The 235,628-nt window shown below is 36.5% G+C and overlaps 8 protein-coding genes and 1 long non-coding RNA gene across 21 annotated transcripts; 4 read left to right on the forward strand and 5 right to left on the reverse strand.

Annotated features, from left to right (window-relative positions):
• Positions 1-2,622: 2,622 nt before the first annotated feature.
• Positions 2,623-4,217, reverse strand: LOC126968852 (uncharacterized). Its single transcript, XR_007730305.1, has 2 exons — positions 3,161-4,217; positions 2,623-3,077 (listed from the first exon to the last, which is right to left on the reverse strand). It is a non-coding gene; the product is annotated as an uncharacterized LOC126968852 (long non-coding RNA).
• A 2,529-nt stretch (positions 4,218-6,746) lies between these two features.
• On the forward strand, positions 6,747-12,739 carry LOC126968828 (FAM172 family protein homolog CG10038). Its single transcript, XM_050813977.1, has 5 exons — positions 6,747-6,890; positions 6,963-7,260; positions 8,132-8,483; positions 10,040-10,124; positions 12,548-12,739. The coding sequence occupies exons 1-5, from the start codon at positions 6,770-6,772 to the stop codon at positions 12,625-12,627; spliced, it is 936 nt and encodes a 311-aa protein (XP_050669934.1). The 5' UTR covers positions 6,747-6,769; the 3' UTR covers positions 12,628-12,739.
• LOC126968811 (RNA-binding protein NOB1) lies at positions 12,699-14,884 on the reverse strand. Of its 2 annotated transcripts, XM_050813947.1 has the most exons (3): positions 14,183-14,884; positions 13,184-13,413; positions 12,864-13,013 (listed from the first exon to the last, which is right to left on the reverse strand). In XM_050813947.1, the coding sequence occupies exons 1-3, from the start codon at positions 14,744-14,746 to the stop codon at positions 13,004-13,006; spliced, it is 804 nt and encodes a 267-aa protein (XP_050669904.1). In that variant the 5' UTR covers positions 14,747-14,884; the 3' UTR covers positions 12,864-13,003. The 2 variants fall into 2 exon arrangements, with proteins under 2 accessions (XP_050669903.1, XP_050669904.1); XM_050813946.1 differs by having other exon boundaries at positions 12,699-13,413; positions 14,183-14,881.
• Positions 14,885-20,220: 5,336 nt separating this feature from the next.
• Positions 20,221-59,513, forward strand: LOC126968790 (3'-5' RNA helicase YTHDC2-like). Of its 6 annotated transcripts, none has more exons than XM_050813891.1 (12): positions 20,221-20,734; positions 21,173-21,399; positions 23,346-23,447; positions 23,938-24,084; positions 24,587-24,734; positions 28,562-28,709; positions 29,113-29,288; positions 30,174-30,295; positions 33,298-33,439; positions 33,562-35,741; positions 36,089-36,219; positions 58,541-59,513. In XM_050813891.1, exons 1-12 carry the CDS (start codon positions 20,521-20,523, stop codon positions 58,704-58,706), a joined length of 3,903 nt encoding a protein of 1,300 aa, XP_050669848.1. In that variant the 5' UTR covers positions 20,221-20,520; the 3' UTR covers positions 58,707-59,513. The 6 variants fall into 6 exon arrangements, with proteins under 6 accessions (XP_050669848.1, XP_050669847.1, XP_050669843.1 ...); XM_050813890.1 differs by lacking the exon at positions 36,089-36,219 and adding an exon at positions 57,943-58,073; XM_050813886.1 differs by lacking the exons at positions 33,562-35,741; positions 36,089-36,219 and adding exons at positions 55,416-57,595; positions 57,943-58,073.
• A 16,907-nt stretch (positions 59,514-76,420) lies between these two features.
• LOC126968796 (general transcription and DNA repair factor IIH helicase subunit XPD) lies at positions 76,421-108,440 on the reverse strand. 4 transcript variants are annotated; one of them, XM_050813903.1, is made up of 20 exons: positions 108,332-108,440; positions 108,027-108,171; positions 107,756-107,855; positions 106,646-106,743; positions 104,778-104,934; positions 103,500-103,602; positions 102,238-102,368; positions 100,889-101,109; positions 97,950-98,083; positions 94,231-94,347; positions 90,355-90,595; positions 89,314-89,381; positions 88,693-88,796; positions 85,644-85,742; positions 84,712-84,799; positions 81,478-81,569; positions 79,388-79,564; positions 78,875-78,945; positions 77,878-78,016; positions 76,421-76,825 (listed from the first exon to the last, which is right to left on the reverse strand). In XM_050813903.1, exons 2-20 carry the CDS (start codon positions 108,101-108,103, stop codon positions 76,688-76,690), a joined length of 2,355 nt encoding a protein of 784 aa, XP_050669860.1. In that variant the 5' UTR covers positions 108,104-108,171; positions 108,332-108,440; the 3' UTR covers positions 76,421-76,687. The 4 variants fall into 4 exon arrangements, with proteins under 4 accessions (XP_050669860.1, XP_050669859.1, XP_050669862.1 ...); XM_050813902.1 differs by lacking the exon at positions 108,332-108,440 and having other exon boundaries at positions 108,027-108,183; XM_050813905.1 differs by lacking the exon at positions 108,332-108,440 and having other exon boundaries at positions 108,021-108,130.
• Positions 108,441-112,031: 3,591 nt separating this feature from the next.
• Positions 112,032-146,673, forward strand: LOC126968825 (D-amino-acid oxidase). Of its 3 annotated transcripts, none has more exons than XM_050813974.1 (8): positions 112,032-112,301; positions 131,453-131,556; positions 131,861-132,067; positions 132,385-132,610; positions 132,918-132,982; positions 134,062-134,179; positions 134,954-135,062; positions 145,096-146,673. In XM_050813974.1, the coding sequence occupies exons 3-8, from the start codon at positions 131,871-131,873 to the stop codon at positions 145,185-145,187; spliced, it is 807 nt and encodes a 268-aa protein (XP_050669931.1). In that variant the 5' UTR covers positions 112,032-112,301; positions 131,453-131,556; positions 131,861-131,870; the 3' UTR covers positions 145,188-146,673. The 3 variants fall into 3 exon arrangements, with proteins under 3 accessions (XP_050669931.1, XP_050669929.1, XP_050669930.1); XM_050813972.1 differs by lacking the exon at positions 112,032-112,301 and adding an exon at positions 129,969-130,198; XM_050813973.1 differs by lacking the exon at positions 112,032-112,301 and having other exon boundaries at positions 130,668-131,556.
• On the forward strand, positions 119,448-121,662 carry LOC126968826 (uncharacterized). Its single transcript, XM_050813975.1, has 2 exons — positions 119,448-120,008; positions 120,884-121,662. The coding sequence occupies exons 1-2, from the start codon at positions 119,715-119,717 to the stop codon at positions 121,571-121,573; spliced, it is 984 nt and encodes a 327-aa protein (XP_050669932.1). The 5' UTR covers positions 119,448-119,714; the 3' UTR covers positions 121,574-121,662.
• LOC126968829 (omega-amidase NIT2) lies at positions 145,180-159,040 on the reverse strand. 2 transcript variants are annotated; one of them, XM_050813979.1, is made up of 6 exons: positions 158,797-159,040; positions 158,000-158,146; positions 154,724-154,908; positions 152,743-152,911; positions 151,002-151,235; positions 145,180-146,952 (listed from the first exon to the last, which is right to left on the reverse strand). In XM_050813979.1, the coding sequence occupies exons 1-6, from the start codon at positions 158,807-158,809 to the stop codon at positions 146,864-146,866; spliced, it is 837 nt and encodes a 278-aa protein (XP_050669936.1). In that variant the 5' UTR covers positions 158,810-159,040; the 3' UTR covers positions 145,180-146,863. The 2 variants fall into 2 exon arrangements, with proteins under 2 accessions (XP_050669936.1, XP_050669935.1); XM_050813978.1 differs by having other exon boundaries at positions 158,694-159,040.
• A 4,132-nt stretch (positions 159,041-163,172) lies between these two features.
• On the reverse strand, positions 163,173-191,176 carry LOC126968799 (zinc finger protein 569-like). The gene is made up of 13 exons (XM_050813910.1): positions 190,796-191,176; positions 189,883-190,017; positions 188,227-188,553; positions 184,631-184,780; positions 182,893-183,030; positions 180,335-180,462; positions 175,598-175,672; positions 174,231-174,357; positions 171,581-171,711; positions 167,152-167,296; positions 165,966-166,085; positions 165,379-165,576; positions 163,173-163,984 (listed from the first exon to the last, which is right to left on the reverse strand). The coding sequence occupies exons 1-13, from the start codon at positions 190,901-190,903 to the stop codon at positions 163,757-163,759; spliced, it is 2,010 nt and encodes a 669-aa protein (XP_050669867.1). The 5' UTR covers positions 190,904-191,176; the 3' UTR covers positions 163,173-163,756.
• Positions 191,177-235,628: the final 44,452 nt, after the last annotated feature.

Genomic DNA, 235,628 nt, shown 5'->3' on the forward strand with positions numbered 1-235,628 from the left:
TGAAATGTCTATATGCTAACGACGGAGCATAATCAAATGGACGATGGAAAGCTTGATGAGCTACGATGTATAGTGGATTCCTTTAAAACTGCACTGCATAATTTTATCAGAAACTTGGATTAAAAGTGAAGAAGAGGCCAAAAGACTTCATATACCAGGATACACTCACAAAACTTATTATAGAAAAACTACAATTGAAGAAGGAGTCTCGATTTCTGCTAACGACATATTGAAACATAATCTATTTGATGAACTTTCGCAGGATGATAACGACTACTTACACATTTGGAAAAGCTATCCGTGGATATTAGTGCTATAACCCTTGGCGAATAACTTAGATGCTAATACCAATTCTGGAATCGAATATTAAAGTTATAAACTCCGTTAAAAACTAAATAGCTGACGAACTTACTCGGTGCATAAATACTTGTTTAGAAAAATGGTAGTTTTCCTGCGTCTCTCAAAATAGCCAAAGTGACTCCAATTTATAAATCAGGAACAAAAACAGATTCTGGCAATTATTGATCCATTTCTGTACTCCCTGATTATTATCCTCAAAGATTTTGGATAAGTATTATCCAATTGGCTAGAATATATATATCCTAAACAATACGGATTTAGATCGAACTCCAATACATTGTCTGCTACTGTTTACAACTAAAATAATATAGACGGCAGAAAAATTGCCCTGGGCATATTTATAGATAAAAAAGCTTTCGACGTGGTTTGCAACAAAATTCTTCTAAGCAAATTAAAACATATAGGTTTTACCGATTACGCAACAATAGTATTCATCACAATGCTTGGCAATGCCATTAAGCGACTTTTACATTTTCCTGATCAGTGGCAAGTCTCTCAAAGTCATACAAACTGATTAGTTTATTGCCACTCCTGTCCAAAGTTTGCGAAAAAATTTTGCTTGCAAGGTCATCCCAGCACTCAAGATGACGAGTGCAATTGTAGTGCTGCTAAAAAATTTTAGGTTTTTCAAGAATCCTGAGCGGCACTGCATTGTTATGGACAGGGTGTATCAATTACCATTAGCTGAACATCCTGCTCGTCTCGTCCCTTATTTTCATTTAAAAAAAAAATGCGCATTCAGCCAATCTACAACTGAATACGGTTAAATTACTGTCAGTTTTTTTGGCGGGAACGAGTGAACGAAGGAAGGCGCGCTTATACAAAAAAAAATTGTTTAAATTATTGTTCATAGTGCATATATTTTTCATACTTGTAAATTGTTTATCCTGGTTTATAAATATTCGATTTTTGTATATATAAATTGTTAAGTGCGCTTCCCCATCGCCATGGGGAAGCGTACAGGTAAAAGGCCGAAGAACGGCCAGAGCGACGCAGAACCAGCAGACGAACTTCCCCTATCCGAATCCTCGGTATCTGACGCGGAGGTGACTGAACGTCTCATTGTAAGAAGAAAGGATAAAGAGAAGTATACCCCTTATAGAGCGACAAATTATTATAGGTTGTACGACGAAAATTCAAATAAGAAGGAATTTATTGTATTTCTCAATCGCAAGCAGGGTGAAGTCAAAATATCAGACAAGGACAGGTTGGGTCTGTCAAATGGAATCAGGAGGCATTGCGTATCGGGTGTGTTGCACCTGAGGTCCGTTAATGCTTTTAAAGTTGGTGTTACCTTTGACCTGCCTAACAATGCGAATGTAATTTTAAAAAATGAAAAGTTACTTAGCGAGTTGGAGATGGTTGCCTCAATTCCGGCTTCTGAAACGGAGGTCACTGGAGTTCTTACTTCTGTTCCCACTGATTACTCCAACAAAAAAATTCATCAATTAATTGCATCGAGTAAAAAAGTTATTGCTGTGAGAAGGTTCATGCGGCGAGTAAAGGACCCACAGGGTGTTGTCTCCTTTGTTCCAACGCAAACTGTTGCAGTCACATTTGCATCAACGTTGTTACCTGAGTATGTAACACTTGATCACTGGAGGCATGAGGTTAATGTATATGTACCCCCTATTAAACAGTGTCTACGCTGTATGAAATTTGGCCATATTGCTAAATTTTGTAGAAACAATGAAGTTTGTTCCATATGTTCTGACAATCACAATTTTAAAATGTGTCCAAAAACTTTAACAAAATGTGCCAACTGTGGTGGAGATCACATAGCTATCTCATCTACCTGTCCTCTGAAAAAACAAAAAATTGAAGAAAACAAAGTGAAGTCCCGTAGTGTTAGATACTCAGATCTCTTCAATGAATCTGCTTTCCCTCAATTAAACTCAAAGTATATTGACACACACCTGAGCAATCTTATAAAATCTGACAAATTTATGAACCTCTTGGTTGAAGCAGTTTTACAAATTTGTACAAATAAAGATAAGTTAACTATAAATTCAAATAGTATTAAGGAAATTCTGAATAACACTTTTAGAAAAAAGACACCTAGTTAATTGTTATTATGGATACATTGAATATAGTGCAGTGGAACGCTCAAAGTGTTATTAGTAATAGGCTTATTTTTACAAGGTTTTTATATGAAAATCATATCCATATTGCTATAATTTCGGAAACTTGGTTAAAACCACATCAGTATTTTTTAATAAAAGGCTATAACACAATAAGGAATGATTGTGGTAATAAACACAATGGTGTAGCAATTTTTATTCATAATAATATCACATTTTCTAACATAAATACATATTATGATAGTGCTCTACAAAATGTTTGCATTAAAATTAAAATTAATAACAAAGAACTGAGTATTGTGAGTTTTTACAGTCCTTCCAATTCAAATCCTCCATTTAATAAAAACAATTTAAACAGTTTAATTAAGTCCATTCCAGAGCCAATGATATTTGCAGGTGATTTCAATGCTCATCACATGTTGTGGGGATGTGTTGATACATTGCCTCGAGGTAAAGATGTTTTAGAGGTTATAGATGAGAATGGTCTTGTTATTCTGAATAATGGTCAAGCTACCACAATAGGATCTCCATCTTGGCGTCCTAATGCTCTTGACTTGACTTTGGTAACTCCATCTTTGGCTCTTTTATGTGACTGGTCAGTTATTGACAGTCCTCTGGGCAGTAGTTATCATCTCCCTGTAATAATAAAAATGGCAGTAAGTAGTGATAGTATTAGTTTGCAAAACACATTATGTAATAATCTACATTTGCCCACTCACCCTAATTATAAGCAGGTGAATTGGAATATGTATAGTAACTTAGTTGTTTCTTATTTGGATGATGTTAAATTTGACACTTTATCTTCAATAGATGCTTTTAATTCCTTTTGTAATATTTTACTTTCTGCTGCCAAGCAGTCAATCCCTAGCTGTCTGTTTTCCAAAAGTTCTAATAGTAATAATGCTACTAGTTCTTGTTCACAAAAATCTTTTAAATATCCTTGGTCGCCTTGGTGGAATCAGAGGTGTACAGAAGCAGTTTTAAATGCTAAAAATGGTTACATTAATTTTAAAAACAACTCCACTGATGAAAATTATGTGGAGTTTAAGAGATTGCGGGCTTTAAAAAAACTTATCTTAAAAAGTGAAAGAAGAAATAGCTGGATAGGCTTGTGCAATTCATTTAATCGTTGTACTCCTTTGTCTTCAATTTGGAAATACATGCGCAAATTTAACAAAACTTACATTCCTGACAGTGTGTTGAATGATAGTTGGATTCCAGATTTTCTACAAAAGTATACTTCTGACTTTGTATCAAATGAGTTAACTAACTATGTAAATGTTGTTAATGATAGTAATAAATATTTGATAGAGCCTTTTTCTTTACAAGAACTAAAATCCGCTTTATTTACTAGAAGAGATACATCTTTCGGTCTTGATACCATTCCATATATTTTACTCAAAAAACTTAATTGCCACAGTCTCAACATCTTTTTAAATAATCTTAATCGCCTATGGAAGGAGAATACTATTCCTGCAGAATGGAAAACAGACTGTTTAATCCCAGTTTTAAAGCCAGACAAAAATAAAATGTTACCTGACTCTTATAGACCTATAGCTCTCACGTCTTGTGTTGGGAAGATATTTGAGCAGCTTCTAAAACAACGTCTCGAGTTCTTTATAGAACAAAATTGTCTTTTGCCTAATAATCAGTTTGGTTTTCGCAAAGGTCGGTCTTCTAGGGAGAGTATAGCGCAGTTACAGCTTGATGCGCATCAATGTTTAGCAAGTAATCAATATCTTTTGTCTGTATTTTTTGACATCTCAGGTGCCTTCAATAGTGTAAATATTGCCGTGCTTTGTGACGAGTTATCAATGTTAGGGATACCAGGTAAAATAATAAATTGGATGCAATCCTTTTTGACTGACAGAAAAGTATATGTAAAATTTAATAAACATTTGTATGGACCACGACTTTCTTCTCTAGGTGTTTGTCAGGGGGGAATATTGTCTCCTTTAATTTTTATTATGTACATAAGACGATTGAACCTTATTTTGGGGCCAAATATAGTAAACCTACAGTATGCAGATGACTTAGTCGTCTATGTATCGGGAGTTGATCTGATTAATTTAGCCGCTACTATTAATAAAGCACTTGTAAATTTATATCAATACTTTTCTTATCTTAATTTAAATGTAAATCCAACCAAATCAAAAGTCTTTGTGATTGGTCGTAAACGCATCATATTGCCTCCCATTTTATACAATGGCATTCCACTGCCTATTTCATGTGACATAAAATTTCTAGGTGTAACATTTACTCCAAAACTTTCTTGGAAAAAATATACAGATAGTGTTATAATTAAAGCGAATAAAGCTTATAATGTATTAAAATCTTTGTGTGCAACGTCGTGGGGAGCGGACCCTAAAATATTGTTAATTTTGTATAAATCGCTTATTCGTAGTCATTTTGAATATGGCTTTCATTGTTTCGCCGCAGACAGCAAAATTGTTAATAGTCTGGATAAAATACAAAATAAATGTATGCGTACAATATTGGGTGCACTTAAAACTAGCCCAATAGCTGCTATGCAAATCGAGGCCAACCTTCCTCCTTTGTGTATTAGATTTAGTTATTTTAAAGCTCTATAGCTTGCCGACGAACAATCTTCTTAAGAATCTTATTGCTTATCAATCGTCTTCATTTCCGAGACAGTTGTTTATCTTGCAAGATTTTTCTTCATTTTTTAAATTTCTACAAGATTTAAATATTCATCGGAATAATGATATACTTCCCTGCCATGCAGGTTCTTTTCGATGTAAATATTCTGCAATTAATGTTGTAATAGATCCAAATTTAACTTCAAAAGAGGAGGTTCATGTATTATTGTCAGAATGGTCTAATTGTAAATTTGTTTATACGGATGGCGCAAAAAACAATAATAATGTTTCTTTTGCAATCTACCTTCCTGAAATTAGGAAGGGTATTGGCTTTAAGATTAATAGATATGCCAGTATTTTTACTGCTGAAGCCGTCGCTATTCTTTTTGCTTTAAAGCATATTAAGAAACAAAATCAACTTAATAAGAAGTGGGTAATAGTTAGTGATAGTATGAGTGTGTTAAAAAGTTTGTCAAATAACAAAATGAGTGCTAACATTAATTACATGATTTTTGCTATAAAGGAATTGTGGTTCGAACTATGTTTAATCGATATTAAAGTGGATTTCGTTTGGGTCCCGTCCCATATAGGAGTAGCAGGAAACGAAAGCGCTGATTTTCTAGCTAGAACTATCATTAATATATCCGATCTATCCCTATATCCTGATTGCAAAGATCTAGACATTAACATACCATATACAGATATAATAAGTAATCTAAAACAGCGTATGACTCTTCTTTGGGGAAGATATTGGTACAATTGTACAGAAGTTGAAAATAAGGCTCATTCGTATACTTTGTTAGATAATCCCGTTAATAGCACACCCTGGTTTTGTAAGTTTAAAAATAACGCTCACAGAAAGTTCTATACTACAATAACACGAATGCGTATTGGTCACTATCGATTGAATTTTCATCTTCATCGCAAAAAAATTGTCTCCTCTCCTTTTTGTGACCATTGTAATAAGCAACAAGATCAGTCTCTGGATCACATCTTTTTTGATTGTTCGTCCTTTGGCATACAGCGCCTTGTGCTGATGGATGAGCTACTGGAAATATATGGTGCACCCAATATAATCCCGCTCTCAGTAATAGATCTATTAAAGGACACATCAACTTATATGTCCTTGTATAAATTTGTATGTAGTACTGTATATACATTGTAATTTGTAGATACATACGTTGTAAATTTGTTTATAATTATGTAAATACGTTATAACTTGTACATATACAACTAGTAATAGCATAGCGCAATTCGCGAACTGAACAGATAATGTAAATAGGTAGGTATTATTCTAAAAAGTTATGCAAATTACACTGGATTTGACTTTAAGAAAAGGGGAAAATTATTAGAGACTATATTACTGGATTTGGACTTACTAAAAGGAAAATATGGAAAATATTCTTTAGAGAATTATACATTAACGGAAATGGTAAAATAACTGATGACTTTAAGACTGGATTGGATTTGATGAAAGAAACTACTATAAATATTCGCTATCGAATATACATAATTGGAAAAGGAAAATGGAAATAATGTAAGATGAAATGAGAAAACTGGATTGGACTTTTTGTAAAACAAAATAGTGAAAATAATAAATACCAAAGAAATGAAAATACTAACGACAAGGCAGTAAGGCCCCTGGCTATAGCCTGTTCGAAAGAACGAATTAATTTAAAAAAAAAAAAAAAAAAAAAAATTGTTTTTATTCAAAACAAATAAAAATTTATGTTTATAAAATTGCTATCTACTATATCTATTTACTTTCAACGAAAAAAAATATTTTCAATTGAAAAAAGCATGTCTAAACTAAAAGCGATAAGAGAATTGGGATATGATTTTAACGCCGGTAAATACAAATTCGAGGGTGTCTGGTGTAGTGAGTGAGTACTATGTTTAATCAGGTACTTAAATATTACAGAAGGACAATTAAGAAAGATTGGAGCCAACGGATGTCTAAGCAATGAACCTTTTCAGTTTAATGTAAGCAACGATCATCTTGAGTGCCAGGCACATTATGAACAGTTAGGTGCTGCAGTTACTGAGCACATTTACCAATTATTAGAAAAAGAAGAAAACTTATTAAGGCTACCAGTACCTGTTGAAGCACCTGAATGTAGCACTTTTATTTTTGCGTCCAAAGATTATGAAACGAAAGATGTCTTGTTAATATTGATTCAAGGAACAGGTGCGGTCCGAGCTGGTCAATGGGCAAGATCGTAAGTAAATTACTAAAGTTATATTTTTACTTTTAACAAAAATCTTTTGTGAGTGATTTTATTAATATTATTTCATTTCTTATTAATATAATATGCTAACTGTTTTTTCCCCTGTTTCCCAACAGTAGTCATCACTTTTGTGATGTAGTCTGGTCACTAGATCTGGGTTTTTAAAACTATTATTTTTGCCTATATTATTCATATTATTTCTGAAGACAAAACACAAAATAAATTCTCTACAAAAAACAACATAGATCTTTGTAGATATTGTTGTATCTACAATATTTTTTTTACAAATTTGATTTGGTAGAATTATACAGTAATTTACTAAAACTGTATAAAAAATTATTTACATTCAATAAAATATTTTTATTAACACATATTTTGAAAGTGTTATAAGTTCTTATGTAGATTGTTTTTGGATGGTATTGTGTACTTTTATTATTTATTGCTATTCAAAGTAAGAGGGTAATTAAAGATTAACCCCCTTATTCATAATAGTCTGCTAACTTAAAGCATTGCTAATTCTCACTCTGTCTTCTTCTGTTGAGAAAAATGAGAAAAAACACTCCTTAGCGGCTGTTTAAAGTTAGCGGACCATTATGAATAGGGGGGTAATTAATTAATTCAAGCAACAATTAAAGTAAAAAGTAGCACTTAAAGAAAACACAATTAAGCCCCAACAAAATGTTTTCAATAAAATTTGACTGCATCCCTTTTGAAGAAGCAAAAGTGTGATTTATCACTAAATTTAGTCCTATAAAAAAGAACTAAAATATTATTGTAAAATTTACTTAAGTACTGTAAAGTTCCACCATTTCTAAATAATTTTATGTCAATGGGTGTAAAATTTGAATTAATATTTTTACAGCTTAGTCATAAATGATGATCTGGAAACAGGCACACAGATACCCTACATTCGTAAAGCCATAGGAAAAGGTTTTGGAGTAATAGTTATGAACCCGAATGACAACCATAGAAATGGAATAAAAATACTGAATAGCAGTACCAGTGAGGAGCATGCTGAATATGTATGGAAGACATATGTGTCCACTGCTAATGCCAGTAGCATAGTTATAGTAGCACACAGTTATGGCGGTCTACTTACCGTAATGTTAGCAGAGAAGTTCAAGAAAGACTTTGAAAAAAGAGTCAAAGCTGTTGCCTTCACAGATTCCATACATTCCTTCTCAGGCTCTAAAGTTCCGAATTATTTGAAAAAGGTAATTGAATATATTTTTTGACAAATTGTTAGCAGTCAAGAGTTATGTAAGCAAAACATTTGTTGACTATTTGTCAATAATATGACTTTATTGAATCTATAATATGTTTGTCTTCCTAGAGGTTTGCATTTGTCACAATCCTGACAAAATTGGCTGACCTTTTAGGGCTCCGTACTTAAAGGGTACCCTGGGTACCATACCCAATGGGACTATCAGCCTGTCAGCAGGCTGTTTCTCTTTAATCTGCAACTGCAAATTATAAACAGTTGAAATGTTGACAGTTTGTGTAACTATTGGCTCTTTAACAAAAACAAAAGTGATGAATTTGAAATGTACCCACTTTTATAGTTATACCGCCTTATTCATAATAGTCTGCTAACTAAAAGCATTGCTAATTCTCACTCTGTCTTCTTCTATTGACCTAAGTTAGAATGAGAAAAAACACTCCTAAGCTGTTTAAAGTTAGGGGACCAATATGGATAGACTCTATTGCTTCGGTTTATAGCACCCACTCTTGTTTCTTTTACAAAAGTCTTAAATCTTGTATGATGTTAAAGAACCACTCATGTCAGACTCACATTTGACAACTTATTAAACTTGCAGCCACTTGTTAATTCTCTTATAAGACTCCTAGTGCTCTTGGCTGAACTTCTTTTCAGTCCATCCCCAATCTGAGGATTGTATGCTTAAGGCATCCTTCCTCAATATTTCCACATATAAATCTGTGCAGTCAATTTACTTTCATTCTACAATTACAACAATAACTAGTATTGCCTAGTATCGGAATACTGGGTCTCGAAATCTCGAGTGATTGCCAATTTCGTGGCCATCTGGAGGGCAAAGCCAAATTGGCTTCAAAGAAACTGGGCGCCATTAATAGAGCACGGCAATACTTACTGCCCAGATTATAGCGCTCTACAAAGCGCAGATCCGGCCACACATGGAGTATTGCTGTCATCTCTGGTCTGGCGCACCCCAGTATCAGCTCGATCCATTTGACCGCGTGCAACGCAGAGCAGCTCGAATTGTCGGGGACACAGTGCTCTGTGAACGGCTGGATCACTTGGCGTTGCGTAGAGACGTCGCTTCATTGTGTGTCTTCTACCGCATTTATCACGGGGAGTGTTCCGAAGAGCTGTTTAACCTGATTCCTGCCGCCGAATTCCACCTTCGCACGACACGCCACAAGTTAGGATATCAACCTCACCATCTGGATGTGTGGGGGTCCTCCACAGTGCGGTTTTCAATGAGTTTTCCTTCTTCCACATACTACAAAGCTGTGGAATGAACTTCCTTGTGCGGTGTTTCCGGGACGATACGACATGGGTACCTTCAAAAAAAGCGCGTACACCTTCCTTAAAGGCCGGCAACGCTCTTGTGATTCCTCTGGTGTTGCAGGAGAATGTGGGCGGCGGTGATCACTTAACACCAGGTGACCCGTACGCTCGTTTGTCCTCCTATTCCATAAAAAAAAATCACCTTGCGTTTCATAGTTAGACCCCTTTATACCCCATAATAAGAAAAGTGTTCATAACCACATCATTTTTTTGTTGAAGATTGCCGTAAATTGGATATCAAGCCCAACTTCTCTAGATACACCAATGAAAACTCCTGAATATGATGTCACAAGACTTTCTGCAGGCAAGTACATAATTTATATAAACCTGGGCTAAATTGGGTTATTTTAACTTATACCATATTATATTTAATTTTGTGAACAAGTACTGAGAATTATTAAATAATTGATCCTTTTTTCCGTATAATAAAAAATGAATACCGTATGAGTACCGTCACTCGTCCTTACTTCACCGACTTTTTTCAGCTATTTTGAAATACATTGCGAATCACTTGTGCATAGATTATATTCACTGGATGCGAAAATAATCTATGCAAAAAACTTAAAGCCTTTTCTAGACGGATGTAATCCAGCGTTCCATCAGGGGTCACTTGGGGTGTGTTTCGACCACACGGATGTCATTCGCAAGCCAACATACTAGCGAATCAGTCGCGAGTCGTCTTATAGTTAATTTCCAAATTTGTCCTTAAATTATTACGCTCCAAGGCACAAGCGTTTCTATCGTCCTACACTACCGTGTCCCCGTGGACACAAATGGCAAGACAAGTATCGGAATAATGGGTCTTGAAATCTCGAGCGATTCCGTGGCCATCTGGAGGGCAACGCCAAATTGGCTTCGAAGAAGCTGGGCGTCATTGATAGAGCACGGCAATACTTCAAGCCGGCCCACATTCTAGCGCTCTACAAAGCGCAAGTCCGGCCACACATCCATTATTGCAGTATGCATACTCCAGTATTGCTGTCATCTCTAGTCTGGCGCACCCCAGAGCTCGATCCACTTGACCGTTGGCGTGCACTTGGCGTGCAACGCAGAACAGCTCGAATTGTCGGGGACCCAGAGCTCTGTGATTCCTCTGGTGTTGCAAGAGAATGTGGGCGGCGGTGATCACTTAACACCAGGTGACCCGTACGCTCGTTTGTCCTGCTATTCCATAAAAAAAAGGACAGAAACACCAGAGAGAATTTATAATCAATCAGCATAATGATACCTCGATTATTGTAAACACAAGTGGATATTGCCTCTCAAGTAGCCGGCGCCGGGTTTGGGCGCCAAAACAGATCAGCAGGTGGCTTTTGGGCGCGCGGGACCTGTTGGCACATCAGAGGTTAAATATCGCAGCTAAATTCAATCGCATCAGATTAACACTTCAGTTTAGGTTTTGGTTGAAATAAACATTTAAGAGAAATGCAGATAATCTATCTTCTATATATATAGGAATATTCTTTTCACCGAGTAGAGGTCAGCTAAGAATGCAGATTTTCCAAAATTCTATCCACGGGTGTTTTTTTTTTTTATTATGAACAGAACAACGTCTGTCGGGTCAGCTAGTTTATTATAAAGGAAGAGACCAATTAAACACTAGCATACATGATAATACATATTATGGATCATCCAGAAGTACGTGATAATTTACTCTTATTCTTTTCATTAGTATTTTTCAGACATGGTCTTCCCGTTTAATTCTCGATAACGTCCGCACTCACTGCCTGTAACAGCGCATTGTGCAACTGCCTTTGTTAGATGTAATCTGCGGAACGGAAATAATCCACGCTCATAAACCGTGGGTGGAATCACGGGCCCGCAATTGAAAGACGATGTCGGTCATATCCAGTGCTCAGTTAAAGGCCGGATCACGTGGCGTTGCGTACAGACATGCCTTCGTTGTGTTTCTTGTACCGGATTTATCACTGGGAGTGTTCTGAAGAGCTGTTTCAACTGATTATTATGAAATTAGAATATCGTGTCTACCATCTGGATGTGTGGTGGTCCTCCAAAGAGCAGTTTTTAAGGAACTTTCTTCAACATGCTATAAAGCTGTGGAATGAGCTTCCTTGTGCTGTTTCAGGAACAATACATGGGTACCTTCAAAAAAAGCGCGTACATCTACCTTAAAAGCCGTCAACGCTCCTGTGATTCCTCTGGTGTTACAAGAAATGTGGGTAGCCATCATTTAACACCACTTTGTTACCTGACCTGAACACTTATTTGTCCTCCTTTTCCATAAAAAATATATCATCAATAGTCTACATGGATGATGCAAGGTCTCCCCTAATCGGATGCTGGATTTCATCTGTTAGAAAAGGCTTAAGTTTGATGTAGAGAAAGACTAAATTCTCTCTCAAGTCTCATGCCAGAATTTGTTGAGTCAACATCTCCTGAGGATGAAATCAAAAGACATGTCGAATTGATTAAAGACAAAACTTAGCAGAATTTACACTTAAAAATCACACCATCTGGATATTAAATAATTTAAGAGGATTAAGAAATTTTCATTAACTCTACTGTGGTACTCTAGTGGTTAAGCGACTGAAATGTGACCACACATTATAATGAGGCGCGGCATTGGCCGCTCCACTCTAAAGTCATAGTTCCCTCCACAATTCCCCTTATGGTCTTGGTGACCAATTGCAGAAACAATTAATAAAAAAAATACTCTACGATATTCACTGATCAGATCTAATTAAATTTTCATTTTTATATTTACAGGTCACCCGAAACATGAGATGACTTCATATGTGTGTATGAGCTCTGTATTTAATTTTATTGATGAAAAACTGAACAGCTAAAAATTGCATTAAATAATTAAACATTATAGATAGGAAAAAAAATTAACTCCAAATTATTCATAAAAGAGACATAATTTTTGTATAGTTTATTTAAATAAATGTTATAATTTAAGATTTTTATTTCTTTTTTCCTTTAGAAAAATGTGTCATCCAATACTTTATATCTTGCTTGTTCGCTCGTACTCCCAATACTGCTGATTTTGAATTAACATCATTCATCGCAAAAGGGGAGAAGCCAGCAGTATAGTCGGGGTCCAATGCATTTGTTTTCTTTCTGGCCAACTTTGTAGCAAACCTTTTATGTATATGTTGGTCTTCTGTGAGTATTGGATACTGGAAGTGTTGACCTCCTTTTGGTGTAGGCAAGCTGAATCTCTTACCCCTTGCTGTAAGAGGTTTCCTACCATTAATATGAATGTGCTGATTGCCATTTTCATCTACAGAAACTGATACTTTTTTTAAAGTAGCATGCCCACATTTGGGACAAAATAGTTTAGTCATAACACTAGTTGTTTTAAAGCAAGTTGTACAACGAAATATAAATGTGCGTAAGTGCCTTATAATCCTGCCATCTATTGATGTGACATTTAAGCCAATTTGTTTAAGAACATTTTGCATTGCAAAGTCTGAGGTAATACATGCAATATCAACATTTCTCTCTTCAAGATCTCCATGTTCCAATTCTTTGGTCTTCTCTTTTAAGTTTCCAGGTGTTATCCAGTCATCATCATCATTATCATCACCTTCTGAACTTTCTTCCTCATCAGTTTCAGAGTTAACATCTACCTGTGGATAAATATATTTATTAGATTGATACTATAGTTTATTTTTTACTATATTATGTACATCACATTAAAGTTTGAATGTGATGTACACATGTGTATGGCAATAACTGAGCACCAGACATATCATGTTCGATCCGCTATGGTCTAAGAATTCTTTTTTTCTTTATTTTAATTTGTTAGGGCAACAATGTGAGAATAAAACAAATCAATTTTGTATAAACAAGGAAAGCATTCATGTCAAAAGCACACTTGGCGCCATTTTTTTTTTTAAATTCATTCAATTTATTCAGTTTTGCGAGCACCTTGCTTTAGACTTAATTTTCTCATGTTTTTTCTGTAAAAAAATGTATGGAAATGTAACCTCTTACATTAAATTACAGTGAAATGATGTTTTGTTATGCAATATAATTAGCAATTTCTATAAAACATTGTCTTATTTGTTAGATTTGAGGGTTAAAATAAAAAAAATATTTCATAAGGAACTAATGTGCATATACTCCTCATAGCTTGTGAAGTTTGTTTATATTGTAACTGGACCCACTCAAGTGCCTGTGAATAGTGCGCGGCCGTCGCAGTTGCGCCATTTTGAATTCTACATCATCCCAGCTAAGGGGTTATGTTCATCACATTGAAGTTTGAATGTGTTGCATACAATGTATTAACATGTCATATTGAAAAACATACTTTTTAAATAAATTTGAATTATTATACCATTTCTGGAACCAGCATCCAAAGAAATTAAACAGTTTTGATACGAAATAAATAGATACCTTTGCCATGACATTATCTGCTTCCTCTTCTTCTCTGAGATCCAGAGTCTTTATCTGCTCTGCTAATTGATTAGCAAACTCTTCCTCTTCCTGATCAGTATCTTCATTTTTTAAAGTGCCATCACGAACTGCGGTTGATTTATGAGACATATCCTCACTTGATATACCCTTTGTATCGTCTTTGATTTCTGATGAGGAGTATCCTCGTAATCCAGACACTTTGACTGTTCTCTGCATAGTTGGTTCAGACTTTAAATGGTCGATCCCTACTAATTCTTTTTCCATCTGATAAGTTAAGGCCATTACTTTGATATCGGTTGCAGAAAGACTCCTATAATCGCCAGTTTTTTTGGAAAACTCAGTCACAAAGTTTATGTTTTCAGTAAATACATCCTTCACTCTTAAATCATACGGTAAAACGACTAGTTTCCTTCTTTGCCTGTCGTTAGTTATTTCATCAATAACTTCTTGAACAGTGTAAATGTTCTCGGAGATATTCTGTAAATTTTCGGCTTTAATGAAAGCAGTAGTGTCGACTATAAGATGTTTTATTCTCTTGGACATGGCTGCGACTATATATTTAATTCCGAAATATTAAACAAGTAGAAAATTCAAATAGAAAACACTATTTTAATGTAATGCACATTATTCCCATCATATAAAATCCACGTGCCATTAATATAAGAATTAGAAAACATTGTCAAGTTGTCAGTAGTCAAATAAAATACAAGAGCCTCATGTGGTTCTGTCATTCTGTGCTCAATGTTCATGTGAATTGTGACCAGTCAATGATAAATCAAATAATTAATCTGATTCTGGGGAAACAATAGGCATCATGTAATGTAATATTATGCATATACAGGGTGTCCCAGAAAGAATGGATAATCCTTGAACCCCGCACGGGACAGCTCTCCAGCGCTCAGAAAAAAATATCTAACAAAAAAATTCCAAGTGATACCCAGACTATGATTTTTTTTAGAAAAACATTGCAAAAAATTTAAATGACTATGAGAAGATAAATTACCCGGCAGTTCGTAAGGACCAATAACTATCCCGTTTAATATACCAGTCCAATAATTTACTTTGAACTGGTATTGCGACCTCTCTTCTCGCATTAAATTTGGATTCGAGAGTTGCCAGCTGTGCAGATTATGCGTATTAAAGTATCCGTCTTAACATACTTTTTTTACATGAAACACTCTCAAGCTATGCCAAAATTATTTTGGTATAAAATTTCATATCTAAAACTCAAGTTCTTATTTTGTGTGTTTGAAAAAAGTATCATAGATAATTATATTATTTAATGTATTTCTAGTAGTATAGTCTATCAGGAAAAATATGACACCAAAAACGCCACAAATTTCATTACTTTGTGGGCGTTGTGCACGTGAAAATGTGAAGTAAAGTAAAAAAACGTATGATTTTCTAAAAAAAATCATACTATGGGTATAACTTGGAATTATTTTTATTTAGATATTTTTTTCTGAGCGCTGGAGAGCCATTCTTTCTGGGACATCCTTTATATGTGTCCCCGGCATTTCGTATGTACAGACACTATAATATATAAATGCACATCGAATAATATAATATTATAACAGAAAACGAACCGGCACGGCAGCGCAAATTTGTTATAACGAAATCTTTATTTTAATATATATATTTTTTATATCACAATAATCTACTCGGAGCAATTATCAAGCCTAGAAAAGTAACAAAAAAATGAGCTGTACAACACTGGTTTGACTATTCTAACCTATGCGAAACGCAATTCACTGAAAAGAGAGATACATATCTTATAAGATATGTATCTCTAAAGAGAGATACAAGCACCTCCCAGCCTCAACCTCACAGCAAGGCCGAGCGTACTCGACTGAAGCGTCGCGGCGTCAATCACTATTCATTCAATTTTAATCAATGAGCGACAGAGTGGGTGCTAAATGCTCATTGTCATCGTTATCTAATCTCCAACCGCTCAGTCTCCAAAAAGGTATATCAAGTAAGGAATTAGAAATTGAACTGTTTTTGAGCTGCTGTAATATAGATATATTATGTATTACAGAACATTGGCGTAAGAGTCATCAGCTCCAGATTAGTTTTAGAGAACATAAAGTAGTCAGTTCGTTTTGTAGAAGTAGGGCAATACATGGAGGTTCCCTAATTATTATTAATAATAGATTAAAATGTAAAAATAGAAGAGATATTGTTAATCTCTCTATGGAACAACAAATTGAGATAGATTGTATAGAACTAGAGCAATTTATTATTGTAAGTGTATACCGCCCTCCAACTGCATCATATGAACAGTTCCAACATAGAATGAAGGAGGTACTATCAAAATTTAGCAAAACCAGCAAGTCAATTATAGTGTCCTGAGATTTTAAAATAAACTTGCTTGAACCTTCGGCCAATTGTTTATTAAAAAATTTATTTCAAAGTTTTAATTTGTTCAATGTATTTTGGGAACCTACTAGAATCACTTCTACAATAGCAACCTGTTTAGATAATATTTTTACAAATGTTACTATTACTAGTAAACTCATAATTAATAATCTTCAGTCCGACCATAGTGGGCAACTTGAAAAGTAAATACAAGATTGGACAATGTCAGACCAAAAAAGGTGACGATTATACCAGTTACGGGTAGCCGTCTTGAGCGGTTCAGAAATTTGATAAATACGATACCATATTTACATTGTGGTGAAACTGCTAATTTTCCCTATAACTTAGTCTTCAATTCCTTCTGTGAGGAATTTGACAGGATTTTTACTCCAGTAACGGTGACAGTAAACAACAAACATTGTTTTAATGATTGGGCAACAATGGGTATCCACAAAAGTCGTAAACGCTTATATGACCTTTATTATGAGAAACATTAACAATAATAGTGAAGAATTTAAAATATATGTTATAAAATACTCCAAGCTCTTTAAAGTTGTTTGTCATGAAGTGAAAACACGTTTCATTGCAGAAAAAAATTAAAAACAGTAATAATAAAGTAAAAGCGACTTGGTGTGTAATTAACAATGAAACTGGTAGATCGAATTGCCGTAACACCTCTATCTGTTTAAATATTAATAATCGCGTTATAAATTCGGAAATAGAAATTGCAAATATATTTGATAAATACTTTTTCGAAATCCCGATTATCACGACAAAAGACCTCAACTCTTCACCAAAAGCAGCATATGATATGCTTAAATTACACGTTCCAGTATCTTCCACTGATTTGAAATTTAAGTATGTTACAGGTAGCGATATAATAAAAATCTTCAAATTAATTAACCTAAAAAATACAAAAGACCTATGGGGCATTTGACTAATATTGTAAAATACATACTTGACATTATAGCACCTGAATTAGCAATAATATTCAATGAATGCATAGATGAGGGTGTGTTCCCTGACCTCATGAAATACAGCAATGTTATACCTTTGTTTAAATCGGGCAGTTCTTTTGACCCTGCTAATTTCAGACCTATATCAGTGCTGCCTGTTTTTATTAAAATTTTTGAAAAACTTTTGCTTCAACAGCTACAAATGCATTTTTGTAAATGAATGAACAAAAATGAATTTGGTTTCACTAGGGGCTTATCAACAATTAATGCGGGTACTAGACTCATTGAGCACATCTTTGACGCCTGGGAAAGGTCACAGTATGCTTTGGGCATTTTTTGTGATTTGTCCAAAGCATTTGACTGCGTCCACCATGAAACTTTACTCCTAAAACTAAAGCATTATAGAGCCCTAAATCTGTTAAAATCATATTTAAGCAAAAGAGTTCAGATAGTCGATGTAAATGGCAAACGGTCTTCGGGTAAACCTGTGGGAAAAGGTGTTTCAGAGGGTTCTATTCTCGGTCCTTTCTTGTTTCTTATAAATATTAACGATCTACTGTTTGTGGTAGATGATAGCCATGAGATTGTATTGTTTGCTGATGATACTTCACTTATTTTCAAAGTTAAGCGACGTGCAGATATTGATGACGAGGTAAACAATGCACTCTCAAAGATAGTGCGATGGTTTGAGACGAATAATCTGCACTTAAACAGTAAAAAAAAAAGTGTTTACGGTTCATTACACCAAACACAGCGGAGGTACAAACCAACGTACTTATAAATGACCAGAGATTGGAACTTGTGGACACTACGGTCTTCTTGGGTATCACGTTAGATAAAAAGCTTCAGTGGGGTCCACATATTGCCCATCTAGCAGATAGACTCAGCTCTGCGGCATATGCAGTTAGAAAGATTAGATAGTACACGAATGTTGCGACCACTAGATTAGTGTACTTCAGCTATTTTTTTCACAGCATCATGACGTACGGTATTTTACTATGGGGTCATGCTGCTGACATTGACATAGTGTTTGCTCTGCAAAAGAGAGCTGTTCGTGAGCAGTCTCTCAAAGAAAAATTTAAAGAAATAAATATTATGACTGTTCATTGTCAGTACATTTATGAAAATTTAATATACGTTCACAAAAATCGCCACCTGTTTGCTCTTAATAGTGATTTTCATTATTATAACACTAGAAATAAGGGATTGCTTGTAACTAATTCTAGTAGGTTTCATAAGATACATAATATATAGCTTTAAGGGTAAATGTATACACTTCTATTATAAAGTCCCACTGTTCATTGTCTATAAATAAATTTAAACGTTTTATAAAAAAATGGCTCTGTCGTAAATCCGTATTACTCCACTGCTGAGTATCTAAATGATCGAACAGCCTGGGACTAGATTGTGATTATTTTATAGCAATAGAAATGACTGTACAATACTATATACTTATTGAAAAGAGGGCAAAAAAAAGAATGCTGGGAGAGTTTCTTGCGCCGCTTCTTCTCTCTCAGAGCGCCATTTGTTTCCGAAGCGGTAGTAGTATCTAGTAGTTATTAGAAATGACATCAAAAAGAATTCTAAAGGAATCAATTTTGAGAAAATAAATGCCTTGTATGCCTTTTATCTTGACTGTCTTGTAAAGTGTTAAACTATAACTTCAAGCAATTTTATTTCATTTTGAACACCAGTCTGGGGACCAATGCGTGTGTGAGTTAAAGTACTGTTTTAATGTGAATAAAAGTGTATTTTTGTTTATGTTGTTCGTCTCCGTAAACTCATTTATTCGAAATATAGTCATTGTCATTTGACATCCGATCTGTGGATATAGGTCAAGCTAGCATAAAAATTCAATAATCTCATCCGTCATCGCGCTTACCTTATTTTTTATCCGACTTACAAAGGTAGGTTTTTGCAAAAGGAAGACAAACGAGCGCACGGGTCATCTGGGGTTAAATGATCACTACCATCCATATTCGCTTGCAATACCAGAGAAATCACACGAGCGTTGCTGGCCTTTAAGGAAGGTATACGCACTTTTTTTGTTTGTGTTTGGTTGTGTTTCCATGTTGATACGACATGGAAACACCGCACAAGGAAGCTCATTTCACAGCTTTGTAGTGTGTGGATTGAAGTTTCTTGAAAACCGAAATGTGGAGAACCGCACATCCAGATGGTAGATATGATATCCTAATTTTTGGCGTGTCGTGCAAAGGTGAAATTCAGCGGCAGGCACAAGATGAAACAGCTATTCAGAACATTCCCCTGTGATAACTCCCTGTGCGGTAGACAACACTTACAGTAGGTTTATAACAACATACATTTTAGTTATATGTGAGATATGCTTGTGTCGCACGCGTGACATGATGAGGTGAGAGCATGGGCCCGCCAAGATTTATGATATTTTACATTTTTTTAGCCTCCTTATGCCTCCTTTGTTAATAATAAGGCAACGTACAGCTTACGATTGACATTAGAAATTACTATTGAGTTTTTTTCAACATCTTTTATATTGAATTTCTAAATTTCTTAATTAAAAAAAAATATTATTTGCAAATTGTAATTTATTTTTGTACACTTTGGGCACATTTTGTCTAACTCCTTTCTTTGAAAGTCGTAGTATGCATGCAGAGTCAGAAAAGAAAAAACAATTACATTGATATTTGACAGTTTGACACATTGTATTTTTAAACTTTAGTCTTTAGAGTTTACTGTAATCAGTAAATGTTTAATAAAATTTTCTAAGATTTTCAATTTTCGTTTTCACTTTTCAGTAGCATTATAACATAACACCAGTGAATATATTTACTTGTCTAGTACTCAGTATATTAAAGATTTGGTGGGCCGTATTGAAGGCGGAGGCCAACAAAGGATTTAATTTTAGAAAATAGAATCTTCGAATTTAGTTCTATTTCGCTCCATATTTTTATTCTTTGCTTGTATCCTGGAATTCCAAACGAATGTATACTTCTAGTATCCATTGTTACTAGTTAGTTCGTCATGAGTTCTAAGAGGGGCAGGCGTAATTTGGGTAACAAACATTTCCCAATAGCAGAATCAGTGAGCATTGCATTGAAGATACAGTTGGATAAGTTTCTCACTGATGAAAATGAAACGGAACTCAAGTTTCCATCGTTCTTATCAGCGCAGGAGCGTGGTTTCATACATGAAACCGTCGCAAAATTGGGACTAAAGTCAAAGTCGCGCGGGAAAGGTATTTAGTTATATTTTTTACATTTGATTTGTCAACTAAATTTGTCCATACATATTCTACCTTCTTTTGTCGTTTTCTCGTTTGTATTGTTGTACTCTCAGATATGTTTGGAAATCTAAGTCATTCATACCTAGATTATTAATTTATACCTAAATTTATTTGTGGTCTGACATATTCTATAATTAGGGTACTTTGAAAAAGTTAAGTGTAATAACAGAGACCAATTACATTCTTTTGATTCAAGTCGGGATTATGGCCATTTACCATCAGGATACTTGCGTCAAGTCATATCATTCTATTGTCTATCCATCTATCTAAGTGATATCATCTCAAAGTCCCCAATAAGGCCAGTAATCAAGTCCTCTTTCATAAAAAAAAATACATGGAGTTATTTTTAAATTTAAAAGCCTTTCAGCTATCCAAATATCCATTTTTCAGGGGTCAACCGCTACTTAACAATTTACAAACGTGTAGGTTCTACCATCATTCAAAATGACGCAAAACTCATTCTGGACTCTAACATGAGATGTACCATTAGTGACCTTTTCAACGCTTTTCCAATTACAAGTAAAGAGAAAGAAGACTTAAGTTCATGTCCAGAAAAAGAAAGAAGTCCGCAGCTAGCTCAAAAAGCTATGGGGCAGTTGAATAATGGTGTTGCCCAGGTAGGCATGATTCATTATCTATCAACACTAGAGATAATCTTTACATATTCATCATTTATTTATTCATATTATGGTAGACAAAACTTTGAGTCTCAGATCTATTCTATTCTTCCTATTGTGGCTACTGTGGAAGGTATGACCACAAGTTTGCCAATGTCATGTAGAAGTAGACCACCAAGCTTAAGAGTACTTGTTTACAAATTTTAATGGAAGTGATGGGTGCTATAGATTGATACAAGGTTTTTTTTTTAAAACCTGAAACAAATATTCAAGTTGTTGGACTATAGAACATACACAATGCCTTACTCAAAGTGGGTATGGAGCCATTTATCATTTTTATGAGAGCTCAGCATAAAAAAAAATGATAAAGTCTCATAGCTCAAATGGAGCATTAAAGTGGTTGGAAAATCGCAAATTGGTAATCATCATCATGGTTTGGTGGGAGGTATTGTATCAAGGTACTTCTTTTATAAAGTTTTGTTTCTACAAAGCTTGATTTTTATGAAAAAAATTGTAAAGACTTGAGTCAAAGTGTAAACACTGCAACCTGGTCACTCTAGGCACCAAGCTTGGCTGTAACTCAACATTGTAGTCTAATGTTGCTTAGGCCTTTACATTAAAATTAATACTTCTACTTTCTACTTCAAAATAAATACAACATGTAATTGCTTCCTTGTGCGGTGTTTCCGGGACGATATGACATGGGTACCTTCAGAAAAAGCTCGTACACCTTCCTTAAAGGCCGGCAACGCTCCTGTGATTCCTCTGGTGTTGCAAGAGATTGTGGGCGGTGGTGATCACTTAACAACAGGTGACTTGACTTACAACAGATTATTTATTTGAACAATTCCACCAACATCATATACACTAATATTAACATTGTATATATACATCAAAAATAATGTTCACATCTATAACTGAGATGTCACTTACACATCTCAGTTATAGATGAATGCGAAATGTTTTTTAATTAAGTGATGATCTTTGAATTTACATAAATATAAATTAACACAAAATATAGGTTGAGTTCATCCTAGCGATGAAGGAACTGTCTTGACGAGGTAGTGGCACCAAAGGAGCAAAAGGCTTATCTAAGGGGTGCTCAAACGGCCAATCTCAAGAGAAAAATATGATATAGAACTATTCAAAGATTTTGTTTTACGTAACAATAATTGATAATTACATACCATTATGTATGTTGTAAAAGTATGTTGAGGACATGCAGTGTCACGCTTCAACATCCAAAGTCACTCTTTAGTTAAGTTTAGAACTTTAGATACTAGAACACATTTGTTTTGTAAGAACCTTATTGGTTCTCGTAATTTTTTATAATTATCAGTTTTTTCATTGAAGTTTTAAAGAAAACCTACAGTTACCTTGACTAAAAAAAATGCAGATTATTGTGTGCAAAACTAATATCTATGTTATCGTAACACTCCTTCGTCACACATACTTGGAGCCTCTCAGAGTCTATTGATCGTAGTCTAACAATTTTGAGTTAGCAAATCTAGCTTGAGCACCCCTGGCCTATCTGATGTAAAAACTAGGGTCCTATCCTCAATACTAAGGGTCAAGTCCTATCCTCAATATCTCTATTCTTTCATGTTGCTTGTTTGTTATTTTCAAGATAATAGAATCAAGTTGGTAGAATAAGTGCATGATTTGCTTGTGAAAAAAAGATTCAACATCATTTGAGAATAATCCTTAAGGATTTATGTAGAGGCACACTTGATTCATTAGTAACTGAGTGATTAAAAATCTGATAGAGATATAATTGGCACTCAGTTACATGTATTTATTATTTTATATAATTTTTTAAATACATTTTTTCCACCATAACCTTATATGTAATGAAGAACTATTGTAAAACCTAAGTCCTATGTAAAACTGTAAATGTGAATTGTTGTTTATTGTAAATTTACCTTAAAACTAATTTCCTTTTTCAGATTCCAAACACAGCATACAATCCAGAGTTGATGAAGTTCAGAGAAAGACTGCCCGTGTATGAACAAAGGCATGAACTTATTAGTGCTATAAATTCTAACCAGGTAGTTGTCTTACTTTACATTAATTTATATGGTATTAAAAAATGGATGTCATTTTGAACACCTGCTAAATAACAAAAAAAGAATTGAAAGAAATGAAAAACAATGCATTTTATTCATTTTAGATATAGTTTCATAGTAACATTGATTGAGACGTAAAAGTACAATTGATATCTAAATGAAAAAATAATTTACTTAAGTTTTAATTTTCAAAACTACCAGGTTTGATTCCCAAACTCCCAAGCTCTATTCTATTGATGTACCAAATTCATCAAAATCGGGTCAGTAGCTCCGTCGTAAAAGCGTAACAAACAAACATAACATTTATAATATTAGTAAGGATTGATGATGATGATTACAGCATAATTTTTTTTTATTCAAGTTCAAAGTAATGATGGAATTCCCAAAGTAAGCCCAAAAAGTGCATCTGCACTTTACAACTCTTAAATTGTCTATTGTCTTTACATTTTGTTTTATTTCTATTATATTGCAGGTAATAATAGTGGCAGGGGCTACAGGCTGTGGTAAAACAACTCAGCTTCCTCAGCTGGTGCTGGACTATTGCCAAGAAAACAAGCTGCCCGCCAGGATATACTGCACACAGCCCAGGAGGATCTCGGCTGTATCTGTTGCTGAAAGGGTGAGCTCACATCCAACACAGCTTTAGTTCTAACGAATCATAAATAATAGTTAAGAAATTTCCTCCAACAACAAGCAGCTAAAGAGGAACTGCAACTGTTTACATTACGTAAAAGTGTTTGTTTAAATAATCTCTCATTTTATGAAATTGATAACAGAAAAGCTGTGACTGCTTTTTCTACATTTTCATTTATCAATCTTAAATTGGTTTAATTTTTTTATCTGTAGCTTATGAGCACAAAATTTATTGAAGTAGGCGTTACTTTGCAGAAATCCATAATTATCCAAATGATTTGAGTTTTCTTTAGTGTTAATTTCGCCAATATTTGTCTTTAAACAATTCGACACGTGTTTCACCTCTACACGAGGCATCCTCAGGAAGTGTTGCCTCGCCAAAATCTCTAAAGAAAACTCAAATCATTTGGACAAAATCTTTATATTGATGTCTTCACTATGGTAGAGAGATTTATTGCAGATGTAATAAATATAATATTGTGTTTCAGGTGGCTTACGAGCGTATGGAAAAGATTGGACAGGCAGTGGGTTACCAGATCCGACTGGAGTCTCGAGTGAGTCCGCGGACTGTGTTGCACTACTGTACCAATGGTGTGCTGTTGAGGACCCTCATGGGTGGAGATGATGTACTCACAGGTGGGGTTTGATTCCATGTAATTTAATTCAATTTAAATAGTCAACTTAATCGATATATCTGCCATCGCGATCAACTGCACAACGCTTCCAATAATCGGGAAATAGTAAATAATTATCTAATTCAAATAATATTTTTATCCTAAATAGGATTCTTCAATCAGTATATTCAATATCGAAATTTAAACCCACCCTTACGAAGATGTGTCTCAGACTTTGAAATGAATGGGTGCATGAAACTCGGCAGGCTCTTTTAAAAAATTCTATAATAAAATTCAATCAAATCATTCATTTATGCCTGGGAGCCTTCTCTACATACCCAAAGTGCGGTCTTAAAAAGGTGGTCGTGAAACATTACCATTACAGTCCATCTCGATTATTTCGACTTTGTCAAACGTTGTCGTCATTCGAGTCTGTGTTCTTCTTCACGAGCTCTCAGAAGCCCAGCATGTATTCTTCGCTTCCAAGTTCAACTATCACAAACCTATCGAATTTTATCAGTTTCGTTTTAGCTTCTGTTGGCTCTCGTGGAAAAATCGATACTCTTTATACAGATTTCTCGAAGGCTTTATAGTTCAGTTAGAGTCCACACAGTGGCCCTTTACACCGCGTCGCCTGAATTATATTCTAAGAACAAAAGAAGTTTACAACGATAGACTTATATTTTTTTATTTACACTTGAAGATAGACGGAAAGTGAACGGATCGGAGTGTGGGCCAGTACTGCACGTACATGGAGTAGAGATTTTCGACATTTGCCAGCTCCGTATTAATTATAGCAGACGTTCTCCAAGGGATCGTAAACTCATACGAAAACAAATTTAAAGACTTGACATTTCTTTCCTCAGCCGGAATAAATCAATAACTCAGTGATCGAGCACATGTCACAAGTTGAGAATGTGTCCATTAGAACACTACTCAGTAGGTACTCACAATCCGCCGTCCGCTTCGCTGGGCGCATTTTAAAAGGAAATAAATTTTATTAATCTTATTACAAATACAATAAAAAAATAAGTAGCCATAAACAATCTAGGATAAATTTCGCATCGAATGGTGGTAGTTACAAGTCGATGCGATCAGTGGTTTAGGCGTGATTGAGCATCAAACAAAGACCATTTATTTTACATCTTTATTTAACATGGGAGATAATGAGATAGCAAGCATTATACAATATTTTGGTACCAGGCGATCATAGTTGAAGAAGAGATTGTCTGTATGACGCGAGTATACCTTAATATATTCTGACGTCATGCGCACGACGTATTACTTCATAGATACCAGGAGAACATATATGTATTAGTGGTGATAGTTATGTTTTTCAAAGCGGTTAAAATCATGTGTCATCATAGCAACACGTACCAGGACTTCATATGCAGTTTAGAGATATGCACAATGCAGGTTTCACTTCTGACATGGTGTACTTTATATGCACGCAATTTTTTCATTACAATCTACTTATATTGTATAAAATTTCTCTTTAATATTTTCGTCTTGATAATAAAATATCCATAGGCTTATTTTATGTTAACTTATCACTTATAATTCTGTTGGCAGTTAATAAAAATTGTATTACTTAATTACAAATATGGTGGTTTTAATGTGAAATAAAAGTCTATAGTAATATACTGCTGTAAAGCGAATTTTTACACTATAGGTACATTAAATGCGAATTTTAGGCTTACCTTTATATCTGTTAAGTGCAGTGAACGCATATAAAACATAGAAGCATTTCTGACTCTAAAAATTCACATTTTGATATATCTGTCTGGATTTAACGTCAGTAAGATGGCGGCCTTTCCCATTCTAATTACGCGGGCATTATAACATTTTTTTATGATAGTAAAGGACGAGACGAACAGGACGTTCAGCTGATGGTAATTGATACACCCTGCCCATAACAGTTCTTGAAAAACCCAAAAATTCTGAGCAGCACCACAATTGCGCTCGTCACCTTGAGACATCAGATGTTAGGTCTCATTTGCCCAGTAATTTCACTAGCTACGGTGGCCTTCAGACCGAAATACAATAATGCTTAAACATTAGTGGCGGCGACGTGGGGCGGGTCGTTCCCTTCCCTAAAATATGGTCGAGGGAGGCGATGGCTGGTCCATGCGTCATGCTCGTGAACGGGTGCTACTCGTGGTGGCTGGATGATCTTGTTACCGGGAGGTCTGCTTGATGTGTTTTTTATTATTATTTTTTTTAAAGTTATTATATATTTTATTTTATGAAATGCTCACATAATGCCTCTATTTATTTACGTTATGTGTGGATTGATGCATCTACTATACTCAATAACTCTTGTGTTTATATGTATTAATTTACTTTTTTTTTTCTTTTTTGACTTACTCGTGTAAGCCTTTAAGTTTTTGACATTTGAGTATTTTTGTTGCGTCACTTTGCATGCACTGTAATTGAAATGATTTGTAAAACAATTAATATGTAAATCTTGACTTAAAAGAGTGGCAATGAGTTTCTTGCTACTTCTTCTCATTAGCTCAACCCTTTACGAAGTAGCGGTAAATTCAATAAGAAACAATTTTTTTTTTTGACATTTATAAGTGTCATTTCCGTGACATACGTGAATAAATTATTTTTGAATTTGAATTTGAATTATTGCTGCATGGCAGAAATCGGCGCCTTTTATGGTACCCATAATTTAGCCGGCATAACACATGGGTTAACTTGGGGTTAGTATTGTGGTATATATATATTTCACATATGTGATAACCATACATCTACTCAATAACGGGCAAAATAACGTCCTTAAAACATGAGCACCAACCAGTTGAACAGTAAACACGCTCCAGCACTCCTTTACATAATATTATTATGGTAAAAATTATAGTTCTGTGAAACAAAACTGTTCGGGAGTTTTTTTTATTTTTGGGAAATAATAATTATATATTTTTTATAACCTATTTTCTATATAATGTGAATTTAGTCAAGAAATTAACGTATATTAATTTTTGTATTTGTTTGCAGTGAAGACCACGATTGCTTTGCTCGTACATTTTGTATTGCCATTTTATATAGATTTATCAGTTGTATTAATAGATGTTAATGTACTTATTTTTACTACTAATATGAACTTGTGAGGACAGTTTTAAGTGATACATTTATAAGAAACTAGCTGACCCGGCAAACTTTGTTTTGCCATATAAATTACATTGTATTGATCTTTTGCTTGCTAGTTGATAAGAGATGGCGCTAGTTGTATTCACTAGTAACAATCACACTTCTTTTATATTTTGTATAATTCACACTATAGTTTTATAAATTATAGCCTATTTGTTATTCTGGTGTGTAAGCTATATTATTGTAAAGTTTCATCAAAATCTATTCAGTAGATTTTGCGTTAAAGAAGTTCAAACATACATCCAGACATACAAACTTTCACATTTATAATATTAGAAGGATTGTGTATTAGTTATTATACAGCTCTAATAGTGCCAACACAAGGTTAGAGCTTTCTACCATTAATCGTAATAAAATTAACCTAAAATTTTAAGTAAATAATTGAAATTAGCAAATAAATAAATGATATATTTTGGAATTAAAATTTTAATCACCCATACGTGGTGGTATAAGGCGGCATGAAGTACATGTCAGTGCCTACGCTAGCTCGCGGCTACTAGATTTCTTACAGGTTGTTCCGAAATGATCTTATGGATAATTGATTTATTTAGGTGAATTATATATTTTATTATTGAACATTTTTTTAATGATTACGGTTAAGTAGTTGTTCCCGTGTGATTATTTAATGTTGCCATTGTATCGCCACGCTGTATATCGAGTACGGTCGGAGTATTAACGGTACAATGTTTGCAGGTGTCACACACGTGTTCGTGGACGAGGTGCACGAGCGAGACAAATTCAGTGATTTCCTGCTGATAGCGCTCCGTGACGCGTTGGCGAGGATCCACGACCTGAAGCTGATATTGATGTCCGCTACGTGCGACACGCAGATTTTCTCCAGGTGACTTTCTACAGGGTTAAAGTTTATTTTTTCGTTAAATATGGACGAATGAACACTCTTCTTTTTAGGTTTCTTTGTCAATTGAACCCCGGTTAAAGCGGTAAGGTTTAATTTACGTTAATAGATGTTTATAAAGTTATTATTTTAACTACAAATAGGACTTATTGAGGACAACTTCTAAAGTGTATGTAAAATCTGCAAGAAACTCCCAGTATTTTATTTGTGCTCTAGTAATGACGATTTCCTTGACAGTAACAGCCTCAGATAAACGTAAATATGAATTCGGAAAACAAAAACACACTGGTAAGTGGCGGGTTCTGAAGTGGCGGCCCGGATGTGAAGATCTCGTCAGGAATTCATTAATCTTTTAGGACATACTTTCTACATGGATATTTATCTACAGATACTTCAACGGGTGCCCGGTGATAACGATCCCGGGTCGACTGTTCGAGGTGCAGCGGCATTATCTAGAAGACATCCTGAAGTTGACTAAGTATAGCACCAAGAAGATGGTACAGGTAGAACGAGAGCTGAAGAACAAGCTCAAGTCTGGACAGAGCTATTGGTCGCAGTTGGAAGGTTTGTAACAAATAATTTGTAAAAAATAATGGACTACAATCAAATTAACAAGGAATCCTCTATCATTTTATTTATCTCTCTCTCTCTCTCTCTCTCTCTGTCTCTCCCTCGTTGACTCGCACATATTCGCTTTTATATACGGTAACGCCATTTATCAAAATAATACACAACCCTTTTCCTAACCCCTTACACCTTTATCCTAGCAACTTAGCCGGTACAAATTAATTAACCGCACGCGAAAGTTGAGCACCGCAACATTTAAATATAAATCCAGGAAATCCTTGTATTTTCATTTTATTCCAATGATTCCTGTTCTGGAGGTCTACTCGCAAAATCGACAACGATACATTCGGAACGATACGATAATTCTCCGAATACATCGCAACTAACCTACTCTAACAAATGTTTGAATACCTTATCGTTTATCGTTACCATAGACTAATATTTTGATTTTTTTACGATGTTAAGGTGAATGAAATATGTTCAAACCTAACGTTTGATGATTCGGAGTATTATCGTATCGTTCCGAATGTATCGTTGTCGATTTTGCGAGTAGACCTCAAGAGTAGGGTTAGGACCAAGAATATCGAATAATGTTTCGTACGTTCAATCATCGTTTCGACATTGATTACGATGTAACTAAGAATAGGATTCGATACGACTAATGCCACGATTAATCGAATATCGATTTTAGGAGTAGGCCCCCTGTTCACCTGAGTACCCCTTTTATAGATACAGTCCACTTTAAATTCCCTGGAGGAACCATTATATTTAAGTGTTTTAAATGTAATTTTAACTCAATAAACGCAGTATAAAAAATCCCTACATTGCTACAAAGGATTCGATAGAGTCAGTTAACATATAAGTTTTCTTTGACTCTTGTAGGACAAAAACAGAGTGACACGGTTGAAGAAAATAGCAATAAAGAAGAGAAAGAGATTATAGATCCGGCGCTTCAGGCTGACATGGACGAATTTCTTGATGAATGTTTCAATGACGGATCACTTGTAAGTGAAATTTTATTATTATGCTGTGTTTCGCAAGTTAAAAGTAGGTTTATTGTAGAATATAGTAGGTACATATTGTTATGTTAACACGTTATAAGTCGGGCCAAGCAAGAACGACTAGTATTCCGTTCAAAGGGCGTCGCAGCTAGTAAAACTTCTGGTACTTAAGAGACTTAACAACATGTGTCAAAGTGTTTATGTTAAGCGCACTCGCGGTACTTCATAATTTCTCCGAGAATCATGAGCGGCACTGCATTATAATGGACAGGGCGTATCGTATTCTGTATAATTTGGAGGCTTGTAACTCAAAATTGTGTTTTACTGATTCGGTTCACCTTATTCTTTCTGATTGCACTGATTGTTGATTGCGTTTGTGGCAAGTACATCTTTGTTTCTATCGATGGTATTCGCAGCATTTCAAAGGCGTTGATTCTTCGTGCAGCCTTGAGATTCCATGTCTCACGCCGTATAGAGTGATGGGGAATTTTATTGGGGTGTTATTGATTACTGACCCTTAGTATTGGAACTAGTCCACGTTTTCATACTCATACAATGAGTATACGTTACGTATACGTTATTAATGGTGAGTCCCATGCCCTTGAGTAACGGTCTCGGAATAGGAGGATAAACGAGCGTACGGTTCACCTGGTGTTAAGTGATCACCGCCGCCCAAATTATCTTGCAACACCAGAGGAATCACAAGAGCGTTACCGACCTTTAAGGAAGGTGTACGCGCTTTTTTTGAAGGTACCCATGTCGTATCGTCTCCGGAAACACCGCACAAGGAAGCTCATTCCACAGCTTTGTAGTACGTGGAAGAAAGCTCCTTGAAAACCGCACTGTGGAGGGTCGCCACACATCCAGATGTTGGGGATGATATCCTAACTTGTGGCGTGTCGTGCGAAGGTTTCAGCAGCTTTTCCATTTCTGCCTCAGATGATGCGAGGAGGGTGGTGTCATCTGCATAGCGGAAATGAGATATGTTGACTCCATTTATCTTGATTACACCCTCCCAGTTCTCAAGCGATTTGCACATGATAGGCTCTCCATATGTATTGAATAATACGGGAGAGATAACACATCCCTGGCGAACGCCTTTATGGAATTTAAAACAACTTGATTATGCATCTCCTACTGTAATGGTGCCATATCCTGAATCGTACCGGTTGCGAATCAGCATGTCAAGGTGAGCTGGAACACCTGTGGTGAACAACAGCCTCCTACAATCTGTGCCATTTAACACAGTTAAAAGCCTTTGGATAATCCACAAAACATATTACATTTAGGGTGTTGTATACAAATTCAAATATTTTTATTCAAAATAGAATTTAAAATCACTTATTGAACGTTAAAAACTACCACCCATTCGAAATAGTATGTCTCCGACCTGAGAAGAACGGGCGCAAGAATTTCAACGGCCTTTTTTGCGTTACAATATATGTAATATCGTACAATAAAATTTAAAAACTAAAAAGCCTGAGGGCGTTCGCTCCATTCCCAGTCTGTGGATTTTCATATTGTGTAATGAATATGTGCCGAAGATTTAGAATACCTATTCTCTTTAGTACCTCCTCCCTTTAAGCAACTCCGCTTGTACTTATGATCTTAGCCTCCCATTGATAACGTATACTATAGAAATTTTATATTAGAGCCAATGTTACAGTTATGTCAACTGTAACAACGATGAGATTGCCTTTTTGTGTAGAGGATAGAAGAATGCACCAAGTCGGACTTCCAATGTCTATTTTGCCATATTGCATTACAGTTATCATGTAAATAGGTTATTTCATTGGGCATTTTTAAATTTTCTTTGTAATCTAGTCAGGACCCGGGTCATAGTCCTCAACGTCTATATAAGGAATTTTGAAGTTTCATGTCGTGACATTTGCAATATTTAAAATGTCCCTCATTGTGTTGTTAATCAATAACGCGACGCCGTTACACACTTTACTAGGTGTTCAACCATTGTGCAGATGACTGTGGGGGAGTGACTTTGAATTATATTTCTGACTATCCTAATCTTGGCTCCGGCTCGTGCGAGCCCTGGACAGTCTGCGTTCGATGATTGCTTAGAAAGCTACTATTAAAAGGTCCTCTTTTATCGCTCAGGAAGTGTACTGTAGCTTCGCATGTAATGGCTTTGGAAACCCGATATCGCTTAGCAGTTTTTATTTCTTTTTTTCCGTGACGAATCTTCTACTGGGCTACGGGAACATTGCATCGAGCTGGAAGTGGATGTACTGGATCCGAAACATGACTAGGCGAGACAATTGTTGGAGATGAGTTCAGTGATAACCATTAAATGATCAAAAAGTACTCCATTAAATATCCAATTCTAATTCATTTTTGAATAACAATTTGAATTTACTTAAAAAATACTCATTTAAAAGTTTACAGGGCATAGTCTCTTACTTTTTAATACAAATAATATTTTTCTGTCTGTAAGGTTCGTTGCACGGTACACGATGCACTGGGGAGAATTTTTAGCGCTTTTTTCCGGCGTTTTAAGTATTCGACAACTGCGTATATATAGTATTAAAGGCATAAAAGGCATTTATTTTCTCAAAATTGATTCCTTTAGATTTCTTTTTGATGTCATTTCTAATAACTACTAGATACTACTACCGCTTCGGAAACAAATGGCAATCTGAGAGAGAAGAAGCGGCGCAAGAAACTCTCCCAGCATTCTTTTTTTGTGCTCTTTTCAATAAAAATATACAATATTGTACAGTCATTTCTATCGCTATAAAATAATCACAATCTAGTCCCAGGCTGTCCGATCATTTAGATATTCAGCAGTGGAGTAATAGGATTTACGACAGAGCCTTTTTTTATAAAACATTTAAATTTATTTATAGATAATGCCAGAACAGTGGCTGGGACTTTATTATAGAAGTGAATACATTTACCGTTAAAGCTATTATGTACCTTATGTTTGGTGTCTATTCTAAGGTTTGCCTTAAATAATTTCCAATTCTTTACAACACTCGACTCGACCACAGGACTCGTTCAGCCAAGTGTTATACATGTTCCTGTCGGAAGGCGTGCCCGTTGACACTCAGCACTCATCGTGCGGCCGTACGGCGCTGCACGCCGCAGCCGCTCGCGGTCTGGCGCCCGCAGTCACGCAGATGCTGCGGATAGGTAACAAATTAAATCTCCAATTAGGAGACAGCCTAACTAATCAACTACTTGCAAGAGAAATGAATTATACTTTAAAGTTTAAACCACTAGGTTAGATGAACAATTTAATTTTTAATCATCAGGTGCCGATCCATCAGTTAGAGATAAAAGTGGAAAAACTGCATATGATTACGCGACAGAGGACGGACATGAGGAGTGCGCTAAAATATTGTCAACATTCAATGTGGACGAGAACAAGAACACGGACCCTGATGACGCCGCTGATAATTTTCTGCTTGACGTGTACAACCACTCTGTCTCCGAGGAGCTGATCGACCACAATCTAATGTTGGCGCTGGTCAAGCATATTCACCTGCAAATGCCCAAAGGAAGCATCCTCATTTTCCTGCCTGGCTACGACGACATCGTCACCCTGAGAGATTTGATCCAAGGCTCTTCGGAAATGACCACCGCCAAGTATCAGATATTCACTCTACACAGCAATATGCAGACATCGGACCAAAAGAAAGTGTTCAACCCTCTTCCCAATGCGAGGAAAATAATTATATCGACAAACATCGCGGAGACCTCTATCACCATAGACGACGTTGTGTACGTAGTGGACTCGTGCAAGGTGAAGGAGAAGTACTACGAGTCGAACGGCGGCGTGTGCTCTCTGCAGTGCGTGTGGAGCTCGCGGGCTTGCGGTCAGCAGCGGGCGGGCCGCGCCGGCCGCACCAGGCCGGGCCACTGCTTCCACATGTGCTCCCGCCGCCGCCACAAGACTCTGCCGCTCAACTCTGTGCCGGAGATCCTCCGCGTGCCCCTGCAAGAGCTCTGCCTCCACACCAAACTCCTAGCTCCTGGCAATACTCCTATCGCAGATTTTCTATCAAAGGCGCTCGAACCGCCCTCTTTTCTCGCCGTTCGCAACGCCGTCACACTCCTCAAGACGATCGGTGCTCTAACCCCCATGGAAGACCTCACAGAAATTGGCCAACATCTCCTCGATTTGACCGTCGAACCAAAATTGGGTAAAATGTTGCTCTACGCTTGCGTCATGAAATGCCTCGATCCGATTTTGACCATTGTCTGCAGTCTGTCCAACAAGGAGCCCTTCCAGATTTCCATGAATCCTGAGAACAGGAAGAAGGGAAGCTTGGCCAGGAAGGAGCTGTCCGCGGACAGTTTTTCTGACCATATGGCACTGTTGCGTGCATTCCAAGCTTGGCAGTGTGCCCGAGCGAACTTCACCGATCGAGCATTCTGTGCCAAGAATCTCATCTGCGGTGCCACTATGGAGATGATAGTTGGGTATCGTTCCCAGCTGCTCGCGCAACTCAGGGCACTATGTCTGGTGAAAGCTAGGGGCAGTGGCGATATCAAAGACGTCAATATGAATTCAGAGAAGTGGCACGTCGTCAAGGCCGTATTGGTGAGCGGGCTATACCCGTCGATAGCGCGGGTGGACAGAGACTCTGGGACACTGCGGACGTCGAAAGAAGTCAAGGTGGCATTCCATCCCAGTTCGACGCTGCACAGAGGCGGAGGGGTGACTGGATCTCAAAAATCCGTTCAGTCCCTTCCCACAGACTGGGTTGTTTTTGAAGAAATTTCGCGCGTCGGTAGATTTTGTTTCATTCGCTGCAACACCTTGGTGACGCCGCTTACAGTGGCCTTGTTCGGAGGGCCGCTCAGACTGCCTCCTGGGGCATTAACCCAGCGAGCCAACCCGCCCGGTCTGTCTAGCGACTCGGACAGCGAGGCAGATGATAACAACTCTTCGCCGGACACGGCGGTGCTTACCCTAGATGAGTGGATGGCCTTCACGGCGGACGCGGCCGACGCCATCAGCGTGTACTACCTGCGACAGAAGCTGTGTGCGCTCGTCATCCGGAGGATGGCCAACCCGGCCAAGCCCACTACGCCCCTCGACGAGCAGATTCTGACCACGGCCGTGCAAGTGCTCGGAGCGGAGGAAAAGAACGTGGGGCTCATGCAGCCGAGTGGAATCGGGCAGCGGCCGAAGCCGTTGACCGTCGACTCGCCGATCTGGCGGACAAGGGAGGATTCCCATTACCAGTACGGAAACGATTTCGTGAATTCTTTTTACCACGGCTACCGGAGGAACTACTCCCAGTTCGCTAGGAGCCCCATATCTCCGAGCGGACGCGCGGTGTCGGAGGGGCCACTGGACGGGGAGGGAAGTGCGCGGTACTTCATCGTGAAGGCGGACGAGCCGCACTCCGTGGACGCGGCGCAGGCCACCGGGAACTTCCCCTTCACTCAAAACACCATCAAGAAACTGCAAAAGGCGAAACAGGTGAGACACGGTTACTTTTCTTGACAGCTAATTGGAGCTCATGTTTAAAAAATTAAATTTTGCATTCAATTAACACTGGCAAAATTATAAAGTCGAAGTTAATTATAAAATGTAAAACTAATTTGCTATCGAATAACTTTTTGTTACAACTGCCACACATAAAGTCGTGAATAACATCCCCGCGCGTTGGATAGGAAAAGACCGCCATCTGACATAATGTCCAGGCATAACATAACAATACCAAGACCAACAAGACTATATAACGCGTGGAGGTTGAACTAGAATTATCAGGTAAAAGTTGTAATCGAAGCCCTCGTGACTGACGTACATTTTGTGTTCGGTTTTAGGAAGGTGGTCGCGTGGTGGCGATATTTAGCTGCATCAGCGCGTCGAAGCTGACGGGAGCCGCCGTGATTGGTGACGCGAGTGGTAACCTCGAGTGGCTCTCTAACCAGCATCTACCCTTCCACATGCTTCGGTGAGCTCACACATAAACCGGTCTCACCGAATTTATAAACTTTATTGAAAATAATAAATTATTCGAGTATTTTGGAAGTAATTAATGATTCCCAAATACCTTGAAGTGCACAAGATAATTAAATGTTATAATGTCAAAATAACAGCTCATAATAAACGTATACGGACGTCTATAACTATATGGTACTTATACCGGAAAACCAATATTTTATATTTTTGCATGTCCGTTTATCCAGCTCACTCTTGAAACGTAAGGTTATGTTATCAATTGAAATATAATGAAACTATTGAACGCGACGGGTTCGGCGAAGTCTACGGTCACCAATCTCATGTGATCATTTAGCAGAGCGGAGGTAAAATACAAAAAAAAAAATAACAAAATCATTGGTCGGGTTGTCTCGTAAACGTTATCGACGCGGCGGCCACTGCACACTAGTATTAAATAAATTAGATATTATAATTTATTTCAGGCACATAACGAACTCCTTGGCAAACGGTGCGAGAGTGATCGGGGCGCGCGATGGCACTGAGATCTGCTCCACATCCGGGCGCACGCTCCTAGCGGCGCTCACCCAGCGGCGCCGGCACGCGCCCTCGCAGCCGCGCCCCATACAGAAGCACCCCTCCGACCAATAGCACTCGCGCACCCGCGCGATGCCCGCTCAGCCCCATGCCTACCGCGACACTCGCGTAGATATGCCTCGCACGCACTATTTTAATAGACTTACATATCCTACACAGGATCGAACAATTTATCAGTCTCTTAGTGATTTAAGAAAATGTAATTCAATCGAATCTTCAAAAATAGTGTATCCTTCAGATAAATTTTCGCGACCGAATACTCGAAAACCGTACTTAACAGTCGAGGATATCGACAGAATCCTAGTGACGCCGACCGCAGGACGTGTCGATCGATCAGATGTTTACAGTGGTTGTGATGATTTCTGTGGACGCAGTTTCGATCATACTGAGAAATCTCATACTTTGCACACGTTTGCAAATTATTATAAAAATGATGAAAATAAAGCAGGACAGTCTACGATTAATACTAAAAAGTTGTTTGGTAATGTCGATACTACTATACAGCAACTAAATGAAGATATAGACGCCAGTAAACTGACAACTGACTTTTCAAGTAAATATTTATTAAACGATACATTCGCTGGAGCAGGTTTAAATACACATATTGATACTAAAGTAAATAATTATCAACAGGAGAAATTTGATGATTATACAGATTACAATAAAATTGAGAAATTTGGTGAAAACCACTTCATGAGCGATGAGACTGGTGCAAGCAGTAGGTCGTGTGATCTGCCTTTAGTTGATAAACAAAGTTTATATGCTTTTAATCAAGATTATTTACAAAGGACTGAAGTCGAGCCGAATAATGAAATAAATGAACATGGAAAAATATATACTGCCAGTTCGGAGCTTAATAATTATGCATATAAATCTCGGGATTTGGACAACGAGGATGCTTTAAATAAAACCATAGAAAATAGTAATAGATTTCAAAATGCAGGCGCAACAAGTCAAAATGAACTAATAATAAAAATTAACGAGCAATATTTGGATAGCTGTTACAGAAATGTTCCTGCAAGTCCTACAAAATACATTAATGAAACGATCTCCAAAAAAATTGAACAAAACTCAAGAGAATGTCCTGTACAAGACAAAAATGAATTGTTTATATTTGGTGACAAAAAATGTCAGAAGTACCAATCTAAAACTCTCAAACAAGCTAATTTTGAAACTAGTGAAACAAGAAATTCTGAAGAAAATGCAACCAGTGATCAGACTGCAAACGTGGCCAGATTTAATTTTAGCAATGTCCAAGTTCCCCGAAAACCAAATACGAAAGAAATAAGATTATTAAGGAATAAGACTCTAGTAATCAATCAAAACAAACGTACCCACGATGGTAAATTTGATAACTATCATAATAATAACCAACCATCAGTTATGGACAGAAATGTGAATAGGTTCATTATAATTAATACGCCGTGCACAGAAAAGTCTTCTGAATCATGTATACATGATCGTGAAAACGAGGTGAACCCGTCTTATGAGAATAGAACTGGTGATAATAACGTGGGAGATGTTGAGAGCATACAAACCAAAACCAATGAGTTCGATAGTTTCAATAGTAGACCCATGACTAGCAATAAGGATCGTCAAGTGCTTCTCAAGAGAAATTCTCATGAAATGCAAAAACGTCGATACAAAGGTAATGATTGCTATAAAAAGAAAGTTCTGCAAAAAATATTTTTAAATCGCAGCCATAGTTCTACAGAATGTAAAGAAAAAAATGATGGAACAGTTGAAAGTCATTCAGACCAAAATACAAGGAACGACCTTGTTGAAAACGAAGACATTGTCACTCAAACTGCATTGAATGAAGACAGTGTTAACATAGAACAATTAGATATTGAAATTGATAATAAAGTAAACGATCCGTTAACATCCGATCTCAAAGTTATTGAGAATAATATTTCGAGACTTGCTGAAATTAATATAAGCAAGGGTGCAATACCTAAACAGCACGTCCCAAGTAATTTTATAGGAAAAGAAACATTAATAAAATCACAAAACGTACATTGTTCAATTAGCAATGTTCTTATAATAAGTGATAGCGCAGTAAGCGACTCTAAAATCATTCCTTCTGAAAGGCAAGGCGTTCAACCTGCTGAACACAATAATAAATCACACGATACTAAGCAGAAAGATGCGAAACATATCAGTGAAACTAAAAAGAAAACAGAAAATGTGAGTGCACAAGTGGAACGTATTAATGATGATAAAAATAAAAAACACAGTAAGAATGTTCGTTATAAAAGCAGCCAGAGACACGCGCGGAAATCTGAGGCGTACAGACGATGCGGCCTTGGCACGGAACAAAATAACGAACAGACAAAACAAATTATTAAAGATATCGAAAAATCTGCTAAAAAAGATATCATATATGAAGCCTCGTCATCTGACGAACAGTCTAAGGTGAAAGGTAAAACAAAGAAAAACAGGGGAGCTCAAAAACATAGACATCAATCCGAGAAGAACGCAAAATGGAAATCTAATAATAAAGATGAATGTTAGACCGGTCTAACGTATATTCACCACTATCTATAAAAAAATTAGACCCCAGAAGTGATTTAAGTTAGAACTAAGACTTCGATGACGAAAAGACGACAATACGAATACGATCGGGGAAACAGCATTTTTAAAACATTATTTATTAATTTAGATTTATTTTGAGATGTTATCATTGTAAAAGACGTTTCATGATTCCATTGCTGCAGAAACTAGAAAATTGTAGATTGTAGTTTAACAGTATTGCTTGTGTACCTTATATTATCTTATGTAACTCTGTTAGTTAGTCCATTGATATGTTACTTTTTTGGGATAAGCGTGCATTTTTCAGAGGACGCAATTTTATTTATAGATATATCAAGGAGGGGTAAATGTTGAGGTAAGGTATAAAGGTAAGGAATAAAGCGAACAACCCTCAGGCTCTTTAATTATAAATGTTTACTGTACGATATCACATTGTAATCCATATTTTATATTAAAAAAAAGCCCGCTGAGTTTCTTGCACCCATTCTTCTGACTGAGGCAGTCTCTTTTGTATGGGTGGTAGTTTTTGACGTTCAATAAGTGATTTTAAATACTATTTTGAATAGAAATTTTTGAATTTGAATTTAAGAGGTTGCAAACTCTCAAACCTGGACCTTTAAACCCCAATGGGATTATATATAGACCAAAACAAGTAAATTTTAATGACGTATTTAGACTTGCCCAGCCTTTCTTTCAGTAAGCTCGTTCTGACCTATTTAGCATGTAGTAACTAAACGACTTATTGGCTCATTTCCTTTTTATATCAAAATTAACATCAAATCTATAAATGGCACATTCTATTGACTGTTTTTGTTGCATTTTCTATCTAGAGCTATTCTAAACGTAAAACGTACTACGTAATTTGTCCCAGTGTATTATAAGTGTTGTGATAAGTATTGTTCTAAATAAAATGCAATTTACTTAATACTAGTTTTTAAGAATAGTGTAATATAAATGATACAAAGGCCTGGAGGTTGACCTTGCCGGGGTCAATATAAACCATTAAACATGTGTGTTTCATATAGCTTTATTTTACATTAACCTATTAAATTGATATACAAAATTGTTGTTTTAAAAAGATTTAGAGTGTAAAAGATAATAAATTCCTAATCTGCTCTGAATAAAATAATCTGTAGAAGTAAATATAATTTCAACGACTACATTTCGACCAAATTTTATTTATTTAGGTTATTTATTTTTTGAGCTTAAATAAATTAATGTAGAAGATTTATCTTTATATTTTGAGACTCGCACGAGTGTAACCGTCGTTTTACTTCGCTCGTAGTTCATATGTGTGACAAATTTTTAAATGATGTACAAAGCCGAAGAGAATCCTGTTCTCAAACTCAGTAGCTACAATTCTGGATTAAATGTTTAATTATACTTGCGTTTTATTTATTTTATAATCTTTCTTCAATCCTACCAGGGTGTCCCTACGAAGCGAAGCGACTGAATAAAAAAGTGTGTGCGTGTAATCTTCACGCGCGATTGAAGTAGATATAATAATAATTAACTTTAAGAATAATTAACAGATACCTAAATATATTACATTATAATTACAAAAGTCGTTTTACCAACTAAACACTCACGTATGGCTAAAGAGTAGGGTAGATTTGTTTTTTTTCCTCGCAAACATTGACGATATAACCCCATGTTTTAAGCAATTTTCTCCAACTAGAATAAAAAAATCCTTTATAATTAATATGTTATTTTGGCAAGTTTGATTTTATATATTTTACAGAGAATGATATTATATTGATATTATTCAAATAAAAATAAACCCATTTTCTACAGGGCAAGCCATCAGGTTCTTGATTTTCTCTTTCAATCTTATTTATTGGTTGAAGAGGGTCATGCACTCTTGCCATATAAAGTTTGTATGGAAATTGCAATTCACGCGTCCCAATATTAGGCGATAAGAATGACTTATCGGGTATATTGGGACAGCTTCAGATTATTAACATTAATTACTGACAGTAGAAGATAGTAATTTATCTCTATCTGTAGATAGTATATTGAGAACGGCCGTAAATCATTTAGAAAGTTGTAATCGCATTTAGTTAGTACTGAATTACTGATTTCAGTAGCATGTGGGTAATATTACAAATAATATAAACTTAAATACGTCCGCGTACTTAAGTTTTGTTTTGTGTTTCCTCATAAAAAAGTAGGGGTTTGGATATTAAAGAACTGAATTTTAAATCTTGATATGAATTTCCTGTTGCAATAAATCTTAGTGTTACGACCAATCTTTCTTTTGCTCTAATACTGTCTCGTAGGATAGTATCTTGCTTTTTAATAAAAGGTGTCACAAGATTTAATAATATGTCAAACGATCTCAAATCCACTCATAAATAATTTCTGAAGTCTGCTCGTTCTAAAACACCCATAATATTCATGTTTGCTCTTTTCGCGCAGTAATAAATATTCTTTCACCCATGTTCTTCCTTTTCTTTTTTCAATTTTAATTGAGGCAACGGCCAGGGCTAGGCAAAGGCCAATTTTGTGATGCCTTGACAACACTGGATCCTCGTACTTATAATCGTATAAGTCGGACGTATCGACGTCCGAAGTCGTCGCGCTTTAAGTGGTGACTGATTCAGTAACTTAATTTAGGACAGTGTGATCAGAAGCTAATGTGTTTCTAAATTTTTTTCTGAATTTAGATGACTAAATTCAGTCAAGTGTAATAGAAGGCTAAGACAAAAGCAAAAGATGCTCTCAGCCATAGTCAAAAATTAAAGTGGAAATGGTCCGGTCATATAACAAACACGTCTTAGAGACTATTATTAGATGGGCGAACATATTAACTTTATGGAAAGGCCCATTGGGAAAGCGCTATAGAAGAAGACCATTATTTAGATTGGAAGATGACATAAAAAAAATAGCCCAAGACCGGGGGACGTGGAAAACTTTCTAGGAGGCTTTACCTGAGATTGGATCCAATACAATAATAAAACCTACCTACCTACTAAAAATCAAAAAATTATAATTTTTAATATTAATAATTTAAATCATGCACATTATGTAAACAAATTGTTGTTGGTTATATAAACCATATAAAAGGTAGATGAAGTGTTTCTCCTATTGTATTAAGTAGTTGTTTAAGTTATGGAAATAAAGGCTTTTTATTATTATATCAATATAACGTTGTTATTGAATAATAATAATCAATATGGCTCAACCCTTTGCCCGTCCCAATAATTGACGAGAAACCAAAATAAATTAACGAATGTCGTAAATGTCAGAAAATTTCTGAAAACTTATATTTTTTATGTGATATTTATTATATTTGATATTATGAGAGAATGTATAAGAAAGCTATTGAAACAAGCTATAATACCATGCAAAATAAAATATCTTATAAACAAAATGAGGGTGAGAACTTGGTCAGGGTGTAGTGTGCCGTTCGGCACTTTCGATTATGGTGTATATGAAAGATCTAGTGCCAAAAAGCACTTCCCGATTTTGGTAGGTTATTACAAAAGTTATGAATAAATAAATACACCTGGAGATTTACAAAAAATATTACTGAGCAATTTGAAATAATATTTTTAAAAACCATAACATGATAACGGTAAAAGTCAAAGTCAAAAAAATCTTTAGTCACTGTAAATCTTTATAAGTTATTTAGTGCAAGTCCGGATGAAGTACAAAAGTTACAATAGCATTCAAATGAGTATAACAATATTCAATAACAAAATTTAGAACATTAATTCCAACAATCTTTATCATTCAAATAATCTTTCACATTATAATAGGCCTTAGATGATAATTTATTTTTTACGATACATTTAAATTTTTTAATAGGTAATCAGAGTATCAGCAGTAGACTATGAGCAAATCAGTGCATTCACCATTATTTAATATAAGAAAACAACTTTATAAATTAATTACAACCTTTTATAAGCATGACAACATAATAACGGCTTTGTAGTCATAGTAACCAAAAGTCACTAATTTCTTCTATGAGTAAGACCTCTATGATACTCCCCCTCACGATGACCTTCAGGTCTGAGTGACGCCTATCATCTTTAGAAGCTTTAACAATCTTGGTTGTGGTAATGCCTTTGTAAAAAGGTCTGCCTCCATATGTTCTGTGTCCTTGTAACGGATGGTCACTAATTTCTTCTGGACACAATCCCGTATAAAATGTTCCTTTATGCTGATATGTTTCGATCTCTTACCAGTCATTTGATTGTTTGCTAACATCTGTGCAGCCAAATTATCATTATAGATCGTAACAGTTTGTTGAAAAACTCCAATATCTTCCAACAGATATTTCAAGTGTAAAGCTTCCTTCGTTGCTTCTGTCATCGCCATATATTCGGCTTCTGCTGTTGACAAAGCCACTGTTCTTTGTTTCTTTGATGCATAACTGATAAGGCCACCACCATACTTAAAAATATAACCGGTATATGAACGACGGTCAACGGTACATGCCGCCCAGTCAGCGTCAGCCATGCCTGTTAGTGCCATTCCTGATTGTTTATATCTGATGGTTACATTCTTCGTTCCTTTTAAATAACGAATCACCCTTTTTGCAGCTTGCCAATGTGTATTATCAAAACATGTATTATATTGGCTCAAATAACTAACAGCAAACATTATATCAGGTCTTGTGGCTACAGCGAGGTACATTAGAGATCCAATTAACATTTGGTATGGTATATTCTCCATCTCTGTGAGTCCATTATCCACGCAGGAGGGATGGCAAATCAGCACGGGATATTGATGATATAATCAGTCTGCTTAAAGAAAGTGACTCGGAGGAATTACCAACTTTTGTCGCTCGGGACCTTCACAAGTTGCCTCCGATTCTTTTTGACCACGTAGATCCTACACAGTTACTTAAGGATTTACTGCTATTGAAGAAGGAAATAAACGATATCAAAAGAAACTATGTGACAAAGGAGCATTTCGACATATTGAAATACACACGCGGCTGAAAACACGGTTAATTATTGTAACATAAATTACAAGCGAGGTGCTTGTTTACTCGATAATTATAATAATATTATAGCGTGTGATAGTGGACCGATGGGATTATTGCAGGAAGACATCGAACAGGTCACAATAAGCGACAGTAAAATTAAAAATATTGATACTTGCAAGAGAAATGAATTACACTTTAAAGTTTAAACCACTAGGTTAGATGAACAATTTAATTTTTAATCATCAGGTGCCGATCCATCAGTTAGAGATAAAAGTGGAAAAACTGCATATGATTACGCGACAGAGGACGGACATGAGGATTGCGCTAAAATATTGTCAACATTCAATGTGGACGAGAACAAGAACACGGACCCTGATGACGCCGCTGATAATTTTCTGCTTGACGTGTACAACCACTCTGTCTCCGAGGAGCTGATCGACCACAATCTAATGTTGGCGCTGGTCAAGCATATTCACCTGCAAATGCCCAAAGGAAGCATCCTCATTTTCCTGCCTGGCTACGACGACATCGTCACCCTGAGAGATTTGATCCAAGGCTCTTCGGAAATGACCACCGCCAAGTATCAGATATTCACTCTACACAGCAATATGCAGACGTCGGACCAAAAGAAAGTGTTCAACCCTCTTCCCAATGCGAGGAAAATAATTATATCGACAAACATCGCGGAGACCTCTATCACCATAGACGACGTTGTGTACGTAGTGGACTCGTGCAAGGTGAAGGAGAAGTACTACGAGTCGAACGGCGGCGTGTGCTCTCTGCAGTGCGTGTGGAGCTCGCGGGCTTGCGGCCAGCAGCGAGCGGGCCGCGCCGGTCGCACCAAGCCGGGCCACTGCTTCCACATGTGCTCCCGCCGCCGCTACAAGACTCTGCCGCTCAACTCTGTGCCGGAGATCCTCCGCGTGCCCCTGCAAGAGCTCTGCCTCCACACCAAACTGCTAGCTCCTGGCAATACTCCTATCGCAGATTTTCTATCAAAGGCGCTCGAACCGCCCTCTTTTCTCGCCGTCCGCAACGCCGTCACACTCCTCAAGACGATCGGTGCTCTAACCCCCATGGAAGACCTCACAGAAATTGGCCAACATCTCCTCGATTTGACCGTCGAACCAAAATTGGGTAAAATGTTGCTCTACGCTTGCGTCATGAAATGCCTCGATCCGATTTTGACCATTGTCTGCAGTCTGTCCAACAAGGAGCCCTTCCAGATTTCCATGAATCCTGAGAACAGGAAGAAGGGAAGCTTGGCCAGGAAGGAGCTGTCCGCGGACAGTTTTCTGACCATATGGCACTGTTGCGTGCATTCCAAGCTTGGCAGTGTGCCCGAGCGAACTTCACCGATCGAGCATTCTGTGCCAAGAATCTCATCTGCGGTGCCACTATGGAGATGATAGTTGGGTATCGTTCCCAGCTGCTCGCGCAACTCAGGGCACTATGTCTGGTGAAAGCTCGGGGCAGTGGCGATATCAAAGACGTCAATATGAATTCAGAGAAGTGGCACGTCGTCAAGGCCGTATTGGTGAGCGGGCTATACCCGTCGATAGCGCGGGTGGACAGAGACTCTGGAACACTGCGGACGTCGAAAGAAGTCAAGGTGGCATTCCATCCCAGTTCGACGCTGCACAGAGGCGGAGGGGTGACTGGATCTCAAAAATCCGTTCAGTCCCTTCCCACAGACTGGGTTGTTTTTGAAGAAATTTCGCGCGTCGGTAGATTTTGTTTCATTCGCTGCAACACCTTGGTGACGCCGCTTACAGTGGCCTTGTTCGGAGGGCCGCTCAGACTGCCTCCTGGGGCATTAACCCAGCGAGCCAACCCGCCCGGTCTGTCTAGCGACTCGGACAGCGAGGCAGATGATAACAACTCTTCGCCGGACACGGCGGTGCTTACCCTAGATGAGTGGATGGCCTTCACGGCGGACGCGGCCGACGCCATCAGCGTGTACTACCTGCGACAGAAGCTGTGTGCGCTCGTCATCCGGAGGATGGCCAACCCGGCCAAGCCCACTACGCCCCTCGACGAGCAGATTCTGACCACGGCCGTGCAAGTGCTCGGAGCGGAGGAAAAGAACGTGGGGCTCATGCAGCCGAGCGGAATCGGGCAGCGGCCGAAGCCGTTGACCGTCGACTCGCCGATCTGGCGGACAAGGGAGGATTCCCATTACCAGTACGGAAACGATTTCGTGAATTCTTTTTACCACGGCTACCGGAGGAACTACTCCCAGTTCGCTAGGAGCCCCATATCTCCGAGCGGACGCGCGGTGTCGGAGGGGCCACTGGACGGGGAGGGAAGTGCGCGGTACTTCATCGTGAAGGCGGACGAGCCGCACTCCGTGGACGCGGCGCAGGCCACCGGGAACTTCCCCTTCACTCAGAACACCATCAAGAAACTGCAAAAGGCGAAACAGGTGAGACACGGTTACTTTTCTTGACAGCTAATTGGAGCTCATGTTTAAAAAATTAAATTTTGCATTCAATTAACACTGGCAAAATTATAAAGTCGAAGTTAATTATAAAATGTAAAACTAATTTGCTATCGAATAACTTTTTGTTACAACTGCCACACATAAAGTCGTGAATAACATCCCCGCGCGTTGGATAGGAAAAGACCGCCATCTGACATAATGTCCAGGCATAACATAACAATACCAAGACCAACAAGACTATATAACGCGTGGAGGTTGAACTAGAATTATCAGGTAAAAGTTGTAATCGAAGCCCTCGTGACTGACGTACATTTTGTGTTCGGTTTTAGGAAGGTGGTCGCGTGGTGGCGATATTTAGCTGCATCAGCGCGTCGAAGCTGACGGGAGCCGCCGTGATTGGTGACGCGAGTGGTAACCTCGAGTGGCTCTCTAACCAGCATCTACCCTTCCACATGCTTCGGTGAGCTCACACATAAACCGGCCTCACCGAAATTATAAACTTTATTGAAAATAATAAATTATTCGAGTATTTTGGAAGTAATTAATGATTCCCAAATACCTTGAAGAGCACAAGATAATTAAATGTTCTAATGTCAAAATAACAGCTCATAATAAACGTATACGGACGTCTATAACTATATGGTACTTATACCGGAAACCCAATATTTTATATTTTTGCATGTCCGTTTATCCAGCTCACTCTTGAAACGTAAGGTTATGTTATCAATTGAAATATAATGAAACTATTGAACGCGACGGGTTCGGCGAAGTCTACGGTCACCAATCTCATGTGATCATTTAGCAGAGCGGAGGTAAAATACAAAAAATAACAACAAAATCATTGGTCGGGTTGTCTCGTAAACGTTATCGACGCGGCGGCCACTGCACACTAGTATTAAATAAATTAGATATTATAATTTATTTCAGGCACATAACGAACTCCTTGGCAAACGGTGCGAGAGTGATCGGGGCGCGCGATGGCACTGAGATCTGCTCCACATCCGGGCGCACGCTCCTAGCGGCGCTCACCCAGCGGCGCCGGCACGCGCCCTCGCAGCCGCGCCCCATACAGAAGCACCCCTCCGACCAATAGCACTCGCGCACCCGCGCGATGCCCGCTCAGCCCCATGCCTACCGCGACACTCGCGTAGATATGCCTCGCACGCACTATTTTAATAGACTTACATATCCTACACAGGATCGAACAATTTATCAGTCTCTTAGTGATTTAAGAAAATGTAATTCAATCGAATCTTCAAAAATAGTGTATCCTTCAGATAAATTTTCGCGACCGAATACTCGAAAACCGTACTTAACAGTCGAGGATATCGACAGAATCCTAGTGACGCCGACCGCAGGACGTGTCGATCGATCAGATGTTTACAGTGGTTGTGATGATTTCTGTGGACGCAGTTTCGATCATACTGAGAAATCTCATACTTTGCACACGTTTGCAAATTATTATAAAAATGATGAAAATAAAGCAGGACAGTCTACGATTAATACTAAAAAGTTGTTTGGTAATGTCGATACTACTATACAGCAACTAAATGAAGATATAGACGCCAGTAAACTGACAACTGACTTTTCAAGTAAATATTTATTAAACGATACATTCGCTGGAGGAGGTTTAAATACACATATTGATACTCAAGTAAATAATTATCAACAGGAGAAATTTGATGATTATACAGATTACAATAAAATTGAGAAATTTGGTGAAAACCACTTCATGAGCGATGAGACTGGTGCAAGCAGTAGGTCGTGTGATCTGCCTTTAGTTGATAAACAAAGTTTATATGCTTTTAATCAAGATTATTTACAAAGGACTGAAGTCGAGCCGAATAATGAAATAAATGAACATGGAAAAATATATACTGCCAGTTCGGAGCTTAATAATTATGCATATAAATCTCGGGATTTGGACAACGAGGATGCTTTAAATAAAACCATAGAAAATAGTAATAGATTTCAAAATGCAGGCGCCACAAGTCAAAATGAACTAATAATAAAAATTAACGAGCAATATTTGGATAGCTGTTACAGAAATGTTCCTGCAAGTCCTACAAAATACATTAATGAAACGATCTCCAAAACAATTGAACAAAACTCAAGAGAATGTTCTGTACAAGACAAAAATGAATTGTTTATATTTGGTGACAAAAAATGTCAGAAGTACCAATCTAAAACTCTCAAACAAGCTAATTTTGAAACTAGTGAAACAAGAAATTCTGAAGAAAATGCAACCAGTGATCAGACTGCAAACGTGGCCAGATTTAATTTTAGCAATGTCCAAGTTCCCCGAAAACCAAATACGAAAGAAATAAGATTATTAAGGAATAAGACTCTAGTAATCAATCAAAACAAACGTACCCACGATGGTAAATTTGATAACTATCATAATAATAACCAACCATCAGTTATGGACAGAAATGTGAATAGGTTCATTATAATTAATACGCCGTGCACAGAAAAGTCTTCTGAATCATGTATACATGATCGTGAAAACGAGGTGAACCCGTCTTATGAGAATAGAACTGGTGATGATAACGTGGGAGATGTTGAGAGCATACAAACCAAAACCAATGAGTTCGATAGTTTCAATAGTAGACCCATGACTTGAGGATCGTCAAGTGCTTCTCAAGAGAAATTCTCATGAAATGCAAAAACGTCGATACAAAGGTAATGATTGCTATAAAAAGAAAGTTCTGCAAAAAATATTTTTAAATCGCAGCCATAGTTCTACAGAATGTAAAGAAAAAAATGATGGAACAGTTGAAAGTCATTCAGACCAAAATACAAGGAACGACCTTGTTGAAAACGAAGACATTGTCACTCAAACTGCATTGAATGAAGACAGTGTTAACATAGAACAATTAGATATTGAAATTGATAATAAAGTAAACGATCCGTTAACATCCGATCTCAAAGTTATTGAGAATAATATTTCGAGACTTGCTGAAATTAATATAAGCAAGGGTGCAATACCTAAACAGCACGTCCCAAGTAATTTTATAGGAAAAGAAACATTAATAAAATCACAAAACGTACATTGTTCAATTAGCAATGTTCTTATAATAAGTGATAGCGCAGTAAGCGACTCTAAAATCATTCCTTCTGAAAGGCAAGGCGTTCAACCAGCTGAACACAATAATAAATCACACGAAATTAAGCAGAAAGATGCGAAACATATCAGTGAAACTAAAAAGAAAACAGAAAATGTGAGTGCACAAGTGGAACGTATTAATGATGATAAAAATAAAAAACACAGTAAGAATGTTCGTTATAAAAGCAGCCAGAGACACGCGCGGAAATCTGAGGCGTACAGACGATGCGGCCTTGGCACGGAACAAAATAACGAACAGACAAAACAAATTATTAAAGATATCGAAAAATCTGCTAAAAAAGATATCATATATGAAGCCTCGTCATCTGACGAACAGTCTAAGGTGAAAGGTAAAACAAAGAAAAACAGGGGAGCTCAAAAACATAGACATCAATCCGAGAAGAACGCAAAATGGAAATCTAATAATAAAGATGAATGTTAGACCGGTCTAACGTATATTCACCACTATCTATAAAAAAATTAGACCCCAGAAGTGATTTAAGTTAGAACTAAGACTTCGATGACGAAAAGACGACAATACGAATACGATCGGGGAAACAGCATTTTTAAAACATTATTTATTAATTTAGATTTATTTTGAGATGTTATCATTGTAAAAGACGTTTCATGATTCCATTGCTGCAGAAACTAGAAAATTGTAGATTGTAGTTTAACAGTATTTAACAGTGTACCTTATATTATCTTATGTAACTCTGTTAGTTAGTCCATTGATATGTTACTTTTTTGGGATAAGCGTGCATTTTTCAGAGGACGCAATTTTATTTATAGATATATCAAGGAGGGGTAAATGTTGAGGTAAGGTATAAAGGTAAGGAATAAAGCGAACAACCCTCAGGCTCTTTAATTATAAATGTTTACTGTACGATATCACATTGTAATCCATATTTTATATTAAAAAAAGCCCGCTGAGTTTCTTGCACCCATTCTTCTGACTGAGGCAGTCTCTTTTGTATGGGTGGTAGTTTTTGACGTTCAATAAGTGATTTTAAATCCTATTTTGAATAGAAATTTTTGAATTTGAATTTAAGAGGTTGCAAACTCTCAAACCTGGACCTTTAAACCCCAATGGGATTATATATAGACCAAAACAAGTAAATTTTAATGACGTATTTAGACTTGCCCAGCCTTTCTTTCAGTAAGCTCGTTCTGACCTATTTAGCATGTAGTGACTAAACGACTTATTGGCTCATTTCCTTTTTATATCAAAATTAACATCAAATCTATAAATGGCACATTCTATTGACTGTTTTTGTTGCATTTTCTATCTAGAGCTATTCTAAACGTAAAACGTACTACGTAATTTGTCCCAGTGTATTATAAGTGTTGTGATAAGTATTGTTCTAAATAAAATGCAATTTACTTAATACTAGTTTTTAAGAATAGTGTAATATAAATGATACAAAGGCCTGGAGGTTGACCTTGCCGGGGTCAATATAAACCATTAAACATGTGTGTTTCATATAGCTTTATTTTACATTAACCTATTAAATTGATATACAAAATTGTTGTTTTAGAGAGCATCTTTTGAAAAGATTTAGAGTGTAAAAGATAATAAATTCCTAATCTGCTCTGAATAAAATAATCTGTAGAAGTAAATATAATTTCAACGACTACATTTCGACCAAATTTTATTTATTTAGGTTATTTATTTTTTGAGCTTAAATAAATTAATGTAGAAGATTTATCTTTATATTTTGAGACTCGCACGAGTGTAACCGTCGTTTTACTTCGCTCGTAGTTCATATGTGTGACAAATTTTTAAATGATGTACAAAGCCGAAGAGAATCCTGTTCTCAAACTCAGTAGCTACAATTCTGGATTAAATGTTTAATTATACTTGCGTTTTATTTATTTTATAATCTTTCTTCAATCCTACCAGGGTGTCCCTACGAAGCGAAGCGACTGAATAAAAAAGTGTGTGCGTGTAATCTTCACGCGCGATTGAAGTAGATATAATAATAATTAACTTTAGGAATAATTAACAGATACCTAAATATATTACATTATAATAACAAAAGTCGTTTTACCAACTAAACACTCACGTATGGCTAAAGAGTAGGGTAGATTTGTTTTTTTTCCTCGCAAACATTGACGATATAACCCCATGTTTTAAGCAATTTTCTCCAACTAAAATAAAAAAATCCTTTATAATTAAATATGTTATTTTGGCAAGTTTGATTTTATATATTTTACAGAGAATGATATTATATTGATATTATTCAAATAAAAATAAACCCATTTTTTACAGGGCAAGCCATCAGGTTCTTGATTTTCTCTTTCAATCTTATTTATTGGTTGAAGAGGGTCATGGACTCTTGCCATATAAAGTTTGTATGGAAATTGCAATTCACGCGTCTCAAGGCGATAAGAATTACTTATCGGGTTTATTGGGACAGCTTCAGATTATTAACATTAATTACTGACAGTAGAAGATAGTAATTTATCTCTATCTATAGATAGTATATTGGGAACGGCCGTAAATCATTTAGAAAGGTGTAATCGCATTTAGTTAGTACTGAATTACTGATTTCAGTAGCATGTGGGTAATATTACAAATAATACAAACTTAAATACGTCCGCGTACTTAAGTTTTGTTTTGTGTTTCCGCATAAAAAAGTAGGGGTTGGGATATTAAAGAACTGAATTTTAAATCTTGATATGAATTTCCTGTTGCAATAAATCTTAGTGTTACGACCAATCTTTCTTTTGCTCTAATACTGTCTCGTAGTATAGTATCTTGCTTTTTAATAAAAGGTGTCACAAGATTTAATAATATGTCAAACGATCTCGAATCCACTCATAAATAATTTCTGAAGTCTGCTCGTTCTAAAACACCCATAATATTCATGTTTGCTCTTTTCGCGCAGTAATAAATATTCTTTCACCCATTTTCTTCCTTTTCTTTTTTCAATTTTAATTGAGGCAACGGCCAGGGCTAGGCAAAGGCCAATTTTGTGATGCCTTGACAACACTGGATCCTCGTACTTATACGATACGTCCGAAGTCGTCGCGCTTTAAGTGGTGACTGATTCAGTAACTTAATTTAGGACAGTGTGATCAGAAGCTAATGTGTTTCTAAATTTTTTTCTGAATTTAGATGACTAAATTCAGTCAAGTGTAATAGAAGGCTAAGACAAAAGCAAAAGATGCTCTCAGCCATAGTCAAAAATTAAAGTGGAAATGGTCCGGTCATATAACAAACACGTCTTAGAGACTATTATTAGATGGGCGAACATATTAACTTTATGGAAAGGCCCATTGGGAAAGCGCTATAGAAGAAGACCATTATTTAGATTGGAAGATGACATAAAAAAAATAGCCCAAGACCGGGGGACGTGGAAAACTTTCTAGGAGGCTTTACCTGAGATTGGATCCAATACAATAATAAAACCTACCTACCTACTAAAAATCAAAAAATTATAATTTTTAATATTAATAATTTAAATCATGCACATTATGTAAACAAATTGTTGTTGGTTATATAAACCATATAAAAGGTAGATGAAGTGTTTCTCGAAATAAAGGCTTTTTATTATTATATCAATATAACGTTGTTATTGAATAATAATAATCAATATGGCTCAACCCTTTGCCCGTCCCAATAATTGACGAGAAACCAAAATAAATTAACGAATGTCGTAAATGTCAGAAAATTTCTGAAAACTTATATTTTTTATGTGATATTTATTATATTTGATATTATGAGAGAATGTATAAGAAAGCTATTGAAACAAGCTATAATACCATGCAAAATAAAATATCTTATAAACAAAATGAGGGTGAGAACTTGGTCAGGGTGTAGTGTGCCGTTCGGCACTTTCGATTATGGTGTATATGAAAGATCTAGTGCCAAAAAGCACTTCCCGATTTTGGAAGGTTATTACAAAAGTTATGAATAAATAAATACACCTGGAGATTTACAAAAAATAAGCGATTTGAAATAATATTTTTAAAAACCATAACATGATAACGGTAAAAGTCAAAGTCAAAAAAATCTTTAGTCACTGTAAATCTTTATAAGTTATTTAGTGCAAGTCCGGATGAAGTACAAAAGTTACAATAGCATTCCAATGAGTATAACAATATTCAATAACAAAATTTAGAACATTAATTCCAACAATCTTTATCATTCAAATAATCTTTCACATTATAATAGGCCTTAGATGATAATTTATTTTTTACGATACATTTAAATTTTTTAATAGGTAATCAGAGTATCAGCAGTAGACTATGAGCAAATCAGTGCATTCACCATTATTTAATATAAGAAAACAACTTTATAAATTAATTACAACCTTTTATAAGCATGACAACATAATAACGGCTTTGTAGTCATAGTAACCAAAAGTCACTAATTTCTTCTATGAGTAAGACCTCTATGATACTCCCCCTCACGATGACCTTCAGGTCTGAGTGACGCCTATCATCTTTAGAAGCTTTAACAATCTTGGTTGTGGTAATGCCTTTGTAAAAAGGTCTGCCTCCATATGTTCTGTGTCCTTGTAACGGATGGTCACTAATTTCTTCTGGACACAATCCCGTATAAAATGTTCCTTTATGCTGATATGTTTCGATCTCTTACCAGTCATTTGATTGTTTGCTAACATCTGTGCAGCCAAATTATCATTATAGATCGTAACAGTTTGTTGAAAAACTCCAATATCTTCCAACAGATATTTCAAGTGTAAAGCTTCCTTCGTTGCTTCTGTCATCGCCATATATTCGGCTTCTGCTGTTGACAAAGCCACTGTTCTTTGTTTCTTTGATGCATAACTGATAAGGCCACCACCATACTTAAAAATATAACCGGTATATGAACGACGGTCAACGGTACATGCCGCCCAGTCAGCGTCAGCCATGCCTGTTAGTGCCATTCCTGATTGTTTATATCTGATGGTTACATTCTTCGTTCCTTTTAAATAACGAAACACCCTTTTTGCAGCTTGCCAATGTGTATTATCAAAACATGTATTATATTGGCTCAAATAACTAACAGCAAACATTATATCAGGTCTTGTGGCTACAGCGAGGTACATTAGAGATCCAATTAACATTTGGTATGGTATATTCTCCATCTCTGTGAGTCCATTATCCACGCAGGAGGGATGGCAAATCAGCACGGGATATTGATGATATAATCAGTCTGCTTAAAGAAAGTGACTCGGAGGAATTACCAACTTTTGTCGCTCGGGACCTTCACAAGTTGCCTCCGATTCTTTTTGACCACGTAGATCCTACACAGTTACTTAAGGATTTACTGCTATTGAAGAAGGAAATAAACGATATCAAAAGAAACTATGTGACAAAGGAGCATTTCGACATATTGAAATACACACGCGGCTGAAAACACGGTTAATTATTGTAACATAAATTACAAGCGAGGTGCTTGTTTACTCGATAATTATAATAATATTATAGCGTGTGATAGTGGACCGATGGGATTATTGCAGGAAGACATCGAACAGGTCACAATAAGCGACAGTAAAATTAAAAATATTGATACTTGCAAGAGAAATGAATTACACTTTAAAGTTTAAACCACTAGGTTAGATGAACAATTTAATTTTTAATCATCAGGTGCCGATCCATCAGTTAGAGATAAAAGTGGAAAAACTGCATATGATTACGCGACAGAGGACGGACATGAGGATTGCGCTAAAATATTGTCAACATTCAATGTGGACGAGAACAAGAACACGGACCCTGATGACGCCGCTGATAATTTTCTGCTTGACGTGTACAACCACTCTGTCTCCGAGGAGCTGATCGACCACAATCTAATGTTGGCGCTGGTCAAGCATATTCACCTGCAAATGCCCAAAGGAAGCATCCTCATTTTCCTGCCTGGCTACGACGACATCGTCACCCTGAGAGATTTGATCCAAGGCTCTTCGGAAATGACCACCGCCAAGTATCAGATATTCACTCTACACAGCAATATGCAGACGTCGGACCAAAAGAAAGTGTTCAACCCTCTTCCCAATGCGAGGAAAATAATTATATCGACAAACATCGCGGAGACCTCTATCACCATAGACGACGTTGTGTACGTAGTGGACTCGTGCAAGGTGAAGGAGAAGTACTACGAGTCGAACGGCGGCGTGTGCTCTCTGCAGTGCGTGTGGAGCTCGCGGGCTTGCGGCCAGCAGCGAGCGGGCCGCGCCGGCCGCACCAAGCCGGGCCACTGCTTCCACATGTGCTCCCGCCGCCGCTACAAGACTCTGCCGCTCAACTCTGTGCCGGAGATCCTCCGCGTGCCCCTGCAAGAGCTCTGCCTCCACACCAAACTGCTAGCTCCTGGCAATACTCCTATCGCAGATTTTCTATCAAAGGCGCTCGAACCGCCCTCTTTTCTCGCCGTCCGCAACGCCGTCACACTCCTCAAGACGATCGGTGCTCTAACCCCCATGGAAGACCTCACAGAAATTGGCCAACATCTCCTCGATTTGACCGTCGAACCAAAATTGGGTAAAATGTTGCTCTACGCTTGCGTCATGAAATGCCTCGATCCGATTTTGACCATTGTCTGCAGTCTGTCCAACAAGGAGCCCTTCCAGATTTCCATGAATCCTGAGAACAGGAAGAAGGGAAGCTTGGCCAGGAAGGAGCTGTCCGCGGACAGTTTTTCTGACCATATGGCACTGTTGCGTGCATTCCAAGCTTGGCAGTGTGCCCGAGCGAACTTCACCGATCGAGCATTCTGTGCCAAGAATCTCATCTGCGGTGCCACTATGGAGATGATAGTTGGGTATCGTTCCCAGCTGCTCGCGCAACTCAGGGCACTATGTCTGGTGAAAGCTCGGGGCAGTGGCGATATCAAAGACGTCAATATGAATTCAGAGAAGTGGCACGTCGTCAAGGCCGTATTGGTGAGCGGGCTATACCCGTCGATAGCGCGGGTGGACAGAGACTCTGGAACACTGCGGACGTCGAAAGAAGTCAAGGTGGCATTCCATCCCAGTTCGACGCTGCACAGAGGCGGAGGGGTGACTGGATCTCAAAAATCCGTTCAGTCCCTTCCCACAGACTGGGTTGTTTTTGAAGAAATTTCGCGCGTCGGTAGATTTTGTTTCATTCGCTGCAACACCTTGGTGACGCCGCTTACAGTGGCCTTGTTCGGAGGGCCGCTCAGACTGCCTCCTGGGGCATTAACCCAGCGAGCCAACCCGCCCGGTCTGTCTAGCGACTCGGACAGCGAGGCAGATGATAACAACTCTTCGCCGGACACGGCGGTGCTTACCCTAGATGAGTGGATGGCCTTCACGGCGGACGCGGCCGACGCCATCAGCGTGTACTACCTGCGACAGAAGCTGTGTGCGCTCGTCATCCGGAGGATGGCCAACCCGGCCAAGCCCACTACGCCCCTCGACGAGCAGATTCTGACCACGGCCGTGCAAGTGCTCGGAGCAGAGGAAAAGAACGTGGGGCTCATGCAGCCGAGCGGAATCGGGCAGCGGCCGAAGCCGTTGACCGTCGACTCGCCGATCTGGCGGACAAGGGAGGATTCCCATTACCAGTACGGAAACGATTTCGTGAATTCTTTTTACCACGGCTACCGGAGGAACTACTCCCAGTTCGCTAGGAGCCCCATATCTCCGAGCGGACGCGCGGTGTCGGAGGGGCCACTGGACGGGGAGGGAAGTGCGCGGTACTTCATCGTGAAGGCGGACGAGCCGCACTCTGTGGACGCGGCGCAGGCCACCGGGAACTTCCCCTTCACTCAGAACACCATCAAGAAACTGCAAAAGGCGAAACAGGTGAGACACGGTTACTTTTCTTGACAGCTAATTGGAGCTCATGTTTAAAAAATTAAATTTTGCATTCAATTAACACTGGCAAAATTATAAAGTCGAAGTTAATTATAAAATGTAAAACTAATTTGCTATCGAATAACTTTTTGTTACAACTGCCACACATAAAGTCGTGAATAACATCCCCGCGCGTTGGATAGGAAAAGACCGCCATCTGACATAATGTCCAGGCATAACATAACAATACCAAGACCAACAAGACTATATAACGCGTGGAGGTTGAACTAGAATTATCAGGTAAAAGTTGTAATCGAAGCCCTCGTGACTGACGTACATTTTGTGTTCGGTTTTAGGAAGGTGGTCGCGTGGTGGCGATATTTAGCTGCATCAGCGCGTCGAAGCTGACGGGAGCCGCCGTGATTGGTGACGCGAGTGGTAACCTCGAGTGGCTCTCTAACCAGCATCTACCCTTCCACATGCTTCGGTGAGCTCACACATAAACCGGCCTCACCGAAATTATAAACTTTATTGAAAATAATAAATTATTCGAGTATTTTGGAAGTAATTAATGATTCCCAAATACCTTGAAGAGCACAAGATAATTAAATGTTCTAATGTCAAAATAACAGCTCATAATAAACGTATACGGACGTCTATAACTATATGGTACTTATACCGGAAACCCAATATTTTATATTTTTGCATGTCCGTTTATCCAGCTCACTCTTGAAACGTAAGGTTATGTTATCAATTGAAATATAATGAAACTATTGAACGCGACGGGTTCGGCGAAGTCTACGGTCACCAATCTCATGTGATCATTTAGCAGAGCGGAGGTAAAATACAAAAAATAACAACAAAATCATTGGTCGGGTTGTCTCGTAAACGTTATCGACGCGGCGGCCACTGCACACTAGTATTAAATAAATTAGATATTATAATTTATTTCAGGCACATAACGAACTCCTTGGCAAACGGTGCGAGAGTGATCGGGGCGCGCGATGGCACTGAGATCTGCTCCACATCCGGGCGCACGCTCCTAGCGGCGCTCACCCAGCGGCGCCGGCACGCGCCCTCGCAGCCGCGCCCCATACAGAAGCACCCCTCCGACCAATAGCACTCGCGCACCCGCGCGATGCCCGCTCAGCCCCATGCCTACCGCGACACTCGCGTAGATATGCCTCGCACGCACTATTTTAATAGACTTACATATCCTACACAGGATCGAACAATTTATCAGTCTCTTAGTGATTTAAGAAAATGTAATTCAATCGAATCTTCAAAAATAGTGTATCCTTCAGATAAATTTTCGCGACCGAATACTCGAAAACCGTACTTAACAGTCGAGGATATCGACAGAATCCTAGTGACGCCGACCGCAGGACGTGTCGATCGATCAGATGTTTACAGTGGTTGTGATGATTTCTGTGGACGCAGTTTCGATCATACTGAGAAATCTCATACTTTGCACACGTTTGCAAATTATTATAAAAATGATGAAAATAAAGCAGGACAGTCTACGATTAATACTAAAAAGTTGTTTGGTAATGTCGATACTACTATACAGCAACTAAATGAAGATATAGACGCCAGTAAACTGACAACTGACTTTTCAAGTAAATATTTATTAAACGATACATTCGCTGGAGGAGGTTTAAATACACATATTGATACTCAAGTAAATAATTATCAACAGGAGAAATTTGATGATTATACAGATTACAATAAAATTGAGAAATTTGGTGAAAACCACTTCATGAGCGATGAGACTGGTGCAAGCAGTAGGTCGTGTGATCTGCCTTTAGTTGATAAACAAAGTTTATATGCTTTTAATCAAGATTATTTACAAAGGACTGAAGTCGAGCCGAATAATGAAATAAATGAACATGGAAAAATATATACTGCCAGTTCGGAGCTTAATAATTATGCATATAACTCGCACTCGTATCTATTTTTTCAAAAGTCTTTGAGAAAGCAATGTATGGTCGTTTAACAATTTTTTTTACAAAAAATAATATAATAAACAAGCAACAATTTGGCTTTCAAAAAAACAAGTCGACAACATTAGCTGCATTTAAACTGGTTAACAAAATAGCAGAAAATATAGATTCAAAAAAACCAACGTGTGTAATATTTTTTGATATGAGCAAGGCTTTTGACTTCGTATCACACACCATCTTGTTGGATAAGTTGGAGCAAAATGGCGTTAGAGGACCAGCTCTTAACTGGATGGAGTCCTACTTAAAAGACCGTAAGCAATGTGTGGAGATCAATTCTATCGACGAAAAGGCTACCATAATTGCCCAACAATCAAACTTTAAATTAAATAGATTTGGTGTTCCGCAAGGAAGCGTCCTTGGACCATTATTATTTTTAATTTATATTAATGACCTGCCTAGTGTGACAAAAAATGACTGTTATTTATTTGCCGATGATATATCAATAATTATGACATGTAATAATAAAAATGAGATTGATATTTATGAAAGTGAAATTAATAATGAAATTAATACAGTGGTAAATTGGCTAGAGGATAATAATCTTCAAGTTAATATTAAAAAAACCTCATTTATGCAATTTAGTTTAAGTAACCGCTCTAATAACTATAGCCTTAAGATAAATTATACAAATACCCAAATAGAAGAAGCTTTGCATGTTCAATTTTTAGGAGTACTTCTAGATAAAAATCTAAAATGGAAAGAGCATGTAGACATGGTATGCCAAAAAATTGATAGATATGTTTATGTGTTATACAGATTGCGTAAAACGGCTTTACAAAGTACAGTCCTGGCAGCTTATCATGGTTATGTCACATCAGTACTTCGATATGGACTAATCTTGTGGGGAAACTCTAGCGAGGCTAATAGGGCTTTCATGGCCCAAAAGAGATGCTTAAGAGCTATGACAGGAGCTTTTTACTTAGATTCGTGTGAACCACTGTTTAAAGAATTACGTATTCTTCCATTTCCCTGTATGTATATATACGAAATATGTATCTTTGTCAAACAACATGACCATTTATTTACAAAAGCAAGAGATATTTATCCGAGAAATACAAGAAACGGTGACAGACTGGTGATTGCACACAAATTTCATAATGCATCCTACGGAAAATGTAGCTATGTCATGTGTATAAAAATATTTAATAAACTCCCTCCAAGCTTACGCGTATTACCCGTCCAACGATTTAAAAAGGATCTTTTTACATGGCTTATAGATAAATGTTTTTATTCCATAAATGAAATGTTGACACATTAGGTTAAATTAAATTGACTTTAAAATATATATTAATTCTAGTCTTTAAATAATGACATTTAAAATAATAATTATAATTTAAATTAACCTAAGTGCTTAAAATATAGAGTTTGTTAATCAATTATAATAATAACTAGAATTTTGTTAATAATAATTTTGCATGCCAGAAATGGCCGATAACATTGATACATTAAAACTACTTACACCCATTGTTACATGTTTTCTAGCAAAATAAAGAATTTATTTATTTATTTATTTATATTTATAAATCTCGGGATTTGGACGACGAGGATGCTTTAAATAAAACCATAGAAAATAGTAATAGATTTCAAAATGCAGGCGCCACAAGTCAAAATGAACTAATAATAAAAATTAACGAGCAATATTTGGATAGCTGTTACAGAAATGTTCCTGCAAGTCCTACAAAATACATTAATGAAACGATCTCCAAAACAATTGAACAAAACTCAAGAGAATGTTCTGTACAAGACAAAAATGAATTGTTTATATTTGGTGACAAAAAATGTCAGAAGTACCAATCTAAAACTCTCAAACAAGCTAATTTTGAAACTAGTGAAACAAGAAATTCTGAAGAAAATGCAACCAGTGATCAGACTGCAAACGTGGCCAGATTTAATTTTAGCAATGTCCAAGTTCCCCGAAAACCAAATACGAAAGAAATAAGATTATTAAGGAATAAGACTCTAGTAATCAATCAAAACAAACGTACCCACGATGGTAAATTTGATAACTATCATAATAATAACCAACCATCAGTTATGGACAGAAATGTGAATAGGTTCATTATAATTAATACGCCGTGCACAGAAAAGTCTTCTGAATCATGTATACATGATCGTGAAAACGAGGTGAACCCGTCTTATGAGAATAGAACTGGTGATGATAACGTGGGAGATGTTGAGAGCATACAAACCAAAACCAATGAGTTCGATAGTTTCAATAGTAGACCCATGACTAGCAATAAGGATCGTCAAGTGCTTCTCAAGAGAAATTCTCATGAAATGCAAAAACGTCGATACAAAGGTAATGATTGCTATAAAAAGAAAGTTCTGCAAAAAATATTTTTAAATCGCAGCCATAGTTCTACAGAATGTAAAGAAAAAAATGATGGAACACTTGAAAGTCATTCAGACCAAAATACAAGGAACGACCTTGTTGAAAACGAAGACATTGTCACTCAAACTGCATTGAATGAAGACAGTGTTAACATAGAACAATTAGATATTGAAATTGATAATAAAGTAAACGATCCGTTAACATCCGATCTCAAAGTTATTGAGAATAATATTTCGAGACTTGCTGAAATTAATATAAGCAAGGGTGCAATACCTAAACAGCACGTCCCAAGTAATTTTATAGGAAAAGAAACATTAATAAAATCACAAAACGTACATTGTTCAATTAGCAATGTTCTTATAATAAGTGATAGCGCAGTAAGCGACTCTAAAATCATTCCTTCTGAAAGGCAAGGCGTTCAACCAGCTGAACACAATAATAAATCACACGAAACTAAGCAGAAAGATGCGAAACATATCAGTGAAACTAAAAAGAAAACAGAAAATGTGAGTGCACAAGTGGAACGTATTAATGATGATAAAAATAAAAAACACAGTAAGAATGTTCGTTATAAAAGCAGCCAGAGACACGCGCGGAAATCTGAGGCGTACAGACGATGCGGCCTTGGCACGGAACAAAATAACGAACAGACAAAACAAATTATTAAAGATATCGAAAAATCTGCTAAAAAAGATATCATATATGAAGCCTCGTCATCTGACGAACAGTCTAAGGTGAAAGGTAAAACAAAGAAAAACAGGGGAGCTCAAAAACATAGACATCAATCCGAGAAGAACGCAAAATGGAAATCTAATAATAAAGATGAATGTTAGACCGGTCTAACGTATATTCACCACTATCTATAAAAAAATTAAACCCCAGAAGTGATTTAAGTTAGAACTAAGACTTCGATGACGAAAAGACGACAATACGAATACGATCGGGGAAACAGCATTTTTAAAACATTATTTATTAATTTAGATTTATTTTGAGATGTTATCATTGTAAAAGACGTTTCATGATTCCATTGCTGCAGAAACTAGAAAATTGTAGATTGTAGTTTAACAGTATTTAACAGTGTACCTTATATTATCTTATGTAACTCTGTTAGTTAGTCCATTGATATGTTACTTTTTTGGGATAAGCGTGCATTTTTCAGAGGACGCAATTTTATTTATAGATATATCAAGGAGGGGTAAATGTTGAGGTAAGGTATAAAGGTAAGGAATAAAGCGAACAACCCTCAGGCTCTTTAATTATAAATGTTTACTGTACGATATCACATTGTAATCCATATTTTATATTAAAAAAAGCCCGCTGAGTTTCTTGCACCCATTCTTCTGACTGAGGCAGTCTCTTTTGTATGGGTGGTAGTTTTTGACGTTCAATAAGTGATTTTAAATACTATTTTGAATAGAAATTTTTGAATTTGAATTTAAGAGGTTGCAAACTCTCAAACCTGGACCTTTAAACCCCAATGGGATTATATATAGACCAAAACAAGTAAATTTTAATGACGTATTTAGACTTGCCCAGCCTTTCTTTCAGTAAGCTCGTTCTGACCTATTTAGCATGTAGTGACTAAACGACTTATTGGCTCATTTCCTTTTTATATCAAAATTAACATCAAATCTATAAATGGCACATTCTATTGACTGTTTTTGTTGCATTTTCTATCTAGAGCTATTCTAAACGTAAAACGTACTACGTAATTTGTCCCAGTGTATTATAAGTGTTGTGATAAGTATTGTTCTAAATAAAATGCAATTTACTTAATACTAGTTTTTAAGAATAGTGTAATATAAATGATACAAAGGCCTGGAGGTTGACCTTGCCGGGGTCAATATAAACCATTAAACATGTGTGTTTCATATAGCTTTATTTTACATTAACCTATTAAATTGATATACAAAATTGTTGTTTTAAAAAGATTTAGAGTGTAAAAGATAATAAATTCCTAATCTGCTCTGAATAAAATAATCTGTAGAAGTAAATATAATTTCAACGACTACATTTCGACCAAATTTTATTTATTTAGGTTATTTATTTTTTGAGCTTAAATAAATTAATGTAGAAGATTTATCTTTATATTTTGAGACTCGCACGAGTGTAACCGTCGTTTTACTTCGCTCGTAGTTCATATGTGTGACAAATTTTTAAATGATGTACAAAGCCGAAGAGAATCCTGTTCTCAAACTCAGTAGCTACAATTCTGGATTAAATGTTTAATTATACTTGCGTTTTATTTATTTTATAATCTTTCTTCAATCCTACCAGGGTGTCCCTACGAAGCGAAGCGACTGAATAAAAAAGTGTGTGCGTGTAATCTTCACGCGCGATTGAAGTAGATATAATAATAATTAACTTTAGGAATAATTAACAGATACCTAAATATATTACATTATAATAACAAAAGTCGTTTTACCAACTAAACACTCACGTATGGCTAAAGAGTAGGGTAGATTTGTTTTTTTTCCTCGCAAACATTGACGATATAACCCCATGTTTTAAGCAATTTTCTCCAACTAAAATAAAAAAATCCTTTATAATTAAATATGTTATTTTGGCAAGTTTGATTTTATATATTTTACAGAGAATGATATTATATTGATATTATTCAAATAAAAATAAACCCATTTTTTACAGGGCAAGCCATCAGGTTCTTGATTTTCTCTTTCAATCTTATTTATTGGTTGAAGAGGGTCATGGACTCTTGCCATATAAAGTTTGTATGGAAATTGCAATTCACGCGTCTCAAGGCGATAAGAATTACTTATCGGGTTTATTGGGACAGCTTCAGATTATTAACATTAATTACTGACAGTAGAAGATAGTAATTTATCTCTATCTGTAGATAGTATATTGGGAACGGCCGTAAATCATTTAGAAAGGTGTAATCGCATTTAGTTAGTACTGAATTACTGATTTCAGTAGCATGTGGGTAATATTACAAATAATACAAACTTAAATACGTCCGCGTACTTAAGTTTTGTTTTGTGTTTCCGCATAAAAAAGTAGGGGTTGGGATATTAAAGAACTGAATTTTAAATCTTGATATGAATTTCCTGTTGCAATAAATCTTAGTGTTACGACCAATCTTTCTTTTGCTCTAATACTGTCTCGTAGTATAGTATCTTGCTTTTTAATAAAAGGTGTCACAAGATTTAATAATATGTCAAACGATCTCGAATCCACTCATAAATAATTTCTGAAGTCTGCTCGTTCTAAAACACCCATAATATTCATGTTTGCTCTTTTCGCGCAGTAATAAATATTCTTTCACCCATGTTCTTCCTTTTCTTTTTTCAATTTTAATTGAGGCAACGGCCAGGGCTAGGCAAAGGCCAATTTTGTGATGCCTTGACAACACTGGATCCTCGTACTTATACGATACGTCCGAAGTCGTCGCGCTTTAAGTGGTGACTGATTCAGTAACTTAATTTAGGACAGTGTGATCAGAAGCTAATGTGTTTCTAAATTTTTTTCTGAATTTAGATGACTAAATTCAGTCAAGTGTAATAGAAGGCTAAGACAAAAGCAAAAGATGCTCTCAGCCATAGTCAAAAATTAAAGTGGAAATGGTCCGGTCATATAACAAACACGTCTTAGAGACTATTATTAGATGGGCGAACATATTAACTTTATGGAAAGGCCCATTGGGAAAGCGCTATAGAAGAAGACCATTATTTAGATTGGAAGATGACATAAAAAAAATAGCCCAAGACCGGGGGACGTGGAAAACTTTCTAGGAGGCTTTACCTGAGATTGGATCCAATACAATAATAAAACCTACCTACCTACTAAAAATCAAAAAATTATAATTTTTAATATTAATAATTTAAATCATGCACATTATGTAAACAAATTGTTGTTGGTTATATAAACCATATAAAAGGTAGATGAAGTGTTTCTCGAAATAAAGGCTTTTTATTATTATATCAATATAACGTTGTTATTGAATAATAATAATCAATATGGCTCAACCCTTTGCCCGTCCCAATAATTGACGAGAAACCAAAATAAATTAACGAATGTCGTAAATGTCAGAAAATTTCTGAAAACTTATATTTTTTATGTGATATTTATTATATTTGATATTATGAGAGAATGTATAAGAAAGCTATTGAAACAAGCTATAATACCATGCAAAATAAAATATCTTATAAACAAAATGAGGGTGAGAACTTGGTCAGGGTGTAGTGTGCCGTTCGGCACTTTCGATTATGGTGTATATGAAAGATCTAGTGCCAAAAAGCACTTCCCGATTTTGGAAGGTTATTACAAAAGTTATGAATAAATAAATACACCTGGAGATTTACAAAAAATAAGCGATTTGAAATAATATTTTTAAAAACCATAACATGATAACGGTAAAAGTCAAAGTCAAAAAAATCTTTAGTCACTGTAAATCTTTATAAGTTATTTAGTGCAAGTCCGGATGAAGTACAAAAGTTACAATAGCATTCCAATGAGTATAACAATATTCAATAACAAAATTTAGAACATTAATTCCAACAATCTTTATCATTCAAATAATCTTTCACATTATAATAGGCCTTAGATGATAATTTATTTTTTACGATACATTTAAATTTTTTAATAGGTAATCAGAGTATCAGCAGTAGACTATGAGCAAATCAGTGCATTCACCATTATTTAATATAAGAAAACAACTTTATAAATTAATTACAACCTTTTATAAGCATGACAACATAATAACGGCTTTGTAGTCATAGTAACCAAAAGTCACTAATTTCTTCTATGAGTAAGACCTCTATGATACTCCCCCTCACGATGACCTTCAGGTCTGAGTGACGCCTATCATCTTTAGAAGCTTTAACAATCTTGGTTGTGGTAATGCCTTTGTAAAAAGGTCTGCCTCCATATGTTCTGTGTCCTTGTAACGGATGGTCACTAATTTCTTCTGGACACAATCCCGTATAAAATGTTCCTTTATGCTGATATGTTTCGATCTCTTACCAGTCATTTGATTGTTTGCTAACATCTGTGCAGCCAAATTATCATTATAGATCGTAACAGTTTGTTGAAAAACTCCAATATCTTCCAACAGATATTTCAAGTGTAAAGCTTCCTTCGTTGCTTCTGTCATCGCCATATATTCGGCTTCTGCTGTTGACAAAGCCACTGTTCTTTGTTTCTTTGATGCATAACTGATAAGGCCACCACCATACTTAAAAATATAACCGGTATATGAACGACGGTCAACGGTACATGCCGCCCAGTCAGCGTCAGCCATGCCTGTTAGTGCCATTCCTGATTGTTTATATCTGATGGTTACATTCTTCGTTCCTTTTAAATAACGAATCACCCTTTTTGCAGCTTGCCAATGTGTATTATCAAAACATGTATTATATTGGCTCAAATAACTAACAGCAAACATTATATCAGGTCTTGTGGCTACAGCGAGGTACATTAGAGATCCAATTAACATTTGGTATGGTATATTCTCCATCTCTGTGAGTCCATTATCCACGCAGGAGGGATGGCAAATCAGCACGGGATATTGATGATATAATCAGTCTGCTTAAAGAAAGTGACTCGGAGGAATTACCAACTTTTGTCGCTCGGGACCTTCACAAGTTGCCTCCGATTCTTTTTGACCACGTAGATCCTACACAGTTACTTAAGGATTTACTGCTATTGAAGAAGGAAATAAACGATATCAAAAGAAACTATGTGACAAAGGAGCATTTCGACATATTGAAATACACACGCGGCTGAAAACACGGTTAATTATTGTAACATAAATTACAAGCGAGGTGCTTGTTTACTCGATAATTATAATAATATTATAGCGTGTGATAGTGGACCGATGGGATTATTGCAGGAAGACATCGAACAGGTCACAATAAGCGACAGTAAAATTAAAAATATTGATAACGGCCGCGCGCCGCGTCAATCATCTGCGCGCACGCCGCCTCAACCGAACGAAGCGACCGGCGCACATGCGCAACAGCTGACTTGCAATCGCCCGCCCGTACCGATAACGCCGAGACACACGGACGCCACGGATAGCGAAAATTTATCTAGAGGGAAGGATAAATTGCTATCGGACGTGGTTAGGCAAGGCGAATGGAAGGTGGTGCAATATAATAAAAAGAGAAATCGTTTTAAAGGAAATAGAAGCCATGCAAATGTGGCTGATAGCAAATTTAAGGCAGCAGATATTAATATACCGTTATACATTTATAATGTGTCTAAAGAGGTGACTGTGTCTGATATTGAAAATTATGTTTCGAGTAGAACGGGGCTAAATGTGATGGTGGAGAAAAATATTATGAAGCTGGCTAAAGATTATGATGGATATAAAGTATTTGTACCTAAACATAAACTAGATTTGTTTATGGAAAATGATTTTTGGCCCGAAGGCATAGCATATCGACGTTTCATTGATTTTAGACACCGAAAAGTAATGGAAAAAAATGGTATTATTAATAATAAAAATACATAATGGCCTCAAGAAACAAATTCATAAGTTTTAATTGCAAAAATATTGTCAGATCGGTCGAGTGCGTAAGAGGATTATGTAAAGAAGCAGATATAATTGCCCTTCAGGAGACATGGCTTCTACCACACGACTTGCAATATTTAGGTACTATAGACCGGGAATTCTCGTTTACTGGAAAATCGGCGGTGGATACGTCGGCGGGTATACTACGCGAAAGACCATACGGCGGTGTAGCTATACTGTGGAAAAAGTCTACGTTCCCGTGTGTATCAGTAGTGACGTGTAATAGTGTACGACTTGCTGCAATAAAGATTCAAGTTCAATGCAAATCGCTTTTAATATTTTCGGTGTACATGCCTACGGACTCCAGTGACAATTTATTAGAGTTCACCCAGTGTTTGAGTGAAATCTGTGCAATTATCGAAGGTAACGATGTAGAATCCGTTTACGTGCTTGGTGACTTTAATGCCCACCCAGGTGAGTTATTCGCCAATGAACTTTCGAGCTTTTGTTGCGATCAGTCGTGGTCGTGTGTGGACATGGATTTACTCGATAGTGACACATTCACTTTTATCAGTGACGCTCATGGCTGTAGACGATGGCTGGACCATTGTCTCGTCACTAGTGCTGCGCGACAAACAATACGCTGTGTGTCAGTGTTGAAGGACACTTATTGGTCTGATCATTTACCTCAATGATTGAATGTAACCTGGACTTAATTCAAGCGAAGGTTTCGCAGTCTCATACAAAAAAATATTTGTATAATAAAATAATTTGGGGCCGCAGAAATTAACAGTTATTTTGACAAATGTAATAATGATTTAAAAAACTTTCATTTTCCATTAGAATTTCATGAGTGTGCTGATAAGAGATGTAGTAATTTAAAATGTAAAATGGGTATAGATATGATGTATAATAAAATAATTAAGATCTTAACAGACGCCTCAATAAGTAGTAATTTTAAAAACGCTAAGAATAAATTTCAACATGTCACAGGCTGGAATGATTATGTCAGGGAGGCACACGGGAGAGCTCGACACTGGTATAAGCTATGGTTGTCCTACAATAAACCCGATTGTGGTTACATTTATGAAAATATGAAAGAATCTCGTAAAATATTCAAGACTAAACTTAAGTGGTGCCAGAATAATGAGCAAAAAGCAAAAATGGATGCCATCGCTAAGCATCACTCTGGCAGAAATTTTAGCAAATTTTGGAAATGCACGAAAGAGTTAGATTCAGGTTCAGGTGCTCCCGTCTGCGTCGCTGATAAATATGATGCCGTTGAGATAGCAAATGCTTTCAGAACCCACTTTAGGATGGAATATCCACTGTCATCATCATCATCAGCTCAGCGGATGTTGAATGCTGAGGCCTCTATGGATGACTGTGTTACACACTTTACTGCCAAGGTTGTCGCTAGTGTGGTTAAAAATATGACTAAAGGTAAATCTCCGGGCCATGACGGTCTCAGCATTGAACATCTGCAATACGCAGGTCCTCATTTATATCGAGTATTGGCCATGTTTTTTACGATATGTGTGGGACATTCTTACTTACCAAACGACCTAATGTATACCGTTGTTGTACCAATTGTGAAGAACAAAACTGGCGATGTAGCAAATATGTCTAACTATAGGCCTATTTCATTAGCGACAGTCACTGCTAAGGTATTGGACGGTTTGCTTGACAAGCAGTTGAGCAGTGGTATAGAACTAAATGATGCCCAATTCGGTTTTAGACCAGGCTTATCAACCGAAACTGCGATACTGTGTCTCAAGCAAACTGTCCAATATTACACGGCAAGAAAAACACCAGTCTACGCCTGCTATCTAGACCTATCGAAGGCGTTCAATATGGTGTCGTATAATATCTTGTGGGAAAAATTACGTCGTGATACTAGTGTAACAGATGACATTATTTCACTCCTAAAATTCTGGTACGGTAATCAAGAAAACTTGGTTAAGTGGGTTAATGCCTATTCGGATGCCTTTGGTCTAGAGTGCGGGGTGAGACAGGGGGGGATCAGCTCGCCTCGTATTTTTAATTTGTACATAAACTCCCTCATTGAGGAGCTCAGCCATACCAGGACTGGGTGTCACGTGGCTGGTGTATGTGTCAACAACATCAGCTACGCAGATGACATGGTTCTGCTGAGCCCCTCAATGAAGGGTTTAAGAAAGCTGCTGAGAATATGTGAACGTTATGCGGAGGCCCATGGTCTTCGATACAATACAAGTAAAAGCGAATTTATGATATTTTAGTCGGGTAATAAAATTCACGAACATAAAGAACCTCTATCGCTGTGTAACGCACCACTAAATATGGTAACGAAGTTTAAATATCTTGGCCACTGGGTCTCCGACAACCTAAGCGATATCCTAGACTTGAGAGGGAACGTAGGGCGTTGGCTGTCCGCTGTAATATGCTGGCCCGAAGGTTTGCGCGTTGCAGTGAACAAGTAAAAATAACTCTGTTTAAGGCTTATTGCCAATCATTTTACACGTGCAGCCTTTGGACCGGCTATACGCAGAGGGCATACAACGCGCTGCGAGTGCAATATAATGACGCGTTTAGGGTAGTGATGGGGCTGCCTAGGTTTTGTAGTGCATCCGGCATGTTTGCGGAGGCGCGCGTTGATGATTTTTACGCGATCATTAGAAAAAGATGCGCATCATTAATGAACAGGCTCCAGGCTAGCCCCAACACTATCCTAAGCGCGTTGGCATGCAGGTGGGACTCCCCACTGCTGAGGCATTGGATAGGTTTGCATACGCCTCTAGCTAGGTGCAACTTATTGTGAAAATAACTAATTACTAACATAATTTTTAACAAAAATTGTAACTAACATACAATTACCAACACTACCACTAACATTACTAACTTAGTCTTAGAATAATTGTTACTAACTTAATAACTAATACTTATGGATGTATAGTGTCCGAAATAAATGATTATTATTATTATTATTATTATTATCCTTCTCCAGTTTCAGACCAGTCTCCATGGGCGTTGACACTGGCTTACATTCAGCCATGTTGAACTTATTTATTAAATTTTCAATATAATTCTCCTGTGACAATGTTATTTCTCCCCCTACATGGGTGAATTGTATGCCCAGGCAATGATGGAGTGAACCCATATCTCGTAACTCAAAAACTTTTTGCAGTTTTGTTTTGACTTCTCGTAACAACATTTCTGATTTATATGCTAGTATTAAGTCATCCACATAAATGTTTGCAAACAGCTTTTCTCCTCCTTTTTCTAAAATATACAAGCAAGGATCCGCTGAAGAATTCTTAAATCCGATTTCCAACAATTTCTCATGTAACTTTAAGAACCATTGTCTTCCTGCTTGTTTCAAACCATATATGGCTTTGTTGAGTTGACATATCCCATTATTTTTATATCTATTTATATCTAAAAGCATTTCTTTTGCTTTTTTAATCAACTCTATGTCTTTTCCATGTGTAATTATGTATTTTAAATATTTATCCAGATTTTTCGGCTTCTTCATATAAATTTGTTCATCTAAATCGCCGTTTAAAAATGCAGTACACACGTCTAGTTGGGATAACTTAAATTTATTTTCAATTGCATGTGCAATAAGTATTCTAAGAGTACTCATTTTTGCAACAGGTGCAAATGCTTCAGTGTAATCAATTCCTTCTTTCTGATTAAACCCACGCGCCACAAGTCGTGCTTTTCGTCTATCTATTTCTCCCATTGCATTATATTTATATTTTAAAATCATTTTACTATCAATCAAATTTTTGCTTTCGTTCCTGTGCATTAGTGCGTCTTCCCATTCATCCATGTTCTCGTCTATTTCACAGAGGAATGATTGTTCAGCATCCATCTCATAATCTTGATGCCATGCTGGTGGTTTTCTCTGTCTTTTATCAGTAGAACTAGTCGGATCTATTTCATCTGTTTCTGTATTTGCGTCAACAAATATTTCATCATTGTTCAATTCCTGGTCAGTTTCATCAATTTCATGTTCTTTCAAATCTTTATTATCTTCTACATTTTCTTTTTCAGGAGAAAATAAAATTTCTATTTCCTTTTTATTAACTACATCTTGTTTTTGTTCTCCTTTGATCTCGTTTTCATAAAACATTTTGTCCAGTATTTCGACATCTCTGCTAATCATTACCTGGTCTGTTTTTGGGTTGAAAATCCGGTATGCCTTGTGATTTTCCGAATATCCTACAAAAATTCCAGGTGTCGCTCTGGCTTCAAATTTTCCATTTTTCTTTCCATTTTTATGTACAAACGCCTTATTTCCGAATATGTGAAAATATCTTACTGACGGAACTCTCTTTACCCATTTTTCAAATGGAGTCGCGTTATCAATACTTGTGCAAGGACTACGGTTTGCCAAGTAGTTAGCTATATTAATAGCTTCAGCCCAAAAAACTTCTTTCATATTGGCGTCTATCAACATACATCTAGCTTTATCAAGCAATGTCCTATTTTTTATTTCTGCTAAGCCATTCTGTTCTGGCGTGTATGGTGCTGAAAGTCTCCTTTTGATGCCATTCTCCTTCAAATATTTGTCAAAATTATTGTTTATATATTCTGTCCCATTGTCACTTTGTAAGCATACTATCTTCTTTTTGGTAAATCTTTCAGCCTCATTTTTGAATTCCTTAAATTTTGATAGAGTTTCATCCTTAGTTTTCATTGTATATACTCTTGTATATCTTGAATTATCATCTGTAAATGTGATGAAGTATTTGGAACCCCCTTTCGATGGCAGCCTCATAGGACCACATACATCAGTATGCACAATTTCTAATCTTTCATTTGTATGTTGCTCATTTTTAGGTGCATTAAACGGTAGTTTTGTTGCTTTGCCTTTAGCACAGAATTCACAGTCTTTAACTGTGTCACTTTTATTGAATTCTAAGCCTTCCATAATTTTCTTATCAAGTGCTATTCTCATTTGTCCTTCATTTAGATGTGCTAACTTTCTATGCCATTGCTGCATTTTGCTTGCTTCGCAGTAATTAGCTTTCTCTTCTATGTTTTCTTTAACGTAGTACAAACCGTCTGAATGTCTCTCTGCTTTTAACAGAATTTTATTGTTTCGCATCACGATAGCTTTTTTTTGTTTAAATAAAACTGTTCCACCTTTGTCTGTTATTTTTCCAACTGACATTAGATTTGTAGTCAGCGATGGTACGTACAAAGCTTCAGTTAGTTTCAGATTTGGTATTTTATAGGTGTAAAGTTTTGCTGGACCTCGTCCTTCGATTTGTGCAAGACAGTTTTCTGATGCTAACCTTAACGTTTTGTTATCAGTTTTGTCCATATTAATGAATCTTTTCAATTCATGACTCATATGTGACGTACATCCGCTGTCAAGACACCATTTCTTAATTTTTTCTTTATTATCAGACGTATTTAGGCATGTTTCTGCTAAGCAACATAGACTTGCATTATTTTTATTAACTCGGTCCACTTTTGACCAGCATTCATGAGCTTTGTGTCCTTTCTTTTTGCATTTAAAACATTTAACAATAAAGTTTTTATTTTTGCCACGTTGTCTACTATACAGCGCCTCTTGTTCAGAGTTTTGTTAACTAACTAAACTAGCTATATTTTTTCTTGCCTCAGCTTCTTCAATTATCTTTATTTTCAAGTTGTCTGGATCTGGTAGATCATCCCTGGATTCTATTGCAATTCTAAAATTTTCAAAAGATTGAGGTAAGCTGTAAAGCATCATAATACTAAGAAGATCTTTATTAATTGGTATGTCCATATCTGCTAGTTTATCGACGATATCCATAAATTTATTCGAGTGATTGACAATATTATCACCATCTTTCATCTTCTTCAATATCAACTCTTTTAATAGGCTTGCTTTTCTTGCAGGACCTTTGCTATGATATATGCTTTCTAGCGTATCCCAGACATCTTTACTTGTTTGACAATTTTTAACTTGTTTTAATTCGCTAATGCTAACTCATCTTTTTCCATATAGTCATTCAATGCATCACCTTCTCGCGTTGGTCTCTTAATTTTATTTGAAACATAGCTCCAAAGGCCAAGTTTTAATAGTACAGCTTTTGCATGGATCCTCCATGTATCTTTCTGCCGGCCGTTTCTGGGCCCATAACCTGTTATATGACATAGAGCAGAGTATCAGCAGTAGACAATGAGCAAATCAGTACATTCACCATTATTTAATATAAGAAAACAACTTTATAAATTAATTACAACCTTTTATAAGCATGACAACATAATAACGGCTTTGTAGACATAGTAACCAAAAGTCACTAATTTCTTCTTCTATGAGTAAGACCTCTATGATACAATCCACTTTAAAAGATTTAGCAAATTTACGGACCATAGTAGATGGAATTGCTAGTTTATGTTTGTTTCGAGTCAATACACTATGGACATCACAATTCTTTTTAAATTGGCTTATATGTTTATGAGCGTATAGGAGGTTCTCGTATATGTACTGGCAGTGTACTGTCATAATATTAATTTCACTAAACTTTCTCTCAATGAATCCCTTGAACGCATTCTATAGACTGCTCGAATTGCTCTTTTCTGCAGCACAAATATGTTGTCAATATCTGCAGCCCTATGCCACAATATAATTCCGTAAGACATGACACTATGAAAGTAGCTGAAATATACAAATCTAGCCGTTTCAACATCTGTCAGCTGCCTAATTTTTTTATCGCAAATTCTGCAGAGCTAAGTCGATTACATATACCTTTTATATGAGCACCCCATTGTAGCTTAAAGTCTAATGTAATGCCTAGGAATGTTGTCGTTTCTACTACAACAAGCTTGTCATTATTAATTTTTATAGGTGTTGGTTGGTGCTTTATATTTATATTATACATTATGTTTTCCTTTCGTTTAAAAGTAATTAACATTAAACCAATTTACTACTTCAATGTCGTCGCCAACCTGACAGAATTTTTTTGCTGGCGTTTTATTTTAATTAACAAAGATGTATCGTCAGCAAACAGTATAATATCATGTTTATTTTGAATAAGATATGGTAAATAATAAAAAATTCTGAGTTACACCCAAGTCGCGCCTAAAACTAGGTTCATATTGCTGTGTTGTGGCGACTTCATCTGTGTCGCGGAGTGTTAGTGAAGTGTGTAGTATTTTGCTTTTGGACATCCCTATGATAAATATTGACAAACGAAGTCATATTCACGTATAAAATATTTTATTGTCTAACAAATTTTAGTGATTAAGATCTACGAAAATAAGCACAACGAAAGCAGTAATATCCGTTAAAACAGAACAATTATTGCGATAAAACACAAACGAAATGTGATCCAATTTGACACGACCTAATAGACACTAAATTGTTTCAAAATGGTTTCGCGGTCCATCTACGCCGTCTCCTTCTCACACCTAGAATATTGTGAAAGAATAGATATCTTACTCTCACATAGGGTTTGTCTATTACTTTGGTATACTAAGTTTAAGTATTTTCGTCGTCTCTTTTTCTTAGTCTAGTTTTTTTTTTAATTTTGTATTTTTATTATTGTGGATGGTAGGCGAAAGTTTTTTTAAGATTGATTATTTACATACATTGAAAGATTTTCGAATTGGCATAAACAGGATTTTTTTTAATTGGGAATACTTTTTGGATTCTAAAATGGTCACCGAGTAACTTTGCAATAATATAGATAGTTTCCAAGGTTCTCGAAGTGAAAAATAACGGGTTCATTTTTGTTATCTATGATGGCCACTGCACAAGTTTCCTTTAATTACCACAAAAGCTTTTTAACAATATAGATTTAATTAATATTGTTAAATTAGGAAACTTGTCAGCAATATTGCAGACAAGCACTGCCGCCCAGGATTCTTGAAATAAGGAAAAATTATTTGACCCTAGCCGGCATTCTTTACAAATAAGCCTCCCACTGTAACTCCCATGGTAAATATAACTACTCAATTTAAACAATTGAGGATAATTTCAATTGTAACTTTTGTATTACACAATAAAAGTGTATCTCATTTCATCATTAAAGAAAACAACATAATAATAAATCGCCATCATTTATTCTTACACTTAGATTGTCCAGCAACCACAATGTTGTATACAATATTACAAATGTAGTAGACATTTACAAGTGCACAATGCACCAGAGTATCAACATATACAACACTACACAGGTGTATCACTGAGGAACACTGGCTGTGTCACCTTGTGTATTACGGTTGAAAGACATGCGGCAACGCACGATGTGACGTCATAGTGCACATTACACGGATGTATCACAGAGATATGCTCGGGTGTGTCGGACGCATCACTTCTGTATGACCTGTCGTTCGATCTTGTCCTGTTGCTCCTGAGTCTGCAGCTGTTGCAGCGTGAGTAGCGACACCCCGAGCTGGTCCTCACGTGTGAACGGTTGTGCCATCTGCCGGAGCCAGCGCTTGCAAATCTAACATAATAATAATATATATTTATTATATATATTGAAAGTGTGGTCAACTGACGCGAACGTCACACTTTTTTTTTCCAAGTTTTTAAGGTATGAGATGAAGATGTACTGAGTAGCTAGCAGTATGGTTCTGAAAGCTAATTGGTTTAAAACTAAATTAACAATAGTGTAGCATTGTCTCACTCGGTGTAACTACCACTACTCTAATACAACCGCGTCTACTACACATTGCCTTAGGTATGCGTGCCGATAACGGCTTCATTGCGAGAAAAGAAACAGTTAAAGCCCTTAATTTGGTTTGTAAATCATTTAATTATCTTCACCGCGATACCTACTACTTAAAACTGCTATATATAAATTATCACATAAGAAATGTATTGGTGTCATAGAACTACTGTTAATAAAGAAAAAGATAAAAAAGTTGATATTGATATATTTTCAGACCATATTTCGTCATTTAAAAGGAATTTATTTCATTTATATTCATAATTTTTTTTTGTAAATTATAGGCAAAAATTATATTTTATTCAAATAATTAATAAATACTGATAAGTTTAAGTCTGTTTTATATAATTGTGAAATGATGCATGTTTTAATTATTATATAATATGTATTATTGAACTCTTATTCATTTACGTTTAATTCAATTTGTAAATATTCCGATAATGTTTGCATTCATTTTAATTAAATATGTTTGTGTCTATGTTTTTGAAATGTGTGTAACACCTATAAGTAAGTGTTTGTCTTGTTGGTGTTAAATAAATAAATAAATAAAAACACTTATCAATTAGTATAAAATTAGAGAGTTCCCTGATACTAATCAATAGCTTAGATAATAAGCAGTAGCTTAGATCGTAAATCTGCCCCAAACTGGTATGGTTCCAGGGAAAAAAATATTGGGTCATAAACAAAGGTGAAATGGGGGTTATTCTTATCTATCGACCAAAATGAGTTAATAGCAGCGAAGGCATGGCAAACTGGTCATTAAATATTTATGTAAGAGACGGTTCGCAGTCCCGCCGGAATCTTTTTGTAGAGCCAGTGGGCGGTACCTGCACGGCCTCCTCGGTACTGAGGTTGGTGAGAGAGTCCTTGAGGTGCTCCTGTATCCATCGCGGCAGCTTGCTCCGTTTGTCGGCGCGGCTGAATCGCTTGTCCGCGAATATCATCACGCCGTAGTCCGTCTTACCGCTGAAATGATTTATAACGAACTTGAAGGTTTTGAAAGTTAGTTTAGCTACACCAAACGACAGCAGTCTTGTGTTAAGTTTATGCAAAAACATATTAATTCAAATTTTCATTATTCATTCCGGTCAAAAAACGGCCGTTATTAATTAAAAAATGAAAAATTATTAACCCACTTAAATCGAAATGACACTCATGAATGTCAAAGATTTTACCATCATTTCGAAAAAGTTGAGTATTAGCCTCCCTTCTGCTGCCGTGTAGTACGATGTTAAAAAGGTAGCACACTAGACATTATTACTATAACACTAGAAATAAGGAATTACTTGTAACTAATTCTAGTAGGCTTCATAAGATACATAATAGCTTTAAGGGTAAATGTATTCACTTCTATAATAAAGTCCCAGCCACTGTTTAGGCATTATCCATGAATAAATTTAAATGTAAAACATTTAAAAAAATGGATCTGTCATAAATCCTATTACTCCACAGCTGAATATCTAAATGATCGCACAGCCGGGGACTAGATTGAGATTATTTTATAGCGATAGAAATGACTGTACAATATTGTACATTTTTATTGAAAAGAGCGCAAAAAAAAAGAATGCTGGGAGAGTTTCTTGTGCCGCTTCTTCTCTCTCAGAGTATATTAGAAATAACATCAAAAAGAATTCTAAATGAATCAATTTCGATAAAATAAATGCCTTTTATTCATGAGAAGAAGCGGCAAAAACCTCATTGCCACTCTTTTAAATCTATATTTACATTTTATAACCACCAATACGGATTGTTCTATATTTTGCATCAATATTTAAGCAGCTTAATAATTAATTGTCAACGAACACATGAGCAGGTAACACTCACCGTATCGCCCGGCCCACACACTGCGCCGCGTGCCGCATGGCGTCGAACGTTAGGAAGTCGTTCTCGCGAATCTGTGGCCGACGACATTCATGTTAACAGTAAATATCTGTATACAGCGCTATGAAATTAAATCAGAATCTCTAACGCGCTGTCTCTACAAGCGAAATAATCGCGACGAATCCGCGCTTTTATAGTCGATTAATCTCCACGAACGAGCGATCATTCCGCCAGCGGAACAACAGCGTGGCCGCGACGACTCGTAACGGAATCACCGCATTTCTGCGGCAAACGCGCTACCAGCAGGGACGATACGACGACGACGTTACGGCCGCAGATTGTCACTCGTCGCATCGCCGTGTGGAGACACGCTCATAGATCGTATATAGAAGTACGTGGCACGACGATAATATTGCCGCGATTCTCTCGCTCGTGGAGATGGCGCCTTATATCCACCTCTGTGTACAGAAAATTATAGAGAAATAAAAATGTGAGTGTGTGCATGTTGCGAGGTACCTGGAACTGGTCCCGCAGGTACTCCAGGCGCGCCTTCAGGATGCGGCTCTGCGTGAACACGTAGGGGATGCCGAACATGAGCACGGCGCGGCCCAGGTGGTGGTCGAAGTCCACGCCCTCCGACACCTTACCGCGGGCTACCGACAGCAGCACGGCGCCGCGGCCGCTCTCGCACGCCTGCCCACAACATTTGATATCACCAGCCGCGCACGGACATTGAAGTGAGTGGATGATCTACGCTAGAAGTTGCATAGGGCCGGTCCGACATTGGAAGCGGAATTTCTCCCGACCGGACCGGGACTGAACAAAACAAACATTGACGCGCCGTGTCCCCTCCTACACTGGCGAAAGTGCTCGCTCCGGGGAGGGGGAACAAGTCTGAACTGAGCACCTACCATCATTAAACGATGCGATTCCGATGCATTAGGTACCTAAACAGAATCACTAAAATTCGTACCTGAAGTGCCTTTTACTGAATGGCGTTTGGATCGCTTATGAAGAATGAACGAAATAAATTTGTCTGTGGTCCGCGGTGTGAGAAAGAGATGATGCTCTACAGTTGTTGCATGAGTTTGTCTCTCTTACTCGAACCATATTTGCGTAGCGTTTCGAAAATGATATGATTTTAGCGGTTTATTTGCGTAGAAAACAATAAAAATACATTTTAAAATTGTGCTATAGAGCGTCAAATTATAAACCATTAAGCCCTTTCTTGTACTTATTAAATAATAGTAATACAAATAAATATAGTGCTTTAAATTATAAATTAAATGTTTGCTTAGGTTTTTCATAAAAATAACGAGTAATGAACGCACCTCCATTGCTGTTTGATTTGACAGGACACCACATTACCACATATTGACAGTACATTTTTTTTAATTCATTCTTGCGAACAAGCTATAGCCCAGGCCCTTACTGCCTCGTCTTTAGTCTTTTCATTTTTGGTATTTATTTTCAGTATTTTGTTTTACAAAAAAGTCCAATAACGTATTCTCATCTCATCTTTCATCAAAAAAATTTTCCTTTTCTGTATGTTTTCACTATTTTTAATAGTTATAACAACACGATTCACTTTCCTCTAAGGAAGTAGCAACTTTTTTCGAATCGCTCACTTTGATACATGCTTATCCAATTAGGTTGAAATATTACCTAATGGTACGAATGAATGGATGAACTAAATCAGTTTGCGATTCAATTGATATCATTTTTGACATTCAATTGACATCATTGCGATTTAATCAGTTGATTTGACGTCGACCTAAATTAGACAGCTCTAATCACGTCGTGGTACTAAGGTGGTAAATAGCAAAGCAGTTCATTTTAGGTTGTCAATTGAATCGCAATAAGAGTTCATGGTAGGCCCGCTGGTCTGACAACAACCAAACAGGTTTGTTTTTCGTCTAGTCCAGACTCCAGACAATATCGTCGTCGATAGTTCACACAGTACTGACTCTAGATTCAGACTAGTTCGTCCGCTCCTGTCTAGCTGTAGTGTAGCTAGCGCATCGTTTGGGAAAACAGTATCAGAGAAGTGATTCCACAATGTATGTGCGAGGTCGCAGGCGGCGGAATTCATCTGATGGTATTAATGTCTTTTAGTTTTAAAAGAGTTTTTATTAGCTTTATTTTCATTGTTTCCTTTACGTAAAAAATTGCATCAGAATCAACCCGTAAAGTTTAAAAGTAATACCATTTTTTTTGTATATAAGCTTAATGTTTCGTATCGTTACAATAATTAAAACTAAGAACAATGGCTATATTTATAGGAATAAATTCAACTAAACAAACTTTTGAAACAATTTAAATTTTTTGAAAAAACCAGGAAATTGTAAAAAGAATAATTGAATTTTGAAAATGTATCAAAGTAATTATAGTTAAGCAGAAAGGACTCAGACCACACAAAAGCACTTTTGAGTTATAGGTATCCAAAACAAAACAAATTCCGTGTACATTTTAAAATAGGGTTTCCACTGCATGACAGAATCGACCTTCAGGAGTACATTGGCATATTTATCTCAATTTTGACCAAAGTGTGAATTGAGTCCTTTCTGTTTAACTACGTCCTTTATTATCAAAACAAATCATCATACCTTGATGTAGTTTATGAGCGCGAAACTCGTCTCTGCAGAGTCCTGCGTCTCTATGAACAGCAGCTTGTGTTTCTGTAGACTTGCCACGACACCTGTGTAGTGTACAATAACTGATAATACTATTTGTGTTGGTCGTTGAATCACGACTAGTTCGACGAATGAAGTTGATATTAACATGCAATAGTTAAGAATATATAAAAAACTAGGGTCACCCAAGAGACTTGTTCTGTACATAATAAATAAAATATTGTTTTTTATGAATTTGACAATTATATTTCATTACATCAAGAATTATTTTGTAAAATATGCTATATCATATATATGTTATAATGAAATTGTTTCACAGCAGGAATGTCAAACTGTGCGTCAATAAATTCTCTCATAGAAAATATGTCCGCACCAAAACAAATATTGGAAATAAAAATAATAATGGGTCCCAAATCGAAATAAAAACTATCTTATCTCTCAAGTTGGACTTATCTGCACTCCATGAAGTAATCTTCATTAAAATCCGTATATTAGTTTAGGAGTTCATTGGGAACAAACATCAGGTCAATGGATTTATATATATTAAGATAAGATTTCAGAATCTAACTAGACTAATCAATAGAAACGCCTAATATTTTAACAGCTCGCACATATATCACCAGTTTACCGATGTTTCTATATTGTACAGAGTCGGAACCCGCTTGTTTTAGAGTATATTATATGCATTATTGAAAGTTAGTATATTTTCATTTTTGATTTTTTTTATTGACAATGTCAAACAAGAGTCTGACATTCTGTCAGATAAATAGCAACTGACAAAATTCGTGACTAAACTATTTCGAGGACATGTTCTCTGCTATTCATCAATAAAAACCTCATTAACGTTATAATTGAGAAATTGTTTAAATTAACAATAAAATAAACATTAAAATACCCCCGCATGCCTGTGGGATATTGTTCAAGTAGGTCTCTACAGCCTTTAACTACACGTTCGATACGAATCGCACCAGTTCGGTGATAAATTTGATTCACCAAAGACTTTCAATGAGTGACAATATAAAGAGGCTTGTATGGCTATCATATTATATTGGCATTAGCATTAAAAAGGCGCATGAAGATGAAGGAATGGTCAATATATTGGATTCAAGACAATAATAATATAAGTCTCAGTCTCGTTTAGCGCGTCCTCCTCCATCGCTAACAGGACTGGTATTAACACGATAAATATCGAGACTAAACGCTTGATATTATTCAACGATACTTCATCCAAGATTTCTGGATTTTTAGAAATCTAGCGATCCGTATCACGTTTCGTGATACATTATACTACACACTCGATAAATATTTATACAGAGGATCGAGATATATCGCGATAAATATCGAATTGTAGTCACAGTAGACATATGTACCAGTATGGAAACTAGGCCTTGTTGATAAAATACTTACCTACATGTGCGTACTCTCCATTGAAGCAATAGGGTTGTCAGGTTATATCTAACCGACTTTAAAAAAGGAGGACAAGTTTTTATATTTAGTGTATGTACAGGGTGGCGCAATAGAACGTGCATATTGCATCATCTTTTTTCGCGGGGTAGAAAGTGCGCGGGCGGGGGGAGTCTGCATCGTTGGGTAGGCGGGCTCATGGAGTTTTAGTCACTATGAGTCACTTCGACGGGAAGCGTCGCGCATTTTGCGTGCGCGCATTTTACTAGAACTCTCGTTCATACATCGTTACTAGGCGTTTATATTGTTCTGAATATGGACTACGGCAAATTAGTGAAGCTCCGAGTGCTAATTTAATTAAAATATGGGTACAGCGTTTTGGAGAGACTGGTTCAACGTTTAAACCACAAGCAAAAGGTCGTCCAAGAACATCTAGGACCGACGACAATATTGAGAGAGTTATGCAGTCTGTACGAGGAGATCCACAAATGTCTACTCGCAAGAGATCGTCTGTCTTACACTTATCGAGACGAAGTTTACAACGAATTTTAAACTTGGATCTTAAACTGCATCCTTACAAGCTGCAGTTGACACAAGAATTGAAAGAGTCTGACTTCGGAGCAAGGCTCGCATTTCTCTCAAATGAGGCCCACTTCCATATCAATGGGTTCGTAAACCATTAAAATTGTCGTTACTGGAACAGTGAGAATCCCAAACTCAAGCACCAGAAACCACTGCATAGTCCTAAAGTGACAGTATGGGCAGCAATCTCTGGTAGAGGAATAATTGGACCGTTTTTCTTTGAAAATGCGCGGGGGCTAAACTTCACTTTTGGCTCCAGAGCTTGAAAATTCAAGAATAGTGAATTCTAGGACTTGGTTTCAACAAGACAGAGCTACCTGTCACACATCAAATGACTCCATGGCGGTTGTGAAACAGATGTTCCCTGGCCGACTGATTTCGAAAAGAGGTGATATCCCATGGCCCCCACGTAGTCCAGACGTGACGCCTCCTAAATTTTTTTGTGGGGATACCTCAAGAATAAAGTCTACAGCAATAATCCGAAAAACATCGATCAGCTCAAGGAGAATATCCGTGGTGAAATGGCAGCAATTACACCAGCATTACTGAAGAAAGTTTTAAAAACTTCCGTGATTAGAGGAGTGTCGTCGTAGAGAGGGTCATCATTTAGACGATGTTATTTTAAAAAATAAACTTCGGTTATTTCTTAATAATACCTCAGTTTTATTTTGACTATACCTTTTGTATTTATTTTTTAATTAATATTTTAAATATGCACGTTCTATTGCGCCACCCTGTATAATAGCTATACAGTGTATAATGCAATATTATAGTATACATGACGACTGTTATGTATTATTTTTAAACTATGTTTATTGAATGCTTTGCTTGTAAATGTTTTTTGGAAACATTTTTTTTTTAATTTTCATTGAAATATTTTATCAGAAATATTGACGGGAATCTTTGTAATATGTGTTTTTAATCATTCTTATATACTATACTACTTTATAGTTTAAAAAACGAAAACCGCAGTTTTGATGGAGCTGAGTTCAAATAGACGTATACTACGCAATACCCTGGTATTTTTAAAAAGAACTCGGAAACAAATTAACAATGTGACACTCGACTCGTGTAGACCGCGAAAACCGCTTAGGAGCCTCGTCGATGCGCATGTTTGTGTGAGTGTGTCATTTCGAACGTTTGCAGGTAGTTTCCGTACTGGTACATGTGTTTACTGTGGCGTAGCATTCGTCTAAGAATATGATCAAGTGAAGTTCGTACCCTGGTCGTACCAAGCTCCGACCACACTCTCCAGGTACAGGTACGAGGTGAAGAAGCAGACCACGCCGTCGGGCACGCACGCCGATATCTGTCACACCAACACAATATTATACATTAACACAATACACCTGTGACGGACGCAGAGATTCTTGGGGATCATTTTATTGGATATTTGTATATCATTTTATTGGAGATTGTCTTTTTCAAAAAAGGAGGAAGTTATCAATTCGATTGTATTTTTTTTTAAATGAAAATTGGTAATTGATAATTGATACGCCCTGACAATTACAATGCAGTGCCGCTCAATATTATTGAAAAACCCTAAAATTCTGAGCGGTACAACGATTGCGTTCGTCGCCTTGAGACATAAGATGTTGTCTCTGGGCATTTGCCCTGTAATTTCAGTAGCTACGGCGCCCTTCAGACCGAAGCACAATAATGCTTACACGTTACTGCTTCACGACAGAAATAGGTGGCGTTGTGGTAGCTATAATCTAGCCGACCTCCTATGCAAAGGAGCCTCCCACTGGCATTTTTTTTTATGTTTGTTATCACAGAACTATCGACTGTGTGAACCGATTTTGATGATACTTTTTATTTAAAGTCGATGTCAGCCAAGGTAGATCTATAACTACAAACACAGTTATAGGTGAGATGTGCTTGTGTCGCACGCGCGACACGACGGGGCGAGAGACGAGAGCGGGGCCGCGGCGGGAGGTCACCGATTACAAAAATAACAATAATCGTAACTAAAATTATATTAATTAGATTGTATAAAAATATGCAATTATTCTTATACTTTTTAGTGCATATTCTATGGAATTTGAAATAGTCTTTTTTGAAGTCGGTTGCTTTTTTGTTAAATTTCTTTATAAATTTCCGCTTGCTGAAATTCTTTTATATTTCCACAAAATTATAAAACAAAATCCTACCTCAACAAGCAACAGGCCGTAGTTCCTGATGACAGCGACATCCTCTCTCGTCTCGTATTTGGACGATATCGCTACCTGGTCGCTGCCTTTGGATACTATCTATAAAAATATAAATATTCATAAAACATACAAATTGAGTTTCATAAACAGGTTGCAAAGTTTCACAAATAACATTGAATTCTTTAAGAGAAGTTTATGTAATTACATTGAAAAACACGATGCAGCTAGGTTTAACAAATCCAATTAACTTTGATTAACCCCTAGGGGTTTAAATCCTTCAAAAAGTATTTCATTTAAATTCTTTATGTTTTATATTTATTTAATTTATTTATATATTTGGGCAACTAACAAATTACACTCTTTACATGCTTAAACTTAAAATATAATAAAAGTATATTTTATTCAAATGATTTATAAATACTGATAAGTTTAAGTCTGTTTTATATAATTGTGAAATGATGCATGTTTTAATTATTATATAATATTATTGATTTCTTATTTATTTCCGTTTAATTCAATTTGTAAATATTCCGATAATGTTTGCATTCATTTTAATTAAATATGTTTGTGTCTATGTTTTTGAAATGTGTGTAACACCTATAATTAAGCCACAACTTAGAATTTATTATTTATTGTAATAATATTATTATACTTTTGTTAGTGTTTGTCTTGTTGGTGTTAAAAAATAAACAAATAAAATAACTATGGATATGAGTTAATTCACTTATAACACATATACGACAATACGCTTATAGGACAAAGTTTCTTAGTCACATGTATAAATTAAGTATTATCTTTTTATATTGAGCAAGCGGAATGAATAAATCAATGTTCTGCGATTTGGCCAGTGAGTTATATGACCTACAGAGCCTAGAAATAGTTGTGTTCTGACCCAGATTAGTCCTAGATTGTGGTACTACAAACAACGAATAGGCATTTTATCGTAATACCAGACTCAAAGTTTAAGTAGTCAAGTGGAGTAAGTTTCATAAGCAAGACAGTGCCTGATTAAGCAAGCGCGGGGCCTGTAGAAAATTCTGTGAGGTATTGGCCCTTGGTCTGCCTAGAGAACAATGTGTTAAAAACTTATACTCAAAACATCTAGTATTTTCCTTTTCTTCTCTAATTTTTTTAGCTAATTATTTAAAGACAATTATAGGTAAGTATTTCAATAGGCAAATAAATTACTATAAGCCCTGTTTAACAAATAAATATTTCACCGAACTTAAATGGTGATAATATGTTGCAGTTGCTGTTCATAATATGTTACTTATAGCTTTTGTTTGCAAACTATAATAAACATTTATAAAAAAAAATTGTGAATATTGGTAGGTCTTGGTTTTTCACTTGCTTTTGCATACGCAAATAAAATTTATGAACGATGCGTGAATATACTGAGCTAACTGTTCGAGTACCGCCTCGTTATAAAATTCTGTTTGCTTTGTTCAACTCTCAGGTTGTGGCTTCATCTACAGGATCTACTTTACAGTTGATAACCTGCTCAACCTCAATATTGGCATATTAGGAAATTGACTTGAGATGTCGCTCTTGTAAATCTACACAATATGTTGTTTGTTTTTCAAATTTTATTTGTGTGTTAATCCTAGAAGTGAGGTTTATCACTTTAAAAACATAACATATTGTAACGATGCGTGACTCGAACCCGTGACCTCTCGCGTTCCGCGCGAGTGAGCACTCGAACTCCAACTGAGCCCACCGTTCGAGTGACGTATCGTTGATAAATTTTGTATGCTTTGTTCAACTCTCAGGTTGTGGCTTCATAGATATCGAGAAATCGCGGGTTCGAGTCCCGCATGGTTCATAAATTTTGTTTTCAAATTTTATTTGTGTAATTTATCATTATTAAGGGCTTTAAAAATATAACAAATTGTTTTGCTTTTGTATTTTGAAGAAAGACTACTTTTGGTCGAGAGGGCTCGCTTCATCTCCAACATCTCTTCGGCTGAAATACGATATGGCAGAATAAAGACTTGGTTGTCTATTGTAGCGATAGGTGGTAGAATTCGTATCTTCTTCTTCAACCTTCATCTACCCAATGCTGAGTAAAGGTCTCTTCCATTTTAGATCATTTTGTGCGGTCCTGAGTTTTCCGCATCCAATCCTTCGCAGCCGCTCACATGAAATCGTCCGTCCATCTTGCTGGCTGTCTCCCAACATTCCTGAACTCTCTCTAACAACTTTTTACTCCATCTTTCATCGGATTTACGACAAATATGGCCCGCCCTGTTCCACTTCCTAGAGGCTATGGTAGACTATGTCAGTTAGTCCCGTTCTCTTGCGGATATCGGTGTTCCGAACGTGATCGCGTAGATAAATCCCCAACATAGCTCTTTCCATAGCCCTTTGGGAGACTTGTGGTCGGTGGACGAGCTGCCGAGTCAGCATCCAAGTCTCGGCTCCATAAAACATTACGAGTAAGACGCACTGTTCCAATGTGCCGCGCTTGAGGTTTAAAGGTACTCTTTTGTCTCTGAACACGTCGGAAAGTTTGCCGAAAGCCCCCCATCCCAACTGAATACGTCGCTTTATCTCACGTTCCTGTCCGCTCCTCTCGAGACTTATAACTTGACCTAAATAGACGTATTCGGCAACACTATCGATCCGTTGACCGTGCACGGCAGTTTATCACATATTCAGCCTCGATGTGTATCGTTTTTAGTATATCGTAGGTACCACATGGAACGGCGACGGCTTAGGCGAGTAGATGTATGCAAGGCCCTGTTTCACGCGGGGCTTTTAGCAATGTTTACTCACTGATGTTATCTTCAGTAGTTGCTGTTAAAGGACGTCCCTCACGGGGATCATAATTGAGATTGCTACGTTCGTTGACCGAAAATTTTCTCGCGTTAGGTTCATTTTCACGTGTAACAAGAGTTTTAGATTTGCCGCCAATTCACAAAACCAAATGACAAATGAATGCAATATACTTTACAACGGCTAATCCGAAACTGAAGCGAGGTGAAAAGTTAAGATCACATTGGTTTTGCTTATGAATTATAACTATCGCTTAAAAATAAAGATGTTATACCATTGGCAATAAGCAAGGCCTGGCGAGAGTCATGGTGAACGAGCTCATAACCACTGGATTGAAGTCCAGGATCTTGGGGTACATGTCCAGAGGTGACAAGGTCCCTGTAAACATAATAATATTATCTTTCAAAAATGTTTTAGTAATAAAAGCGCAAATTAATGTTTCACTTAAATTTTACCACTCCTTTTTATTATTATTTTTTCTGACATAATTTCAGAAAACGGTAATAGATAAATGATTGAACTGAAAAAGCAACGAATTGTTTTTATATTGTGTTATGATTACATAAGTATCATCATCATCAGCCGGAAGACGTCCACTGCTGGACAAAGGTCTCTTCCAAAGATCACCACGACGACCGGTCCTGGGCTGCCCTCATCCAACGTATTCCGGCGATCTTGACCAGATCGTTGGTCTATCTTGTGGGGGGCTTATCAACACGACTTCTTCCGGTACGTGATCGGCATTCGAGGACTTTTGCCGAAGTATGTGCCCTGCCCACTGCCGCTTCAGTTTCGCAATCATTTGGGCTATGTCAGTGACTTTGGTTCTCTTCATTGTATAAGTACATAAGTATTTTTTTTTTATATTTAATGTGTGAATTGAATGAGTAAATACCTGAAGTAATGATGACGCTCTGAAACCTTGCGAAGACCGGCCGCATTGCTATTGACGAGTCCATACATCTGAAATATTAAATATAATCGCGAAAATGTTATTTCTTGTTTAATCCACTAAAGAATGGCGAATTGATGGTTGGTCCATACGTCACGCTCAATAAACGACGCTGCTTGTAGTCTCTGATCAAAATAAGCTTTTACTTATCAGGTAAAAAGGTGGGCGTGTCAAATCAACGAATCCACGGCTTTAACTGAAAAAAAAAATACTGAAGGAATTGTGAAAATGACCCATTTTCGTTTGAATGTCAGAATTGAGAACCTCCTTCTTTTCGAAGTTGGTTAAAAACCAATAAATTTAGGAGTTATTTAGATTCTAAGATCTGGAAATTGATTTGGTATCACACATTTGCGAAATACCTAAGTATTTATCGATAAATGTGACAGAAATATTAATTTAAAGTGTCATATCACAACTATAAAATTTCCATGAGGACGCTTAATTATATTAATACGTTATAATAGCAGCGCGTTGAGATTGGGACAGGCAGCCATCTTAATGACGTCATCGGCATCGAGTCCACGCACACCTTATCTATCAACATTGCCGTTTGCATACTGACGTCTGACTCCTGCTCACGTCACGCAGACGTTAATATGACAAGGTTCCGCGAGGGTCTTATATACTTAAAGATTATAGATTCTTGAAAATCGATTTTCATAAAATTTAGTATACAGGGGATTTCGGGGGCAATAAATCGATCTAGCTAGGTTTCAATTTTAAAGAATGTAGTCTTATCCGTGTTTTAATGAGAAACAGTTATAATAACATTAGAATACAAAAGTAAATTTCGCAGAAGACCCAGGTTCGAATCCAGATGTCTCTGTTAGTTTTTTTTTGTTCAAGTTTTGGACATTCTTAAAAATCCGAGCAAGGCTCGGTCGTCCGGATATTATTAATATAAATCCTACATAAGTTTTATGTCAAGGATATTTTGTCGGAGACCTACGTCGGTCAGTCGAGTCCAAATGTGATACTCACGAGAAGTGTAGGATCGGGTTGGAGACGGTGGGCGTCTTGTCGTCGAAGGGCTCGATGATGACCACGAAGCCCTTGGTGTAGGTGGAGACCAGCGTGGCCAGGTGCGTGACCAGCGTCAGGGCCGCCAGGGTCGACGGGTCCGGGACCCGCAGCGTGCGCAGCAGCGACGACAGCCGCGACGCGCAGAACCGCAGCGGCTTGCGCTCGATGCACACGCGGCTGGCCACGTCCTTCAGGAACCCTGCGTTATGTCACGCGAGGGGTGGGAGTGGGGCACACACAGTTGCACACATTGATATTTAACGGGACGGCATCATGGATTTCAAAATGATCCACAATTCATTCTCTACCAGCTCGAGGACATTGTAAATCATATCCATATAGATGAACTGATAATTTGCCCGGCGGCCATCTTGGAATTAAATAAGGAACCAAATTCATGATCTGTCATCTATCAGTGGGAGGCTCACAGCACAGGATGCCCGCTAGATTATGGGCACAACAACAGGGCAACACATTTCTGTCGTGAAGCAGTAATGTGTTAACATTCTGTATGAAGGGCGCCGTAGCTAGTGAAATTACTGAGCAAATGAAACTTAACATCTTTAAGGTCGATTCACACATATCAGTGAACCCACAGTTCCGGCACAGTACCGTTACAGTTCCGTATCCGTGCTACAGTGGTGCGTCAGTGCTTCAATTCACACATATCAGGCACAGTACAGTTCTCTGCGGGTCTTCGTGCACGACGTTCCCTTCAGACTAGCGTTGACGTCAATTGTTTTGATGACACTCTTCAATAACATAGAATTAGCTATGATAGCCATTGCTTTAGACGAAGAAGAAGAAGAGAATCGAGGAAAAAAAAGAAAATTGGTACATGAAGCATGGAAGTTAAGAGAATCTGAAGGAGGACATATACTTTGCATGAGATAAATCATACAAAACAGTATTCTCACGAACTAATTCAATCAACACCTCGTCCTCCATTTTGTTTTCGATGCAGCGGCGTCAGTGATCCGTGAGAAAATATCGTCGTCACCGATCACGTCCGTGATGGCCGGTGCCGGCACTGACACTGACGGTACTGAGACGACACTGACACTGACAAGTGTGAATACATCCATAGAGAATGTTTGAAAGAATAATTATCACTGATGCGGTACTGTGCCGGAACTGTGGGTTCACTGATATGTGTGAATCGACCTTTAATCAGCGCAATTGGAGTGTGGCTTAGAATATTTGGGTTTTTTAAGAATTCTGGCCAAGCATTGTAATGGGCATGGCGTATCAATTACCATCAGCTGAACGTCCTGCTCGACTCGTCCCTTATTGTCATAAAAAACGGTTTGGCAGAGATATGCGGTATATGTGGTATGAGACTCCACTATACAGGATTTGAGTTACAGATTCAAAGGCTAAGGCATCTCATGTTTCAGTCGAGGTGACGAACACAATCGCAGCGCCGTTCAGTTTTGGCTTTTCAAATAATCCTTAGACGAGTGCGGGGCGTCATAATCATTTACCAACGTGAAGATCTTTCTCGTCTTATCTGACCTGTTGTAGTAAAAAAAGTCAGCCATTTAGTTTGCATGATTAAAGTCGAATATTGACGACAATGGCAAAATACTGCCGACGAACCCATGGTGTCATGTCCTGAAGTGTCATGTGGTATATATGTTTTTTTTTCTGGAAAAATATTATCTCAGTAAGTTAGTATGTGTCTCTTTGTGATTAAAAAATATTCTAAGTAGAGTCCACTATTCTGCGAACCGTTGTTTCGTTTCTCTTACTTAAAATAACAAACAGTGCATTTATTCCCTATTAGATAGGTAGGTGACAGTTGGATTTCAGCTAAGTAACCTACCCTGCTCTAAATACTTTTTCTGCCATGAATCAGTAATGTGTAAGCTTTATTGTGTTTCGATCTGGGGCACCGTAGCTAGTGAAATTACTGGGCAAATGAGACTCAACACCTAATTCTCAAGGTGACGCAAAATGTAGTGGCGCTCAGAATATTTAGGTTTTTCAAGAATCTTGAGCGGCATTGCATTGTATTGGGCAAGGCGTATCATTTACCATCAGCTGAACGTCCTGCTCGTCTCGTCTCTAATTCTGATAATAAAACACACCAAATATGGAGAAGATCAGAAACCGCAAGCACTTGGTATATCTAAAGGATCACCAGTTGATCAACAACCGACAGCATGATATAACATGACCACATAAAACGAAGTCCATAGATAGTTTGGTATGGTAAGGCACAAGGCGCATATCTTGAAACTCCATGACCTCCCGTGAGTTTTTCCAAGTGAATCAACGGTCGTTACTTAGACATTAAAGCCCGTAAATTTTGATGTTTCCTAAAGGAAAGACTAGACTAGACTTACATCAGAATTACAATTTACGGGTTTACCCTAGGATCCTTCAATGTAAGAACACGGCTGTATGCTATCTGTTACACTATTGTTTTTTGCATAAACTTGCATAATATCATATTGGTATGATGGATTTCTCCAACATGCATTAGTATGCCGACGATAGAACTTGAGATGCCGTATCTTCAATCGAGATTTCAACCTTAATCCCTTAGTATATTTAAGCTAGCGCGTTAACCACTTTAAATATCCCTTTGGATCATCGCCTCGCCTACAAGTGGAATGCTGGGAATCAGAAATATCCCATATTTCAATTGTATTCTAGCGCTCTGCCTGCGGATTGAGGTCATGCAGGTCAGGCCAACATAATATGAAGCTATAACTTTCATCTCTGGTTTGGTTCAGCCCAGCATCAGCTTTTTTTAAATTTTTTTTTATTTTATGAAATCAAGGGACGAGACGAGCAGGTCGTTCGGATCATGGTAATTGATACGCCCTGCCCATTAAAATGCAGTGCAACTCAGGATTCTTGACATACCCCAAAAATTTGCAGGTCAATAACATGAAAGGCCGAAAGAAGCAGCGGTGACCACTACTCATCAGGTAACCCGCTTTTTTATCGTCTGATTCTATAAGAAAAGATTTATTTATTTGGAGAGGGTGGCTATTTGTCTAGTTCTAACAAGTCCTAGTAACACCGTGTCCAGAATTAAACCATTGTGTTCGCCACTCATACTTATAGATTCTTCAAACCCTGCAGTATCTTCTTGAAGGGAGTATTACAAACAGCATCTGGGATCAGGATGTAGCCATGGTGTTACGCTTATGCATTTGTGGGCCTCAATCGCAGAGGAGATGAAGAGGCATTTCATCAGCCTCAAGGCAAAGATTAAATGTTTTTGAACATAAATGAAACCGTTCAAGAACTAAGGCTGCGTCCCCAGTGGGCAAACTGTGAGCGGCTGACTGAGTGAGCCGCAAATTTGCAGCGAACTGAAATTTGAGTTAGCTGCAGACTCAAATCAATTTTCGTGCGTCGCAAGCAAACTGTTAAGAGTTAGCCGCTTATTTAGCCGACCGACTGAATTATCACTTTACTTTTGTTGTACGAAGGGAGTGGTTGTGTTGGTCACGATTGGATTTTCAGTGATGTGTGTGTGTGTTGAGATTGGTTAGGTGCGATGCAAAAAAACACGTCCTAACACGATGATAGCTTTTTTCCAACTATCCGAATAATCAGTTTGCGGCAAACTGAGTCACTACGCCCGGCGAACAACCAATCGCCGCCGCCGACTGGAACCGGTTTTGGTGGGAGTCGGCCGCTCACTAAGATAGTCGGCGCGCGTAACGCTGCAAACTGCGTACAGTGAGCGCAAAACTAGCAAACTGTGAACACTCTATTTGAAATATATGGAAGGGCGTACTAAACCGATACGCCGCTAACTCAGTCGGCGGCTAACAGTTTGCCTACTGGGGACGCTGCCTAAGGCTAACTGACCTGCGGGAGACTCCTGAACCACGTGCTGTATCCGCAGCCTGGTCTTTATGTACTCGATGAACCGCCGCAGGAACCCCAGGAAGTGCTCCGCGTTGCGAATGTTACCGGGCACCACCTCTACAAATTAAATAACAAATATATTCAATCAAAATCAAGTTTCGTGCGCCGCTTCTTCTCCCTCAGAGCACCATTTGTTTCCGAAGCGGTAATAGTATATAGCATAGTATTTTCTTTGATTAACGCGAGTATCACACTTTTAAAGGATTAAAACGCGTTTAATTGTAACTGTTTTACATTAGATTTTTGCGTAAAAAATACATTTTTCTTTTTCAGATGTCCCGCTGAAAGCGAGATCTGGAAGGGTCTTGAAACGTCCGGTTAGCTAAACTAAAAATGTAACTTTTACGCAAATAAAAACTAATGTAAAAACAGTTACAAGCGTTTTAATCCTCTAAAAGTGTTTTATTTAAAAGTATCTAGTATATAAGAAATGACATCAAAAAGAACTCTAAACCAATCAATTTTGTAGAAAATAAATGCCTTTTAAAACATAATTTTGTTATCACTCCGATAGAAGTTGTGATAAGGTTCAATGTCCTCCACCGGTCCGTAAAAAGTGTAACGACAGAAAATGATACGATACAGTTAGTACTACATCTACTTACATTCTTTTCTATCATTATTAAAAAGTAATATGACCTCTGACCACTAGACAGTCTGCCACTAGCAAAAATATGCCTGCCACTATTAACCCCCTTATTCATAATGGTCCGCTAACTTAAAACAGCCGCTAAGGAGTGTTTTTTCTCATACTTAGGTCAATAGAAGAAGACAGAGTGTGAATTAGCAATGATTTAAGTTAGCAGACTATTATGAATAAGGGGGTTAATATATATTTAATTTGATCTTTATATTAGTACAAATAACAATTATATGAAATACTAGCCGACCCGGCAAACGTTGTTTTGCCATATAAATCATTTTAAGAGTTAGACCGTTTCTTGGGCATTACAAAATTATTTTATTTTTTAAAACAAAAGATTTTTTCTAAAATAATACGTTACTCATTATTTCATTAGCTACTTGCGAATAAAAGTCCCGTCAAAATCGGTCCATTTAAGAGATTTGCCGGAACAAACAGACAGAATTCTAAAAAATATTATTTTGGTGTAAGTACCGTATATATATTCATACATATACACGTAGTAAAAAACGGTTATTTCAATATTACAAACAGACACTCCAATTTTATTTATATGTATAGATTGTACAGATGTATAGATGAAATAAATTTTTTTTGCGCGTAAACGATACGTGATTTAACTACATAGATTTTCATTTGACTGAAACGAGTAAATTATCATAATTCTTATGAAAACTAATGTAAATTAAAAATGGTGGGAGAGTTTCGTGCGCCGCTTCTCTCTCAGAGCGCAATTTGTTTCTGAAGCGGTAGTAGTGTCTAGTATATTAGAAATGACATCAAAAAGAACTCTAAGCTAATCAATATTGAGAAAATAAATGCCTTTTTATGCCTTTTTTTATGTAACACTTATTAATTTATTAGAACTGCGTTGTCTACTACGAGTAGTGAATATTTCTACGTAGCAAGTAAGATATTTACTGCATTTGCAACTATCTTATTGATATTCTATATTTTCGAATCCCGGTAGGTGCAAGCATTTATATGATGAATATAGATGTTTGTTTCCGATTCATGGATGTTTAAATGTATTTATGTATGTTTATATGAATATATGTATGTTTAAGTAAGTATATTGTATTAAATATATCATTGTCTTGTAACCCATAACACAGGCTATATATGCTTAACTTGGGGCAAGATAATTTGTGTAAAAAGTGTCAATATTATTATTATTATTCCAAATTTGAAACTATAGTTAGGACTAATGTTGAAATGTCTTTATTTTTTTGTGTGTGTGGATTAATTCATCTTGTAATAATTAATCTCTATCACCTATTAATAATCTATCTTGTAGATTATTATTATCTAGTAATAATATAATATATATATTATTATCTAGTAATAATAATCTACCATCTACTAATAAGTAATGATTTACATTGATATTTTTAAACGTAAGTTGAAACAGTATTTTTGTTGCAATTATCAATCAAATATTGCAAAAATTGTTATTAAAATTCAAAATAATAAAGCTGTAAGCATTGATTTTAATAGCTGCAATGAGATCTTTGCACCTTCGTCTTATTAAAACTATTCCGAAGTGTTGGTAAATAGTCTGTGACATTATTAAGTGTCATATTTTGACCTACATGAATAATCTTTGAATTAGTTCTATACTAATAATTGGCAATACCATGTATTGTATATATGGCAACTTTTTCTTTTCTTTTTCTATTCCGGTAGCCAGTTGATGTAAGCACCATGTCTGTATTAGTTAGTTTTACTATGATTAAATTTGTGGTCTGGTGCTAAAACGCCCAAATAAATTTTTGCTCTTAATGATGTCTTAGTTTTTTTTTTATGAAAATAAGGGACAAGGCGAGCAGGACGTTCAGCTGATGGTAATTGATACGCCCTGCCCATTACAATGCAGTGCCGCTTAGGATTCTTGAAACCCCCAAAAATTCTGAGCGGCACTACAACTGCGCCTGTCACCTTGAGACAAGATATTAAGTCTCATTTGCCCAGTAATTTCACTAGCTACGGCGCCCTTCAGACCGAAACACAGTAATGCTTACACATTACTGCTTCACGGCAGAAATAGGCGCCGTTGTGGTACCCATAATCTACCCGGCATCCTGTGCAAAGGAGCCTCCCACTGGTGCAGAAATAGGCGCCGTTGTGGTACCCATAATCTAGCCGGCAATTTAACTTAGTGACTTTAAATTAATAATTTTACGTATAGATAACAACCGAATTGCAACTGGGACTCTATTATAGAATGTTATAGATGTATTTACCATTGAGAGCTATTTTGTATCCAATGAAGCCAATTAACAAACAATTCCTTATGTTCTAGTGTATTCATTGATATAGTGTTTGCTCTGCAAGAGAGCTGTTCGTGCTATATATCAGCTTGGTTATAGACAGTCTCTCAAAGAAAAATTTAAAGAAATAAATATTATGACTGTTCATTGTCAGTACATATATGAAAATTTAATATATGTTCACAAAAATCGTCACCTTTTTGCTCTTAATATTCATTATTATAACACTAGAAATAAGGGATTACTTGTAACTAATTCTAGTAGGCTTCATAAGATACATAATAGCTTAAAGGGTAATTGTATGCACTTTTATAATAAAGTCCCACCCACTGTTCAGGCATTATCTATAAATAAATTTAAATGTTTTATAAAAAAAATGGCTCTGTCGTAAATCCTATTACTCCACAGCTGAATATCTAAGTGATCGGACAGCCTGGAACTATATTGTATATTTTTATTAAAAAGATCGCAAAAAAAGAATGCTGGGAAAGTTTCTTGCGCCGCTTTTTCTCTCTCAGAGAGCCGTTTGTTTCCAAAGCGGTAGTAGTATCTAGTATATTAGAAATGACATCAAAAAGAAATCTAAAGGAATCAATTTTGAGAAAATAAATGCCTTTTATAACAATTCAAGTCACTATTACGAGTAAAAAAAATTGATATTGGCTCTTTTAGCACCAGATCACAGAAATATATTTAAGAACAGTGACTTTTGAGTGCCTTAATTCTCCAATCCCATCAATATATACCGTTGAGTATTTCGTCGGGTAGCACGGGATTCCCCAAGATGGCGTCGGTCTCCCGCGCGTAGGCAGCTTCTCGTAGCCCCTCCACCATCTGCTCGTACTCCGCCGTCAGTCGCGCCGAGTCCTCCTCCCGTATCCTGCCACGTGGTTATCACATCAATACTGTTTTATTCCGCTCTCACCATAATGAGTGTATGTAGTGTAATGACGTAACAGCGCGCGGTCGGCTAAACAACTTACGGCCGGTCCCAATGTACTCTCTACAGATAGAGATAAATTACTACCTTCTTTTGTCAGTAATTAGCTGTAAATAATCTGAAGCTGTCCCAATATACCCGATAAGTCATTCTTATCGCCTTATATTGGGACGCGTGCATTGCAATTTCCATACAAACTTCTATCGCTGATAAGCTATACATCGATAACTTTATTGGGACGTAAAAGTCAACGATAGTTACGATTTTTATCTCAAGTAGGCCACAACCGGAGATGAACTGAATATTGGGAACGGCCGTCAATAATTCCATATATTAGTATCCAATATATTTTTACCTATTTATATGGCTTTTAATAGAGCATACTGTACGGTAAAAATGATAATCGGACGATATTATTTATTACAACCCCTATAGCCCAGTGGTTATAGACCCTGCCAACTGAGCTAGAGGTCCCGGGTTCGAATCCCGGTAGGTGCAATCATTTATAAGATGAATATGAATGTTTGTTTCCGAGTCATGGATGTTTATATGTATGTATGTATGTTTAAGTAAGTATATTGTATTATCGTTGTCTTGTACCCATAGGACAGCCTATGCCTAGTTTTGGGCAAGTCCCAAAGGATGAAAAGAAGTGGACAAAAAAAGTATGAATGATGCTGGCAACTGTTGTAATTATAAATATCACCTCACTATGGTTGCATCCCAACTATATGGCCTAGTCTGCATTGTTTCTGTCTTACTATCGAGGTGTCTGAGAGCAGTTGATAATTAATTATTACTTAATTACTGAATATAGAATAGTCTGATTAATATTAACTAACAAGTCTTCCGTTTACTACTTACCTAAAATAGTTTTATGTTGTTATATAATAAAAATAGTTTAAAAAACTAAAAAACACGCTTTGGTTGAAAAGATAATGGTTGATATTTAAAATGAACATCAATTCATGCCTTATCGATGATAGAAGAAAAAAAAATACATAAATTATCAAAAATCTTATTTGGAAATTGAAAAATGGAATAATTTTAACAAGTATCGAGTATTGTCATCGCTCCTCGATAAATCTACGAAACTTGAACGAAATCCGGCCGTTTAAGGTGGGTCAAAATCGCGCCAAAATGAGTCGGTTACAAGCAAACATAGGTGAAACTAATAAAAGGCGTGTAGTTATGAAGTGATAGAATATGTTTACTTATAGCGTACAACTATACAGCGCTAAAAGTGTATTGGTATATTAAGCTAAGCAAAACCGGCGCAAATAACATAATAAGCTTAGAATAATAACGCTCATAACGTGAGTAGGCCCAAGCAAAATGAAGCAGTTTCAATGTGGTCGTTTATGACCACATACGTTTCCCGCCGCGTCAGTGTCATTCAGTCAACTTCCAAACAATCAGTGCGCGAAATTTAATTGAAAAATGATTTACTGTGCAGTGAAAGGGTGCCACAAAGCGTCTTATAATAAAAATTATGATAAGAAAATCACATTTCACACCTAAATACTGTTTCACAACTTTTAATTTAAACTGATACATTCTTCAAAACAGCAAAATATTTTGTAAACAAAACAGACGCCATTAAATAGTTATTTGTTCAACAAGTGAGCAAAGTTATTTTTTGCTGCGAGTGCTGAGTTTAAATCACGAATTGGCGAAGTAGCCTAGAATTGAATCAAGAGCGTAGCGAGTGATTCTAATATATACTACTGAGGTAGTGAGTGATTTAAAAGCACGAGACAAAAAAATTGCTCTCGTGTGAAACATTCAACTTTAAATAATTTTGCACGGTGGCTGATTTCAAAAATGATCCCAAATTCATTCTCTGCAGCCTCGATATCCATATTGTTGAAATCATAATTTTGCACGGCGGCCATTTTGGATTTCAAAAATTATCCCAAATTCGATCTCTGCACCCTCGAGAACCTCGGATACGATATCCATATTGTTGAAATCATAATTTTGCACGGCGGCCATCTTGGATTTCAAAAATTATACCAAATTCGATCTCTGCACCCTAGAAAACCTCGGATGTAGCTAGAAACGGCGCCTCTCGCTTTTTCGTTTCAACGAGTTTAAAAAAACAACGATCATAAAGAACTTCTTCACTTACACTTCAAAAATTGTTGCAACTATAATTAAATACGTGATGTTTTTATTAAATTCTTAATTTAACTTTTATTTCTTCTTTCTTATTAGATATAATCTAGTATTTCTTACAATTTACTGATTTAGGGAAATTTCTATTCACTTGCAACATTATTTGGCTGTCTGTGTGCGTGTTGGCGAATGTCAGTACGTGACGCTCACGCACACATTAATTATAATGTTACTTCTATATTGACAGGAACTATGAATGAAATTATCGTTCTGAGAGTTATTATTCTATGATAATAACAATAGTAAATTGTAATTTAAAAAAAACACTTCAAACATTACGTGAATATATGTTTATTGTATTTTTTATTTTATTTTTCTTGTTTATTAAGTAAGAACCTATTTTTTTTTAATCAGCCTATTGCTGAATTGTCTTTAGCTTTAAGTAACATAAAGTAAAATTTTAGTTAAACAAAGAATGTATTTAATACCTATTAAGCATGTCGAGTGAGCCTGTAGGTGGAGTGTAAAACTTTATAAAATAATTTTTAAATGTGTCCGTAGAATAAGATAGTTGTATGCACGTTGGCGTCCTAATAAATAAATAAATAAATTAATACATCAACTTACTGCGCGACGGTCTTCTCCAGTGACTGCAGCGCCTGCGTGCTCTTGTCTATGGTCCGGCGGGTAATCTTGACACTGAGCGAGTCTATGCAAACATTGTCTATGTTATGGGCCTCATCGAATACCACTACCGCCTCCTTGTTCAGCTCCTTCGACACCACCTCGGCGATCTTGGGGTCCAGTAGGTAATGGTAGGAATACACAACTATTTCCGCGTGAATAATCTGAAATAAACAAGTGGATTTATTCATTATTTTTTTCTCAGCCATCACTAGTGTTATATAGTCTATATATTTTGGCCAGTGGGAGGCTCCTTTGCACAGAATGCCGGCTAGATTATGGGTAGCACAACGGCTCCTAATTCTACCGTGAAGTAGTAATGTGTAAGCATTATTGTGTTTCGGTCAGAATTATTGTTTGGACTAAATAATTTATAGTGAAAAGAATATAATTTTACGAAAAGTAACAATGACACACACCACACACACGCACACATGCACACACACACACACACACAAACACACAGACACAGATATCCTGTTTGTATAATATTTTTCTTTTGTTACATTATATTTTTAGACTTAATTTGTGATCCCTAGTTTTTGGTACTGTTAATTTTAATTGACATTGAAGAGAGTAGCCTTCTGGCACAGGTGTTCCTCACTTAATAGAAGGTCACATCCACTATTACGTTTGCACCATTTTTGTTACTGAAATAAACATATTTCATTTTTTTTTTAATTCAGCGAATGCAGTTGGAATTTTGAGAACACTTACTTAATAAAAATTGACCCCAAAATTTACGTGTTATACATTTCTACCTTCCAAAGTTAAGTTAAAAGTTAAAGTTATTATATATTTTATTTTATGAAATGCTCACATAATGCCTCTATTTATTTACGGTATGTGTGGATTTGATGCATCTACAATACTCAATAACTCTTGTGTTTATAAGTATTAATTTACTTTTTTTTTCTTTTATGACTTACTCGTGTAATCCTTTAAGTTTTTGACATTTGAGTATTTTTGTTGCGTCACTTTGCATATATTGTAATTGAAATGATTTGTAAAACAATTAAAATGTAAATCTTGACTTAAAAGAGTGGCAATGAGTTTCTTGCTACTTCTTCTCATTAGCTCAACCCTTTACGAAGTAGCGGTAAATTCAATAAGAAACAATTTTTATTTTTTTTGACATTCATAAGTGTCATTTCCGTGACCTACATGAATAAAGTATTTTTGAATTTGAATTTGAAAGAATTAATTAGCTGCCTTACTAAAGGTATAGCAACAATATCACATGATTTACTACAAATGTCTGGGTTTCTGTAAGTAATAACTGTAGAGCTTACCGCAAAGCGCGACAGAAAGTACGGACACCAGTTTCTATCAGCTCCATACTGCTTGAGATCATCCATCGTGTACACCCCATATGGAAGCATGGACTCCTTGCCTTCTCGGTTGAACCCCTCGTAAAACTGACCTGAAAGTTATCTAACAGATATAAAACATTACTATAAACAATTAAAACGCGAAAAAAAAAATAAAGAAGTAGGCGTTACTTTACGGAAATCCTTAATTATACAAATGATTTGAGTTTTCTTTAGTGTTAATTCCGCCAATATTTGTCTTCAAACAATAAGACACGTGTTTCGCCTCTACACGAGGCATCTTCAGGACTTGTTGTCTCGCCAAAATCTGGCACGAGACTAACTACCACTATTTAAATGCTTATATTCTCATGCAAAAAGATCTTCAATCACACAGTTTTCACATACCTATGAATACATCTATATATATAATTTTATTTATAGTTATTTTTCTATCAATAAATATTTTTATTATGTACTAGCTGACCCGGCAAACGTTGTTTTGCAATATAAATTATTTTAAGAGTTAGACTGTTTCTTAGACATTGTAACATTACTTTATTTTTCTAAAATGGAAGAAGTTTTCTAAAATAAACGTTGCCTAAGTTATTCCTTATTACATCAGCTACCTGCCAATCAAAGTCCCGTCAAAATAGCTCCAGCTATTTCAGAGATTAGCCGGAACACAGACTGACAGACAGACAAAAATTTTAAAATGTGTTATTTTGGTGTATATATATTCATATACATGTAGTAAAAATTGTTATTTCAATATTACAAACAGACACTCCAATTTTATTTATATGTATAGATATATTTAATTGTTTAAAGTCACAACTGACAACCATGATGTCACAATATGGCGCGAAATCAATCCTTTTCTCATTTTGATTCGCATTGTAATTCATCTAATATATAAAATTCTCATGTCGCGGTGTTGGTAATTAAACTCCTTCGAAATGGGTTCACCGATTCTCATGAAATTTTGAGTACATATTGGGTAGGTCTGAGAATCGGACAACATCTATTTTTCATCCCCCTAAATGTTAAGGGTGGTCCACGCCAAATATTTTTTTTTAAATTTGTTTGATTATGAGTCAGCATTAAGAAATACATACAACTTCAAATTTTCACCCATCTACGATCAACAATTACTTTTGTATCGCGATTTTAATATCGCAATACAATGTTTGCTGGGTCAGCTAGTAATTGTAGGTATATGTGTCAGCTAGTAACTGGCTTACATGTCGGCACTGAAGGGTCCACTTCACTTTTTTCTCTTATGTAGCTCGCAGTAAGTGCGTGACATTTTCCATCTACGAGTTTTCCCTCTCGTTCCCTTGACACCTAAAATAAGAAAGGATTTGGTTTCTGTTCCACCAGATCATCGATGCGACTACGTAATATTTGATCTGACAGTGTAATTATAAACTTTTTTGGAAAATTACGAGTGGGAAGGCTACTTTGCACAGGATGCCGGCTAGATTATGGGTACCACAACGGCGCCTATTTCTGCCGTGAAGCAGTAAGGTGTAAGCATTACTGCGTTTCGGTCTGAAGGGCGCCGTAGCTGATGAAATTACTGGGCAAATGAGACTTAACATCTTATGTCTCAAGGTGACGAGCGCAGTTGTAGCGCCATTCAGAATTCTTTTTTTCAAGAACCCTGAGCGGCACTGCATTGTAATGGGCAGGGCGTAACAATTACCATCAACTGAACGTCCTGCTCGTTCTGCTTTTTTTTATTTTTTTTTATGGAATAGGAGGACAAACGAGCGTGCGGTTCACCTGGTGTTAAGTGATCACCGCCGCAACACCAAAGGAATCACAAGTGAAGCTCTTTTCACAGCTTTGTAGTACGAGGAAGAAAGCTCCTTGAAAACCGCACTGTGGAGGACCGACACACATCCAGATGGTGGGGATGATATCCTAACTTGTGGCGTGTCGTCCGAAGGTGGAATTCGGAGGAAGGAATCACGTTAAACAGCGTTAAAGAGTTACAGGCCTTTCATAAGGATTGGATTTAGGAATCGTAACTTGTTTTATGCTGGTTTCAGAATCATTCATTATCATCACCAGCCACAATTGATAGCATATGGCGAGCTCTGTATCTGTCATACGATCAGTGGTGGGTTTCTCTAATATTTTTTGTAATAGTTTGAAAAAACGCTATTCAGAAAAGATATACTGGTGAACTGCACATCCAGCTTGATAGGACTATTACGCTAGTCCATACACAACGATCCACCTCTCTCAATGGAGACATGTCTCACACGATTCCATGGACCGGACTTTTGAAGTTTTAAATTTGAAATGGTCCCATTTACAAAACTTCCAATACTTAGACAGCTGGTTTTAGTGATATGTAGTATATGTATTCAAAAGACATAGAATATTACTTCGTAATAAACATCCACTATAAAAGACCATAATAATTTTTGGTGATATTGAACAATTATTCCTAAAAGGTCTCTGAAACCATGGGAACAGATGTCTGTGTTTCACAATAATGTCTTATTTACCTCAGGATGGATACATAAGTTTTTCCTAGAACTCAAAACAACTCCAACAAGGTTTGGTTTCTCCCCTTGAGCACTCTCATAGTATTTAAATAGATTCTTCAGTTCTTCCAATACTTTTTCAATTTCAGGTACAGTTCGAGAGCAGTATATGAGTTTCCTTAAAAAAACATAACTTCAATAACAATATTGTCATAGAGTATAAATATCATAATAAGGACCATTATAGTACATTTTTAACTGACTTCAAAAAAGGAGGAAGTTCTCAATTTGTAACTAGAATTAGATTGTATAAAAATACATAATTATTTTTATACTTTTTACTGCACATTATTTTTACTGTTTTGGAATAGTGTTTTTGAAGTCGGTTGTTTTTTTATGGTATGTGGGTACTTAAGTCATATACCATAACATAGTTATGGCCAAGTAATTGTCGTGTCGAATATGATGATCGATGGGACTCCTCAACGACTTACAGTAAGGGTGCGAATGGTGCAGATGAAGTGGTGGCAGAATTTCTTACTGTCTGTAATAATATTGCGAAGCGCTTACGTTCATTGCTGCATTGAAAAATTTAGGATATCTACACATATTTAGCCAAATTGTTAGTTAGTGTACTTCAAATTCACTAAAAGACACACAATTTTTTACCAAAAAACGAACCAAATTCAAAAGCACTATTTCAAAACAATAGTAATTTATATTATTGTAATTTTTGGAGTCGGTGTCATCCAAGATAGGTTTGTAACTACATACATAGTTATAGGTGAGATGTGCTTGAGTTGTGAGGAGGCGAGAGTGAGTCGCGACGGAAGGACACAGATTTAAAAGATGACAATAATTGTAACTAGAATTAGATTAATTAATTAGATAGTATAAAAATACGCAATTATTTTCATACTTTTTAGTGCATATTATATCTATTGTTTTGAAATTGTGTTTTTGAAGTCGGTTGTTTTTTTGGTAAAAATTTTAGTTGATGAATTTGTTTCATGCAATTACTAATTATGACAGAAATCAGGGCCATTTGAATTGTCAATTCAAATGAGCTTAATTTAAACCTTATTGAATAAAGTTTATTTGACTATGTCTGAAAGGGATGAGTGCAATTGCGATGTCACTCGTAATTTGATTGTTGATTGAACTGTTGACATTGACTTATATAATAAAAATATTGCAGTGTCACCATATTTAGAATAACTACCATCAATATGTGCAAATATATGGCCATTAATATGGGTTAACTGGTTGTAGTTAGTGTGTAACAATAGTTTACTCAAAAGTTAAGTAGCTTGTTACGGCTTGGTATGAAAGAAGCACATTTTTTTCTTTTATTTCTTGGATATTTTCCTTGTGTGAGGCCTTAGTTTGGCGAATTATTATTGATTTAATGGGTGAGGGTAATTTTTGACTATTTACGGCCGTTCCCAATATACTATCTACAGATAGAGATAAATAAGTAGTAGAAGGTCTACTGCCAATAATCAGCTGTCAATAATCTAAAGCTGTCCCAATACAACCAATAAGTCATTCTTATCATCTTATATTGGGACACTTGAATTGCAATTTCAATACAAAATTCTATTGCTGGTATATGTCGTCCCATTGACAGGCAGTGCGCAGTGTGTACGGATAAGGTGAGTTACGGTCGATAAGTTTATTGGGACAGAAAAGTCAATGATAGATACGATTTTTATTTCAAGTAAGAGATAGACTGAATATTGGGAACGACCGTTAAACCTCATGCTTCACTTTTGACTGAATTATAAAAATAACTAAACACCCTTTCTGCTAAAATATGAAATGTTTCAAAGGGAATATTAAAACTTTATAAAATCTTGAAAAAACAATGTAAAAAAATATTCTCCCACCTCACATGATGTGGATTCTGTATCATGTATGCAACAATAAGTGATAGCAGCGATATTGTCTTGCCTGTGCCAGATGGCATTTCAAGGAGACCATGACCCTGTAATTAACAAAATAAATCTGTTGATAAAAATAATTAACAAAAACACTTTTCTTTAAAGTCTTTGAAGATCATTAATACCTCTCCAATAATAACCACAAAATTCCAAAAGAGCAAAAAATAATCATAAACAATTTTTTTTTATTACTTTCACAAAACTTATTGGTAGAAGTCCATTGGAGTAAACAAAGTATTAGTTTGTGTATTTCCTCCATAAACTCCAAATAAACTGTTAACCCACATAATCTTTACCAGTGGGTCTAGCTGGCTACCACAATGGCACCATTTTCTGCCTTCAAGCAGATTACTGTTGGTGCAAGGACTATTGTAACAGTTGACCCTTATTTTCATACAAACAAACAGTTTGAAAGGTGCCTAAGCGAGTGAAATTACTGGGCTAAAGAGACTTATCTTAAATGTCTAAAAGTGACATTGTGATGCAGCTCCAATTATTGGTTTTTCTATAATCCCGAGTGGTGCTGGATTGTAATGGGCAGGGTGTATCACTCACAATCATGTGAATGTCTTGCTCATCTCACCAATTTTTATCATTAAAAAAATTGCTGCAGACATCATTTAATGACCATAGCAAATGGTGATCTTAGTGCTAATCTTATATGACCATTTTCTGTCTTAGTCAGTTGGTTTATCAAATAGATTCATAGCTACAAACTGCAAACCAAAAGGCAAACCTCACAAACTGTAGACAATTGACAGAAATTTCTAACAGGACTACAATGCAGAGCCATAAATCTGTGAGTTTGATTGTTATTTTAAGATACTCTGGGAAATCAACTAGGGATAACATAATCATAACCTAATTGGTATATTTCCCTTCATTTTTGGCTTAACACAATTTTTTATTAACAAAAAACACATTTTTTAAAGCTCTACTGGAGGTATACATAAATTGACACAATATAGATTGAATATCACAAGTTAAAACAGAGTTAAGGGTTATGTTTACAAACAAAACAACACAACTTAGCTTGAATATTAAATTACGTCTAACCTTTGCATCCAATGCTCTTTTAAGTTCAAGCATGTAAGCATACTGTTCTGGATAAATATATTCGTATGGAAAATAAACAAGTAAGCCGTCCACTGATAACCTGAAAATAATATAAGAATTACAATAACAATTTACGATACTATTTTAACCGCAAACCACTGACATTATAAGTTAGTACATACTTCATCGTATAATATTAAATATTTATTATTGATACAATACATTTAATTTAACATTTACAAACATAAAAAGTAAACAATAATACTAGAACTTTTTTTTGGGTTTCTGCCTTTCTTCTTCCAATATAAGGACAGGCAAAGGGTTCAGGCCCATAGTCCATACATCCATGTTCTCGGCGTTTTTATTGCTTTTTTCTTCGCAGTATTAGGTCAAGTCCGATCATAGTTTTGAGTTTTCTTTAAATAAAAAGAATAAAGAACTGAATTCATAATTTTACAGCAAAGATTAATAGTATATTAACGATCAGGGGTTAAAGCATGAAATTGCCGATTTGTACAAAAAAAATTAAATTCATTTATTTTTAATTTAACATATTTATTTGATCAAAATAATTACCATTATAATTTATACATTGCTGTCGTCTAATAGGAAGGTCATTTATGCCTTTGCAATAGAACTGTGGTGATCAAGATTCGACAAACTACACTGGCCTGCAAAAGTAAGTATCACACTTTTCTAATTAATTTTTTTCTTAACTATAGAAGGTAGAGATTTAAGATTAAAAACGTTTTGTTGCAAATTTTATAGGCTTTAATTCTTAGAAACTAAAATTATACATTAGTAACATTTTTAACTTAAAAAAGATAAAACAATGAAAATAGAGATTTTTAGTTTAGTGTAAAAAAATTCAACTAAAATGTATTACATGTTATTTAATTTTTAATAACTGGTATTGCCTCCTCGAGCTCTGATTATAGCTTCGAGCCAGTTTGGCATACTGAACACTAGGTTTCGGAGCCGATGTTGGGGAATATTCTCCCATTCTTCTACCAGGGCCTGCTTTAGTGCCCTGAGGGTAGTAGGTGGTGGTCTGCGATTTCTGACTAGCCTCCCAAGCTCATCCCAGGCGTGTTCAATCGGGTTGAGATCAGGACTTCTTGATGGCCAAGCCATAACGCTGATACCGACCTCCTGAATATACTCTTGTACGATATGAGCCGTGTGTGGCCGGGCATTATCATGCATCAGCATCGATCCATCACCCATATTTGCTAAATATGGTCCTGCATACTCATTGAGAATCTCTTGAGCATATCTTTGCCCAGTGAGGGTGCCATTTTCTATGGCTACTAGCTCTGTGGACCTTCTGAAGATATGCCAGCCCATACATGTACACTGCCTCCACCGTATTGGACTCTTTCTGAGATGCAGGCTTGAAGGTATCGCTCACCAGGTCACCTGTAAACACTTCGCCTTCCATCAGAAGTGTAAAGGGAGCTCATCTGCAAACAAAATTCTTGACCATTCTTCTTCATCCCACTGCATGTGTTCACGGGCGTATCGCAGTCTCGCTACTCGATGCTGTCTCTCGAGTTTTGGGCCACTCGCTGGTCTTCAGGGTTTCAAATTTGCTTCAGCAAGTCTTCTTCTCACTGTACTGTCACTAGTGTAGTCCTTCCGGGTCTGAAGTAACTGTTGCTGGACTTCAACTGCATTTTGGTGGCGATTTCTTAACACAGTGGAAATAATATAACGATCTTCTCGGGCACTGGTACACCTAGGTCTGCCATTACAAGGTCTCCTCAGATGGTGTCCAGTCTCTTCGTACCTTCGCTTTACCTTCTGGACCGTTCGTACTGTCACACCCACCATTTTTGCAGTGCGACGCATACTGATGCCTAGTTCCAGAAAAGCCATGATCCTAGCACATTCTTCAACTGAAAGAGGCATGATAAATAAATGTTATGTGCTTTTTAGCATAAATTTTTAAAACAAGACCCATCGATCTTGAAAAAAATTTAAAACAGAAAGAAAAATGTGAATGGTAAAATTGTAATTCGGAAACGACCACTTTGTAAGGAATGGTTTTGTTTTTGAAGTTTTTTTTCAGCCAATTCTTAAAAGAAGGTTACCGACTATAAAGTTTTTATGTACAAAATTAAATTTTCTTTGGAGTCCTTTTTATTTCGAAAGTATATCTTGTGAACTTTAAACGTTATCCCAAATTTAAAAGTGTGATACTTACTTTTGAAGGCCAGTGTATTTGAAAGTATTTTGTACTGCCTCCTGAGAAGAAAACTTTTAATCACGTAGAAAATTGTCGCAATCACGAAAAAAAATGGTAGTCTGCTGGAAAAATATCTGGCTAATATGGAGGGTGATGATTGCTTCCTAATAACAGTTCTCGAAGAATTAAAACGGTTTCTCTAGCTGTATGAGACGTTATCATGAAACAATAATGGTGAAGATCGATTCATGACTCGGGGCTGGCTCACTGCTAGTTTTGTTATCATTGTTGGGAGTTTGATACAGTAGACATCTGCCGTTATTGTTTGACCAGATCGGAGAACGCTACAGTGAATAACACAATGCTGATGCCACCAAACAGTTACCATTACCTGTTTATTTGTAAGCTTAGCTTTAGGTTACTGTTGCGGCGTTTGACCTAGGGTCAGTCATTGAATTTTTCGCCTACGGTTATCGTAAGGAATCCACTTTTAATAGCATGTCAAAATTTGATGCAATATTCATTCATTTCTGTATCGATTCAACAAGGCAACACAAGTTTCAAGACGCGTTTGTTTCTCCAGATCAGTCAAATCATGAGGCATTCATTTTACACACCTATTTTTTTATTTTATTGATTTGACGCAAATGAGTCATAATTATTGGTAAGATAATGTTAAACCATGCCGCTAATTCTTGGGTAGCTTAGCTCGGATCGGTTTCCACCACCTCTTACAATTCATTGTTATACACCTGGGTGGTCTTCCACGTGGTTCGTTCTTCAAATCAAGGTTTCTATCACGAAATCGATTAGCAGTCCCCTCTCCAAAACGGAACTTTGATATTGCGAGCTGTTTCTGCCACGTTAGTTCCGCGCGTAATCTGTATTCAAAAATCACTCGAATTTTGTCTAAGCTGAATTTAAAAAAAAAAATTGAAAGTCGATAATTGAATGTTGCACATTTTTTAAAAGAAGAACTACATAGGTACTTACCATGTGAACAAAATATTTCACTCAAAAATCTCAAACCATGAAGGTTCTATGTCAATTCGAAGTACCTATTACAACAAAACAGCAACTTCATACTTTAACTCTTAGAGTAATAGTGTTCTGTGGGCATGGCCAATTGTGGTTTCTTGCAGCAAAGTAGTAAAATATGTTAAACTAATTATTTTACATGCCTACCTACACGATATATCATTTCTTTCTAAATGCATCCTAAATGAATAAATAAGTTTGATTTGTTATAAATTATTATTGTAGTGAAGCATGTTTACTCTTTTTATTTAGTTTACTTAAAAAGAGAACAGACGAGTGGTCTACTAATGGTGGTTACTAGTGGTTACCGACACCCTTACTCTCTTGCAATGCCAGGGCAGCTCGAGGTTTATTTGAAAGAACCCAAGTATCGTGTTTGAGCGTGGCAGAAGATTCTTTGTAAACCACACTGTAGTTATGATGAATAATGTGTGGTGATATAATGAAATTCACTCGTGGGTCGGATAATACGGCCGGTTTGTATTCTTGTGCAACAAAGCACTTGACATTTATCTATTACCTATAGGTACCTACGTTGACCCTTATTTTGTAGTCTGGAAAGAATCTTAACAGTTACATAATTTAAGTTAATTATTAATTATTTGCCTTTTCCGTCATGCCGCCTTTTTCGACGTTGGGTCTTTACAGTTAATGTGTCGGCTATACCGAACAATACCTATTTCACGTGAAGATGGCAAAAGGCCTGATGGTATGACATTGATTCCTGGGAGTCGATGAGGACCGCTGGTTTGGGTTGACATAGAAACGCCCTCTCGCCTTGCAAGCAACTTAAAGCCTGCAGAAATAGCAGCTGAAGCTACTAAGAACCCAAATATTTCTTCCGTTTGGGGTGTAGACTTTGAGTACAAGGGGTCCGTTAACACGATCTCTCATTAAAAGAGTTGTCCAGGTGGCATATATTTGACAGATAGCCGAGATTTGGCACGTAGGTACTTATGACAAACAATAAATTTGGCAATTCAAAGAGGTAACGTTGCCAGCTTCGTGGGCTAGAGAATATCTGTATTAGTTAAAATATAAATCGATCAACATCTATTGGTTGCGCCAATTAGCTTCATTGCGTAGAATGAAAGGGCTAACTTGGATCGCGGCATTATTCGCGAAGCGACCGTGAAGAGTATACGTCGACCCCCGCATCTCAAAACGTGCGTTCGATGCGCGCGCGCGCCGCTACCTCATATTATAAACTTTCATTCAATATTTTGAGCTATTCATAATTTACATTAATTTGAAAATAAGCTGTGTCTGTGGTGTAATAAAGTGAAGGACGTCGTGGCGAGGCCTGCAGAAGATATCAAGGTTAGTCCCTGGAATTTTACTGCATTGAGCTAATTGGTATTACTAGGAGACGAACCCCGCTACCTTTTTTTCCATACAGTCCACCCAAAATAATCTTTAGATTACCCGCGCGACCATTTTTGGCCCTTCAGACCCGTTTCCTAAATCCTTTAATATCCTTAACGCCACGTGCCATTCGCATAAAATATTGCATCACTAGATACCATTTTCATTTAATTTATGTTTTATATTGACCAAGCATTCCTAACTAACTAGTTAATATTAATATACGCATTTCTTAATTGTACATAGTACATACCGCATCGTATTTTACCTATTTATTTTAATAAATAGCATCATTTTATGTACGTTTACTCGTAACATTTATTGGTGGTATTGCATAAAACATAATCAAAGGTTTTGTTTTACCACGTCGCATTTATTTAAATTAACTAAATAACTTATGCTCTTTACTTGGTCACCGCATTTTTATTTAATATTCATTCCGCAACCGTTTTTATTTAGAATAGACCTACCTTTACTATTCCTCAGTCTTATTATCATACGAACCGCGCCCTATTACGATAATTTGAATCTACCTTCATAGTTTTATTAACCGAACGTTCATATTCGTTCCACAAATTTATAGTGGGTACTTGTAAATTTTGTTTGTTTACATTTATTTTAATACATTGTGTTTTTTTTGGCGGGAACGAGTGAACGAAGGAAGGCGCGCTTATACAAAAAAAAAATTGTTTAAATTATTGTTCATTGTGCATATATTTTTCATACTTGTAAATTGTTTATCCTGGTTTATAAATATTCGATTTTTGTATATATAAATTGTTAAGTGCGCTTCCCCATCGCCATGGGGAAGCGTACAGGTAAAAGGCCGAAGAACGGCCAGAGCGACGCAGAACCAGCAGACGAACTTCCCCTATCCGAATCCTCGGTATCTGACGCGGAGGTGACTGAACGTCTCATTGTAAGAAGAAAGGATAAAGAGAAGTATACCCCTTATAGAGCGACAAATTATTATAGGTTGTACGACGAAAATTCAAATAAGAAGGAATTTATTGTATTTCTCAATCGCAAGCAGGGTGAAGTCAAAATATCAGACAAGGACAGGTTGGGTCTGTCAAATGGAATCAGGAGGCATTGCGTATCGGGTGTGTTGCACCTGAGGTCCGTTAATGCTTTTAAAGTTGGTGTTACCTTTGACCTGCCTAACAATGCGAATGTATTTTTAAAAAATGAAAAGTTACTTAGCGAGTTGGAGATGGTTGCCTCAATTCCGGCTTCTGAAACGGAGGTCACTGGAGTTCTTACTTCTGTTCCCACTGATTACTCCAACAAAAAAATTCATCAATTAATTGCATCTAGTAAAAAAGTTATTGCTGTGAGAAGGTTCATGCGGCGAGTAAAGGACCCACAGGGTGTTGTCTCCTTTGTTCCAACGCAAACTGTTGCAGTCACATTTGCATCAACGTTGTTACCTGAGTATGTAACACTTGATCACTGGAGGCATGAGGATAATGTATATGTACCCCCTATTAAACAGTGTCTACGCTGTATGAAATTTGGCCATATTCCTAAATTTTGTAGAAACAATGAAGTTTGTTCCATATGTTCTGACAATCACAATTTTAAAATGTGTCCAAAAACTTTAACAAAATGTGCCAACTGTGGTGGAGATCACATAGCTATCTCATCTACCTGTCCTCTGAAAAAACAAAAAATTGAAGAAAACAAAGTGAAGTCCCGTAGTGTTAGATACTCAGATCTCTTCAATGAATCTGCTTTCCCTCAATTAAACTCAAAGTATATTGACACACACCTGAGCAATCTTATAAAATCTGACAAATTTATGAACCTCTTGGTTGAAGCAGTTTTACAAATTTTTACGAATAAAGATAAGTTAACTATAAATTCAAATAGTATTAAGGAAATTCTGAATAACACTTTTAGAAAAAAGACATCTAGTTAATTGTTATTATGGATACATTGAATATAGTGCAGTGGAACGCTCAAAGTATTATTAGTATTGGCTTATTTTTACAAGGTTTTTATATGAAAATCATATCCATATTGCTATAATTTCGGAAACTTGGTTAAAACCACATCAGTATTTTTCAATAAAAGGCTATAACACAATAAGGAATGATTGTGGTAATAAACACAATGGTGTAGCAATTTTTATTCATAATAATATCACATTTTCTAACATAAATACATATTTTGATAGTGCTCTACAAAATGTTTGCATTAAAATTAAAATTAATAACAAAGAACTGAGTATTGTGAGTTTTTACAGTCCTTCCAATTCAAATCCTCCATTTAATAAAAACAATTTAAACAGTTTAATTAAGTCCATTCCAGAGCCACTGATATTTGCAGGTGATTTCAATGCTCATCACATGTTGTGGGGATGTGTTGATACATTGCCTCGAGGTAAAGATGTTTTAGAGGTTATAGATGAGAATGGTCTTGTTATTCTGAATAATGGTCAAGCTACCACAATAGGATCTCCATCTTGGCGTCCTAATGCTCTTGACTTGACTTTGGTAACTCCATCATTGGCTCTTTTATGTGACTGGTCAGTTATTGACAGTCCTCTGGGCAGTAGTTATCATCTCCCTGTAATAATAAAAATGGCAGTAAGTAGTGATAGTAGTAGTTTGCAAAACACATTATGTAATAATCTACATTTGCCCACTCACCCTAATTATAAGCAGGTGAATTGGAATATGTATAGTAACTTAGTTGTTTCTTATTTGGATGATGTTAAATTTGACACTTTATCTTCAATAGATGCTTTTAATTCCTTTTGTAATATTTTACTTTCTGCTGCCAAGCAGTCAATCCCTAGCTGTCTGTTTTCCAAAAGTTCTAATAGTAATAATGTTACTAGTTCTTGTTCACAAAAATCTTTTAAATATCCTTGGTTGCCTTGGTGGAATCAGAGGTGTACAGAAGCAGTTTTAAATGCTAAAAATGGTTACATTAATTTTAAAAACAACTCCACTGATGAAAATTATGTGGAGTTTAAGAGATTGCGGGCTTTAAAAAAACTTATCTTAAAAAGTGAAAGAAGAAATAGCTGGATAGGCTTGTGCAATTCATTTAGTCGTTGTACTCCTTTGTCTTCAATTTGGAAATACATGCGCAAATTTAACAAAACTTACATTCCTGACAGTGTGTTGAATGATAGTTGGATTCCAGATTTTCTACAAAAGTATACTTCTGACTTTGTATCAAATGAGTTAACTAACTATGTAAATGTTGTTAATGATAGTAATAAATATTTGATAGAGCCTTTTTCTTTACAAGAACTAAAATCCGCTTTATTTACTAGAAGAGATACATCTTTCGGTCTTGATACCATTCCATATATTTTACTCAAAAAACTTAATTGCCACAGTCTCAACATCTTTTTAAATAATCTTAATCGCCTATGGAAGGAGAATACTATTCCTGCAGAATGGAAAACAGACTGTTTAATCCCAGTTTTAAAGCCAGACAAAAATAAAATGTTACCTGACTCTTATAGACCTATAGCTCTCACGTCTTGTGTTGGGAAGATATTTGAGCAGCTTCTAAAACAACGTCTCGAGTTCTTTATAGAACAAAATTGTCTTTTGCCTAATAATCAGTTTGGTTTTCGCAAAGGTCGGTCTTCTAGGGAGAGTATAGCGCAGTTACAGCTTGATGCGCATCAATGTTTAGCAAGTAATCAGTATCTTTTGTCTGTATTTTTTGACATCTCAGGTGCCTTCAATAGTGTAAATATTGCCGTGCTTTGTGACGAGTTATCAATGTTAGGGATACCAGGTAAAATAATAAATTGGATGCAATCCTTTTTGACTGACAGAAAAGTATATGTAAAATTTAATAAACATTTGTATGGACCACGACTTTCTTCTCTAGGTGTTTGTCAGGGGGGAATATTGTCTCCTTTAATTTTTATTATGTACATAAGACGATTGAACCTTATTTTGGGGCCAAATATAGTAAACCTGCAGTATGCAGATGACTTAGTCGTCTATGTATCGGGAGTTGATCTGATTAATTTAGCCGCTACTATTAATAAAGCACTTGTAAATTTATATCAATACTTTTCTTATCTTAATTTAAATGTAAATCCAACCAAATCAAAAGTCTTTGTGATTGGTCGTAAACGCATCATATTGCCTCCCATTTTATACAATGGCATTCCACTGCCTATTTCATGTGACATAAAATTTCTAGGTGTAACATTTACTCCAAAACTTTCTTGGAAAAAATATACAGATAGTGTTATAATTAAAGCGAATAAAGCTTATAATGTATTAAAATCTTTGTGTGCAACGTCGTGGGGAGCGGACCCTAAAATATTGTTAATTTTGTATAAATCGCTTATTCGTAGTCATTTTGAATATGGCTTTCATTGTTTCGCCGCAGACAGCAAAATTGTTCATAGTCTGGATAAAATACAAAATAAATGTATGCGTACAATATTGGGTGCACTTAAAACTAGCCCAATAGATGCTATGCAAATCGAGGCCAACCTTCCTCCTTTGTGTATTAGATTTAGTTATCTTAAAGAAAGATTTATTTTAAAGCTCTATAGCTTGCCGACGAACAATCTTCTTAAGAATCTTATTGCTTATCAATCGTCTTCATTTCAGAGACAGTTGTTTATCTTGCAAGATTTTTCTTCATTTTTTAAATTTCTACAAGATTTAAATATTCATCGGAATAATGATATACTTCCCTGCCATGCAGGTTCTTTTCGATGTAAATATTCTGCAATTAATGTTGTAATAGATCCAAATTTAACTTCAAAAGAGGAGGTTCATGTATTATTGTCAGAATGGTCTAATTGTAAATTTGTTTATACGGATGGCGCAAAAAACAATAATAATGTTTCTTTTGCAATCTACCTTCCTGAAATTAGGAAGGGTATTGGCTTTAAGATTAATAGATATGCCAGTATTTTTACTGCTGAAGCCGTCGCTATTCTTTTTGCTTTAAAGCATATTAAGAAACAAAATCAACTTAATAAGAAGTGGGTAATAGTTAGTGATAGTATGAGTGTGTTAAAAAGTTTGTCAAATAACAAAATGAGTGCTAACATCAATTACATCATTTTTGCTATAAAGGAATTGTGGTTCGAACTATGTTTAATCGATATTAAAGTGGATTTCGTTTGGGTCCCGTCCCATATAGGAGTAGCAGGAAACGAAAGCGCTGATTTTCTAGCTAGAACTATCATTAATATATCCGATCTATCCCTATATCCTGATTGCAAAGATCTAGACATTAACATACCATATACAGATATAATAAGTAATCTAAAACAGCGTATGACTCTTCTTTGGGGAAGATATTGGTACAATTGTACAGAAGTTGAAAATAAGGCTCATTCGTATACTTTGTTAGATAATCCCGTTAATAGCACACCCTGGTTTTGTAAGTTTAAAAATAACGCTCACAGAAAGTTCTATACTACAATAACACGAATGCGTATTGGTCACTATCGATTGAATTTTCATCTTCATCGCAAAAAAATTGTCTCCTCTCCTTTTTGTGACCATTGTAATAAGCAACAAGATCAGTCTCTGGATCACATCTTTTTTGATTGTTCGTCCTTTGGCATACAGCGCCTTGTGCTGATGGATGAGCTACTGGAAATATATGGTGCACCCAATATAATCCCGCTCTCAGTAATAGATCTATTAAAGGACACATCAACTTATATGTCCTTGTATAAATTTGTATGTAGTACTGTAAATACATTGTAATTTGTAGATACATACGTTGTAAATTTGTTTATAATTATGTAAATACGTTATAACTTGTACATATACAACTAGTAATAGCATAGCGCAATTCGCGAACTAAACAGATAATGTAAATAGGTAGGTATTATTCTAAAAAGTTATGCAAATTACACTGGATTTGACTTTAAGAAAAGGGCAAAATTATTAGAGACTATATTACTGGATTTGGACTTACTAAAAGGAAAATATGGAAAATATTCTTTAGAGAATTATACATTAACGGAAATGGTAAAATAACTGATGACTTTAAGACTGGATTGGATTTGATGAAAGAAACTACTATAAATATTCGCTATCGAATATACATAATTGGAAAAGGAAAATGGAAATAATGTAAGATGAAATGAGAAAACTGGATTGGACTTTTTGTAAAACAAAATAGTGAAAATAATAAATACCAAAGAAATGAAAATACTAACGACAAGGCAGTAAGGCCCCTGGCTATAGCCTGTTCGAAAGAACGAATTAATATAAAAAAAAAATTAATACATTGTATAAGAATGTCGATGTCACAATTGATGCAAGTAGCTATATTGGAAGCCAAACTTGCGGCTTATTTTGAAAAGATCCAAGGCATTTATGATTTATCACGAAATTTGACCGATGACACCCTTATCGAAAAATTTTTGACCCAAGCGTCGGGGGTTGATTCGATTCGATTAAACTTCGAAAAGGTTTTAGACGATTTAAATCGCATCCAAATGGAAATTGAACCTGCATGCGTGCCTGGGTATAAAAAACTTATCGCATTTGAAGAGATTCTGTGTAATATACAACGTCAAGTTTCATTAAATAAACCGAAAACGGCAATGAACATTCAAGGCGCTGATAATTCATTATTACCTCGGAAAGCTAAACTCCCCCCTATCGAATTAAAGGGATTTGACGGAGACGTACGCAACTGGCCAATCTTTTTTTCTAGTTACAAGGATGCAATACACAATAACCCCTCACTTTCCAAGTCGGATAAATTATACTATTTAAGATTTCCGCATCGGACGTGCCCGCGGGCACTGGTAATTCAAAAAACAATGAGAGCGGCTGTGCCCCGAGGCACTCATTTACCTCACCCAGTATTCACCCTTATTAGGTGTACAAGATGGTTTATTTGCCTACGCAGTTATGAACGAGTGAAGTCCCATACACATTTCGATCCGTTACCATTCAAGACCACCAATATTCGACGTCATAGTTTTACGGACATAGCATTTTTGTGTTCACTTTTTCGCGGGCGGCGCAGCGAGCGGACGTTATCAAGAGTGTGCACGAATATTGTTCTTTGAAGAGTTATTACCTAATAATCAGTAAGTTGCTATTTTTATAATACTAATAGAGTATATTTGCAATACATATCAATAATTATAATAGTCTAATACATAGTTTTTGTTGGTATATTTATTTGTTGAAAATGCCTCCACTCAAATTTTGTAACTAATGATTTTTTATTGTTTTTATTTATTAGAATACATTGAAATATCATAACTTTACTTGTAAAACTATCGTAAAATACATTTCTGTAGTTATTTTGTCCCAATATTCTATAGTTTTTTTTATAAAATTGATTCTAAATGCCTCTCAAAATGGTCGCACACATATAAATTTATCATCTTGAATGTGTGAGTGTCAGAAGAGAGTGGGGCTGAGTGTCTGGATATGGGGTGTTATTCTTTTTCAGATGAAGTATTTTTCCCGATTTAAAAAAAGGAGGTTATCATTTTTTTTACTGTGCACAAATAAAACACATTGCATTTTTTTTACAGAAACTAACATATATCCAACAATAATGTCTGACCAAGAGATGTCTGTGCCGCTGTATCGGTGCAGGGCCACTCCTGATGGGCAGTTAGAGCTGACGGGGAGCCCGCCGACGATGACATCGATAAATTTAGAGGTCGGGGCTGCAAGTGTAAGTAATATCATTGTATTAGCCTAAACACGTTTGACCTTGCACCATCGCAAGCACTGGCCGCTTCAAATCCCTTGCTAGAGCAAAAATACCTACTCTATACATTTTGTAGTAAGTTATAATAATCTAAATAAACACAACGTATTTGTTATATCACTTTCCATTTATTGTATTTGGTATCAAATTATGTTTCCATAGACAGAGTCATAACGTAGGTATAGACATTGTGTAATTTTAGCTGTGCTAGTGAGTATTCAAATCGCCTTAGCGGTATCAACGATCAATGGCTTGTCGACAGCTATAATTGCTCTCGACAAGTTCGACCTTGCACCGTCGCAAGCACTGGCCACTTCAAATCCCTTGTTAGACCAATAATAGCTACTTTATAGATTTTGTAGTTATTTATCTCAATAAACACAACTTATTTGTTGTATCATTTTCCATTCATTGTATTTGGTAGAATCTGTGAAATGATAAGGCAGTAAATATTTATTGAACACTGGCAATAAGTTTCTTAGCAGTTCTTCTCTTTTTTACTTTGATTTTTAGGGTTCCGTGCCCAAAGGGTAAAACGGGGCGCTATTACTACGACTCCGCTGTCCGTCTGTCACCAGGCTGTCATATGATCCGTGATAGTAAGATAGCTGAAATTTTCACAGATGATGTGTTTCTATTGCCGCTATAACAACAAATACTAAAAAAACAGTATAAAATAAATATTAGGGGCCCGTGCAGTAAACGTAATTTTTGTTTCTAGACACTTCTTCTCTTTTTTACTTTGATTACTTGAATAGTCTCTGTTTTATAATATCTCTTACATCTTTATCGTTCTCGACTCTCATCATCATGGTTTCTAACTTTTTTTTTTGTTTCAGACATCTGGAGTGGCGGCTAGTTCACCCTCAACGGCTCAGGGCCGGTGCATTTTGGAGGCTCGACATTCGCTGCTGCAGGACGATGATATTGTCCTGCTACTAGCAGATTCGGGCAGCGAAGGCGAGTCGGATGCAGACCAGTCCGACGAGGACACTGAGGAGGCAACTCAAATGCCGACGAGGGCAATAACCCACCGCTTGCGTCACGAAGTAATTGCTAGAACGGAAGGTCTTGCAATAGAGCATGAATTTGATGTGGATGATTTTATTCCAGACGAATGTGTGATGGATGAGTCGGTGGTAGTGCCAGAGGATTTGAATGTGTTGGGGGGGCATGAACCTGTTGACGTAGGTGAAGTATTTCAGTGGGCGGAAGACTTCAATAGTTTTACCGGCCAACAAGAAACTTACTTACGTCAACCTGGGCCAGCATTTATTTCTAATGACCCTACAGAGATATTTTTGAAGATTTGGGACGTGGACGTTATGGGTCTCATAGCGTCAGAGACAAATAAATACGCAAGGCTAAATATTGAACAATATAGCAATCGTCCCACCGTTCCCAAGTATTTGGGGCAATGGGCTGATGTCACTATAGACGATTTGTATAAGTATTTCGCCTTACTGATTATTTATTCGTCATACAATAAAGTTCTAGAAATTTTTCTTTTATATAAATTTTTAAAATAATTGTACTTACTGGTTATAAATTTCTATAAATATTATTATTTCATTGTTGTATGTCTATTAGTCATATTATAATAAAGCTCTAGAAATATTGTTAGACTTGTTTCTAATTTATTCTCCCGTTTAGACAGCCCGCCCATGTTCATATAAAATTTATAGATATAATAATTGATAATAAACATGACACTAGGTCATACCACTCAGTCTGGACAGTAAGCAAGTCTTATGCAAAGAAATTCAGAATTCTCAAGAGGCGCGAAGTTAGAGCACCCGTATAGGGCCGTGTAAATACACGTAAGCATGTGTGTGTGTGTGTAACGATTTTGCGTCCACGCAAGCCACTTTCATTCAGCTTTTCTCAATCGTTTTTGTTTTATGGTGTACATGTTTTATATATTGCTGAATAGGTAATTCATTGCCATTTTGATAGATGTTCTGAATGAACAGAAAACATAGATTATCATGACAAAATGTAAATCTAAAAATAAAAATCTTTGTATTTTATAATGAATTTCCTACCCCAGTCTAGTTTTTGCTTCAAACAGTATAGGATTTTATAAATAATCTGATCTACTATTATTAGAAAAAAATCTAGATTAAATTTCCTACCGAATGGTATATAAATAAAAGTCTAGAAGCTAAATATCTATTCTAAGCAATTTCTGTTGATCATCATTTTCGTGGGGTTGTTTCTGCATGAATATATTAAAATATTACTATAAAGGCATGTATATTTTGGTTTTATTTTATAAAGAACATGTATATTTTGGTTTTATTTTATAAAGAACATAGTTATAATGTTTATTACAAAAACATAAAAGTTAGTAAATAAAACTAGTAATTATTATTGAAATTCATCATTTATTCTAAAATATACATATTTTTACACTTATTGTGGAAAGAAAAGTCTGTGTGAAATAAAATAAAAGTACTAAATGAATAATTTATACATGGTCTTATAGCTTGTTTCAATAGCTTTCAGTGACAGTCATTCAAATCACCATAGTTATAAGCATTTTATTACTACACGTAAAATAATACCCACGGGGAAAACGCTGCGCGAGCGCCGACCACTTGCCGATCTAAGGTGTACATCGAGCGGCGGAGCGCGCCGATCCGGAAAGGTTGGTAAGTTAATTGGCAAAGCGTTGTCAGTGTATTCAGACATAACTCCGTCACCTGATAATTATGACATTATTTTTCAGGCTCTAGTCGATAGGTATGAGGATAAGAGGCTTTTGGGGACCGCGTATTTAGACACTATTTTTGATTACAAACCACACGCCACTGCTAACGCAAACCAGCTGGAACATTTCGTCGATAAATTTGCATCGTCTGTGTCGGCCTTAAGAAATTTAAAATTACATGATATAAGCGACTTTATTTTATTGTATATTGCTCTTAAAAAGGTCGACAGCGAAACTACTCGCGCATTTGAAATGAATAAGCGAAATTGCGATATTCCAAACTATTTTGAAATCATTTGGAACTAATAATAATAATAATAATAACAGTTATTGCTGTATTGTTTGTTTTTCGAAAACCCACAATCATTATTACGATAGTGCGAGGTTTCAGAATATGACGCCTCGCGAACGGTTTAATATTATTAAAAATAATAAATCGTGTATTAATTGTTTAAGTTTACGACACACTGTTTCGGTGTTTAAATCGACAAACGTATGTAAGCATTGTCGATACAGGCATCATACTATGTTGCACTGGATCGATAATAAAAACCCAGTAAATCGAGCGACAGTCACTGCTACACATGAGCAGTAGGCTAATCGTTGTAGTTCAGAAGTCGTCCTATTGAAACTTGGGCCAAAATTGGTATTCACGTACTGATTCGATAGGACGACAACTCAATAGGACTGAAACTCAGCGACTTATCGACGACTTGCGATAGGACATTGCCAGTCTAATTCTACTATTCCTTTATTTTCTACCTTATTCTTTTAAATTTGTTTATTATGATATCAGAGTCTTTTGCTCAGTTACTAGTACTCAATCTAACAATATTTGAAGCCGTAGAGTGGTAAAAAGGTAAGGTATAATTATTTTTATACAGAAATTAATAGGCTGAAAATGAAAAGTCGTACCCAAATGGTTGTAATAAAAAAAAACCGCCGTACATCAAAGTCAAACTGGATTTTCGCCCAAGTGTAGGTAACTCTTTCTCGTCTCGTCGAAGAAGATTGTAACCGTGCGTCAGCTTGAATTACTTACTTAGCTATTTTAGTTTTTTCATAAAAGCTGTAATAAGTATCTACAATATTTAATAAATAATTGAGAAGGTATTTAATTAGTCCAATAATATAGGTAAAGGTATCCTGAGTAAGAGGAAAATAAATATGTTTTTTGAATAGCTCAACATCATTGAGTGCTTTAGTCATCTGTCGCACTGCTCTAGACACTGTAGGTTGAGATACCTACTGAGTTGAAATTACTCTGACCAACAATGGTTTGGTAAGATCCTGTAGCATAAAATGCTACTCCTATTAATAGTTACCTATAATGTAAAAAAACACATGATTTTATAATTTATTTAATTAAAGTCTTAAATATAGTAAATATCTAGTCAGATAAGTAGGTAGGTACCTACTAAGATCTTACTTGGTAACTACCAACCTAAATAGGAAACTAAGTATAGTATTACGCTCTCATGGAATTAGAGGAACGAGGCCTTCAATAAGACCAAGGACTAAATCCTTGGTAAAGCGAAATGTTTTCACGAACTCCGTATCTGTTATTTCGAAAGCAAAATATTTGTTGATCCTTATATTATTTCGGCGTAGACGTTCTCTTCGCCGGTCTTCCCTTTCAGAAAGATCCAAAAGTAGCCAAGACAAGCTGATATTCATGTTTATGACAAAACTTTCAACAGCCAACAACTGCAAATTACTAACTTCAGTTCAGCGACTTCTCAGACGTTCGATTTGACATTAAATCGTTGGTAACCGATTGTAAAAAGATAGCAGAATACCACTGACACAACGATTGAAGTCCGTCTAGGTGACGTGAATACGCTTTAGCGATTTTTGGATAGGATCGTTTCTCGAACGTGCGATTTAAATCACGTGAATACTACGTACACGTAATAATCGTAGGTGAACGACAGATGTCGCTGCGATATCGCTCATGTAAAATTACGTGAATCGGGCCGCAGGCGGCTCCGGGCGGTGAGGCTGTATCTTTCCCACCCGCGAGTACTTCAGCTCGGGCGAACCTGTTTACGCTCGGCGCGAAGAACGTTGTGCATCGACGCTCTGAAGTTGGCCCGTCCGCTTCAGCTGATATTATTGATAACACTACGAGTGACGTTGTGTGCGCTATGTCAAGCGCTGTACAATAGGCCGATTCACGTATATTCTAACGATCCAAAAATCGTTGTAGTTCAGAAGTCGTCCTATTGAAACTTGGTCTAAAATTGGTATTCACGTACTGATTCGATAGGACGACAACTCAATAGGACTGAAACTCAGCGACTTATCGACGACTTGCGATAGGACATTGCCAGTCAAATTCTACTATTCCTTTATTTTCTACCTTATTCTTTTAAATATGTTTATTGTGATATCAGAGTCTTTTGCTCAGTTACTAGTACTCAACCTAACAATATTTGAAGCCGTAGAGTAGTAAAAAGGTAAGGTATAATTATTTTTATACAGAAATTAATAGGCTGAAAATGAAAAGTCATACCCAAATGGTTATAATTAAAAAAAACCGCCGTACATCAAAGTCAAACTGAATTTTCGCCCAAGTGTAGGTAACTCTTTCTCGTCTCGTTTTGTTCGATTAAACAAAATGAGCTCGAAGAAGATTGTAACCGTGCGTCAGCTTGAATTACTTACTGAGCTAAGTATTTTAGTGTTTTCATAAAAGCTGTAATAAGTACCTACAATATTTAATAAATAATTAAGTAGGTATATAATTAGTCCAATAACATAGGTAAAGGTAAATAAATACAGAAGGTATTTATTTACTGTAGCATAAAATAATACCTATAATGTAAAAAGCACATGATTTTATAATTTATTTAATTAAAGTCTTAAATATAGTAAATATCTAGTCAGATAAGTAGGTAGGTCCCTACTAAGATCTTGGTAACTACCAACCTAAATAGGAAACTAAGTATAGTATTACGCTCTCATGGAATTAGAGGAACGAAACTACGAACTAAATCCTTGGTAAAACGAAATGTTTTCACGAACTCCGTATCTGTCATTTCGAAAGCAAAATATTTGTTTATCCTCATATTATTTCGGCGCCGACGTTCTCTTCGCCGGTCTTCCCTTTCGGAAAGATCCAAAAGTAGCCAAGATAAGCTGATATTCATGTTTATGAAAAAAAAATTCAAAAGCCAACAACTGCAAATTACTAACTTCAGTTCAGCGACTTCTCAGACGTTCGATTTGACATTAAATCGTTTGTAACCGATTGTAAAAAGATAGCAGAATACCACTAACACAACGATTGAAGTCCGTCTAGCTGACGTGAATACGCTATAGCGATTTTTGGATAGGATCGTTTCGCGAACGTGCGATTTAAATCACGTGAATACGAATCTTAGGTGAACGACAGATGTCGCTGCGATATCGCTCATGTAAAATTACGTGAATCGGGCCGCAGACCTCCGCTCGTAGCGGGAACGTTTTGTTAGGTACGGCCTGCGTGAAAGTACTTTGTAAGGATGGTTCGCAAAAACAAATTCGCATTTTAATTGATATGGGTTCACAAAATCACTTTATTACGAAACAGTGTTGCAAACGATTAGGACTTCGTACGAAACATATACATTACTCACTTTATGTTAAAGGTATTGGCGACAAAGCATACCCAATAGGGAGTTATACTAATTTAACTTTAATTTCAAGTTAAGAGTCGGGCTACTCGCTACATATTAATCCATTTGTATTGAATAAAATATCAAACAATTTGCCTTCGGCAAAAATAAATACATCATGCCTTTGTTATTTACATAATGTTACGCTTGCAGACCCGGAGTACAATGTACCCGGTCATGTCGATTTATTACTTGGATCCGAAGTTTTTACGGAAATCTTGCGACCGGATAAGGTAGTTGGCCCGCCCGGATATCCGGACGCATTAGAGACAGCGTTTGGTTTTATTATAATTGGTTCCGTAGAAAATATTCAAATTAATAATTCTGTACAAAAACAAAATTCTATTTGTAGTTTTTTCACATCGACTGAGGATTCTCTCGAACATTTAGTTAATCGTTTTTGGTTTTTACAAGAGGTGCCTTCTGCTAAGTACTTGTCACCTACTGAACTTCAATGTGAAAACTTTTTTAAAAATAATACGACACGTGACAGCACCGGCAGATTTATTACGGCATTGCCTTTCAACCGCGACCCCTCGTGTTTAGGGGATTATTTAATTTCTGCAGGACGTCGTTACGAGCATTTAAATCGTAAGTTAAATTTGAGTCCTCTTTTACGTTAAGAGTACGACAGTGTTCTTCGCGAATATTTAGCTACTGGTATTATTGAACCCGCGCCTCGAATGAAAGAGGGGGATTTATTTTATGTTATTCCGCATCATGGTGTTTGTCGCTCTGACAAACTTACCACCAAGCTCCGTGTAGTGTTGGACGCGAGTCACAAGACTACGACAGGCATTTCATTAAATGACTGCTTGCATTCAGGTCCTAATTTGCAACCCGATCTTACAACAATTATTTTAAATTTTCGACTTTATAAAATAGCATTCACGGCAGATATTAAACAAATGTTTTTAAATCTTATTTTAAGAAATTCGGATAGGCGTTTTTTAAATATCTTACATCGTTTTGAAAACGAACTTGATACAAAAATGTATAATTTTACTCGCGTTTGCTTCGGCCTGCGTTGCAGCCCTTATCTAGCCATGCGCGCCGTGAGGCAGCTCGCAACTGACGAACAGAGTCAGTACCCCCGCGCTGCGGACGTTGCATCTAATAACATATATATGGACGATTTGTGCGTATCGACACGTACACCCTCTAGTGGTGCCAGCTTAGCGCAGGACTTAATTAAAATGTTTAAATTGGGCGAATTTAATTAAGTTAAATTTGTCAGTAATTCAGCAGAGGTTCTAAATGCCATATCGCAAGAGAATCGATTGTCAAGCAGCGTGAATTTTGACAATGATGATTCATTAAAAATTTTGGGGCTAAGTTGGTGTCCACGCGAAGATGTTTTTCGCATTGCTATTAATTTTACTCCGCGGCCTGAATGTACTAAGCGTCTTATGTTATCCACAGTAGCTAAGCTGTGGGATATTAATGGCTTCTGTGCACCTGTTATTTTATATGCAAAGTTATTAATTCAGGCATTGTGGATTTCGAACGTCGGGTGGGATGATCCACCACCAGAAAATATTCGTACATCTTGGGCAACCTTTAGGAAGGAGTTGCCACTTTTACATAATTTTGAAATTCCGCGTTTCTTTGTTATCGATAGCGCCACACATCGCGTTATACTTTTAGGTGTTTCGGACGCTAGCGAACGAGGCTACGGTGCCGTTGTATATTTTTGTGTTGTTATTCCAGATGAACCTAACCGCATTACGTTGGCGATGGCTAAGAGCCGCGTTGCACCTACACGTACGGTCTCGTTAGCTGGACTAGAGCTGTGCTCTGTGCTACTTATGGCACAACTTCTTAATTTTATCCGTGATTCTGTAAAGTCGCGTTGTAAAATACATAACGTGTTCGCTTTTACAGATTCGTCGGTCGCATTATATTGGACGCATTCGTCCCTGCATCGGTTTGATACTTTTATCGCTAACCGCATTTCAAAGATACAAGAGTATCTCGCGCCTAAACATTTTTATCACGTCGAGGGTAAGCAAAACCCGAGCGATTGTATTTCTAGGGGTTTAACACCTGCTCAATTATTAGTTCATCCACTTTGGATGCATGGCCCACCGTGGGCGCGAAACGATCCATCGTCATGGCCGTTGGATAATTTTACATTTAATGAAGAAGATGATTCTAAACTTTTAGAGTATAGACCAATCAAAGTTCTGGTTGTTAAAACAGCTTCATCAAACGAAAACTTTCTTCTTCAACTTTCATCGCACATCTCGTCGTGGGGAAAATTATTACGCATTATCGTGTATGTTTTTCGTTTTGTTCATAAACTTCCACGCGCTGAATTTATTATGGTTGATCATTTGAAGCATGAGATCTCTGTGCTACGCGCCTTGCAATTTTTGTTTTTTGAAAATGTCATTTCAGCAATCCAAAAGCAATGCAAGGTCCCAAAATATTTATTACCTTATTCGCTGTTCATTGATAAGGATGGTGTACTCCGCGTTGGAGGGCGACTAAATAAATCTTCCTTATCGTTTGACGCTAAGCATCCCATTTTGTTGCCTAAAAATCATCATATTACGGTAATGATCATAGATTTTTATCACCGCAAATATATGCATGCCAGACCTCACCTACTTTTATCATTATTACGACAAAAGACAAAGACATGTACGCAAAACGCTTTCGAGCTTGTAACAAGTGCTTCAGAGCTAATCCATGTGCACAGAATCCGTACATGTCAGTGTTACCGGCACCCCGCGTGAACGAAGCGAAGCCATTTTTAAATACTGGTGTTGCCTATTGCGGTCCCTTCTTTATTTTGATAAGTAGGTACAGAGGTGCTCGTAAAGAAAAGGCATACATTTGTCTTTTTACATGTTTTGTTACTAGAGCAGTTCATTTAGAGCTAGCAGTCGATCTTAGTACGGAGTCTTTTTTACGTGCGTTCAAGCGTTTTATTTCAAGACGCGGTGAGTGTCTTAATTTATTTTCCGATAACGGAACGAATTTTGTAGGAGCAAAAACGCATTTTGATGAGTTACATAAATTTTTAAAGTCGAAGTCATTTTGTGCATCCTTTAACGAGGGAGTTGTAAACCGAGGCATTAATTGGAAAATGAACCCACCCAGCTGCGCACACATCGGTGGCGTCTGGGAAACACACGTACGTAGTGTCCAACTCCACCTTAAACGCGTCATAGGTGAAACTTTACTTACCTATGAATAAATATATACTTTACTCACGCAAATCGAGTGCGTGCTTAATTCACGTCCTCTTACTGTTTTAAGTTTTGATCCCGCTGAACCGGTCGCTCTAACCCCTGCTCATTTTTTAACGGCTTGATCGATTTTTATGAAATTTTATATGTTAATTTGGTTGTTCTGAGAATAGGTCGTAATCTATCGTTATGCCCCAAAAATTTGCAATTTTAATTAATTTATTTATATGGCAATACAAGGAGCGCCAATGATCATCTTACACCCATTATAAATTAATAACGGAATCAATTGAACCAAAGCATTTATTCATTCCTAGATATTTAAGCAATACTTGGATATGTAAGCTATAAATATTCGCATACATATAAGACTGACGCGACACCTTTGAACTCGGGCCGATAACGACGGATAATACAAATATAAACATTACATATGATTGCTATTACTAACGGTATTGTTGATTTGTTTGGTACTCAGCAGCAGTTGGTCTGAATTCCGTAATGTCTAAAGTGTTGGTTCTGGGGGCTGGGGTAAATGGGTTAACGTGTGCGCTCAGGATTAAGGAGAAATACCCAAATGTTGATGTGAGTTGCCTGGATATGTTGTGATACTCGTAGTATGCTTTGCGTGAATCACCCACTTTTATAGATTTTTTTAAGTATACATGAATGGTTAGACTGGTTCATGACGGTTACTTTGGGGCGATCACTTCCGCAAAACTTATCAATACTCCGCTTGCATGACCCATCTGACCAACTCTTCAAGTCCACAGTGGTGATCTCAGGTTTTTTTCATGGAAATTTTTAAACTAGGAAACAACCTCCCCTTAATGAGCTCCTCTGTCAATAAAATACTTATTGCAACTATTTTGCAACAGCAGATGCTGTTGCAGATTTACTTTGATTCTTGATTTTTTTATTTATTTTCATGTTATGATAAAAAACAAAGTTCTATCATTTTAATTACAATCTAGCCTTAGGCTAGTAAGAAATTAAATGTTAAATTAATTTAGTAAGGTAGAGTACCTATAGGTAGAGTACCTATAGGTATGGCAGTATAGTAGTATTTAAATAATATTCCAGTTTTTTAACTTCAAGTAAAGTTGGGAAGTAAGCTTCGGGGTAAAAACAATAAGTTTTACCCCGTTTCTCGAAAATCGCGTAGTTATCAGATTTGGACGTTTTAAGGTCCTAGGAAGCTCCCTGACTATTCCCAAGACGGTGTGCATACGTCTGTATACATGTTTGTGTGTGTGTGTATGTTGGTTCGTTCGTGAGTTGTAATTGACGCAAGAAAACGGAAAAATGTGTTTTTTCGGAATTACTTCGAAATTCCAAGTTCGATCAATTGAAACTCAAAGATTCTCATAGAAGGAGGCTCAAAAAAACGCGTGAAAATCAGTTTATTTATTCGAAAGTTATTGCTGTTTGAAAATTAACAGAATATGTATTTATTAAACTTTTATCAGACATAATTTTTTTAAATTACTCTGAAATTCAATATCTGATCAAATGAATGTTCTCAGTTCTTTTATAAAGATTTCAAAAACATAGAATACAATTTGAAGCGTTTAGGTAGGTATGGAATATGCGGGAAGTTGCAGGGAAGGCTTTTAGGGTCAATCATTTTCCTAATTTTTATGTTTATTGTTTGTCTCTTTCTTATAATATTTAAGTCTTTTGTATTTAAGTGCACTATACGATTCAAAGAAACATGCATTATTATTTTCGGGTTTCCAGAATCCTAACGCACAACAATGTCTTAACCATCTCGCCTTATAATCATAAAAACTATTAGCTTTTATGATTTGGCTGCCTTTTTAACTTAACTGGTCGCAGGTGACGATAATAGGCAGTGAGTTGACGCCAAATACGACAGGCGATGGCAGCGGGGGTCTGTGGCTGCCGTATTTAAGTAGCAATACTCCACCCCATCTTATCAGGTACCTAAGCAAAGTATAACTAACTTTAAATCATATAAGAAACCTCAATATTATTTTTGAAGACTTATCCATTGATAAAAATAAATTGAGTTTCAGTTCTAAGTATGAGGAACCCCCAAAATATTTGTTTTTTTTTTCTACTTTTGTGTAAAAATCTTAATGCAGTTCACAGAATACACCTATTTACCAAGTTTCAACAGTATAGTTCTTATAGTTGTTTTTTGCCATTTTGCTACGGAACCCTAATAAAAATCATCTCATGGTTAAAAATTATATTTTTTGAAATAGTTGTATACTGTTTCAGCAAATGGGGCATGGAATCGTTCAGAAAACTCCACGAGTACTGGGTGCAAGGTGGATACGACGTGTGCCTGATGCCGGTCTATGAGCTGTACCGACCTGGCAGTGCCGGTACCATACCAATGGGGTGGCACAACGATGTGTATGGTTTCCGAACCCTGGACAAACGTCACCTGGATTATGTGAACGACTTATATTCGGCGAACTATATGTAAGAATATTTCACTTTTATGATCACTGCGTCGATTAGCCTAAAATAAGGTCGCTGCTTTGTAAATCGCGTGATTTACCTACGTTTTTATAGTTCCTCATATTTCTTACTATACTTTATTTCACTGTGTATAGGCTGAGACTTATTAATTTCTTCTTCTTCTCATCATGAGTATTGTAGCCTCCTTTTCTTAACTTCCCTGAGCACTTAGAGTTTTCTCGCCATCAAATGTACAACCGTCTCGTTCTGGATCGTATCTCTCCAAGAAATTCTGAATTTGTATTTTCCCCCCAACATTATAAAGATGTTCTTTTCAGCTCTGGTACAATATTCACCACATTCAAAGTGGTGACCAATACGCTACTGCGTCGTTACATGGAGCGGCTACGAGAATTGAATGTGCCCATTATTCGCGACTCCGTGACGTCACTGCTAGACCCACAATATGACGGATACGATGTGGTCGTCAACTGTTTAGGGCTGGGCGCAAGGGACGTCGTGCCAGATGAAAGAGTGAGGCCAGTTCGGGGGCAGATAGCGAAGGTAACATTTGCTAGAGTTTATAGACCATGAGATTGATTGAAAAATAGTTGTGTAATAACCTCACCTTGATGAAGTTATCACTTCTGTTTTACGGTCCTAAGTCATACTCACCGTTTTTTTTATATTACAATATTCATTACCAGACTAAGTTTGTATTATACAATGGGCGCAAAACTCGAGGCATCCACTCTGTATTCCCCTTTCTTGTAACAGTGATAATGAACATCAAAAGATTATTAGTCCTCTTATTTATCCTCAGTAGATACATAGAGAAGTACCTAACATTATATTTGATTGTCACTTCCAGGTGCACGCTCCGTGGATCAATTACACAATACAGGACAAGAGCACTGGCCACTACATCATACCCAAGTAATTATTATTTTCTAATATTCTGGTTGATATCCAGCGAAACTGTAGTTCAGTTCGCATCTATTTTATAAATCCACCATAGTTTAAACAATACCAGGCCTGTCTCACTCCCCGTGTAGGTATTGAAACCGTAAGTACCTACCTACGCGTGACGGCCACGTCAGTGTGGCTATCCAGTAGGGACTCACAGTGCTTACGAGCGAGCACGAGCGAGCTTTGTTCGTCAACTACTTCACCGATCCGACCTATTTTTAAAAATGGAGAAAAATAAAAAAGCAAAGAAGGTCATTGGGATCCAAATTTAAATTTTTTAAGCTTCATAAAGACGCTGAAACAATCTAATTTAAAGTGATTACTATTACCTATTATGAAATCACCATTCATGATAACTAAGTACCTATTAATTACCATCATACTTAGACCAAAAGTCGAATAATTGGTAATAATATAATATCTAAGAGGAGGTGTGGGACTTTAGATCGCGTCATGGTTTTATTCAAGCTCGTATATACCTACCTACCAATTTAAATAGTTCCTGCTTTTTGAAGGAAAAATCAACTACGTGGATTTTGTCGTGATCTTCCGACGCATACGTTACTATCTGCAACTAATGTAGGTTTGACAACGAAATAATATTGATTTCAAATTACGATTACTTAAGTATTTATGTGATAGAAAAAACTGCGCTTTTTTTATAAGATGTCTTTATACTCGTAAAGAAGACAACCCTAACGTCGTCAGAAGAGGTAAGAATGAGGCGATAGACAGAGAGGCAACTTCTAGGTGAATATAAATGTAGGTTAATCGAAACGACAGACGTACCTAAATAACGCGTAAATATTGTGAAATACTTATATATCCGTCTACACTGTAGACCGAAATTTAAAATATAAGTATCTGCCTATACGTAAGTACCTAACCTAGGTATATTATGCAGTTATAATTACTTGATAGATATCAATTAATGCAAATTAAACCTGACGTAAGGTTAAGGTAAGGTGACGTAACGTCTGAATGTAAGGTTCAATAAACAAAGCTACCTATAAGCGAATGTATAACTTTGTATTTTAATTTTCCAGTGACGTGGAGTGCATACTAGGAGGCACTGGACAAATTGACAACTTCAACACACAGGTTGATGAAAAAGACTCCGACTTTATTTTAAGTGGATGCGAAAAAATATTTCCATCATTAAAAGTGAGTACAGTGAGGTTTTATAACTAATTTGTTACATTCGTCACAATTATTGGCAACGGAAATCGCGAACCTTTATACTTATTGCTTTTTTTTATGGAAAATAAGGGACGAGACGAGCTGGACGTTCAGCTGATAGTAATGGTAAAGATACGCCCTGTCCATTACAATGCAGTGTCGCTCAGGATTCCTGGACAAACCCAAAAATTCAGCGGCATCTGCCCAGTAATTTCACTAGCTACGGCGCCCTTCAGATCGAATCACAATAATGTTTACACAGTACAGATTCGCGGTAGAAAAAGGCGTTGCGGTACTCATTATCTAGCCGGCATCCTGTTCAAAGTGAGCCTCCCACTGGTAACTTATCCTATGAAGGCCTGCGTCAGCAAGAGGACGATTTTTATGGAACAGAAGGACTAACGAGTAGAAGTTATCTAATCGTAAGTGGTCGCCGAAGCACAGCTTTTGCAACACTACTGTTTTTGATGGTACCCATGTCGTATCAAGCTGGATACATCGCACGCGGAATGCTTAACATTCAACACTTTTGTACGTCGAAGAAAGTTCTTGCTTCAAATTAGGGGAAGGATTCTCGTCTCGGTCCAAGTCCAATTTGCGTTGTTCTGGCTTCATGAAGAAGGAAGTCAACCAAAATCTGGCCTCGGGCGTTCCGAAATCCATACTACCGTGACCAACACAAGTCTCATGTCTGTCATGTTTTGGGAGGCTATATATATAGAGAGGAGATATTTTATGTAAATAAGATAAACTTTTCAGAATGCAACGCTCGTGTCGCAGTGGGCCGGACTACGACCCGGTCGAGACCAGGTGAGGCTGGAGGCGGAGATCATCAACAACAAGCTGTACATACACAACTATGGACATGGTAATGACAATACTAATAGCAATTCTTGGATTGGATATCATATTATAATCTTTATTTATCTTTGTTCTTTAGTGCCAGGTCGACCTGTTATAGTTAATATATCATTGTGTTGGTTGGTGTCAATTACTTATTACGACAGTAACCACGACCATCAAATCAAATCAAAATAACTTTATTCATATAGGTCACGGAAATGACACTTATGAATGTCAAAAAAATATTTTTCTTATTGAATGATGAGAATAAGTAGCAAGAAACTCATTGCCACTCTTTTATATCAATATTTACATTTCCATCGATTTACAAATCATTTCAATTACAATATAATATGTAAAATGATGCAACAAACATACTCAAACGTCAAATAGTCAATGCCTTACACGAGTAAAAAAAAGTAAATGAAGTTAATCGTGTTCACGAAGCATCCTTTCACAAACAATGAAATCAAGCTCTAAAGGTTGATGTATCCAGTGTACGATAATTTATATTATTTTGACACGATTCATATATTTGATGAAGAACCTTACAAACTAATTTGTTATGTAAATTACAGCTTTTGTAAATTAAGTAAAATACTGTACTTGATTGAAAAGAGTGGCCGTAGAGTTTCTTGTGTCTTCTTCTTCTTACGAGCTCCAATTTTTCCGAACATAAAGTAAGTAAATTCAGTAATTTAAAAGAAATATTTATAGTGACGATTCAAAAGCGCTTAGTTTAAGCCTAATTAAATAAAGTTTATTTAACTTTGACTTTTTTATATTGTAAGGGAAAGTTCGTAATGCGTAATGGTAGAAGATCAAGAGATAAGTTGCAGGCCTTTAAAAGAAAGTATTAGCTTAGACCTTTTTTAGGTTATAGAATTCTAAAACAGCGAACATTAGTGGGATAAGGACAGCAACAGCTCCAACTATAAATCATCAAAAAAAATAAAATAGAGGGTGTAGTCTTTCCGCGCGGAAGAAGTGAAACTTCGTTGTTTTATAATGAAAATAGGAAGGGGTAGAATTTGATTTTTTTGAAATTATATTATTGTTTCTTTAAGACAAACTTTATTAACATTGCTTACAATTCACAATTGTTCGCATTTTTTAAGTATCATTTCGAGTGGAGATATATCCTAATTTTTATCCAAACATTTACAGTGGGATTATGATAGCTAAAGTAAGATACGAAATGTTTGAGTTCTATTTTATCAATATTTCTTACAAAAACTACATCAAAACCCCACCCCAGGAACGTTGAACGTTTAACGCAGCAGTTCTCTCATACCCCCTCCATGGTAGCACGTTTAACGCAACCTTGTTGGAAGTTTCACTTCAAAAACACAAAAATCAGATTTTTCATTTTTTTTTAAGGTCATATCGACCGGGAAACATCGCAGGAAGAAGCTGGTTTCAAAGTGTGATTATATAATTTATAAATCATATATACCTACCTATCTGTGTTTATTTTAGTGAACTCATCTTAAAGATAAAATAGTTATAATTGAAACAGATAGAATAAATTGTGTGTTTCATTACTATCGAGCTTTCTTTTTCCTGTGTTGTTTTTATTTATGCAATATTTGCACAGGAAGTCCATCGAGTCTGCTAGTAATCTATTAAACGAATATCTTTACAGCCGGCTGCCGAGTCTGTTCTTAATTCTCTTAACCACAGTAATTAATGAGCGAATAGGCGTTTTTAAGTTATTTTTTTAGCTACCGCGTTTTTTACCCCGATCAAATAAACAATAAAGAAAAATTTTATGTAGGTATCTATGACTGGAATAAAGCGGCACGCCATTCGTGGTGAGCCACACGCCTTTTTATCCGTACTCGGCTCAGAATTCTCGATTGAACCGCAACATTTACTACCTCATCTGCACTACACTTGTACATTGGAGAAAAATTGTCACATTCAGCTAATGAGGATGATATTTTAGTGGATATTGTGTGAATGTTGGAATAAGGCAGCAGGGACTGATTCCTATTAGACCTGAGTGTCACACTACAACATCCTCGCGGTAAAAGAGCTGGAAATCACACAATGAAGCGAATCCCTACGCAAAGCCAAAGCATGGTGCGCAATCAGGGTTCTTGAAAAACTAAAGTACTTATCGCTGCACTGTGATTCCGTTCTACACCTTGAAACAAAAAATGTTAAGTGTTATGAGCGCAGTAATTTCACTATGGCTTCCTTCAGACTGACACACAATAACGTTTGCACATTACTGCTTCACGACAGAACCAGGCGTCGCTGTTATACCCATCAGCGTTAAGTAGACTCCCTCCCAACTAAATCAGTGGGTTATGTACAAGTACTATAAGTACAACTAATATTGTGTGTAACTAATATTAAAAGTGTGTAATCATAAGTGAGTAAGCGTGAGTGAGAATAGTTAACGGATTGAAATATGGCTTCAAATTTAATTACTCGTGGCTGTCGGGTCATACTAAATGAGATTTTATGTTATATACAAGGAAAATTACGGGTAATGGATAATGAAAGTTTGATTCGATTGTGCATAACGGCATTTACGGAGGAAGAAATATCAAAGGCAAAGGTGTTTTTGTATGACTCAGTAACGACAAAAAAACGAAATATCTCGCGAAGGAAGGATGGAAAGGCACAAAGGGAATTGGAAGACATTATTTGTTTGTTTAAGGAGACGGATGCGGAAAGTTTTCCTATTTTCGTGGCCCGGGAGCTGCATAAACTACCACCCGTTACATTTGACCACATTGATGTTACCCGGGTGTTAAAGGATCTGATCATTCTGCAGGAGGAGATTAGGTTTATCAAATCTAACTACGTTACAAAACAAATGCTTGAGGAGCAAAACGTCGATATGGCATCACCCAGATGTCAGAGATCATCGAGTGACCGGTCACCTCTGCTGCCACCAGCTAGTTGCTTTATGAATGTAAATATAAGAAGAGGAGCATCGAACGCGAACGTCTCCACATGCTGGGACAGTGGGCCAGAAGGGCTGCTACACATGGTGAATACTAAGAATACTACTCGTCCGCAGCGAGAGGACGGCAGTGCCACGATTTCATCACAATTGACGCGTGAGGATGCGCCAACTGACCCTCAGCCTTTTCGGCCAGTCCCGAAACGTAGTCCCGTGTGTCTCGAGGCTACTATGGCTGACGTGGTTCGCAAGGGGGGAAGTACACTCAAATTTGTAATGATGAGTTACGTGATATAGATTTACCTCGTGAAATGATAGAATGTGCTAATAAGATTTGTCAGTGTGTTGATCATAGGCTACTTATTGACCATATGTACCTAAGAATAGTAAATGCATTGTCACAGGCTGCGATTGCTACTCATTTGGAAAGAAAATGTTTAAATAAAAATAAAATAGTGGCAGGTTGGAATCGACACGTTGGCGAGGCGCACAGGGAGGCTAAGCGTTGTTTTCAACTTTGGGTCTATTTTGGCAAGCCCATCGTGGGTCAATATTATGATTGGATGGTCAAAAGCAGGAAAATATTTAAATCTAAATTAAAATGGTGTATTAAACACCAAGATGAAATTAAAATGGATATAATTGTTAAAAATCATAAAAATAAAAAGTTTAAAGAATTTTGGAAGTGCACCAGAAGCTTAACACCTAAGCACAGCCTGCCTGTGTGTGTCAATGGCGTTAGTGACACCAAGGACATAGCCAATTTGTTTATGAATCATTTTAGGGTACAATCGCTGCCTATGACGAACGATTATGTAAGTAAGCATACAGTGGAGGGGCTCGATGCTGGACCTAATCACACCTTGGCCTTTTTTAAAACTGAAGAGGTCAAAAAGATCGTTAAGTGTATGACTCGTGGAAAATCGCCAGGACATGATGGGTTGAGCGTTGAGCATCTTCAGTATGCAGGTGAGCACTTGCCTAGAGTTTTATGTCTGCTGTATAATATATGCATGGTCCATTCATACTTACCAGATGAATTGATGAGGAATGTGGTGGTGCCAGTTGTGAAAGACAGAACGGGAGACGTTACAGATGTCAAAAACTATAGGCCGATTTCGTTAGCTACCATAACAGCCAAGGTACTTGACGGCCTCCTGGATAGACAATTGGATCAATACCTAGATCTACATGATGCACAGTTTGGGTTTAGAGTGGGACTGTCTACCGAGAGTGCACTGTTAACATTAAAGGAGACCGTCAAGTACTATACAAGCAGGAAAACACCAGTGTACGCATGCTTCTTGGATCTGTCAAAGGCCTTTGATGTGGTTTCATACCCGATACTCTGGGACAAGCTTCGACGCACTGGCTTGCCTCAGGAACTCATAGAAATATTCAGGCACTGGTATACAAATCAGGATAACCAGATAAGGTGGGCGGGTGTATACTCGGACACGTATAGGCTGGAATGCGGAGTCAGGCAAGGTGGGCGGAGCTCACCGAAGCTTTTCAGCCTCTACGTGAACGAGCTGATCGGGGGGCTCAGCAGCATGCATGCGGGATGTTCGATTGATAATCAAATGAATAATAACATCAGTTACGCGGATGACATGGTGCTGCTGAGCCCATCGGTCTGCGCGCTGGGAGATTTGCTGCGTGTGTGTGAAGACTATGCAGAAAAGCATGGACTTAAATATAATGTAAAAAAAAGCATGCTCATGGTCTTTATGGCAGGCGGAATTTCTCCGAGCTACATACCTCCAGTGAGGTTGTATGGTGCAGAGCTGGTGAGGGTGCACAAGTTCACATACCTGGGTCATGTGGTTACAGCAGACATGAAGGATAATTGTGACATTGATAGGGAGCGGAGAGCGTTGGCGGTTAGAGGGAATCAATCACCATAAATATTTGAACATGGATTGCTTTAAATGTTTAAAAAATCTTAACGACAAGGATACTATTAAATGCTCTTTATGTAGTATGAGTACACATTATTACTGCGTGGAACTTACTGAAACGGACTTCAAAAAGATATTACCCATGAACAAAATTAAATGGAAGTGTCCTACATGCAAGGGTTAAAAGAATACTAGTGCTCCTACATCCATCTCACCTAAAGGAGGTATAATATCGTCATCGGTTTTGAATGTTGACACCGAGACCCTCACCCGATACATAGACACTAAATTGGCGAGCTTCAGGCAGCAACTGCGTGAAGACATCAGCTCGGCTGTTTTGGAAGTTTCTAAAGCACTTCGAGATGATATTAACAAGCTCGAGCAGCGTATGGACTCTTGCGATGAACGGTTATCGCAACAGGAGAGGGATCACTCATTTCATTCAAATGAAGCAATAGGTAGTGATATGAAACAAGAAAATAACGCGCTTCGCACAGACCTACATTTACTGACGACAAAGTTTGATGAGCTCGACCAGGCTTCTCGTAGCTGTAACGTCGAGATACAAAACATACCAGAGCGGAAAGGCGAAAATCTAATACAATTGTCGTTAGAAATTAGTAAGCTCCTAGGCGTCGAGTTGAATCATAGTGATATTAGGAACGTGCACCGCGTGGCTCCAGGCCTACCCACGACCCGCCCAAAGAACATTATATTGCAACTGACAACTCGACGGCAACGTGACGACCTAATCGGTACCGCGCGATCGCGAAGGTCACTTACGACCGCTCAACTGTTTGGTATACCAACAAGTGCCGCCGCGGCCGTTTCCACCACCAATTCCCGCTTCTTTATAAACGAACACCTAACTCTTAAAAACAAAATTCTTTTTAGTAAGACTCGCACATTAGCTAAGGAAAAGGGTTATAAATATGTATGGGTAAGAAATAGTAATATATTACTACGTAAGAAAGATGATTCAAGGATAATTCATGTGCGATTCGTTGATGATTTAACCAAAATATCATGACTCCTACAAATTATTATCACATGTTTATTGGTAGACCTTTTATATCTCTTGTTTTTTGTCGTCACTGCAAACTATTACATTTTGTTCTTTATATTACTTAAAATTATATACGTGCCATGGAAAGACTCAGGTGATGACGATACACGGTTACTTAAGCTTAAATATGATTTAATGTATTGCTTATGTACATCAGCTGAAAGAAATATGTACAAATTTTATTTATTAGAATTCACTTTATGTCGCGGGATACTAATTTATGTACGCTTTTACAAGTATACTTCCTTTTTTACGGTGTTTAATTTATGTTTTAATTTTATTATTATAAGGTTGTTATTGTCACAATATTTTAAAATCATCGACACATCATGTACTGTATTAGAAACATTTGATTCATATATTATAATAATTATTCACCACATGGAGGAACACGCACACTATCTACTGAAAATAATTGTTAACGTATTATGATTAATTAAAAATATTTATGAAAATGATATACTTCTTAAAAAATGAACTCAAATAACCTTACTATATTTTACCAAAACTGTGGAGGGCTTAAAACCAAACTTTCTGAATTAAGACTCAATATGCTATCTTGCGACTATGACATAATTATACTGGTAGAAACCTGGTTAACTGGCTCAATTCGAGATGAGGAAATTCATAATGATAATAATTATGTACTATTTCGACGTGATAGAAATCTGGCACTGTCTGGTAAAAAAGGGGGAGGGGGCGTATTAGTAATGGTAAGGAAATATCTAAAGGCTATCCGAATACCTGATATTGAAGCTGAGAACTTAGAAGAGATATATATACTTTCCTTTACTCTCCGGACTGTTATTAAATGTGTTATATGTTCCACCGGCCGCTAGCAACAATTTATATAACCAATATTTTAATAAACTTCACGATGTATATTCTAGTGCACGTTACCAAAATTTTCTTATAATTGGAGACTATAACTTACCTCATCTGAACTGGTCTTCCATTTGTCAAGGCACTTTATTATTCTCCACCGAGTGCGAGCCATCTAAACTACTAATATACACTATGTCCTTTATGAATTTAAGACAAACCAATAATATTCAAAATGAAAATGGAAGACTCCTTGATTTAGTATTATCTACTTTAACAAACCGTATCGAGCGTTCGGATGATCCTTTGCTTAATACGGTACCTCATCACCCACCTTTGGACATATCGTGTAGTATAAATACTTTAAATAATAATATTATGCCCTGTATTGCTAACATTAAAAGGAATTATTATAAAGCAGACTATTATCTAATTAACAGCGCAATAGAAGAAGTGGACTGGTTTTCTCTCCTATCATCTCTTTCAGCCGAAGAAGCCGTGAATGTCTTTTCCACACAAATTCAAATGATCATCAACTCTCATGTTCCTTTTGCCAAAATTAGTTCATCTAAATTCCCCACCTGGTTCTCTAAACCTTTAATAAAATGTTTAAAACGCAAACTCAAAATATGGGCCCGTTGGAAATCTTACAAAAACCTGCGTGATTATCAGGAATTTTCACTATTACGTAAACGAGTTAAATTGCTTCTTACTACATGTCATAATAAGTACATTAACAACGTTGAAAACTCCTTGAAGAATAATATTAAATTTTTCTGGAAATATGCATCTTCTTTAAAAGAGTCTAACTCAGGTTATCCTCGCGTAATGTGGTATGACGGTGTCGAATCTGATGATCCTAAATTCATAGCTGATATGTTCTCTAAATATTTTCACTCGGTCGTTGAACCCGGTTTCGATGGAGCATACAGTATTGACCAATTTGAAAATATAAGTTGCGACGACGATGATACTCCGCTAATTGACAATGTACGTCTCCACAGACCCAATATTTTAGCAGCACTCTAAAATATCGACCCCAATAAAGGCGCCAGTCCTGATAACATTCATCCGGTTTTTCTAAAGCGTACTTGCAAAACGCTATCTATTCCTTTGGAAATTATTTTTAATAAATGTTTGTCCTCTGGTTACTTTCTTGGAAGATAGCTTATATTACGCCTATATTTAAAGCAGGAGCAAAAATTCAAGTCGCAAATTATCGTCCGATCTCTATACTGTCATCTATTCCAAAAATTTTTGAGAAATTGGTACACCAAGTCGTATACACAAAGCTAAAACACACAATCATAGAACAGCAACACGGTTTCGTGGCTGGCAGATCTACTTTGTCAAATCTTCTTGTTTTTACTGATTATTTATTTAAAGGCCTTGATAATAAAAACCAAATTGAAACAGTCTACACAGATTTCCAAAAGGCATTTGACAAGGTGGACCTAACCTACTGTTGTTAAAAAAATTATCATACAACGGTATAAAAGGTAACCTCTTGCGTTGGTTTGCTGCTTACTTAAGTGCCCGAGTACAATCGGTAGTTATTAATTGTTTCATCTCCCCTACAGTTAAGGTAACGTCAGGCGTACCTCTAGGCTCTATACTTGGTCCATTGCTTTTCACACTTTATATTAATAACATCTCTGATTGTTTTAAGTCTTGTAAGTTTTTATTATATGCAGATGGTTTAAAATTGTATTCCCATATTGTTGACTTCAATGATGTCCTGCTTATGCAGGAAGACTTGAATAGGTTAGATGTCTATTGCAAAAGTAACAAACTATTTTTAAGTTACACTAAATGTAAGCATATCTCTTTTACGAAAAACAAAAATAAAATTGAAACGAGATTTACACTAGGCGATCAAGAACTTGAAACAGTTACCTGTATTCGTGATCTTGGGGTATACCTTGATGCCAAGTTGACACTTAATGACCACATTGATCACATAGCGAATAATGCATATCGTATGTTAGGCTTTATTACACGCGTCTCTAAGGCATTTAAAGATAAAGATACATATATGTGTCTTTATCGAACACTTGTGCTGTCGCAGCTTGAATATGTCACCCCAATATGGAATCCGCTGTATAAGGTATATGACCATCAGGTCGAGATGATACAAAAGAAATTCTTGCGTATCCTAAACTTTCGCTTGGGTGGACGTCGAAACCACTACAAGAATCTCTTAAAACAATTTAATATTCTTTCATTAAGCCAGCGATGGAGTTTAATTGAATTAGTCACTCTGAGAAAAATATGTACTAGTGAAATCATATCCTCAGAATTGCTTCAGTTAATCGATTTTCATATACCAGCCCGTGCTACACGCTCTAATAATTTATTTCATCTCTCAAAAACCAGGACAAATACTGGTATACGTACGCCACTGCACAGAATGTTTGCTCTCCATAACTCTGGATTTAATGATGTAGATATGTTTTCGTGTTCCTCTAAAACTTACAAACTCAGAATAAAACAAATCCTGGCACAAACAGAGTAAGTTAGAAATCACGTAATTTCATCTAAATTGTAACAATGTCTACCACTGCATTATGTTAGACTTATTTATTAACTGGTTGTCTGCAACTAAGTGTAATGTAAGTGTAAATTTAAATATTAAGTGTACTTAGTGGAACTGTTTAAGGAGACATCCTTGTGTCCATAATTCTATTTTTACTTTATCTACTTTATGTTTAAGGATGTATCTGTATTTGTTTCCAAATAAATAAATAAATAAATATGTTGGCTCGCAGATTTGCACGTTGCACAAAAGATGTAAAGATCACGCTATTCAAGTCATTCTGTCAGAGCTTTTACACGTCTTTGGGTTGACTATACCCAAAAATCTATTAATGCTCTCCATGTCCAATATAATAACATCTTTAGGATAATGTTGGGACTGCCTCGGTATTGTAGCGCGTCCGATATGTTTTTGGAGAACCGTGTCGATGGTTTTTCCGCTATCATACGGAAAAGAATCGCCTTCGTCAAAAATAGGTTGGAGAGGAGTCCCAATATTATTTTGAAGGTGATAGCCGACATACAGGACAGCGCATTCAAAGCGCACTGGATGTCTGCTTTAGTTTGTAATTTTATTAATTATATCAACTAATATAGAATAAGTTTGTTACTAACATATATGTAATTTATTATTGTATTTCCTAACATAGGTTAAGACTATTTCACTAACATTTATATATGGACCTTTTGTTGTCTTAAATAAATAAATAGTAAAAAAATAAATTATTACATCATTTTATGTTCTCATGTAAGTGACAATATTATTTTTTAATGAGAAATAAATATCTTTAATCCTAATATTGCTTTATTTCAGGTGGGAGCGGCTTCACCCTGTTCTGGGGCTGTGCCGGCGACGTCGTCGACTTGTACGAGAAACACACGAAACGAAACACAAGCAAACTTTGATATTTTTTATTTATTATATAGATAACAAATATAAATCATTTATTCATAATCTACGTTATTATCTTTGGTTACATTAACCAAATAACAATTTTACATTAAGAGCGCGCGCAGACAGAGAGCGGTCAGGAGTTCCGAGTCCCGCGTTCGGCGTTCATTATGCGGGCGCCAGACTTAGCTTCACATGTTTGAACACATGTTTGATTGCTAAGTTTGGCACGGGACTTTGGTTATGTGTTCAAAGTTTGAACAAAGATTTGCACTTTGCCATGCGGTGTCGGTCTTTTTCGACACATCAAAGCGTTCAAAGTTGAATATGTTCAAGTTTGCGTAGCTTGCCACACTTGTTCAGTGTTCAGTTGCTCGAGCGATGTTGAGCGGAACGGTTGTGTGCGTGCTACACTGCTTGAGGCTATATAATGGGCTGGAGCAGCGAGTGCATTCTAGAATTTGTAGAGCTATTACAGCGGGAACCATATATATGGAACCCGAAAAACAACAAACACAAAAATAGAACCTTAGTAAATGACGCGTGGGTGAGAATAAAGAACAAATATTCTGTGCCCTGTTCTGTTGAAGAATTAAAAAAGAAAAGAAATAATTTGCTGACACAATATAGAGAACATTTAAAGAAAATCAAGGAATCGACTAAAACAGTATTATTGTTTTCTTGCACATGTAAAAAATAATTACATGCACACAAATAATACAGGCATACTGAGTCTACGAAATCGTCGTCCATCTTGTTTGTTGTCTACCAGCATACTGTGGAGAAAAATGTTTGCGAAGCAAGTCGGGCAGGTTACGTCAATATGTGTTCAAATGCTTTGCAAAGTCGTCAAAGAGATGTGGAAATCTTTGAAGCTATGTCTAGCGCCCGCATTAGAATATACTGAGTCTATAACAACAACGCATACAGCGGGCAGTCTGACCGCGGCGGTCAAAGCAGAACGTCGCGTTCCAACAGTTCTTTTCCCACCAAGACAGAGAATGCCGGAACGTCGCGATATCTGAGTTTGGAATAACGGAAAAGTTAATTGAATTGGTTAGGGAAAGGAGTTTATTAATCAACATTCGAAAATAAATATAGAATCGTTGTTCATCTTTAAGTAAATCCGGAAAAATATTACTGAATTCGCCTTATTCTTCTCGCGTTGTGTTAATTGGGTGCACCCAATACTTCCTTTTCTTCTTAGAAGCTGCTGAGCTCCACAAGATCAATAATTCTTCATCGGTTGACGAACTTTCTAGTGACATGTTGCATGTGCAAAGACCCAAACGAAACTAGAACGCGAGAATTTGCACGCCACTTGTGTGCGTTGGAACTTTTGGGCGGTCAACGGTCACTAGAATGCAGAACTCTGACCGCTCTCTGTCTGCGCGGGCTCTAATGTTACAGTAAATATAAAAAATATACAATTATTATTTCAATATTATAAATGTTTTATTTATATATAATATATGTATCAATAAAACAAAACATACAGTTTTTATAAATTATTAATTGCAACATTATCCACATTTCTACACACAAAACCCCATACTTTTCTGATTTTGTTTAACTTTAAAACTTTTTAGCTATTTCAATATATAACCCAATTTTCAGATAAGTTTATAAAAAACTAAATATGCTTATAACACTAAATAACAAACAGACCAGTACCGACATTGGCAGACCGTTATGATTTTTGTACTGTGTCATATATATCAGTCCTTCTTTGTGCTCGGATTGGTATTTGACTTCTTACTTCTTCCACCGTTGTTAAATCTGTAATAATATATTCGTTGCGTTATAAAAAAAAACATTCAAACATGTATATCAAACAATTAGTTTGATTCATATAAACAGGGCAAGCTAGAGGCTCCTTTGCACATGATGTCGGCTAGGTTATGGGTACCACAACGGCGCCTATTTCTGCCATGAAGCAATTAATGTGTAAACATTAATGTGTTTCGGTCTAAAGGGCGCCGTAGCTAGTGAAATTTCTGGGTAAATAAGACTTAACATCGTATGTCTCAAGGTGACGAGCGCAGTTGTAGTGCCGCTCTGAATTTTTGGGTTTTTCAAGAATCCTGAGCGGCACTGTATTGTATTGGGCAGGGCGTATCAATTACCATCAGCTGAACGTCCTGCTCGTCTCGTCCCTTATTTTCATAAAAAAAACTACATTCATTCATTTAAATACGATACACATGATTTTAAATGTTATAAATATTACCAATCAACCACCACTTGGGAGGAGCAAGAAACTCATTCCACTGTCATTCTCCAGCCTTACCATTTTTCTATGACAGGTTCGACAGTTACTTGTCATTGGAGTAAGTTAAAACGAAAAGTATATAAATAAATCATAAAACAAACTCAAAAGTAATGAATATGAGCAATGTGCTTTAACTTACATAATATAAACAAACAAACATTCTAAGAACAAATAGAAAGAAAGAAAAAAACATATTGTGTTTAATTCACACGTAGAAGTGAAACCTTCAAAAAGCTAAAATAACGCTTCCTATCTCATTTTCTCCCGCGTTAAATCTTACTCTTGTCACTTTCGCTTTTTCGTTTCATCAACTTTCAAATCACAACGATGTTAAAGAATTTATTACTTAAAAAACTATAAAGACACCATAACCAGTAAATAAAATAAAATAAATCGGCAAGAAAGACATTTAGTGATATCAACACAACTGCAGGAGGTCTACTCGCAAAATCGATAACGATACATTCGGAACGATACGATAATACTCCGAATATATCGTTACTATCCTAATCTATTATTATTATATTTATTATTTTAATTCGTTTCCCTCATATTATACGCATAACTTTCACCCTTCTCGTCGTTCTTGTAGTATTATATTGTTTGTTAATAAAATAATCACTCTGTATAAAAAGCAGCAATACTTTTATAGCGAATATTGCGGGTATTTGTAAATTATTTAGTTTGTAATGTTGTTCTTATAATGTCGTAGCACCTAAATATTTATGCTTTTACCTGGTTTTTTTCTACATGATTAATATTTGTATGTAGTTCTAAATCTACATCTGAATGTTCAGAGAACCTACAAACAAAGTGTGATGCTAGATTCCAATTTTACAAAACGGATTATACTAAAATTATAAGTGATATCAATGATGTAAACTGGAATACTGTGTTCAAAGACTGTTCAACAGTTAATGATTATGTTAGCATTATTTTACAAAATTTTGAGGACTCTGATATCGAAACATGTTCCTAAATACAAACGACGCAATAAGCATAACTATCCTTTATGGTTTTCTACTTCATTAATAAACAGTTTGCGAGAAAAGTATAAATTTAGAATGAAATTCCGTAAATACGGCAACCCTCGAGACTATTTAACTTTTACAATGTTGAGGGACCGTTGCGCACGATTACAGGATTTAAATTATGCAAAATATTTGGAAAGCTTAGAATCATGTTTAAAGTGTAATCGTAAATTATTCTGGACTTACATTAAACAAAAAAGAGGTAATAGCAGTACTTTTCCAGCTGAAATTTTTTCAGACAACAAAAATGCAACAAATGGCCCCAATATGTGTTATTTGCCTCACAGTTTTCTTCTATTTATAACATGGATACCATCTCTGTTCCAACTGGGTCTCATGAGCTGACTGCAACCAGTTTCTTAATGGCCCTTTCCGTCACAACATCTCAAGTATTTAGAGTGTTAAAAAGACTTGACACTACAAAGGGAGCCGGTGTAGATGGAATTCCGTCAGTCTTTGCAGTCAAATGTGCTAGTGCTTTAGCACTGCCTCTAACTATTATCATAAATAAATCTCTCGGTACTGGTGTATTTCCATCTGAAAAGAGTCTCTTGTTTTGCCATTGTTTAAGAGCGGCAACCCTAAGCACGTCATAAATTATAAGCCTATAACAATAATTCCCGTATCTACTAAAGTTTTTGAGGTTCCGGTGTATCCAATTCTGTCATTCCATTTAAGACAAATTATTAACTCAACAACATGGGTTTATGAAAAAGAGATCTACAGCTACTAACCTTATATCCTTTGTCGGTGATCTGTCTGAGGAAATGGATCATGGTCATTTAATTGACACTATTTATACTGATTTCAGCAAGGCTTTTGACAAAGTTAACCATGAACTACTTATTTACAAGCTTTATTCCTCTGGAATCGATAGAATGTTCTTAAAATGGTGCAAGTCTTACTTAACTAACCGTAAATCTTCTGTTGTCATTGGAGGCTATTCTTCTAAGCCTTTTACCACTTTACTTGGAACCATTATTTTTTAACTTATTTATTAATGACATATACAATTGCTTCTATAATTCTAGGTTTTATTTATTCGCTGACGATCTTAAATTTTTCAGACAAGTTAATTCGGCCGATGAAGCTCTTCTTCTTCAAAATGACTTAGATAATCTAGTGATCTGGTGTCAGGAAAATGGAATGAGATTAAACACTAATAAATGTCAAGTAATCCGCTTTAGTAGACAAAAAAATAATTTACCCACGAGAACATATTATGTTAATGCTATTGCTTTGGCTGAAGTAAACCTCGTTAGGGATCTAGGGGTCATCATCGACAACAGGTTAAGGTTCAATTTCCATATCGATGCAATTACTAAAAAAAGCTTTCAGATTTTAGGCTTTGTGTTACGCAACTCCAAGCCCTTTAAAAGGCCCACAACAAAAATCACCATTTATAATGCTCTAGTGCGGAGCATTTTAGAATATTGTACGGTTGCTTGGAACCCGCATTACGATGTATATAACAAACGCTTAGAATCAGTTCAGAAGAGGTTTCTCTGGCATTTATCTTATAGCTGTAATCTAGCGAAAAAAATTCCTTCTTATACAGGTAGACTGCAGTATTTCCACCTTAACTCACTTAAGTCCCGTAGAACTTTGCTCGACAGTATGTTCCTCTTTAAATTACTACATAATATTATTGATTCTCCTCATCTTATATCGAAACTAAACCTCGCTGTTCCAAAAACTCAACCGAGAGCGTGTAAGAAATATAATCCATTTCTCTGTAATTATGCAGGATCTAATTTAGGCTATTTCTTTCCCTTGAATAGAATTACCAGGGAATATAATAGTCATCACGATGAAGTCGACATATTTGATCATAACTTACATAAATTTAAAAAATATATTAAAACGGTTCTTTCAAGGGAGGGATGACCTCAATAGTTATTTTTCGATAATATTTTGTGTAAATTTATATTAAGATTGTATCCGTAGATATATAATATATTATAGTTCTTATTTTATTTTGTGGCTTAATTTTTCAAATCAAATCAAATCAAAATATTTTATTGCAAGTCACATTTTACAGTAGGATGGTTGGTACATTAATGGGTAGACAATATGTGACGCCCATTGAATATTTAATTGAATAGCATGTCATTTTCGCCTATAATTGAGGCATCACTTACCATGTGAATGTTATTGTTTTTGTATTATACTGTGTTTATATTAGTGTATACCTTGTTGGAGGAATTTAATAAACAAATAAATTGTTTTCTTTCACTTTTATAATTAATTGAGTATAACACTTCAAATTTAAATAATTTGACCTTTTGTACCCTGTAAAACTCGAATGAGTTTATGTATGTACAAGAATTTTGATATCAATAATATATATTTTTTGTTAATAAGAAATAAATAAAAAACCGACTGCGTATTGGGTGTTGCCGAAAACAGCACAAAAAGACGGCCTCTTTTAAACAGCTTTAGGGCTACCCGCTATATTGCAGGAACCCATGGTGATCGACCTGGAATAGTAAGCATGTTCGTAGTCAAGAGTAGTGGCAGCTCACCGATGTCAGCCAGCAGCGTGCCGGGCCTGTGGTCCAGCTGGTGCAGCACGGCGCCCCAGGGGTCCAGCAGGCTGGAGTGTCCCCAGGCCACGTACCCGGCGGCCAGGTCGCGGGCCGGGCTCACCAGCGCCACGTACAGTTGCTGGTCTGTGGCTCGCGCGCGACCCAGCAGCTCCCAGTGCTTGGGGCCCGTCGTCATGTTGAACGCGCCGGGGTATATCAACAAGGAGCACCCTGTATAGATAACATTTAACATTATATACAACTATAATAGGAACAAATGTTATAAAACTATCATTCCGTGGAAGCGTACCAAGAATACTGGCAGCATTTCCGCATTGGATAGCTAGGCTGATCCGTTGACCGAAATAGCTGCCAGCGCTTGGGTTTCCAGTAGCCTTATTGAGGCGTGATGATAGTATTTTGAACATTCTTCGCGCCTCTGGGCCCCACGGGCCAAGTGTCTCGACACCAAACGGCACAAAGATGTATTAAACGTCTTCGGCAGTCGAAGCAGCAGCCCCGGCACCAACTGACGTAACTTGGACATGAGAAGGAGCCAGAGTGTCGACGCAAATCGCGTCTCACATCAGCGCTCTTCTTCCCCATGCCCGAGCCACCAGCGTCATTCAATCAGGACGCTTGCCATTGCGGCGGGTAATACGATTTGCCGGAGTGATACGCATATTGACAATGTCATATTATCAAGTAGCATTCCAATCGGCGCAGAAGACAAGGCTTGTAACCAAAAGCCCAAGCCCCTTGTTAGCTTCGTTCAAATACGGTATCTCTGAGTTACCTGGTACATGATGTACAATTCTAGTAACCAAAGGCTGCGCACTTTATACAGAAGATAGAAATGCTGGTAAAGCAACGCCCGAAACTTTGCGAGTACCCAAATCAACAAACCATATGTGTAAAGAGGCTTGAGACCATGCACGATCTGTAAACGCACAATCCAAAAAGAAAACTATATACCTCATCCACCAAACTAAGTAGGAAAGTTTTTTTCACATGTCTCCAGTCAATACAACATGGATGCCTTCAAAAAAGCAAGTAAAAGCCGGCAACGCTCGTGTGATTCCTTTGGTTTCATCCATGTACATAGAGATGAGAACTATCCCACAGCAACGGAAGGTTATTCATAATAATAATACCAAAAATCCAAACAGACTATAAGTTGGTCAAGGTAGTGGCGTATTGTTGCTGTACTCTAAGTTTCAAGAGTTATAAAAATTGATTTCTTTTTTTATATGGAAAAGAAGGACAAACGAGCGTACGGGTGACCTAGTCTTAAATGATCACCGCTGCCCACATTATCTAGCAACACAAGAGGAATCACAGGAGTATTGCAGGCCTCTAAGAATTGATTGCGTACCATTTGCTTTATAGCAGGTAGTATTCATAGAGACATCACCAAAACATTGTAATGTTTCACTTAAACAGTGCCCTAATGTACATCGCATATTGATTAGGAGAGTAATATAGTCTTCTCACTAATTTTGAATCATAGTTATATTAGAAAAGTAATAAATAAAGTTCTTATGCGCTTTGCTCGAACCATAGGGTAGCTTCGCTGATTTAAAGCAACATAAAAGCCCTTTGTGAGAATTAAAAAATAATCATTCATTGATTTTTAAAATATCTGGACAGTTAGTGCAACCCATTTCAATCAACAACTCGGATTTAACTTTGGTTATAAAAACAGCCAAATGGCGTGATAATCTTGTTGCAAACTCACCTTCCTTAGCCATGAGATGCGCCATCTCCGGGAATCTGAGATCGTAACAGATGCCCAACCCCACCTTGACGCCATTGTACTCAAACACTGTCAGCTGGTCACCCGCACTCAGCACTTCTGACTCTTTGAATGTAATCTTGTTTGGAATGTCTATGTCGAAAAGATGCATCTGGAAATTATAAATAAATATACTTCAAAAATACATATTTACTTGATTGGTGGGGAAAAAATTTATTATTATTGGTACGTGCGATTTTCTCATAAAATTTATCACTAAGATAACAGTAATTTGTTATTGATAAATTCTCCTTAAGTCTTATAATTTACAACTTGTAGCAAAGTATTGTATATAGTTTCTATTTGAATAATATAATTGGCAAAATATGTTATAATTAAAGCAATCAAATGGATAGAAAGGAAGGAAAGACATGAGAAAATATTGGATGAAGATGTTGAAAAATAAACATGAATATAAAAAGAATACTTTGTAACACTATGTGCTCCTAGTAGGTACTAACTTTGTCAAGCCAGACAATGACACAGATAGGAAAACTATAGGTTGGCCAAAGATGGAGAGGCGCAAACTAAATAGTAACATAATAACAACAGAGAAAATAAAGTCGTAAATGTTCGTCTTTGGTCTTAAACTATGCAGCTATGCCACTATGGTATAAGAGGATCTGCACTCGATCTTCTGATCTCATATTTAAATAATAGGATTCAGAGGGTCGAGGTGAATGGCAGGAGATCTCCTGGGACTCCTCTCGGTATGGGGGTACCACAAGGGTCTATTCTTGGACCCTTCCTCTTCCTAATTTATATAAATGATCTACCTAACCTTGTAGAAAAAAAACACAATGTGGTATTGTTTGCGGATGACACTTCACTTATATTCAAAGTGAAACGAAGCCAAGTTTTATATGACGAAGTAAACAATGCTCTATCTGACATCGTGTACTGGTTTAGCGCCAATAACTTATTGTTAGATAATCATAAAACCAAATATATTAAATTCACCGCGCCAAATGCCAAAAATGTAGATGCGAATATTTTATTAAATGGAGAGGTGGTAAAACCAGTGGAGTCTGCTATATTTCATGGCATTACTCTTGATTCCAAATTGCAGTGGGGCCCCCATATTGAAGGATTGGCGAATAGGCTTAGTTCTGCAGCATATGCGGTTAAGAAAATCAGACGGTTAACTGACATAGATACGGCGAGATTAGTATACTTTAGTTATTTTCATAGTATTATGTCTTATGGTATATTGTTATGGGGCAGTGCGGCCGATATTAATACTATCTTTGTGCTGCAGAAGAGGGCTATTCGCGCGATTTATAACCTGTTCATAAGCACATTGATGAATTTTCTAGAAACTGTGACATTCATAATGTTAACACGAGGAACAAACATAAACTTGTTATGCCTACTACTCGGTTGGGTCGAGTTAGTAAGTCTTTTGTTGGGCGATGTATATGCTTCTACAATATGATCCCAGAAAATGTACAAAACAAATGTGTTACGAAATTTAAAAGAATTGTTAAAAAACGTTTGTTTCTTAATGACACCACGGACTGGGATTAAAGCGAACACCCTCAGGCTCTTTAATTATTAATGTTTATTGTACGATATTACATTGTAATCCATATTTTATATAAAAAAAAAGCCCGCTGAGTTTCTTGCGCCCATTCTTCTCAGGTCTGAGGCAGTCTCTTTTGAATGGGTGGTAGATTTTGACGTTCAATAAGTTATTATAAATCCTATTTTGAATAAAAATATTTGAATTTGAATTAAACTTCGAAGGACAAACAGAAGGCATTTTTTGTGTCTTTTCTTTTTCTTCTTTCAAATGTCTTTCACCATTGTCATTGTGACTGGAACGCCTTATAAGAAACAACAAAAAAAGCTTCAGCATTTTATATCTTTTATTACATTTGTAACGCACAGAGGATACAATTCAGTGTTAATAGGGATGGAGTACCTTCCGATACAGAGTCACTAGCTTCCCGCTGGAGTCCCACACCGTGCACGTGTTGTAGAGCCGGTCCCCGCAGCGCTCCGGTAGAGTCCCGCCCACCACACACACGCCGGCCTCGGCTGCAGCCCGGGACAGCGCCCGGCTCGTCTCTCCCGCAGGAACCTCCTCCGCATACTCATTAAAATACTCTGACAAACAATGTAAAACATGATTATTTAATAACACTACAGGCCCTATTACCAGAGACACAAAATAGAGATCATGGAGGTGTTTAATAGATTTGGTAGTTGAGAGGAAGAATAAGTTCGCACCAGGTAAAACATAACATGGGGTAAGTTTTCCTACACTAATGTCATTCTACCTGTGTAAATGAGAACTGGAATAGCAACCAAGAAATCAAGACCAGAATTGAAGTGGCTCTGAGCACCTTTAGTAAAATGAAAAAAAGCACTTTGCAACCGCGGTCTTAAGATTTCCTTACGCTGTTACATCTGGCACATACTTCTATACGGATGTGAGGAGTCAACTATTAAAGAAGACCTCAGGAAACATATAGCTTTTTTTATGGAATAGGAGGACAAACGGGCGTACGGGTCACCTGGTGTTAAGTGATCACCGCCGCCCACATTCTCTCGCAACACCAGAGGAATCACAAGAGCGTTGCCGGCCTTTAAGGAAGGTACGCGATTTTTTTTTGAAGGTACCCATGTCGTATCGTCTCGGAAACACCGCACAAGGAAGCTCATTCCACAGCTTTGCAGTACGAGGAAGAAAACCGCACAGTGGAGGACCGCCACACATCCAGATGGTGGGGATGACATCCTAACTTGTGGCGTATCGTGCGAAGGTGGAATTCGGCGGCAGGAATCAGCTTAAACAGCTCTTCGGAACACTCCCCGTTAGGACACTAGGATCATCCGAAGGGAAACAAACCTTGCCCCAAGGGTAGGATGCAAAAAAGGAACGCATCCTGTCCCAATCTGCTGACTTGTAGTGCCAAACGCGGCGGGTCGCTGGTGGTTTACGACGTTGGCGTCGGATAGGCACTACACTCCTAACCAGGCAATGGTCGGACGTTCCGAGAGGGGCGTCGACAGAGACCTGGTAACTATCGGGATGTGTAGTCAGCAGAAGATCTAATAAGAACGGCATGTGGCTATCCACATCCGGGAGCCGCGTTGGCGACTCAACCACTTGGGACAGACCATACGCCAATGCAAAATTATGCACAGATCGCCCTGCGTAGTCTGTGGTACGTGATCCAAGCCATTCGCATATCCTTCATAACGTACACACATACCCCGGCATGAGGCAAAAAATTATGCTCAATTTTGTACCCGGGGTACGTTAAATAAGACGTATCGCTAGGTCGAGATATCTGCGTCTCCGTAAGGAAACACAAGCTTTTGAAATGTAGGTATATAGACATATGTTGGCCATTAGTTGGACTGACTAGATCACGAATGTGGAAGTTCTGCGCCGCGTCAATAAAAAACGCGAACTCATGCAAACCATCAAGATGAGGTAAGTCGCATATTTGGGGCACGTGCTTAGGCACGAGAGGTACGAACTCCTACAACTCATCATGATGGGAAAAGTTGCTGGAAGAAGCGGCATAGGTCGCAGAAATAAGTCTTGGCTGCGCAACATCCGAGAGTGGACACGAATCGCGAGTGCGGCAGAACCTAACTCTGCCTTCAACATTCGCTAGTTGGAGAAGAAGACCAGTGTAAGAGATTCTGAAGGACTATTATCCATGGTCATGAAATAAATTATTATTATTATTTTTAGATTTAAACATAAACTATACACTTCTTGAGGTATTAAAAACTGTTGATTTATAGGGAGGCAACCCTGCAGTTTTTAATGACATGTTTACTCCTGTAGCTGTGACAAATGGCATGCTTTGAATACAACAGTACATCCAGGTTGTCACTGTAGCATTTATTAGGGTTTTAATAATAATAATATATTTATTTGCAAAAAACATAGTATACAATGGTGTTTAAATTTAAATAAATAATAGGAGCTTACATGTTTTGCCAGCACTAGCATGCAAACATTTAACCACAATGTATCAGAATTTCATTTCCATAAATTCCTTAACACTAAAAATTATAACCATTTAGCCAACTATATAGCTTATTCTTAAATAATCTAGAATTTAAATTTTTTATGCTACTCGGTAACTTATTATAAACACGAACACAATTACATACACAACTTTTATTATATTTAGTAATTTTTTTGACACAGACTTAATAATTATCTAGAATAACCCCAATTGTTTTCCATCAAATTTAAGCTTTTTTTGGGATGTGAACTGCAGTTTATATTCCAACCCCTCTTGAGTACTCAATCACAATATTAGTGACATGTGGATCTGCATTATTGCACATTAAAATTAATTGGTCACATCCAATAAACCCTCCCAAGAGTTCAAATGTGCTTGAAGAATCTCCTTGATATATCTGATTGCAATAAACACATTGGTCACAATTTGGTACAAGAATCAGACATAATTATTATAGAGCCTCTGCCAAAACCCACTGATGGAATGGGAGTAATCATGGGTACAATTTCTACTCTCTTGTTGGACATACATTTAAAAGTTCTCAACCGGTGTTCAAGACATAAACAGCCTTTTACCATTCCATTCTGTACTAAAAGTTTCCTTCCATAAACCTATCTATAGAATGTCTCCTCAATACAATGCCCTACTACTCGAAAATAGTACCTAAAAGTAAGTAAGCAAGAAGTACTTGACATCCACAGTTCATCTGTTTGTAAATGGAAATCTAGTTTGTATAAATTCCTTAATTAGTTCTATATTATTTAAAAGAAATCTTAATATACCCTTAGCACTATTATTCATGTCTATTTGTCCAAATATATATTTTCTCTCTCTATGTCTTTCATAATATAAACCTAAAACTAGTTTTAAAATGGCTATTTTTATTGTATTTTAATAGTTATTCATTTCTGCTAAACATACTGTGTATGGTGTGTACACAGCATGTTTAGCAGATGTAACTTGTGGAGTTGCAGCCTATCTTGTATTTAGCTGAGTTTTTTTGGAAATTATGTATTTGTTTTAATTCTGTTGTGTGTACCTATTAATAAATAAATCACTAGATATATTTTTTTTTTGTTGTTGAGATGCAAGTTTGATTACCTAGAAACCTTTAGAAATGTGCACGATTTCAACCAAAGCTGGAGAAAAGCGGTGTAATTCTCTTGCAAATTTAATGTCAAAGAGCAATTACTCTATTAACTTACTTGTTCCATAAGGAGAGTTGAAGCATTCTGGTAAAGCAACAATATGTGCCCCAAGCTCTTTAGCTCTGTGAATCTCCTTCACAGCCTGGGCAACATTCTTAGCCTTGTCAGACCCCACTGATAGTTGAAGAAGAGCTATTTTAAAACCTGAATAAAAAAATATCAGACTGTTACAATTAAGTATTATAAGGTTTTAAATAACATGGTAACAGAATGTGTGTGTACTTAATATTTCTCTCATTTAGATTTCTATGTATGCAACACACTATATAAAATCATTAAACATAGTGAAGTTGATAAGGAATAAAAGAAGTATTAACAGAATCTGTTTACATTTGTGTGTACTTTTGTTGCTCATTTATTATCAAGTTATTAATTTGTTTACTTTAATTGATAAGATAAGAATGACACTTAAATATATTGTAATGTTGATGAAGCAATCTAAATGTTGAGAGATCTAATTTAATTTAAGTTAGTTCTGTATTAAGTACTAGTTTTCTAATGCATTTCTGTAAGTTATGCACTGCAAAATTTTATTATTATTCAAGCAAACAAGAACCATAAATAAATAAATTTATTAAGCCGCTACTAAACTACGTTACATTGAAAATTGTATAAGAGCAGGGTAACATACCCACTGCGCTAATAATTTAAATGTTAGTAATAATTTTGTAAATATAAATATATACTGTACCCTTATTGTAAAACATAGTTTTACTACAAAAACGAGGATGTACCGCATCTGTTGCTGAATCAAACATTTTCTTATGAAAATTTAGGATATGTTAATTGTTTACCTCGTCTCAACATCTTTGTTTATCACGTAATGTTTATGAATTATGGTTATTGAAGAGTGAAGACCACGAAAAAGATATTAAACAAAATGTTATAGATTTAAGTTCGCAATCATTACTAAGTACTCTACTGCAATCCACAGAACACTATTAGTTATTACAATACGAGAGTCGAGAACTGATAACGAGTACCTACTCGACTGAACCACAAAACACTTTTACTCTAACGAGGACTGAACTCTAAATTATTAAATACCTATTAAGTTCTTTCATCCTTGTTCTGACTTCTGAAGTCTGTAAAAATTGACGTTTGAGTTTTGACAACTTTATTTTGGAATTTTATGATCTGGTAACTAGGACTTTTAACTTAGATAAAATGATCTTGAAACGCCGCTACCATATATATATGACTGACGTTTCTATAGCCGGCACTTATTGATTTGGCAGGCCAAATCGCGATGTGCCTAGTAAAAAGTCGGGCGGATCGAGCATAGCAACGTATTTGTCAGAAGTTCCACCTGATCACTGGGCCGATCCGTGATCGTGAAGTTGTTGCATGTCGCTCCGATGGTGGCGCTTTGTTTACGCGAGTGGAAGATGAATTTTGGATAAATATAAGAAATGTGAATAATCTGTTTCTCTCATTTCTCTATGTGATAGTTATTGAACAAATAAAAAGAAGTAGGGTGTCCATGCAGCGGTACTCTCTGGGCTAAACATTTAAAAAGTAACGTAAGGTAAATGTTTTAGGAGTGGTAGTGCCATGTTGGGTCCTCACGGACACAACCGAATTGAGCCGGCACACCCGGAGAAATACCACTCCCCCACTCGAAACTAGCATGAATTTCGTGCAAAGTACCATCCGCATCACGTAGACGTCTGGATGTCCACCACCGCGCGTTTTTTTCGAAATTTCTGGCCTCGCACAGCCACTTTGTGGAATCAACTACCGGCATCGATCTTCCAGAACAGATACGACTTAGGGACCTTCAAGAAAAAAGCATACTCCCTACTACCTTAAAAGCCGGCAACGCATTTCTTGACACACCTGTTGTTGCGATGTCCATGGGCGGTTGCCTCACCTCTCCCCATCCCGTGAGCCTCTTGCCCGTTTGCCCCCTCTCATATAAAAAAAATGTGTACTTAATAAAGTGATCACTTTCCAATCTATTCTTTCTTTAAACAACTCATTTGACGACATAATTAAAAGAAAAAAATATATAATCATAACATAAAGATACGAATATTTTTATAATAATGTCAATTGGCAAAACAATGACAGCTTAGATAGTTTGACAAAATCCATTGCTTGTTAATTGTTTCAATTAGCAAAACTTACTTTAGACATAGATAAATAAAGAGTAAGTCAAATAACAAAACAGTTAAACGTAATGATTATTTTTATTGTATGGTTATTTTTTTAGTTAAACAGTAATGTAATCAACTAAAATATATTAAATTTGGACTGTTAATTGCAACGCACGAGCTGATCCAGAACCGAATCCTACCCTTGTTTACTAGAACCTACCTAAGTCCGAAAATATTTTTATCAAGTAACATTATATCTACCATCATTTTATGTAATCACAAATTTTAAAGCCTTCAACACCCTACACAAACTATATGCCCAAGTGTCGCTGGCCAAATGGTCGAACGTAAAACGATATGGCTGGTCTAAGATGTCTAGATCCCAATTAGCCACGATGTGGCTAATCCGACGATCTGACGACGACATAATATACAGAATGTTAAAAAATCCTGTCCTATATCTTAAGGCGTATGTTGGTATTAAGTAGTGAGTAGGTACATATAAATATCGATTTTCATGAAATAATGACATACAAAAGAGTAATAACGTACCCAGTTATAAAGTTTGGACACCCAAACCCCTGCCTGCGGCCATTTTCATTTTACCCGCCCACACACCCATTTCATTCATGCTAGCTGCAAGGGCGTGCGTGTGGCAGGCAGGGGTGACAAACAACGAAAATTTTTAAATACCTACTTAATTCATTATTATATCCACTTGCTCAGCGTCTCTCAACCGCAGGTTCTGCTCGACGTCACTGACTCCGATATATTTAGTGCAACGTTGTAGTAGGTAATATCGTCGTGTCTGTCTTAATCGTATCGTATACTGTAACGATGCGGGCTCTAATTTCCTCCTCAGTGTCACAAATTTTTCGGAACACTTGTCTATTGAACTATTATTTCACTTGTCCCCAAAGGTTAAAAGTGGAGCGGCGTGAGGTCGGGAGACCGCAGAGGCCAGGAAACACCACCTCGCAGGATCCCTCGAGTACCGTACTCTTCGTGGAGATACTCTCGAACGGCGCCCGAACAATTTTGCATGGACGCTGCCCGTAGTGGATTGGCGGCATCGGTCAAGGTGCAAAGCGAGATGCCTTATTCGTTGGAGCGGCCCGTGCCGGCTGTTCAGCTGACGGCTCTACGCCATTGGACCGAGTTCAGGGCGATGATCTTACTGGTAGAATCAATAAGTCAGGGGTTCTCAAGATTTTTGAAACCATTTAATTTGAAATGTTCTTTTTACTGTAGCATTTAATGTAATTGGTTTAGATTTTTTATTTTATCGTACAGGGTTTCTTAACACAGTGTTTAATTCAACAAGTTGCATAAGTAAATTACTCCTACTTATCCAATAATATTGTGTGTAAATAATATGAAATCAATAGAATAACTTTAATTGAATAATGTGTTAAAAAAAACACACCTAGCGCGTCTAACGTTTATCAGGAGTCAGGAACGCCTTGTGTCGAAGACATTGCGCGAACGCGTCCGTGTATCGCAGCAATTTTCTTAATTTATGTTGGCTTGCGAAGGATAAACGCTCAAAATAAAGCCTCAACACAAACATTAAATAAAACAATATTAATTCTAATAATTTATTTAAACTTCTAAATTAAGTATCAATTTGAAAGGCTTATATCTTACAAAGTAATAAAGTAAATTGTAATGTGATGTAGCATGAAACAGTCTTTCTTAAAAATAATACCTCATAGACATAATACCTCATCCTTATAATATAGATTATTTTGTGATGATTGATTTCATGGTCTGTTGTGATGAAATGATTTCATAATTGTTATAACAAATGTTACAATTATTATAGTATGTACATTTAACTAAAATTATCTATCTAAACTTAACTTCAACTGCGTCTAGTTCGTTGTCGATCACAGGCAGATGCCTAGTGTCTGTAATGCCTGTCAGTTCAAATAAAGATGGCACATTTTGTACACTATTAGCATATCACATATCATTATTATCGTTTGAATATTTTAAGTTTCCAGACATTGGCTACACTAAAGCAAATGGCCAATCAAGTATTACAAGGGAACAGTTGGCAGTTGGGAGACATATTTATTTACCCTCATTCATTTTCATTATCTGTGTCTAAATTTATTATATAATAATAATTGTCACTCCCACCAGTTCTATTTTCGAACGCAAATTGATGCACACCCTGCTCTAATAAAATCAAAACTATTCTTTTATTTATTTAGAATTTAAACCAAGGGTCATTCACCCTTATGAATTTCAAATTTTTTTTTATTTAGAGAGAGAGAGGTAGTGACAAGAAAGTCATTGACTCTTTTAAATAAATATTTACACATTATATTTTATTTATACATCATTTTATATTTTATTTCAATTTAATTAAAAATGAAAATAATGAAATATGTAAATATGCTAATTAATTGCATTACAATGTATATGTGTATGTATACCGCAATTAAATTAATGTATAATTATATAATAGTGTAAATGAAAGCAACATTGTGAAGGTAGTTGTATAAAACAATAAATATATTATAATATAACTTGAGATTAAACAACATGAAGCTGAATTTTCGGTAACGGGATTATCTAGCTTCCACAAGCAGCGCCTGTTCACGGGCAACCAGTTGAAATAGATATAATATTATACTAGCAGACCCAGCAAACATTGTTTTACCATATAAATTATTTTTAGAGTTAGACCGTTTCTTGGTCATAGCAACATTACTTTATTTTTCTAAAATAAACGTAATCTAAGTTACTCCTTATTACATTGGCTACCTGCTAATAAAAGTCCAGTCCCGGCCCAGCTATTTCAGAGATTCGCCGGAACAAACAGACAGACAGACAAAAGTTATAAAAAATGTTATTTTTGTGTATGTATCATATATATGTAGTAAAAAACGGTTATTTCAATGTTACACACCGACACTCAAATTTTATTTATATATACTAGCTGACGGAGCAAACATTGTATTACCATTCAAAGACAAAAAAAAGAATTTTAATAAGTAAAACTTTTCGGGTTATAGATGACGACTGATTCTCAGACCGACCAAATATATTGTACATAAAAGTTATCATACTACAATTATTGTTTTCGATTGCCATCTTTTCGGATTTGTCTACCTGTTTGAGGATCTGTGGATGGAACAGATTAATATAAAAATCCACAAAAATAGGTGTTAATCATAGAGATATGAAAATTTGAAGTTGTTTGTATTTTTTCATAATGAATCAATATAAAATAACAATAAAAAATATTGTAACAAATATTTAGACGTGGGTCACCCTTATCAAATAGGCATGTGAAAAATAGGTATTGGCCAATTCTCAGACCTACCCGATATGCACTCAAAGTTTAATACAAATTGGTTTAGCGTCAGGAGTTTGGTAAGAAACACCGGGACTCGAGAATTTTATGTATTAGATTAGATATATATTAGGGTAGGATGATGAGGTGCTGCTCAGGATTCTTGAAAAATCCAAAAATTCTGAGTGGCTCTACAGTTGCGCTCGTCACCTTGATACATAGGATGTTAACTCTCATTTGCCCAGTAATTTCACAATCTACGGCGCCCTTCAGACCTAAACACAATACACTTGTGGTAGCCATAATCTAGCCGGTGTTTGTCTATTCAAGAGTGGTTGTGAGTGGGTGTCAATTGACGTAGCTGTGGGCATGTTCCGGCGTGTCAGCAGCCAACGTGTCGCCGTGCATCGGCTCTGTGAGGAGTCGGTGTTTGTTGCGGCGGTCGAGGCGAGACCGGCTGATGTACGGCGAGGGTTGCTTGAGGTGCACGGTACGGACGTGCATCTTACAGCTGTTGGATTGACCGAACGCCTTATCACACACCTCGCACTTGTAAGGCTTATCGCCTGTGTGACTCTGTAACAAAAAAAAATAAACATTCAACAAATCTCAGTGAATCTGGGTTTATCATTTACACGAGATATTGATACAATCAAGTATCTAGAACATCAGTAGCTCTACCGTGATTTAGCAATCGAATCGTGGGTTCACTTACTGCACTCGATAGCGAGTAAACGTTAATCGAATAGTTTTCGGTGAAATTCGATAGCGTGAGCTCGATACCGAGTGTAGTTTTCGTGTTGTCATGTTGGTATAGTATTGGTCAAGACAGCAAGTAACTAGCTTCACACCTAAAGTAGCCGTCTCTTTCCAACTTTACATGACAGAGAAAAATATCCAGTCTTAGTTCATAAGCCGAATAAGATATAACCCTACCGAGTGAAAACGTCATAGACCATGTGGAAAATGTAGATCAATACTGTTTTCCTGATTTGTAATGGTTATATTTTGTAAAAGTGACGCTGACACCGTTGTTGTTGTTGTCGACAGTTGACACATGTACGACTAAAGTCCGGGTGCTAAGCAGGAAGAATTTCGTATGTTAACCTGTTATTACCTGTCTCTGTCACTCCTGCGTAAACATAATGCGTCTCGCTCGCACAGATGCAATGGCTGCCCTCTTCAGGGATTGTAAATATTTTAAAGCGAGCAAGACTCATTATATTTATGTGGAAGTAAAGAGACAGATAATAACAGGTGAACGTACGAAATTCCTCCTGGTTTGCAGCCGGACTTTACATAAGTTATATGGCATTCGTTTTAAAATAATAATAATAGTTGTAGATTTAAAATTAATCTTTGTAAACATAGAAGTCGCATAAATCCTCAAAAATTTCCTTGTTAATTCTGTATTCTTTTAAAAAAATACTTTCACTGATAATAGGTTCAAGTGGGTTTCCAAGGCTCATTACGCTAACTTGGAAGCTTCCTTGCTGACGCCTTTCGTCTTCATTTGATGCCGCCGTTAACATATTACATGTTAAAATATAACTTCTGCCCGACATTATTTCGATATTTATTTACTTATCAATTTCAAATTAAATACTTGCTTAGAAAACATCTCTCAGAAACCAATAGACTAGTGAATGTAATGAAACAAACTACTAATGAAACAATATTTCTCGACAGCATCTGTCAAGTACTCTTGGTACCGACTTTCTGTAGATTTGCTACCAATAAGATTTCGATAGGTTTTATTACTGTATGACTCACATTACCGAAATAGGTTCTATAGGTGACCGCCAGAGGCGCTGTATAATTTTCCATACAAATTTTTGACGCGGTCGCTAGTGAGTAGGATCACCGTGAACTGATGATAGAGGTACTGAAGAATAACAGGACGCGTATGTACGCGCATTTTCTTGAAGGGATACTTCTTTTGGCGCGTATTGTATAATAAGCGCACCCACCCGGAAGTGTCTGTCGAGCGCGCCCTTCATCTTGAATCCCTTCCCACACACGCAGCACACGTAGGGCCGCTGCTCCGAGTGAGTCTTCTCGTGCATCTGAAGGTTGCCGCGGTTGAAGAACGCCTTGCCACAGTCCGAGCATTTGAACAGCTTCTCTTGGGAGTGGGTCCGCTTGTGATACTTGAGGAACGCATTGCCCTGGAACCGGAAACATAGTTAGCCATTGCAACATATTTATATTGTTGGATATGTCTTTGTTCTACATTGAATTTGATACTTAAAAATAATATTATGTTCATGAAATAGATTTTCATAAATAAGTGGGGGCCATATTTACATTGGTAAAAGAAAAGGACTGCAAGAGGCTGGAGGGAGTTTTTATCCAAGATCCTTTTAAATTTATAAATAATTGACTCACTCTCTAATACAACAATTATTAAACTAGAAAAAAATGTGAAATAAGTACTAAAAACTCATAAACAAAATAATTAAGATAATTGAATGGCGAATGAGTTTATAATATGACGCAATACAACTATCATTATAATTTTAATTAGAATTTCTCTTTTATTTCGAATCAGGCTTACCCTAAAGGTCTTTCCACACACATCACAGATATGGTCCTTCTTGATAGGATAAGGCTTGTCTCGGTGGAACCGTCTGAAGTGTGAATAGAACATCCGAGCATTTGGTATCATCTCGGAACACTACAACAAAAGTTTACAAATTATAATAAATTTTAGACAGTTAACATTTAAGTACTTTTAACTAAAATCAACTATTATTCGTCAAATATACTATGCTTGGAATAAGCTTTTAATTTTTTTTTTAAGCGGCAGCAGGCATGAGAACCACGTGATGGAAAGTAAAAAAACCAACCGCACAATAACGGTCTCTTAGACGAGAGAGTATGCCGTCGACAGACGATAATATAACATGGTTCCATCCCTGTTGTATCGCACGAGGATTATGGAAAATAACAATATTCATGGGAAGTGTTCTGAAGAGCTGTTTCACTTTTCACACGACACCTAATAAATTAGGATATCATCCATATATTTATCATGTGTGGCGGTCTTCTACAGTGCGGTTTTCAATGAACTTTCTTCCACGTCCTAGAAAGCTGTGCAATGATTTTCCTCGTGAGGGACGATATGACATGGATACCTTCAAAAAAAGCGCGTACACCTTCCTTAAAGGCCGGCAACGCTCCTGTGATTCCTCTGGTGTTGTAAGAGAATGTGGGCGGCGGTGATCACTTAACACCATCGTTTGTCCTCTTTTACCATAAAAAAAGAAATGTGTCGGGCCCAGGATATGGGCCTACCTGTCAAGCTTTTTCATGACTGGGTGTGTTTTTTGGTGTATTCAAGACAGTTACTAACATTGTTAAAAGGCATAAAAGGCATTTATTTTCTCAAAATTGATTCCTTTAGAATTATTTTTGATGTCATTTATGCTTTGGAAACAAATGGCGCTCTGAGAGAGAAGAAGCGGCACAAGAAACTCTCCCAGCATAGCACGAACAGCTCTCTTTTGCAGAGCAAACACTATATCAATGTCAGCAGCATGACCCCACAGTGAAATACCGTACGTCATGATGCTGTGGAAATAACTGAAGTACACTAATCTAGCGGTCGTTTTAAATGATCCTTGCTGTGTTCCTGAGCTGATACGATTTTCTGTCTCCTCTGGTATTACGACGAACTTACTCGGTGAAGGTACTTGCCCGTTTACCTCCTCAGTAAAAAAGAAAAACGAATATTAACTCACGTGCGGACAAGGCGATGGCCAGGTCCGTGGGTCCTGTTTCCGCGCCGACTGCTTGCGGGCAAACTTACGCCCGTGCCCGCAGCGAATGTGCGCCCGGAGCTCCGCGTGAGTCTTGAACGATTCTCCGCACTCACGACAACCCTCTCTACAATATTAACTTTCCTTTATATCATTTTTATGTGTAACAAGTTAGAACTAACACAGCGAAGCTGCATTAATCTTATACCCAAATTTAATATTGTTCTAGTATCAAATATTTTTTAACAAGCAATATGCTTACATGATAGAAGGTCAAATGAGCGTGGTGACCAGGTTGTAAGTGAAAACCGTCGCTCGTCAATTTTATATGAGACATTAAAACACTACTACTATTCCAGACTCCGACACTATAACTTATTGACTCTGTCAGACCGTAGAAAACTATTAGACCTATGTTTTTTACATAGACTTCTCGATGAAGGCTTAGATGCGTCTGACTTACTTTATAAAATATCTGTAAGAATTCCACGACCGTATAGTCTTGTTATAAACTATATGCCTTTCAAAGCTGGCGTCTCAAAAACAAACCTAGGGCTCTCAGCACCTATCTATGTTAACTTTATACAGTGTGTTTTTTTTAAGTGGGACAGTATGGGGAAATCCTAAAGTATAAGAGATACAGGGAAACTGTCTTAGGAAACATTAGGTACTTTTTTGTGAAAAATAAATTGGTATAGTCAAAATTTTGGTCAAGTGTGAGTTGGCCCTAAAAATGATTAATTTTGATGAATTTTTTTTTTGACGCACATCTACTCAATTTCATGAGGGGATCATTTTATTGTATGGGAAGAAAAAAATCGGGACAACAGAAGTTAGTCAAATTTAAGAAAATCGTTTTCATTATTACAACCCGTGTATAAATGCCTACCACTGCCCACTGCAAGGTTTTTATTAAAAAAAATATTGCCTATTCCAGTTTTACATTTGAATTTGGAACAACTTATTTGGTTTAAAAAGGATTAAATTACTTTAAGGTATTCTTACGCGAGCACGTACTTACGTAAGGCTTACCTTACCAATCTAATTTAAAAAAAAAAAAATTAAATTTGGAACTTCTTGAAACAAACAGTATTGTACTTGATATTTCATTGTTTAAAGTTAACATTATGTTAAGTTTTCGTCATGGAATTATCAAACTCGCGTAAAGTAAATTTAATTGTAGCGTATTTTGTAAATTATCGTAGCTCTCTGAATGCGTTACAGTGGTATCGGGAACGTTATCCGGACCGCGATCAACCGAACCGCAAAATTTTTGACAAACTGGTGAAAAATTTAAGAAAGGGAGGCTGTTTTACACTAAAACGGAAGAGACGAGCCACAGTAATAAATCAATTTACAACTATCTTAGGATATTTTGAAGCCTACCCAAGCCTAAGCCTCATTGAGGGAAGCTGCTAACAATATCGGTGTGCATAGATCTACAGTACGAAAGGTATTGAAGGCTAACAAGTACAAGTGTAACATACAGGGTCATCTTGTACAAGCATTGCTTCCAGGAGATACTGACCGGAGATTAGCATTTTGCCAGTGGTTTGTAGCATGCTCGATTAGAAACCCGTCTTTTCCAAGCCGGATTATTTGGACAGATGAATGCAATTTTTCAAACAATGGCATGTACAATAGAAAAAATAATCATTTTTGGGCACGTACAAAACCCTTCCGAACTACGGCAACCCATAATCTGGTCCGCTTTTCCTTTAATTGTTGGTGTGCAATATTAGATAATAAAATCTTTGCCATTAAAATTTACCATGGAACATTGAATAGTCAAAAATATCAGGAAATATTAAACATGGCTGTGGATTTAGTAGATATGGCAATTCCATTAAATAATTTGAATAATATCATCTACCAACAAGACGGCGCCCCTGCCCACAATAGTATCGCTACTAAACAGTTTTTAAATGAACATTTTCTTGATCGCTGGATGGGCACAAATGGCCTATTACTATTAAATGGCCACCACGTTCACCCGATTTAACACCGTTGGATTTTTTCATTTGGGGGTACCTTAAAGGTAGAATTTATGCAGATACTTACAACTCGGTACAAGATTTAAAAGACGCAGTGCATTATCATTTGAACAACATACATCACAACGCCTTGTCTAAAGCTACCAGAGGTGTTCTGAAACGCGCTCGTGCCTGCATTCGACAAGAGGGAGGCCACTTTGAAGATTTTCTTTAATGTAAAATTATTTTATTAAATTTACCTAACTTCTGCTGTCCCGATTTTTTTCTTCCCATACAATAAAATGATCCCCTCATGAAACTGAGTAGATGTGCGTCAAAAAAAAATTTCATCAAAATTAATCATTTTTAGGGACAACTCACACTTGACCAAAATTTTGACTATACCAATTTTTTTTTCACAAATAAGTACCTAATGTTTCCTAAGACAGTTTCCCTGTATCTCTTATACTTTAGGATTTCCCCATACTGTCCCACTTAAAAAAAACACTGTATAATAGCATAAATAAATTTCTCGACATTGATATAGTAGGTGATAGTTTTCCTAAATTTAAAAAAAAGATAACTGACCACTTTCATTCACAATATAGTGACGAAATGGTTAAGTATCTTTTGAGTATTTCGTATTATTTCATTATATTCGTATTTGGGTTCCTGAAAATTTTATTATTAGGTTTCTTTGATTTTATTTTTAAGATAGCTCTAATTGTGTATTATCTGTTCATTGCACTAGATTTAGAAAATTTTATTATTAGGTTTCTTTGATTTTATTTTTAAGATAGCTCTAATTGTGTATTATCTGTTCATTGCACTAGATTTAGAAAATTTTATTATTAGGTTTCTTTGATTTTATTTTTAAGATAGCTCTAATTGTGTATTATCTGTTCATTGCACTAGATTTAGAAAATTTTATTATTAGGTTTCTTTGATTTTATTTTTAAGATAGCTCTAATTGTGTATTATCTGTTCATTGCACTAGATTTAGAAAATTTTATTATTAGGTTTCTTTGATTTTATTTTTAAGATAGCTCTAATTGTGTATTATCTGTTCATTGCACTAGATTTAGAAAATTTTATTATTAGGTTTCTTTGATTTTATTTTTAAGATAGCTCTAATTGTGTATTATCTGTTCATTGCACTAGATTTAGAAAATTTTATTATTAGGTTTCTTTGATTTTATTTTTAAGTTAGCTCTAATTGTGTATTATCTGTTCATTGTACTAGATTTAGAAAATTTTATTATTAGGGTATTTTTGATTTTATTTTTATGTTAGCTCTAATTGTGTGTTATTTGTTCATTGTACTAGAACCAGCTAGTTGACTTTTACAGCTTATAATAATCTTGTTCCTCTTCTTTTTCGTTTCTTCTGCTTCCAACTAGTATCTCTTTTGCAAGCTGTGGCAATCTCTAAGTGGGTCTACAATTTAACAATTAATATGTAAGTACCCCATTTTGATAAGTTTAATAATGATTAATTGTAACTCGTTGATTGTCCTTAGTAAATAAATAAATAAAAATAAATAAACACGCAAAGTGATGATAACTGAGCCGTGACTCACTCTGGTTTGTGGACATGGCCAAATGGCCTTCATTTTATTTAACGTCTTAGTAAACCCAATGTTTATATCACAACTGGGTAGATACGTCATCATTTTAAAACTTTAAACACTGTGTTATAAAATACTGTTATTTGTATGTGCTATCTATTGATAGGTTTTAAGTCGGTGCCAAGGCCTAAACCAAATAAAACTTAATATTATAAACAGATTACATTCTATAATTATTAAGGATGTCTGGCCACGCGTGGCTGTTTTATTTTAGACGAAGTTATCCCGCTCAAAGTCACGCGTGGCGAGTGTAGGTACCTATAATTACATTTGGCTTGGCACCGACTTCAAAGCTATCAATATGTAGCACATACAATAAATAGTATTTTATTATTGTTAAAGGTAAAGGTTTGCATAAGAGGTGTATTAAATTAAATTTTTAGTTATTTGACACTTCAGTTTTTTAAGTCGGTTTTTTTTTTATTTTTTACTTTTTAGTGTCAGTTAAACTCTCCTGAAAAAGCCATACACAAAAAACAATTATATCATCCAGGTAGACGCAAATTTTCATAAAATGAAAACTACTGGGCCAAACTATTTAAAAATTTTATGGGACCAAATGGCATCTATTCCGCATCGAAATAATATTACTTAAATCGGATCATAAATCTTAGAGTAATCGGTGTACGTACATAAAAAATACCGATCGAATTGAGAACCTCCTCCTCTTTGAAGTCTGTTAAAAACGACAGACATGTCATTTTAATTATTATGTACTGTATCGTCTTTTATAAATATATCGTGCTTTTTGACGAATCGTCGAATGGCGTATTCCGTGTGAATGCGCCCTTAGTGGTGTGTGAGTACGTACTTGTTCTCGGAGGACTGTATGTGCTTGACAGCGGTGGCCATGTGCCGCTTGTAGGCCGCGTTCGAGGCGAACTTCACGTCGCACGTGTCGCAGTACGGCGCCTCCTTGTTCTCCTCTGTCGTGTCCTTCTCCTGTTCACACATAGACTTAGATAGACTATCACAGCTGCGTAAACGTGGATAAATTGAGTTTATAAACCAGGGTCGATAATTTTCGAAACCAAAAAAAAATAATAGTTGGATGAAATCCATTGAAAAAGGACGAGAATATAACAAAAATGAAAGGAAATATAAATTCCGGGCGATCTGAGGTCTAGGGTAAAGAACGGTTTATCTCGATTTGCCGCAGAACTATAAGTCCTATGGCAAAAAGTTAAATGGCAAAGTTGTAGGTAATAAAAACAAATCACACTTACATATTAAGATCTCAGCTATGTAAGTTAAATATAAGAAGTAAATTATTGTATTGTTGCATAGTTATAAATTTTATAAATCTCTTTTTTTAAAGTAGAAAATTATTTAAGTCATTTAATATCATCATTTTTGTTTAACTCTTCATTTCTTAAATATTAATTGTTCAACTTTGTTACTCTTTTCGCACTATTGTAAATGTTGTTTACACCTGTAAAGACATGTCATATTGTACTAGCCCTTGTGTAAAATTTTAATTTTATAATGATGTGTTGTTGGTGTAACTATCTAAATAAATAAATAAAAATAAAATAAATAAATACAATCTATTCCACTTCCCGACCTCAGATCGCCCGTAATTTATTTTTCCTTTAATTTTTCTTATATTCTCTTCCTTTTCCAATAAGTTTCATTATCATTCTACTATTATTTATTTTTACTTTTTATCATTTTACAAAGGCTTCAGCACTGGTCTATTGGAGTCAACCTCTATTTGGGGCAATGCACGCACACTAACACAAAGTGTCACACAAATCGCGAATGTTAAACGTAGCTTGTCACGCGTACTAAAATATTAAACCTGGCCCTGTTTTTATCGGTTGTCTAACAGCAAGAGATTCTATCTAGACGTATAAATTATTTAAGAATACATGTATACTGTACATTGCCGATTCACAAGCCAAGTAATTTCACTAGCTACAGCGCCTTTTAAACTAATAAATTATTGTTTAATAATAAACGAGTAAACACATACTTAAAAATAGAAACAATGTTAAATGTTTTTATGCTGTTTACTTAATTAATTTAATTTTGTTTACTTAAACCATAATAATTTATTATTGTGTTAAAAACATCACAATAAAGACTTACTTATGATTAATAGCCTTGATTTATTGGGGTTTGGTGTTTTTTTACACGCTTTATATTAGCTTCACTTGTATGTTTGTAACCGACTTCTTTGGGCCCGATTTTGACTCACTTTAAACGGCTAGAATTCGTTCAAACTTTGTAGCTTTATCGAGAACCGATGACATTACACTAATTTGATAAAATTACTCAATTTTTCAATTGCAAAATATGATTTTTGTTAATTTATATAATTTTTAAATAAATAAATCACTAATAAGCGCCATCTAGTAATTTATTGTAAACTATAAAGGAAATGCGCGACATGTCAAGAGAGTTCCACAAAATTAAAGTATCTAATTCGTTTGGCGATGAATGGCGGTGAATTTATATTTCCATTATAAATTATTAATGCGTGATTTAACTGAGCTAATTATTATAAGAGGGGATTCGGGGATCTCGGGCTAGCTGAATTTCTACATCCCACGCTTTTTTTATAATGAAATATATAATATTTTTTTACACTATTTTCAATTTAAATTTATTTTCTATTTTTTAGTTGAATTTTATATAAAGGGTGTTCTTTAGTTTTTTTTAAACTATTATTTTTTAATAGATAATTTCGGTAAGCGTGCTGCATGATGCTCATCAAGACAAGGCCAAAACTAAAATATTGCCTTGTCATCTTGTCTTGGACAAGAGTGCAAATAATCAAGTAATTTGGACGTCTTGAAGTTCCAAGATTCCGTTACAAATACTACTAAAGTTTGTATCTAGCTATTCGCTTTTTCCCGTGTTGCAGACATTACTTACAGCATTCTAGCGTAGATAGACCGAGAGAGGACGGTGACGAAGATACTTACATCGAGATAGAAAAGGTAAGCGTATTTATTGTGAATGTAACCGATTTGGATTGACAAGTCGTAAACAGTCAGCCACGCTTGGGATTTTGACAAATCAAAATTGGTTACGCGTTATCGGGCTGTCAGGTCGTCTATACGCTAGTATAGAGATAAATAACTACCTTCTACTGTCAGTAATTAGCAGTCAATGATCTGAAGCTGTCCCAATATACCCGATAAGTCATTCTTATCGCCTTATTTTGGAATGCGTGAAATTACAATTTCCATACAAACTTCTATCGCTGGTAACCTATACGTCCTCCCATTGACAGACAGCGTTTAAGGATAAGGTGACTAACCCTCGATAAGTTTATTGGGACAGAAAAGTCAACGATAGTTACAATTTTTATCTCAAGTAGGCCACAACCGGAGATAGACTGAATATTGGGAACGGCCGTAAGTCTATCATTAGTTTACGTCATCTTACAACAAACGTGCAACTAGTACTAGTAATTCGATTGTGCAGGGTGTAGAGTGGGCACATGAACTCACATCCTTGTGCATCATACTCTTGTGCATGGCGAGACCCAGCTTGCTGACGAAGGAGTAGCCGCAGAACCCGCAGATGAAGTCGGAGGGATGCTTGATGCGCACGTGGCTCAGGTACGACGTCCACTTTCTACAACCAACACATATAGCTTTCACTTGGCCCATGTTAGTTTCACGGGGCTTTTTACGAACTTAGCCTGTTCATTTTTTATGAGAATAAGAAACGAGACGAGGAGGATGTTCAGCTGATGGCAGTGCTGCTCAGGATTCTTGAAAGATCCAAAAATTTTGAACGGCACTACAATTGCGCACGTCTGCTTGAGACATCAGATGTTAAGTTTCAGTTTGACCAGTAATTCCACTAGCTACGGCGCCCTTCTGAGCGAAACACGATAATGCTTACACATTACTGCTGCACGGCAGAAATAGGCGCCATTGTGGTACCCATAATCTAGCTGGCATCCTGTGCAAAAGAGCCTCCCACTGGTAAAATTGATAAGTCTTTTGCGCGCGCCTAGTTTAGCTTCTCACTCCAACCAGCCCAGGCCGTTCCAGACAGTTTTCAGACTGCTGCAGACGTCTGGGTGACTGGTCTGATGGTAAGGATCAGAGAAGCCGTACTCGTTGTCAGGCCACGCTCGAGAACTCCGTTAGCACTTACAGTAGCATTTCTTCTACCTCTATGCTAATTCACCCATTTTTTCGCGTTTTTTATGAAAGAGGATAAACATGAATTTGAGTGCACATTCTTCTGCAACAGCAGAGGAATCACAGGAGGGTTGCAACCCATTTTTGAAGATGTACACTCTTTTTTTTGTAGGTACTCGTGCATTATCGTCCTAGAAACACCGCGATCTCAATCCCGATCAGCCACGCCAAGCAGCGCATTCTCTGCCTTAACACAAAAAATGATTTACTTCATATTGTGGTTGCGCGAGGAAAAAAATTCTTTCACAATCGTAATGTGTTCTTTACGGAATACAAAATGGCGGACAAATGGTCATGTGGGTCACCCAATGGTAGGTAAGTAATAACTGTCGCTCTTGGAGCACCAGAGAAATCGTGCATTTTTCTTTTTATGGAAGAGGAATATAAACGAGCGTACAGGATTATTGTAAAACCCCAAAAATTCTAAGCAACACTACAAATGAGCCCGTCACCTTGAGACATCTCATTTGCCTAGTAATTTCAGTAGCCTCAGTCCCTTCAGACCGAAACACAATAATGCTTACACATTACTGATTCACGGGAGAAATAGGCGCCCTTAATCTAGCCGGCATACTGTGCTTAGGAGCCTCCCACTGTTAAACCAGTTCAATGAGAGTAATTTTCTGGTTTGGTTGGTGATTGACCAATACAAACATACTCACGATAACATCTCGTCGCAGTACGGACATTTGTACAACACCCCCTGATGCCACCGCACGTGTTGTTTGGCCTGAGTCCTGAAACAGTACATCATTATACAATACTAATAAGTTATACTCTGGCACGCGTTGCTGTGACTAAATAGTAAGAAAAAAAGGCAAAAACTCGGCTATTGAACGTGGTGTTGTTAAGGAGCTTCACTACGTTCTCAAAAATGGTACCTTGATACACTTGTGCCGATGTTTTGAAACCATTTTCACAAAATGATTGCTCAGTCACTCCTTAATAGCTAATACCCTACCAAACCATCACTGAAGTGGAATTGTGCCCAGGTTGCACTTCGTTAACTAATTGGGAAGCTTCCTAAGAACTTTGAGCATAAATACGGTCATTTTGTTAGTTAAAATGTTGCTCAATTGCCAAAAAATTCACATCCGTAAACAATTTTTTTTGTGACCTCCCTTTTTGTACCGCTTCAGCAGTTATTTCGATTTTACCACCCTATTCTTTTTTAAATTATCAGTTAAGAAATGACTTCGCTAATAGGCTGCAAGTCGTAAGTCATCTTTTAAAATACGCGAAACAGTTCTAGGTGCTATCTTCATCTCCCGAGATAAAATCTTTTGCTTTCGGACAGGATTTCTTCAGGCAAACGCGAATAGGACACTTTGAGCTAAGCTTACGCCTGTAAAGATTCAATGCTGATTTCACCAACACAAACTAAACGCAGTTACAGCCTAAACTCCATAGACCAATTAGTATAGTAACTAGACTAATTGATAGCTTCCGTCTCACTCACACGAGAAAAAGAAAAACTTATGCGAGTCTTATGTAAAGAAATGAGATAGAGTGATTAGATTTTTTGTTTCCCGGTTTTTTCAAGGTCAGCACGCCTAGTGTGCTAAACAAACTTTTTGCACAGATATTTTGTTTACTATTATTTGCGTCTATAAAAATAAGCTATTATTGTTGTAAAACGTGTGAAATATCCACTATTTATTCAACATCAGTGACAATTTTAAGTAGAATCGAAGGAAATATGGTGCGATGTTGTGTTTTACTATGTAAAAGTCTTAGTGAAAGGACACTTGTGTTATATTATGTACCTATACATATAGGATATTATCTGTCTCATGTTGGCCACGTCAAACCGATGTCTCGTTACTTTACTTGGTCTATCTTGGTTCAAATTTTGGACGTTCTAGTTCTATTTTATTCTTCCTACTGTGGCTTCTGTGGAAGTTATACCACAAGTATGTCACTGTCACGATAAGGTAGACCACCAAGCTTAGAATATATGTTTACTAATTTTAATGTTAGTGATCTGTGCTAAAGATTGAAACAAGTTTTATTTTCTTATACCTGAAACAAATATACGTGCTGTTAGACTATAATGGACATACACAAATATTAACTTAAATTTGATCGCGTTCAAAAGCTGTCACTGTCATTATGTTAATAGAAACATTGATTCAAATTTCTTTATTGGTACCAAAGTATTACATGATAAAATTGGTTGGGACCTTCTTTTATGTGTGGGTGTGTATGTGTAACGGTGTGTGTCTAAGTGTGTACTTATTGCGTTTGCTATATTGTGTAACATTTATCAATTTTGATTTTGTTCATAATTATCGATGACAGTTTTGACAGGTGTTTGATTCATTCTATTGTTTATGACATGTAGACCCAGTTTACGTCAACACGCTCAAAGGGTATCGGTGAAATCGATTTATGTTTAATCGAGATCAAGACTGGCATTTAAACTCGTTTACGTTAGACTGGGTTTTATTGAACTCAGTTTAAAGTCAGGGTGAAATCGGAGCTAAAACGTCTAATTTGACAAAACTTGTGGATGCACATATTTCGTCGTATCATTCTTGGTGCAAATATATATATAGATTGCTTGCCTAGCGAATTCTAAATCATGCAATAAATGTCAGTAAATTTTCACATAATTGAGCTTCGGATTTTTTGTTGGTTAAGAATTACAATCTTTTGAATTTAAATGGTAGGAATTATAGAAAATCGCGGAATGAGGTCAACTTCACCTTTTGAAAGGTCCTGACAACATTGTTCCATCTCTTTGCTCATTGAATAATTTACTGCAAGCTGTTGTTTGCAGCATTTGAAAGCTTTGGACCGTTGATTCTGATGCTGTGATTTCATCACATGCGGTGGAATCTAAGACAAATCGAATGAATCGATTATGAACTGTTCCATGTCGCCTCGCTTCGAACATTAGACTGATAGCGTTGTTAATTTCATAGACATCTTTGTTCACGGCGGCGATGAAGCTTGTTCACTCTTAATCAGTCGTGATTTTGATAACTGGTTTGAATAGTTGTTTATTTTGCTCGTTGGCTATTGCCTGTTCTTTTCCACTTTGAAATAAAAGGAAAAAATTAGATAATAAAACATAAAAATCCGGTATGAAAATTCCTCAACAGCTTAATTTTAAATGTCAACATATCAGACACTTAATTCAGGAGAATTTAAGATATCAATAATAGACAAAAAAATATTAATAAAAAATATTATGGCTAAATGCGCATACTGTGCATTATCCCGAAAAGAAACATAAAACCATAAGTACAAATACAGTGTGGATATTATATTATATTATGCCGTGTCAGCAAACATCATTTCCGTGTATGTAAATAAAAAAGTAATTCTAAACGATATTTTATATACAAATAAAATTTGAAACACAAAATTTTATGAACGATGCGGGACTCGAACCCACGACCTCCGGCGTTCCGTGTCGGTGCTCTAACCAACTGAGCTAACCGTTCGAGTGACGTATCGTCATAAAATCTTGTATGCTTTGTTCAAGTCTCAGGTTGTGGCTTCATCTACAGGATCTACAACTGTAAAGTAGCTCGCAAAATACCTATATCTATTTACAGTGTGTGTGGATTGATGCATCTACTGTACTCAATAACTCTGTTTTTACGTATTCATTTACATTTACTTTTTGACTTATTCGTGTAAGGCGTTGAGTATTTTTGTTGCACCACATATGATAGTGTAACATAAATGATTTGTAAAAAGATGAAGATTTGTAAATGTTGATTTAAAAGATTATCAATGAGTTTCTTGCCACTTCTACTCATTAAAGCTCAACCGTTTCCAAAGTGACGGTAGATATGAAATGAAAAGAAAACTTTTGACATTCATATTGTTTCCGAGTCATGGATGTTTATATGTATTTATGTATTTTTAAATGTATTTATGTATCTTTAAGTAAGTATATTGTATTAAATATATCGTTGTCTTGCAACCCGTAACACAGGCTATATATGCCTAATTTGGGGCAAGATAATTAATTGTGTAAAATGTGTGTGTCAATATAAGTGCCATTTGATTGACCTATACGAATAAAGTGATTTTGAATTGATTTGTTATACATGGGGCACACTAAAAGTTTTGCACTTTTAGCTCCGCAAGACTGTGCCGCTCGTCTCGGCTTTTGGGAGAGAAGCATCTTACTTGAGCACCATCCTACACATAGCCCCTAGTACCGACCTAGCACCCAGTTAATACTGTATCATCCCCAATCTCAAAGGTTTAATGAGAGGTCTCACTTTTACCAATTCCGAAGAGGCAGTGATAGCGTTCAATCAGCACGTAGAAAACATGCCATCAGATCTGTGGTCCTCCTGTTTTAAAAAATGGTTCGATCGCATGAGCAAATGTTTAAAATGTAAAGGAGAGTATTTTTAAAAGCAATAAACATAATATTTTGGTTATAACTTATTGGTTTTTTTTAAGTTACGCAAGACTTTTAGTGTGACCTACGTAGCATAGCGCAATATATTGTTGCGTAGCAACGCTTCGAAGTATATGACGAGAGTTGTCAAACTACAAGACATTGTTCAAGACAAGACAAGCTCAGCAGAAAAGTGTTTACTTTAGACGCTGTAGACCCGGGTTCGATACACATACCAGTGTATGGAATTTTTTGGGGTTTTGTTAAGTTAATGGAAATTTCTAGTAAGTTCAGGATCACATCGAACGGAAAAAAAGGGATGGAAAATGTGTGAGCAGGATAGAAATAGTTTAAAGAATTTTCTAGTACAATTTAAATTTAAAGGTGGAATGGGAGAATCATTTTAAAAATAGAACAGATCCGGGGGTATATAAGCCGTACTAAGCGTGGCCTACGGCATATCCCAGCGGAAACTCCATAGGGAGTGCCGCTTGCGCCTCTCTCTCCCCATGAGAAGGTCGCCTTCGATGTAGGCTTAGAGGGCACCTGCCCAAAGCCAACTGCAGGTGGTGTTTAGTGGGTAGGCACCTAGGTTTCACGTGAGTCCCACATAACCAACGCAGACTTAGGCTGCGTTGGTATGCATGAGCATTCACCACCTCCCTCCCGTCGCTATCCCGGAGGGTAGCCCATTCCCTTGCTTGGGCGCAAAAAAAAAAAAAAAAGGCCTACGGCAGTTCTAGTTCTGACTCGAAAGTGTAAAGAAGAAGAAGAAGAAAAGAAGAAGTAGTGAAAAGTGGAAGTGTTCCAAGAAGAAGAAGATAGAAGAGACTTAGTGCTCGGTGCGGTGTGACGCGTTGAAGGTACCGCCGCCCACAAGAGGAACAGCGGCAGACCGGCGAAGTGCAAGTTCAGAAAAAGTGAACGCAAATAAAGACTCGTTCCTATAAGCGGAGTATTATTTCCAATCCCTGGCCCACTCTCGTGTCAATATCACATAAGTATCATAATCAATTGATAATTCACTCACGTATGTTTGGAGATGTACGGACAGAAGTTGCACATGTATTTCTTCTCGTGGCTCGTGATGTGCTTCCACATGGTGCGTTTAGATTTGAACCTCACCTTGCATATAACACACTCGATGTCGCCTGCTGACTGAAAGAATTATCATTAACATCTCACTTATATTTGTTTTTTTTAAGGGAGAAGACAAGAAATGAGCGTTCAATTCAACTGATGGTCAGAGATCACTTTGGAGGAACGCCTTTACCAGGAGGCTACGTTGCACATGAAGCCGGCTCGATTATGGGACCACAACGTCGCCTATTTCTGCCGTGAAGTAGTAATGTGTAAACATTACTGTGTTTCGGTCTGAAGGGCGCCGTAGCTAGTGAAATTACTGGGCATTTATCACGGGGAGTGTTCCGAAGAACGTGTAACCTGATTTCTTCCGCCGATTTCCATCACTTGGACATTATCACCATCTGGATGTGTGGCTTTTTTCCTTTATGAAAATAAGGGACGAGACGAGCAGTACGTTCAGCTGATGGTAATTGATACGCCCTATCCATTACAATGCAGTACCGCTCAGGATTCTTGAAAAACTCAAAAATTCTGAGCAACACCACAATTGCGGTCGTCACCTTGAGACATAAGATGTTAAGTCTCATTTACCCAGTAATATCACTAGCCACGGCGCCCTTCAGACCGAAACAGTAATGCTTACACATTACTGATTCACGCCACAAATAGGCGCCGTTGTGGTACCCATAATCTACCCCTGTGCAAAGGAGCCTCCCACATGTCATAATAAGGTCGAAAGAGTTGGTATGACAAACGCCACGTCTTGTGGTGGATAAAAATTATTTCATCGAGAACTGTGCTTCATTTTAATTTTAAAATTAAAATATATTTATAGTCATAATAATATACATATTTAAACATTTTCATAATGTTGATAAAATGTCTTTGCTTCGATATTCAGTCGAGGCCACTAATCACACTATAACACTAATAACACGTCGCCTAGCTGTGTAGTTTTAAGATAATATAGGTAATTATTTAACAAAAAATCATGTGTTTTTCTTATTAAAATATACTTCATGATTGGTACATTAAAACTTATCTTATTCCGCAAATTTTTACAAGAGCATTGAGATAAATTATGTACTAATGCTGACCCGGCAAACGTTGTTTTGCCATATAAATTATTTTTAGAATTAGACCGTTTCTTGGACATTGCAACATTACTTAATTTTTCTAAAATAAACGTAGCCTAAGTTACTCCTTATTACATCAGCTACCTGCCAATAAAGGTCCCGTCGAAAACGGTCCAGCCATTACAGAGATTAGCCGGAACAAACAGACAGACAGACATAATTAGTAAAAAATGTTATTTTGGTGTATATATTCATATACATGTAGTAAAAACGGTTATTTCAATATTACAAACAGACACTCCAATTTTTTTTATATGTATAGATTTAATATGTAAAAGTACCGAAATGAAAAGAAAATTTTATTGGGTACCATATTATAGTTTCTTAGTTGTTACATAATATCTGTTAGAAATTATAAATTGGTACAAATTAACTTTAATTTAACAAGTATTCTGGCCTCGCACTGGGATTCCCTGTGTCGTGAGGTCTAGTCTCTTCCCCTACATTAGTACAAAATAAAAAGAATTCGCGGGCGTAAGTGAATGTATGTAAGTGTGTGTTTGCGTGTGTATGTGTGCTAAGTAAGAAAGGAAAATTGATAACGTTGGTATAATAATTCAAATAATTGATTTTTAGCTTAGTACATTTATAATTTTATTATGTACCTACACATGTTAATATTTTTATTTACAAATAATTCATAGTGCCAATTGAAAGATACAAAAAGTATGACTAAATTGAAAGACGCAAAATCAATATGCAGAACTCTGAAACGGCGATGGATAGGGCACATGTTAAGAGAAAAACAAGAAAAAAGGACTAAAATAATAACAGATTGGCTTCCAAGAGATGGTAGTAGAAGAAAAGGGCGACAAATTAAACGCTTGGAAGATGAAGTAAAAAGAGTCACTAGGCATAAATGAATCCAAATAACAAAAGACAAAGAGTCGTGGAAATCTTTAGAGGAGGCTTTTGTCGAAAGACAAGCTGTTTAACTTAACATATAATTTAGATTTAAGTTTATATTTAGTTAAGTGTCATTTTACCAGTGGGAGGCTCCTATGCACAGGATGTCGGCTGGATTATGGGTACCACAAAGGCGCCTATTTCTGCCGTGAACCAGTAATGTGTAAACATTACTGTGTTTCGGTCTGAATGGCGCCGTAGCTAGTGAAATTACTGGGCAAATGAGACTTAACATCTTATGTCTCAAGGAGACGAGCGCAATTGTAGTGCCACTCAGAATTTTTGGGATTTTAAAAAAAAACCTTAGCGACGCTTCATTGTAATGGACAGGGCGTATCAATTACCATCAGCTGAAGGTCCTGCTCGCCTCATCCCTTATTTTCATAAAAAAAAAACATTTACAATATTTGTAAACAGCAATAAAGACTTACTTTATTTATTTTATCTTAGTAATACTCACTGGGTCATGTTTCTGTGCATGGTGCTTCCACGTGACACTGTCGAGGAACCCTTTGAAGCAATGTTCACACTTGAAAGGGGCATTCTTATAGTTGTCGGTGTCCCGACGGAGGTTTAACTCAGCCCGCTGCTCGTCTTCCTGTTGTCATTAATATTTCTACGTTATTTACAAAATTAAGTCAACTTTTTCCATGTTAAACGTACAACATATATAGATCCCGTATGTATGAAAGAGACACGCATATTAATAGTTGATCGCTGACTGTTCCCACTCAGAATCAACTCAACTCAACTATTAATGCAAAGGAGCCTCCCACTTGTGTGGTTTGCACAGGATGCCGGCTAGACTATGGGTACCACAACGGCGCCTATTTCTGACGTGGAGCAGTAATGTGTAAGAATTATTGGGTTTCGGTCTGAAGGGCGCCGTAACTAGTGAAATAACAGGGCAAATGAGACTTAACATCTTATATCCCAAGGTGACGAGCGCAATTGTAGTGCCGCTCAGAATTTTTGAGTTTTCCTGAGCGGCACTGTTATAGGTAGGGCGTATAAATTACCATCAGCTGAACGTCCTACTCGTCTCGTCCCATGATGATGACCATGATGTACCCATGACCAAATCATGGGCTTAATTTATAAATATGTAATTTATTATTGATTATTCCGATCGTGTGAGTAGCTTTAGCAGTATATCCAAGCCTGTCTCACTCCCCGTGTGGGTATCGAAATCGTAAGTACGCGGGGCGGCCTCTACAGAGTAGACTAGCCAGTAAGGAATTGTGACGCACGCACAATGACAGTGACAATGATTAAAAAGGCATTTATTTTCTCAAAATTGATTCCTTTAGAATTCTTTTTGATGTCATTTCTAATAACTACTAGATACTACTACCGCTTCGGAAACAAATGGCGCTCTGAGAGAGAAGAAGCGGCGCAAGAAACTCTCCCAGCATTCTTTTTTTTTTGCGCTCTTTTCAATAATAGTATACAATATTGTACAGTCATTTCTATTGCTATAAAATAATCAATCTAGTCCCAGGCTGTCCGATCATTTAGATATTCAGCTGTGGAGTAATAGGATTTACGACAGAGCCATTTTTTTATAAAACATTTAAATTTATTTATAGATAATGCCTGAACAGTGGCTGGGACTTTATTATAGAATTGTACACATTTACCCTTAAAGCTATTATGTATCTTATGAAGCCTACTAGAATTAGTTACAAGCAATCCCTTATTTCTAGTGTTATAATAATGAAAATCACTATTAAGAGCAAAAAGGTGACGATTTTTGTGAACGTATATAAAATTTTCATAAATGTACTGACAATGAACAGTCATAATATTTATTTCTTTAAATTTTTCTTTGAGAGACTGTTTATAACCAAGCTGATATATAGCACCAACAGCTCTCTTTTGCAGAGCAAACACTATATCAATGTCAGCAGCATGACCCCATATTAAAATACCGAACGTCATGATGCTGTGAAAATAACTGAAGCACACTAATCTAGCGGTCGCAACATTCGTGTACTCTCTAATCTTTCTAACTGTATATGCCGCAGAGCTGGGTCTAGATTGTTAACACATACTCAGTTTAGACTAGATGTCAATACACTACAAATCTAAAAACCCATCCTTGTAAAAGAGTAATCATTGTCACATTCTTTACTCTATTTATTTTGATAAAACTGTTTTCAGTTTCAAAAACTACAAATATATAAATGACAAACTACCGTCAGTGTCCGAACAGTGACATAATTATCAAGTATCACTTCATCATCAGGGGTTCCCTTGGGCCAGTTCATAACTGTCTTCAATTTATCCTGGTCTCGTTTGTTCACTGCCTTCGGGCGACGGGGCTTCCGTTTTGATGGAGGTTTATCCTGAAAAAATTGCATATTTAGAGAAACCAATCCTATATAAAATACAGACAGAATTAGAAGCATAAAAAATAATAGCTACGAGAAGAAAATATAATGATATGTTGTTGAAAAATTCTAATAGAATTAAGGTTTATTTAAACATAGTTTCAAAACCAAATGTTGCCAAACCTTCATCCCATCAGCTGGGAACAAGTACCACTAACCACGAATATTGTAGAAAAAAAAAACCCTAATTATAATATGATTTATATGCATCATTTAGTCTACCCATTTAGAGACACAACATGCTGTGAAAACAGCTGAAGTAAACATTATTGAACAATCTATGTCGATAAAATTAAGTTTTTTTAATATGCTGTATAAAATCGGTTTTAATGCATGTGTAGAGCTAATTGAATCTATTCAATTCCGTCATATTTACAAATATTAACTTAATTAAATCATAACCCACAAATAAAATTTGAAAAAAAAAAAATATTATGAACATGCGGGAATCGAACCCAGGACCTCCGGCGTTCCGTGCCGGTGATCTAGCCAACTGAGCTAACCGTTCGAGTACCGCCTCGTTATAAAATTCTGTTTGCTTTGTTCAACTCTCAGGTTGTGGCTTCATCTACAGGATCTACTTTACAGTTGATAACCTGCTCAACCCCAATATTTGCATATTAGGAAATTGACTTGAGATATTGCTCATGTAAATCTAAACAATATGTTATGTTTTTAAAGTGATAACCCTCACTTCTAGGATTAATACACAAATAAAATTTGAAAAACAAAACTTTATAAACGATGCGGGATTCGTATCACTTTAAAAACATAACATATTGTTTAAATCATAACCATTTAACCAATGCTTCATTTGGTTATATAAATAATGTAGGTAGGTACAAAAATACTTTGCTCAAGTAAAAGTTCATTTACGCTGGTACAGCAACTTTTTAAGTTCTATCATTCATAACAAAATTTATAATAAATTATTTCATTCTTAAAAGAGTGAAATGACGATTCAATATATTATTCTAAAGTTAACTCATTTGCAAAAAAAAAACAGGCTGTTGCTTTTTTCGTCCCGTTAGAAAATACAATACCAAAAGAGGTTTTAATCATTTGAGAATATTACTGGCACATTTATGAAGTGTTGTGGTGCATAAAAAAGTTTATTACAAATTCAGATTTAAGACATTGTCGGTCTTGAACAAAAATTGCACTTAATTCCGTATTGTGGCGGGAATTGTTGATAGTCCGTATTAACTCTAAATTTTTTTTAATGTTAATGTTGGATTGTCCTATTTCATGTTAGGTCTTGATACCATTATTTAGCTGTCTCTAAAAAGGTTCATAGGATGTTATGCGTCCCAGAGGCTAAGTGTGACTTTTTCCACTGTCTAGAGGATTTGGCAATGACATCAAGAGACTGGTTCCGTCAGTAGTCTGGCCTGGTCTGGAAGGCCTGGGTCTGGAAGAAAGGCGTCAGTTATTCAACCAACACCTCTGCGATAGTTGAGGTGAAGGCGAGCGGATTTTAATCAATTAAGATCATTTCCTTAATCATCATCCGCTGTTCAGTCGAGTCAGTTAAGACCCTTCTGAAGGCATGCACAGAAGCTCGATATGACCGCATTCTGGTGAACCTGGCATTGAGAAATAGCAAATCTTCTTATGCCGACCTTAATAAGACTCGAGAGGAAGTGAGAGGTTCGCAAGCCAGCTTATGGAATGTCGGGAGTCTTCTCGATGACAATATATGCAGTCACCGTCCGGAGTAATTTAGGGCCACGGGCCCTAAATTACTCCGCGAGCAAGTCACTAGACTTAGCTTCGCTCGAAATTGTGCAACATGTACTCAAAAGGACTGTGGCGCAGTATTATTCACGGTTGAAGCCAGAATATCAGAATATGGTGAGGACCGACGGCGGCGAGTACTGCGAAGGCAAGGGGAACGTTTCGCAGACATTTACTTTGAAGAAATAACCCCTTATGGTGGAGGCTCAGTTATGTTTTGGGCAGCGGAGGAGGCTCAGTTATATTTGACCGTACGGAGTTAAGTCTTCATAGAAAACAGACATACAAGAAGTACTGGATTGGCCAGCTCGAAGTCCCGACCTCAATCCCATAGAGCACATATGGGATGTTCTAAAACAACTGAGAGCTAAGGAATGTAATTGCTGAGTGGGAGCGTATTCCACAAGAAACAATTAAGAATAGCATCGATACCATGCCCAGATAAATACAAGCTTGTCATTTTAGCAAGAGGGTGCCACACTTGATATTAAACGGTTACTTTTTATTTTTATGTTAAAAAAACTTAAGTTTTAGCCTGCATTTTTATTTAATGAACAGATACGCAACAAGCTGTTTAGACTCTGATAATTTTTCATTAATTCCATCTAAATGTAACGACAAAATTGACAGAAACTACTTTTTGCTCATCTATTTAAAGCATATCATGATACAATCTACTTAGAATTATGAAATAATATGAATATGCCAGTGAAACAGGTTATTTAACTAGGTGCCCGTTTTTTTGCAAAAGAGTGTATATAGATGTCTCATTCATCATTACATTTACTTTACAGCTTACAAAATATAGCAGGAATCATTAAATTTTAACTAACACTTAAAGCAAATCTATGTTAATTTTTCCAAGTATATCAAGGTAAAATATCAGAATATGTATCAACATATTTAGAAACAAAATGCAAAATACCACCCGCACCACATTCGCGTCTGGCGTTCCACAACTGCGCGTTTCAGAAGAAATTTCTTGCCTCACAAAGCCACTTTGTGGCATCAATTACCGGCTGCTGTTTTCCTGAACCGATATGAGTTAGGGACCTTCAAGAAAAGTGTATACTCCCACATTAAAGGCCGGCAACATATCTCTTGACACCTGTTGTTGTCAATGTCCATGGGTGGTTGCCTCACCACTCCCTATCCCATGGGTCTCTTTTACCCTCTTATATATATAAAAAATTTGCAAATACAAAAAACACCAATAATAGTAATTCTTTTTGTTCTCCAAGATGGCTTGGTAGGTGTTGGATGGGTTGGGTTGAGGGTTATCACTATAAAAACATAACATATTGTTTAGATTTACAAGAGCGACATCTCAAGTCAATTTCCTAATATGCAAATATTGGGGTTGAGCAGGTTATCAACTGTAAAGTAGATCCTGTAGGTGAAGCCACAACCTGACAGTTGAACAAAGCATACAAGATTTTATAATGATGCATTACTCAAACGATTGGCTCAGTTGGTTAGAGCACCGGCAAGGAACGCAGGAGATCGTGGGTTCGAGTCCATCGTTCATAAAATTTTGTTTTTCAAATTTTAATTGTGTATTAATCCTAGAAGTGAGGGTTCTCACTTTAAAAACATAACATATTGTTTGGTTGGTGTTGTTTGTGTTTTGCAGGAGTTATAGACTTAAATACTTAATCACTTACATTTGTTTTTTCAGTATCAATAGTTTCATTCTCAACATCAGCAAAATTGTCTTTATCATCTAATAGCTTTTGTTGCTTCATTTTATGTAATGACAACGGCTCATCATCGCTAGGCCAATGGTCACTAAAAGAGTCACCAATAGGAACTTCAAATTCTGGAAATTCTTCAACTTCCACTTTAATATTATCAGTGTCTTCCAGAACTGTCTTTATGTTTGCTTCTTCTATTGCTTGTGCAGATTCATCATGATTGTTGTGATGTATGGATAAGTTAGAATTGAGCAGAATTTCATCTCTACTTACTTTTTGTATTGCTTTCAATGTAAGCTAAAAAAAAACGAATATAGTATTGGTGAATGATATTTAAATGTCTGTAGGTAGTGCAATTGTGTTAAAATATATAAAATACTGCCTAAATAATTTAACTTTCAAACTGACTCATGAATATTTATATATGTTTGTTCTTGCACCCATAGTACAGGCTATGCCTAGTTTGGGGCAAGATAATTTAAGTGTTTCAGTATAATATATATATTATATCAGAAATATGTTGCTAACTATTTCTGAAATGTAAATATTGTTACTGTTTGGTAAATAATGTCACTGCCTCAAAATGTTATGGTGACAGGAGAAATATTTCAAAGAAGGCAACATGTAGCATGATTATGCAGAGCTAGGCTGCTGAGGGTAACTGGGCCATCTTGTAATTATAATCTTAACATTATTGTTAATTATGTGTTTAGTCATCTTAAAAATTTTACTTGATATTCTGTAAAATTATTAGTATTTTTTATGAGACACATAACTGCTTCATGGCAGAAATGGACACCATTGTGGTACCAATAATCTAGATGGCATCCTGTGCAAAGGAGCCTTCCACTGGTAATATCATGGTATTATGTACAAAACAAAAAAAAGGCGGTATAACATTTGCAAACTATGTGTATCATTGTAATTATTAGGATGGATACTCATGATATATATTTTACATATTTGATGCCGATATTTCAATCCGATATGTGTATCATAATGACAAAATAATCATCAGAATACACAAATTCAATTAAAATCAATTTATTTCCAATTATGTATATTTTATTATGATAACATTGGACATTAAATAGTCTTCTCTTTGCTCACATGGCAAGTTGTGTTGCAAAAAAATAATGCCTTCATTTATTGTTACTTATTCTTATGCATTACATAATTAACATTGTACATAATAATTCTGTGGCCTGGTGCTAAGAGGGCCAAAGTATGTTTTTGTATGAAAAGAGATTGTAATGCCAGTTTATTGTAAAAGTATGATATTTTTTTGTGCTAAATGGGTGTTAGTGTATTAACAATCTTTCAAAAGTTACTATGTAAAAAAGGCCAATGTAGTGTGCGCTTTCATACAGTTAAGTAAAAAAAAAATGATAAAAGGGCTGCAGTATACTTAAGCCGCTAAGAAAATAATGATTATTGATATTGGCCCTATTAGCACCAGGCCACAGAATTATGCTATCACATTGATAGAATATGTAATTTTAAAGTTATAGTTTAGATAATTGTTTAAGTAGGCTGGAGATCTAGAATGATAATCTAAAATGTATACTTTCATCTTTGTTTTAAAGAACTAAAATATATATTTTATTGAAACATATCTCTACACACCTTTCCCTGACACTCAAAAATTCCTTGGAGAGCAGCCTGACCTCTCAAACTCTTTTGCCTAAATACATAGAATTTTGTTAAGAGTGCTCTGCATTCATAGCAAACAAACATTGTCAAAGCTGATTTTGCTAAGGGCTGAAAGAAACAGACATCAAAATATATTAAATTTTCCTATAATTCTAATTTTTACACATACTTAAATTGGTTGTTGGTTGCCATGTAACATGATTGCAGTTTCAATATAATTATATCAGAAGTTGATATACAAATAGGAATCAAGAGGTACAACACTATTTGTGTACAATGTAAACATTGAAAAGAAAATAAAAGTGCCACACAGTTATCATGTGTCACAATTAAGCTGAGTGTCCACAACAATTGCTCAGTCCCCATGAGCTTCTTTCTGTGATATCTATCATAAAAAAAACAATTACTATTATTTAATAAGAAAAATATATATCAGTTGACTAAGTGTGTTAATTGTAGAGTAATAATTTCCCACCCCCTATCATTAAAGTAATTTTTTACCATTCTTGAGAGTAAAAACAGTTGCAATGAATATAACATTTATTTGAAAGCAATTAGAGCCAAATATAGGAATTCGGTTTCAGCGTTTTCTAGCATTCAGTGGACAAATTTGTTCCTTAGCTCTAATATTGTAATGTTAGATGGAATCTTTATTGATTCCGACATTTAAAACTTATCCTACAATTTATGAGTTGTAATAAGTCTAAATTTTGAAGAACAACAAAAAGACGTGGGTGTAACTGTATTAAAGTAGTAATTTAATTATCATCAAAAAGCTTATAAGCTACTGATTTCTCTAATATAAGTTTAATTTTATATGTTTAGAAATAAAATCTTTCTATTTATTTAAATTGATTTACTTTGAGATAAAGGAGATCACACTTACATTTACTCCTATTAACAATGAATAATAAAGTTCCAAAGAATTTGTTTGTACATTATGGAGCACTACATTCGTTGCTAAGCATATCCTGCAAGCCTTAACATCTCCCATAATGCTTTTTGTTTTGTAAATCCCGGCTTAAAATCGCTGATAGATCTAAAAATATTAGAACTACATGCTAGAATCAATTTGATCAATATCCTCCCGTGAAATCTATTCCATATTGCTCTATATATTGTTTTGTTAGATAAAACATTGAATAAGATGATTTATTCGCACTGTGCTACTTAATACATTTTTGTAAAATAAGTTGGTAATTATTAAATATATTTTACTAGAACATAGTAAAACAATTTATATTTTATAGGAATGTCTAATTTTACACAAGACGCCAAGTCTATCGCATGTTGTACCCAGAGGAATTATTATTATACAAAGAGAATATAATCACTACGTTAAACGTTCTAGATATTATACCTATAGCTTTGATATATGACATGGTGCATATAAGTTTAACTAAAAATATTGTGTGACAGTCTAGCGAAAGTCTGTAATATGAAAATCGGAAATATCCTAAATCCACTATGTTTGAAGCAACTATTCGCATTTAAACTTAGGCGGATTATACTTCGTCGCCATATTGTATTTACTATTTCAAAATACCCGCGCGTGGTGTCGTACCCCATCTCCTGCCGTGGGTGTCGTATGAGGCGACTAAGGCATACAAACGAATGCTGCAACAAACGAAGACCATTAGCCCTGGCTACATTTAATGTGAAACACTGCGGACGACTTAACAGAATTAATAGTGTTTTCGTATTGGACTTAAGTAAGGATAAGGATATGGACGTAAGGATCTAGTACATAGAAAGAGTCAAAAAAATTGTCGTATTTTTTAAATTTGGCCGTATAGCAACACAAACAAAATATCGTAGAAAATAATTTTATCGATGAGCTTTAACTTAAAAATAATACTTTGTTTTTTACAAATTTTATATAGCGTTGATACCCTTTTGGTTTCGGCAATCTTCATCGAGGAGGTGCTAGTAGCTTCCTTTGTACGTCTAAGTATAAAGCGAGATTCTTTCTTGCCCAAAGACTAAAAAAATGTGCATTTCTCTGCGTTATCCTCGATCTTGAAGAAGACAGATTTCCTGATTGTATCCTATTGATCTTAATGATCCTGTATGTGACCGTGGTGTTCTTCCCGTTGTATATTGATCATCTTCGTCGTTTTAGTCTTCTTCCTGATTCAATGATATCTTCCTTAGCATCAGAATCTTCTAAGATTCTCCTTATGTCTTCTTCTCTTATCTCGTCATTTCAACAAAACTTTATTTTTTAGAAAATAAGCAACCATTTACCTACGTGAGCAGAAAATATCAAGAACATTGAGTGTAAGCTCTAAGCATTGTGAGTCTTCGTTTTCATTGATCATTAATATAAAATTGAGGCTAAGATGATATTTTTCTATCACAGTATGCATTATGTTGCCCAATTCATCGTTTCATTATAAAACTAGTACACTCTCGTGAGTGTAGTAGGCATAATATACACACGGACTTGTGTCCGTGCTACACCCTAAAGCTACACAGTAAGTTTGATTCATAAGTCCGTGTACCGCCCGGTATGCACGGGTATATCCGGGGTCACTGACACATATTTTGTTATTTTTTCCATTAGATGTTAAGTAGACATTGAATAAAGGTAAAAAAATCATATCTGCTATGGACTTAAGGTGCGTTTCTAAACGCTTGTATGGGGACTGGTAAACATCAACGACACTTGATGACTTACCTGATTTTAGTTTTATTGGAATACCTTGAGAACTCGTAGCAATAATGTAACGTCTGGAGAATGCGCATTTAGTTGAAAATATTGTGGATTTGTAGCCGTTTTCTATTCCAGTGAGTGCTATCCACTATAATATTGATAAATAAAAATGTGTAAATTGATAATCTATATATATATATATATAAAAATGAATTGTTGTTCGTTAGTCTCGCTAAAAATCGAGAACGGCTGACCGATTTGGCAAATTTAGGTCTTGAATTATTTGTGGAAGTCCAGTGAAGGTTTAAAAGGTGAATAAATGGTGAAAAATGCTGCTGAATTAAATAAAAACAACAAATTTGTTTTCCTTTGATGTGTCCATACATAATTTCTATGAGAGAATTTATTGACACACGGTTTGACAGTTCTGCTGTGAAACAATTTCATTACGATAGCAGGGTGCATATTTTACGAAGTAATTTTTATGTTATGATATATTATTGACAAATTCATATAAACACATTATTTTATTTATTTTATAGACAGAACAGCGTCTGTCGGGTCAGCTAGTATAAGAAATAAATATACTCGTACATGCTTGTGGGTTAAATTAGCTCTTGATCCGTGAACCCTCTGCCTGTCTCCATATCAAATTCACACAAACCTGCCGATGCATTTTGACGTGAAATTGCATTGAAGCTGACTCTTTTTCTTTGTCCTCGTCTTATCCCGTTACGCGGGGTTGGCTATTCTTTTTTTCAAAATAGAACATAAAATTTACCACCCTGTGCTTCCCCGGGTTGCAAAAAGAATAGGGGTGTCCCAGACCCAAGGGTGTCGTAAGATGCGACTAAGGGCTTTTAGAAGTGGGAGAGTCACGCTGACGTCATCACAAACGGGCCAGAATCGTCGGGATTAATTAACGCACTCCCAACACTACTCCCAATAGTGTTGAGACGGCGCTGTCAGCCTTACGTTTCCTTACGGAGATGCAGATATCTCGATCAGGATACATCATATTTAATGTACCCTGGGCTTACTTCATTTCAACGGGCAAAATGCCGAATGGCTTGGCTCACTCGCCACAGACTTCGTAGGGCGATCTGTGCATAATATTTGCACTGGCGTGTTATGGTCTGTTCTAATTGATTGAGTCACCAACGCAGCTCTCAGTTGTCGATAGCCACATGCCGTCCATATTCAATGTTCTACAGAGTATACATCCCAAAAGCAGGTCTTTGTCGGCGCCCCTCTCGGAAAGTCTAAGCATTGCCTGGAAAGGAGGCCACGTCGAAATCCAACAGCAACTCGCCGTGTTTGGCACTACAAGACAGCAAAGCGTTCCTTTTTTACTTCCAACCCTTGGGGTTAGGTTTGTTTCCCCTAGAATGATCCAAAAAACCGATGTATTGAACCTAGGTTGCGGAAATCCCGATTGGAGAGCGCTTAGAGGCTTAAATATAACTGTGCCTCCAGAATCTTTAAGCAGCCAACTGCTTGTGCAAAATCGAAGCACGTCGTCAAAATCGGCGAGCAGCTTTAAAGCTGTTAAAGCCCGGTTAACCGGGTAACTGGAACACGCAAGTTCTGGGCGATGTCAAAAACTACTCTTGCTAATCTTAACCAGCCATACCTGATGCCGCTGCACATAGTGGTGAATACCCTGCACCATACGGCAAAAGAGAAAGCCGAACTTCTAAGCACTAATTTTGCCTTTCGTAAATAAGTCGTCCGGGCCAGGTGGCATTTCTCCCATCGTGCTTAGAACGTGTGCCCCTAAGTTGACGTCGGTGTTTCAGACTTACGGAAGTCAGCCTTTGTTCATCCGATGAAAAAAAGGAAACGGTTCGGATCCGGCCAGCTACAGACCTATTGCTATTACCTCACTGCTTTCCAAATCATGAAAGGCATTGTTAACCACCAGCTTTCAGTATACCTAGAGGGTCACCAATTGATCAACAACCGACTATACAGGTTTCGCCATGGACGGTGGACATTCGCTTTGGGACAAGGGAGAACCTAGGCCTGGCAGTTAGTCTGGATATAGCGAAGGCCTTTGATCTTGTTTGGCACAAGGGGCTTCCCTCAAAACTTCAATCATTTGGGCTTTCCAAGAGTGGACAAGTGGACCACCAGCTTCCTCACTGGACACACCTAGAGGTCGTTGCGTACGAATATTGCTCGAACCCGAAGCCCATGCACACTGTTCCTTCCACATATAATGTTGTGTTGGACACCTCCAGCATACATCGTTATGCAGACGACAGTTCTGGTGATGACGAATACACAGGCCATGCATGTATGTCTTGGAAAATCGACGGAAGAAACGTCTGTCTTCTATAGATTCTACTATAAAAAAGAACGCGGTGTAAAATGAGACATGTCCAGTTAAACCCCCAGACGACTCAAGTTTGCGCGTTTATCCATCGTCTATGTCAAAACTACTTTGACATAGTGATAAAGATAAAAACTGTGGCGGCGAACTGCAAAAGATTGAAAATTCCACATTTATATTTAGAATAAACGCTATTGTGTCCAACGTGGCTTCAAAGTCGCGTAGTTTGATTGAAGACGTGAACACAAATACCGTAGAGTGCTTCAACAGCGTTATAGCAAAACTTACTGGAGGTAAACGTATCAATTTTGCTTTAAAAGAGGGCTAGCAAGGAAGATGTGCGGCAGCCGTTGTTTCCTTTAACACAAAATCTGCAGTATCAACATTACAAAAAGCTATAACAAGTAACGCTCCCGGAGGTTTAGCTGAAGAAATTGAGAAGAGTCGTGCGAAAATACGAAAATTAAACATGGAACACCCAGTAAAGAAACGTAGAGTTCTAAAAGATTTAAATAAAGTGCAACACGACTATGGTCTAGCTTGTTCATTGCCCGATATGTCGCAAAAAGAATATGACAAATCAAAATTTTCTCAAAAATCTGGAAACACTTACATCTGATCGACACAAAGTAGAGAGGTCTACAATATTATAAAGAGACAGTAGCGAGTGGCTCGAAATAAGAAAAAATATATTAACTGCTTCCAACTTTGGACCAATATGTAAAAGAAAAGACACATTAGATACAGCTCCCCTCGTTAAAAACCTATTGTACAAAAAAAAAATTGGCCCATCTCACATCTATCTCACATGGAGTTGAGCATGAACAGCAAGCTTTGCTGCAGTTGCAGCAGCAGCAGGAAAATATTATCATTGAGCCTTGTGGTTTATTTATAGATAAAGAATACCCTTTTATTGGGGCAACGCCTGATGGTTTAATTGGAGAAGATACTATAGTCGAAGTCAAGTGTCCAATTACAGCACACAAAAAAGGACTTTCTAATTGTATACAAGAAAACGAAATAGAAATTTTAAAATGTAATATAAATACTAAAACTACAACGGTAAATAAAAACTCAAACTGGTACTATCAGATACAAGGCCATGTTACAGCTACATGTGTCAGAACGACAACAGTGTCTTTTGGCTATATGGGCAGGCGAGAATGAAAATGTATACACAAAATTCATAGAAAAAGATGATTTATTTTGGGAAACTAAAATAAAACCGAAATTGATAAAATTTTACACGAAATGCTTGCTACCCGAAATCATAGACAGCAGAAATGTACGTTGTATGCCCATTAGAAACTTATCCATGCAAGATAATAACGAAAACATTCCCCCTGCGATCAAGATGAAAACGAAAATGTTGACCCTGATGAATCACAACCGAGACAAAGCACACGCCAATTGAATGTGAACGATTTTTAAAGTAAACTGATTATGTTGGGAACTTCAAACTATTTCATACAAGTAAGAAAATTGTAGAATTTTTTTAGACCTAAAGTGTTTTTGACAAAATTATGCACATAAATCATTTTTGTTCACAATATTGTATTATTTTTAACGATCCCTATTTTTTGGCCTGATACTGTTTAGCTTAGACTGTGAGACGTGAATAATCAGGCTTTACGTCCGGCTCGAATTTGAGGCTTGGCCGGGAAGTTCGCGACAATTTTTGGGGAGTTCTTCTAGTAAGTTGAAATTATTAAAAAAATATAATTTTAGCTAGTTAACGATTATTTCGCTACTGTGCAGCATATTACTTATGCTAAAAAATGTTTGCCAACTTGGTTTTCTTTATCTTTTAATCTAGGATTTATTGAATTCGAAAAAAATCCAAGACGTCTCAAAAAGTTTTTTTGGATTTAATCTTTGCATAAGTAGTATGCTGTGAATTATCAAAATAACCGCTAACTCGCTAAACGAGTTGCGTAGCTGGATTAGGTGTTTGTCGAAATTGTATTTTTCACAATAATTTCAACACGCCTATAGCACCTTCCCAAAATTCATCGCGAGCTCTTAGACTAGTGGAGACCTCGCACTTGGAATACCCGGCCAACAAACTACAATTTCAATAAATTGATTCATAAATATTTTTTAGGGTTTATTGTATAATATATCTATTCAAATTGAATGTCTTAGGTTTTTTCAATTACTACGAATTATTACAAAACAAACTTACAATTAGTCAAATCTCATATTTTATTTTTAAAAGAAATTATGAAATTAAATTTAGTTGACCTACAGCTGCCTGATTACACGAAACATTGTGATTTGTGACACGCTAGCGACGTTAGCGCACGACTCGCTTCGCGGGAATCGCGGGCAACTCTTGTAAGCGTTAAATGCCTACTTCGCTGGGTCTACCCGGCCTTAAGTTTAATTTATAATATAATGTCATTAGCTATACAATGATATTGAGTTCAGTCGAAGTTAATTTTTATTATTTACTATTTTATCGTCAAGAAAATCTTTTAATGAGTAGTATGCTTTTTTTATTAAGTAAGATTTGAGAGACTTTTTAAAGTAGAATATATTTTCGCGCTTAATATTGTCAGGTAAATTGTTGGTCCCATGCAAAAGATGCTGTTTCGATACAACTCTGTTCTGGACTTCAAAGGTCGTAATTTGTTGTCGTTTCGTTTCGAAATTAGCGTTTCATATTTATTGATATTATTCTTTACCATAACTGCTACTTCATAAATATATATTGATGGCATGCTAAGAATATTTAATTTAATAAAGTGAGGTTTACATGATTCGGTTGCTTTTAGTGAGCAGACAGATCTGATACATTTCTTTTGAGCTTTGAATACTTCATAAATCCCTGGAGCATTACCCCAGAATAGTATCCCATATCTCAGAGTGCTGTCTACATACGTATGATATGCTGCCAACACCGCAGTCATATCAACTACTTTCTTCAACATATGTAGAGCAAATGAGAACCTATTTAGTTTTTTAATGACATAATCAATGTGTGTTCTCCATGACAGATTGTGGTCAAGACAAATGCCCAAGAATTTTGTGGACTTCTCTTCATTAATCGCTTTACCGTCATAATTTATATTGAATCCATAAGATTGTGTGTTTTTGTAAGCAAATTTCATTATGCATGTTTTATTTAGATTGATTTTTAGATTATTATAATTTAACCACTCTATTAGTTCGTTAAGCGAATTGTTTATGTAATTTTCATATGTTAATGGATTGTTGTCAATAAATATGACAGTACTATCGTCTGCAAATAGGACCATTGGATCCTTAATAATTTGAGGAAGGTCATTTATATAAATAAGAAAAAGCAGTGGTCCTAGAATACTGCCTTGGGGCACGCCAAATGTTGTTTTCCGGGGGTCTGATAAATATTTCATTTTGGTTTTAGTTATAAGATTTATTTTAGTTATTTCTGTTGATTGTTGTCTACCAGATAAATATGATTTAATTAAATTAAGAGCATTGTTTCTTATGCCATACCTTTCTAATTTATTGGTCAGTATTAAATGGTCGACATAGTCAAAAGCTCTGGTCATGTCCATAAATATTGCTGTCACTCGTTTTTTATTTTCTAAACTAGTCATTACCGTTTCCAAAAAGTTATAAATTGCTTCATTGATAGACTTATTTTTCCTAAAGCCTACTTGCTCCTTAGTCAAAATATTAAATGTTTCAACTTACGAATACAGGTTTTTGTGTATAACTTTTTCAAAAACTTTTGATAAGATTGGAATCAAGGCGATAGGCCTATAAAATTGCATATCCAGTTTGTCTTCTTTTTTAAAAATAGGATTTATTATCGTAAGTTTCATTTTATCTGGGTATATACCATATTCGATACACTGATTCATAATGTAACTTAATACTGGAGCTATTATGGTAGCGACATATTTTATTACTTTTGTATTTATACCATCGTATCCGTTACTATTTGTGTTTTTTAATGACTTTATTGCATCCAGAATGTCATAGGAGCATGTTGGGTTAAAAAAAAGTGAGTTGGGTTGATGGTGTCTAGTGATGTATTTGGGGTTATCATGATAACCACTTTTTTTGCAATCGTTGTTAATTTCATCTATAAAGAAATCGTTGAATGCCTGCGCTATCATTTGAGGATCAGTGACAATTTGTGATCCAATTCTAATGGCATCTATGTCATCTCTAGAGATATTGTTCAAAGTATGATATATGATATTCCAAGTGGCTTTTGTTTTATTAGAGGATTTTTTTATGATATAGTTATTTTGAGACCTCTGTGTAAGTTTTATAATTGATTTTAATCTTTTGGAATAAGCCTTTAATTTAATTATATCTGATTTACATTTAGTTAATCTTGACGTCCACAAAAGCTTCCTTTTAATTTAATTTATTTGTCGTCTTAAAGAAAAAGTATCGCAATCGAGTTCTATTTCGCATTTAATCACTACTAATTTTCCCAATAATTTGTGGTCTTCTCTTTCCAAAATCAGACAATACTGAAGCATTTGGATTGTGTTCCTATAATCTTCATCCTCTTTCCTCACAGGCCACTCGAAATGTCGAAAATTCTAAATTATTGGGCAAAAAATAGACACGTTTACCAATTTCTAGGTGCACACTGAGATGCATAGATAATACACTATATACTAGAGACTGAGATGTGTGACGGTGGGTTTCGTGTAACGGGAGCCGGTTGACACAACGATCAAACTATTTGGACTTTCATCTACGGAACTAGCGACCTATGTGTAAACATAACTTGACGTGACTCCCTACTTTTATTATTTTATTTGCAGATATATCTGATAGCGCAAATTAACTGCAAGCCTCGACGTTTATATGGGCGTTTAACATTTTTGCTTAGATAATTTTTACGTCGAAGGCGAATAAGCGACCACTCAACCATTACCTATCGTAACATTACTACTATTTCGGAGTTTTACAGATGCCGTTCAATCTCCTTCTGCTGGCACTCATCTACAATACATATACATAGACAGATTTGTTTGAACTTCCTTGTCAACTTTCATCCCAAATTCAAATTTGGAAAACGGTCGAATAAACGTTTATTTTCTATTTATCAAGTGCCTAAATACATTTTCATGGTTTTCTCTCCAAAAATGACGGATTCCCATGCAAACTTTTATTCCTTATTTCAACTCGTTCACGCCCTTTTTAACAAAACAGCTTGTGTCCTTTCCCAAGCTCTAGGCTATCGTTGTACTGAATTTCACCAAAATCGGTTCATTAGATCCGGCGTAAAATCGTACCAAACAAAATAACACATTACTCCATACTTAAAAGACGGCAATATACTTAATATGGAAGCTCGGAGGTGTCTGCTTTTAGCAACCTTGCCTTTTGCTATCATATGTTATAAAACACCCCTTTACATAAATAATAAATTCCATATAGGGCAGCGCAGTCATAATAATATGAAAACCAGATATTAGCAGTGCCCCAGCATCATTCAACGGCATTCAGGTGTAGTTTTCGATACAGAGCTACTAATTGCTGGAATAATTTACCCTCATTTTATCCTGGAAAAATCCATGGCTCCCGCGGGATTTGTGAAAAACTGAAATTTATGTCGAAGAGCTATAACTAATAATAATAATACCAATAGTAGGTTTAGTTTGCCGTAGCAATCTTGCTCGAAATAAGATTCATATAATATGTTGGGAACGGGTGCGAAATCGGGAAACGGAACTGGAACATCTCATGTGCTACATGAGATAATCTTCAGTTCCAAACTTTCTTATTATATTCAAAAACCCTTTATCCACGCGGACGTAGTCGCGGGCATCAGCTAGTACTTAATAATTCAAATAGACAAGAATAAAATTTTTGACCTTTCTTTGGAAACTATTCGCAGTGTTCAAGCTGCTGAAATGTGGTGTTAAATCACTCCAGCACTTGGCGGCACATTATCTAAATCTTTCTCTAAAAGGCCGAAAGATGGAGTGGAACTGACATGGAAAGCGGACCTGTTTCAAATTTTAACTGACTGCGCTGACCTAGCCATTCCAATTTATTAAATAAGTATTTTGGTGTTTTTGTCTTGAATATACCAAAAATAAGCGTGGCTAAATGAAGTGGCATATGAGCATCCATATTTAAAAAATTTGCTTCTTTGAGGTATGTAGAAATGTGTTGTCGGGCCGGTGTATTCCAGCAAAATGAGCACATGCATTTTAAACTCTTTGTATTGCATTTCTTGTTCTGCCCAGCAACCTGGGACCATACACTGTATCGGTATAGTTAAACCTTGCCCTGTGCTTCCCGGGGCGTTAAAAGAATAGGGGAGTCCCAGGCCCAAGGGAAAGAGGCGACTAAGGGCTTTTTGGAAGAGGGAGTCACGTATGATGTCAGCACAAACGGGCCAGACTTGTCCGGGTTTATAACCTCACTCGCACAGTGTTTACAGCTTTACAAAGCGCAGGTACGGCCACATATGGAGTATTGCTGTCATCTCTGGCCTGGCGCACCCCAGTATGACCTCGATCCATTACTCCGCGTGCAACGCAGAGTAGTTTAAATTGTCGGGGACCCAGTGCTCTGTGAACGGCTGGATCACTTGGCGTTGCGTAGAGACATCGCTTCATTGTGTGTCTTCTACCGCATTTATCACGGGGTGTATTCTGAAGAGGTGTTTCACCTGATTCCTGCCGCCGATTTCCACCTTCGCACGACACGCCACAAGTTAGGATATCATCCCCACCATCTGGATGTGTGGCGGTCCTCCACAGAGAGGTTTTCAAGGATCTTTCTTCCACGTACTACAAAGCTGTGGAATGAGCTTCCTTGTGCGTTGTTTCCGGGACGATACGACATGGGTATCTTCAAAAAAAAAAACGCGTACACCTTCCATAAAGGCCGGCAACGCTCCTGTGATTGGTGTGTCTCTGCTGTTGCAAGAGAATGTGGTGATCGCCTAACACCAGGTCACCCGTACGCTCGTCTGTCCTCCTTTTCCACAAAAAAAATATAATTAGGTTAAATTATCACTAAAACTATGTAGGAGATATTTTTATTATTTAAAGTGTCAGAAGCACGTGAAAAATCAAAAAGTATTCAAATTCAAATTCAAATTCAAATTCAAATTCAAATATTTTTATTCAAAATAGGATTTAAAATCACTTATTGAACGTCAAAATCTACCACCCATTCAAAAGAGACTCCCTCAGACCTGAGAAGAATGGGCGCAAGAAACTCAGCGGCCTTTTTTTTTAATATAAATTATGGATTACAATGTAATATCGTACAATAAACATTTATAATTAAAGACCCTGAGGGTGTTCGCTTCATTCCCAGTCCGTGGTGTCATTAAGAAAATCGTTTATGCTATAATAACCTTTCCCACACAAACGTTTTTTAACAATTCTTTTAAATTTCGTAACACATTTGTTTTGTACATTTTTTGGGATCATATTGTAGAAGCATATACATCGCCCAACAAAAGACTTACTAACTCGACCCAACCGAGTAGTAGGCATAACAAGTTTATGTTTGTTCCTCGTGTTAACATTATGAATGTCACAGTTTCTAGAAAATTCCTCAATGTGCTTATGAAAATACAGAACATTATCAAAAATGTATTGAGAAGCAACAGTTAAAATGTTTATTTCTTTAAATTTTTCTCTTAATGATTCTTTAGGACCTAGGTTATAAATCGCGCGAATAGCCGTCTTCTGCAGCACAAAGATAGTATTAATATCTACCTGTATAGCCTAGTAACAACAACAACAATAGTAGACAACCTGTATAGCCTAGTGGTTAGCGATCCTACCTACTAAGCTAGAGGTCCCGGGTTCGAATCCCGGTAGGTGCAAGCATTTATATGATGAATATGGATGTTTGTTCCCGAGTCATGGATGTTTAAATGTATTTATGTATGTTTATATGAATATATGTATGTTTAAGTAAGTATATTGTATTAAATATATCGTTGTCTTGTAACCCATAACACAGGCTATATATGCTTAACTTGGGGCAAGATAATTTGTGTAAAACGTGTGTCAATATTATATTATTATTATTATAATATCGGCCGTACTGCCCCATAACAATATACCATAAGACATAATACTATGAAAATAACTAAAGTATACTAATCTCGCCGTATGTCAGTTAACCGTCTAATCTTCTTAGCCGCATATGCTGCAGAACTAAGCATATTCGCCAATCCTTCAATATGGGGGCCCCACTGCAATTTGGAATCAAGAGTAATGCCAAGAAATATAGTAGATTCCACTGGTTTTACCACCTCTCCATTAAATAAAATATTCGCATCTACATTTTTGACATTTGGCGCGGTGAATTTAATATATTTGGTTTTATGTTTATTTAACAATAAGTTATTGCCGCTAAACCAGTACACGATGTCAGATAGAGCATTGTTTACTTCGTCATACAAAACTTGGCTTCGTTTCACTTTGAATATAAGTTAAAAAACGCAAACTTTGTGTTTTTTTCTACAAGGTTAGGTAGACAATTTTTATAAATTTGAAAGAGGAAGGGTCCAAGAATAGACCCTTGTGGTATTAAAATTGTATCTTCTTTTTCCTCTTACGCTACTAAAATATTATCTACTACTTCAATGAGGGCCGTAGTTGTGCTTCGCTGTATCCTGAAACCGGATTGATGATCCGGTAGTATATTTTGAGTTTCTGTCAAGAGAACGTCAAGTTAACTCGAGACCTGGCTCGAATGACAGTTCTAGGAAGTGTGGTCAGCATGAAAAATCCAACAAAATTAATTAACTTTAATCCAATTAAAATTAAATCAAGTAGGCCAGTAAAAATAGAATTTACCGTCGCACAAATTTTTTTGGGGATCGTTCCAAATAGCTGTTTTTCCTGATTCCTGCTGCTGAATTCCACACACTTCAATTTACGATATCATCCCCACCGTGGATACGTGGCGTTCCTCCACGCGGTTTCAAGGAACTTTCTTCCACGTGCAACCAAGTTGTAAAATGGGGTTCCTTGCGTAGTGTTTCCAGGACGATACGACATGGGTACCTTTAGAAAACCAGCGTACTCATTTCGAAAAGGCTGGCAACGTTCCTGTAACTCCTCTGGTGATGCAAGGGAATGTAGGCGGCGGTGTTCACGTAACATGCGGTGACCCAGACGCCTGTTTGTTCTCCTTTTCCACAAAATAATAGTTCAGTCTCAGTTATTTTTGTGCATCGGTTAGCGTTCTGAAAACCCAGCGCAAAGTAACTTTTTCGTGTGCGCTCTACCAGTCCATATCTTTGTTTCTTCGCTATAAAACGTAATGTGACACGACGAACCGCTCAGACAAATTTTTCAACTTTATTTACCACAAGCTGACCCGGCAAACGTTGTTTTGCCATATAATATATTTTTAGAGTTCGACGGTTTCTTCTCTGACGTATTTTACAAATACAACTACTATGAAAAAGTCTTTTAATTTTTTGGGTTAATATATAGCATATGTGTATGACACTCACAAATTTGGCTTTCTATTGATAACAGAATTTTCAAAATCGGTTAAGTAGAACCAGAGATAACGGACGGCAATGCTCGTGTGATTCCTCTGATGTTACAAGAGAATGTGGGCGGCATCACTTACCGGCGTTGCCGGCCTTTAAGAAAGGTGATGTAGTAATAGTCATTGAAAATGGTAATTAATTGGAACTGCAGGCGTTTAAAATTAATAACTCCACCCGCAGTCCTCCAATCACCCGCATGCCCGTCCCACCGCCTGTCACCGGACCGCACTATAATATCGCGCACTCGGTTGTTTCTCGTCATCGTCATAACTATTCAAATATTTGTTCAAATAATGTAGTATAGGCAAAATTTATCTACTATTAATATCTGTTATTTGAGTGTTATTCCGATATGTAAGCTATATTATTGTAAAGTTTTAATAAAATCCATTAATGATTAAGTAGATTTCGCGTGAATGAGCAACAAACATACATCCAAACGTCCATACATTCTTACAAACTTTTGCATTTATAATATTGGTAGCTACTTCTTTGGAAAGCCAGAAGGTAGGGCTGACTATTTCACAGGTTCATACATCCAGACATCGATACATCCATACATTCTTACAAACTTTCATATTTATAATATTAGTAGATACTTCTTTAGAAAGCTAGAAGATAGGGCTGAGATTTTCACAGGGTTGTATGATTAAGTTTGATGTATCTATATATATATAGATATATAGTTTTAGTATGTATCGATGTACCTATTTATTATGTCTGACCTAAATGAGTTGTCGTTCTCACTCTTTGCCTCAGGTGGATATGACGTCCGTCACACACAATTGATTTGATATGAATGTCGCTATGCTGGGCTATGTATTTGTAGTGTTTTTTCTTTCCCGCGGGAACCCGTCACTTATGTCGTTATTGTATTTGTAAATTTTATAATACACATTGTTTTACCGGCAATTTAAGGTATGTGCTTAAGTTGATGTGTACTAAGCTATATAATATGAAACATTTTAACATTTTTAACGTTCCCGCGGGAAATCGTTAATTTTACAGGATGAAAAGTATCATAAGATGTTGATTGTCAATATAAGGTATCTACATGAGTTTTTTTTTATTATGTGCCTAAGTTATTGTGCACTAAGCAATATAAGTTACTTTAGTTTTTTAACTATCCCACGGGAACTCTTTAATTTTCTGGGATGAAAAGTATTTAAAGTGTTGACCGGCAATATAAGGTATCAACATACCATATTTTATTAAATTATGTACATAAGTTGTTGTGTACTACGCTGTATAAGTAACTATAGGTTTTAACTTTCCCACAGGAACTCTTCAATTTTCCGGGATGAAAAGTATCTAAGATGTTGACCGGCAATTTAAGATATCAACATGCCAAATTGTATTAAATTATGTGCATAAGTTGTTATGTACTACGCTATATAAGTAAATATAGGATATTTTAACTGTCCCACGGGAACTCTTTAATTTTCCGGGATGAAAGTATCTAAGTTGTTGAACGGGGATGTAAGGTATCATCATGCAAAATTTCAATTAAATCCGTCCAATAGTTTCAGAGACTAGCCCGTACAAACAGTCAAACAGACAGAGAAATAAGAAATTCCATTAAAAATTGGTACTTGTTCTATTTCTCTTCTTACATCCCCCCGACTTGCTTTTGATCATTTTTTTTTCTTTGTACAGAAATTTGATCTCTACAGATTTATTATAAGTATAGGTTTTGTTTGGTCACTACTATTGTAAGGCGACTCGAGCGTGAGTTATCTTTTGGGGATATTCAAATTCAAAGCACTAACATGCACCTACGGTCTAATCCATTTATGCATTTGCACTTGAAATATCTTGTAAATGTTGATTAAAGTATAGATGCACACAACTGCAAGTGCAACTCTTTATTTTACAGAAAAAATATATTCGTGTGCTTCCAAATATTATACAAAGAGTACCTAAGCTGCAAACCTCATTTTCAAAAACTAAATATTCTAACATTACCGGGCACATATATACTCGAAATATGTAAGCTTGTAGGAAAACACCCAAATCACATACTCGCTATAAAAATAATCTTTTGCAAACTAAATCTAAATTAACATTACACAGTTCCGGTCCCTACCCAATGTCGGTTAAAATTTATAATAACTTAGCAGAACACTTAAAAGCCGAAACCAATATTAAAAAATTCATAAGCTCTTTGAAAAAGCTACTTTTGGAAAAAAGTTACTATTCTATTAATGAATACTTAGAGGAAAAAGGAGAAAATATTTGAATATCTGCCCCTCTGTCGTTCATTATTATGCCTTACGAGGTGCATCTGATACTTATTTAGTACTAAGTAGTTACAATTTTGTTTAGTAACTAAGTCGCACGTAACGCAATTTAATTAAAGTACCTGGACGACCGAGCCTTGCTCGGATTTTTAAGAATGTACAAAGCTTGAACAAAAAAAAACTAATAGGAGATCTGGATTCGAACCGGGTTCTTCTGCTTTCCGGATCTCCCAATGTCTGAGCTATTAAAGTCTTGTATATAGTGGCGAAATTTACCTTTGTATTCTAATGTTATTGTAGCAATTTCTCATTAAAATACGGATAAAACTACATTTTTTAAAATTGAAACCTAGAGCTAGATCTATTTCTCGCCCCCGAAACTACCTGTATACTTAATTTTATGAAAATCGTTGGAGCCGTTTCCGAGATTCAGATTATATATATACACAAGAATTGCTCGTTTAAAGATATAAGATAAATAACTTATTACGTACTTATTTAATACCCAACAACCGCATACAATTCAACATTAATTATTTTTGACAATACACCTGACAATTTGAAAACAATAGACCTTTTAATCCCTAAAATAAAAGATATTCTAATTCTTCATTGATTAATCATAATTCTGCAGTCTTTTCCTATTAGAGAAATTTAAAAGCTCTGATTAATAGTACCTTTACATATAATACAGATATGAATTATATTACCACTAGGTGTCAGTACCCCAGGGTTCGGAAAACACCAGTGTAATTCTGCATATAATTTACTACACGTCACAGTAGTAAGTAATATTTCTTAATAGGTACCAATAACTTCCTACACTCTAAAGCTGATGAACAATAACGAACTAGTTACTTATATCGCCCGTTATAATGCACTGAATGTTCACTTTATTGCACAGTTAAACAGTATTAAAAATAATAAACAAGAAATAATAGAAATAATAAAATCTCATCTAACTAGGCCTTCAGGTTTCTTGGACTGGAGTAGCCCTCTAAGAGCTGCATGCTCGGCGCGTCTTGTGAACCCTCTATCCAGCAATTGGATTATTGAAATGCTGTAAGGTCTTCAGTAAGGCAACAGCCAGTTTTTATATTATCTCGATTCTTCATACACTAATTTATTTCAGACTTCGACAAGGACTTGATACACAATAGGTAATTACCACCAATCTTTGTCACTACATAATATTATATAAAAAAAAATTACAAAAATACAACCGACTTCAAAAACAATAGATATAATATGCACTAAAAAGTATAAAAATAATTGCGTATTTTATACAATCTAATTAATTAATATAATTCTGGTTACGATTATTGTTATTTTTGGAATCGGTGTCCTTCCGCCGCGACCCGCTCTCGCCTCTCGCCTCCTCACGACTCAAGCACATCTCACCAATAACTATATTTTTTTTTAAATAGTGTTTTTGAATTCGGTTGTCTTTTTTGTTAATTATTTTTTTATTTTTGTAAATTTATTGTTTTTGAAGTACACTAACTAACAATTTGTCTAAATATGACGTGTAGATATACTAAATTTTTCAATGCAGCAATGAACGTAAGCGCTTTTGAAATTTGATTACAGACAGTAGAAATTCTGCCACACTGCATATTGAGTTATTCGTAAATTTATCATCCACTTTGGAATACGTATGTATAGCAAATTTAAGAATTTATGGTTTTCTCATGGATGCCATTGTCAGATCTGGACCAAATTAGAATGGGACCACACGGGAAGCACCAGTTCTCAAATAAAAGAATTATCAAAATCGGTTGACCCAGTCGAAAGTTTTGAGGTAACAAACTTTAAAAAAACCATACCGAAGAATTGAGAACCCCCTCCTTTTTTGAAGTCGGTTAAAAACAAAGTCCTCTGCCGCGTCTGTCTGTCTGTTCGCGATAAACTCATACCCCGTTATTCATAATAGTCCGCTAACATTAAACAACCGCTAAGGAGTGTTTTTTCTCATTCTGATTTAGGTGAATAGAAGAAGACAGAGTGAGACTTAGCAATGCTTTAAGTTAGCAGACTATTATGAATAAGAGGGTAAAGCTTTAGCAGTGGCGGCCTTAGGGGGTGGCGAACGGGGCAATCGCCCGGGGCCTCGCTCTTACAGAGGCCTCGCGCAACAACCCAAGCAAATTAAAAAAAAATATATATATTTTTTTAATCAAAACTTTTTATTTTAATCCTTAATTTCTTATTTAGATTGTAACATAACGGAATATTAAAAATAAAGTTACTTAACTAATTCATTTATTGAAAACACAATTCAAAAATTAATTATGTTAGACTTGAATATCGCGCCTCAAAACATTTGAAGATCGGTTTTTTAATCGCATAGCACTCGGGTCAGCTCGGCAGTCGGGACAATGTGTTCTGCTCTTCTATCGCTCGGGGAATCTTCGTGTTTACATCGTTGGTCAACTCTTGTCATCCGGAATTATTTCGCTTGCAGTAAGATTTACAAAATCGTTGCTGTACATATCCTTAAATTTTATTGAATATAACGTTCCTATAGTACATATTTAAAGTATTGAATGAGCTGGAAAAGTGTAAATTATATAGGTAGTATGAAGTACTTCTGGACCACAATGTTGAATTTGCAAAATGTTGGATTCTTATGAAGTTGAATTCGTTAAAGAAAAAAAAGAAAGTTAAAAATTCACTGGACCAACAATAATGGGTTCCTAATAGAACCTCTAATGGATGTTTTTTGGTTTTGACTTTTGTTTTTCGATTTTCGATTTTCTTTAGTTTTTCACTATTTCGACATGTCCTAGTTAAGATTGCCTGGGAGAAATCGCAGAATGCACTTGGCATCTTCTGTGACTTATCAAAGTCTGTTGGTTGTGTTCACCATTCAACGCTGGTCAGGAAGCTATGCCACTATGGCATAAAAAGAACTGCGCTCGATCTTCTGACTTCATATCTAAACAATAGAATTCAAAAGTGTTTTCTAGTGTTTTTAAAAAATTCTAGTGTTTTTAATTAATTTATCAATACAAACTGGTGTATTTCCTGAAAAACTAAAATTATCAATAGTAAAACCTCTTTTTAAAAAAGGTGATAGAAGTAATATAAATAATTACAGGCCACTTACCCTCATATCCACACTGTCTAAGGTTTTTGAGAAACTTATTCACGCTAAATTAATGAATTTTTTTAATCAGTTTGATATTATAAAAATAAATCAGTACGGCTTTCAAAGACAAAAATCAACGCTACACGCTTGTTTTGATTTAGTAAAAAATATTATACTTGGTCGTAATGAAAATAAATGTATGTTAAAAGCCTTTGACTTCGTTTCTCATGAACAACTGTTATCTAAGCTAGAACATAATGGAATCAGAGGTTTGGCATAAACTTGGATAAGATCCTATTTGTCTAACAGAGCTCAATATGTTGAGGTAACTAAAGTTAGTGAGAATCATGCACCGGAAAAATTTTAATCAGAATCTAAAGTTAATAAATTTGGAGTGCCACAGGGCAGTGTGCTTGGCCCTCTTCTTTTTTTAATTTACATGAATGACTTACCAGAAGTAACATCCCACAAAGCGGGCCTATTTGCGGATGATATATCTGTTATTGTTACCACAGATAAACGAGATGGATTACGTGTCCACGAATCAGAAATTAATAACAAATTAAAAAAATAATATTATGGCTTAATCAAAATAATCAACAGATAAATTTTAATAACACGACATATATACATTTCAATAAAAGAAATAATGATATTGACAATTCCAATTCGATGAATATACATTTTGACCAAAATATGATAACCCATGTAGAAAGTACAAATTTTCTTGGTGTGACTATCGATAGAGATCTAAGTTGGAAACATCAAGTAAGCAAAGTTTGTAGCAAAATAAACAGTTTCTCCTTTGCACTTTATAAGTCGACGAAAGTTAGTTCGAGACAAACGGCCTTAATTACCTACCATGCGTACGTTGAGTCCATACTTAGATATGGTCTGTGGGGCAACTCTTCAATAATAAACCAAGCATTTATTGCACAGAAAAAGTGAATCAGATCAATCTGTGGTATTAAGCCTGACGTTTCATGCAAGCCCTTTTTCAAGTCACTGAAACTATTGACACTGCCGATCTATACATTTACGAGATGGCAAAATTTGTAAAGGAAAATCACAGTGTGCTATACTTACAGCAAATGCATATGACCCACAGTACTAAAATACTTAGGAAAGCTGAAAGGTTAGTGACTAGAGTCGTTCCACATAGCACTTTATTTCAGAAAAATTGCTTCTGGATGGGCATGAAAATTTTCAATAAGATCCCTGATTCATTTAAGTTGTTACCTTTTTCAAGATTTAAAGTATTACACAGTTGGGTCTTCAAAACACATTTTATTCAATAGAAGAGTTTTTTGACCATAAAGAGGAGAGGATTTTGACATTGCATTGTAAGTGGATTATTCTTATCTTGACTTTAATATTTTTTTTGTATTGTATAAAATTATAATTTTGTGTTATATAAAATAAATTAATTTATATTGTAATAAAATTTTTGCCCTAGACCAAATTTGCATGGTAATGGCTAAATAGGAGATACTTTAAGCTATTGTAAGACCAAATTTGTACCACCCTATTTAATAGCAAATAAATGAAAAAAAAAAAGATTGACGTGAATGGCAGGAGATCTCCTGGGATTCCTCTAAGTATAGGTCTATTCTTGGCCCGTTCCTCTTTCTTATCTATTTAAATGATCTTCCTAATCTTATAGAGAAAAAACATAAGGTAGTATTGTTTGCAGACGACACTTCACTGATTTTCAAAGTGAAAAGAAACCAAGCTATGTATGATATGAAAGATATTCTATCTGACATCGTGTACTGGTTTAGCGCTAATAACCTATTGTTAAATAGCTAGATAATATATTAAATATATTAAATTTACCGTACCAAATGTCAAAAATGTAGATGCAAGTGTTTTGTTAAACGGAGAGGTGATAAAACTGGTGGAATCTGCTATTTTCTTGCTATATTCTTCCAAATTACAATGGGGCCCCCATATTGAAGGATTGGCGAACAGACTTAGTTCTGCAGCATACGCGGTTAAAAAGATTAGACAATTAACTGACATAGATACGGCGCGACTACTGGGCAACGCTGCCGATATTACAACAATATTTGTGCTGCAGAAGAGGGTTATTCACGCTATTTAAAACCTAGGTCCTAAAGAATCATTGAGAGCAAAATACAAAGAAATTAACATCTTGACTGTTGCTTCTCAATATATTCTTGATAATACGTACGTTCAAGTAGGCACATAAGTGAATTTGCTAGAGACTGTCATAACCATTATGTTAACAGCAGGAAAAGACAAACTTATAATGCCTACTACTCGGCTAAGTCGAGTTAGTAAGTCTTTTGTGGGGCGATGTATATGCTTATACAACAAGATCCCAGAAAATGTTCAATAAATGTTCAGAAAATCTTAAAAAACCATTTGTGTAGTAAACATAAATGATTTTCTTACTGATACCACAGATTGGGAATGGAGCGATCGCCCTCAGGCTATTAAATAATAAGTTTAATTGTTCAATATTACATTGTAAACATATTTTTTCGATGAAAAAAAAAGCCCGCTGAGTTTGTTGCGCCCATTCTTCTCAGGCATTCGTTTTGGAATGGGTGGTAGTTTTTGTACTTTCAATAAGTGATGTCACATCCTATTTTGAATAAAAATATTTGAATTTGAATTCAATACTGTGCAAATTCAATATTGTGGTCCAGAAGGAAAAAAATTACTGAAGTTTACCCCCTATCGAAATAGTCCTGAGAATTATGATATATCTGCCGAAAGGAGTGTTCCGAGGCTCAAAATTATTAAAACATAGTTGAGGAATTCGATGATACAAGATCATCTTCCAGCCCTTGATATTCTTTCAATCGGAAATGACGTAGCTCATTCGTTAGATTATTAAAAGCCGTAAACATCAATTTAATAATTAATTAGATCTGTATTTCTTAATTTTGTAAGTGTAAAGTATTTTAAAAGTAAAATTTTATTTATTTGTATAACTTTAGCATCTCTCCTGAATGACAACTACCTAAACCAAACAACCAAACCTACTTTCGCATCACATACTTTTCACGAAAGAGAAAGGGCCTTGCAAAGACCTGCCGCCTGGAGCCTCGCAATTATGGGTATTAGTATATCATTTGTCCAGTTTTTGTAATTATAAATTTTTGTATGGAATTGTGTATCTTGTGTCTATCTCTTAGGGATAATATGCTATATCTACTTTAATACTTAAATAAATGCAATTATAAAGTGGTAATGAAAAAGATGTTACACAGTTAACTATATTAATCATTATCATTTTAAATAAGTTAAATATTTTACACTCTTACGAAATACAATTTAAATATTGTATCTTAGGAGTGGCCTAGCACGCATTGCGAATAAAAATCCGCGCAGATACGAATCTCTTTTATTAATTTCGATCTGTCAGGTTTTATAACTCAATTACGGTTTGACCGATTGATGATAACTGGTGTGGCGATTGCATCCACATAAGTTGGCAGCCCAGTATTGTTTGGAGGCACTGGTATATATATAATATGTGATCGCGCAAATAATACGCAATGTATTTTTATGGATGATGATAGTACGTCTCATAGTATATTTTACATACAAATTATACTAAAAGCAAAGCCTTAAGGGGAAGCGGCAAAAAAATTAGGATACTCGTTTCATATTAAGAGCTTTAGAATTTTAGAATACACAATTAGCCTCAAAAGGGTGACGATAGTAGTAGTTGCTTCAATCCTGTCCACTGTATGGAATGGTATGCGAGCATTTTATTGATTACCTATTGACATAAAATTAAAATAAGTATACAAATATAATTTGGCATGGGCGATGTGGGATCATCTGTGTAAATTGTCATAATATAGCTATAATTAAATATAATAAATTTTTGAATGCATTCTTTTAAAATTCTATATGTGCTTGTTTATGTTTATTTATTTATTTATTAGCATCGTCAACACAGTAATCACCAACTAATTATATTAAATATAATTCTAAATAAGTCTAGGTCTAAGTGTTATTGCACTTACAGGCAACGACCACATGCAAGTAAAACATACATAATTTTTGAATTTTAACAACATAATAACTAATACGAAGATAAAATATTATACAACTAGCTATGAATACCCGCTTCGCTGGGTCATTTTTAATTGTATACTTATTTGTTAATGTTAATAATCTATCACTACTTACTTCACAATTTTTTCACATAAAAGACACATTTTCTTTTTTCTTATTAATTTATTGATCTTACTTATTTTTACATTAAAATCTTACGACTATGTAGACATTAATATCTTTTATCATCTAACATTAACTGATATAGGATAACATTTTTATTGAAATACATTCTTATATACTACATTTACAGTTTTGCATTCTGGTGCATAAACAAATACATTTTCTTTCTGTCCTACGCGTGAAAAAGCTACATAGAGTTGACCATGTGAAAAACAGGATTCTTTTAAATTAACTCCACAAAATCGGAACGTCTGACCTTGCGCCTTATTGATTTTCCCAGATCAATCTAAACATTTCTGGATCATTCTAGAATTTTCTAGAACATTCTCATTCGATCAGAATCTAAACGTCGATTTTAGAACTTCCCATATCATTTTAGAACTTCCCAGATCATTTTGGAATTTTCTAGATCATTCTAGAACATTTTCGATCGATCAGAACATTGGTATACATATTAAAGCTTTCTAGAACATTCCAGAAATTTCCTGAACAATCCAGACCATTTTAGATCAATAATAGTCACATTTTCAAAGTTAACATCTTTCAACCCCCGTATCTTTTACACCCTTATAATTATCGACTTGCAACCACCATAGTGCACAATGGGAACCTTGTACCTATTGCCACATACAAACACTTTTGGTCTGCGATGCGTAGTTTTGGCTGCAAGGTGAAATATAGGGACACACACCTCCAATTTTATATATATAATAGAAATAGATTAAAATAATAAGATACAATACAATTATAAATAAATTGTAAAATGTTGTGATCATCATGTCATTTATAAAATAATTTTTTTAAAGACGGAAGGCGAAGAGCACGACATCCTACTCTCATAAGCGAAACGCGACTGAACGCATAGATATACACAATGTAGTATCGGAATTTATTGGATAGGATACTAAATGTTTATTAAGATGTTATAATTAAGGAATCCGAGATGATTCTTCGAGGATTCCCGAAAATACTAGACTGACTACGCAGTTGATGAAGCACTTCAGCGGTGTCCGTTGATTTAGTTGGATACAGCCACACGAATTTACTGAAAGCATCTACAACCACAAATATGTGTTTGTATCTCTTAGCGCTATTAGTCATTGGCCCAACATGGTCAATGTGGTAAGAGTGGAGTATCACCTTTATAAATAGGATGCAATAATCCCTCTTGTTTACCTTGTTTCCTTTCGGCTAATATACAGTCGATACAATTTGTGACTACCTGCTCAACTTTTGGACGCATCTCTTTAAACCAAAAGTCCCTTTTCACAATGGCTTCTGTTTTGGTAACGCCAAAATGTCCTCTCTCGTGTGCTCTCTTGATTACCTGCGCTTCCATACTCTTCGGTACAACTACTAACGGTTCACCATTCACACTTTTGTACAATAATTTGTTTCTTAACAAATATCCGTTGGCTTCATTATGCGATGCAGCATCTATAATTTGCTTAAGACATTTATCTGTTTTTTGCACTTCTTAATCGCGCAATCAACCCATCGTCATTCTCACAAACGTACAATACTTCAGGTAAGGAATGTCTACTCAGTGCGTCAACATGTGGCATTTTTTTACCTGGTCTATGCTCTATTGTATAATTAAAATAAGCAAGCAAAATTACCCATCTCGCAACCCGTAAACATACTTTCTCTTTACTTACAGTAGCAGTAAAAGCTTGAAAATCGGTTACAATCTTGAACGCTATATTAATCAGATACACTCTAAATTTCTCTAGCGCTTTTACAATAGCCAATACTTCTAATTCGTAACTACTATATCGAGATTCAGCATCCATCGTTTTGGCACTCGCATAATATACAGGATAATATTTGCCGTCGTTACAATCTTTCTGCATTAATATTATACCATACCCTAAACGAGATGCATCTGTGTGTAGCTCGGTCCCTGCACCATGACGATACAATTTTAAAATAGGCTCACTCACTATTGCATAGCTTTTAATTTCTCGAAAGCTTCTATTTCTCTCATACCAAATACAAATTTAACATCTTTTTTCAGTAAATCAGCCAATGGTCGGGCAATGAGTGAATATCCAGATATAAATTTACGGAAATACCCTGTCAGTCCCCAGAAGCTTTGAACCGATTTTCCTGTCGTAGGTCGGGGAAAATCTCGTACACCTTTGCCTCTGACGGGCGAACAGTACCTCGGCATATCACAAACCCTAGATAATCAACAGTCATCTTAAAAAATTGACATTTTTCCCACTTTATGACTAACCCATACTTAGCCGCGACTTTAATCACTAACTTTACTCTTTCCAAATGCTCTTCCGAAGTTTTAGCTTTAATGATAATGTCGTCCATATACACTACTACAATTCCTTCACGTATTAAATCTTTAAAAATACAATTAATATAGCTTTGAAATACCGTTGGACCAATGCATAAACCAAACGGTAATCTAACAAACTCATACTGACCGTCAGGAGTTACGAAGGCTGTATACTTGATACTACCTTCGTCCATCCAGACATGGATAAACCCTTTTTTTAAATCTATTAATGTAAACCAAACGTCTTCGGCTAAAGCATCTATTGAGTCTTCAATAAGTGGTAATGGAGAAAGAGGTCTTAACATGATAGCATTTATCTTCCGATAATCTACACAAATTCTAAGCGTACCGTCCTTCTTTTTAATCAAAATAATCGGACTTGCATATTCCGAAGTAGAGGGACGAATAATACCCTCTTCCAACCATGAATTCATCAAGCCATTTACTTCTTTTCGCTCTGAAGGAGCCAATCGGCGCGGTCGTGATACTACTGGCTTATCTGATGTCAAGATTATTTTCGCCCGTATACCAATATCACGCGTAGCGTAAGAAGAACTAATAGATTTTTATACTCTTTCATACTCATTAACGTTAAATCGCTACCAGTGTCTACTAATGCTAAAATCTTACTGTCTTTAATCTTGATTTCCTTCTGGTATTTTTCCTTAGCAGGACGCGACACTAAATACACTTCCTTGGACTTCGGTGGACACTCGGAGGCTATATGCCCAAATTCTCCGCACTTAAAACACTTTTTCCCTTTTCTTTTTCGGGACACATCACACTCACGTGGTCTTCTCCTCCGCAGTTATAACACTTGGTACTCGTCTTCTTTCTTGAAGTTGAAACGGCACCTCCTGGACTTCCTTTTCTTCCTTGGTTGAAGCTCTGTGGTCGTCCTATCTTCTCCAGCTTCCTCTCTGGTTGTCGTGCTTTTGATTTGGACATCTCCTCTTTCATTTTCTCGTACCGTCCGAATTTCTCTTTAAGCTGTTTAAAATCTTTAGCGCCATATAGCACAGCTTTATTTACGACATCGTCAGGAATACCCTCTATTATGTATTGTATCACATCTTGAATCTTTAACTTCGCTGGTGATGCAATCTGCAACATTTTATATGCGTATTCCTGCAGAGTTTCCTCATTCTTCTTCTTTCTCTTACTCACCTCTCGATGAATTTTCAAACAATCGACAGCTTCCTCGAACTCTTCTTTCAAAGATTCTTTCAGCTTCATCCATGTTTTCGCGCATTTTTCATAGCTCACGAACATTTTTGCTGATCCGTCTAATAACCTTTTGGCGTATGCAATCTTTTGGATCTCGTTCCACTTGCAAAGCTCCGCCATTTCCTCAAAGTCATCCAACCACTGCTGGACGTTTGTGTGGTCATCCCCACTGAATTTCTCTAACGAACCGTCAACGTCTTTAAAGGTAAGTAGTACTCGTGATTCTTCACGTCTTCGAATCACTGGAGTACGATTGGCACGCTCACTATTTGCGCCATCGTCGTCGTCATCATTCACAGGATTTCGAATACGTACATCACGGTTTCTTCTGCCTGGGAGTCCCTCAACATTGACAGCTCGAGCTTCAAAGTCGTCTTCTTCTTTGTCGTCTACAAGGTCTGCAATATTTTCTTCATCATCGTCGGCTACATGATCCCGTTCCACCAATAGTGCAGCTCTTAGCCTCGCCAACAACTCTGGTTTTCGACCTGTCACACGGAGGTTCCGGCGCCTTACTGCTCTCTGAGCTGTGGGACTCTCAGTCGCGGAAGTTGGTCATCTTCCAAATCCGCCGCGGCAACACCTCTCACAACCTGGTCAATTACGTCTTCCATGGCTTACTAACTCGCGCACTTATACGAAACTTTCACACAACACCGACGTGTCTATTACACACCTTTAATTTTCCGATTTTCCGTAATCCCGGACGAGCCCCTAAATGTAGTATCGGAATTTATTGGATAGGATACTAAATGTTTATTAAGATGTTATAATTAAGGAATCACGGGGCGGTTAATTTAAAGTGAGTATATTTATTAGAAAAAATTGACAGAGTTAAAGGACAGAGGTCTGTCGTACATCGAAGTTAAGTAGGAACTGCCCTTGACGACGCTTGAGTCCCATACAATTATATCTTACTTACTACCTGGGTTCTCACCCCCACATCAGTCATACTTCGTTCTTACACTCTCCGTACTTATAATGTACATTTTTGCCACGAGACAAAACTATACTTACGTTCCCACGCTTTCTAAAATATCTTAACTAAACATCTGTTATTTGGGAATTTTTTTCAATCCCTTTATTTACAACCTTTTGAAAACAATACTTACTGCTAAGTACAAAGGTGCAATAAAACAATAAAATAGAAAACTTAAATCTAAAAATGACCATTCCACAACTATATTATACTAGAGATAGATGTGCAACTCATGTTTTTATTTTGTAAAATCAGTGTACCCAGGCCAAGAGATGTCGCTGCGTTATTTTTACGCTCTTAGCGTACCGTCGCTAGATGGCGCTAATTATGTTTATAGTTTTTACTTTTTACTATTGTTGTAGACCGTATTGAATGCATATTGATGTTCGTTTTGTGTGGGTAGAAATTATTATTCGTTTATTAAGTTCAGCAGTCACTTTTTAAATATGGAGAGCCACTCAATGATTACAACACGATAGTCAAGTCTTTAATAAGTAAATTAAGTGAGTTTTTTGCTATCACTAGCTCCATCTATCCATCTATCGTGTATGTTAAGTACCTAATAGAATAATAATAAATAATTCCAAACAATGATATTTAAAAGTAGAGATAGGTACCTAGACCAAATTCGATGCTTAAAAATGATTCACTTACGCACAAATTAATCATTTAACATTTCAATAACACACTACATTACGACCAAAACTTTAGAGGACTCAAGTCCAAAGTAAAAGAAGTGAAACTAGCGATCTTGACATCAAACTATAATATTATTGTTGGAACAGAAACTTGGTTAGATGACGGAATTCACGATAGTGAACTGTTTGGAGATAAATATGTTGTATACAGGAGAGATCGTAGTTCTAGTAGTTCATCGAGAGGAAATGGAGGAGGTGTTATTATGGCTGTTTCCAAACATTTAATTTCAAGAAGAGTCAACCATTTCGAAAGCACCAGCGAAGATTTATGGGTCTCAGAGAAATGTCGTTTCGACAATGATAAAGTCTACAAGGAAATACTGTTCTGTACACTTTACTTACCCCCTCCGGTTACGGCCACCACACTGGATTATATTCTAGACAATTGTAATTACGTTATGCAGTCTTATCTGGCAAAATCATCATCTTAGGTGACGTCAATCTGGGATTTATCGACTGGAAATATGATAGTAGCAGCTCCTCTGATTTGCAACCAATTAATTATAAAAGTAATTTAGGATACCGTTTAATCGATTTTATGTCCTTAAACAACTTGGTTCAGTATAATGATGTAAGAAATCAGCACAATAGATTATTATATTTAATACTCTGTAACTTTGAAGGTATATCTGTAGAACATTGTGGGAGCCCATTGAGCAAATTCGATCCTCATCATCCAGCATTAAATGTAGAAATAGACACAAAATTATCATATTCGTATTGTATAAACAAACAAATTTGTAATTATAGTTTTAGAAAAGCAAACTATTCACTAGTTATTGCAGAGTTGAAAAGAGTTAATTGGATGTCAGAGCTCTTACCTATTAAAGATGTCAATGTTGCCGTTGCAAAATTTTATATATTGTTATACTCTATCATCGAATCAAATATACCGAAAATTTAAACTCGTAACCTTAAATATCCATTGTGGTTCACACGTGATTTAATAAAAATAATAGCTGAAAGAGATAGAATTCGCAAAACGTATAAGATATATAAAAATCCTAGGGATAAGATAGAAGCAAAATTATTTAGTAAGCGGATCGATTCCATGATTTCATCTTGTTATTCCGATTATATAAGTAATACTGAAAAAGCAATTTTTAAAAATCCTAAAAAGTTTTGGTCTTTTGTCAAACAACAACGAGGAAGTGTTTAAAATATGCCTGCAGAAATGTTTTTAAATGAAAATAAAGCTCATACAGGAGAAGATATTTGTAATTTCTTCGCTCAGCACTTTTCATCTGTTTATTCTACGTCCTATAATTCTTTTAGTCTTGACAAAGGTGACTCTTTTCCTCAGCTATCACTTAGTAACATTGTCATAACGGAACGAGCAATCGAGAACACTATTAAATTAATTGACGTTAGTAAAGGTGCTGGACCGGACGGGATACCTCCAATATTTATTAAAAGGACAGTAAAGCAGTTAACACTTCCTCTCAAAATTATTTTTGAAAAATCTATTAATGCTGGTATATTTCCTACTGATTAGAAGATTGCGAATGTTGTACCCATACACAAAAAAGGTGATAAATGTAATATCAAAAATTATAGGCCCGTATCAATCTTAAGCATATTTCCTAAGATATTCGAAAAAAATATTTGTCCAATTTTAACCAGACATCTGGAGAACGTTATGTCGAATGCACAGCATGGTTTCCGTAGACGCAGGTCAACTCTTAGTAACCTTCTTGGTTATGTAACGGATTTTTCTTTCTGAGATTGATCATATACACAGATTTTTCCAGCGCTTTTGATAAAGTGAACCATGAAATACTTCTTTCAAAATTAAAATTCTATGGGATTCATGGTAAACTATTAAATTTGTTACAATCTTATTTAAAAGACAGAAGGCAGAGGGTCACTGCAAATGGTTACACTTCACATACCTTTTTTCCTAAATCAGGCGTTCCTCAGGGCTCACATCTTGGTCCTGTTCTTTTTAACGCTTTTATAAATGATATTTTGGATCAAATAACATCTAGTAAATGTTCTATGTTCGCAGACGACTTAAAAATTTATAAGGAAATTAAGTCTCAGAATGACATAAGACTTCTTCAAACTGACCTGAATAATATTTGCAACTGGTGTAATGTAAATAAAATGATACTAAATCCGGAAAAATGTGTACATATCAAAATCACTAGAAATAGAACTTTGACTGCATCACCTTACGTCGTTAATAATGTTCTTTTGGAACAGGCGTCATTAGTTCGTGATCTTGGTATAGTTATAGACAAAAAACTAAATTTTATTAATCATATTGATAACATCATACTAAAGTCTTGGAAAATGTTGGGTTTTATTAAGCGTACTTGCCAAGATTTCAGAAATCCATTTGCAATTGTGTGTCTTTACAATGCATTGGTACGAAGTGCACTTGAATACGTTTCACCGGTCTGGAATCCCCAATATAATGTCCATATTGATAGATTAGAGCGCATTCAACGTAATTTCACTCGCTTTTTAGCTTTTAAAGACAAAACCTGCCCTTATCGTGCAGACTATAAAACAAGACTGGACCATTTCAATATGAATTCGTTGGAGATAAGACGAAAAATAACTGATGTGTCTACATAGAATTATACATGGTAGAATCATATCCCCAGAATGTCTTATAAATGTAAATCTTACAGTCCCTAGAAATAGACCAAGATTCCCTATTAAAAATATTTTCAGCCCAACAATCAGCAGAATTAATATAGGTAAAAACGCCCCCTTAAACAGAATTATGAGCTCTTATAACGATATCACTGCAAAAAATGGTAATATAGATATTTTTCATATGACTAATATCAATAAATTTAAAACCGACTGCGTTAAAATATTAAGATCTTAGCTATGTAAGTTAAATATAAGAAGTAAATTATTGTATTGTTGTATAGTTATAAATTTTGTAAATCTCTTTTTTTAAAGTAGAAATGTATTTAAGTCATTTAATATCATCATTTTTGTATAACTCTTCATTTCTTTAATTTTAATTGTTCAACTTTGTTACTCTTTTCGCACTATTGTAAATGTCGTTTACACCTGTAAAGACATGTCATATTGTACTATCCCTTGTGTACTTGCTAAAATTTTAATTTTATAATGATGTGTTGTTGGTGTAACTATCTAAATAAATAAAATTATATTTGAAAGAAGCATAGCATGACAAAATCTAACTTGCTGATTGCATCTTCGTTTGGCACTCGACTCGACTCCGTAGTCGAGTCTCACTCGACTTATAGTCTAAGAGCCCGTGAACCGAAGACCTACGTTATTTTATAAAAGCTTAAAGTTTGTCAGCGCATGCTCCCAACACAGGTAAGAACGATGGACCATTATGGAGTTTGGGTTACAGTGTCTTTGGCAAGTAAACGGTACTAAAGGTGTGTAAAATACCGATCCTTATATATCAAATAATAAAGTGCGATTTTTCTGTATTACCTTCAGAATATTATTAAAAATCAAAACAAACTTTCAGCTTTTATACAATAACGTAAGTCTGGGGTTCACGGGCTCTTGCACTATTCCGTCCGGCACGCGATGTTGTACCGCCATATTTATTTTATTTAGAGAAATATTGAAATCAAATAAAATACTTTATTTCATGATTCCTTACTTGTGGTATGTTATTCCATGCTTTTTTTAATTGAGTAATTAGTGCATCTTCGCATTACACAAGACGGCATTTTAATGCTGTAATTGTAAGCACTTCTGTCAACAACAAACGCGTGCGTACCGTTTTCGTATCGAGAGAGCGACTACGACCCCATGCGCCAATTAGCTCAATTTAGGCGATTGATTTTCGGCGAGCTAGTGACACATCTACCTCTTTTAATATTATAATATCATTGGTTCCAAATAAAGTTTTCTTCACCTCTGTGAGACGTTGGAACGACTTTTACCTCAGATTTTCTTGCACGGCCTCACTCTTGTCTGGGGGCGTACTCCTTAAATCGATATTCGATATATCGTGGCATTAGTTGTGTCCAATCCTACTCTTAATTATATCGTATTCAATGTCGAAACGATGATTGAACGAACGATACAAATTTTCGGTATTAACGGTCCTAGCCCTACTCTTAGATGAAAATGTCAGAGACGAATATTCGAATTTGACAAATAATCCAACGTCTTTTACGATAATCTCAACGACACGTTCTAAGCTGTCGTTGCTATTATCGTTTCAAGTTGTACAGATATATTTGCCATACAATATACATACTTAATAAATATTATTAAAATAATTATATGTGATTTACTATTCAACAGGATTTTTTTTACTACCAAAGGGCCGCCTGAGAAATAGGAAGTCGACTTTTTTTTACATTTTATTAACCGCAAGTTTTGTAATATTTATTCAATTTTAAATGGTCATATTATAATCACTACATAAGTTTTAAATATTTACATTTTGTGTAAATGATGTAAATTGGTGGTGCAGTGTCTGATATGGTCCTTAGCGTCTAAACTATGTTTCGACTTTTGACACTTAACAGCGACATAGCACAGATAATATTTACTTTTTCAAGGTTTGCGCATAATTCATTCACTCTAACATCGTAAAAAAATCAAAATATTAGTCTATGGTTACGATGTTGTTACAATAAGCGATATGGAATACGAACATTTGTTAGAGTAGGGTAGGTGCGATATATTCGGGGTAATATCGTATCGTTCCGAATTTATCGTTGTAGATTTTGCGAGTAGACCTCCTGGATCAGTCCGAACATCGTGATAAGATAATATGGTGTGTCCCAAGAACGATGCTACTATTTTGAATTGCACTTCTTCGGGTTCAGGCAGACGTCTCCTAGCAAACATACTAGTACTCTTTTTAAAAGTTGCTGGTGCGTTTCTTAATACGAATGGCATGCGTAGCATAGCCAGTTGTGAACGCAGCCTTTGTTCTTTCCTCTGTGGTTTCCTCTATGGTTCGATGGCCGCTCCACCTCATTCCCTGAATCATTTCTGAGACTTTTTGCTCCTTTGCTGATGAAGCGGGTTACCCCATGATCTTTCATTCCCTGTTTCATAGCAACAAACTGTTAAATTATATTTTGCTTTATAACGTGGATAGCATAACGATGCCTTTTGTAAAATATATCGGTGAAGTGCCGAGAATAATTGTCCTTCGACGTAGTCGACCTTCACTGAAGCGTTTTATTTTTTTTAATGGAAAAGGAGGACAGAGGAGCGTATGGGTCACTTGGTGTTAAGTCATCACCGATGCCCACTTTCTCTTGCAACACCAAAGGAATCACAGGAGCGTTGCCGGCCTTTAAGGAAGGTGTACGATCTTTTTTTGAAGGTACCCATGTCGTATTGTCCCGGAAACACCGCACATGGAAGCTCATTCCACAGCTATTTAGTCCCGCACTGTGGAGAACCGCCACACATCCAGATGTTAGAATCCAGAAGACTGCCCGTGATAAATGCGGCAGAAGACACTGAATGAAGCGACGTCTCTATGCAACGCTAAGTGATCCAGCCGTTCACAGAGCACTGGGTCCCCAACAATTCAAGCTCCTCTGCACTGCGCGGGGTCAAATGGAGCGAGCAGATACTGGGGTGCACCAGACCAAAGGTGACAGCAATACTGGCTAGACCTGCGCTTTGTCGAGACGTCTACTGCTGGACAAAGGCCTCCTCCAAAGATCGCCATGATGCCATCTGTCCTGCGCAGCCCTTATCCAACCTATATTGGCGATCTTGACCAGATCGACGGTCCATTTTGTGGGGAGCCGAAGTCAAGTATTGTTGTTCTCTATTTATGACGCCAGTTACTTCGAAGCCAATTTGGCTTTGCCCTCCAGATGACCACAGAATTGGCAATCGCTCGAGATTTCGCGATCTAATATTCCAATAGTGGGCGAGGCTTTAAGGGAGGTGCACTTGAATTTTATGGAGGTTAAATTGGACAAGGTTCAATTTACCCCATTCCACGACCTTCACAAGAGAGGACTCGATAGAAGACGTAAAATTCTCACGAGTGTTGTGGTCGACGAGTTCCCGAGAGAGATCTGCATAGCCCGTGTATACGGCATCACTACTGCTATTGTCTGCATAGCAATGTATGTCGGAGGTGTCCAACGTAACATCATTTATATGAAGAAGAAACAGTGTAGGAGATAGCATACCGCCTTGGGGCACTCCAGCATTCACGGGCTTCGGGTTCAAGCAGTAAACAGTAACAACGACATATATATGTCGGCTGCGCCCAGTGAGGAAGCTGGAGGTCCAATTTTGGGAGTCCACGGAAGATTTGAGAGAAGCGCCTTATACCATACACCGTCAAAGGCCTTCGCTATATCCATGCTAACTGCCAAGCCTTCTCCATTGCTTTCGATAGCCGCCGCCTATCTATGTGTTAGGTATACCCAGAATATCACCTGCTGACCGAAAATGCCGCCGATAAGTAGGTATACCAAAGCGGCGATGAGTTGAGAGTGGGGCAATTTGGTTATGGAAATCGGAACGCCCGAGGCCAGATGCTGGCTGACTTCATCGAGAAGGAGGATCTCTTTATGATGAACTTCTTCTTCATGAAGCCAGAACAACGCAAATGCCACGCAAAAAACGTGCCACCAAAAATGAGATTGACTCCGTGATCAACTCAGCGAAAACTGGGAGTGATCACCGCATAGTGAGAGGCACATTGAATATCAATCCAAAACTGGAGCGGTCTCGACACCCATCCAGATCCATTACCCCGAAAAGTTTCAACTCGAATTACAAAACCACTTCGAATGCCTCGGTGACTGCGTAGACGTGGACGAGTATAATAACAGGTACGTGGCAAACGGCTGGGTCTAAGTTCTTCAAGGCCAGCCGTTCAAAAAGAAGCGGAAAAATCGCAGACTTTACCCTCAAATTGATGGATGTAAGACGCCAAATGACCCTTCAGTCCCCGGACGATGCTTCCCTGTATAGGCAGCTAAATAGACAGATCTCCAAGTCATTGACTCGCGTTATACGCCGCCACATTACAGATTTTGTGAAGGCGGCCATAGAGCGTAACAAAGGCTCAAAAGTATTCGCACGAGATTTGTCTATCGGGCAAAGCCAACTGACGAAGATGAATACCGGTGACGGCAGGGTCGTTTCGTCTAAGCCCGAACTTTTGAGGGAAGACGAGAAGTTCTACGGACAGTTATACACGACCGCACGGACACCTGTTACCAACGAGGCTGAAGACCCGAGAGCCAAATTAACGCGACACTATACCGAAGATATCCAATATGTCAGCCTGTGAGAGATTAGTATGACCCTAAAACAGCTTAAAAACAACAAGGCGCCGGGTGATGATGGAATCACAGCTGAGCTTCTGAGAGCTGGTGGTACCCTTGTACTTAAGACCCTCCAGAAACTATTCAATTCCGTCATCCTCGAGAACAAAACGCCGCAAGCATGCCACAAAAGTATAGTGGCGCTGTTCTTCAAGAAGGGCGATAAAATGCTTTTGAAGAAATATAGGCCCATATCAATTCTGAGCCACTTATATAAGCTGTTTTCTAGGGTTATCACGAATCGTCTCGTGCGCAGGCTTGACGACTTCCAGCCTCCCGAATTCCGAAAAGGCGTTAGCACCATAGACCACATACATACGCTGCGGCAGGTTATACAGAAGACAGAGGAATATAACCAGCTATGCTTGGCTTTCGTGGACTATGAGAAAGCCTTTGATTCGATCGAGACCTGGGCTGTGCTTCAGTATCTCCAGAGGTGCCAAATTGATTACCGATATATCGAAATATTTGTATAGAAAGGTCACCATCCGTCTCCAGGATCAGAGCTTGAAGCCTATCCGACTGCAGCAGGGAGTCAGACAAATCGACGTCACATCGCCCAAGCTGTTTACCGCTGCGCTGGAAGATGTCTTTGAGCTTCTGGATCAACATCACCGGCGAATACATCACTCATCTTGGATTAGCAGACGATATCGTAATCATGGCATAGACCATGGAAGACTTAAGCCATATGCTCGATGACCTCAATACAGCTACCCAAGGAGTAGGTCCAAAATGAACATGGACAAGACGAAGATCATGTCTAATGTCCATGTCGCACCTACTCCCATAACAATTGGGAACTGTACTCTCGAAATTGTCGACGAGTACTTCTACCTCGGACAAACAATCCAGTTAGGCAGGTCCAATTTCGCGAAAGAGGTCACTCGTCGAATCCAACTTGGATGGGCAGCGTTCGGGAAACTCCGTAAAATCTGCTCGTCCCAAATACCACAGTGTCTGAAGACGAAGGTTTTCAACCAGTGTGTGTTGCCAGTGATGACTTACGGTACGCAGACGTGGTCGCTAACTATGGGCCTTATGAGAAAGCTCATGGTCACTCAGAGGGCAATGGAGAGGGCTATGCTCGGCGTTTCCCAGCGAGATCGAATCAGAAATGAGGAGATCTGTAGGAGAACTAAAGTTACCGACATAGTCCAAATGATTGCGAAATTGAAGTGGCAATGGGCAGGGCACATAGTTCGACGGACAGATGGCCGTTGGGGTAGTAGTTCTCGAATGGCGACACTAACCAATGCGAAAGATAGCGGCACTAGGTCGCTACTACATGCCGGTATTCTGTGCGGGTGTGGTAATTAACCCGGGCGAGTCTGGCCCGTTTGCGCTGCCGTCATAAGGCGGCACCGTGACTCCTACTTTTAAAAAGCCCTTAGTCGCTTCTTAGGTCCACCCTTGGGTCTGGGACCTGCATCTCCAAGTTTCAATAGAATGTCTGTAAGTCCCACGATCAATTTCAAGCCTGTCACTGTCTGTAAATGAATGATGGTCTACATAATATTACCTAGATTTTGACGCTCCTGTATCAATTCAAATGTATTCAAATGTTCCCTTATCCGTTAAATAGCAACAAACTGCAAAATTGTATATTGTAACTGATTATTGTAGAATTATTTTTAAATTAAAACTAATTAATTTAAATTAAACTTACGTTTTTATTATTTTAATTACAATATAGCCTTAGGCTAATAAGCAATTTAATTTTAACTTAATTTACTTAGTAGAGTAAAACTAAGAAGTGTCCACTAGCACTATTCTATTTCTCACTATTGAGGGGAAATGTCATGTAGATAATACAATTTTTAGACAGAAAAATAAAAACATTCCTCAAAATTCGGTTCCTTTCGACCAACCTTATGAGCACTCAAGACTAACAAGCAAGTAACTCATCCTGTATTTCATCAGCACAATCAATCGTAGATGCATCTAATATAATATTTAATATCTAGACAATTATGTCACTGAATGGGAACCAGAAACCCTTTCTATGATCCTAGATCTTGTACTGCTGAAATTGACAATTTTTCTTTTAGATCATGAGGTACCTAAAACCTACTTGTATGGGTCACATTACGGTAAGGGATCACCGCCATTAATACTCTATTGCAATATTCTTTTAATACTATAACATCAATGTTGCAATACCATGTTATCTACCTACGCTCTTTTACTACTCATATCGTATCTGCGCAAAAAAGCTCATTTCACATTTCATTTTTGATAGGAGATTCACTAATATTTTAAAGGTTTGTAAACAATAATATGTTGTTAACATTATTAAACAATAATACATTTTGAAAAAGACTTATACATATCATGACAAGATAATAAAAGAGTACGAACTATATATTGTGTTCTACAAACAATATTGAAGTCAAAAAAGTAGTTTAAATTATTTTTGTCTGTAGGTTTTTAGGAATATCCGGATAAAACAACCGGTAACAAATGAACTTCTTCATTTTCTTTTATTATTTATGATTAAGATTATACTTAACTATAAATAAGTATAAAAAACATAATTTTAATAAACTTTTTTAGTTTACTGGTTACTACTTACCTACCTACTATCTCAAAATTATATCTAGGTAGACACTGTGTTGCTCAGATTGATTCATTTCAATAAATAAACAAAAGAGCACAAGTAGGTACCTATTAACCCACAAATTGTCAAAAATAAAAACTTTAGTGAATTGAGAACTTTCATAGTTCATTTAAAAATCAGTGCATAGATTATGAGTATGTACCTACATTTTAATTGGCCATGGCCGGCTAAACAGGTTGCGGATTTGATTCCCGCTGAGGTCAGATCTTCACAATTCGTAATTTGATCATCAGCCTGCTAGTTCGTATACAGTATTCCGAAGGTGAATTAAGCTTGTACACAATTAGTGTCATAAGCCAATCTGCAATTTAAAGACAATCTGCTAAAAAGGGTTTTAAAATATTTTTTTTTAGTTTATGCAAATTTTATGTGATAAATAAAATAAAATTCATATAATAATAACTGCCCAAATGCATTTTAATTACTATTGTTTTGTATAATAAGTATGATAATATTATCTAATGTAAAAACTGCTTGTTTATATATTCAACTATTAATTCCGTAAGCACTAATCATCTATATCGGACTCTATAAAAAGTACAAACACTGTAGCAGTTAGGTTAGCCCACATAATATAAGCACCGGCAAATTTTACTGCAAAGTAGGTTAAGTTTACGTAAGTCGTAACTTCGTAATTACATTTTATTATATCTACCTACTTCTATATTCTAGCTATAGTAAAATACCTAAACATTTGACATTCTTTACTTTTTACGTATTTCCGTCTCACTCACACACAGGGTATTATAATGTTCATGGAATGCGCGCGTCGGCTAGTCTCGCTACACCTGTCATTAAGGCGGAAAATATAATTAGCTCATTTTAGTTATGGACTCTATTGCTATCAGATTAAGGTTCTTTGTAGATTCATTATCACTCCGAGGTCTCCTTACTAGTAGTGAAACGTCGTCCGCGTCGTACCGAGACTATCCATGATTCATAGAGGCTACCTACTTTGTAAGAGTACCTACAATATGTTTTCAAATCAAAATTTTAATTAAACTAGAATTTTGCTCATATAATTGCGAACTAGGATGGAAATTGGAAAGGGATAAACATTGTTGCTCTTGAAGATGCTTTACAAAAGCTTTGGATACTCCGGATTCGGGACTTATTAGAAATAGAAACTGAAATTCAAAAGTCCTTGGGAATTAGTCTCGGTGGGGAGTGCACTTTTGCTTACGTCACAGACGGGATTTTTGTAGGTATAGTCTCTTGCTATTGGACAACAAAGCCTTGTCGACGGCCATTTTGTACGATTTTGTGACTCATCAGAAGGTGAAAAATGTTTTCGAGCATAGCTTGGTGTGCACTTCCCACCGAGACTATGCAACGGGATTGGGCATATTTCCCTCGTGAACACAAAATTTGGGTTTCATGTTCCTGGTACGGAGCGACGAAAGTTTAAAAAATTGTTTTAACTGGAAAACCAGCAATCAATCGGAAAGAACTGATTTTCACGTTATTCTGTACATGATTTGAGTAGAGTTTGAACTTAAAAGACGGATGTGTGTTGTGTTCAGACTGAATCCATCATCCAAACTCCACAGGCCATAATTTGGTTCACAGCTCTGATCGTATACAGATATACCTACAATATCAAATCTGTGTCAATTGTAATAGGAACAGTTATAGTGTTAAAAGTGATCAAATACCTATATCAAATCTCTGTTATGAGTTATATTCATTAGAAGTGTCTTAATTTTACTTACGAATAATAATGTGCTTGTGTTCTGGTTTCGGCTCAAAGATGTAGTGCAGTTGGTGTCACATCAGTTCAGTATAAAGCAAGTCTATAGATTTTAAGTATCAAGTTGTAAAAACTTGTCAACATGACAGAAACTGCAGTACCACCGGTCAAAATAAAAACAGAGCGGCCTGATGAAGCCGAGATCAGAGAATTGGCGGCAAAAATGGTGGAGGCTAATAAGGCGAAAGCGCTGGCGGCTTCCGTAGCTGCTGCGCGAGCTCCTGCGGCAGGCATGCTTGGTGGGTCCACCCCTGCAGTGGCGGGTCAAATGGGTATTCTAAATTTCTTGACCAGAAAGCCTGGTACACCCACAACAACAGCAGACCAACGGCCAGTCAGTGATGATAAGAAAACACCAGCTCCGGACGAAGCTAGTTGGAAAGGGCACTTCGGTTGGGATATGCTAGGAAAGTGTCACATACCTTATATCTTTAGATCAGGAGAGAAGTACGTAGCAGTACGTATGGTAGAGATAAAACTCCTCAATAAGTACCTGAATTATTTACATGCTGATATATACTCATGTACCTGTATTAGAAGTTACTACATCACAGATATAGAATCTAGATTACTCAATGAAATCAATAACAGGCATTGTGATTGTCAGTTTGGCAGGGATCCATTTACTCAGAAAGACTTAGTAGTTAGATTATCGGACGCTGATGAATTCTATAACTTCTTAGATGTGTGTTACAATAAGTTGTTACGAGGTACAACAAACAATAAAGACAAGTGCGGGTTTATTCGTATCAACAAAGAGTCTGTGGTGCCCTATACAGTGAGAGACAACCAAAAGTTTGTTCCTTTGTTTTATTTTGAAGGTGAAACGGACAATTTGAAGTTAAAAGCGGACCAATTGAAAGGTTGGGACCTATCATATTTAAAGTTTTGTTGTAAAGTGCAAGGAATTAGGAATGAACTTTTTGCAAGTGAGACATGTTCTGTGATAAGTTTGTCGGATATCAAAAGTTATTTCCCGCCTGGAACTGAATTTGAGGAGTATTGGCCAAATAAAGTTGTTGATTCTCAACTCCTCATATCTACTAAAGGTGAGATATCTATATTTTATAATCCTTCTCATTATCTTAAGATCTCTTATAATCATGATGTGTTTAAGCCAGTTGTATCAGAAATTTATTGAATAGTTATTAGTCTCATTCATTACCCTATTAACAAGACTGCATTGTCATCTGCCTGTCGGTGGTCTCTATCTCATGATCTGCAATAATAAGACATCTGAAAGTTTGCCAGAGTGTGTATTACATTATCACAACAAATATTAAAACAGAAACAAGACCAAGTGTTATTTTGTGGGTATCCTTAATTATTTAAAATCTTGTAAATTAATATCTCTTATAAACTAATATTATCTTATATGTTGATTGTGCTAAGTTTTGTTAGTCTTCATACCAGATGCACTCCCTGCCCACATACACTGTAACAAGTTAGTCGCAGGGCAATCAGCACAGCATAATAACAGGAACCCCTACTGTTTACTATAACTCTTTTGTGTGGATCTCTTTCAATCTTTCATTGGCTTTATCTTATAATGTACTAGTACTGCTCTATTAGGTGAGGAATACATGTGACGTGTGGTTGAGAGAAAGGGTTACGTTCCAGCAGTGTGCACAATTAAGTTGCAGATACATTCATAGATTGCACCTTAAAAGAAAAACTATAGTCAATTAAGAATCTGGATGTGTGGCGGTCCTCCACAGTGCGGTTTTCAAGGAGCTTTCTTTCCACATACTACAAAGCGTGGAATGAGCTTCCTTGTACGGTGTTTCCAGGACAATACGACATGGGTACCTACAAAAAAAGAGTGTACACCTTCCTTAAAGGCCGGCAACGCTCTTGTGATTCCTCTGGTGTTGCAAGAGAATACGGGCGGCGGTGATCACTTAACACAAGGTGACCCGTACACTTGTTTGTCCTCCTATTCCATCAAAAAAAAAGAAAAATAGTTGATTTTATTTTTTTTATTCAATAATTAAATTTATATTATCTATATAATTTATATAAATAAAATAATAAAGGTTTTGGTTTGTGCGCACATCACAGAAAACAACTTACTTACTTTTTTTATTGAATTAAATTTAACAACTTAGGTACTTAGATTTCAATTAAGTCTACTAAGATTTATTATTAAGACGTCTGGCTCCTACCTAAAAAAGAAATTATTATGATATCTTCATTTAATATAAAGCTGAAAGAGTGATTTTATTCAAGCTCTACTATGTATGTATACAGACATAGTTGCGGGTATTAGCTTGTTTACTTAAAAAAAATTGCAATGTTCAGTACTTTCATGCAGATTCTGACTAAGAATTTTACTTGAAAATTGGAGAGCAGCTTTCCAGTTACCCGAAAGGAACACACAAGTTCTGGTTGTTGTCGAAAGCTGCTGCTCTTGGTAACTTCAGCCAGCAGTCCCTGCTGCCGTTGCACATGAGTAGTGATACCCTGGCCCATACAGCAAAAGAGAAGCCGATCTTCTGTGCACTCTGCTTGCCTCTAAATTGACCCTTGACAACTACAGAAAAACACCGCCAACCATCCTGCAGTTTCAGAGTGCTATGCCTTAAGTACAGTTCAGACAGAAAACCAGTTGGCAAGCTCTGTTTTCGTAGGACGTCAGGAAGTCGAGCGGGTCAGATAGCATTTCTCCAATTGTGCTTAGAAGTTCTAAGTTAGAACGTGTGCCCCTGAGTTGACCCCGGTGCTAACACATTTATTCCAGCACTAGCATTCAAAAAGCGTAGTTCCTGACTCATGGAACTCAGGCCTTGTACATTCGATCCGAAAAAAGGAGACATATCGGGTCCGGTAAACTACAGGCATATAGCTATTACTGCTAGATCTTGGTATAACTAGAAGATCACCAGTTGATCAACGACCGACAGTACGGCTTTCGCCATGGTCGGTCGGCAGGCGATCTTCTGGTATACCTAACACGGATGGGCGGCGGCTATCGAAAGCAAGGGGGAAGGCCTGGCAGTTAGCCTGGATATAGTGATGGCCTTTGATCATGTATGGCACAAGGCGCATCTCTCTAAACTTCCATCATTTGGGCTTCCCGAGAGTTTATGCAAGTGGACCTCCAGCTTCCTCACTAGGTGCAGCATACAGGTCGTTGTCGACGGTTATTGCTCGAACCCGAAGCCCGTGAACGCTGGAGTGCCCTAAGGCTGTGTGCTATCTCCTGTTCTGTTTCTTCTGCATAGAATGTATGTTGGACGCTTCCAACATACATTCTGCAAAGCGCAGGTCCGGCCACATATGGAGTATTGCTGTCATCTCTGGTCTGGCGCACCCCAGTATCAGCTCGATCCATTGACCTCGTGCAATGCAGAGCAGATCTAATTGTTCACAGTGCTCTGTGAACGGCTGGATCACTTGGCGTTGCGTAAAGAGATCCTTTCATTGTGTGTCTTCTACCGCATTTATTACGCGGAGTGTTCCAAAGATAAGTTTCACCTGATTCCTGCCGCAGAGTTCCACCACGATACGCGACAAATTAGAATATCAACCCCAACATCTGGATGTGCGGCGGTCCTCCGTATTGATGGAGCTTTCTTACACGTACTACAATGCAGTGGAATCAGCTTCCTTGTGCGGTATTTCCGGGACGATACGACGACCTCGAAAATGTGGGCGGTGGTGTTCACTTAACACCAGGTAGCACCCCTTAGGCTCGTTTGTCCCCCTTTTCCATAAAATCTATCAATCCTCAAACTCGGGATTACAGGTTTTTTTTTTGCGTAAGTAAAAAGTACGTAAATAATGATGATTATGGATGCACTAATCTAATTAACACTATATAATGAAAAACTAATTAGAATTTCGAATAATGTTAATTCTAAGTGTTATCCACGCTTTCCAAAATTTTTAAACTGCTTCTCAATCTCACGTCTGTTTACCCCCAAATTAGCTTCTGAATAGTTTTAAAATTGAGGAGATCGTGGATGTCAGTGGGCATTGCATGCTGTCATCAATTTCCAGCTGTAACTTTTCAATTGATTGATGAGCAAGAGGTTTCCCTGATGGTAAGTTTATGCCCTGCCCACCTAAAACTTTGAGCGGCATCAGAATCGCGCTCGTCAATTTAAGACAAGATTTTCACTGTTTCACCATAGAGTAATAATGGGTTTTATTTCATATTATAAATTTATTGTGAATTACCCTATTTTTATTAAATTGAAGTATTCCTTTTCGGTACCGTGTAAAATATGCTTTTGTACATTTCATAAAAAGATATTTTTATACAGCTAACAGATATATATTTGTATTATTGTACCTATATAGACTAAAAAGTAAAAAGTGACATAAATAAATGAACCTTGACTTAAATAGAGGCTGCAAAGTCGTTCGAAACCGAGGTAGAACCTTCGCGAGGACCTTGACATGAAAAAAATAATTTGCATTGCGCTGTGAGTGTTTTGCGGTTCTGTCCTTAACTGCTTTGGAGCTGCGACATAACAACCTGTTTCACCGACTTCCAAAAACGAGGACACAAATTTGTCATTTTTTTTATTCTTACTTTAGTTTTCCAAAAATTGTCTTAGTCTTAAAACATACTACGGCGAGGTACACCTGAAGGGACTGAATGTAAAAATAGTATAACCCTCCTACTTTCCATGGTTTTACCGACCTTTCATTCATAATACCCGGATTTGATTGAAAATACTCAATAATCGCAATTTTACTCGCTTAATTTCGCATTAACTAGAAAATTAATGCTTTAAAAATGCTTAATAAAAGTAACAAACGAGATAACTTAGATAAGATTATAGAGTACACGTTAGAATATAAAATACAATAGGGTTTACGCGA

This window comes from Leptidea sinapis, chromosome 16 (genome assembly GCF_905404315.1).
Source record: "Leptidea sinapis chromosome 16, ilLepSina1.1, whole genome shotgun sequence".
Lineage (NCBI taxonomy): Eukaryota > Metazoa > Arthropoda > Insecta > Lepidoptera > Pieridae > Leptidea > Leptidea sinapis.

Bases quoted from the DNA above. Each gene is read 5' to 3' on its own strand.
- LOC126968811 (XM_050813946.1), bottom strand. From the start codon at position 14,746: ATGTCCAAGAGAATAAAACATCTTATAGTCGACACTACTGCTTTCATT. The intron at 13,414-14,182 runs GTATCTATTTAT...ATTTATCCACAG, and splicing joins CAGATAATGTCATGGCAAAG to GTAGATGTTAACTCTGAAAC.
- LOC126968790 (XM_050813891.1), top strand. From the start codon at position 20,521: ATGAGTTCTAAGAGGGGCAGGCGTAATTTGGGTAACAAACATTTCCCA. The intron at 20,735-21,172 runs GTATTTAGTTAT...TCCATTTTTCAG, and splicing joins GTCAAAGTCGCGCGGGAAAG to GGGTCAACCGCTACTTAACA. The intron at 23,448-23,937 runs GTAGTTGTCTTA...ATTATATTGCAG, and splicing joins GTGCTATAAATTCTAACCAG to GTAATAATAGTGGCAGGGGC.
- LOC126968799 (XM_050813910.1), bottom strand. From the start codon at position 190,903: ATGGGAGATGTTAAGGCTTGCAGGATATGCTTAGCAACGAATGTAGTG. The intron at 188,554-189,882 runs GTGTGTAGAGAT...GTTTTTTTTTAG, and splicing joins TTTTTGAGTGTCAGGGAAAG to CTTACATTGAAAGCAATACA. The intron at 184,781-188,226 runs GTAAGTGATTAA...CAATTTTTTCAG, and splicing joins TTGATACTGAAAAAACAAAT to GATAAACCTCCATCAAAACG.
- LOC126968826 (XM_050813975.1), top strand. From the start codon at position 119,715: ATGTGTGAGTGTCAGAAGAGAGTGGGGCTGAGTGTCTGGATATGGGGT. The intron at 120,009-120,883 runs GTAAGTAATATC...TTTTTGTTTCAG, and splicing joins TAGAGGTCGGGGCTGCAAGT to ACATCTGGAGTGGCGGCTAG.
- LOC126968828 (XM_050813977.1), top strand. From the start codon at position 6,770: ATGTTTATAAAATTGCTATCTACTATATCTATTTACTTTCAACGAAAA. The intron at 6,891-6,962 runs GTAAATACAAAT...TAAATATTACAG, and splicing joins GGGATATGATTTTAACGCCG to AAGGACAATTAAGAAAGATT. The intron at 8,484-10,039 runs GTAATTGAATAT...TTTTTGTTGAAG, and splicing joins TTCCGAATTATTTGAAAAAG to ATTGCCGTAAATTGGATATC.
- LOC126968825 (XM_050813972.1), top strand. From the start codon at position 130,115: ATGTCTAAAGTGTTGGTTCTGGGGGCTGGGGTAAATGGGTTAACGTGT. The intron at 131,557-131,860 runs GTACCTAAGCAA...ATACTGTTTCAG, and splicing joins ACTCCACCCCATCTTATCAG to CAAATGGGGCATGGAATCGT. The intron at 132,983-134,061 runs GTAATTATTATT...TTAATTTTCCAG, and splicing joins GGCCACTACATCATACCCAA to TGACGTGGAGTGCATACTAG.
- LOC126968829 (XM_050813978.1), bottom strand. From the start codon at position 158,760: ATGTTTGATTCAGCAACAGATGCGGTACATCCTCGTTTTTGTAGTAAA. The intron at 154,909-157,999 runs GTAAGTTAATAG...ATTGTTTGTCAG, and splicing joins CAACTCTCCTTATGGAACAA to AGTATTTTAATGAGTATGCG. The intron at 146,953-151,001 runs GTGAGCTGCCAC...ATATTATTACAG, and splicing joins CACGCTGCTGGCTGACATCG to ATTTAACAACGGTGGAAGAA.
- LOC126968796 (XM_050813903.1), bottom strand. From the start codon at position 108,103: ATGGATGTATGGACTATGGGCCTGAACCCTTTGCCTGTCCTTATATTG. The intron at 94,348-97,949 runs GTATATATTGAT...TTTAATTTGTAG, and splicing joins ACCCGACGAAATACTCAACG to AGGTGGTGCCCGGTAACATT. The intron at 90,596-94,230 runs GTCAGTTAGCCT...GACATAACGCAG, and splicing joins GGTTCAGGAGTCTCCCGCAG to GGTTCCTGAAGGACGTGGCC.